This window comes from Puma concolor, chromosome C2 (genome assembly GCF_028749965.1).
Source record: "Puma concolor isolate L17-30 chromosome C2, mPumCon1.1.hap2, whole genome shotgun sequence".
Taxonomy (NCBI): Eukaryota; Metazoa; Chordata; class Mammalia; order Carnivora; family Felidae; genus Puma; species Puma concolor.
In genome coordinates, this window is record NC_141675.1 from 147,028,629 (window position 1) to 147,316,986 (window position 288,358).

At 42.8% G+C, this 288,358-nt stretch overlaps 4 protein-coding genes, 1 long non-coding RNA gene, 1 other non-coding gene and 2 pseudogenes across 10 annotated transcripts in view; 5 read left to right on the top strand and 3 right to left on the bottom strand.

Annotated features, from left to right (window-relative positions):
- Positions 1 to 1,412: 1,412 nt before the first annotated feature.
- LOC147577584 (uncharacterized) lies at positions 1,413 to 73,232 on the bottom strand. Its single transcript, XM_086675844.1, has 4 exons — positions 72,132 to 73,232; positions 45,113 to 45,302; positions 2,704 to 2,887; positions 1,413 to 1,852 (listed from the first exon to the last, which is right to left on the bottom strand). The coding sequence occupies exon 1, from the start codon at positions 73,167 to 73,169 to the stop codon at positions 72,657 to 72,659; it is 513 nt and encodes a 170-aa protein (XP_086531970.1). The 5' UTR covers positions 73,170 to 73,232; the 3' UTR covers positions 1,413 to 1,852; positions 2,704 to 2,887; positions 45,113 to 45,302; positions 72,132 to 72,656.
- LOC112850137 (ubiquitin carboxyl-terminal hydrolase isozyme L1 pseudogene) lies at positions 29,212 to 29,837 on the top strand (annotated as a pseudogene).
- Positions 36,751 to 36,836, top strand: LOC112850602 (small nucleolar RNA SNORA1; annotated as a pseudogene).
- LOC112850556 (U6 spliceosomal RNA) lies at positions 55,653 to 55,758 on the bottom strand. Its single transcript, XR_003222675.2, has one exon. It is a non-coding gene; the product is annotated as a U6 spliceosomal RNA (small nuclear RNA).
- Positions 72,434 to 81,052, top strand: SOD1 (superoxide dismutase 1). The gene is made up of 5 exons (XM_086675845.1): positions 72,434 to 72,567; positions 77,223 to 77,316; positions 78,743 to 78,812; positions 79,675 to 79,792; positions 80,840 to 81,052. The coding sequence occupies exons 1-5, from the start codon at positions 72,496 to 72,498 to the stop codon at positions 80,945 to 80,947; spliced, it is 462 nt and encodes a 153-aa protein (XP_086531971.1). The 5' UTR covers positions 72,434 to 72,495; the 3' UTR covers positions 80,948 to 81,052.
- SCAF4 (SR-related CTD associated factor 4) lies at positions 79,069 to 143,361 on the bottom strand. 3 transcript variants are annotated; one of them, XM_086675842.1, is made up of 20 exons: positions 142,911 to 143,361; positions 121,059 to 121,142; positions 119,848 to 119,892; positions 118,189 to 118,350; positions 116,912 to 117,047; positions 116,465 to 116,604; positions 115,677 to 115,847; positions 109,931 to 110,130; positions 109,174 to 109,282; positions 107,401 to 107,565; positions 106,798 to 106,883; positions 105,905 to 106,095; positions 104,448 to 104,548; positions 103,891 to 104,004; positions 102,759 to 102,915; positions 101,166 to 101,323; positions 99,309 to 99,474; positions 99,135 to 99,221; positions 98,788 to 98,979; positions 79,069 to 84,729 (listed from the first exon to the last, which is right to left on the bottom strand). In XM_086675842.1, the coding sequence occupies exons 1-20, from the start codon at positions 142,938 to 142,940 to the stop codon at positions 83,798 to 83,800; spliced, it is 3,426 nt and encodes a 1,141-aa protein (XP_086531968.1). In that variant the 5' UTR covers positions 142,941 to 143,361; the 3' UTR covers positions 79,069 to 83,797. The 3 variants fall into 3 exon arrangements, with proteins under 3 accessions (XP_086531968.1, XP_086531969.1, XP_086531967.1); XM_086675843.1 differs by having other exon boundaries at positions 98,788 to 98,913; positions 115,677 to 115,853; XM_086675841.1 differs by having other exon boundaries at positions 115,677 to 115,853.
- Positions 143,362 to 157,946: 14,585 nt separating this feature from the next.
- LOC147577585 (uncharacterized) lies at positions 157,947 to 218,974 on the top strand. Of its 2 annotated transcripts, none has more exons than XR_015240415.1 (5): positions 157,947 to 158,055; positions 201,693 to 201,757; positions 207,471 to 207,554; positions 213,471 to 213,572; positions 218,606 to 218,974. It is a non-coding gene; the product is annotated as an uncharacterized LOC147577585 (long non-coding RNA). The 2 variants fall into 2 exon arrangements; XR_015240414.1 differs by lacking the exon at positions 157,947 to 158,055 and adding an exon at positions 169,991 to 170,433.
- Positions 218,975 to 270,091: 51,117 nt separating this feature from the next.
- Positions 270,092 to 288,358, top strand: part of HUNK (hormonally up-regulated Neu-associated kinase) — a 124,258-nt gene continuing 105,991 nt past the window's right edge. For both annotated transcript variants that reach the window (XM_086675847.1, XM_086675848.1), the window contains exon 1: positions 270,092 to 270,505. In XM_086675847.1, coding sequence (XP_086531973.1) covers positions 270,245 to 270,505 — 261 coding nt within the window. In that variant the 5' untranslated portion in view covers positions 270,092 to 270,244. The remainder of the gene's footprint in view (positions 270,506 to 288,358) is intronic.

Below are 288,358 nucleotides of genomic sequence, written 5' to 3' on the forward strand. Positions count from 1 at the left end.
AGGCTTACTTTGGAGATTGTGAAAGTTACTTGGCTCGCGTCCTTTCAGAACCTATCAACGGGTCCCCAAGGAAATCAGTCCAGCGGGGACTCTTAGAGTGCGTTGGTGACACCTGCTGGCTAGGGGTGGTATGGCAAGTGTTATCTGCACACACAAAGGGAGGTGGTCTGCAACCCCTAAGTGGGGAATCTGGGAAACCTGGGCTGGAAAGGAATCTTGTAACCTGGATCCTTGATGCTCCAAGTGTGGTCCTTGGGCCAGCAGTCCTGGCATCGCTGGGAGCTTGCTGGAAATGGAGAATCAGACTGCATTCTTATGAGGTCCTCCAGGTGATCGTATGTGCCTCAGAGTGCAACAAACATGTCCTGGAAGATTTAATCTAGTGACTAAGAGCTGAGAAACATACTTTACTGGGGCGCCTGGGTGGCTCAGTCGGTTAAACATTCGACTTTTGATTTCGACTCAGGTTACGACCTTGTGGTCATGGGTTCAAGCCCCCCATCTGGCTCTGTGCTGACAGTGCGGAGCCTGCGTATGACTTTCTCTCCCTCTCTCTCTGCCCCTACCCTGCTCGCTCTCTCTCTCTCTCCTTCTCTCAAAATATACAAAAAAACTTAAAAAGAAAAGGAAGGCTACTTTATTATTTTTTTAAGTTTATTTATTTATTTTGAGACAGAGCGAGCACATTCACATGCAGACAAGTGGGGGAGGGGCAGAGAGCAAGGGAAAGAGAATCCCAAGCAGGCCCAAAGCGTGATGCAAGGCTTGAACCCACGAACCACGAGATCGTGACCTGAGCAGAAATCAAGAGTCGGCTGCTTACCGACTGAGCCACCTAGGTGCCCTTACTATTATTATTTTTTAAAGATTTAAAAAATTAATTTAATTTTTAAAAGTAATCTCTACATCCAACGTGGGGCTCAAACTCAAAACCCTGAAATCGAGAGTTGCACGCTCCACTGACCGAGCCAGTCAGGTGCCCCTAGAAGTAGAAAGCCACTTTAAAGAAATTACAAACAAAAAAACCAAAAAACAAACCAAACAAACAAAACAAGTAGAAATAGCAACTCATGGAAAGTTTAGTGTTACTGCTGCACCTGGTCAAGCCCTGTGCCACACCAGGGAGTAAACTAAGGCCTCCCATGCTCCCCCTGCCCGCACCCCCGCGACGATCCTGCTTTTCTTAATTATATTTTTATCGTACTTCCTACTTATTCTCTTGAAGGCTTTTTTCCTTCCACAGGATCGTTGTTACAATTTTATAACAAAATGACCCAGGGAAACAGGATTCCCACTGCAGAAAATTTGCTTTAATATCTTACTTTCTGAATAACTGTCTTAGAGTGCCTTGGTGGTAAGCAACAGAAATGAATTCTGGGTGCAATATAAGCAATAAATAAGAAGTACATAAGTAAGTCAATAAATAAAATTTATTGAATGGATATAGTTTATAGAACAAAGGAAAAGCTGAACAATGAGGTCTTGGAAAGGACAGGAAGCAGGGTACATGAGAAGCTGGCATTTCCAGGCAACATGTTTGGGACCCACCTGTGCCACATGTTTTCGGCCCTTGTGTGTGTTGCCTGTCAGCATGCAAATTCTCAGGGCAGAGGGTCTGTTTGGCTTAGCTCGGTCCATGCTTGGCCCTTAGAGAAGGAAGGTCAGGGCATCTTGATGTCAGGACTCATCAAAACAGTAACTGATGAGCGAATCTGGGTTCAGCAGGTGTCACAGTCAGCATCCATTCCGATTGTGTGGGTGTGGTAATACCCATGTCATTCCAGTTGTTATACACTTTGACTGTCACCCCCAGAGAGGGGTGGATCCCCAAAAGAAAACTGAAGTGTTTTAGCTGAAAAAGACGGGATGAATAAAAGGCAGGCAAACCCAACAGCTGTTCCCTACGCACATCTGTATTGTGAAATAGACGGGCACCAGGGTCCTGACTGAGGAGGAGAAAGGGAATGCATTTACTCTAAAACCCATGGGCTGGGGCGCCTGGGTGGCGCAGCCGGTTAAGTGTCCGACTTCAGCCAGGTCACGATCTCGCGGTCCGTGAGTTCGAGCCCCGCGTCGGGCTCTGGGCTGATGGCTCAGAGCCTGGAGCCTGTTTCAGATTCTGTGTCTCCCTCTCTCTCTGCTCCTCACCCGTTCATGCTCTGTCTCTCTCTGTCCCAAAAAATAAATAAATGTTGAAAAATAAATTAAAAAAAAATAAATAAAACCCATGGGCTTATTATTCCAGGATGTATCTGTTTGGAACCGCTGATGCACACGATCGGGGTGTTCAGCAATTTCTGGATGATCTTCGGTTCTTCATGTCAAATCTACTTTCTAGCACATCACCAGATGAAAACAGAAATGAAACGGTCAGGAGGGGCCTCTACCCTGCCAGGATCTTCCGGCATCGGTCTCCCTTCTGACATTCTAACGTATTCATGGGAAATGTTACACATATGGTGAGGGTCTTTTGTTTCTCTTCGTTAAATAAGAGAGAGAGAGGAAAAAAGAAAAGGATTGCATAGCTATGAAACATACACTCTGTCACCAGAGCCACATCACAGTTCTCTGGAAAAACACTGTGCGGGAATAAATAGCTGTAATCCCATGGCAACATTCAATTGAACAATGATCGGAGCTGAAAGATGTTCTTTGGTTAGAAATTCATGCTTACAAAGGGATACCATCTACCGAGTTACTCACCATTAATTATGGATAATAAAGTCAGTCCACAGCCAGGGGAAATGAGTCTCAGTCAAGCAGCCTTTCTGCCTCCTTGGAATTTTGCAAGAACTGACCGATGACGTCCTCATAAAGTAAAATGAATGAAGCTGTGTATCACAGACAGGACTCAGTGGCATACTGGTCACCTTACAAAGCTTCTTACCTGGAAGAAAGCATTTTTTTTTTATGTTCTGTGCACTGATCACACTCTCTATAGAGCTAATAATCATAATCATAATCATAATAAATATAGTATGAGGGAAACAATGCTATGCCCCCCACGTACTTCCCTTTGACATGTCTCTATAAACCGTGCTGTTACATTCATTATGTCTATTTGAAGTCTTACTTCTCTGCTTCAAGACTGTTTCATGAGGTAAAAGAATCTATTTTTGTGTTGTTGGGGAGATTTGGCATCTCAGGCCCAAGCAACTAGCAAATGCACGTTTCTTGGAATCCTCCTGTTGCATCTTGAAAATCCAAGTGATTTTTGCATTCTATGTCATAATCTATCCTTGCGTTATTTTTAAAAATATGTTTTAAGTTTATGTATTTATTTTTGAGAGCGAGAGAGAGCACAAGCAGGGGAGGGGCAGAGAGAGAGGGAGACACGGAATCCGAAGCAGGCTCCAGGCTCTGAGCTGTCAGCACAGAGCCCGACGCGGGGCCTGAACCCACAAACCATGAGATCATGACCTGAGCCGAAGTTGGAGGCTTACTCGACTGAGTCACCCAGGTGCCCTATTCTTGCATATTTTCATAAGAGACTAATGTTTCCTCCCAGATTCTGGATGCACACGAATTCTCTAGGAAGTGGCAGCAGCAACATGATCATGGTCAACTGACTGAGATGGCTCAGTGTGGAGCAAAGGGATGGGGGTTCCTGTCCTGGCTCCATCGCCCTGTCCCAGGGCAAACCTGGCCAGGAACTCGATTTCACTGCCCCCTCAGTTTCTCTACTTGGACAATTAAGGTGGCTGATTTCTGGTACACTGCCTAATGCAGCTCAAAAAGCCTACCATTCCGGGGCACCTGGGCGGCCCAGTCCATTGAGCGTCCGACTTCGGCTCAGGTCATGTTCTCACAGTCTGTGGGTTCGAGCCCCTCGTCAGGCTGTGTGTTGACAGCTCAGAGCCTGGAGCCTGCTTTGGATTCTGTGTGTCCCTCTCTCTCTGTCCCTCCCCCACTCACACCGTCTCTCACTCTCTCAAAGAATAAACATTAAAAAACAATTAAAAACAAAAAAAGAAAAGAAAAGTCTACCATCCTGGTCATGTTTCTTGTGACTCTAGGGGTAGAAAAGGAAGTCAAAAAGAGTGACCAGAAAGCCACTACCTCTCTCTTCTTTAATATTTATTTTTGAGAGATAAAGAGAGAGCACGTGAGGGAATGTGTGCGCACAAGCTGGGAAGGAGCAGAGGGAGAGGGAGAGAGAGAATCCCAAGCAGGCTCTGGGCTGTCAGCACAGAGCCCAATGCGGGGCTCGAACCCATGAACTGGGAGGTCATGACCTGAGCAGAAATCAAGAGGCAGACGCCTAACCAACTGAGCCATCCAGGTGTCCTGAAAGCCACTACTTCTATGTTTAATATATCTGGGCCCTCTCAGAAACTTGCATTGGAAACTTTCCTTTAGAACTCCCATCTCTGGCGGGGGGGTGGGGGGGTGGGGTGGTGCCTGAGTGGCTCAGTAGGTTAAGCGTCTGACTTCGGCTCAGGTCATGATCTCCCGGTTCGGGAGTTCGAGCCCTGCATCGGGCTCTGTGCTGACATCTCAGAGCCTGGAGCCTGCTCACACTCTGTCTCTCTCTCTCTCTCTCTCAAGAATAAATAAACATTAAAAAAAAAAAATAGAACTCCCATCTCTGGTCCACACACTTTGGGGAAAAGGTCCAGAAACGGAGTCCTTGAACTGAAAGCCAGAAGTGCAAGAAAAAAGGATCAGAGACTTTATCCTTTAAATACCAAATCCTTGATTAGGCCCCCTTCCGCCATCCGTTCTGTCTTTATCTGAACAGAGCAGTGGTTGTGGGCACCAGCCTGCCAGCCACAGAGCACGTCCGTTTCGGTCTGGTACCGTTAGTGCTTGCGGGCTGTGATGGCGGCTTATCAGGAGCTCAGATGGATCAACGCCATCCCAGGCGATTGAATTAAGATTGGAAAATATCTTGACAGGCTGGAATAATGGATGAAATCTAACATTTGAAATTTCATCAGGATAAAGTAAAGTCTGGCCCACAGGTTCGGAATACCAAGTGTACAAAAATAGCTGATCTCACGAAAAAGGCCTAGAATGTTCAGTTTACTACAACATCCATCTGTACCAAACCCATCAACAGGGTGATTCCCCGCATCCACCCAACTGAAGCCAGCGTAGGGTGGGCTTTGCTGAATGAAGTTCACCAAAGCCAGAGGAGAAGACTCTGCATCATCCTCTAGTCGTGTCGTTAGAGACATTCGTGTCGTTAGCATGACGTGAGTGATAGGAAACAAAGCGGACGAGGCCACGAGGGAAAGACAGACTCCAGGGGGGTGAGCTGTGACTGTACACAGTCTTACTATTATTGCTAAACTAGTTTTGGGCCACCTGGGTGGCTCAGTCCGTCGAGCGTCCGACTTCAGTTCAGGTCTTGAACTTGCCACTCATGGGTTTGAGCCCCACGTTGAGCTCCGCACGGAGCCTGCTTGGGATTCTCTCTGACCCTCTCTGTCTCTGCCTTCCCCACCTGTGCTTTCTCTCCCTCAAAATGAATAAATAAACTTAACAAATTTTTATTAAAAAAAATAGTTGTGATGACCCCCCTGAAAGTTCTTGAGGATCCCCAGGGGTCCCCACAGTTTTGAGAACTACCACCTTATGGCTTCTCTGGCTTCAGGCATCTCATCTAAACTCAAAGCAAGAAGATGAGAAGAAGTGGACAGGTCACACTGCCCTCTTACCAAGAGAGGAAAAGCTTCCCTAGCAGTTCTTAGCTGCTTTCCTTTGTGGCTCACTGGCCAGCACTGTCACATGACCACAATTAGTTGCTGTCCAATATGAAAGCAAAGACCAAAACCAAACAGATGTGTTTGGAAGTTTGGAAGGCAACAGAGACAAACCAGAGAACAGAATAACAAAAAATTTTAAATCCATAATTACTTTTTTTTTCAGAGAAGTAAGAAGACAATATTGGGTCCCTAAAATAAAAACAATATACTAGTGGGGAGCCTGGATGGCTCAGTTGGTGAAGCATCCAACTCTTGATTTTGGCTCAGGTCATGATCTCATGGTTTGTGGGACTGAGCCCTGTGTTGGGCTCTGGGTTGATTGTGCAGACCCTGCTTGGGAGTCTCTCTCCCTCTCTCTCTGCCTCTCTCTCTTTCTTTCAAAATAAATAAACTTAAAAAAACCCACAATATTCTATTAAAAATATTTTATAGCTGAAATAGAAACCCAACCAATGCATCGAGAGATAAAACAGAAATCAGATTTTTCCTTGCTGTAACAGAGCATTTACTAACAAGGAAACTGTCCAGAATTAAATGGGCTGGCTTGGAGGATGAACTGTTTAAGAAAGGCAGGGTGGGAAGGCGGCTGGCTGGCTCAGTTGGGAGACCGCGCAACTCTTGATCTTAGGGTTGTAAGTCTGAGCCCCACACTGGGAGTTAGAGATTACTTAAGAATACAAAAATCTTTTTTTTGTAGTTAGTTAGTTAGTTAATTAACTAATTGTTTGTTTGTTTGTTTGTTTGTTTGTTTGTTTGTTTGTTTTGAGAGAGACAAAGAGAGGGAAAGAATGCACGACCCCGGAGATCAAGAGTTGCATGCTCTCCCAACAGAGCCAGCCAGGTGCCCCAAGAACTTGGTTTTTGAAAGACTGACCCAGGTGGGTGACGCAGGCTGTGGCTGTGGAAACACTGCTTCTCCATTTGCAGCCAAGCGACTCATGTGGATTCAACCCCCAGATCCTGGCCTCAGTGTAACTCTGCTCTCGGGACTTCACCCCACTAACAAAGGCTCTGAGGAGGACTCACGTGCCCCTTTGGAGGGTGTGTGGCCACCAGTGCCACCGAGTTTGCCAAAGCAACGTCTCCCTGCGGCCCTGCGGCCCCTCTTCCTTGCTGCTGCCGACTGCTTTTTTTCAGACTCTTAATTCAGTGCTGTAGGAACCGAACACAGCAGTCGGCTTCAGGAACCTTACTGTTGCCATGGGTTACATGAATTCAAAACGAAGGATGGAACCAAAACAGGCCCTTAAATATCAGCCCTCAAGTGGGAAGCTAAAAGAAATGCTCCAACACCTTAAAAGAAATCAGGCGACGTCATGACAGGGGACAAATACCGGATACGAAACAGCGGCAGCAGCCAGCCGGATGGTTGCTGCCTAGAGCTGCAATTTGTTAACAGCTGCTAAAAATATTCTCTCTATGTGGTGCTTGCAAATCCATGGCAAATACTCAGCGAAATGAGAATGAATGTCTTGATCTTTAGCCTTATACTATCCAATATGGCAGCCACTGGCCACATGTGGCCATGGAGCACTTGCAATGTGGCTGGCCTGAATGAAGATGTGCCATAAGGGTAAGGCCATCGTGGGTGGGTAGCGGAATAGGTGTCAGTCTTGGATCTCACTTATCAAAATAAACTCCTGAAGGATTAAGAGTTAAAAGCAGAAGCATCTACAGGAAACCAGGTGACTTTTGAGCATGAGCAACAGAAGAAATCGCAAAGAGAAGGACAGATTTGACTACAAAAAATTAAAAGATTTAGCTTTTTTTTTTTTTGACAAATATTAATTTTAAAAAGGAAAAGAAACCCAGTACCTTCATGCTGGGTAGGTACCTTTAGAAATATCCTCTCTTAAACAAAAAAAGAAAGAAAGACAAAAAACCCCACATTTTTACTGAGATATTTTTTGACAAATACTAATTTAAAAATCAAAAAGATATGACCTTCAGGCTAGGTAGGTACTTTTATTTTGTTTAATTTTAATGTTTATTCATTAAAAAAATTTTTTTAATGTTTATTCACTTTTGAGAGAAAGAGAGAGAGAGAGGACGAGCAGGGGAGGGCAGAGAGAGAGGGAGACACAGAATCTGAAGCAGGCTCCAGGCTCTGAGCTGTCAGCACAGAGCCCGACGTGGGGCTCGCACCCATGAACCACGAGACCATGACCTGAGCCGAAGTCGGAGGCTTAACTGACTGAGTCACCCAGGTGCCCCAAGGTAGGTACTTTTAGAAACATTCTCTTTTAAAACAAAGAAACAAAAAACATTTTTATTGAAATGTAGTTAACACCCTACTGGTTTGACACATTCATTATACATATTGCAATATGGTTACCACCGTAGGATCAGCTAACACATCTATCATATCACATAATTATAATTTCCTTTCTGTGGTGGGAACAATTAAGATCTAGTCTCTTAGCCACTTTGAAGTTTATAATATAATACTGTTTATAATCCCTATGTTGTGCATTAGATCTCTAGGACTTAAATGTCCACCAGTTGCTAGTTTGTAAAAAGCTTCAGCTTTTATAAAATTATAGGTATAAATACAATTTAAAACCACATAAAAATGGGAAATAAAGATCAATAAAGATCACATATAAAGTACACAAAAAATTGATGGTGTTCTAATGCCCCAGTAGTAGAATGAACAAGTCCCAGAGGAAATACAGATGGCTAATAAACATTAAAGTGTTTTCTCCTACAAGTAATCAAAGGAAAGCAAATTAAAACTGCCATTAAAAGTTTAAAAAGTTAAATGAAGGGAAGTTTAAAACACTGTTTATTATGATTCAAGCTAACAAACTTTTGTTTTTGATGGAAGTCATACACAGCTGATGGGAATGTAAACGGAAAAATCCCTAGAAAGCAACTTGCAAAATAGATCAAGAGTCTAAAAGAGTCTAAAAATGTTCTACTCTTTGACATGGAAATTTCACTTCTGAGGAAATTAACAGACCGATTTATGTGCAAGGATGTCCATATGTTCACTATTCATAATGGCAAAATAACTGAAGCAGCTTAAAATATGCAAATAAACTATCATACCACCATAGAGAAAAAAAAAAGTGCTATAAGCACAAAATGCAAACTGGATTTCAAAGACTCAGTATGAAAAAAGAATATGAAAAGATCACATTCATATTTTTAGATTGATTCTGTGCATTGGTCGGTATATTTCGTGAAATACCGAGTTATATAAAACATCTCATTATAGGGGCGCCTGGGCAGGTCAGTCGGTTAAACATCCGACTCTTGATTTCAGCTCAGGTCATGATCTAGCAGTTCACGGGATCAAGCTCTGTGTCCAGTTCTGCTCTGACAGCCGGCGAAACCTGCTTGGGATCCTGTCTCCTCTCTCTGCCCCTCCTCTGCTCACGCTCTCTCTCTCTCTCTCTCTCTCAAAAATAAATAAACATTTAAAATATGTATCTCAGGGTGCCTAGGTGACTCAGTCAGTTAAGCAACCAACTCTTGGTTTCAGCTTGGTTCATGATCTCATGGTTGGTGAGATCGTGCCCCGTGTTGGGCTCTGTGCTGACAGCATGGAGCCTGCTTCAGATTCTGTCTCCCTCTCTCTCTCTCTGCTCCTCTCCTGCTCACGCTTTCTCTAGACAAACAAACAAACAAACAAACAAACAAACAAACATTTTTTTAAAAAATAAGTAATGTATCTCGTTATAAATTTGGTTATAATACCGGGTTAAATAAATTGCATGTAGCATGCATTACTAAAATTGATGACCCCTATCTCTTTTTTAGTGTGGCTACTTGAAAAGTTAAAATTCCATATGCAGCTAGCATTTGTGGCTCACATTTGTGGATTGCACTGAATGTCTCTGGGATAGCGCTGCTTGAGATCTATGGGCAAATCCTCCAGACGGTCATCCCAGCCCCATGACCTCCCCAGTTGTCCCCTTACTCCAGCCCCTCCCTTCCTCTTTGCTTCTCTACCTCTCTTCTCTTCCAACAGGAAACTAGCTCACTTCTACCATTAAATGGGAAAAATAATAGCTAACATTTTTTAAAGGCTCTACGTGCTAAGTTCTTTACCTGTCTTATGTCCTGCAAACCCCCTCCCCCACAACTATCCTCCAAGGTAGGTAACATTATGGCACAGAGGGGTTAAACTCTGTGCCCAAGGTCATACAGCCAGTAAGTAGAAAAGCTAGGCTCCTAACCCCAGGTAGCGTGTCTCCCAACCCGTCCGCTCTCTACTGCACAAGAGAAATGGGATATTGGGAAATCTTAATAGAAACCCCTTTGGAACAATTGACTGTATTTTCCCATTTGCACTGCCAGGTTGCCCTGGGGAAGATGTTGAAGCTTAAAAGCTAATGGCAGGTTCCTGAAATGCACCCATCAGTGCTGTGGGAGGCATTGTGTCTCCTGAGTTGGTTCACTGCAGCTGAGACAGCACATTTCTGATAATTTCTTACACATTAGGAGCCTACTGAGGAGGCTTTTAGCCTCGGAAGATGTGAATAAGCAGGTTGAAATCAATAAAAGAGGATGTAGAGATTTCAAGTGATATAGGACAAAGGGATGACTCAGTCAGGAGGGGACAGGGATGCTACGCTGAAATTTGGTGAAAGCAAGGAAGTTAGAGGCATATTGTACATGATAAAAGATCCTCAGGTCTTCAAGAGGGAAATATGTAAGATGTGTGAACGATAAAACCACCAATATGGGGATGGTTGCAAATTGCATTTATACAAGAAAATGTAACTACTGACCTGGTGGGTCCACCACAGCCAAGTGTCTTAAGCTGTGAACTCAAACCACAGTGCCTCATCCAGTGGCAAAGCTGGCTGCTCGTTGATTATAAGGAAAAATATTTAAGTACCCGACGTGGCAAAGGATTCACTTCTTATGTGTTTTAAAGCGGACAGCAGTGTTATCCCAATAGTGAGCTCCCTGTCTGCACCTGTCTCCTGTGAGAAAATGAAGGGGAGGGGTGTCAGTGTCAGCTCTGTGTCTTGTCCCCAGAGCTCCCTCATCTATGCCTGTGGCCTGGGACCCCGAAGGGAATGCATTGTGCACAGGGACATGTCTGTCCCTTGTTTCCGGGCAGAAATGAAATCTGAGAACAAATGGCTTCATGGATGATAAAAGAGAATCAAAGGGATCGTGATACGGTCAGATGACGGTCAGATGGCAAGAGAAGGTGATACGCAAAGGGAACCCAAAGCTTTGGAGATTTTGGTATCGAGATGCAATGTTGTGGACAGAGGAGAGCCTTGAATCAAGGTAGATTGGGTTTAGAACTCAGAGTTGGCACGTAGAAGCTCATGGGAGACCATGTGGAGTTTTTTTTCTTCTACACCGACAACCAATTCTCTGCCACCTGGGTGTCCAACAATTCAATCCCTTGCTGATACTATGCATGCAGCTAAAGGGCTGACGTCATCTACCCACAGTGAAAGGGCTCAGTCCCGCTTCGGATGCCAGCTGTGAACGGCAAGTCCAGACTACTCATACTTCTGCCCGGCTGACTATAGATGTGAGGTTCCCATACTGCCCTCACCCCCACCTCCGGTTTGGCAATTTTCTAGATCAACTCACAGAAGCCGGGGGGAAAAAAACTTTACTTGTTTTGCTGATTTATTATAAAAGGACATGATTGGTGGCAGTTGGAGTGGGAGAACTGGTGCTGGAACACAGCAGCTAAGGCCCCAGTCATCACGGAACAGAGATAAGCAGTCACCTGGATGCTCTTCCCAAATCCCACCCCAGAGAGTCTCTGAGTTAATAAATGACTAGTTTCGTGTTGCTGTTTTGGGGTTGGTTTCTTATGCGGTTGTGGATAAATGGACCCAGGCGGTCCACCTTCAGAGTTATAAGGATCAGAGATAACATGGAAATCACCTAATCTGGGGCCTGACATACAGCAAATCTCACAAACGGTAACTCTCATCTTCATTATTGAAAATGAAAGGATTGTAATCTAGTAGTTGTATTTGCCCCATCCATCTCCTTTGCCCCACCCACCCCAGCCCCACACTCTGAGGAAATCTCAGAGTCAACTCAGAGGAGCAAAGACCCTCCTCTGCAAGCTCCAACCACTGTCTTCCACCCAGAGGTGGCAGGTGAGGGTCTTTTTAGGTCTGTTTCGCGGATCTCAAGCCAGCTTTATGTGAAATCAAGCCCCTCTGCCCCTGGCTTCATTCTCTTGTCTTTTGGGACCCCAAATCCACTTTGACCCAGGGCTGACCCTAAAATTATTCTGCAGGCTCTCTGTCAACCCAGGTCCATCAGATCCTGCAAAGTGGGGGTGTCCAGGTTGAGAATGGAAAGAACTTTCCCTGCTCCCTCCCTAGCCCCTCAGTTTGCCTCAGCAGGTGGAATCCTGCCCCAGCATCACATCATTTCTCTGTGCACTGATCTGCCAAGGACGCTAGGAGCAAACGTTCTCCACCCTCTCTTGGGGCTGTTAGGCAGACAAGACCCCACCTACTCCCTTGATGGTGTGTCTCAAACAAGGTGTATCTCCGGCCAAGTAGCTCTTCCTCTGATATTTTTTCTCTCCAAGTCGAGTTGTGAAACACACGCACTAACCCAGACCTGGAGTCCAAGATCAAACAAACCCAAGCGAAGTTTGTAACCATGGAAATGAACTGTTGCATCAGATGATTGCTGCATTCAGATGAGCGAGGCCCAGGCATTTCCTCTGCCTTTCCTGCTGCCGGCCACGCCACGGGGAGGGGGCTGGGCGGTGGTGGAGGGTTATCTAGTGCACGCTAAGGCTGGGCAAGTATGTGAGCGCTGGACTCGCCAAAGGAAAATGCAGGCACTGCCCCCAAGTTCTATGGTCCACACTGAAATGTTGAAAGGTAAATGCATTTCGGGAGTGGGGACATTGTGATTCCACACAGTTCAAGTGAATACATTTGCATCTGTGCACTTGTTAAACATGTGTCACGATGTGTCACGAGCCAGGCACTGCCCTGAACATTACATCTGCATTACATCCTTTTATCCTTATAACAACCACCTGGGGTGCTCTTATGGAGCCCACTCTACGGTGAGCTTAGAGGGTTAATCCAGGGCCATAGAGCCAAAATAAGACAAAGCTGGGATTTGAACTCCATCTGTCCCACTGAAAGTCTAGCCTCCCAATTCCCAGCATGTACCACATCCTCTACTATAAATGCCAGGCACCAGGCCGGCTGCCGGGACTACACAGAAAAACCCCAGTAAGCTCCATGGACCTCTACTGAAACCCTATTCCGAATGATGTCAGGAGCTGTGCAGAATAAAAAAAATGAAATGACTAAGACACAAGAAGATAGCTCACTGTATAGCAGAGAAAGAAACAACCAATCTTTAAGACAATTGTTTAAAATGTCACTGGGGTGCCTGGGTGGCTCAGTTGGTTAAGTTGCTGATTTCAGCTCAGGTCATGATCTCAAGGTTCATGAGTTGGAGCCCCGAGTCGGACTCTGTGCTGACAGCTCGGAGCCTGGAGCCTGCATCAGATTCTGTGTCTCCCTCCCTCTCTGCCCCTCCCCTTCTCGCACTCTGTGTCTGTCTCTCAAAAAAAAAAATAAATAAATAAACATTAAAAAAAAAGTGTCATGAAAAATCCCCCCCCCCCCAGCTCCCCCCACCCACCCTGCCTCCAATCAGAGAGCCCTCAGGCAGTCAACAGCAACCATTCGGGACATTCCCTTAGCAGGAAGGAACACTCCAAAGAACTGTCCAGCATTCAATCGTGTCCCACAAAAGGGCATGCTGAATCCTAGCACGCATGGAGGGAAGACGTGTGAAATGACACGGAGGAGACAGCCACCTACAAGCCAGGGAGAGGGACCTGGACCCGATCCTTCTCTCGTGGCTCTCAGGAGGAACCCGCACAGGTTACGGCACTGGTACCAGTGAGTGTGACCTTATTTGTGTATGAAATCAAGATATATTTGGGGCACCTGGGTGGCTCAGTTAGTTAAGCCTCTGACTCTTGATCTCAGCTCAACTTGTGATCTCATGGTTCGTGAGTTCAAGCCCCACACTGGGCTCGATGCTGTCAGCACAGAGCCTGCTTTAGATCCTCTGTTCCCATCTCTCTCTGCCCCTTCCCAGCATCTCACACTCTCTCTCCCTCTCTCAAAAATAACAAATAAACATAAAAAAAAAAGATGTATGGGGTGCCTGGCTGGCTCAGTGGGTAGAACATGTGTCTCTTGACTTCAGAGTTGTGAGTTTGAACCCCACATGGGGGTGGAGATTACTTAAAAAGAAAAGAGAGAGAGAGAGAGAAAGAGAGAGACATGTAAAGTAACATGAAGTCATACTAGAGTGGGGTTGATCCTTAATGTGACTGATGTACTTATGAGAAGAAGAGACACAGAGACAGAGACACGTGGTGGGAAGAGAGCATATGAGAGTGGAGGCACAGACTGGAATTACATGACCACAAGCCAGGAAATGTCAGGGATTTCTGGCAACCACCGGAAGCTAAAACAGAGGCATGGACTAGAATCTTTCTTGAGCCTCCAGGAATGAAGCAACTCTGTCAACTGGCACATTGATTTTGGACTTCTGGCCTCCAGAACTTCAAGAGAAGGCATTTTTGGTGTTTTGAGCCAGCCAGCTGGTGGTAGTTTGTTATGGTAGCCCCAGGAAGGGAATACATACGCCTTCCAATTCGCTGTGGTTCCTGTTTTGTGGGAGGAAGAGTAATCTCTCCTTAACCTTGTGATCTGTCATTCTTCCTGTGTCTCTTCAAAGACCTCCTACTCTTTCGCCAAAGCTTGTGTCCATCCAATGAGCTTGTCTGCTAGCAGAGTTTCCTCCTACTCTAGGGCTGTGGCTCCTCTGTGCCTTTCACACATACCTCTGCCTCTCCGAGCCCTTGAAATGCACATTCAGCCTTTTGCTCTCTCTGCAGCTCTCTTGATTAATTGCCCTCAGCAAAAGGATTGACTCTGCCCAAGGGATGCATGGAGGAGGTGAAGCTGGAGACAGAAGATGAGACCAGACACTGAGCAGAAAGAAAGTCCTAAAGGATCTGCTAAGGAGTTTCAGTTCCATAACCAAGGGGATAGGGAGCTACTGAAGCAGGAGAATTCGTTGCATAATGGACCTAAACCATAGGTACACTCGTTGTTCACTTAACAAGTAGTCTGGAGGGAGATGGGCACTGATGTCTTCAAGGACCCAGCTTTTCCAAACTCCTACTCCACTCCAAACTGTCCACAACATGGTTAACTTTGAGTCTTGTGTTTGTTGCCTCATGGTCTTGAATGGTGACAACACCTACCGAGACAGATGTTAGAAGCTGATGTGTGTCCTCCCCTCCAACATTCATATGTTGGAGTACTAACCCCCAGTACCTCAGAATGTGACAGTAGTTGGGCTGGGGCATTTAAAGAGGTGATTAAGGTAAAATGAAGCTATATCGATGGGCCCTAATCCAACATGACTGGTGTCCTTATTAATAAGAGGAGATCAGGGCCTAGAAAGGCACAGAGACACCTGGGGGAAAGACCATGGGAGGACGCAGAGAGGACGCGGCCATCTGTAAGCCAAGGAGAGAGGCCTCCGAAGAAACCAGTCCTGCCGACATCTTGATCTTGGACTTTGTCCTCCAGACTATGAGATGATAAATGTTGTTTAAGCTCCCTGTCTGTGGCATTTTGTTACAGCTGCCCTGGAAAAGGAACACAATGGAGAATACAGTAAAACCTTGGCTTGAGAGCATAATTCACTGAGGAAACAGGCTTGTCATCCAAAGCACTTGTGTATCAAAGTGAATTTCAAGAACCATTGGCTCAGTTGTGATCATGTGACATTTGGCATCCTGTATGGCTTATTTGCAAGATATCGTTTATCAAGTCAAAATTTATTAGAAATGTTTGCTCTTCTTGTGGAACACTAATAGATCAAGTTACTCGCAATCCAAGGTTTTACTGTACAGGGACAACCGGGCTGGGGGTGGGTGGGAGGCATGGGGAGGAAGCCAGCTTCTGCACACTGATTTAAGCTCTCCCCTCCACCATCAATCAGGCTCAGCCAGGCCCCCCGCAGGCCCCCAGGTCACAGGCGCACATCTTAGAGACCTTCCTCACCCTGGGACCTGTGTTTCAGTGCAGAAGGATCCCCTGTCCCTACCAGGCTGTGAACTGTGGAGCATTTCACAAGCTTGTTTGGAAGGGAGAGAAATTCGTTTTTCCTTCTTTTACCGCTTGGTGAACTATCTCCGTGTGTTGTAGTCACATTCATTCTTCACGTACCTGCACGTGTCAAGGTCTGTGCAGTTTAACAGAATTCAGAAGTGATTATGACTGTAGGTTCTCCAAATCCTTTGGGAGACTCAGTCTCGGGGGTACTTCTGAGAGTGCTGGGGTGGCTGACATCCCTCAAGTGCCGTGCAGATGGGTATGGGGGGGGGCGGGGGGCGTGCGTGTGTGCGCGTGCCCATGCGTGCCTAATGAGGCTGTGAGCAGGGACACAGTGGACAGATGGCTGCCTGGGGTGGGAGGCTGGTTCCTCTCCCTCTCCTTCTGGGCCCTCGCAGGTTTCCAGGTATGAGACTGGCTAAAATGAGCTGAGAAACATTAGAATAAACAAAACAAAACAAAAGAAAACAAAAGACCAAATTTAAACAGTGGGGCTTGAGGCATCTGAAGAACAAAAATTGGGATTTCAGTGCTTGGCGTATGGAAAGAAAAGAACCAGAGATTAGCAAACACCAGGTATGATAACCGGATTTAAGAACCTGTCAAGAACGGGGTGCCTGGGGTGGCTCAGTCGGTTAAGCCTCCGACTTTGGCTCAGGTGATGATCTCACGGTTTGTGGGTTCGAGCCCCGTGTCGGGCTCTGTGCTGACAGCTCAGAGCCTGGAGCCTGCTTCGGATTCTGTGTCTCGCTGTCTCTGCCCTTCCCCTGCTCACACACACACACACACACACACACACACACACACACACTCCCTCTCTCTCTCTCTCTCTCTCAAAAAAAAAAAAAAAAGCTGTCAAGAAAAACTTACTCTGATTCTGGTTAAAATGGCATGAAGACTTTATTCAGGATGATTGCTGTCGGTGTCAAGACTATTGCAATAGGGAAGACACAGCCGGCTCAACCCTGACAGGTGGGGAGTTTTAGTCGAGGAGCAGCGTGAGGGGGCCAGTGGGTGGGAACTTAGGAAGAGGAGACATCAAGGGTAGGGGGATTCTTGTTAAATCGGCCCCGACAGGATTCCTACTAAAGGCCATCCAAGGACCTGTACCTCAAAGGTTGTGGGTGGGAAACGTAATCAGAGAGCAAGAGTGACCAGATAGCAAGGATGGGGGAGTCTCTTTAAAGTAACATAGCAGGACTCTTACTAAAACTGGGAGGGGGTGGGGGTCAAGATCAATGTCCAGAAGAAGCCCCAGATGAACCTGAAGTTCAGTCTAGGAGAGTCTTGTCAAAGCAGCCCCAACTGAGAAGCACATAAACACAGGGTGGGAACTGGAGGGCTACACAGGTGCTAGAATACAGATCTAAACTACCTTGTACAATATCTGTAACTATGCATAACATCTTATCCATTGCTTATTTATAATACTTTATACATATTCTAATATTTGTTAACTATTAGTTTTTTTCTTTCCTCAAAATAGACTTGATAGATGATTAAGAAACTTTAGACCCGGCTCAGCAAAAACCATATTTAAATTTCAATCTCCTATTTCCCGAGAGGCTAACATCTTGACGAATACTGATGAAATCTCACGACAGCACATCAAAGATGTAGGAGGTTTTGGCCTCAAATTGTCTGAGAGATTTTTCAACTACAATTGTGAAATCGGTCTCGTTAATCTTGGAGAAACTACAGAGAAAGGAAGAAGCACTAGAAGGTCAGCATTGGGCAAAAGTGTGTCCCAATTACACAGACGGTCTGGGTCCATTCATTGAATGTTCAGTGGATCAACTATGTGACTTTAAAATGTGCAGAAACTTGCCAGAAATGTGTATAGAAGTGGCGGAGTGAAAGCCAGAAAAGTCAGGAAAGTGGTTCCCCGCAAGGAAGGAGGGAATTCCTCTTTGGGCAGGACATATCATGGGCTTCTGGGATTCTTCCAACACTCAGCTTACTTACGGTGAATCGTTCCAGGGATGTCTGACGCATAGTTATTTATCAATTAGTACATATTTATACTTTACGCGCCTTTATGTAGTGTGTGGCATTACACAATTAAAAGCTTTAAAAAAATAGTTTGTTCTAATTTTCAACAAACACATGGAAGCTTCCAGAAACTGCAAACCAAAAGAACCCTTGAAAAAAAAATTCTAGGATAAGTTACAAAACTGACAGTTTGAGGGCTTGGAAAAGAAAGTGGTGATGCTGGGCGCCAGCATGGGTTTATTTAGATCAAGTTGAGCCAAAAGCATCTGAATTTGGTTTTGCATAGAGTTACTAGGCTAGTGGGTCATGGATTGTAGAAAACATCTGGAAAGATCTCTCAGGTTATCTCTGTGGGCCAAAGAGAAATGTTAGCTGGCCCAAAGGAAGTTTATGTGGAGGATAGATACTGAGGTTGGTTTGCTGTGGATGATGTAAAGCGTGGCTGCAAACGTTTTGATGCCCTTTGTATAGAGCGGTGAGGTCTATGAAGCATCATGTTTAACAGCCTCCTCTCTGAGGAAAGAAGCCCTGATTCCTAGTATTTGCCAGTTTCTGTGGTGTAAAATTTTTTGTGAAAGATTTGATTTCTGGGGCACCTGGGTGGCTCAGTCTGTTGGGCGTCCCACTTCGGCTAGAGTCACGATCTCACGGTTTGTGAGCTCAAGCCCACATCAGGCTCACCGCTGTCAGCACAGAGCCTGCTTCAGATCCTCTGTGCTCCTCTCTCTCTCTGCCCCTCCCCTGATCACACTCTCTCAAAAAGAAATAAACATTAAAAAAAAAAAATTTATTTCTAAGTAATCTCTACACCCAACATGGGGTTCAAACTTACAACCCAGAGATCAAGAGTCACATGCTCTACTGATTAAGGCAGTCGGGGGCCCCTATGGTGTAAATATTCCCACCATGATCGATGTCTAACATGGCTGTGTTTAACAATTGACTCACAATTTTTTGAGAATTATGCTGGCTCTACTACCCTACTGGGTCTATGGCTCCTCTTTTGGATCTAGGCAGGTTTGTGACAGCTTTAATCAACAGTCCAGGGGCATCTGGGTGGCTCAGTCAGTTAAGCGTTGGACTCTTGGTTTTGGCTCAGGTCATGATCTCACAGTTCGTGAGTTTGAGCCCCACATCGGGCTCTGCACTGACAAGGATGGAGCCTGCTTGGGATCCTCTCTCTGCCATTCCCTGCCCTCTCTCTCTCTCACAATAAATAAACTTTAAAAACAAAACAAAACCCCAGAGGCTAGAAAGTGGGACACTCAAATTCCAAGCCTCTCTTGCAGCTAGGTGTGGCCATGTGACAGTTTTGGCCAATGGGATATGGGCAGAAATCTCTGGGAAGGTTTTCTCTTGTGAATTAAAAAGGCAAATACTTAAGAGAGGGTTTTTGCTCTTTGTGCTTTGTCATGTCTCATTTATCCTGCCTGGAATGTGGATATGATTGTCTGAGGTTCAGCAGCTATCCTGTGCCAAGAGGAGAAATTGGGTTCTAAAGAAAGTGGAAGAGGGCAGAAGTCCTGGGTTATCTGCCTCGACATCTCTTGTGACATGGAAAAAGTAAAATCTTTCTTGCTTGTTGGGATAACTGTTGTTGGGATATCCCCTGTTGGAATAGCTGTTACTCACAGCTGGAGGTGATCCCACTGGACTTACTTCAGAGAAGCCAATTTGTAGCAAGTTGGATGACTGAAATCAGAGAAGTTAAATCTGGGCTGGTTTCATGGGTGTGTGACCTGTGTGATCACACAAGGGTGCACACCGAGAAGGGCCCACACTTATTTAATGCTCCCTTATCTTTATCTTGAAATTCTAAATAATTTTTGAAAATGAGGCCCTGCAATTTCATTTTGTTTATTTATTTTGAAAGTCATCTCTACATCCAACGTCGGGCTCAAACTCACAACCTTGAAAATCGAGAGTCGCATGCTCTACTGACTGAGCCAGCCAAGTGCCCCTGCATTTTCATTTTGTGCTGGAGCCCACAAATTAGTCAGTTCTGGGTTTAATGAACCAGTGTGACCCTAAATGGAATCTGTATGTAAATGGATTTTGTATGTAAGTTGTATTCTCAAACTTGGTCACTCGACATTTTTCTTAAAGTCACAGAAGAGGACATAGAAAACATAATGAAATTTATAAACAGCACAAAATTTGATATATTGTTAGTTAGATGGCAGATATGATATTTAAAAAGAAATCTAAATAGTCACAAAACCCAAAGCGAGAAGATGACATTTAAGAAGAATTCAATGAGAAGCCCTTTATTCGGAATTTTTTTAAACACACAAGGTCAGAGGGGCACCTGGCTGGCTCATTTAGTAGAGCATGCGATTCTTGATTTCATGGTCATGAGTGAAAGGCCCACGTTGGGCATGGAGCCTACTTAAAAAAAAAAAAAAAAAGTAAAAAATGTAAACACACAAGGTCAGAGCTATCCATGTGGAATGAACTCTGTTGTAAAGTCAGGGAATCGGGGTTTTGCCACTGGCACTACTGTGTGTCTAAAGGAAATCACCATTTCCTTGGATCACGATACCTTCATGTGCAGGGTGAAGGAATTAGCTAGGTAATACCAGGTCAATCTGATGATTCTAAGTGAGGTACTGAACTTGGGGTTGGAAATCTTTTTGTCATATAGTGAAATTTAGTAAGGGTATTTCATCTGAGAAGGAGCCATGTACATATTTCCTTAAAGCCTGGAGCTGGTGTGGTACCAGGTGAGTGGGTGAGAATTGGTACCCACTCACCTCGCCCAGTCTTCTTTACACACACATGCGCGCGCGCACACACACACACACACACACGTATGTTTCTATAATAAATATAAATATATGCACACATACTGGTTATAAAGCAAATATATATAATATTTATGAACCATTAGGTTTTCATCATTTTATTATAGTTACCCAGAATAGACCACTCTATCCAATAAAAGTTTATAAATATGTCTGCCATGAGAATAGCTGAAGTAATATTTTATTAACGTTTCCAAAAACATGTTGGTTAGTTATTGAAGAGTAAAACAATAAAACAATCTAGGTGCCCCAGGCCCGAAAGACTGTTAACAAAACAGAATTTGCCACCTTGTCTTTTGTAAGGATTACATGAGGCGATCCGAGCAAAGTGCTCGGGACACAGTAAGCACTCAGTACGTGAGTTGTTATAATGATATATATATTCTTCACCTAATTAATCATGGCCAAACTGCCAGCGTACACCTTTGGCATCAAAGAAGTGAAATTCAAGGAAATCCAATCAATGAGAGCTAGAGATGAAGGCTACCCATCTTTGAGAGGAGAATGTAACAGTGGGAGAGAAGCCCAAGGCTGCAAACTCTGTTCCCCAAATCAAGGAGTCGGCCATCAGTGCGGTCATGAGGACAACTGTGAGGTGGTGGTGCCACCTGGTGGTCACCAGGAGACAATTCTGTGGGGACTGAAGCTGGATTTGATAACCAGGGACAGGACAGTGTGGCTGAAAGACAGTGGATTTTGGAGTTAGGCATCTGAGTCCCCGATCACAGCTCGGCCATCTGCTGGGGGTCTTGGGTGGATTACTTAACCTTTCTTAGCTTCCTTTCCTCTGCTGTAAAAATAGAGCTACTAACAGGGTCGTTGAATGGAATCTGGCTATGTCCGCCTGCAGGTGATGGGGAGTATCTTGATAACTTTGCAAGGGGGGCAAGTTTCCAGATCCTCAACTTGCACTTGCCCTCTGTCCCTTATGGATCTGCCTGACAACTAGTGTGGATGAACTGTCGAGCTGGGTTTCAGTCTCCCTCCCCCTTCCTAGGGCTCTTCCCTGAATCCACCCTTAGTCTAACTAAAGTGCGCTGTTGCGGGGGCAGGGGAGGGGGGGAGCATCAAACAAAGGGACAAATGGAAATCTCTGTGCCTGCAGTGAGAATATGAATGACTAATGACAGGACAGCCAGTCCTGATAAATCAGGTCATTTCCCATGCATTGTCTTAAGCAAAATTAGAGGAGGACATAATTGAACGGCTCGTTACTAGATCATTAAAATTAATTTAATGAAAGATCACTTAATGATTTCTGACATATTATGCTGAAGGAATTAAAAGAATTAGAGGGATATCGGTGTGATAAAACTTCCAGACCACTTACTGATCTATGTGAAGCTGGTCTCTCAGAGGATGCATCCTTTTTATACTTATTATTTAAAAAAAATTTTTTTTCAATGTTTATTTTGTTTTTGACAGAGAGTGAGACAGAGGGGGTCAGGGGCAGAGAGAGAGGGAGACACAGAATCCAAAGCAGGCTCCAGGCTCCGAGCTGTCAGCACACAGCCCGACGCGGGGCTTGAACTCATGGACTGTGAGATCATGACTTGAGCTGAAGTCGGATGCCCAAACAACTGAGCCATCCAGGTGCCCCCTTTTTATACTTGTTATTAAATGATTTTGGATTCACAGGCAGTTGCAAAGGCAATACAGAGAGAATGATGTACCCTCCGCCCAGTTTCACCCAGTGATTAATCTTCTGTAGCTATAGGACAGGAAACAGACGTGGGGGCAACGTGTGTGTGTGTGTAGTTCTATGCCTTTTTAACACATGTGCATCACCACCACCACAATCAAGGTCTGGAAGCTCACCTTGAAGATCTTCCTTATGCTGTCCCTTGACTGTCACATCCACCCTTCCGGTACCATCGTTAACCCCTGGCAACCACTAGTTTGTTCTCCATCTCTAGAATTCTGTCATTTCGATGGACTTGACAGATATATTTAGAACGCTGCATCCCAAAGCAACAGAATATACTTTCTTCTCGAGTGCACATGGAACATTCTCCAAGATAGATCACATACTGGGTCACAAAACAGCCCTTCATAAGTATACAAGAATTGAAATCATATCATGCATACTTTCAGACCACAATGCTATGAAGCTTGAAATCAACCACAGGAAAAAGTCTGGAAAACCTCCAAAAGCATGGAGGTTAAAGAACACCCTACTAAAGAATGAATGGGTCAACCAGGCAGTTAGAGAAGAAATTAAAAAATATATGGAAACAAATGAAAATGAAAATACAACAATCCAAACGCTTTGGGATGCAGTGAAGGCAGTCCTGAGAGGAAAATACATTGCAATCCAGGCCTATCTCAAGAAACAAGAAAAATCCCAAATAGAATTCTGTCATTTCAAGAATGTTACATAAATGGAGTTATACGGTATCTGACTTTTCCAGATTGACTTTTTCTTAGTCTTCATAATGCCCTTGAGATCCATCAAAGTTGGTACATGAATCAATCTTTTTGTATGCTGATGTGTACGTCTTTCTACACGAAGAATGGGGACAGAACTGATGCCAAAGCCCTATTCATTCTAGCAGTAATTTTTATCACCAACAAGATAGACTGACTCAGTGTCACCAAAAATCATCCATCTCATGAAGATATGTATTTCTTTTCTTTTCTTTTAAGTTTTATTTTTATTTAAGTAATCTCTACACCCAATGTAGGCCTCAAACTCCCGACCCTGCAATCAAGAATTACATGCTGTTCTGACTGAGCCACCCAGGTGCCCCGAAGATACATATTTCTAATAACACAACTTTCTATGTTTAATAACTGTCAGCGTTTTTGTTTTAATCAATTATATACTGCTGATCACTGTAATTGTAAATTAATCCAAATAAAGAAAACTCAAACCTTATAACCTATAATCATAGGAAATTGAAAATATTTCAATTTATATAATTTAGTTGGGCAGAAATGATGGATGATCAATAAAAGGTCTTCAAACATGTATTGTATTAGGAAGAATTCTGTAGGCGATATGGCATAAAAATATCAGTTGAAGGGGGAAATGATGCAAATTTCTGGCTGTTAAAATGAGTTTGTTCAGTGTTTTGTAAATGGATAATGATGGGTGTTAAATCTCTGGGGTACTCAGGTTCCATCAAACACATTTACAGGTGATCCCAGAAGTTTGTTTTGCAGTAAAAAACACTTAACATGAGATCTACTCTCCTAATAAATTCTTATGTGTACAGTACAGAATTGTTAACTGTAAGCACAGTGTTGTCCTGCAAATTTCTACAACTTGAGACTTTACACCTGAAAAAATGATCTAAGAGTTTTACCTGAAAATGTCAGTATCTCCAATACAGGAGAAATTACATCCTTTGCACTTAACATGAAAAGTGGTTTTTAAAATGTTAAAGCAAACAAAAATTAAGTGAAGTGTTAAAACTTTCAAAAGCATATGGGACGGGAACCTGGGTGGCTTAATCCGTGGAGAGCTACTCTTGACTTGGGCTTAGGTCATGATCTCCAGGTTCCTGGGTTTGAGCCCAGAGCCCAGCACTGAGCTGACAGCTAGGAGCCTGAAGCCTGCTTCAGATTCCATGTCTTCGTCTCTCTCTCTCTCTTGGTACCTCCCCCACTTGTGCTCTCTCTCTCTCAAAAATAAACAAACATTAAAAAAGGATTTAAAGGCATATGGCAGGGAAAAAGGAAAAAAAACAACACGGGGAACAGTTTTTCAAAGTTCTTCTAGGATGTGAATAAAAATGTTGAATCACCAGTGTTACCAATTGGTTTTAGCAAAGTGGTTTTGAAAATCCATGACATAACACATGTAACATGAACAAGGTGGCCCTGTTAGTAATAGTATTCCCATAAATGTTCACTGGCACCCTGGTAAGAAACCAATCTGTACTGGGATAATTTCAGTGTGAGTAACCAAAATCTGACTCATACCGGATTAAACAGAAAAGAGAATTTATTGGCCAAAGACTTAGAAGGCTGGGGTGGCTGGATTCATATCTTTGGCTGGAGACTTTGGAAATCCCATCTCTCCAGCTGTTCTGGTTTTAGTTTCCTCTCTGCCGGTTTCACTTAGGGAGAATCTTTCCCTTGAGGTGGCAAGATGGCTGTGGGTGGTCCCGGGCTCCCACCCTCCTAATTTAGCAATCCCAGTGCAAAGAAAACTTCCGACCCAACAAGTTCAGTGAAAGTGCAGGAATTGGGTTTTATTGGCCTGGCTTAGATCATGTGACCATCCCTGAGCCAATGGCTGTGGGAATGGAAGCCCCTGATTGGGTAGGTCTGGGTCATGTGCCCACCCTGAACCCGAGGAAAGGGTCAGCTCGACTCAAGCCCCTGGAAGTGAGAGTGAAGGAGTAGAGAAAGAGCAAGAATCCTACCGGAAGGCAGAATGGAGAATGGATGCGCCAGCGTGATGGAAGGCTTCACATTATCTATCAGACAGCAGGAATGCACTGAGCTCTAGGGGTTAGAAAGATACATCAGTCATAGGTCTTGTTCATTATTAACATATGTGTTTTGAGTGAATTAATATAGGTAAAGTGCTCAGAACAGTGTCCAGTGCAAAGCAAGTACGTGATCGCTACTGTGTTAGGTCAGGTTTCCTACAACAGGGCCTCGGGGAGTCTTGTTCTAGGGATTTCCTGAGGGGTGGCTCTCAGGAGAAGGGGAGTGAGGGAAGCAGGGTGGGGTAGGGACATGGTTAACTAAGCAAAGGTGTGCTTGCAGCAGGAGACTGGTCCCACAGGGAGCTCTGGGCCATGAATCGCACCACAGACCTGGTTCCAATTAGAGCAGGGAGCCGGGCAGTCACCAGCTGTGGGCTGCTGGGGATGGGCTGGAGGAGCGTGATAACCCCCTGGGCCCTGTGCTCCTGCCCCGCAGAGTGCGATTCTCTGGAGAAGGGGTAGCTGTGAGCAGGAGCTGACATTAGGAGCACCACTGCTCTAATCAAGGGAATCAGGCTGGGCATCAACAGCACCTACCACGGCTCCTACCAGTTTTCATGGAGGGCACGGAAGCAAAGGCAAATAAGGAAGAGTTCCTGTATTCCATGTAGGAATTTCATTTTCACTCGGGGGAAATACAAGGAGCATGGGGTCTCCCATGGAGTGCTCCTGACCCTCAAGGCAGAAGGGCCTGCGGGAGGTGAGAGCTCAGCAGGCCAGTTAGAGGGCCTGGAGAACCCATTCTGGGTTCCTCATGTAAGTGGAATCATACAGTTTTTGTCTTTTTGTGACTGGCTTATTTCATTTAGCATAATGTATTCAAGGCTCATTCATAATGTAGCATGTAGTGTAAATATCTGACACTAAGCTTTTGATGCTGAGGCATTCTGTTTTTGTTTTTTTAACTAAGTGAATTTGTTTTTTATTTTGAGAGAGCATGCACGCTCGAGTGGGTGGAGGGGCAGAGAGAGAATGAATCTCAAGCAGGCTCCACGCTGTCAGCGTGGGGAGGCTTTCATTTAAAAAGACATTCCTTTTGAGGCGCCTGGGTGGCTCAGGCGGTTGAGCATCTGACTTCAGCTCAGGTCATGATCTCGTGGTTTGTGAGTTTGAGCCCTGCATCAGGCTCTGCACTGATAATGCAGATCTGCTTGGGATTCTCTCTTTCTATCCCTCCCCCACGTGCATTCTCTCTTTCTCTCTCTCAAAATAAAGAAACTTTTAAAAGTAATTAAAAAAAAAAAAAAGACATTCCTGGGGCTCCTGGGTGGCTCAGCTGGTTAAGTGTCTGACTTCAGCTCAGGGCATGATCTCATGGTTTGTGAGTTCAAGCCTCACGTCGGGCTCTGTGCTGACAGCTCAGAGCCTGGAGCCTGCTTCCGATTCTGTGTCTCCCTCTCTCTCTGAGCCTCCCCCGCTTGCACTCTGTCTCTCTCTCTCTTTCTCTCTCTCAAAAATAAATAAACATTAAAAATAAAAGACATTCCTTGTGAATAAACATATTGCCAGCGATATGACACAGCTACCAATAAAATGACCAGATAAAGAGGTAGGACTCTCCTACCCACGAAGTTCCTTTTATGGAAACTCTAGACAACCTAGATACCTGACCACTCAAGTGACCCTGCTCCCGCTCTCCAATGCCCTAATTTCAGTTCTGATGCTTCAAATTAGCCAGGAGACATCCCACCCTCTGACCCTAATAAAGGCAGAGCCCTAGGTCTGTGCTAATCTCTCTCTCCCCACAGCTGTAACATGTATCAGAATTTCACTTTTTTGAGTTTAAATGTTTATTTACTTTTGAGAGAGAGAGAGAGAGAGAGAGAGAGAGCATGAGCTGGGGAGGGACAGAGAGAGACACACACACAGAATCCAAAGCAGTCTCCAGGCTCTGAGCCGTTGGCACAGAGCCCGACACGAGGCTCGAACTCATGAACCGTGAGACCATGACCTGAGCCAAAGTCGGATGCTTCACCGACTGAGCCACCCAGGGCCCCTCAGAATTTCATTTGTTTTAAGGCTGCATAATATTCTATTGTGTAGCTATATCATCCTCTGCGCCTCCCATGGTCTGTCGATGGACATTTGGGTTGTTTCCTCCTTTAGCTACTGCGAATAATGCTGCTATAAATGGTCCCTGCCTTCAGTTCTTTTGGCTACAGTCCCAGCAGTGGGACTGCTGGATCATATGGTAATTCTACAAGTTAAACTGCTCGACAATGGCCATACCATTTCACATGCCCAGCAGCAATGCACAAGTGTTCTAGTTTTTCCACATCCTTGCCAATGCTCATTATTTTCCATGGGGAGGTTATTTTAATGTTCATTTATTTATTTTTAAATGTTTTTATTTATTTTTGAGACAGAGAGAGACAGAGCATGAGCAGAGAAGGGGCAGAGAGAGAGGGAGACACAGAATCTGAAGCAGGCTCCAGGCTCTGAGCTGTCAGCACAGAGCCCAACGTGGGGCTCGAACCCACGGACCATGAGATCATGACCTGAGCCGAAGTCGGACGCTCAACCGACTGAGCCACCCAGGCGCCCCAATGTTCATTTATTTTTAAAATTTATTTATTTATTTTGTGAGAGAGAGAGAGACTGGGAGGGGCAGAGAGAGGGAGAGCAGGCTCTGGGCTGTCAGCATAGAGCTTGATGCGGGGCTCAAACTCATGAACCATGAGAGTATGACCTGAGCCAAAATCAGGAGTTGGACACTTAACTGAGCCACCCAGGTGCCCCAGGGTTTTGTTTTGTTTTTTTTTTAAGATTTTATTTTTAAGTAATCTCTACATCCAGCGTGGGGCTTGAACTCACAACCCTGAGATCAAGAATTCCGCGTTCTCCCTACTGAGGCAGCCAGCCGCCCCTCCATGGGGAGTTTTGGAGCTGTCCGCACCAGCACACATTTCAAGAGGCTGGAATCAGTACTAGCAGTGCTGAGGTCCTTGCTTGGTTAACCATCTCCCTGTCCCCACTGGCTTGCCTCCCTTCCCCGCCTCCGAGAGTCTCCCCTGTTCAAGCCTGTGTGGCGATTGTGGTATGGGGCCAGGCTGAAGAAGCACCACCACACTTCCCAGGGACGCAGGGCTCAGGGCACAACCCTTCTCCCACCCTCACCCCTTTAAGGACACCGCCATTGAGAAATGAACACCTTCTTAGGTTCTGGCGTTTCTAGCTTAACAAGTGCAGGTGGCAACCCACTCCTTCGGAATTTGTCATGGGGGCTGCTTCCTTGCACACTAGTTGTAAGAGTTTCCACCGAGAGTGAGGCACAATAGGATGCCATGTGGGTTATTCTTCGTTTGTCGTCCACACCCATGGTCCACCCTTCTCAGCCCTGTTACGTGCCCTCCGGGGCTGGCCCCTGTGGATGACCCTCTGGGTTGCCTCTACTTTGACTTCCTGTGGGTGTGGCCAGTGAGAGGTACAAAGGAGAGATCAGAGAGCTCGGGTCTTTCTTCCCCCACATCTGTGCTCCATGCACTGGCGCCTGGCTCCTTCTCTCGGGCTCCACGAAGCTCAGCAAGCCTGTTTACTCCCCTTGCCTCTGCTTACCCTCTCTTTGCCTCCATCACGGTTGTTGGTCTCAAGGGTCTTCACTCTCCTTCTTTGTATCCATTATCCTTGTGTGCCGCTCTGTAAACGGATGCTTTGTTAAATTCTTTCCAGAGTTCCGTTTGAGTGCACCTTCAGTTTAAGAAAGCTCTGCCCATGGGCAAGGGCAGGAAGGGGTCACAGGATTGTGGTATGGTTTCTCTTTTATTCGTCACTGACATGGTGTAATGTTGTTGATGTCAGTGAGATCAAGGAGAGAAAATGGAGCCCTGTGGATTTGAGAGGGGCCCGGCTCTACACGTGCTACACCGCACATTCATTCTTCTCTCCACCTGCTGTCACATCAGGAAGGTGGACTTACTGGAGGCTGCTCAGTGTGGAGAAATACATCGACATGAGATCAATTCCTCCAACCTTGGGGAAAGGTGGAATCAACCTTTTTTTCATGCAAATTACTTTTTTTGAAGCTTATGCATCTTTAAAAATTGTTTTTAAGTTTGTTTGTTTATGTATAATCTCTCCACTCAAGTTGGGGCTCAAACTCACAATCCCAATATCAAGAGTTGCATGTTCTCGGCTCTTTTTCTTCTTCTCTGGATAGTGGCGCAGCCTGCGGTCCATGAAGATGCAGCTCAAACTGCTGGAGATTAACCTCGAGATGCTGAACAAAGTGCTGGCCTGGCTGGGGGTCGCCGGCCAGGGGCGCTTCGAGGACGTGCTGGGGCTGGAGGCGGCTCTGGGCTTGGGACCAGCGCCTGCCTGAGCACTGCTGCTTCTGCTGCTGCTGTTTCCCCTCACGGCCCAGCAGGAGACCTTGAGGAAAAAAACAGACTGGAGACCAGAAGGGAAGAGAAGTCAGTCCTAAGGGGCACTTCATGAAGCGGACCATCGGGAACTTGCGGGGTACCACTGGACTTACACAGGCGGTGGCCAGTAACCAAGACAAACTGGAGTGTGAGGACAGATTCTTTCTGAAACAGAGAAGCTGTCCCCTGAAGGCAGAGCAAAATGCTTTGAAAAGAATGAGGCCATTCAGGCAGCCCACGGTGCTGTGACACAGGAAGGCCAATGTCGGGGAGATGGCAGAGTGAATTTCCATTTGATGCTGTTTACCAATGTGGATGGCCAGTTCTCGATGGACAAATGCCTTTTCCGGTAAACCGTGGCACCGGTTCAGAGGATGCATCGCTGCAGGAGGCCGCCAAGGTCTGAGTGTGAGCAACGGAGGTCCGTTGTCCTGTGGTGCTCTGCAAGGCGGCCTCATGCCCTAGGGGAGGGACACAGCCTTTTTCCCCCCTCTTCCCTTCACTGGGAAACCTGTCCCCACAATGTGGTCTAAAATGCATCAGTACTTGTGGAACAGAGTGGTTCTCCTTTGGTTCTGCGGATAATGTTCTTACCCTCAACTAGCAGAGCTCAGCTGTTGATGGAGCAAAGTTTGATATATGGTCAGATGGTGAAGCATTTTTCTCCAACGTATATATTGTACCTCAGTAGCTAATGCTTTAAATGGCTACTTTGTTTTTTCTCAATATGAAATTTATTGTCAAATTGGTTTCCATACAATGCCCAGTGCTCATCCCAACAGGTGCCCTCCTCAATGCCCATCACCCACTTTCCCCTCCCTCCCACCCCCCCCATCAACCCTCAGTTTATTCTCAGTTTTTAAGAGTCTCTTATGGTTTGCCTCCCTCCCTCTCTTTTTTTTTTCCTTCCCCGCCCCCATGGCCTTCTGTTAAGTTTCTCAGGATCCACATAAAAGTGAAAACATATGGTATCTGTCTTTCTCTGTATGACTTATTTCACTTAACATAACACTCTCCAGTTCCATCCATGTTGCTACAAAAGGCCATATTTCATTCTCATTGCCAAGTAGTATTCCATGGTGTATATAAACCACAATTTCTTTATCCATTCATCACTTGATGGACATTTAGGCTCTTTCCATAATTTGGCTATTGTTGAAAGGGCTGCTGTAAACATTGGGGTAAAAGTGCCCCTATGCATCAGCACTCCTGTGTCCCTCGGGTAAATTCCTAGCAGTGTTATTGCTGGGTCATAGGGTAGATCTAGTTTTAATTTTTTGAGGAACCTCCACACTGTTTTCCAGAGCGGCTGCACCAGTTTGCATTCCCACCAACAGTGCAAGAGGGTTCCCGTTTCTCCACATCCTCTCCAGCATCTATAGTCTCCTGAGTTGTTCAGTTTAGCCACTCTGACCGGCGTGAGTTGGTATCTCAGTGTGGTTTTGATTTGTATTTCCCTGATGAGGAGTGACGTTGAGCATCTTTTCATGTGCCTGTTGGCCATCTGCATGTCTTCTTTAGAGAAGTGTCTATTCATGTTTTCTGCCCATTTCTTCACTGGATTATTTGATTTTCGGGTGTGGAGTTTGGTGAGTTCTTTATAGATTTTGGGTACTAGCCCTTTGTCCAATATGTCATTTGCAAATATCTTTTCCCATTCCATTGGTTGCCTTTTAGTTTTGTTGAGTGTTTCCCTTGCAGTGCAGACTTTTTATCTTCATGAGGTCCCAATAGTTCATTTTTGCTTTTAGTTCCCTTGCCTTTGGAGATGTGTCAAGTAAGAAATTGCTGCGGCTGAGGTCAGAGAGGTTTTTTCCTGCTTTCTCCTCTAGGGTTTTGATGGTTTCCTGTCTCACATTCAGGTCCTTCATCCATTTTGAGTTTATTTTTGTGTATAGTGGTAAGGAAGTGGTCTAGTTTCATTCTTCTGCATGTTGTTGTCCACTTCTCCCAGCACCATTTGTTGAAGAGACTGTCTTTTTTCCATGGGATATTCTTTCCTGCTTTGTCAAAGATTAGTTGGCCATACTTTTGTGGGTCCAATTCTGTAGTCTCTATTCTATTCCATTGGTCTATGTGTCTGTTTTTGTGCCAATACCATGCTGTCTTGATGATTACAGCTTTGTGGTAGAGGCTAAAGTCTGGGATTGTGATGCCTCCTGCTTTGGTCTTCTTCAATATTACTTTGGCTATTCGGGGTCTTTTGTGGTCGAGTGCACATGGAACATTCTCTGAGATAGATCACATACTGGGTCACAAAACAGCCCTTCATAAGTATAAAAGAATTGAGATCATACCATGCACACCTTCAGATCACAATGCTATGAAGCTTGAAATCAACCACAGGAAAAAGTCTGGAAAACCTCCAAAAGCATGGAGGTTAAAGAACACCCTACTAAAGAATGAATGGGTCAACCAGGCAATTAGAGAAGAAATTAAAAAATACATGGAAACAAATGAAAATGAAAATACAACAATCCAAACGTTTTGGGATGCAGCGAAGGCAGTCCTGAGAGGAAAATACATTGCAATCCAGGCCTAGCTCAAGAAACAAGAAAAATCTCAAATACAAAACCTAACAGCACACCTAAAGGAAATAGAAGCAGAACAGCAAAGATACCCCAAACCCAGCAGAAGAAGAGAAATAATAAAGATCAGAGCAGAAATAAATATAGAATCTAAAAAAATTGTAGAGCATATCAATGAAACCAAGAGTTGGTTTTTTGAAAAAAATAAACAAAATTGATAAAACTCTAGCCAGGCTTCTCAAAAAGAAAAGGGAGAGGACCCAAATAGATAAAATCATGAGAGAAAATGGAATTATTACAACCAATCCCTCAGAAATACAACCAATTATCAGGGAATATTATGAAAAATTATATGCCAACAAACTGGACAACCTGGAAGAAATGGACAAATTCCTAAACACCCACACACTTCCAAAACTCAAACAGGAAGAAATAGAAAACTTGAACAGACCCATTACCAGTGAAGAAATTGAATCAGTTATCAAAAATCTCCCAACAAATAAGAGTCCAGGGCCAGATGGCTTCCCTGGGGAATTCTACCAGACATTTAAAGCAGAGATAATACCTATCCTTCTCAAGCTGTTCCAAAAAATAGAAAGGGAAGGAAAACTTCCAGACTCATTCTATGAAGCCAGCATTACTTTGCTTCCCAAACCAGACAGAGACCCAGAAAAAAAGAGAACTACAGGCCAATATCCCTGATGAATATGGATGCAAAAATTCTCAATAAAATACTAGCAAATCAAATTCAACAGCATATAAAAAGAATTATTCACTGTGATCGAGTGGGATTCATTCCTGGGCTGCAGGGCTGGTTCAACATTCGCAAATCAACCAGTGTGATACATCACATTAATAAAAGAAAAGAAACGAACCATATGATCCTGTCAATTGATGCAGAAAAAGCATTTGACAAAATAAAGCATCCTTTCTTAATAAAAACCCTCGAGAAAGTCGGCATAGAAGGAACATTCTTAAACATCATAAAAGCCATTTATGAAAAGCCCACAGCTAATATCATCCTCAGTGGGGAAAAACTGAGAGCTTTCTCCCTGAGATCAGGAACATGACAGGGATGTCCACTCTCACTGCTGTTGTTTAACATAGTGTTGGAAGTTCTAGCATCAGCAATCAGACAACACAAGGAAATCAAAGGCATCAAAATTAGCAAAGATGAAGTCAAGCTTTCACTTTTTGCAGATGACATGATATTATACATGGAAAATCCAACAGACTCCACCAAAAGTCTGCTAAAACTGATACATGAATTCAGCAAAGTCGCAGGATACAAAATCAATGTACAGAAATCAGTTCCATTCTTATACACTAATAATGAAGCAACAGAAAGGCAAATAAAGAAACTGATACCATTCACAATTGCACCAAGAAGCATAAAATACCTCGGAATAAACCTAACCAAAGATGTAAAAGATCTGTATGCTGAAAAGTATAGAAAGCTTATGAAGGAAATTGAAGAAGATACAAAGAAATGGCAAAACATTCCATGCTCATGGATTGGAAGAATATTGTTAAAATGTCAATACTACCCAAAGCTATCTACACATTCAATGCAATCCCAATCAAAATTGCACCAGCATTCTTCTTGAAGCTAGAACAAGCAATCCTAAATGGCTACTTTGGTTTGTGTCTGTATATTTAGGCCTCGGGTGTGGTTTAATTGTTTGTCCCTAAAAGAAACAAACCTTTTCTGATTAAAAAAAAAAAAAGAGTTGCATGTTCTTCCTACTGAGTTAGCCAAGCACCCCAAAATTAAAAAATATTTTTTTACTCAAGTTTAATAAACACACAGTGCATTAGTTTAAGATGTGCAATACAGTGATTCAACAATTCTATACATTACTCAGTAGTTCTCATCTGAATAAGTATATTCTTTTTTAAATTAAAAAAACTTTAAAATATTTAATTTTTTGTAAATGTTTAGTTTTGAGAGAGAAAGAGAGACAGAGTGTGAGTGGGGAGGGGGAGAGAGGGAGAAAAAGAACTCGAGGCAGGCTCCAGGCTCTGAGCTGTCAGCACGGAGCCTGATGCAGGGCTCAAACTCATGAATTACGACATCATGACCTGAGCCCAAGTCAGACACTCAACCGACTGAGCCACCCAGGCACCCCTCAATAAGTATGTTCTGAATCCACTTCACTTATTTCATCCATTCCCCCACCTACCTCCCCCTGGCAACCTCCAGTTTGTTCTCTACAGTTAAGTATCTGTATTTTTGTTTCTTTTTTCTTCATTTGTTTCTTAAATTCCACATGAGTGAAATCATATTTGTCTTTCTCCTACTGACTTATTTCACTTAGCATTATAGCCTTTATATCTATTCATATTGTTGCAAATGGCAAGACTTCATTTTTTATGCCACACCTTCTTTATCGATTCATCTACTGATGGTCTCCTGGGTTGCTTCCATATCTTGGCTGTCAGTGTTTTCATCTTCTTTAGGTAAATACCTGGTAGTGGAATTACTGAATCATATGGCAATTATATTTTTAATTTTCTGACGAGCTGCTATACTGTTCTCCACAATGGCTGCACCAGCCTGTATTCCTACCAACAGTGCACAAGTGTTCCTTCTTCTCCACATCTTTGCCAATACTTGTCTCTTGTGTTTTTGAGACTAGCCATTCTGACAGGAGTGAGGTGATATCTCATTGTGGTTTTGGTTTGTATTTCCCTGATGATGAGTGATGTTGAGCATTTTTTTTCATGTGTCTTTTGGCCGTCTGTATGTCTCCTTTGGCAAAATGTCTATTTGTGTCCCGTGCTCATTTTTTTTTTTTTGTCAACATTTATTTATTTTTTTGGGACAGAGAGAGACAGAGCATGAACGGGGGAGGGGCAGAGAGAGAGGGAGACACAGAATCGGAAACAGGCTCCAGGCTCCGAGCCATCAGCCCAGAGCCCGACGCGGGGCTCGAACTCACGGACCGCGAGATCGTGACCTGGCTGAAGTTGGACGCTTAACCGACTGCGCCACCCAGGCGCCCCGCCGTGCTCATTTTTTAATTGGATCATTTGTGGGTTTTTGGTGTTGAGTTGTATAAGTTCTTTATATGTTTTGGATATTAACCTTTATTGAGCATGTCCTCTGCAAATATCTTCTCTCATTTAGTAAGCTGTCTTTTTGTTTTGTTGATGGTATCGGTTGTAAAAACATTTTTCTAGATATGTCTCCTTTGGCAAGGGAAACACAAGCAAAATAAAACTATTGGAACCACACCCAAATAAAAAGCTTCTGCAGAGCAAAAGAAACCATCAATAAAACAAAAACACAACGTAGTGAATGGAATCAACCTTTTATTTGTTGGTGAGATTTCCTTGCTTGGTGTGCAATCTTCTAGATTAGAAAATGTGGCCAGGCTGATTCCACCATGAGATCAACAAATTTAATAAAATATATTTACATAAATCATTAATATATTAAATACATTAATTAAACACATCACATTTATTTAATGCCCATTCTGCTCCACATTCTGCTGAGCTCTACTTAATAATTCACAAATAGACCACAGATTTACCCCTATATTTTTGGTTCTTAAAAACATAAAATCTGTTTAATAAAATTGATTATGAGGTTTCTTAGCAGCCCTTCCAGCTGGATGGCTCCATGCAAGACGGCACCCATGACCCCTCCTCAGGAAGTTCCCCCGGCCTGGCAGAAGCTCTTTCCCTGGGGTTTTCTGCCTTTGTATCCTTGACTGCAGTTTCCAAAAGGAAGTGTCAGCAGACAGCATGTCCTTTGGTTCTGTTGAGATTCTCCTTGGGAACCTAGTCTTCAAACTCCTCTTCTAATCTCACTTCTAAAGGTATCATTACTGTCCGTGGAGAGTTCCAAGGACTATGTCTTGAAGACTCTAAGGGAAAGTAGTTGGTATTTTTCCTCCATCATTTCGATTTCGGTTTGGTATGTCAAAGAGAAACTGTCGCTTTTGGTGACAAAGAAAAGGGAATAAGTCAATGAAGGGATTAACTGGGCGTTAATTGATTCAGTGGATTCCCACTGTAGGCATGGTGATGGTCAATTTTATGGGCCAACTTGGCTGGGCTGCGGTACCAGTTGTTTGATCAAGCACCGGTCTTGATGTTGCTGTGAAGGTATTTTTAGACTTTGAGTAAAGTCAGTTACCCTGCACAAGGTGGGTAGGCTTTATCCAATCAGTTGAAGACCTTAACAGAAAAGACTGAGGTCCACAGAAGAGAGAGGAATTCTGTTTCCAGGCTGACTGTGGACTCAAGACTGCAACTCTTCCTTGGGTCTCCAGCCTGCCCTACATATTTCAGACTTGCCAGCCCACATAATCATATGAGCCAGTTCTTTAAAATCAATCTCTTAAAACCAATTTATTTTTAGTTATTTATTTGTATTTTAGAGGGAGAGTGCAAATGGGGAAGAGGGACAGAGGGAAAGACAGAGAATCCCAAGCAGTCTCCATGCTCAGTGTGGAGCCCAATGTGGGCCTTGATCCAACGACCCTGAGATCATACCTGAGCTGAAACCAACAGCCAGACACTCAACTGACTGAACCACCCCGGTGGCCCTGCCAATCAATCAGTGTATATACATACATACAAACTATTGGTTCTGCTTCTCTGGAGAACACTGACTGACACAGTAGGATAAAAAGAGCCGACTCCACTTTCTCAGCAACTTTAAGGGCTACATAAAAGGCTGGAATTTAGTATTGCCAAAATTACCTCATGAATCTTAAGTTTTCAATAGGGACCATCTTTACACAATATTTGATGACTGACACATGAGCTGTCCAAAACAGTCCTCTGTGGCTACACTGACACATAGGTGATCCTTCCATCACAGCAAGTTTACTGCAGTGGTGACCATGAGACCTATAACATTTTCTGCTAGGCTCATGGAGCAGAGGGAAAGTAACAAGACTTCCCAATATTAGAAACAATTAAGGAATAAGAATTTCAGATCACTTGCCAAAATAGCAATTGGTATACTTCCTACAGTTTGACTTCTAGGGCCCTAAAGTAAAAAAACTGAATTCCAAAGATTACAGGTGGGGAATTTTGGAAGAATGTCTATATTCAAGTGGAGATCAAAGAGGCCCAACAGAGGGGTGCCTGGGTGGCTCAGATGGTTAAGTGTCAGACTCTTGATGTCGGCTCAGGTCACACTCATGGTTCATGGAATCAAGCCCCGCATTGGGCTCTGTGCTGATAGCACAGAGCCTGCTTGGAATTCTCTCTCTCCCTCTCTCTTTGCCTTTTGCTGCTCGTGCACTCTCTCTCTCTCTCTCTCAAAATAAATAAATAGACTTAAAAAAAAAAAGCCCAACTGAAAGAACTCTGGACTGATAATGGCAACTGTGGATTAAACAAAAGTTCTTTTTAAAGGGACTATTTTGAAGATTATGATTATGACTTTGCAGGAACTAGGGTGATTGGCAGTGGAAGAAATCACATGTAAAATTCCTTAAATAAAAATTTATTCACTTAAAAATAATAGTCCTCTTCCCCGATACCAGAGATGAACAGATTGTTGTTTTTATGTTTATTTTCAATTGAGCATCAGTTGAAATAACCACTTGGGTATACAGGGCCTGTATACAGTACCTAAACTACATCAAACTAAAAAGCTTCTGCACAGCAAAGGAAATAATCAACAAAGTGAAAAGGCAACCTATTGAATGGGAGAAAATATTTTCAAATCATTTGTCTGACAAGGGCTTAATAACTAAAATATATAAAGAACTCACACAACTCAATAGCAATATATCAAACCATCTGATTTAAAAATGGGTGGAGGATCTGAATAGACATTTTCCCCAAGAAGACAACCAGATGGCCAACAAACACATGAAAAGATGTTCAACATCATTCATCATGGGGAAATGCAAATCAAAATCAAAATGAGATATCACCTCGCACCTGTCAGGATGGCTAATATCAAAAAGACAAGAAATAACAATTGTTGGTGAGGATGTAGAGAAAAGGGTACCCTTGTATACTGTTGTTAGGAATGCAAGCTGGTGCAGCTATGGTGGAAAACAGTATGGCAGTTCCTCAAAAAATCAAAAATAGAGGGGTGCTGGGCTCAGTCAGTAGAACATGCAGCTCTTGATCTTGGGGTTGTGAGTTCAAGCCCCACATTGGATGTAGAGCTTACTTTAAAAAAATTAAAAAATAGGGGCACTTAGGTGGTTCAGTTGGTTGAGCGTCCAACTTTGGCTCAGGTCATGATCTTGTGGTTTGTGGGCTTGATCCCCACATGGGGCTCACTGCTGTCAGCTTGTCAGCACAGAGCCTGCTTCGGATCCTCTGTCCCCCTTTCTCTGCCCCTCCTCCACTTGCACTCTCCCAAAAATAAATAAATATTTTTTAAAAATTTAAAAATAAAACTAATATATCATGTGATTCCACTTCTGGGTATTTATTCTAAGAAAATAAAAACATTAATTTGAAAAAATATATGCATTCCCACGTTCATTCGCTGCAGCATTATTTACAATAGTCAAGACGTGGAAACAACCTAAGTGTCCATTGATGGATGACTGGATAAACAGGATGTGGTATACAATGAAATCCTGCTATCTGTGACAACATGGATGGACCTTGAGGGCATTAAGCTAAGAGAAATAAATCAGACAGAGGACAAATAACCATATAATCTCATCATATAACCCATTTATGTGTAGGGGCACTTGGCTGGCTCAGTCAGAAAAGCATGCAGCTCTTGATCTCGGGGTCATGAGTTCGAGCTCTATGTGTAGAGATTACTTAAATAAATAAAACTTAAAAAAATCCATATATATGTGGAATCTAAAAAACAAAACAAACAAAAAACCAAGCTTATAGATACAGAGAACAGATTGTGGATGCTGGGGGGGACAGGTGGGTCAGGGGAGGAATGGGTGAAGAAGGACAAAAGGTACAATCTTCCAGCTATAAAATAAATATGTCCTGGGGATGTAAGGTGCCACATGGTGACTGTAGTTAATAATACTGTGTTTCGTATTTGAAAGTTGCTAAGAGAGTAGAGCTTTAAAGTCTTCATCATAAGAAAGAAAAGAAAAAAAATTATAACCACATTTGGTGAGAGATGTTAAGTAGAAATGTAGTGATCATTTCACAATATATACAAGTATGGAATCATTATGTCGTATACCTGAAACAAATATAATGTTATATGCCAATTATACCTTAGTAACTTTTTAAAAAAAATATGTACTTAAAATAGTAGAATCACACACACAGTGTGAAATGCTCACACAATGAGAGTTACCCAGAAACTGAGAGCATGTGAAGAAATATTTGATTCAATCTCCCTTCTACTCCAGGGCATAGACTTATTGATGGGAATAGTAGGCAAAAATCTCCTTCATGATGTAAATTTATATTCTTTCATTCTTTCTATCTTTGCCCCTGCCCCCAATATGCATATATAATTAAGTTCATGTAAGTTATACATAAATGTATGTTGGAAGTGATCCTACATTAAGAGTGATAGCTGAGGCTACTGTCAGATTTGACTAAACAAATTGCCCGAGACTAGGGCGCACTTTATTTACTTATAATTTTTTTAAATGTTTATTTATTTGGGGGAGGGGGAGACAGAACATGAGTGGGGGAGGGGCAGAGAGAACAGGAGACACAGAATCTGAAGCAAGCTCCAGGTTCCAAGCTGTCAGCACAGAGCCTGAAGCAGGGCTCAAACTCATGAACTGTGAGATCATGACCTAAGCCAAAGTTGGATGCTTAACTGACTGAGCCACCCAGGCGCCCCTAGGGCGGTGCTTTAAAGTGGCCTGATCTTGCAGTACGAGGCCTCTTCATAACTGTCCCCAAGGGGGGGGTCATCAATTATTTGAGTTTGGGTAGAAATGTGTAAGAGACTACTCTGATCTTGGCATAAAAAAATGCGAGCAAATGTAGATCCATGGAATCTGTCCTACAAACTGCAGACTGGACTCTGCAACCATTGGTCTAAGTGCTTCCAAAGACTCAAGATCTTCTAGGGAATAGAAGCTCTATAATTTCATTTAACTACCCAAACAATTACAAATGTGGTCTACTTTTATTATTTATTTTAATGTTTGTTTATTTTTGAGAGAGACAGAGTGTGAGCCAGGGAGAGTCAGAAAGAGAGGGAGACACAGAATCCAAAGTAGGCTCTAGGCTCTGAGCTGTCAGCACAGAGCCTGACCTGGGGCTCGAACACACAAACTGCTAGATCATGACCTGAGTCGAAGTCTGATGCTTAGCCGACTGAGCCACCCAGGTGCCCCAAATATAATCTACTTTTAGCATATAAAAGTGTTTATAGAGGTGAAAAAATAATTATGCTTATAGTAAAAAATAATATCCTTAACATTTCTTTTCATAACACTGGCAGAAAGACTTTTCAAACTGAGTTTAGCTGTGATTCTTTTTTTTTTTTTTTGAGATAGCTGTGATTCTTAACAGCCAGTCAGTCTTTATGGGATGTATATCTCAAATGAGACATAAAATACACATATGATATGATACATATGTTCATTGGGAAGAGGCAGCTTCACTTCTGTTAGCTTTCCTGAATCCTGAGTCTAATGAAAATTTCAAATGTAGTTCTGTGCACAACAAAAGAGAATGGAAAACAAATTTTTAATGTCTATTTTTTAAAGAGAGTGTGCATACATGTGCGTGAGCCGGGGAGGGGCAGAGAGAGAGGGGGACAGAGGATCTGAAGTGGCTGCTGTGCTGACAACAGAGAGCCTGATGCAGGGCTCAAGCTCTCAAACTGTGAGATCATGACCTGAGTCTAAGCTGAAGTCAGACGCTTAACTGACTGAGCCATCCAGGCACCCTGAGAATGGAAATTTCTGATAAAATCTCCTGTTATGTTTCTTCTCAAACATCTTTGAATTAAGCTAAATTTTATTTTATTTTTTAATCAGTTCTGAAGTTATCATCAGAAATGTAATTTAAGTCTGGTAAGGTTTATATAATATGAACATGAAACTGGTAGCCAGCCTCTAAGATGTTCACTATTGACCCCTGCCTCCTGGTGTCCACACCCTTGCACAGGTGTCCACCCTCCTAGCTTGAACCTGGGTTGGCCTGTGGGACCAGTAGGATGCTGTGAAAAGTGGTGGTGTGTGGCTTCCAAGGCTGGGTCATAACAGACATGGTGGCTCTCCCGGATCACTCACGCTGAGGGGAGTGGTTGACATCCTATGAGGATGCTCAAGCAGCCCCATGGAAAGGCTCATGCAGGGAGTAACTGAAGCCTCCCACCAACCTGCAGGCAAGTGAGGGAGCCATGACCCGGGCACATCCTTCAGCCCCAGTTGAGCCTTCAGATAATAGCAGCCCAGCCAATGTCTAACTACAACCTCAGGAGTAGCCTTAAGCTAGAACTACTGAACCATACCACTTCTGAAATCTACAGCCATAGAAATGATCAGAGATAATAAATGATTATTGCTGTGTAAAGACACTATATGTGGGGTGATTTGTTCACAACAATGAACAATACAGGAACATGATTTTATTTCAAACATCAGTTATGTGGCGGCAAAATGACAAAACTAATCATGCATGATATCCATTCCTGTGGTTTATAATTGATATGATTCTTTCACTTTTATTCTTTAGTCATATTAGTGCCTAGATACATCTGCAGACATTAAAAACTGAGTATCATTATAAAAATATTTTTTTCAGTCCACGATTTCAATTTGGCAATTGTTTTTTAAGATTTTAATTTTTTTATTTTTTATTTTTATTTTTATTTTTTTTAACATTTATTTATTTTTGAGACAGAGAGAGACAGAGCACGAATGGGGGAGGGTCAGAGAGAGAGGGAGACACAGAATCCGAAGCAGGCTCCAGGCTCGGAGCTGTCAGCACAGAGACCGACGAGGGGCTCAAACCCACAGACCACGAGATCATGACCTGAGCCGAAGTCGGCCGCTCAACCGACTAAGCCACCCAGGTTCCCTAAATTTTTTTATTTTTAAAAAGAGAGCAAGTGGGGAAGGGGCAGAGAGCGAGAGAGAATCTCAAGCGGGCTCTGTGCTGAGCTCGAATTCATGACCATGAGATTACAACCTGAGCTGAAATCAAGAGTCGGATGCCCAACTGACTGCACCACCCAGGCTCCCCTAAAGACTTTATTATTTTTTTATTATTAAAAAAAATTTTTTTTTAATGTTTATTTATTTTTGAGAGAAGCAGAGACAGAATGCGAGTGGGTTAGGAACAGAGAGAGAGGGAGACACAGAATCACAGGCTCCAGGCTCTGAGCTGTCAGCAGAGAGCCCGACGTGGGGCTCGAACTCACGAGCTGTGAGATCATGACCTGAGCCAAAGTCGGATGCTCAACCGACTGAGCCACCCACGCGCCCCAAGACTTTATTTTTTAAAGTAGTCTCTACACCTAACATGGGGCTATTAAAATAAATAAAAGTAGACCACATTTGCAATTGTTTGGGTAGTTAAATTCATGTGCCAGCCCCTGAATTTGGCAATTGTAAACATTTATAGTCCTGAGGTATTCAATCTATGATCAAATGTGAAGGTATTTTTTGAATCTAAAGGAGTAAAAATTGATTTCGTACCTGTTACGGGCAAGGTACTGTCATAAAACAAAGGTGAGTGAGATGTGGCCGCTCTCTTCAAGGAATAGATTCTAGTAGGAAAATTAAGACACATGTAGTACACAGACCCACATTTTGATGGCTAAATGCCATTCCCAATGAAGAGGAACCCAGGATTCTTTGAGAAAGACCAAACAGGGAATGTAGGAGAGGAGGGACATTTCTACCACAGAAAGCAAGATCAAAGAGCAGTGGTGTCCTGTCATGAAAACTCAGAACCAACTTGAAGGAATTGCCATGGGTCTAAGGGAGCATCAAAACCAATAATGCACTGATGGTGAATGGATAAACAAAGTGTGGTATATACGTATACACAGGAATATTATTCAGTCTTTTTTTTTTTAAATTTTTTTAATGTTTATTTATTTTTGAGACAGAGAGAGACAGAGCATGAATGGGGGAGAGTCAGAGAGAGGGAGACACAGAATCTGAAACAGGCTCCAGACTCTGAGCTGTCAGCACAGAGCCCGACGCAGGGCTCGAACTCACGGACGGCGAGATCATGACCTGAGCCAAAGTCGGCTGCTCAACCGACTGAGCCACCCAGGCGCCCCTATTATTCAGTCTTTAAGAGGAAGGAAGTTCTGACACTTGCTACAACATGGATGGACCTTACGCTAAGTGAAATCAGCCAGTCATAAAAAGACAAATACCGTATGATTCCACTTACAGGAGATGCCCAGAGAAGCCAGATTCACAGAGGCAGAAAGTAGAAGGGTGGGTACCCCAGAGACTGGGGGAGGGGAATGGGGAGTTCTTGTGTAATGGGTATACAGTTTTGGTTTAGAATGATGAGAAAGTTCTGGAGACGGATGGCGGTGACGGTTACATAACAATGTGAATGGATTTAATGCCACTGAAGTGTACACTTCAAAATGGTAAATTTATGTTATGTATATTTTACTGCAATTAAAAGGAAGAGAATTCTTAGAAATGATTATAGCCAGGAAAGATGTTCTCTTAATCTAATACATACACTGTAAGGGCAAAAAAATAAATTAAATAAATAAATAAATAAATAAATAAATAAATAAATAAGAATAATGACTACAACTGATTGAAGCAGTGGGTTATATAAAAAACCCAGAGCAGAAGGTAAATATGAGTGAACAGAAGTCAGGTAAACTTACGCTCACTTCCAGAGGCAAAGATAAGGGAATGAAATTCCACTATGTGTTTTCTCCAACACCACAGGCAGTTAGCTCACTCCTAACACCATCTACCTGCAGACTGTGTCACGTCCCACAGGTTAAGGACTCAGTCCCACTATACTCTCCCCCACCCCCGCCCCTTCAGATGCTGATTACAAGTCCAAGTTGTTACCTGTGCTTCTGGTGGCCTGCCATAAATTGGAGCATCCCACGATCCCCCCTTGGGTTGAATTAACTTGCTACAGAGGCTCACAGAACTAGCTCAGAGGAACATTTTACTCGCCAATTATTGGTTTCTTATAAGAGGGTACAACTCAGGAACCATCAGATGGAAGAGATGTGTCTGGCAAGGTACGTGGGAAAGGGTGTGGAGCTTCCATGACCTGAGAACTCCGCTCTCCTAGCACCTCCCCTTATTCACCAACCTGGAAGTTCTCTGAACCCTGTCCTTTTGGCTTTTTACGGAGGTTTCGTTACATAGGCAGGATTGATGAAATCACTGGCCAATGGCAACCGATTCAACCTGTATTCTCTCTCCCTTCCTCAAAGGTCAGGGGTCAGGGCTGACATTTTCAACCTCTATTCAACCTCTATTTTCCTGGTAACTGGCCCTGATCCTTAGACGCTTTCCAAAAGTTACCTGGTTGATATAAACCCATGTGCGGCTGAGAGGGGTTTGTTATGAGTATCAAAACACTTTATCGCTATCGTCACTTCGGAAATTCCAAGGGTTTTTGGAGCTCTGGGCTATAGATGGGGACAAAGACCAAATATGTATTTATTGGACATCACAGTATCACAGACATCTTCGAGGAGAAGTGATAGGGCATCCAGGCAGAGCAAGCAGCCAAGGGAAGGGTTTGAGGTGGGACGGCGATGGTGTAGCAGAAGAGCAGCACGAGGCCCACTTGGCTAGAAGCCGGAGAGCGTGGTTCTTGAGTAAGAGATGGGGCAAAGAGCTGGCCGGCGGGAAGGCAGGACATGGGACATGGGAGGGCCCTGTGATATGTGTGGACTTACTGCTGAAGGAAGCCAGTGGGGCTGCTGGGCAGAAAGAACATGTTATAAACTTGAAAAAATAAAAATCAAGTGTCAATGAAAATGGGAGGAATCACACACTCTCACACAGCTGCAGTTGTATGACCGAGTTCATTCAGTCTGGAGGGAAGTGTCTCAGAACACAGAGACATTAAGTGTGTGCCTGCCCAGTGGGCAGCAAGTCCATGTTTACTCAGGGACACAAAGAAACACGCATGAGAAGGTACATCTGGTAGCAAAGCGCATAGTCAGGGTTCTTTGGAGAAACAGAACCAACAAGATGCACATATGCCTGTGTGCGTGCGTATGTGTATACCTGTATAAAATACAGAATCAGCTCACCTGATTATGGAGGTTGAGAAGTCCCAAGATCTGCAGCTGGCAAGGTGGAGAACCAGGAGAACTCATCGAAGTTCCAGTCAGAGGATAGGAAGAGACGGATGTTCTGATTCAAAGGGTCAGGCAGGAGACGTTCCCTCTTATTCAATCTTTTTATTCTATTCACGTCTTCAGTTGATTGCATGAGTCCCACCTATACCGGGAGGACAATCTGCTTTACTCAGTTTACACATTCAAATGTTATTCTCACAAGAAAAGAACAGCCTTACAGATGGTCAGAATGAAGTTTGACAACATGTCTGTACCCCGCACCGGCATGGCCTACTCAAGCTGACACATAAAGTTAACTATCATAAGAAGTATTGGTAGCAACATAGGTGCTCAGCCCAAGGGGATTTATAATTAAAGTGTAGTAAATGGAAAGCATAAAATGTACTGCTGACCAGCTGCAAGCAATGAAATTGTCTCATATCACCATATGGATAAAACAGAAAAAAACGATCAGTATCAGGTAACAAGGTAAAAAACAAAACAAAAGAAACAAACTTATTTTTATTGAGACTCTAGAATGAGACCTAAAAAATCTCCCCCCATCAAAAAACCCCCAAATCATAAACTCACTGTGATATTCAACAAAAAGAGAAAGTTCCTTCCCCTAAAACAATGCATTTGCCACCACTAATGGTAGCCAGTGCTATAACTCCTTATTTGGAAAATGGATCATTAAAGAGAAATATGTGAACATTTATTTTACCTTTCCTACAGAAACTGTATTTCAGGATGACCAAATGGGCCTGAGGGATGAGAAAAGTCTCTGCTTTTTACAGAAGGAAACCGGTTAATTAAAAAAAATTTTTTTAATGTTTATTTTTGACAGAGAGAGAGAGAGAGAGAGAGAGAGAGAGACCGAGCACGAGTGGGGGAGGGGCAGAGAGAGAGGGAGACAGAATGGGAAGCAGGCTCCAGGCTCTGAGCTGTCAGCACAGAGTCCGATGCGGGGCTCAAACTCACAGACCGCGAGATCATGACCTGAGCCAAAGTTGGATGCTCAACTGACTGAGCCACCCAGGCGCCCTGGAAACCGGTTAATAAATGTACAAAAGTCATGATATAAAATCCCCATTGTGCAAACTCTAATGAAAAAACTGACTCAAGCAATATCCATCAGCAGATGACACACCCTTTAGGTGAAAGACTGACGGCAAACAGGGTACCAAGTGTCATGCCAGAGATTACTTGCTGGTTGACAGGGGGAAATGCAATTTTTTTTTAATGTTATTTATTTTTGAGTGCGAGTGAGAGAGAGTGGGTGAAGGGCAGAGCAAGAGGGGGTAGGACAGAGGATCTGAAGCAGGCTCTGTGCTGAGAGCAGAGCCCGATGCAGGGCTTGAACTCACGAACTAAGAGGCACCCAGGCGCTCCGAGAAACACAATTCTACACAAGCGATCATGCTGCCAGAACTCACCAGATCCTAGCATCATTAGTAATAGGGCAGCCAGATATTCTAAGCAACCTGGTGAAGCCCACAACATCACTTTTAAATATTCTTACTAAAAATATTTAATATTTTTGTTAGGTCTAAGCAGGATTCTAGATTTAAATGCCACGTGACAGGAAGTATAGAGGACAAGTTAAATGACCACATGAGGAAGAAACCAGCCAGATTCAGAATGGCAGAGTAACTGATTTGGTTTTCTCAATAAGACAAGGATATGAAACAAAGAAAAAACTGGGAGTTGTTCTATGCTAATTCTAACAAACCAACTGTACTAAAGTTTTTTGTTTTTTTTTTAATTTTCTTTTTTTGAGCGTTTATTTATTTTTGGGACAGAGAGAGACAGAGCATGAACGGGGGAGGGGCAGAGAGAGAGGGAGACACAGAATCGGAAACAGGCTCCAGGCTCGGAGCCATCAGCCCAGAGCCCGACGCGGGGCTCGAACTCACGGACCGTGAGATCGTGACCTGGCTGAAGTTGGACGCTTAACCGACTGCGCCACCCAGGCGCCCCTGTACTAAAGTTTTTTTAAGGACAACTGGAGAAATTTGAATGTGGGCTAAGTGGAAGAAGATGCTAAGGAATTAATTTTCTTATGGCGACGAAGGAATTATTCTGGAAGACACTGTCCCTTAAGGTTGAGCTGCTGTGATGTTTGTAACTGACTTTAACATGCTTCAGGAGGGGCGCCTGGGTGGCTCAGTTGGTTAAGCATCCGGCTCTTGATTTCAGCTCAGGTCAGGATCTCATGGTTTGTGGGATTGAGCCCTGCGTCCAGCTCTGTGCTCACAGCACAAAGCCTGCTTGGGATTCTCTCTCTCTCTCTCTCTCTCTCTCTCTCTCTCTCTGCCTCTCCCCTGCTCACCCTTTGTCTCTCTCTCAAAATAAATAACCAAACGTTTTTTAAAAATGAATAAAATGCTTCAATAAATTATATAAGACAAAGCATGAAGCAAAAAGTGGCAAAATGGTAATTGTTCAATGTAGGTGATGGGGTCACTAAATCATTCTCTGTACTTTTCTGAATATTTAGAATTTTTCATATGTGAAAATTCGAAAGAGCCAGTGGGGCTCTTGGGAAGAAGAAATTCAGGAGCTTTAGGAATCATTTCACATATAAATGTTACATCCAAACAGAAAATGGTGGGTCTAATTCTTGCTGACATATTTATCTTTCCATTAAACCTGTCTCAGAAAGATTATTTCCTCGACACAGTAAGACAACACAAGTTCCGGTTGTTAAGAGAAATTCTAGGTCATAACGTGGTGAAACTGGCCAGACACCCAGCGCTCTCTAGTAGATTGGGAACTCCAGCTCAGGGCCCAGGAATCTTGGGCTCTCCAGAAGCCTGGGGCTTCTCACCTGGGCCTGCCTATTCTTACTGCAAAGTGGGGATCTGTATCTGTTCAACCGCACAAACCTAACTTCCAACCATGTGTAGTGCTCCAGCATAGGGTTAGCAGCTGCCAGGATGAAGGATGTCCCTAAGGGGCTTCCCATCCTGTAGGAAAGACAGTAGAGAGACAGGTAAAGTCCAAAAACCTGTGGGTGCTGATCAGGGTTATGAAGGCAAATAAATGAAGCACTGAACGAACAGAAAGGGAAGGACTGATTTGGGCTGGGGTACAGGGATCATCTCAAGAAAGACCAAGTCTGGAAGGGCAGCAGGTTTTCTTTTTGAAGCAGAAGAGAAGACACACAGCAGGCCATGTCATGAGCAACAGAACAAAGGGGTGTCTGGGTGAGGCCAGATTAGTGGGAGCAGCAGATGAAAAAACCCGAGACCAGATCGTGGCAAACCTCCAAGCAGTTTCTTTGATTCTGGTGCCCAAAGCAGCAAATGCTCGAGGGCCACAGAGGAAAACCAGGAAAGCTGTGTTTTCAAAAGGTGATTCTGGAGAGGTAAGGAGGACCAGCTAGAGAGGAGAGAGGACAGAGGCAGGGGTCATTAACCTTTTTTGTGCCATGGGCTCCTGCTCAGGATAATGTCCCTAGGTGCTGCTGTGGTCTGAGTGTTTGGTCCCTCACAAATTCACATGTTGAATTCCTAACGCCCAGTGTGGTGATAATTAAGACGTGAGGTCTCTGGGGCGGTGCTCAGTCAGGAAAGTGGAACCCCACGAGTGGGATTAGTGCTCTTCTAAAACAGACCCCACAGAGCTCCCTGCCCCTTCCACATATGGAGACGCAGCCGGAAGCAGCAGTCTGCAACTCACTAGAACACTACCAGGCCGGCCCCCTGATCTGTCTGGCAGCCTCCAGGACTGTGAGAAATTAATGTCTGTTGTTTATAAATACCCAGCCTCTAGTACTTTGTTATGACAGCCTGAATGCATTAATGCATTAAGACAAGTGCAGAAAGTCAAGTGCACAGGCTGACAAAGGAAACACTGTTGAAATTCTAGCATCAAAATGTATTTAAAATTTGATATGTAATATATGTGCTTCTTTATTAATACACAGAATGACAAGATCTAGTGATGAGTCTAATAACTTAGGATTTCAAAGGAATGATGAGTGTAAATAATAGTCCGTATCAGTTGTAATGTGATACAAAAACATCTGGAAATTCCATGGGTGACATAGACACTGGTACTGCTATGGTTTGCTGTCTCTTCATAATTTACAAGACTAATGAATTTTTCTTCGAGGTTGGTGGAAATATCAACCTAACTGCTTTCCCAGCCAAGTGTAAGGCCTCCTGAGTTCTATCCAAGGACCCCTTGGGACACCAGTTAAAGACTCCTGGGACACCAGTTAAAGGTTCCTGAGCTTGAGGGTGCCCTGTTTCCCCTGAAAATAGATACAGCACTGATGGGTAAATTTTTAGGATCTTGTCAAGTTCAGGGAGAATCCATTTTCTTTACAAGGTCTGAGTTCACTGATTCTTTTGGGTGAGATGGACTGGAGCACGATATTAACTAAGGCTCTAAGTGGCTCCCCACAAGTGAGGTATTAACTATAGAGAGGAAAAAACACCTTTATAGTGGAGAACTATCCCAGATATCATAATGTTGACCACAGAGCAAGTGTCCAACATTCAAATAATAATAATAGGACACACTGAGATCACAATACTCCAGACCCAAAATGTGTAACCAGAATAATCTCAAGGAAGCAATCAGATAAGCCCCAATTAAGGGGCCCTCTATAAAACTAGGCACTTGTCCTCTAAAAAATGTACATGTCATGACAAAGTAAGGCAGAGGAATGCTTCCAGATTATGGGAGATTCAAGAGATTTGACAATTAAATGTCTTGATTAATCCAGGACTGGAGCCAAGCTTGAAAACAAAGGTTTATAAAAGATATTATTGGGACAACTGGCAAAATATGAACATGGAAAAAAAAAATATATATATATATTTATTTATCTAAAAATTTTTTTAAAGTTTATTTATTTCTTTTGAGAGAGAGAGTGTGTGAACATGGGAGGGGCAGAGAGACAGTGAGAGAGATAGAATCTGAAGCAGGCTCCATGCTGTCAGCATGGAGGCCGATTCAGGGCTCGAACCCACAAACTGTGAAATCATGACCTGAGCCGCAACGAGTCAGATGCTTAACCGACTGAGCCACCTAGATGTCCCTACAATATTATTGTTTAATATATTTTCCATGTTCAGATGGAAAATGTTTGGGTGGCTCAGTCAGTTAAGCATCCAACTCTTGATTTCAACTCAGGTTATGATCCCAGGGTCATGGGATTGAGCTCACAACAGGCTCCATGCTGTCTTGTGATTCTCTCTCTCTCTCTCTCCCTCTGCCCCCTCCCCACCTTGAGTTCTCTCTCTCTTTCTCTCTAAAATAAAGCAAACAAAACCAAACAAAAAAAACAGTATTGTATTAATACTAATTTCTTGAATTAGATGATTTTTCTGAGATTATATAAGAGAATGTTTTTGTTGTTAGTATATTCTGAATTATTTAGGTGTAAAGGGTATATATTAGTAGTCTTAGTGATTCGGCAAAAATGTCTCTTTTATTAGACAGACACATAAATATACATATATATACATGTATATCCAGACACATATACATACATATAGGGAGAGAGTGTTCATGAACAATTGTGACATAAAAATAAAAATGTTGGGGCACCTGGGTGGCTCAGTCGGTTGAGCGTCTGACTTCAGCTCAGGTCATGATCTCACGGTCCGTGAGTTCGAGCCCCGTGTCAGGCTCTGCGCTGACAGCTCAGAGCCTGAAGCCTGCTTCAGATTCTCTCTCTCTCTCTCTCTCTCTCTCTCTCTCTCTCTCTCTCTCTCTGCCCCTCCCCTGCTCATACTCTATCAATCGCTCTCTCAAAAATAAATAAACATTAAAAAAAACCTTAAAATAAATAAAAATGTTAACAATCGGTTGAATCTAGATAAAAGGTATAAAGAATATCGATCTATCTACCCACCTACCAACCTATTTCTTGTAAAAAAAAAAAAATGAAGTCTCCCTGAACTTGGCAAGATCCTATTTACCTGTCAGTGCTGTATAGATAGAGCTTATCTATAGTGATATCGAGAGAGAGAGAGAGAGAGAGAGAGAGAGAGAGAGAGAGAGAGAAGGAGGGAGGGACAGAGAGGGGGAGAGGGACAGAGAGAGAAGTGTAATTCAGGATAATACCCGAAGTGCTATTTCTAGGTCAAAGGTAAATACTGTGTACTTTTGTTAGATACCGCTCAATTCCCTTCATCAGGGGATGTACCATTTTGTATTCCCACCACCATGTGTGAAAGCCTACTTCCTCACAGCCTCGCCACAGAGTGGTTTGTCAAGATTTTGAGGTTTTGTCCTGATGACAGGTGCACTGTAGCTTAAATTCGTGTCTTGTGACATGCACAGGGCTTTCATTCTTCTACCAGGTAAGTGGCTCCTAAGACCTTATTTCAGAGAAATGGCTTCCACTTAGGCTCCAGGTAGGTACTTGCTCTTCAACCCCAACCCCCCTTTCTTCCCTGTCTAGACAGATAAGCTCAGTCAGATTGTAGGAGTGGGATCCTCACTGTCATCATCATCATTATCAAATCTGCCTAGACAAGAGAGGGCACTCAATACATTTGTGCCAGTGGTACATTGGCACGGAACTGGACAGCTTCCCCTCCATCTCTTACATCTTCCATCTCAATATCCACAGCAGCCTCCTCTGGGGGGCACACAGACAACACCCTCCGCATTGAGTGGTGACAAAAAGGAGGTTCAAGGAGATGAAGTGGCTTGTCCAGCCTGTAAGTGGAGAATTTAGGACTAGGGATCACACGTTTGGGTCCCTACTGAGTGCCTGTAAAGTTAGGGTACAGTCCCCAAGACTACCCTCACTTCTGACACCACTGGCAAGTCCAAGGATTCCCACAACCACCCTAAGTTCAAGAATTCACTAGAAGGACTCTCAGAACTTGCTGAAACCTAGTATACTCGCTGCTATGATTTATTAAGCAAAAGGATACAGATTAAAATCAGCCAAGGGAAGAGACACAGAGGGTCCAGGAGAGTTCCACACACAAAGCCTCCAGCTGTCCTCTCCCAGTGAAGTCATGGACAGTGTCAACTCTTGGAAACGATGTGTGGCAATATGCATGGACTACTGCCAACCAGGAAAGTTTACTCAAGCCATGGTGTAGAGTTAATTTTAATTGGGCTCTGATCGTGAGGACATGGTCAGTTGCCCACATGGCTGACCTCAGTCTCCAGTGTATCCAAGGATTGAGCTGATACTGCATGACCAACACCCCCACACAAATCACATTGTTAGACCATCTGGCACGGCCCAAGGATCCAACTAAACAAAATCACTCTTATCAGGGAGGACATTCTCAGGGTTTAGAGACCACCTCCTGGCTGAGGGCAAAGACGAGATCTCTCGTTGGGCAAGGTTAATTCTTTACTGCACAGTGCCCTTTCCTTGTAATCCATTATAAGTGGGGGTACCTGCTCACCGTCGCAGAGGGCTCGGCCTCTGCACCCATGCATCTGTGATGGAGTAATCCCCCTGGCTGAGCACCAGGACTGGGGAATGGAATCCAAGCATAACAGAAGGGAGGATGGCACAGGGGAACTCAGGAGTGAACTAAATGATGGCCTTTGTCAAGAAAAAGTACAATCGATACTGGTGACTGAGAATTTGCATCTGATACTTTTCTCTGCTCACCAAGGGTGGAAGAAAAGTGCTAGTTTGAGCACCCTGTCTATTGGGTCAGGCCCGGCTGGCCTCAGTATCATTCTCTGAGTGCATCCGGGACCCCTAGGTGGTGCCCATTTTCAGTTTAGGAAGCAAATTAAAAAAAAAACAAACAAAAAACAAAGAAACAAAAACAAGGAATCCAAAAGATTAACAAACCTCAGCCTTCTATCAAATCACATTTCCTGCTGAGGTACTGTTACGGTGAAAACTGGCTTGCAATTTGTGCAAAAGGTATTGAGTACGCCTCTTTATTCGCTTTTTAAATCTTAGCCGTGGGAATGTTGTGGACATTTGGAAAAATATTCCACCCCCAAATAGGATGAAGTTCAACAGAGATGAGGCCAGGGGCCACAACAGAGAGGAGAAGGAGAGGATGGGGCGACAGGGAGTTGGGAGTGAGCAGAGAAGTCTCGTTCACTTTCCCTCAGAGCTTCCTCTACTGTGTGATCTGAAGGAGGACGGGAGACCTTTGCTCCGGCTCCCTGAGCCCATCCCAGCTGCTCTTTTCAGGATTTCCATTGTCTTCCAGCCTTCCCTGGAAAGGACCCCACAGCCACAGGCAGCTGTTTTATTTCTTCATAACACAGAAGCCTGGAAAGACCCAAACCCAACACCTGGGTTACCAAAGCGTTGGTGGGTGCTTATTTGGGCATAAGATTGAAATAAGACTTCTTACTCAAGACTTGCTCCTCCCTGCCCCCTTCCTCTTCCCTGTCTCATTCCCGCAAAGGAACCAGAACCTTCCTCCCAGGGATACTTTACTTATTGATTAACAAGTATTAACTGAGCATCTATTAATGCCAAGCATCGATGGGAGTGATGATGGGGAGACACAAATGATAAAAACAAACCAGAAAAATACCAGTGGGTGACCATTACTTACAGGTGAGTAAAATAGTGTTTGGTAGAGAATGGGTGGGTGGTTTTCCCATGATCAGGAATGGTCTAAGAAGGTGACACTGAGGGGCACCTGGCTGGCTCAGTCAAAAGAACACACAACTCTCGATCTCAGGGTCATAAGTTCGAGGCCCACATTGGTTATAGAGATTACTTAAAATAAATAAAAATTAAAAAAAAAAGGTGACATTGAAATAAAGACTTGAAAGACAAGAATGGGCCAGCAATGTTAAGAGCTTCTGTGGGGAAAGAAAAGGAAAAAAACCTTGACTTGATGAACCAGCCCTGACTTGCCCCAGAAGGTGTGGAATCAACTAGGGTGAACTGAACTGACTGAAACATGGCTTCTACACCTTGTGGAATGAGTGAAAGAGAAGTTAATAAGGAAATTAAGAAAGCTACAGTTCTCTCCAAGAGGGGGAGAGGCAGGTTAAAGAACAGGGCTGTGGGTTGCTCTACTGAAACCCACCAAAAAGTCTCCAGGGTCTTCCTACCAGATTTGCCCCAGTGGGGACCTGCATTATTTTCAGCATAGTGAAGTGGTAATGAGCAGGGACGCTGGCATCAGACGGATAAATCTTTGAATTCTGAGTGTGTGACTTTAGGCAGAAACTTAATGAGTTGGAGCCTCAGTTTCCTCCTTTGTAAAAGGGGTATAATGAACTCTCCCACTCAGGGAGGTCAGGAGGGCTAGATGCGATGGCCCGGCACAAGGGACCACAAAGGGCAGTGCCCAGCCCTTGGGGTGGCCCAGGAGGACTGCTCAGAGGGATAAGTAGGGTTCCCTTTGGCAGCCCCAGGGACAGGGTTAGGGTCAGGGTCTAAGAAAGGAGTAAGGAATGTCTTTACAATCTGGTGGGCTCTCTTCCAGCAAACTCCTGGCAAAGGCCAAAGGGCACTATCTCACGCTGCTGTTACATAACTGGTTATATAACTGCTTATGGGGAAACATAATTCTACTGAAGGCTGCGATTTAACAGAACCATTTGTAATTGTTTTAAAAAACATCATTTCCCCACACCAACATGGAAACAGCCAGCAAAACAGGCAATGCAGGTGGCTTGTGACCATGTGTAAGGTTCGGATTTCTAGGGATTGTCAACATAAACTGAAAGAAAAAGGCAAAAGTAAGCCCATCTTGTTTTGGGACACAGTAGATCAGAATTCCAGTCCTGCTTGGGTAGCCTTGGGCAAGTTGCTTAACCCTTGCCCAAAGTGTGGTCCGTGTGCCAGCAGTAGAAAGATACTTGGGAGCTTGGTGGAAATGCACAATTTCAGGCTCCACCCTAGACCTGCTGATTCAGAGCTTGCATTATTAACCAGATCTCTAGGTGATTTTAGGCGCGTGAGAACTGGGGAAGCATTCGTTATACTGCATACCTGAAATACAATATTGTATTTTAACTGAAAGTATTATTATTGTTATATCTTTTAAGTAAGCTCTATGCCCAATGTGGGACTTGAAATCATGACCCTGAGATCAAGAGTCATATGCTTTACTGTTGGACCCAGTCAGGTGCCCCTTAACTAACTGGAATTAAAACGGAAACTTAAAAAGCCAAAAAAAAAAAAAAAAAAAAAAAAAAAAAAGAACTGGGGAAGCATTTAACATCCCTGAGAGTCACTCTCCTAAGACAGGGGCCAAAGTGGCTTTTAAACAAATTAAATATAAGTATAAACAGCTTTTTTTTTTTTAATTTGCTAAATCATTCTCACCAATTTATTCTTCCCAACAAGTTTTCAAATCCTTTGTAAGCACTCTGCCAAAAAAGAAACCCATTGGAATTCTCATTAGAATTGCATTAAAAATATAAAATAATTTGAGAATTGATATCTTTATAATATTTTCCTATCCAGGAACATGGGCTGTCTCTATACTCAGTCTTTTTATTTTTTATTCAAGTATAGTTAATATGAAGTGTTGTATTAATTTCATGTATACAATATAATGACTCAATGATTCTATACATTACTCATAATGATCAAATCTGCTTCACAAATTTTTATGTCATCCTTGTGTAGGGGTTATATTAATCTTCTTCGTATAGTCCCGATTTTAGTATATGTGCTGCCAAACAACCAATAAATATACCCAGCTTTTGAACAATTAAAAATTAACCAGGGGGTGCCTGGCTGGCTCAGTTGGTGGAACATGCAATTCCTGATCTCATGGGTTGTAAGTCCCAGCCCCATGCTGGGTGTAGAGATTACTTAATGAAATCTTTAAAAACAAAATTAAGCAGAACAGCAAGTAAAAGTGAAAAAGCAAAGTCCTCCTCCACTCCCCAACTCCTCTTCATCCCACAACTCCTGCCCCACCCCACCCCCAGCCACTCCCTGAACCTTCTCCAGCTTGGCCTGGTATTGGGTTTTTCTCCTCTGCAGGCAGGCAACCCCTGCACTCTAGGCATTACTTGCCTGGAGTTTGGGGGGTGGCAGTGGAAAATCACCCTCCCGCCCACAAGCCAACATGCTCTTCAAAGAAATGTTCACTCTGATCTGGCTGACAGATCACTCCCTTCTTCCAATAGAGCCCATAGGAGGCGATGGTTCCAGGTCAAAAACTGGTCCGGCCACCTCTTAGCAAGTTATGAGGGGAGGTCCCTACACCTCTCTTAAGAATGTCAGGTTCGGGGCGCCTGGGTGGCGCAGTCGGTTAAGCATCCGACTTCAGCCAGGTCACGATCTCGCGGTCCGTGAGTTCGAGCCCCGCATCAGGCTCTGGGCTGATGGCTCAGAGCCTGGAGCCTGTTTCCGATTCTGTGTCTCCCTCTCTCTCTGCCCCTCCCCCGTTCATGCTCTGTCTCTCTCTGTCCCAAAAATAAATAAACGTTGAAAAAAAAAATTAAAAAAAAAAAAAAAGAATGTCAGGTTCTTGGAGCACCTGGGTGGCTCAGTCATTTGAGCAGCCAACTCTTGATTTCAGCTCAGGTCGTGATCATGGTTTGTGAGTTCAAGCCCCACAGCGGGCTTTCTGCTGTCAGTGCAGAGCCTGCTTTGGATTCTCTGTCTCCCTCAATCTGCCCCTCCCCTGCTCATGCACACACACACTTTCTCTCTTTCAAAAATAAACATCAAAAAAAAAAAAAGAATGTCAGGGTCTTGTCACATATCACTTATATTCTTGGTTTGGAGCATCAGTTGTTATTCCTGGACAGGGGTCTGCTACAGTTCTCCAAATCTGCAGTTGGTGGATTGACTCCAGAGACGGAATCTGTCCCAATGATCATTTCATCGTCAGCTCCTTCAATATGAACGTGACATGATCGAAATATGACTTCCCTTCATGTGGGCCATTCTAGACGCTCTAAGGGAAATCAACCAGCATTTAGGGCTTCCCTGACTGCTCAGATACCTTCCATCTTTCTCCAGTTTTAAGAGTCTGGGCATCTTGGCCCAACTTAAAATCTAAGGTTCTCATCCGTCATCTCAACTAATGAACAATAAATATTATATATTCTGCTGATTGCTGTGTAAAATGATTCTAGTACCAATCCTAATGTGCGTGTGTTGGGGGAGGGGCTCCCCACACTGTTCAACAAGTATCTGGACACCAGCTAGGTGTCCTACAGTTCAACTCAATTCTGCTACCATCTATCCAGAGAAAGCATCAGATTCCACAGGTTGAGGTCTCAGTCCTGCAAGAATGGTCTCACCACCCCTCAACCTCAGAAGCTGATCATAAGCCCAATTTATCACCTGTGCTTCTGACCAGCCAGCTGTAGATCCAAGGTTCTAATGGCCCCCTCCTTGGGCTTGATTAATTTGTTAGAGCGGCTCACAGAACTGAAGAGGAACATGCCGCTTGCTAGATTACTGGTTTATTATCAAAAAAGGATATGCCTCAGGAACAGCCAGCTAGAAGAGATGCATAGGGCAAAGCGTGGGGAAAGGGTGGAGAGCTCCCATGCCCTCTCCCGGGGTGCCACTCTCCCTGAATCTCCACCCACCCACAAGCTCTGTACACCAGTCCTTTTGGGATCTTGTGGAGATCTCGCTGGATAGGCCTGACTGATTAAACCACTGGCCACTGGTGAGATCCAACCTCCAGCCCTTCCCCCCCCAGTGTAGGGCAGGGGAGGCGAATTTAAGTTCTGACCCTTGAGGCACATGGTTGGTTCTCAAGGCAACCGGTTTCCATCCTTAGGTGCTTTCAAAAGTCACCTCACTAATGCTCTTATCACTTATGGAATTGCAAGGGCTTTTTAAAGGAGCTCTGTGCCAGACATGGAAAAAAGATCACATATATATTTCAGCACAGTATCACACTGGACACAAATATCCTTTCCTTAGCGAAATGCGGACTTGAGGAACATAAGCAGCCTGCATCTTCTTTTGATACCGATTGATTGATCCATCAAATATTTATTAAGAGTTCGCTCTGTGCCAGTGCTATGCTGGCACTAGTGGTTTCATGATGAGTAAGACAGGCAAGGTCAAGGTTGAAGAAGGACACTCCTGTGAGCTGGCTTTCAGTTATTTCTAATTCTAAAGGAAAAGACTCTCTGAAAACTGAAAAACTTACCTCAGTCTTGTTGAAAGTAAACTGAAGCATATTAAACATTTTAAGACTTGGAACAAAAATCGACCACAATCAGACAGCACCCAATCTAACAGATAGGAGCCCCAAGGAGCTCCTAGCTGAAAATGAAAGACTTTTATAGGCAGAAGGGAACAGGAACAAGGGAATTATACTGGGCAAAAAAGTGGGTTGGTTACTGAAAGGTTACTTTTCTTTGGGGACGGGAGGGAGTCTCTCAGGCAGGACACCTAACTATTGCTGATTCCTGACTGACTGGTTTAAGATTCCATTTCTGGGAGAGCCAAAACTGTAGTTCAATTAATTCTCGGTTTGGTGATGTGGGGCTTAACATAAGCAACTCAATTTTGGGCTGGCTGGCTTGTTTTTAAGTCCCAACCAAAGGTGAATTTTTTTTTAATGCCTATTTATTTATTTTGAGAGTGAGAATGAGAGACAGAGGGTGAGCAGGGGAGGGGCAGAGAGGGAGAGAGAGGATCCCAAGCAGGCTCCACACTGTCAGCATAGTGGGGCTCAAACTCATGAACCATGAGATCCTGACCTGAGTGGAAATCAAGAGTCTGATTAACTGACTGAGCCACCCTGGTGCTCCAACCAAAGGTGAATCTTATATCCTAAAAATTTGCTTTGTAGTATTTTTAATAGTTAAGCATTTAAAAAAAAACTATAATCTTTTTGGAAAAATTAGCACAGTACATGAACATGGCAAAGTCAAATGGCCCAAAAGGCTATACAGGTAAAAGTCCTTCCCTTCCCTCCCAACCCTGTTTCTGGCTCCCTCTCCCAGGGCTGCTAGGTGAAGTTTTGGACTTAATGCCTAAGTGGGGTCTCCTGGCCAGCTCTCCTTCTCCTCAGTCCTATCTGAGATCTTTGGACCCGAGGGCTTTGGCTTGCTGGACAAAGGGGGCGGGGGTGAGGACAAGTCCCCAGTCCCCACATGAGGCCTTGAGTTCTCATACCCCATCAGCTATCGGGAGTAGAGATAGAAGTCATTCATTCTCAAATGCGTATTGATTGATCCAGGCATTTGGAATACACTGGCCAGTAAAACAAACAAGTCTCTGCACCCATGACAGCTCACATTCTAACGTGGGAGGACACGGTGAAATGCAAACATGAAAAGTAAATTACAGGAATGAGTAAATCTTCCTTCTTGGAGGTGGAGAGCTGGTGGCAGCGGGGGGTGGGGGGGGGCGACGAGTGCCTGGCTTAACGTTTGCCTTCTTGCTACTCTCACTGCAAACTAAAGAGCTTTAAGTTGGGAAGTGGGCAGTGCAAGGGGTCAGTGGCTATCACCGATGGCTCTAAAACGAACACGTGTTTCTGCGCTTCCCTTCAACAACAAAAATAAAACAGACCTCACAACACAAGAACCCAGTGAATGACCAATTTTTCATCTTTAAGCAGTGCTCTTCTAGAAAAGGAGCCATTTCTGATTTCCAGGAAGACTTCTTATGGCCAGTGGGTTGGAGGTGGGGCCCAGGAAGAAAGGAGTGAGTGCACATCACTCACAGGGGCCACGATCCTGGACAGGCCCTCGTGTGTGAAATTCCCTGGTGTGAAACAAGGCAAAAATGACCCCTCTTCACTCTTCCCTGTTCCTTCGCTTACTTGTTTTTAATTGCGATAAAATACACATAACAAAAAACTTACTACCATAACCCTTTTTTAACATTTATTTATTTTTGAGACAGAGAGAGACAGAGCACAAATGGGGCAGGGTCAGAGAGAGAGGGAGACACAGAATCCGAAATTGGCTCCAGGCTCTGAGTGGTAAGCACAGAGCCCGATGCGGGGCTCAAACTCACGGACCACGAGATCATGACCTGAGCCAAAGTCAGACGCTTAACCGACTGAGCCACCCAGGCGCCCCTCATAACCATTTTTAAGTACACAGTTCAGTGGTACCAAGTACATTCATATTTGTGCAACCATTACCACCATCTACCTCCAGATCTTTTTTTGTCTTGCGAAACTGAAACTCTATCCCCATTTAACAACAACCCCCCCATTCTCCCCTCCCCCAGCCCCTGGCACCCACCATTCTACTTTCTGTTGTCTGTGGCCTCCTCTGGGTCCCTCATACAAATGGAATCACACAGTGTTTGTCCTTTTGTGTCTGGCTTCTATCATTCAGCATAATGGAAGGTAACCTCATGGTTCATTCCTGTTGTAGCAATTGTAAGGATTTCCCTCCTTCCTGTTTAAGGCTGAGTAATATTCCACTGCATCTCTGTACCACATTTTGTTTACCCATTTGTCCAGGGACACTTGGGTTGCTTCCACCTTGTGGTTATTTCAAATAAGGCTGCTAAAGAAACATGGGTATACAAATAACTACCTGTTCATGAGCTGCTTTCAATTCTTTTGGGTTTATGCCCAGAAGTGGAGCTGACCTCCTTACTTTTCTTTTTTAAATTTTTTTGACGTTTATTTATTTTTGAGAAAGAGAGACAGAGTGTGAGCAGGGGAGGGGCAGAGAGAGAGAGAGACAGAGAGAGAGAGAGAGAGAGAGAGAGAGAGAGAGAGAGAAAGAGAATATGAAGCAGGTTCCAGACTCTGAGCTGTCAGCACTGAGTCCGATGTGGGCCTTGAACTCACAAATCATGAGATCATGACCTAAGTCGAAGTTGGATGCTTAACTGACTGAGCCACCCAGGCACCCCAAGAATTAATGTGACTCGAAGCCCTGTACTATAAGGCACTGAAAAGTTAACAGAAAGCACATGTTATGAGAAAACTGTAAGGGGGAAAAGAGCCCTGATCAAGTGGCATATGAAGGAAGGTAACTGTTATTTTGAAGGGGGGCACCTGGCTGGCTCAGTCGGTGGAGCATGTGACTCTTGGTCTCAGTTGGGGGGTTTGAGCCCCATGTATAGAGGTTACTTAAAAATAAAATCTTAGGGGCGTCTGGGTGGCTCAGTCAGTTAAGCGTCTTTGGCTCAGGTCATGATCTCACAGTTTGTGGGTTTGAGCCCCGCGTCGGGCTCTGGGCTGACAGCTCAGAGCCTGGAGTCTGCTTCAGATTCTGGGTCTCCCTCTCTCTCTGGCTCTCCCCTGCTCATCCTCTATCTGTCAAGAATAAAAAACATTAAAAAAGTTTTCTTAAAGAATAATAAAATCTTAAAAAAAATTACTATCATTTTTGGTAATAGTTTGGTAAAACCAAACATATTCTACAGACCTTAGGTACTCAGTGTGTGTTTTGTCTGAATCAAGACTCATGGGAGTCTGATGATATTTAGTTCCTTTAATTGTATTTAACATGCAAAATTAGAATAACCAAATAAAGTGTGCATAGCAGACCAGCAGCAGCAGCAGGTCCTGGCAGCCCATTAGAAATGCACATTCTCAGGCCCCATCTTGGACCTGCTGAATCAGAAACGCTGAGGGGTGGGGCTGACTCATCTGTTCTTTAACAAGCTCTCCAGAGGGTTCTGACGCACAGAAAGTTTGAGGTCCTCTGAGGTGGAGAAAGTGAAACACTTTTTCCTCAATATTGTGGGAAGCGAGGGAAAAAGAGAGCTGTACAGGAAACAAGTACTTCCTCTCTCCCTAGTTCTGAGGGCTGAGGCAGAAACACAGAGAGAGACATGGAAGATCTTGAGAACTTTAAGAGGGTTAGTGGCATGCATACAATAGCGGGCGGAAGAAGATCAAAGGTCTTGGAGAAGGTCCATGTGAGGAGACATTTCAACTTGGCACCAGGCGGGTGCAGCCGGGTATGGAGGGAAATGTCGGAGAGGGAGGTCTGAAGAGCTTCACGTGGCCTATGCCTGGTCCCTACGGCACCTGAGGTTTCTGTGGGCCCCAGTGTCGGAATACAAAGAGGCCAAATCAACTGGTAGGCCAGCAGAAGACTGGGGGCAATGCAAAGAAGTAGGGACCTGGTGATGAGGCAAATGGTTGGAACCACAGGTGGGACCAGTGACACCACAGCTGTCACCCAGTCCAGAACCATACTGGACCAGCTGCTCCGCAGCAGAAACCAACAAGGACCCTGATGACATCACATGGATAGAAGATGCCCTCCTCCACTGGTGCCCAGAGTCTATCCTGGAGTGCACTCTCAGGAATGGGGGGAAACTCAGCATCTACCAGTGAGACAGGAGACTGTCCACAGTCTGAGAAAGGCAGGCTTCTCCAGATGGAGAAGTGTGGGGTTTGGGATAATTAATAACTTCCTCTGGAAAGTGACTAGCATTTATGAGAAAATAATTAAGCAATTTTCTCATAGACTCTGATGAGATTAAAAGCCTCTGAGGGCAGTTAGATTTACCTGCACTGTCTTGTTATGAATCACCTGAAGCGCTAACCATCAGGCTGATACTGAATAGATAATCGTTCACCTGACAGTCCTTTTTGAACCTAACGTTAACAATATTAGCTTACTTTTTTCATTTTTTTGAGAGACAGTGCATGCACACGAACAGAGGGCAGAGGGGGGAAAGAGAGAACCTTAAGCGTGTTCATCGCCCAGTGCAAAGGTTGTGGGGGGCGGGGGGGTTCTGACATTAGGCTCAATCTCACAACTGTGAGATCATGACCTGAGCCAAAATCAAGAGTCTGACGCTGAACCAACTGAGCCACCCAGATGCCTCTCGTCTCCTTACTTCTATCAAAAGTTTTTACCAAAAGAAATCTCTGAACTGGCTTTATTCCATGCCTTGCTCCCCTATAGCAAATTTAAATAAAGTTTTATGCATGCTCATAACAAGTTCATGAGAAAGTTGCTTTAGCGTCTAAAAAGCACTGAGGTCATCTAAAACAGTGGTTTTCTGGGGGTGCCTGGGTGGCTCAGTCGGTTGAGCATCCGGCCCTTGATTTTGGCTCAGGTCATGATCTCACGGTTCACGAGATGGAGCCCTGTGCGGGGCAGCACTGACAATGCAGAGCCTGCTTGAGATTCTCTCCCTCTCTCTATGTCCCACCCCCTGCCTATGTGTGTGCGCGCGCACTCTCTCTCTCTCTCAAAATAAATAAACACTAAATAAATCAAATCAAATCAAATTGGTAAAAAAAATAAATAAATAAATAAAGCAGTGGTTTTCAAAAGTGTGCTCTCTGGGACAACCAGCATTACCTGAGAATACACTAAATGTTAATTCTCTAGCTACACCCAGGTCTAACGGATCATAAACACAGGGAGAGGAAGGTGACTTCTGGCTATGGCCAAGTGAAAAGGTCAGTGAATCCTCTCCCCAGAATGCAATTATAAAGCGAGACAAAATTGACAAGAATGACAATTTCAGTGCTCCGGAAATCGGCCAGAGGCATACGACCATCTGAGAAGTGTTTATGCTTGAAAACTGTTGACCTGTGGGTCAGAACAGAGGATGTCCAAGGCATTCTGGCCTGGGACTGCTTCTATGCCCGCCAGCCCAGTGGGTGTGAAGGCTCTGCCGGGGCAGGAGAGGCCGTGACGGCTGGCAGCCATGCTGCTGTGGTTGAGGGGGGCCCAGGGGGCCCCAGTGTAGGGGACATGATGCCCATGCCCAGTGACACTGTCAGTGGAAGAGACGACAGCCTTGCCTTTCAGGAAGTATTACAGGAAGTCTTTCAGACTGAAAGGAAGTGACATCAGATGGCAATTAGATGCACAGGGAAAAATAAAAAGCACTGGAAATGGTAAATATGTAGGTTAATATAAAAGACTTTTTAAACATTATTTCCTCATTTCGCCTCTTCACTTCTTTACAAGATATAGGATTATGTAAAGCAACACTCATAGCACTGTATTGTTGGGTTCATACCACACATAAATGTAATACATACAACAATAGTAATACATGAGAAGGGAAAGAGAACTGAGATTTACTGCAGTAAAGTTTCTATATTTTGCCAGCAGTAAATTAGTGTTAATCTCAACTAGATTTTGGTAAGTTTAGATGCTGTAATCTATAGAGCAACTACTAAGAAAATTCATTTTAAAATACTAAAAAAAGTTCAGAGGAATTTCAATGCTATACCAAAAAATATTTAGCACAAAAGAAAGCAATAAAAGAGGAACGGAGAAGCAAAGAAGAAAGAAGACATATAGAAGACAAATAGCAAAATAGCAAATGTAAATCCAAACATATTATTAATCATATTAAATGTGAATGGCCTAGGGGTGCCTGGATGGCTCAGTCGGTTGGATGTCCGACTTCAGCTCAGGTCATGATCTCGCCCTTCATGAGTTTGAGTCCCGTGTTGAGCTCTATGTTGACAGCTCAGAGTCTGGAGACTGCTTCGGATTCTGTGTCTCCCTCTGTCTCTGCCCCTCCCCTGCTCATGCTTTATCTCTCTCTCTCTCTCAAAATAAACATTAAAAAATAATAAAAATTTAAGAAATGTGAATGGCCTAAACATCCCAATCGAAAAGTGGAGATATTCAGATTGGATAAAAAAAAGCAAGATCCAAATACATGCTCTCTGCAAGAGACACATTTAGATTCAGAGACACAAATAGTCTGAAAGTAAAAAAATGAAAAAAGATATATCATGAAAATAATAATGATAAGAAAGTTGAAGTGGCTATTATATGGACATCAGCTAAATAAGATGTTAGAGGGATATTTCATAGTGATTAAAGAGTCATTAGATCAGCAATCTACAAAACCCTATTTCCAAATAAGATCACATTCCAATGTAAGGGAGGCTAGACTTCAATGGATGAATTTTGGAGGGGTCACAATTCAACCCACAACAAATCCAATGTCCATCAACTTGTGAGTGGAAAAACAATTTGTAGTATATACATATAATAAAATACCATTTAGACATAAAAAGGAATGAACTACTGATACATGCTACAACACAGATTAAGCTCTAAAACATTATACTAAATGAAAAGTCGGGCGCCTGGGTGGTTTAGTTCGTTAAGCATCTGACTTTGGCTCAGGTCACAATCTCACAGTTAGCAGGTTCAAGCCCTGCGTTGGGCTCTGTGCTGAAAACTCAGAGCCTGGATGGAGCCTGCTTCAGATCTGTGTCTCCCTCTCTCTCTGTCCCTCTCCTGCTTGTGCTCTCTCTCTCTCTCAAAAGTAAACAAACATTAACAAAAATTATAAAAAAAAAAGAAAGAAGTCAGATGCAGAATACTACATGTTGTATGGTTCCATTTACAAAAAATGTCCACAAAAGGCAAATTTATAGAGAAAAAGGCAGATCAGTGGTTGCCTAGGGCTTGGGATGGGAGAAGGAATTAAGCAAAAACCAGCAGGAGGAAACTTATTGGGCTGACAGAGAAGTTTTAAAACTGAATTTTGGTAATGATTGCCAACTATGCAAATTTACTTAAAAAAAAAGAAATCACTGAAGTGTACACTTATAATGGGTGATTTTTTTATAGTATATAAATTATATTTTAATCAAGGTATTTCTTTTTAAAAAGTTTCGGGGTTGGGGGGAGCGCCTGGGTGGCTCAGTTGGTAAGCATCCGACTTCAGCTCAGGTCAAGATCTTGCGGTTTGTGAGTTCGAACCCCGCATCAGGCTCTGTGCTGACCGCTCAGGGCCTGGAGCCTGCTTTGGATTCTGTGTCTCCCTCTCTCTCCGCTCCTCCCCCACTCACACTCTGTCTCTCTCTCAAAAAGAAACATTTAGAAAAATAATAAAAAAATAAAAATAAATAAAAACTTTCGGGGGTGGGGACCTACAACCTGGGTATTAAAAAGCCTTCTAGCTAATTCTTATACTAAGGTGTGCAAATCACTGCCCTAAACTGATTAAACCAGATGAACTTGACATAACATCACTGGCACATCCAAGTCTCACCCAGTTCTTACCCACCTAAAGTGGTAGAGGATCATGAAGACAATTACATCCGCCTAGAGGGAACAAATTACTATATTTTCTTTTTTTTTTTTTTTTTCAACATTTATTTATTTTTGGGACAGAGAGAGACAGAGCATGAACGGGGGAGGGGCAGAGAGAGAGGGAGACACAGAATCGGAAACAGGCTCCAGGCTCTGAGCCATCAGCCCAGAGCCCGACGCGGGGCTCGAACTCACGGACCGCGAGATCGTGACCTGGCTGAAGTCGGACACTTAACCGACTGCGCCACCCAGGCGCCCCTATATTTTCTTTATAAATCTGAATAGCATGTGTGTTAAATTTGATATGGAGCCCGGACTTAGAAGTGACCCTGAGGTTCAGACCCACATCCAGGTGGACAATGCCAGCTTGGCACTTCCAAGGTTCCTCAGGCACCCCAGATGCATCCTGTCCTGAATGAGGCTCTTTATCCTTCCACTTGCTTTCCTTGGTAAATAGCACCACCATCCACACCCTGTGCCCCAACCCTGAACCCGGAAACTACATTTGCCCCCACCCCCACCCCCCATCCTGACCGTTGATAGTCAATGAGGCTAGCAGTTGCATTTCCATTATCTCTCCCCTTTTTTTCCAGTAATGGCCTTAGGCCAGGACCTTATCATGGCTCCCAAATGGCCTCTCTGCCTTCAGTCCACCCAACACTTGGTCAGTCCCTACACTCAGATATCCTAGGAATCACCCTCACATATGAACACAATCGTGCTGCTTCCTGCTAAAACTCCTTGGGTGGCTTCTCCTCTTTATCAGTTAGAAACTGCTTTTGACTGCACATAACAGAAACCTGGTTATGCTTGTTTCACCAAAAAAAGGTGTTATTTTTCTCATGTGATAAAACAATACCCATTCTCAAAGAAAACCATTGTTAGTTTCTTAAAAAAAAAATTTTTTTTTTTTAATGTTTACTTATTTTTGACAGAGAGAGACAGAGAGTGAGCAGGGGAGGGGCAGTGAGAGAGGGAGACACAGAACCCGAAGCAAGCTCCAGGCTCTGAGCTGTCAGCACAGAGCACGACATGGGGCTCGAACCCATGAACTGTGAGATCATGACCTGAGCTGAAGCTGGACACTTAACCGACTAAGCCACCCAGGTGCCCCAGAAGGAATGTCTTTTTTTTTTCAAGTTTATTTATTTTTGAGAGTGAGCTAGCATAAGCGGGGGAGGGGCAGAGAGAGAGGGAGGGAGAATCTGAAGCAGGCTCTGCCAGTGCAGGGCTCAAACCCATGAACCATGATATCACGACCTGAGCTGAAACCGAGTTGGATGTTGAACCCACTGAGCCACCCAGCTACCCAGAGATCATGACCTGAGCTGAGGTCAGACGTTCAACCAGCTGAGCCACCCAGTTGCCCCCCACAAGCCCAGTGTCTAAAAAAAAACCCAAAAAACTCCCAGGTGGTTCTAATGTGGGGCCCAGGTAGCTTCGATTTACAGCCGAGATCTAGACAGAATTATCCAAGAAGACACTGTGGGCCAGACTGAGCCAGAGACCAGCTTGGAACTGCTGAAAATAAAGCATATGACATATGTTATTGATGAGATTATTAAATATCCAGCTAACTGGCAATCACAGTTTGCAAACTTCTAATTGCAGACTGTTCACTCCTGCTTACTAACGTAACAATCTACATTAATTCTTATGCTATTCACTTTCCAACTTTTTTTTTTTAATTTTTTTTTTTCAACGTTTATTTATTTTTGGGACAGAGAGAGACAGAGCATGAACGGGGGAGGGGCAGAGAGAGAGGGAGACACAGAATCGGAAACAGGCTCCAGGCTCTGAGCCGTCAGCCCAGAGCCCGACACGGGGCTCGAACTCACAGACCGCGAGATCGTGACCCGGCTGAAGTTGGACGCTTAACCAACTGCGCCACCCAGGCGCCCCTACTTTCCAACTTTTAAAAATGCCTCCGATACTTCATGATTCTGTGATACAATCTTCTTACAGGGTTTATTGGGAATAGGTTTCAGGTTGGGGGATTTACTATCATCTGCATTTTAACAGCTGCAGAAAAACTAGCTAATACCACTTTTAACAGTTTCTCGTGGGCTTCCTAGTTGTTGGTGCATTTGTTTCTTAGCATTAAAAAAATCCTCTCTCTTTCTACTTTGCTTCTTTTGGATTATCCCTAGCTCGGACATTTTCCTACAATTCATATAAAAATATGTTTTCATTAGCAAAGGCCTTGGTGATAATCCCTTTGTGATGTGTGATATGAAGGAGATTAATAGAAAACTAAATATTTACCGAGAATGATGAAGATATAAGGGGGAAATTACTTTCAGTCACAGAAATACAAATGATTCAGGGAAAGAGAAAGATGAGATAAAAGAGAAAAGTAGAAAAATGAGCCCTAGGAAAGGAAGAAGAGGAAGGGGAAAATGGAAACGCAAGACTGAATTTCTAGTCTACCTTCTCACTCACCTCTCAACGACAGAGGTCCCCAAAACACTGATTTTCGTTCTCAGGAATGCCAGAATGACACATCGCAAGCTGCTTAGTCATCTACACAGGCTGCAGTAATATCGGAGACATCTATCCCCCTTCATCATTCCCTATAAAATCAAAGTCTCTCTGGATTACCTGTGCTCTATTCTGACTGTCAAATCCCAGCCACATTCTGGGGCTCAAGACAACCCCAGCTACTTTAGGACTCTTTGGACTTCTTGGAGATAATGATTCTCAATCATACTGGCCTGGTACAACAGTGAACTTTTCAAAATTACCCGTCTGAGTACTCTGGTCACACTCCAGTTTGAAACACACGAACTCTGGGGCTAAATTATGGAATTGAGTCCAAAGCGATCACGGAATCCCAAGGTTCAAACGAATAGGCCTGCCCTAACATTTACAGGACTGGGGCAAGGGCACCATACACTAAATATTTAAATGATATAAATCAAGATAACAGCTAAATAAAATATACCCTATCCTCTGCCTTAACAAATATACCTTCATAAAGACCCAGAAGGCAGATTCAAATATGGAATTCTTGGGCTTCTTGAGTTCTATGTAGGAAGGCAGCAAAAGAATGAGAGCCAGTCCTCTGTCCCTGGTCCTTCCTTCCTTCCCCAGCCCCAGGCTGCAAGGTGCACTGAGGGGGCCTATGGTCAAATTCAGATACATACCCACGGTGGCACAGTCCATCTTTAGTGTGTCCAAGCCCTGGAAACAGGTCTAGTGCGCCAAGAAATTCCAAGGTCTTACATATTTAATGACAGTTCTGAACAGTGGTTCTCAGCTGGGGGCAATTTTGCCCCTCAGGGAACAGTTGGCAATTTGTAGTGGTATTCGGCTTGTCACAGCTTGCGGAGGGGGGTGTTAGAGCATCTAGTGGGTAGAGGCTGGGGATGCTACTAAACATCCTACAAGGTACAGAACAACAACAACAAGTGTTATCTGACCCAATATTAATAGTGCCAAGACTGAGATATCCTGCTCATATCTGCTCAAGATCACATACAGGCACGCCTTGGAGATATTGGGGGCTTGGTTCCAGACCCCTGCAATAACGTGAATATTGCAATAAAGGAAGTCAGATTAATTTATAGTTTTGTTTACACTATATGAAAGTCCAGTAAGTGTGCAACAGCATCAAGTCTAAAAAAATGTACACACCTTAATTTAAAAATACCTTATTGCTAAAAAATGCTAACCATCATCTGGGCTTTCAGCCAGTCGTAATCACTGATCACAGATCATAACGTAATGATAATAACAAAGCTTGATATACTGCAAGAATTAACCAAAAATGTGACACAGAGAGTGAGCAAAGTGAGCAAAGTGAGCAAAGGCTGTTGGAAAAATGGTGCCAACAGACACGCTTGATCAGGGTTGCCACAAACCTTCAATCCGTCAAAAAATGCGACATCTGCCAAGCATGATAAAGTGAAGTGCAACAAAATGAGGTAGGCCTGTATTTAAATTCCTTAACCCTGTTCTAGAAGGAGGGGTAAGGTTCACCCTCCTGGCTCCACAGACTCTTTCCCCCTCAGGAGAGCTGGTTTGAGGAGAGGCAGACAGGGTCTTCTAAAGTATGGGGCCCAGGGCCAGGAACTCCCTTGCCCAGGAGGGAGGGCAGTGCTGGGAATGAACCTCCCGGGTCCTCTAAACTGGCAGGACAACAAAGGCCTTCCACTGACCAAAACAGGGGGATGCCCAGGCTTCATCTGAATAGCTCAAGAGAGAACCAAGGCCCTGTCCCAGGCCGTTCTTTGCATCCATGGGCTGGCTGGTTCGGGGGCTGGATCCTTGCCAAGTACTCCTGATGAACTGAAACCTGAGTCTCTAACTTCCTGGAACCCAAAGAAACTCAGACCTTGAGCAAAGGCCCTTTGGCTGGCATGCACACATTTATCCAACTCTCTATTGGCATATGCCTGGAGAATACTAGTAAGTATAAGCAGCAAAATTACAAATATGTGCACTTTCGAGAGGACGATAAAAAATGTGGATTGTGCATCTCTGGTAGAGGAAGCCTTGGAGTCTGAGGATCTAAATAAATAAATAAAGTTTAACACAGATGTGGCTGAAGCACTCCCTGCCCTGGTGTCACTGTGGCCTTGGATTAGGTCTCAGTATTTTGTCATCCTCACCACTGAATCCTGCCGACTGAGGGAAATACGGATCTCATGGTGAAGAGTTCTCAGGAAATGGGGAGGATTTAAACCCACAAAGCAAACAGAACACAAATCCCCAGCAAGCAGAGCTCTTTTTCCTGTATGTCTGTCCCTTCTTGGCCCCTATCGGGGTCTCCTTGTCTCCACTTTTCTTTTCAGGACACTTTCCCCATCTCCTCTTTGGAGTCAAGTAGGGTCCAGCCCTTTGCCTCAATTTTCCTGCTTTCGTGGGCAAGAACTCCCGCAAGCCACAGGTCCTCAAAGCGAGGTCCCAGGCCAGCAGCACCGGTGCTACCTGGGAACAAGTCAGGAATGAAAGTTCCAGAACCACAGCAACCTGCAGTTTAACGAGCCCTTTAGGTGACTCTAATGCACACTTCCACTTTAAGGTAACTTCATCCCACCTCCAAAAACAGTTTAGTCAACTTTGTAGGTGTTCAGTCAGGCATGCCCTGTCGGGGTGGAAGATGAAGATGCCTACTCTCCTCCATGCCCCCAGCGTGGTTTATTTTAAAATATCAACTTTTTTTTTTTAAGTTTATTATTCTTTTTTTGAGAGAGAGAGAGAGCGAGCAGGGGAAGGGGCAGAGAGAGAGGAGAGAGAGAATCCCAAGCAGGCTCTGCCCTCCCCAGGTGGGGCTTGAACCCAGGAACCATAAGATCATGACCTTAGCCAAAACCAAGAGTCCCATGCTCAACAGACTGAGCCACTCAGGCGCCGCCCCCTTCCCATGGCCTATCAAACTAGCCTCCCCGCAAAAGTGTGTGCGGAGGAAGGTGGATAGGATTCTCAAAGCCGTATCGTTGCAAACAAATTCACATTCACTGTAAAAAAAAAAAAAAAAAAAAAAAAAAAAAAATTCTACGAGAACCTAGCAGAAGTTAAATTTGCACCCCAAAGGTGTCAGAGTCTCCTGTCCATCTTTCTAGACATTTCGGAGCACACAGTGAATATGTTTATCCTTTAATAACATACACACACAAGTAGTTTGTGTTTTTGCTCATTTCGTAACAAATTTGGAAATATCTTTCTGGAAGACTAAGCAATATTCCGGCGTTTGGAGGTATAAATTGTGTGCTCATTCTGCCCTCCTCCCCGACCGCTGGGGCAGGAGGGCCGCACGAAACACGAGAGACGTGCAGAAAGTCAGTCAGCTGACGTTTTGGGATTCTCACCGGTTGTGGCCTTCTCGGTCTAACAGGAAAACTGTGAAGAGAACACAGAGTTCCTCTAGCCAGATTACCAACGCGGTGTGCTGAGGACTAAAACAACCGCAGGGAAGAAAAGGCAAGGGCAGAGATTCAGATGCGCCGACCTTACACACCCTCAGAAACCCAAGAAACAAGGCACACATGAAAACCACAAAAAGCAACCAGCTTGACGCATCCCAATTTCCAAGCAACAGAGGAGACAAGGTCATTATAACCGATGACATTTCCAGACAAAGTGACTTAAGAAATTAAAGGCGTGCCACGTATACCTCATTTCCCCAGGTTCGCGTACTGCAATCCACAGGCTGGAAGGGAATGGCTGATTTTTTCCACAGTTCCATGTTTCTGGGCGTTTTCGAGCCGCGGGGCGGAGGGAGCCGGCGGCGCGGGACGCAAGGTTCCCCACGCCGCCCCTTAGTCCCGCCCCTGGTCGTTCCAGGCCACTCGCGTGCCAAAGCCCTGTGGGGCGCGGGCTGAGCGCGGGGGACGATTGGTTCCGGGCCAGGGTGGGCGGAGCCAGAGTTTCGGCCTTTAAGAGCGCGCGGCGCGGCCACCCCGGTTTGCGTCGGCGTCTTCTGCGGCGTCCTCCGGTGTCCTCGGAGCCCTCGAAGCTCGGACCGGACCCCGAGAGTCATGGAGATGAAGGCCGTGTGCGTGCTGAAGGGCCAGGGCCCGGTGGAGGGCACCATCCACTTCGTACAGAAGGCAAGGGCTGGGGCGGAGGCCGGCGGGAAGGCCGCGCCCGCTCACCTGTGCCCCGGAGCGCCGGCCCGCCGGGCCTCTAGCCGCCTTCGTCACGCCCCCGCCGCGCGGAGTCTGCGGGTTCGCGCCGCCCGAGGCCTCTGCCCCGCGGCGGTGCGGCGGCCGAGTGCTGAGTCACCGGGCGGGCCGGGCAGGGGCGGCGGTTGCGTGGCTAGGCCTGGGCAGGGGTGCAGGGAAGGAGCCTCGGGCGGCCCCGGGGGTGCTTGGAGAGCGCGGACGGAGGCCGGCTGCCCCGAGGGCCTGGGCCGGCGCCGCCGCGTCGGTAGGCCGGGGCGGAGACGTGACGTTTTTGCAGAGGCTGTGGCCCTTCCTTGCGGGGTCGTTTTCTGGGTCCTGAAGCTCGTGCAGATTCGGAGTTGCGCAGTCCGGGGCCTGGCCGCCCTTGAGGTTCGGGAATGGGGCGGCGGGGGCGGGTGGGGAGGGGTTGGTGGTGGCGAGTGCGGCCGAGCCACCTGGGTATAGTCGCATCCGTTACCCCGCTTTGGGGTTTCCTTTCCGCTCAAGAGGTCTGGAGCTTGCAGCCTGTGGGCACAGCCCGTCCCCATGCGGGTGTTCGTACAGCCCCGGAGCTAAGAGTGGTTTGTATATGGTTAGTTCAGAGGTTCCTAAAAAACAAGAGTCATGCGACTGTACAAAGAAATAAAACCATTGAATCCCTGAAGTACTGATTAGTGAAAGTTTATTGTGCACACACCAAAAGATGGTCGTGAACCGGGAGCACTCAGACCAATTCATGGAACGCGGCTGAGGGGTATATATTGTCATAAAGCATCTTCTGTAGTGAGAAGGCAGTGACTTTATGTTTCGCAGTGATGGGTTATGATTTTAGTTTTCTTAGATGCTAAGAAATTGGTTAGTGGCTACCACATACTGACCTTGGGAAACAGCTTGACTTTTGCTTACCATTTCCACAAGGCATAAATAAGAAATGACCCATGTCAAGTTAGTCTTGCCAAATAAGCCAATTAAGCTTTTGCCTGTATGACTAACTTGGTTTTGTCTGATCAGGGAATTATCAAGGCTGGTCTCCGTTTGTTTTTGATTTTAAGGGGACAGAAACCTTGGCCCCTTGCCGAAAAGTTTGCTGACCCTTGCTCTGGGTCATGGTCTGGCTGTAAAGTCAAAGAAGATGGCCCTGGGCAAAGCTCCTTTTCCTCCTCCAAAGCTCCAGAAGCCAGAGATCTAACCTACTCCCTTGGGTGTTTTCCAGACCTGCGATGTTTTACCCTGGGTGCACAGTAGACTCATTTGGGGAGCTTTTAAAAAATGTGATACTGATACTAATTCCAGATCAATTATATCAAAATCTGTCAGGGCGCAATATGAGCATTGCTGGTTGGCTTTTTTTTTTTTTTTAATGTTTATTTTCAGAGGGAGAGAACCAGTGGGGGGTGGGGGGGGGGGCAGAGAGAGAGAGAAAGAGAATCCCAAGCAGGCCTGGCACTGACATCGCAGCGAGCTTGATGCAGGGCTCTATCTGACGAATTGTGAGATCATGGCCTGAGCTGAGATCGAGAGTCCGAAGCTTAACCCATTAAGACACCCCGGTGCCCCTGAGCATTGCTGGGTTTAGTTTCTACACTAGTACTAATTTGCATCAAGCTTTGAGAACTTTTAGAGGGTAGCGGATGGGATTTTGAGTTGGAAGTCAGGAGACCTGGAGTGTCACTCAACTTGCTTGTCTGGACATTGATTTAACCAAATTTTCCGTAAAGTGGTTTTGAAATTGCTCTACCAACAAGCCCCCTACTGAGATGGTCAAAGAATAAAGTATACAGAAATACTCATTAATTGTATTATGAAACACATGTTTTACAAGGAAGGTGTTTGTCTCCCAAATCTTAGCAAGGTTACGAACTGATGGAAAGTTGTCGTACTTTGCTTGATAATCATGATATTCAATATATGAATGAGGTTTAATCTTTAAAGGGGCTTACAGAAATGTGAGAGGACAGGAAAAGTAATCTTTGTAAGTGTCCCTGTTTATGAAATTTATGCAAGGGAGTTTAATTTTATCCTTTGAGTGGTTTGCAAATTTTCTGGAAGAGGCTTTTTGGCAGTTGACTAAATTTTGCTGCTTTCATTTGCCAGACTTTGTTTTGCTCCTCTTCTCTCCTTGTGTAATTTTGCCAAAATACTAGAGAATCTAGGCAGCTTCTGAGGGATCCCTTCCCTCTGGCTATGGAGAAATGGCTTCTGCTTTACATTCAGAAGCCGAGCTGTGAATCCATACGTAACTCAGTCTACCCACCTTCCCTGAGCTGCATGTATGACTCTCCTTTTTCAAGTTCCAAACTTCATTTTGGTGGTGCTGTTTGTACCTGATAAAAGATCCTTGTGTAGTTCAGCATTACAGCTCTACGGATATGCAGGTGTGTTAAATTGGAAATAAACCATATTTGTTTGGTTTAGAGAGCGTTTAAAATTTTGGATTAGTGGGGCATCTGGGTGGCTCAGTCAGTTAAGCATGGTTTGTGAGTTCGAGCCCCTCATTTGGCTCTTTGCTGACAGCACGGAGCCTGCTTGGGATTCTGTTTCCCTCTTTGTCTGCCCCTCCCTTGCTTGCTGTCTCTCTGTCAAATTAAATAAAAATAAACTTAAAATATTTTTGGATTAGTTTCCAGTTTTTAAAAATCTGAAATTTTCACCTAGAAGTCCAGATTCCTGGCTTCTTTTTGAAAAATTTGGAGATCTTTTGAAAAATTTGAGCCTTCATTAGCGCAGGACAGCACTCTGCGGGACCAGTTGGTTTATATTCCTTTCACTTCCCTGACCTGTTTTTACTCATTTAAGACAATAGTGCGGCCCCTGTAGGGCTGTAACTAGGCAGCTTACTGCTGAGCTACTCCCGTGTGCTCTCCCTTTACCCAGGACCCGTGTACAGATGCTGGGAAGACCCTGCCCTTTGTCTCTGTGCTCTTGGTAACGCTGTGTATTCTGGGGGGGGGGGGGGGGGGGGGGGTAACACTCTCGTTTTGGTTTTTACAGAATTAAAGCTTATGCTTAGAAAATTCTAGTGTATCTGTCCTCAAAAAGCAGAGCAAAGAAGGGCAGCAGTTGCCACACTACTTTCTTTGAGCGGCGCTTTGTATCCAATGGGAAGTCAGATGTTCAAGGCCAACACCTCTTGTAACTGTTGGCCCTGACTATTAAAAAACAAACCAAGCTAAAAACAAAGACGCCATCATGTGTACTTCTGTGTGTGTTTTATTTTAGTTCCTAAGATCTCTTTGTAGCTATACTAGTTAACTTTCTTTCTTTCTGTATGTAGCTGTATAGTACTGTTACCTATTGTTGCCTGCGTGGTGATCCCTATGTGTTTTTCTACCTTTGTGTTTTCATTGCCCTTTCTCTGTGCTGTCAGAGTGGAAAGGTTATCTGGGTTTGAATGCCTAAAATGACTTTAGAAGACAGTACCTTTGGTTAGAGCAGAATCAGTCCCCCGGGGACAGTGGGACAGGATATTTTCTGGCTATTAATAAAAAAATATCTCTGGTGGAAACTGATAAATACCCACCTAGGGGGAGAGTGGAGAACCAGGGATCCTAGGTTAGTTGTATATGATTAGTGTCGTTTCGTTTTGTTGTTTTTTTTTCTTTCTTTCCTTTTTTTTTTTTTTTTTTTTTTTGGAGGCAAATTTGTATGTTTGCTTTATGGAAGAGGGTCTGCATGAATAAAAAAAGGTGCTATGGGGGCGCCTGGGTGGCGCAGTCGGTTAAGCGTCCGGCTTCAGCCAGGTCACGATCTCGCGGTCCGTGAGTTCGAGCCCCGCGTCAGGCTCTGGGCTGATGGCTCAGAGCCTGGAGCCTGTTTCCAATTCTGTGTCTCCCTCTCTCTCTGCCCCTCCCCCGTTCATGCTCTGTCTCTCTCTATCCCAAAAATAAAATAAACGTTGAAAAAAAAAAAATTTTTAAAAAAAAAAGGTGCTATGATGTGTTGACATTTGGTTTAAAAAGTTTGATATATACACCTATTCAGCATGTGCAGATATAGCATATTCCAAAGTATTTACAAAATAAATAACTTATTCATGTTACATATTCACTGAAAGGGAGTCAATCCCTACAAAGTCTATAATCTACCATTTAAGTGCTCACTCTACTTGCCACTCTGATTAGGTGCTTTTTCTGGGCTATTTTATTTATTTTAATGTTTGTTTATTTTTGAGAGAGAACAAGCAGGGGAGGGACAGAGAGAGAAGAGAGGGGGACAGAGGATCCGAAGCAGGGTCCTAGCTGACAGCAGCGAGCATGATGTGGGGCTTGAACCCAAGAACCATAAGATCATGACCTGAGTGGAAGTCACATACTCATCCTCAACCCACTGAGCCACCCAGGCGCCACTGGGGTCTTTTATTTAATTGTGATGCTGGCTTCAGGGCTTCTGGGCTGTCTTAGAACAAGGTCACATCTCCCTGGTGTTGGGTCCCTGGCCTGGAACAGTTAAATAGCTCGCTAGAAAGGGGTGGGCCTGGGATTTGGACACAGATCTTTCAACTCCCGTGTTCTTTTCCTGTGACTGGTAAAGATCATTCACCTGTTTTCTTTGTTTAGCAGCACTTGTTCTCTCAAACTTCTTGCACTTTTCTTTGACTAAAGGGCAATGGGCCTGTTGTGGTATCAGGAACCATTACAGGATTGACTGAAGGAGAGCATGGATTCCACGTCCATCAGTTTGGAGATAATACACAAGGTGGGTGTTGTGTTGGTCCAGTGACTCCTACCTGTTTCACATAGTAAGATAAATGTACTGAGTAGAGCTACCCCTTAACATGAAAAAAAAAAAAGTCAAGATAATATGATTACTAAGGTCGACCTTAGGGAAATGAGCCATAGCACTGGCTTTGGACTCTTTAAGTGTGGAAAGGAAGAGGAAGAAGTTGATGTGGTTTTTGTTTGTTTTTTATGATCATATCTTGATTATAAAAGAGTCTCAAGTATTTTTTTAGAAAACAAAAAAGCTACTTTCTTACTGCCATAGTGATCGCAGGTGTTTGTGAGCTGGGGTTGAGGGTGGGTGCTTCAAGCACAGGGTCTGCATTTATTTGCATCATCCTGTAAGAATAGCTCCATGCTGCCGACGCAGGGGTCTTAGTGGGACAGAAGTAAAGTCAAATATGAAAAAAGAATGTAAACTCTTGATGCTTTGGATTGAGTTCCATTAATTAGAAGCAAGTTAACAAAAGTTTATGGGTTAAAATGCATTTAATCCTCTTCTACCGTTTTTGAGTAATCTGAACTGGGTGTTGAGACTTTTTATGGTGAAAACTTGATTCATCTTGCTGGAATTTGTTTTTACTGTTCTGTAATTTAGTTCCTGTAAAAATTGTGATTTAATGACACGCTTTGATCTATTTCAACATTACTAAAACTCCTCAGGTTGCTCTTTACTTTTTTACTGGCTCTGCTTTGGGAGGTGTGTGCCATGGACTTACTGTGCTGCTTCCTGTTAACCTGTGTGTCTTCTCCCTGGGGGAGCTGGGGAGTAGCTGTAAACAATGGAGACTTTCCGTCACCTGCTGAGGGAAGAAAGCCATGTCACAAAAGCACTTTCTGCATTGTCGTGTTCTGTGAGAAAGGCCTTCCCTGGAGCACAAGAGTGCCATTTTTACAGAATATATTCTGAATGCCAACTCCTGGAGTTCTGTGAGGCAACAGCCTTGGCCCTTAGACAGAAGGTGCCATTTTATATTCTGCGGGTACCAAGTAAAGGCCACAGTAGGGCTCTTTGGTAGTGTGTTGCTGGGGAGGTGAGTTTTTGTAGTTAAGGTATGCTACCTTATAAACTACAGTCATAATCCTGGGGTTTTAACGATAGAAGAACCATGAAGATCAAGTCTTGGCCCTCTTGTTTTACGGGGCAGTGAAGAAATCAAAGCCCAGAGAAGGGTATTACCTTTACCGCTGTCACACACACTAGTTAGAGCTTGTCCCTACTGCTTGCCTATTTTATTTTGTCTTAAGGTGTTGCTTCCTGTTTTTATGAACCTAGAAGTTATGATGTAGGTCAGTATTTTCTCTGTTTGAGGTTTTAGTAATGACCAGTTTGTTTTAAGAATTTATTTTGGAATTCTGATTCATAATTTAGCTACCTTTTTGTTTTTGCTTTTGGCAAATAGGCTGTACCAGTGCAGGCCCTCACTTTAATCCTCTATCCAAAAAACATGGTGGGCCAAAAGATCAAGAGAGGTGAGTGACAAAGTGCTTAACTCTTATCAAAAGTATGGCACTGGCTTGTTGGGTCAGAGCGGGTATAATACTTGCAGATTGCACGCTGACGTAACTGAGTAGTCTTCCCCACCTCTGCTCTTGAATTCATTGCCCTCTAGGTAGGCCCTCTATGTAAGTATGCCTCCCACCCCGCCCCAAGTAACCCTGTATCCCCAAGTGCTGGAGCGGCTTATTCCCTGGGCTGGTAATTGACAAATGGGGACACTTAAGACGATTTGGTTTTGTAGCATTTATTGAATATAGAACTAATACAAGTGCCAAAGGGAACTAATACAGGAAATGTCATGAATAACAGTACTGTCAACCACTAGCAACATAAACCATCATTGTGAAACATAGGTAGCCTTGTAGATAAAATTGTTACTGAAAATTCAGTGAGTCCATTTGTATGTGTGTTTCCTGAGAGAGCCTTTCAGGAAAATACTAAATTTAAGGACTGGGAGTAATTTATTTTTATAACAGGCCTGGGGCATAGCTTTCTTAGCCATGCCAAGAATTAACAGGCATAACTCAGAATTTACCCTTTGGTACTTTACCTCTGAAATTCTAGATGTGCCCCCATCCCACGATTCTTCCCAGAGTATTACTTTGTAGATTTGAAGCTTTGAAGAGCAATGGGTCTAGAATGTCAAGTTGTTCCTAGTTTGTATGTTCCAAAATTTTGTCATTCTGAAAAAGTGGGTCCTGTTTGATACATATTATATCCACCTCTTTGTCCATCCTTATGTATCTGACTCAGTTTTTAATTCAGCTCACAAACTAGCCTGATGGTAAGGTAAATGGAAATCAGTCCTAATCCCTGACCCTTTTTCAATGTTAGGCATGTTGGAGACCTTGGCAACGTAACTGCTGGCAAGGACGGTGTGGCCAACGTGTCTATGGAAGATTTTCTGATTGCGCTCTCAGGAGACCATTCCATCATTGGCCGCACGATGGTGGTGAGTTTTCATATAATAGGGTATGCATACAGTTTTTTCTAACAGTCCTATATCTTCTCACGATTTCATGATTATTGATCCTGATCCACATACATTGTACTTTTAGTTCAGATTAGGAAAAGCAGTTAACCTATTGATGACAGTGACGATGAACTAATGATCTAGGTTGGTTATGAACACTGTTCTGCTAAGATGCAGTAGTAAAGTAGGTTACGTTTGATCATATTAGATCCATATTGTGGAAGCAGAAGTCGTCTTTGTCTGGTTTTTAAATGGCCGTATTTTCTTGCCACGATTGAATGTCCCCCCCCCCCCCCCCCCCCCTTGTAGTTAAACAGAACATTTTGTTAGGTCTAAAATCTGAGACAGGCCTCAGTATTCCTTATTCTCATCTGCAGGTTATGGTCACTTGTCTAACACGTGGAAGGGACTGCCTGGGAGCTGCATCTGGTTCCCACAAACACCAAGTAGTCTAGGCTTTCTGTTGCCTGTATTCCTTTCTTTACAGCTGACCCTTGACTTTTCTTCAGCTGTAGTTGTGAGGCAGAAAAATCATCGATCAGTGTTAGATGAGCCAAATTGAAAATGCTGTTATTTAAATAGTCCTGAGATATTTTTAAGATCATTTAGACTTCTAGTTCATTAGGCACAATTTTGAGTTTTTAAAATTCACTTTCCTTTTCTTTTCTCTCCAAAACAATGTTTATTGTAAGAGAATAAGTGTAATTGAGGCCATGAACATGTCTCACGGAGGGTTAACATTGGCATGTGGTGGCCTAGAAGAGTCGTTGGGGTTTTAGCGATAGCAGCTCAAACCTAGCATGGACAGTTAACTTCCATCTGAATCATCAAGTGAAAGCTTTGAGTAGTAGTTGTTGCTATTTTTTACTACTAGATTAAATATTAGCGTATTTCCCTGCTAGGAATTATTTTAACACAGTGTTTTTAACATTAAGTGGTTCTTAAAAGTCTTTTGGGTATTGTTGGGAAGAGGTGGTAATTACTTGCTAGCACTAAGTATGTTAATGTTCTTAAAACTTTTTAAAGGTCCACGAGAAACGAGATGACTTGGGCAAAGGTGGAAATGAAGAAAGTACGCAAACGGGAAACGCTGGGAGTCGTTTGGCTTGTGGTGTCATTGGGATCGCCAAGTAAATATTCCCTAGGATGCGATCTGAGTCCTAGTAACTCCTATGTTATCTTGCTAGTTGTAGAAATTTAACTTGATAAACATTAAACACTGTAACTTTAAAAGTATAATTTGTGTGACTTTTTAATTGCTTTAAGTACCTGTAATGAGAACTGATTTATGATCACTTGGAAGATTTGTATAATTTTATAAAACTCCTATTCAGTTAAAATGTCTGTTTCAATGATCTCTGTATTTTGCCAGGCTTAATAATCATGGGTATTAAACTTCATTGTCTGAATTTCTTCAATTCTCATTCAAGCCCGCAATAAACAAATATACCATATGGCACTGAATTTTGAACCTAGTGAAGTATCCAGATTGAAACTCAAAATTAGCTCTTGATACCCTACATAGAGTTTGAACAGAACAGATTTAGTAGTAGGTTGACAGGTATTACATGTTTCATAGAGGTCACTTTTCAAAGTGTTTTAAATGATGTTTAAATTTTTAGCAGCCGGTCTTTTAGCTAAGACTAACCTCAATTTAAATCTTGGACAAATATCTTTTGTCAGCTTCAGGGAAATTAAGATGGTTTCTCTGATTAGCTCCTCAGCATTTTGACTCAGTAGGATTAAACTACCTACCTGCCACAGTGGCACATATTTCTCTCCATACACACATGAACAGTTACTCCATCTGTGCCAGTCTGCTTTCACATTAGCCATTTAAAGAAATCTACCATAGCATTTTAAGATGGAACCAAGGAAATGTTTAAATGTGGGTTATGCCTAAGGATTTATACATCAAATTAGTAAATTTAAGGCTAGTTCTCTTATTGTAAGTACTTGCTATGTACCTATGAGAAACTGCTTTTAAATGAATGTTAACCTATTTCAGATTTGACTCTGGAGCACAGTCGTTTATTGAGAGTTGCAGAACATTATTTCTAATAGAGAAACCAGAAAGAAGCTACAGTTCTGATTGATCATAAATATATGATATACTTAATCAAATGTAGGATATCGCTTGGGAGGGGAAAAGCAAATTTGGAAAAGGATAATTTGTAGTGCTTTCAAAGTTTTAAAATTGGTGATAAAGAATATGCTCAGAATAAGTGGTTAAAATCAGTCAGGATTTAAAAATATGAACAGATTTCACTAATGTGCAATTTGGAGTACATATGTGGGATAGGACTCAAATATAGGGACCTGCTTGTGACCTTTCAAGTCTCCAGTGTAATCACTACCACTTGGTATTGGGGGTGGGGGGGGGCTTGTCATGTGCAAATTGGATGATCCCAATACTTACAATTGGAAACACGGGTTTTTTAAATCCCTGAAATCTGACCACTAAATGATCACATGTATGTTTCTTTCCAGAAGCAGTTTCAGTTAGGACTTTTTAAAACCTCTCCGTGGGCCAACATCAAACAAAGGACAAGTTTTATCATTTAAGTGCAGATACGAACCTGGATTTTTTTTTCTCATTTTCTAAAGTCGGGAACACAAGAACATTGTCCTAGATATATTCTCCCTGTCAAAACCAAGATCTTGCTGCAGAGTACTATTTAAGAACCAAAGTAATAAAGCAGCTTCGCCTGGGGATGAGGGCAAAGAAAAAGTTACTGCTCAACACACTGAATGACACGAGGACAGTTTAAAAATGTAATTTAGGGGGAAAAAAAAGCTTCAACAAGGCCATAAATACTTGGATTGTGTGGTCTTTTCCTTGGCACTGAGTAAAGCAGTTTTATGGAACTGCTTTTCTGAACTATTTCAGACACAGGTTTGATTTGGCTTTGGATGACTTCATGTAATAGTTCTTGGATAACCTACATCTATTTTTCCTAGTAAACCCAACAATTTTAAGCAAAAGAGAAAATATTTTATATGTTCTCATATGTGACAAAAAGTTCAGTCTACCTCTGCCCAGCAGGGGAGTTTAAAAAATGGTAAAGAAAGGCAACAGGCAAAGCCTATATTATAGGAAACAATAGGTTGCTTTTAAGTCCTTAAAACATATAAGACAAAAAGCTTTTAGGTTGCAAATTTAACCTTGATTTCTTTCACCCTTTTGAAAAATTTAATGGGATGGTAAGAAAACATTCAACCTTCTAAATAAGTAATACCCAGGCAATCGGATAATTTTATAGTACAAACGGGTACTCTGGGATCCAGTTTCCTCCCCCCAGCAAAATTTCTCTTTACAAATTAATTAGGGCAACATTTACCACAAAGCCAATGGCAAAAAAGAAATCCTTGATTGAAGTGCGAAACTAACAAGCTTTTCCATTAACATTAAAACCATGAACCTTTACACCTTATGATTGAAATGCTAAAAATAAAAAGTATTACAAATGAAGTGTTTGAGAGTAACTACATAAAGATGTCTATTTCCATCAAGTAAACAAGTCTAATTTAGACTCCAATACAGTATTAACAGCTCAAACTTTGATGGTGAACAATCCTTTTCCACCTTAATGCAGTGTAGGAAGAATAGCACACATTAAAGTTTGTTATGAAAATAGAGTTTATTAAAAACATCCCTATTGTTTTGAGGAGCTTTCACCGTTACCTTGTCTTAAATTAAAAAAAAAAAAAATAGAGAGCACTTCTAATTACGATTTGTAAACTTTTTAAAGTCAAAACTTTTAAAAAGTTACAGCAAAAAGGGTAATATTTATTCATATTTTCAGTATTTTTTGTTATTTTGTGGCTATTTTTAAATAGAAGGGAAGCAATCAAATTGCTTACAATTCCCCACCAACTACTGCGGGGCTGTGATATAGCAGGAGCAAATATAATACAGCATCTGTACACCTCAAGCTCTACACTCCAGAAGCGTCACTGTCACATTTTGACAAATTCCAGTCTCTAACGAGGAGCCTCTGCTGCTGAGCCAGAATCCTTTTCGGGTTCAACGGATGAGGTAGCCTCAGCAGGTAACTCTTCAGAAGATTTTACAACTGCAGACTCAGACTCCCCCTTATCAAGTTCTGAAACAGTGTCTACGTCTCCCACTTGGCTACCGGGAGGTTCAACGGTTTTGTTACCACCTGCCCTGTCTGTCACCTCAGGCTTCTCCTTTCCTCGGTTTTCTTCCTTCTCTCTACGAGACTCTCTATCTCTAGAATCTCTCTCTCTGTCTCGATGCCCACTAGAGCGTCTATTTCTCTCTTCCAAGTCTCTGTGCCTGTCCCGGTCAGGGCTCCTTCTTCCCCACTCTCTCCTTTCACGATTGCTATTATCTCTATCATCATTACGGTTCCCATACCGTTCCCGGTCATTTTCCACCCTATTTCCAAAAGATCTTCTTCCAAACCTCTCTTGGTCTCTACCTGAATTGAACTGCTGCCTGTTATCGTTTCTAAACGGTTGTGGTTGCTGCTGAGCCGGTGGCGGCTGCTGAGCTGGTGGCGGCTGCTGTGGCTGTGGCTGTGGCGGTGGCGGCTGCTGTGGCTGTGGCTGTTGCTGCCTCCCGTCTCTGTCTTCGGGACCCCCTGGGCCTGGCCCCGGGCCCCCAAGCCCTGGCATTCCCCCAGGCCTAACAAAGGGGCCATGCGGTGGAAAGGGGCCTTTCATTCCATGAGGTGGAGGCATTCCAAAGCCCCCGGGGCCTGGCGGTGGACCTCTATGCATCATGTGCGGTGGCATGGGACGAGGTGGCATCAAAGGAAATCGCTGTAAATGAGGTGGAGGCATTCCTGGAGGGCGCTGAAGTGGGATTAGGCCAGGTCGGGCACCAAGGAGACCAGTGGATGGTGCTTGGAGCCCAATTACAGGACCAGGTGCAACTCCTTGAGTACCTAAAAGAGAGTAATAAAAATGTCTATAAAATAACGCAGAAGATGGCATTCTGGTTTCAACTCTTTCCTGTGGAGCCTGAATCAAAATGAAGTTCAACCCCAAATCTTCAAAGTTGTCTGCCAGTCTACCTGCGCAAAACTCAACGTGAGGCCAACAACCCATAGCATGTAGTCTTAAAGATAGATTACATACTATATAAAGATATGTATTAGTGTGTAGATGATGAGGATCTAATAATGGTAGAGGTCAAAGTAAGATGGAAAAGGACACTGCAATATACCAATTTTTGGAAAGAGTATGTCCATCACTAGTGGTTGGTAAAAATACTTAAAACACTCAAAATACTTAAGACATTTGAGAAAGACAATGTACGGGTCCTCATGACACAAAGAGCTGAACTATGCTATGTGAGCCAACTGAAGGCCATCTCAGGTGTACTCTTAGTAAATTTTACACTTTGAAGTCTTAACTTACTGGAAAAAAATAGGGTCACTAACCCAGAAAATCCACTGAAGAGGGAGGTCTCCGATTCCATGTCATTAAAATGCCTTATTAAACGGTAAACATCACTTGAACAGTAAAGCTTATAAAATAAAGATCAACACACCAGTGGGGAGTTTATTTTTACAGGTCCTTTTTCAAAGCACACCCTAAGGCATAAACCTGCTAGGCCGAAATGATGGAATTATGCTGAAAAGTCCGGCCATTCACTTTCTATTCATTCCTCCTAAGGTGGCAAGACCAATGAAGTCGGTGCTGTTGAAGGTGACAAGGACTTCACTGGTTTTATTTCCTGTTTTCATGAGGGTTGGCTCAGGTTTTGGTGTTAAGTCCTACGAATAAAACCACCCATCCTTTAAAACGATATGGCAAAATAGTACAGATTCGGTTTTGGTTCACCACTTCAGTAACAGAACGACATCATCCCCCTCTCTATTTCTTTGCAAATATCAACACCACAAGGCAAACACTATGACGAATAGGAGTTACTCTAACAATGGAAAATGTTCCAGATATTGTCAGAATATATTATTTACCCATGTACTGCATGCAGAAAGGCCTTTGAGCAAGTTAGGGGCTATGACTCTCAACCACCGATGGTTAAGAGAAATGCTTTGGGGACACTGATACCCAATACTTTAATAGGAAGTTTTCTTGCCCCCTCCCCCGACAGCAGGTTATTTTATGTTGACAGAACCACTTCTTCATGTGTGCTTTAGCATACATTAAACAAGTCCTGCTTGCTCCTAAATTTTCTGTATCAGCAATACTAAACCTAAACAAGAGTTTCTACTTCAGTTTCGGATCCTCACAACATGTAGTCCAATCCCATTCTGTCCGATTTAAGGACTAAATAGAATGGACCTGAAAATCTACGTATACCAGTTTACAACTCACCAGCTGTGGTATTTACTTAAACACAATACCTTCTTTCAAATGCTTACAATGAAGTCTATTATGTCTGGTGAAATACAATCTCACTTAGGAATGACCTTGGACGTGTGCCTCAGAAACAGTACCTGCCTCTTGTGGAGATTAAGTGGGATAAAATACATAAGACTGAGCTCAGAGCCTTGTCCACAGTTAAATGTTGAAATTTTCACATCTATCTTGACAGATGATAAATATCCTAACATTAAATATCTGACTTCGCAAAACTGAATGCATTTTTCATTTATGATAGGACTTATTAACCTCTTGTGGTCGGTCCCCCAATACCCACCATAGTTTAAAGTCCAGCACTTTGACAGTTGGGAAAAATGTGAATACACCGAGCTTCTACGTGTCAGGTCTTAATTTTAAAAATGCAAATGACTTCAGTAAGAAGCTACAAATTATGGAGTGGATAAATGAAGCAAAGACCTAGTTGCTTCACACACTCTTCAGACGTTCGTTAGGAAAACCCCAATTAACATATACAGAACCACCACCTATATACCGTATTTCAGATTGAATAAATCCAATGGCAAACATTCCTATTGTTTAGTAAACTTTTACTGAGTGCATACCATACAGTGGGACAGCAAAAGCCCCTAAGATATGTCCTTGCTCTCACTTTTAAAAGGAATCAGTACGGGGGCGCCTGGATGGCTCAGTTGAGCATCCAACTCTTGATTTCGTCTCAGGTCACGATCTCACGGTTCGTGAGTTCAAGCCCCGAGTTGGACTCTGTGCTGACAATGTGGAGCCTGCTTGGATTCTCTCTCTAACCCATCCCCACTCACTAGCTCTCTCAAAATAAGCAAAAATTAAAAAAAAAAGTTAAAAGGAATCCGCCCCAACATTTACAGACTATACCTCAAAACAACATAAAATGTATGTACCCCATTACTGCCCTTTAAACAAAGAAATCCTGCACAGATGCACTTAAACAAATTGAACTTTACTTTCCCACCAGTCCTTAAGGAGTAAAATGACCACTGAGGTGGGATTAGGCCTTTTTCAGAGATTTGAGTACTTGTTTATAGGGTTAAGAGACCAATGCCAAATTTTTAAGTAACACCAGAAAAATGTGGAAGAGGTTCAAAGCATCTTATTGTTGTTAAAGAATTAAGTTCAGATGAACCTTTAAGAGGAAACGATGACTCGTACAGGACAATGGAAAGGTCCTGTTTCTTGATTTACCCAGGAAGACTGGCTTCCTCAGCTACCAATCTGACAGTGGCCAAAGGATGTATGGCCACCTCACCCTTGTGCCAATCAGACAAAATGGGCAATCATTCTCCATAAAATATAAACCTGTCTCTAGGAACGCAGCTCTTAAGTCCTTCATAACATGCATCTGAGAGTGCACGAACATCGATTTGATAGGGTTAACATTTACAGTCATATATTTAAACTACCTACAAAGCAGTATTTTTATACAGCAAAATTATTGCCTAATTTGATTCTGTATGTATGGATATTTGTATTTGCCTAATACTATACACTCAAATCCCTTCCCTCATTTGTAAATAAGTGGATTTCCTTTTAATCCTTCATGAACCAACATTTACAGATTCCCCTGACAGAATATCCAACCCCATAGTCCTAAACGTTGGCTTTCAGGCCACAAAAGTGATAAAAGTGTGGATTACAATTTTTTTTTTTCTGTAGTGGACAAGTATTGCTTTAATAAGTTTTATTTAACTAAAAATATACCAGGTGGCATAAAGCCCTAGATAGGCATGCTAGCTGAATTTCATTTTTTTTTTTTTTCAACGTTTATTTATTTTTGGGACAGAGAGAGACAGAGCATGAATGGGGGAGGGGCAGAGAGAGAGGGAGACACAGAATCGGAAACAGGCTCCAGGCTCGGAGCCATCAGCCCAGAGCCCGACGCGGGGCTCGAACTCACGGACCGCGAGATCGTGACCTGGCTGAAGTCGGACGCTTAACCGACTGCGCCACCCAGGCGCCCCATGAATTTCATTTTTAATTAGGAAAGCAGACGTTATGCATATTCAATGGATTGTATAGTGAGTTACCCAGGTCTAAAGGGCATTCAAACCAATTATTCATTTTATCTGGAAGTATGACATGCAATGTCACTGCCAAGTTTTCTAGAGTTGCAAGTTAAAAAGAATTCACACATATTGAACATCTGAACTTTATTAACTCATTTCATGTGCTGGAGATAAAACAAGGCCCTCTCCTTTAAACAGGACATAGCCTAAGTAGAAAGAAACTGCTGGAAGAGATGACACGAGCTAGTATTGGTGACAGAGGTGGAAGTGATTAAGCTGGTGGGCATGAGTCTCAGTGCAAGTCCTAGAGCGTTTGAATAGGGTCTTGAAAGAAAGGGCGGAAAGACATCACTGGTCAAGAGAACTGCAATAGAATGTCTTTTGCCAAGAGAGAAACAAATACAGAAGATGAGGTTTGTTACTGAAGTAGCAGGAAAGAATTTGTGTAAATACAAATTACTATCAATTAAAGAAAAAAAGAGGTTCATAAGGCTGAGCAGGCAGGCCAGGGCAATTCAGAGGTGTTACATGCCACAGGAAGAAACCTGGGACTTACCAAGAAATTTTTTGCAGGCATGATCCCGTGTTCATTTTTGAAAGACCTTTCTAGCAAGCAGTGTACAGGAAAGGAAGGGAAAGACACTGGAGAGCAAGTGGACTCTCACTCTCAGAATCTAGGGTACAGAAATGAGAGACTGAACAGAAACAGAGGTGACAGAGAGGAGGAACACAGCTCTCTGCTCTGAATAAGTGGATGGAAGCATCAATACAACGCAGGAATCTAAGAAAAGAAGCTATTTTGGGAGACAGATGACAAATTTCATTCCCTCCACCCCCCCCCCCAAATTTCTGAAAGTTAGAGGGGCCTGGCTTAGATCTGGTGGAAATGTGAAGAAACTGGCATGTATACCTAGAGTTCACAAGAGTCACAGTGTTACCCACAGCACAGGCAAGAAAAAGGGAATTCAGACCTGGGAAACACCACCTTAGAGACTCTGAGATTCCTAACACAGTAAGATTTTAATGCAGAAAAAGGTGACAGCCGCAAATATCTGTATTCAAATTTGAGGACGAATGAGAAATACACTGGACTTTAACTCAACATAACCAAGACTTAACTGTGGATATTCCAATGATGAGCCCCAAACCAGTCATTTCACCATTAAAAAACAAAGTAAAGATTAAAGGGGAGGTGACTGCTATCTAGAGCAAAGACGTTCAGAATTGTGTGAAATAAAGAACAAGTGTGTTAAAAGGCTGAAGGGGGAGTGAGGGGGCGGGGGGTGACTGGGATCATGGCTGGAGTCCAATGTGGACCTTGAAATCTCAGGGGAACATAAACAAGGGATGCAAATAGGATCTTTCTGCCAAGTACCAGTGCGTGGGGGCAGGGAGACACACAAAGGTTTCAACTAAATACTGTGGGTGTGACCAACTGCCTCAGTCATAGTTGGACGCTCTTCAAGAGGATATAGGGGCACCTGGGTGGCTCAGTCGGCTAAGCATCCCAACTCTTTGTTTCAGCTCAGATCTCATGATTGGTTGAGTTCGAGCCCCATGTTGGGCTCTGCGTTGGCAGCGCAGAGCCTGTTTGGGATTCTCTCTCCCTCTGCCCCTCCTGCATGTTTTCTTTCAAAATAATAAACAAACTTTAAAAAAAAAAAAGAGGATGTAAAGTGGAATCTTTTAAGGAGAGCAAGGACTTGCTAGGTGAAAAGGGGAGGGAAGAGAGGAGGAGGAGAAAAGGTGGACGGGACATCTAAATACCTCTTCTACAATCTTGTCCTCCAATCTACCAAAGTCGCTGCCTCTAGGAAGTCCTGCACCTTTCATTACCAACGTGTCCTCAACTGCAAGCACCCTAACTCTCCAATCCCCTTCCTAGAATCATTTTTGATCCCGTGAGAGTCAGGCCCCCACAGTACCCTTCAATGTCTTTACTTTCCTCCTTACCTGCCTCAGAGTCCACGGTTCCCCCTCACCACAGTTGTCTGGTAAAACCTCAATGGTTTTGAATGCAACTCTTCTACCCAATCTGTACACAGACAGGGCTGGGGGTCACCCCACCCCCAACACATCGACTGGCCTCATTTTAAGTTTATAACCTCAACCACAAGTGCTTCCTTAATTCTGGTTAGTGATCCTAATTTTCGTAGGCAGCTCACATTCTCATTTCCCTAGACGTCTACTTCACGTGCTCATGTTTCTCCTCAATCCTGTCTACCCTTAGGGGGTTTTAGAACAAATCCAGGGAGATAAAATTTACGTAGTTTACAATTCACCCATATAAAGTACCTAATTCAATGGGTTATAGTGTCTTCAGAGTTGGGCAACCATCACAATCTTTAGGATATTTTCATTATCTCAAAAAACCAAGTTCTGTATCACCCCCCATTTCCCTGTGATCGCCCCACGCCTCCCTCCAGGCAACCACATACCCTGGTTTCTGTGTCTCTACATCTGCCTATGCTGTACGTTTCATATGGATGGAGTCATACAATATGTGATGCTCTGTGACTGGCTTCTTTCACTTAGTGTATGTTTTCAAGGTTCATCCATGTTGCAGCATGTACAAGTGCTTCCGTTTTTTAAATTACCAAGTACTATTCCATCATAGGGATATACCGCAATTTTATTTATCCTGTCTGGTTTACCATGAAAAAAAAAAAAAAAAAAAAAAAAAGGATTTTGGAAAAAAGACTTTTTCATTCACTTACCCACCACCCCACCTACCAATTTACCTGTACCTGTATCCATATGACTCCTTCTGTCTGAGAACAGCTATGCTCCAAGAATTAAGTCCTTTATTCAAACCCTGAACCGATGCCCTCTTACCTACATAAGGGTTATCAGCTTAGCCAACACCTCTTCTTTCCTGCAGCAAAAATTTCCCCTGATTTTCCAGTAATAAAGATGCTGTAGTTTCACCCATCTTTTAGAAATAAAAACAAAAACTCCCTTACCTTGCCATCTCTTTCCAACTTTCACCTCATTTTGCTGTTCCTCTATATAACAAATCTCCTCAAAGAAATGCCCAAAATCACTGTATCCATTTCCTCACCTTCCATTCTCTCCTGCCCCTGTGTAACTGGGCTTTTGGATCCATTATTCTGAGGAAATCACATTTCTAAGGTTACCCAAGAGCCTTCATTCTGCTAACCCCAGGCAGCAAGTTCCAGTGCTCTCCCTAAGCCACCTATGTGACTGACAGTTGTTCCCTCCCCCTCCTTCCTAGGAACTCTTATTTGGCTGCCAGAAAAGCCCCTCTACTTTAGCTGCGCCTTCCAGTATCCTCTGCTGAACAGAACAGTGGTTAAAACCACAGGTGTCGGAGCAATGCTAGCTGAAATTCTGACTTCACCACTTGGAGCTGTTCACCTGGGCAGGCTACTCAGCTTTGTGCTTCAGCCTCCCCATCTAGAAAACGGGGGTAACTGTACTTACCTCTTAGGGCTGTTAACGCTCAAATGACTCACACATACAAACTCTTCACCAGAGTTCCTGGCATCTGGAACTATGTCTGTCTTAGTTCTCAGTACTGTATTCTCAACGGCTAAGTTGCTGAAGTTTTCCTAGGCTCATCCCTCTCACTGTATTTACATTCCCTTCTTAAGTAATCACTGGCTCCTGTGGCTTTGCAGATCGTTTGTGGAGGATATCTGGAATTATATCTCAACTGTATTCAAGTTGTTTACTTATCATCTGCACGTGAATTTCAAAGTTAAAACAGCCAACCTTTTAACTCGATATCCCCTCTGCAGATCCAGTCCTCCTTGACATTTGCCCATCTCAGAAATGGAGATTACATCCTATCAACTGCTCACATCAAATACCGAGCTCAGTCTTGACTCCTTTCTCTCATATCCCACACTTAAGTAGTCAGGCAATTAGGAAGGCCCTATCTTTAAAATAAATTCGACGTCCAACCACTTCATTTCCTCCACTGCGCCACCCCAATGCAAGCAGTTAGCCTGCACCTTCTACTGCGACAGCATCTGAACTAGGTCCTCTTTCCACTCTTAACCAACTCCTAAAGTCTGGTGTCTACGTAATAGCCATTACCCTTTAAAAAGTATACATAAGACTGAAACTACAACATTCCCCACTGCACTCTCAACCTGGCCCTTGACAACCTTCTCTAAACTCATAGCCTGCAACTCTTTTCTTTGTTCATCCTGCTCCAGCCACACTGGCACCCTGTGGTCCCTCAAACAAGCCAGGTTCACTCCCAATTCAGGCCTCCTTTTGTTCTTCTACCTCAACTATCTTTTCTCTGTATTTCCATGGCTTTCCCCCATCATTTCTCTCCATATTACCGCCTTAGATGCCCTCCTGGGCCATACATATACCATTTAAAATAGAACATCCCATGTGACACTCCTCCAGTTCCCTAAGTGTTCTCTGCTTTACTCTTCATCATAGGATTATCTCCATGTGAAGTTATTAGTTTATTATCTAAGTCCTTACTAGAATATAAGCTCTAGGAAGACAGGCTTTGTCTTGTTCATTCAGGTATCTCTAGTACCCAGAAGGATACCTGGCACACAGTGGCTACTGAATAAAATACACGAAGAATGTATGAATGGCAGTGGCAGAGTGATGACCAAATTCTTCAAGGAGAAAATATCTCTCAGGCTGCAAGAGCAGAGGCTAGAAGGTCCAGGTCTCTCCCCCAGGGCGGTGGCTTTCCATTGTTAACCTACAAAGATCTGAAATTTATTTTGAGAAATTCTGCAACTTTCTTTAACTACCTCCTTTTCTGTTTCTAGTTGGCAGTTTGACATTTTTTGATCTGATCCAAATAAAATGTCACTGTGGCATTTGCATGAGCCTAAAATGAAATCCCACACGAGGAAAAAAATTTACCAACCACTCTTATCTCTCCCACCAATGCCCTAAGATCCCTAAGCATGCATATATATGTGTGTGTGTATATATATGCATATAATGTATATATATATGCATATAATTTTTAAAAACCATTGTTTTTCTTCATCCGAGACATTCAGAAAATTGCAGTAACAGTGCAACCCATACATGTATTTCCTTTGCCTAGATTTCATTGTTTATTAACATTTGGAGCATAACTATTTTGAGATGGCTCCCAGGCAATTCTTGCAGTAGGCACTATGTTGGGAGCCGAAGAGAACAAGAGTAAGGAGCTAGTTTTCAAAGAATGAGAAAGCACATTTTAGATAGTATCATACATTAAGATTACACCAAAAAAATTGGTGCTTAGGATGTTAATGAGAAATCTTTAACAGAAATTTGAGTTTTCAATAATATATAATGCAAATATATGGGAGAGGTGTATCTATTTTTAGCAGAGGGGTACATTATGTTTTGCTGAAATCCAATACACGAAAACCAGAATTTCAGATAAAGAGAAATCAGAGACAGATTATTTCAAAATGACTCCTTGGCTTTTTGCAAAATTATGCACAATAGATTTTGTCTGGTCAACTTCCCTACAGTTCATTTGTAGTGACTTTTTAGAATTTGTATACCAATTGCTATGTTACCGTAACTGGCAAAATGGAACAGCTCTAAGTTAAGAGTTGCACTATTTGAGTCAAGAAGTTTCGAATAAACAATTAACCTATCACTGAATGAGATTTTCGACAGGGAATGTTATTTTCAATGTTAGCTGGAAAAAATCTTACCTGAAATTGTTCACAGCCACATCTTTGTCTACCAAAATCAATCTAGAGCCCAGAGTGCCTGCCCCTCCCACCTTCCTCAAGCCCAAAGTGATGTATGTCGGAGAGATTTAAATTTGAGACTCGAGGCTGGAGTTCTATAGCCCAGGAAGCACAGAGGGACATGGAGACAACGTGATAAGCAGTTTTCAAGTTTCTGTATAAGACCTTCCCTGTAGGTTTCATCTGAAGTACCTCACCTTCTGAGAAAATATAGGGTATTCGTCCATAAATTTAAATCCAAGGCAAGTATCTGTTGTGGATTAATAGTTAATTACCCACTGTATCCACTGAACAATGTTATATACTATATTGAAGGTACTGTGATGACTATTTGGGAACCATTTCTACTATATAACACTAGTGGAATAATTACCAGTGTAATATTTAGAGTACCGATTTGAGTATTTTAGAGCTTTTTGAAAGAACACCTTATAGGATAAATAAAGTCAACAGATTTTGGGGGGGGGGGGTACCAAAACAAATACCTAGCAGGCCCCTCTAGACTATAATTTAAAATAACCAAACATTATAGCAAAGTTCACAATAAGAAAAAATACTAACATGTAGAAGTTGTATTAAAAGTTAGGTATTATCATTAAAAAACCACTTTCCAAAGGATTTTCTTCAGGTTTTCTTTGAATGTTATTCACACTAGATTGGTGCTCTAATGTTCTAATTTAAATGTTGTTAAAAGTACTAACTATAAAAAAAAAAAAGTCAAAATTCTGGCAGAGAAATCCAAGCTAAGTGAAATCACCACAAATCAAGTATCAATTTTAAAGTAATTATAGAACGTGATGGTAAAACTATTCACCTTCTAGGCAGTTGTAAGGATCATAACTATTACAATAAAGCAAACATGCCTGTTTGATAATTCCAAACCAATTCTGTGCACATAATTTCTTGAAGTGTCCAAATTTGGGAACACTGACTCAAATGCCTACTGAGTTCATGCAGGGATGTGTAGAATCAAGCCTGAAGGGCATCACACCAGTGTCTAACAATTCAGCCTGGAGGCCACCAATTTGTGACTTCTGCTTTAGATCTTTGGCAACAAAAAATACCAGTAAGTAGGAGGCAATCTTAGAACTACCCAATTCTTACAAATTTCACCATCATCTACAGCAGTGTGACAAAATTAGGAAGAATCTGCATATTAATAATTAATGAATACATGTATCTGACAAGAGAAAAGGCTTTAATTTTCCACAAAAGGAATGAGTCCAAGTTACCATAATTTTTCCTTGAAAAGATATTCTGGATATACTGGTAACAGAGTAGAGATATGTAACACAAACAAACATTTTTTTGTGTATTTCTTTTTTATTGTCTGGAACACCAAAGTAATAACCCAAATTTCACATTTACAATGCACTTTTTTTTTTAATAAAAATGCTATACATATTAGAGATACACGTTATACAAAAGTTTTTGAAAAGTAAACACATACACTTATACAGTAAAGAGAATAAACTGAATTGCTATTATCATTAATATTCCTTCTCTCCTAAATGATCAACCACTGTAGACAGTTACCAACAGCTTTTATGAAACCATCACTATTCTAACTAGCTATCTTGGTGTGTGAGGGACTAAGAATGGATTTCTTTAAAATGACGTGATAATGAATTATTATCGTGCATCATATAACTTCATATTTTCAGATTATCAGTTACTAAAATAATCAGAATCCCTACAACATGGAGGTTTAGTTCTCTACAAACACGGTAGCATGGGCTACCTCGGCCCAACTCCAGAAACAGGTAGTCCTCACTTCCAGACCAACACCCCACACTTACATCTGATCACTCAGAAAATTCCTTAAGCCAAAGCATCCTTGCAGCACTCACTGCCTCCTCCCAGTATAATCAGCCTTACTACTAAGTTTTGGGAGATCTGTTGAACATTTGTTTGGTCCCCGCTACTTTAAAAGTATCATTATTACCATGTTTCAGTAATTAAATCCAAGAACTCAGTTAAGTCTCGAGGATAGGTTCACCTCCCCTTACAAGAAAATTATCTGAATACTGTTAATAAGAAGAATATAGATATCATATTGTGCTAGTTCAGTGAAATACCACTATGACTGGCATATATTTTCTCAGTACAACTGATGGAACTTTAATATGTGTGAATTTCTGACCTGGTCTAATCTCCCATGAAAAGATCTAAGGCAACTATGTCAAGATACATTTTTTCCTAAAAAGCTTGCTTCCTCTGCCAACAAACAAAACAATTTAAAACGAATCATGGCTAAAGTGATATAATTTTCGAATTTCAAAGTATAGATATTCTTCTCTAGGTATTCTAAGTATCACTTAGAACACTCCTTACCTGTAATAAGCACCCACCATTCATGAACAGCCTACCCTGTGGCAGGCTCCGTGTGTCAGTTGTTTTATATACACAGGCCCAGTGAATCACCACAACACCCTGGTGTGTCATTTTTATTCCTTTTTTTTTTTTTTTTTTTTTAAAACAGATGAAGAAACTGAAGTTTCATATCCCCTTCTAGGCTTAAAGGTTTCTGGTACAGCACAGCATTTCTTTTTATTATCATAAGAGAAAACATTAGAGCACCAAGAGGAAACTTGAAACCATCTTAGTTCTAATATTCTGTGAACCTGGTTAACAGCAACAACATCCCACCCTGATCAGCCATCCTTCAGTGCTGCAATACTGCATGTGATTATTGCATTCCTTTATCAAAATGATGCAACTATGATTACTCTTTTGGATAAATCCTCCTTTATTTGCTCATGCATTAAGGTCTCCTTTCTCTAAAAGGTCAAAATCTACGGGATATTCTTTTCAAGATTTCTAGTTGAAGGGACACAAAAGTCTTTCTTTCTTGACTGGAACTAAACAACTGCATTTTACTTGAAAGTACTCATTGTAACAGAAGTTTTCACTTTTATGTTATGTCACATTTTAGTCTTTCCAGATTTGGAACAGCCTTTAATTTCTAAGTTTTGTTATGAAAGTTATAGACAAAGAAGTGAAGTATAAACAGCCCTGCATTGAAAACCATCTATCTATCTACTTATTCAAGTAACAAATGTCCCTCTCTCATGGAGTTTTCATTCTAGTATGTATCTGGGAGAGGGAAGGAGGGAAAGACACACACACAGTTATGCCAGGTAATGATAAATGCTAAGTGCTTAGCTTACTAAGTTTGCTTTTCAAGCTCACCAACTTTTGATCTGTGCTTTATTTTGTTTCACATGTTGGATGCAGAGTTTAAACTATGCACTTCAGTTGTAAAATAAAGGGCAGAGCCGTCAAGACCTAAATGTTAAATCAGAAGCAGGCTACTTATTCTTTACGTTTGTTTGAAAGTAGTGGTTATTAAACTCTTAGGGATGAAGAAATCGTTCATTCAGTGAGTTTACTAAGACCAGAAAAAAAAAGCACAAATGCATGCCATTTTGTAGATACTCTCAGGTGGCCTAATATCCATGGGATGCTAGACTAGGAATTTTCACTACAAAGAGAATTTATAATCATGGGTGTTGGTGTGATGTGGAGAAAAGGGTTTGATCAGAAAAGTCTAGCCAACTCAGATTCTGTGATTCTTATGTAACCATCTTAGTGCAAATATGAAAAAACAAAATGCGTAACAAAACTGATATCCAAAGACGTTAAGGTCTCCTGGATCCTAGAACAATGTTCCTCTACTACATGATTTTCATTATAGTGTAGACCCCTTAAGCAACTTCCTCATTAAACAAACTATTTTCCATCATTATGATAACTATTGCTACATTACTGGTGACAAATTTTAATCCCTAATCCTCTTTCACCATTACCCAGCCTGCGTACTAAAGGAAATAAAAATCAAGTTTATTATCGGACTAAGCTCAGTCTCAGAGAGGGCAGAAGACAGCATGCCATTTAAAAACAAATTGATTTTTATTATAAATATAGTATATGCACAAAGTAAAAATTTCCAACAGCACTGAAAGGTTTAAGTGAAAAGCAGAAGTCCTACATCACAAACTAATGTCCTATAGTCCTAATGTCCCATAGTCCTACCTCTCAGAGGCAACTATGTGCTCTCTCCTAAAAAAAAAAAATCTAAGATTATGAAAGCACATATGTACATATACATATACCTCTGAAAAATAGAATGGGCTCACAGGACTAGAATGTTATAATACTAAGGATTATACCTTAGTATAATCTAACTACCCATTAGGAGAATCAAGTGTTAATTATACTTGGCAAAACCACTTTCAAAATACAGGAATTTATTAACGTAATAGATTAATAACTATAACAAATGTATAAAATATAACAAGTGTATATAAAATAATCATTTATAATTCAAGCAAAAGTAAAGCCTCTTAAAGACGTAAATAATCTAAATCACACTTCCCTTGATCGTGGCAGTAAAATTGTGGGTAAAAAGTCCAACAGATAAAACTAGCAGGAGAAAACTGAGGGGTCAATGAGAAAGCATTACCCTAGGCTGTACAAATGTCATTCAGACAATAAAGCCATTTTATTACATGTACCTAAGAGAAGTTCTCTGCTAGCCAACAGAGAATGCTACTACAGCCCAGGGTTTTAGAAAAATTGGTCCAGACAGGAAAAAATTCTGTTGTCAAAGAAATCCTATCTCTTTATAAAGCTGAACGTCTGGGGTCGTATCAGTCATGGACTTTGCACCAATTCCTTCTCTCAGAGATTAATCACTTTCCTATACCAAATTAAGATGTACAAATCCACACTTTTATTCAGGACGAACATGATTTCATCTGTGAGGCTGTCTCTGGGGCTACTCTTGGTAAAGACCAAGTGCACGTATTTAAGAGGAAGATCTTCCTCAAAGAAATTAGCATTGTTCTTTAAAAAAACCTAACTCGGGTGGGGAAAAAAAAACTAATGATATAAAAAATCAACTTACCAAGAAGTGAAACAGGCTGCGTTACAGGAGGGGTGGGCAGATTCGTGGGTGCAGCAGGTGGCACAGCAGAGCCATACATTTTCACACTGTCACCAGACTCGGCGTTTCCTCTAGCCCCAGACACCACTGTTGGAATGGGATTTCCAATAGATAAGTCTTTTGTAGTGTCTTCATTTATACCAGCGATAGTAGCTAAGGAATATAATTACATCAACATGTGAAGCTGAATAATTATCTCCCCAATCAACATTCTTTTGCCACACTCTAGACCCTGTTACTGGTCCACTCTCCCCTCCTACTCCCAAACTCCAAGAGGACTAGTGAACACAAAAGAAAAACATGCTTACAGTTTGGGATGCTTATTGGTGGAGTGTGAGGAGGAGGAATGGATACTGGTGGAGTTATAGGAGGTGGGGGTCCAGGAGGAAGAAAACCTACAATAAGAAAAATAATGTCAACTTATGTTGTGCCAACTAATCTTGGGCTCTAAAAAGAATGTCTTCTTGAACAACTCACGGTACCTGGTGGCAGATGCATCGGATTAAATCCTGGGCGCAAAAATGGTGGAGGAGGAGGTGGAGGAGGAACACCAGGACCAAAACCCGGAGGAGGAATGCCCAAGGGAGGCGTGAAAGTGGGTGGCTGGAGAGCACCAACTACAGGAGGACCCGGCTGATGTGGTGGGACCTAAAGACAAAGGAAGAATAATGAAGCCACATATCTAGCCACCCTCCCATCCATACAGTAAGTTGAGATGAAGATCTTGTTGAAAAAGATATTTCGAAATTTGTGATTATGTGAGTAAATTTATCTAGTAACAGGTGGTAATTAGTACCTACTCTAAATGACAGTCATCAAATTTCTGGTCTCTATGACAGCAAATTCACACTGCATCTCACAAGCATCTACTGGTGTTCTGACAGAATATCCTATATGTTAAAAAATGTTCCGTGGTCAGGTTAGTAAATTTGATAACTACAACTCTAAGAAAAGCTACCTGGCAATTTACAGTGATTAAAATCACAGGTCCTGGGGTGAAACTGCCTGCCCCTTTCCCATTTTTAACTAGCTTTGTGACCTTGAGTAAGCTATTTACAATCTCTAGACCTCAGTTTACTAATCTGTAAAATGAAAAAATGTCAACCTCACATAGTAATAGGGATTAAAGAGGGAATACATGTTAAGTGCTAGTGTCTGTCACTTAATAAACACCCTACAAATGTTAGCTATTAAAAAAAAAACTCTGAAAAATTTTAACAGATTAGTCAGGTTTCTTTAAGTGAGTGGTGATATATACATTGAATCTTATTTAGAACTTGTGCTGGAAGGGCCTGTCCAAAAGATCAAATAACGAGTCTGTCAATGTAGGGAATCTATTTATAAAATGTCACCACTAAGTATGTATCAGAGCATGTAATTTTCTCCTTACACTGGGAAAATCAAGAGGCTAGGTAACCCACTTTTGTGACAGCTCAGATTTATCTGATTCAGATTTAATGTGAGAAACTGAAAAAGGTACTGAAAACAAGAAAAACCTAACAGATCATAACACTGTGGGTCAAGGACTTAAAATTTTTACCAAACGGTTGTTCATTATTGAGCTCTTATTATGTAACAGGAAACATGCTGAGTATTTAACATTCACGATCTCATTTAAGCCTCAAAACAACTCTGACCTAGGAAGAACACCGGAGCCAAAGCCAGGAAAGGGAACTTGTGCATTTATAGATAGGAAACTGAAGCTTAGATTAGGTAGGTGATCTGCCCAATGTCACATTGCTGTGAATAAACAGTTGAGCTGAGATTCAAACTACATTCTGTCAGAATCCAGTTTGTCTCCTCCTACGTCATAAATGCACTCACTGACCACACAGCAGAGGTTTATGAATATACCTTTGTGTTAAATAGCACTCAATTTATTAAATAGCTCTCACTCATCCATTAAAAAACTTCATGATAGCACCGCCCAAACTAGAAGATTAAGAGACTCTCTTTCTCTCAAAACAGCTGCTTGTTGGGTGGATATCCAAGTTCTCTCAGAACATAAACCCCCACCAAAGAATAAAGATTCAATAAAAGAAAACAAGGGGAAGCGGAATACAAGAAATGCCATCAGGTTTGCATCTCAAGTCTGAAACATTATAAAGACACTAAATAACCTAGATAGATGTAAGGCGGTATGAATTGATTTTACTGATGTTTATGAAAAAATGTGTTAGTTTATAAACAGTAGGTCTGACATACCAAAATACTATTAATATGCACATTTATGTGTTCACGTCTTTGAACACTGACCTAGACATACATCTATAAAAAGATTTAGAAAAGTTTACCTTTCAGACACTTACAAGTTTAAATAACACCCCAAATGTTCTTACCTGTGGAGGTGGCACTGTTATAGGTGCGGGCACAGGAATAGGAGGGACAGGCACTGGTAAAGGTTTAGGTATAGGTGATACTGGTTCTGTATGTGAGGTTTCTGCCCCTCCATTTTGAGCAACTTCATTTTCATGCTTCTTGGGGATTCCTTTCCAATCTATGAGTTAAAGAAATTTAACAATAAAAATTGACAATTTTTTATAACTTTAAATCTAGAATTTTTAAATGATTCTATAAAAAAATCAGCAGTCTGATTTACTAAAGAAATGCTTATGCTAATCTTATATTATTTAAATGAATGAATAATAACACGCAAAAGAATGCTTATTGTGTGTCAGACACAGTTTGAAGCATTTTATATATATATTAATCCAATGAATTCTCATAACCATCTAGAAGTAGGTCCCATGATCATTCCCATTTTATAAGTGAGGAAAAGAATTTGGAAACTGAGGAAAACAAGGTCACATACTAACAAGTGGCAGACATGGGATTCAACATACACACATCTGGCTCCAAGGTCTATGTTCTTAACCATGATGGTGTGTTGTCTGGATTAAAGATCCCCGGAGGGAGGAGCAAGACTCTCTGCACCCTGACCAGAGCCTGTGCCAAAATGTTTGGCACACAGTAGACCCCTAATACCTATTGCGTGAATGGAAACCTAGCTCTACCTGCCCTTTTTAAAAGAAGTTTATTTGAGAGAGACAGAAAGAGAGAGCAAGACAGAGAGCAAACAGGGGAGGGGCAGAAAGAGAATCTCAAGCAGGCTCCGCACTGTCATCACAGAAACCAGACTCGGGGGGCTGGAACTCACAAAAACCATAAGATCATGACCTGAGCTGAAGACAAGAGTCGGACACTTAACTGACTGTGCCACCCAGGAGTTCCAACCTAGCTCTCCCCTTAAGTGAAGGCATCACGCACTGTGGGGAAAGAAGTCAAGGTATGGGAATGGCTCGACATCGTTCCACCTCTTTTTGGCTCTCAAACCAACTCTGCTTGCTTGAAACTCCTTTAGTCGCTTATTTTATTTTGGCACACCACCCTGCACTCCTTGTCCAGCTATCTATCAGTCTCCAGGTCATGCCCTCACATGCTGCTATTTTCCCCACTGTAATCCTACTGTCAATCTGAATTTTTAATATTCATGCCACAGGTAACTACCTTCTTGCCTTACATGTTTACTTTCAATTGTTTCTCTGGACATTTAAATGCTTTCAAAGAAATTATTATGAAACACTGGATGAAAACAATACCAGTAATGTTCAGTTTAAGACTCATTTGGATCTGCTACGTTTTTCACAGCGAAAAATTCTATTTAAGATCTACTTAATACTGAAATTAATGATTAACTCCACAATCAGTATTATTTCACTTATGTCTGAATCTATCCCACTAAATGTAAGTTGCATTAAGGGCAAAGACCACATCTGTCTTATTCACCATGGTTTCCTCATTTTTAATGGAGAGAATGGCACATAGTGGGTACTTGAAAAATCTCAAAAATCCCTACAGCAAAGAATTAACATTTTTCACATGCCTTATCAAGAAAACAGATGAATTTTAAAAGAAATTAAATACTGCGTTACCTGGATTAAGTGTATCACTGTCCAACATTCCTCCTTCACAAAAACTCTCCAGTTCTTCAGGCTTGACTTTGTCCCATGGAATATAAGTAACTCCCAGTTCTACATCCCAATACTGCTTATAATCTGCCTTTATTCCTTTGTTTAAAGCCCAGGCAATCTATATCACCATTAGTTAAAATACAAAAAGAAAGCACAGGGAAAAAACGTCAGTTTTGAGAATTAACCGTTCCTCACATTTCTAATCACTCAGATTTGGGCAACAAGGGAGCAATCTGACCTATCCCTGGATCTCCCTTCGATGCTAGTTAATTGGTTAACCTTTTCTCCTACTTTGTCCTGGTGGAAATTTAACTGGCATCACCTCCTTATCCACTCCTCCAACCATTCACTCCCCAATCTACTGACATAAAACATAAAAAAGAAAAGGAAAATAATGTTTATTGGGGAAAGGCTGAGGTTTCCTGCATAGCCCAGCATACTGGGGACCACTTTCCAAAGTCTTGGGTACTTTGAAATTATTTAAGATTAGACAAAATCCTTTTGCACCACAATCATCCAAGGGTACATAACTGAGGAAATGCTGACTCTGGCCCCTTAGGGGAAGAGTATCAATGTACCTATTATCTTTATCTCTGTTGAATATTTTCGTTTACTCTAAGAATGAGATGGCAAACTTTAAAACTAAAATGTGTAAAATCCAAAACAATCTTGCAAATAAACATTTAACATTTTATTTTCTCAAAGTTTTTATTTATTTTTGGGACAGAGAGACACAGAGCATGAACGGGGGAGGGGCAGAGAGAGAGGGAGACACAGAATCGGAAACAGGCTCCAGGCTCCGAGCCATCAGCCCAGAGCCTGACGCGGGGCTCGAACTCACGGACCGCGAGATCGTGACCTGGCTGAAGCCGGACGCTTAACCGACTGCGCCACCCAGGCGCCCCAACATTTAACATTTTAAATTAAATTAAGTTAAATTAAAGATTTTAAACTTTATGTTAACTTTTAGGAGATACAACCTCTTAAATAGATATACATGAAATGCCTTAGTGTCCAAAATAAGTTTTTAAAAAGCCAAGTAATATTCTGTGTTAACTTTTTAAAAAATGAATTACAAGGGATAAAAATGTACCTTTATGGATTTCTGGTTCACTTTATAGTTTCCGCGGCTCAGTTTCTGCAGGGCGCGATAAGCATCTTGCCTATGAACCATAACAATATAGGCACAACCTCTGGGAGGTATCATCTGCTCCAAAACATTTTAATATTACAAAATATAATAAAATCAAAGAGCAACAAGAGAAAATAAATACTAAATAACTAGTTCCAACAACCCCAACTCCCCTGCCCATTACCTACCCACGAAGCCAGGATTCTATCATCTGAGATTAACTTGTTATAAATTGGCAAATTCAAGTTTGGTCTCAACTATCGACTTTTAATAAACCTATGGTTCTCCAAGTTTTATTAACACAGATTTTTCTAGAGAAAGGTTTTAAATTAAACTTGGTTGTCCAAGAAATGTGGTTAAATAAATGAGAGGATGCTAAACATGGACTCAACACTTATACTCTAGCCACATCTACTACAAAGCTGGGCAAATTTTAACTTGGGCCTCAAGTCCTTAATTTTATAAAATGGCATTAATCACACCCATCCACTGTCACTACATTAAACATAAACACTCACATTAATTGATTCAATTGGACCAAACTCTTCTAAGAGACTTGCAACATCTTGCTGAGTAGTCCGTTTGTCCAGCTGTCCCACCCAGAGTGTAGTGCTACAAACTTGAAATAAAATTATAATCATAAAAATATACACATTTGATAATGGGCAGCACTGTACTTTTCTACAGTGAAAAAGGTCATTATAGAAAAAATGCACAAGTTACAGGATATCATAAGGCTAAGTAGCAAATCCTATATACATCTAAAAAAACTCTAGAAAATTGTGGTAGTACTTCCAGAAATGGGAGTAGGATGGTGAATAACATAAGAGTTGAAAAATTCTGTCCCTTTTGTGGACAGATCTAAAGATTTCATCTATGAAAACAGGCCAGAGACACAATAACCTGCCCAAGGCCATGAGAAGACCCGATCCCAGCTCTCTTGATCAACAACCAGTCTAGTGCTTCTGTCCATTGCTACAGTTGTCCCTTTCTGACCATCGAGTGTACACGATGGTTTTTCTCTTATGCTGTGTTCTACGTAATAAATCTTATAGAATCAGAAGTTTTACATATGCCCTCTTTGTATTATAAATTAAAATTTCAATAATAACTGCAAACTTGTACCAAGAACGTGTCTAGGGGTGCCCAGGTGGCTCAGTCGGTTGAGCATCCGACTCTGACTCAGGTCATGATCTCACAGTTTCTGAGTTCAGGCCCCATGTCGGGTTCTGTGCTGATAGCTTGGAGCCTGGAGCCTGTTTTGAATTCTGTGTCTCCCTCCCTCTGCCCCTCCCATGCTCATGCTCTGTCTCTCCCTCTCTCTCTCAAAAATAAAGAAACATTAAAAAAATTAAAAAAAAAAATGTGTCTAGCATACCATATTAAACATATTCTAAATACATAATGAAATTCAGGAGATAATATAGTCTGTAAAACTGTATCTTTATAAAAGAGGTTATTAGTTAATCTGGAAAAAAAGGAGAACCTTGCTATTATGTATAGGAGAGCTAGTTAAGTGCTTTCTATTCCATACATTAAAAACATGCTATTATTTTTTTTTTTTTTTTTATGTTTATTTATTTTTGAGACAGAGAGTGACAGAGCATGAACGGGGGAGGGTCAGAGAGAGGGAGACACAGAATCTGAAACAGGCTCCAGGCTCTAAGCGGTCAGCACAGAGCCCGACGCGGGGCTCGAACTCACGGACCGCGAGATCATGACCTGAGCCGAAGTCGGACGCTCAACCGACAGAGCCACCCAGGCGCCCCAAAACATGCTATTATTTTATTCCTCATCACTATTAGTTTGGTTCACTCCCTATTTGCTGCTTTACAGCTGGCTTAACATATCAAAGCAAACTCAAGGGTATACACCAAAACACAAACAAGATACGATAAAATAGTATTTTGCTATCAGTTAGAAAACATTTTAAACCCAGGACACAAAAAAAAATAATGCAAGAAGTTTAATTTACCACTTGCAGTTTCTGGTTTGATTTGAGGAAGGCCTTTTTGTCGGCGTTCTCTTTCTTTTTCTCGATCTCGCCTTTCTTGGGACCGAGATCTAGGCGAATGTCGGCGTCGATCTCTGGACCGAGAACGAGAACGTCGATGACGGGACCTTCGCGATCTAGAGCCAGATCGAGATCGCCTTCTTTTTGGTGACCTAACATTTTCATGAGGGAGAGAATGAGTAGAACATGAGAAAAAAAAAACAAAAAAGGTAAGCAGGTGTTAATCTGGAAAAAAAAAATATACATATATATATAAAACTAGATAGTTTAATGTTTGGATATGTAATAATTCAGGAGCAGGGAATTCATTTTAAACATTTTTAATATGTTGAAAGTTAGAAAGCATGCATATACTTAAAATGAGATAAATAAGGTTACTAGCATATAAAAGTATCTCTCATCTTCGATAATTCGGTACTAGACTGAATTACATACTGGTAGTGTTAGAAGCGGTCATCATTGGGATACACTTCTACTATTGATATCTATCTTCTCAGTTAACTTCTTTTCTGCAGCAATTAAAAATGTTACCTGATTATAGTATTACTTATTATCTTCCCATTTTTGTCAGCTAATAAACTTGTGAAGGAACTGTGAATACATAATTCTTATCATTCTATGTATAGCTGTATGCAGCGATTACAGCAACTCAAGGGGAAAAGCATGGGTGAGATGACCAACCTTAGTTGTTTTTTTTTTTTTTTATTACTGCCTCTGCCCCCATTCTACACATACAGACATACAAATATACCAAATGTTATTTTATTAACACTGCATATCTAAAAATAATCCAGTTTGATTTTAATTAGTCTCCTAAGACATACAGGATTGGAAAAACATTTTCTATCAATTACCTGGATGCTGACCTAGATCTTGACTTTCTGTTATCAGACATGTGTCGCTTAACCTCTTGGATACAAGGTTGTTCTACTTCCATTTCCTTTAAAAAACCAAAACCAAAAACAACCACCCATCATTAAATGAGAAAAGTGGAAATTGTAAAGGCAAGAAGACAAAATCTAAAAATTGCTAACTTACAAAATTTCTCTTGCTCTGAAATAAGATTTATTCTGGTTACTTGACATCACATTACTAATTTAATAATGACTGTCCATCAGCAGGGAAAAAATTTCATATGGTTTACAAGATTAGAAGAAACAAACACATCTGGAAATTTGTATAAGTCATATACTGTTTTAATAAACCACTGACTACAGCAGTAAACTAGGCAATGATTAAGTATTCTACATTCTATCTCGATCCTCACAGAATCCTATGGAAATTGGTATTACTATGTCCACTTTCCAGATGAAAAACTTTAGGCACAGAGAGGGTTAATATGTGCCCAACAAAGTCTTTCTCCACATTCAAAAATGAAGATAACAAGCAAACAGGCAGGAATCTGCACATAAGCTGAAGCAACCAAAAAGATCATCAATCTGAGAATACAGTTTTACCTGATGTGTCTTCTGTGTAAGTGGTTCATTTTGAGCCTGAAAAGAAGTTTGGAAAGGCTGCTGCACGGGTGGAGTTGGAGGAATCACAGACTGAGCCATGGGAGGAAATGGAGGTGTAGGAAGAAGGCCAAAACCTGGCATCTGTCCATTAGGAGGAAGTGGAACCTTTTGAATTTAAAGAAAGCATATGAGTAGATTTTAAATAACAGCTACCAAAAATAATTAAGAAAGTCCTTAGTTACTTGATATACAACTAAAATATCTTCGGGGTGCTTTGGTGGCTCAATTGGTTGCACGTTCGACTCTTGATGTCGGCTCAGGTCATGATCTCCTGGTTCATGGGTTCATGGTTTCAAGCCCCATGTCTGGCTCTGTGCTGACAATACAAAGCCTGCTTGTGATTCCCTCTCTCTCTGCCTCTCCCCAACTTGTGTGTGCACTCTCAAAATAAATAAACATTAAAAAAAAAAAAAACCTAAAACATCTTCAATAAATTTTCATCAAGGGAAAACTGTAGTGAGATGCAATGATTAACAATTTCCATAGGTATAATATTTACCTGAAGAACTGTTACATATCCAAGTATATAGGTCAAAAATCCTATAACTCATTTAAAAATTATAAAAAGGTTTGACTTTATAGATTTAAAGACGTGATTTCATTTATATGAGGAACAATAGTGACAGACTAAACTTAAAAATCAGAGAGGTACTGTATTGCAAACTATCTCCCTTCAACCTCAAAGGCAATTAACTAAGCCTTCTGGGAGGGGGAGTGGCTACAGCAATGATGTGTACAGGTTCACTTTTTAAAAATTTACTCCAAGGGATGTTTCAACTAACATGCCTACTTTTTGGGCTTAAAATATCATAATAATAATGCGAATAAGCCACAACGTAACATATTTCTGCATGTGCTGGTCCAATACCAACAAAATTAAAAGTATAATCGTAATTGTCACAAAGAAGTATTCCTTCTAATTTAAATTTTCAGTAACTCTTAATTGGAACATTTGGAAATAAGTGCACCAGGTTTTCTTCAGACTTTAAATAGGCTTATAAAAAACTTCTCAAACCTCATTCATCAATAAGTCATCAAAATCATAGTATCATTTTCATATTACCGAATTATAGAATGGACCAAACACAATGTACATAAGAAAATGAATATCCTCTGAAGAAATTTCTTAGAGCCCTTTCTAAATAAGGCTACAAAGTAGTATACAATTAAAAAAAATATACAGATTCTCTAGATTGGCTTTAGCCTGGATCCCGACAACTATAATTTAGCGGCGTAGTCAAGTTTAGGAAACTCTGAATAGAGGATTTACTAAAATAAACCCAATGAACAAATAAATCTCTACCTAACTTCTTCCAATTCTCCAGTGTGCTATGCTCCCCTGACTGCAGATTTCACACTATACTTCTGAATGTGAGAGCTGAAAACCCTCTAAAGCATCTTAACATTTACCCCAAAAAAGGTTCCTCACGAGGGAGAAGTGTACAACTAAGCAGGCTAACTCCCTGAAACAGAGCCATAATCTCACCCTAAACAATTTTAACAAAAAATACTTACTATTAAAATATATAAGGATGTAGTATTTAGCATCCTTGTTTTAATTAAAGTTTTAAAAAAATAACTCAATTACATGCTCATCGGCTTTGACTGCAGCTGCAGTACTACGAAGCCAAACACACAGCTAAATAGTGGTCTGTGAAACACAATCCATATGCTCTAATGAACAGATCTTCACTTATTAAAACTCAGCTGTACCTGATGGTGCACTGGATCCTGCTGTATTGTCATCATTCGAGGCTGAAACTGATCCATGTTTTGATGTTGTGTATATGCTGGCTGCTGCATGCCATCTCCAGGAAACCCACTAAAAAAAGATGAGTTATCTTTTATCCGTTCAAAAACACGTAAGATTCTTAGCCACATTTATACTACAGAGACATTACGAATGTTGCTCAGGAGTCATCAATAATCAACATCTTACTGAATCAGGTACTTGCCCACATTAATTTATATACTCAGCATTATTCCCAACATAAAAGCCATTTTTAACTGTAAATCTGATAGGATCTCCTCCCAAGAGAAAACCCAAAATATAATTTTAAAAAACTATATGAAAAATGATTTTGTTACTAAAGTTATAGTTGACCCTTGAACAACATCACCTTTAACTGTGTGAGTCCACTTATTCACAGATTTTTTTGTCGACAGTGCAGTACCGTAAACATATTTTCCTTATGATTTTAACGTTGTCTTTTCTTTAGCTTACTTTACTGGGAAGAACACAGTACGTAATACATACAACATACAAAATATGCGTTACTCAACTGTTCATGTTACCGGTTAGGCTTCCGGTCAACAGTAGGCTATATAAGTTTTGGGGGAGGCAAAGTTCTACCATGGATTTTTGACTGTGCGTGGGTCATCACCTCAACGCCACGCTGTGCGAGGGCCAACTCTACTTGCATCATGTTTCCCACTGAATCCCCTGTGGAACAGAAAAAAAGACACTTACAAGGGTGCCTGAGGAGGGGAAGCGGCAGGCGTGGCAGCCGGTGTGGCAGCAGCAGGTGCTGGTGCAACAGCCACAGCAGGTGCCGTGACGGCGGCGGCGGCGGCGGCAGCAGCGGCGGCTGCGGCGGCAGCAGCATCTTCTTTCTTTGATTCTTCCACAGCTTCTGGCTCATCATCATAATCAAATCTATCAAGAAGCTTCTGGAATATGGATGCCAATATTCCATTTTATTTTTTAATATTTTTGTTTATTTTCTAAAAATCAGCTCTATCCTCAACATGGGGCTTGAACTCCCAACCCTAAGATCAAGAGTTGCATGCTCTACTGGCTGAGCCAGCCAGGCGCCCTCCATATTCCGTTTTAAAATTGAGATTGGGATACACCGCACAGAAGACTTTATAAAAACAACAGATGTTTACTATCATCTATGATGCTACTGTGTTGTCATGTACAATCTCACGTTCCCACTGGCCCCTTAGGACCTTGGTTTACAGATAATTTCCATACAAATCCCATCTGAAAAAGACAATTTTTCATTCTGCTTTTCTTCCTCAACTTAAATGCAGTGTTTTCTTCGGATTATTTTCTATATGCTTATTTTATAGTTAACTTAGCACTATAAATATTTTATTAAAATATTCTCTTTCACAGACCAAAAACTTTTGGAACTTGGCACACATGAAAATGGGTGTATAGGGGCGCCTGGGTGGCGCAGTCGGTTAAGCGTCCGACTTCAGCCAGGTCACGATCTCGCGGTCCGTGAGTTCGAGCCCCGTGTCGGGCTCTGGGCTGATGGCTCAGCGCCTGGAGCCTGTTTCCGATTCTGTGTCTCCCTCTCTCTCTGCCCCTCCCCCGTTCATGCTCTGTCTCTCTCTGTCCCAAAAATAAATAAACGTTGAAAAAAAAAAATTTTAAAAAATAAATAAATAAATAAAGAAAGAAAATGGGTGTACAGGGGCACCTGGGTGGCTCAGTCGGTTAAGTGTCCCCTTGATTTTGGCTCAGGTCATGATATCACCATTCGTGAGATCGAGCCCTGTGTCAGTGCAAAGCCTGCTTGGGATTATCTCTCTCCCCCTCTCTCTCTGCCCCTCCCCAACCTGTATGTGCTCTCTCAATATAAATAAACTTAGAAAAAAAAAAAAAAGAAAGAAAATGGGTGTACGTTTTCAATTAACTGTAAAATGTACCAAGACTGTCTTATCAAATGACTGTAAATGCCTATAAAAAATGTCCATGTACTGCTTGCATAAGAACATACTAATATGACAAAGAAAAAAAGAGAATGGTATAGACAGGGCCATGAAGAACTTACTACCTAGGCACTAGCTTCTTCCTTAAAACTTCACAGCACATATCAGATTACCAGAAACATTAAAAAAAGAAGAAAAGTAAGAACCCCAGCACTTCTCAAGATCATGTCTAGAAGAAGAGGCATTTAAAAATAAGATTACGAGGACATCTGGGTGGCTTAGTCAGTTAAGCATACAACTCTTGATTTCGGCTCAGGACATGATCTCAGGATTCATGAGACTGAGCCAGCATCGGGCTCAGCATTGACAATGCAGAGCCTGCCTGGGTTTCTCTCTTCCTCTTTCAAAACAAATGAATAAACATTAAAAAAAAAAAAAAATGATTACATCCGTTCAGAAAGGAAGGTAACACCACAAACACCTACTACTAATTCTATTACTATCTACTGTGTCTTACTATCTACATGATACTTCATGACATCACAAGAAGCCTGCAATGTAGACATAATTTAGGTACAGTTTCTTCTTTTTATAGACAAGGAATCTAAGGTATAGGGGATTAAGAATCATTACTAAGATTGCACAGTCGGCGAATGGAAGAACTGGGATGTGGAACTGTTCTTTTGACTTCAAAGTTCTCAGTCTCTGGCATTCAACAAGTAGACTTTCCCCTCAAGCTGTATCCATTCTTGTCATGGATTTTCAACTTCAAATTCTTAAATCTGAGTTGTTTCATGCCAGTTCTGCCTAAAAATAATGGTTCTACTTTACTGCACAACAGATTTCTAAATTAGGATGGGAAGTCCCCTTCTTGGACAACACTGTGTTTCTTTGTAATGCTAGGCCATGTCATTAAAAGTTCTTATTATATTGAGCAATCTAATTATGACCAGGACACTATGCTGTTTCACACACATTAGTATGTTTAACCCCCACAGCAATAGTAAAGTGTAAGTATTACCATCACTATTTTGCAGTGCTGCACACTGAATATTTAAGGGACTAAGTACCAAGACAGAGTCAGTATCAATAATAGGAATCAAAATTAAAACTAAGGTCTAAACTGTCTATGAAAAACAAAACCCATGGTCCTTGCCATTTATCACACACACAGATATGTTCTTTTCAAGTTTATTCAGAGAAAGAGAGAGTGAGCACATATGCTCGAGTGAGCAGGGAGAGGAGCAGAGACAGGGAGAGAAAGTCGCAAGCAGGCTCCTCGCTGTCAGCACGGAGCCCAACTCGGGACTTGATCTCACGAACCATGAGATCATAACTTGAGCCAAAACCATGAGCTGGATGCTTAGCACCCCTCACATATACATATGTTCTTTAAAGTTTTAAGATCTATACCTAATGCTTTGGAAGAAGATTTGAAGCAATTAAAAAATTAAACTGAAATCTATCCAAAAAGGCATTTTTTTGTTGCTTTTTAGGAAACTGAAGATCCATGAAGCACCTGAAATAAATCGTTCCCAGTCAAGCTGTTCTACTAGCTTAAAACAGACCTTTTAGTCAAAGGAAAACCACAGAATTTCTTTTTCTAAACTTCATGCAACTAATAAACACTGACCAACCAACTACTTGGGGTGAAACACTAGAGGAATTACAATTCAAATTAACAACAAAAAAATAAGGACTCCATTAGCATTTTTATTCAACATTTTTTTTGGAAGTCCTAGCCCCCAATACAGTAAGAAAAAGAAACAGGCATAGATGTTGAAGAGGAAAAGTCAAATTTAGTAGCTACCCAGAAATCTCAGAGAACCTATTAGAAAACTAAGTGTTTAATAACACGACCACTTAAAAGAAACAAACATGAAAAAGGTCTAAATACCTTAAGAATAAATGAAGCAATAATTGAATAAGACTTAAATGAAAAATGATGTCAATAGAGATGCAGTATAAGAAGCTCTTGGCACTTCTTAAATTAATACATTTTAAAATTTATGCTAAATTTCATCTTTTTTTTTTTAAGAGTTTTTAAAAAAATATTTTATTTATTTTTGAGACAGAGAGAGACAGATCATGAGCAGGGGAAGGGCAGAGACAGAAGAAGAGACAGAATCCAAAGCAGGCTCCAGGCCCTGAGCTGTCAGCACAGAGCCCAACACAGGGCTCGAACTCACAAACCGTGAGATCATGACCTGAGCTGAAGTCGGACGCTTAACCGACTAAGCCACCCAGGTGCCCCATGTTCATCTTGAAAAAGTATGCTGTGATGGTTAACTGTACCAATTTGACTAGGTCAGGGTGCCCAGTTGTTTGGTCAAATATTCATCTAGATGTTCCTGTGAAGGTCTTTTAAAAATGTGATTAACAATTAATAGCATTTGAATAAAGAAATACCCTCCATAATGTGGGTGGGCCTCAACCACTCAGTTGAAGCCCTTAAGAGTAAGAACTTAGGTTTCTTGAACAAGGAATTCCCAAGACAGCAACATAGAAAACTTGCTCTGTAGAATTCAGACTCAAAACTGTAACATTAACTCTTACCTAATAAATTTCCAGCCTGCCTTCTGCCCTACAAATTTCAAATTTGCCAGCCTCCACAACTGAGTCAAATAATTTCTTAAAAATCAACCAATCTCTTTCTCCCCTTTCCCTCTGTGTGTGTGTAAGCAGTATTTTCCCCTGGAGAATACAGATTAATACATATGCCAAAGAAAGTCTGAAAAAGAAGCAGAGCGGGGTGCGTGTGTGTGTGTGTGATACTTGGAAATGAGATACAGAATATAGTATAGAAGCTGCAAGTATTTAAATTGTTATGATAACAGAAATAAACGTATTAGCTGTGCACAATAGAATCCTAATGTCCACAAATAGACACAGAAACAAATGAGAATTCGGAATTCAGTGTATGACAAAAATAGTGAGGGAGAATTGGCTATTTCCAAAAAATTCGAGATTTAACTGTCTTGAACCATATTCTAAACTAGGTTCCAGATGGAATGAAGAGACAAACATAGAAAACAAAAATATAAAACTACCAAAATATTAAAAAAAAAAAAAAACCCAAGCGGGGAGAGTTTTCCTAAACTCTGAAAGAGCAAACACAAATCTGTTCAAAGCAGAGAATTGCTTCCCCTTTTACTTTAGAACTTCCTGTTTGCAATTTTTCTTCCCTATTAGCATGTATTCCTTTTCTACTTATGTATGTTATTTGTTTTGAGAGAGAGCGTGTACGAGCAGGGGAAGGGCAGAGAGAAAGAAAGAATCCCAAGCAGGCTCCACTCTGCCAGTGAAGAGCCCAATGCGGGGCTCAGACTCCTGAACCATGAGATCATGACCTGAGCCAAAATTAAGAAGTGGACGCTTAACTGAGCCACCCAGGTGCCACTATTCAAACTTCTTTTAATCAGTAGTTGTTCATAAATCACTAAGATATAATGACAACCAGTATATACCAAATGCATTCTTTTTTGTTTAAGTGGGCTTCATGCCCAGTGCAGAGCCCAATGCAGGACTTGAACCCACAATTCTGAGATCAAGACATGAGCTAAGATTGAGTCGGACACTTAATCAACTGAGCCACCCAGGCACCCCCAAAATGGATTTTTAATTTGGACTACCAGCAATAAAGTTATTATATCTTAAAATTAAAATCTGGAAAGAATAAAAAATTTTAGAGATGATTAAACTAAAAATTATCACTTCGTTCTAGGGTTTTCAAATATTTTTGCTTTTGCAGTGAGACCTGTAAGATGAAATCAAAGTTTATATAGTCATAAACCCAATAAATACACAGGACATAAAACAGCTAAGATAGAGTTGCTTGAGTTAACATTTCAATGGGAAGCTCTAAGCTGTGCAAATTCAGCACATCTATGCCCTTACTAGCTCAGCTCCTTAAACATGCCTATGGCCAACAAAGTTGGAAGACACTGAACAAAACTCTCAAGTTATACATATTGTAACTAAGTTTTAACAGCAAAAAGCACAAGGTAACTTAATTGTCTACCAATAGAGGAATGGCTAAACTGTGACACACAGATGTAATAGGATATCCCTAATAAGCACTCAGTAAAAATGTAGAACTAAATCTACTAACCTTAACAACAAAGAAATAAGATTAAGATAAAAACAAGCAAGTTAAAAACTGTATATATTTTCTTTATAATATTTATAATTTATATTTATAACATTTATAATATTACCTATTGTGACATACAAACATATTCTGACCAATAAAGAAAAATATATCCATGGGAAATTAGTTCGGAAAAGAGTAGTTATCTCCCAACTATGGGGGTTAATGGTGAAAGCTTTCCTGTTTTCTTTTCCATTTCCTTTTTACTGGAAATTTTTGTAACGAGTATATATTACATTTATAACCAGGAAAAATAATCAATGCTTTGATATTGAGGGGGAAAATTCCTCCAACCAAAAAACAACAAAATGAACAATCTAGAGAGAAAGTAGAGAAGAAGTAACTTCCACATTCCAAATTGAGTGGTCTAAACAGTTTAGGTGGGTTATTGAGTGAAGCCTACCTTGTCAAATGCAGTTTTTTGCTCAGGCGGGGGGAAAGCAGCTTTTTGTTCAGGTGGCTGTGCAGGAGCCGTCTTTAACTGAGCCGTGATAGCCTGGACCTGCGCCATCACAGCATTGTCAATGGCGGGAGACTGTGGTTTTGGAGGTTGCTGAAAAGTCTGAAGGATCTGCTGAAGCTTAAAAAATGGGAAAACTGATAAACCACATAGCAAAGTATAATCATAGTATCAAAAGTTAATTTACTGAAGAGAAAAAATTCTTAAAGGTGACTCAAAATAGCGTAGGCACAAAGTAAACTGGAAAAAGAAAACACCTTTTAGTAATGGTTAAGTCTGTCGTAAATATCAGGGATTGGGGTCACTTAAGGTTAAAAATATATGCTGACACCCCAAAGGCAGAAAATGATGGTCAAAAACAGAAAATACATTGAACTGTAAACAAGGTAAATAAACGTTTTCTAGAAAAATGTAAAATTCACCTCCAATCCAAATAATTTTGAAGTTAATTGGAAATGCTAGAATTATGAGCAACAATACCAACCAGTCAGCAGTTCTGAGGTTCTCTTCAAAGAGGTATTGCCATTTCTCAGTATGTGGCTCCCTTATTTTTCACCTTTCCCACATCTTCTCTATTTATCCCTCTTCCATTACCTTCCTACTGAAGGCTTTTCCAGGTGAAAAGTAGAAATATTTCCTCCCTTGAATGTCCTCACTAGTTAGGAAAGGAAAATCAAAACTGACAATAGTACCTAACTGCAAGGAATTTAATCTCCAGACAGGTAGTTTACCTGTTGACCTTGAGTTGTCTGAAACAGTTGGGCCACAGCAGCAAAAGCATCAGAGCTAGGCAACTGTGGTACAGATGGTACAGAGTTTGTAGTGGCTTGGGGGGGTTCAGAAGAAACTTTAACTGGAGGTGGAGGTGAGCCTAAAAAAGAAAAGGTCATTAAGACCTACAAAAACTTTAATCTACACATTTTCCTTTTTGAACTCCATTAAGCTTTTTTACTATAACAACATTCCATTCATTTTAATATATAGTAAAAACACAGATCGTGGTACTACAGCAAATACTGAAAGAGCATATTTTTACTAGAAATAACAATTATGGAAAGTAAACCATAACTTCCAATTTCTTTTTTATGGAAAAATTCCACCAGTACAAACAGACTTCAAACTTCACATGCAGAAAAAGTTGTAACATTTTCTAAGCTCACAGATATATTTGACCATACCTTCATTATTAGTAACATTTTCTGGTACTGGAGCGGCATTACTAGTTCCTGCTGCCATGTCCAAAAGAGGCTGAATAATTTCAATTTTGAATACTCCATTTTTTTGCCAAAGGTTCAGCACGCGAACTATTTTACTCTGTTATGTGTAACAAAACATGAATATACAATAAATATTTGCATAAATAATGTATTATACGTCTTACTAAAAAAAACAAAAAATCCCAAGGCTAGTATTTCTGTACTAAATCTATTTCACAAACAGAAAAAAAAAGTTATCTTCAGAATTACAACCTGGTTAAAAACTACTCTGATAAAGTAAAAAACAAAGAAGGGGAAAAAAGGGGGGGGGAGAATCAGAAAAGAAATATAACCTGGATAATCCAAATAATAATAAAAAATGTATTTGAAATTTTCATTTCATTTATGATTACAAAAATATGCCATCACCGACAAAAAAAAGTTATCTGAGGAAAGTAAATGAAGTGAAGAAGGATTTCTTCAGGATAATCATAACAGTTAAAATATTTACGAAACTGATCTGTAACTGATAGGTAAGTAATCTTATGGAGCAATAAATATGGAGAGCCAGAGATGTGTTATTCATGGGAGTAACTCTTATGTCCTACTCAAGATACGATCTTTTCTCCTGTATACTTATCCCATAAGAATACTCCTCCAAGAACATAAATACAGTATCTACAACACTCAAATTTATATACTATTTACTGTAAATGTCCTCATTCTTCATTATTCTGAGTAGATTTAGCAGTGTATTTCTCCCACCTACTGGGAGTTCTACTATAAATGTCTGTAAAGTTTTTCTACCTTTCAACGGTACATAGCAAAATCAGCTATAAATACAAGGAATTAAATACTGTAGTCTGATTGCTAATGAATACCATTTATGCTCTAGCATCTCTACAGGCAGGAGAAAGCCATCAATTATTGGTCCCTTTCTTCTGCAATAAGCAACAATATGAGAGGAGTACTGCCTTCCTCCACTGTAGAATTTATCACTCAACTACAAGTAAATCTTTCCAACAATGTCTTCTTTAAAGTAAGATGGTGCTCCTTTTTCAACAGTACAACATTCCTGAAGAACTTCACAAGAAATTAAACATGAGATGACCACAACAGAAAACGCTGGATTTTGTTTCAAGTTCAGAGACCACCACGTAATTCTAATAGTACAGTACATTTCAAATACATAATATAAACAGATTCAAATAAATATAGAAATAATACAAGTTTTAATGTAAAAATGATTTTTACTATACCTTATCTTCAGATGGACAAAGATATAAATATTGGAATGTGGCAGTTATGTTTTTAGAGAATCTTGGCCCAAAAACATCTTTATCAGTTCCAAACTGATGACGAGACTGTCGCACAATTGAGTCAATTACATATAATCCTGGAACCTTGTACTCTGGTTTACACTACAAAGGTAAAAATGTAAAGTCAATACAAGAAAAGCAAAATCACAATTTGACACGCATTTATCTCCCTTTTATAGAATTCTATATATCCAATGAGTGTTTCTATCTAGAAAGTGCCTGAATATTTAGCTCTTATTGGCTAGACTGTCAAAGTTCACAGATCCATACAGAACAATCAATTATCTTGATACTTCAAATCCCCAATAATTTACATTGCCCTCTGATCCTTCTATCTCCCCACAATTTCCTGGAATCAACATTACTTTACCAATCCCTAAGCCACTTCCATACAAATCCACTTATTATGATACCTCCTACTCCAACTTATCCTGATTAAAAAATAATTTTTGCCTTTTGAAATTATTAAAAAGATAATTTTAATAGCATCAATTTTAATTCTACTAAAGCATAGTACCAGCAAAAACAAAAGCTAAAAGGAGATACCATTTTTGTCTTATCAAATCAACAAGAAAAGAGACATTTATATACATTTCTGGTGGTACAATCTTTCTGGAAGATGATTTAACAATAAAAGCAAAGCCTTATTTGATCCAACCATTCTACGTCTAGAAATTTACCATAAGGAAAACCATTAAGATGCATCTAATTTTCTCTTTAAGGACAGCCACTGAAGTGAAACGTCTAACAACACAGAACCAGCTGGATAAACTTTGGAAACAATCATGTGATGGAATACTCTACAGATGTTTATGATAAATTTAGTGGGGAAAAACAGGTTATCAATGTCACCATTTTCCCTTTTATGAATGTACATGTACACAATTAAAAAATGAGTAGATCCAGATATAAATATCAAAGTCATTTGGGGTGGTGGCATGCAGGTAATTTTAATTTTTTTCTCTTTTACTTATTTACACTTTGATGTGCTACTATAAAAACTTCTACTGGCCATTTTTTTGGTCTACTGGGACTCTAATTCTCATCTCTTAGCTAGTATTCAAAGGCCATGGATCAAAGACAATGCCACACACATTTATTAGTATATACCACACGACACAGCTCCAGGTTGGGGAAGAAGACAGAGAGGTTTAAGTATCCGTTCTCAGTCCTCTGGTGAGACAGATGTGTGCTAATCACATGGTTATAAAACCAGATACAACTGTGAAACTGAAAAATGATTTAATTATGACAGAAGCAGAAAAAAATTAGAAAGAAAAACTTTACAAAGTGATTTCATTTGAAATACTCCAGGATTAGTTAAATGTCAACAAAGTAGACAGGGCAAACAGCAGGGGAGGAATGTCAGGGAAGCATCCAGCACAGTACAAAAGACTGGCTGAGTACCTACCTCACACTCAGGGCTCAGTCAACAGTACTGCTATAAATTTGTTTTTGTTTTGTTTAAAAACAAACTCAAGCCTAGTGACAACTTTTTTTTGTAGAGTGGGTTTAAAAGCAAGCATCCAGATTACAATGAAAAAAGTAAATTACAAATACTGATAACTAAAATGAGGTAATAATGAAATGAATAGTTACCTTTTTGATGAACTTTTCTACTATTTGAACTACATGCTTATAAAGCTGAAAAGAATTAGAAGAAAATTACTATAGTTTACGTATTTCCACATTTTCAGTAATATAGTTAGAAAATACTTGAAACCTTAAAATTTGCAAAATCTGAATAATTCTCAAGATAATAGTGAGTGAACCATGAGAAATAATCCTTAGTCAACAAGTGAATATAAATCAGAAAGAAATTAAGTAAAACAGAAACTACTAGGGTGCCTGGCTGGCTCAGTCAGCTGACTGTCCGACTCTGGATTTAGGCCCAGGTCATCATCTCATGGTTAGTGGGATTAAGCTCCTTTCTGACTCTGCACTGATAAGGGAGAGCCTATTTGGGTCTCTCTCTGCCCCTCCCCTACTCACACACTCTCTTTCCAAATATATAAACAAACATGAAATAAATAAATAACACAGAAACTACACCCCCCTCCCTTGGAAAAGAAGTTCCTTTTCTTAGATTTTTAATCAATAAGCCTTAATAAAGCAGTGTATCAAGCAACTTTATGAGGGATAAGAACAGTGTAATAAAATAATAGAAACACCTTTGATTCTACTCTCCATTTCAGTTAATTCAACTTTCTGAGTCAGTCTCTCTCTCTCTCTCTCTCTCTCACACATACACAGGCAACTATGTGAGGCAACGGATGTGCTAATTAGCTTGACTGTGTTAATCATTTCATAATGTATGTATGTATCAAACTATCATGTTCCTCTTTTCTTTTTAATGTTAAACAATTGTGAGAGAAAGGGAGAGAATCCCAAAAAAATCACTCAGCGCAGAGCCTGACGCAGGGCTCGATCTCACAAATGTGAGATCATGACCCAAGCCAAAATCAAGAGTCAAGTGCTGAACCAACTGAGCCACCCAGGAGCCCCAAACCATCATGTTCTGTTCTGTCCAATTCTATTCTTAAATATATTCGATTTTATTTGTCAATTATACTTAACAAAGCTTGAAACAATATAAAGGGGAGATACTACAGAACAACAAAAGGAAAAAAGCGGGTTTTGAAATAATATGTTACAACGCAAATACACTGTACTTTATTATCATACACCTTCAGCAAAAGCTAGTTACTGCTCTCTGATTCAGGCCTAAACTAACAGGTCGAATTCTCATGTTTAACAATATTTTCAAAATTTCCAAAAAAATTTTTCAAATTAAATATTTTTACTCTTACCTTAATGGCTTTAATAGCAGCTTTAGTGATAAGAATCATCTTGGCTCGAGAGATGGGAGGTTTCATATCCATAAGTGAAAAGAGCTTAAAAAAAAAAAAACGAAAATAATTTAAAAATTAAAGGTAAAGTTAGAAGTCAATTCCCAGCTCTACAAAGACACTGTAATTTATTAACTAAAAGAATAACAAACTTTTGAAACTAAGTTTAAGATTTTAGCTAGTAAAGAAAATCCAAGCACTTTTCTATATAACCTGCATCACCACTAAGAAAATACAGTGGGGAAACAATATTAAACATTAGCAAAGAAGAAAAAAAAATTAAGAAATTCACAAAATCTATAACTAAAATAATTGCAAAGTTTTGCTGAAGAACTCAAAAATGATTTGAACAGAAACATACCATGTTCCTGGACTGAAAGCTATAATCTGACTCAATATTTAATGCAAACCTTACTGAGATTTTAGAGAACTTTAAATAATTCTAAGGTTCATTTGGAGAAAGATTCATTAAATCAGGCAAGACATTTAAAATCCTGGAATTCACAATTTCTTGGATTAGTCAGGAATGGCACCATAAATGGCACCATACTGAACAAATCCCATGACAGTAAATCCAACAATCAGGTGCTCCCCATGAGATTTAACCACCCATGTATATACTCCTTCCCCCCAAAGTTTAAATCGAACCAAGACATAATGAGAGCCCACAGAGGGTTATAAAGACAAAACCCTGACATGAAGAAGCTTATATCTAGCTTCTTAAATTCTTCTTCTGCTTTTTTTGTTTGTTTGTTTAATCATGGGCAAAACACTCACTTAGGACTTCTAAAAACATATTTTGAAGTAAGTTTCAGGGATTTATATGAATCATATTTCCTTCCATTTTCATCTAAATAATGTTGATATTTCAAATATGGAATCTCTAAAGACACAGACCTTTACTAGACCACTAAGAAGCTAACCTAAAGGACAAAGTCTCTCTTCATACGGTAAACACTCCTACCTGGTAGGGTATCCTAAAAATTCAGAGAATTTTCACAGCTTTTCAAAACTACAGACACAAAGGGACTACAGGTAACAGTAATATTAGAAAAGGTATGGAATGACAGATACAATCAATACAAGAACCAGACTTAAGACTTAAAACTCTGGTTTAAGCAGAGAAAGAATTTTTCCATAAGCAGTATTAAGATACAGAAAATAGGAGAAATACAAAGACATTAAGAAAGGAATTTTGTTTTCAAAAAAGTGGTTCTCTAAATAAGGTCATGATTCTTTATTATTTACCAATGTAATAAAAATTATCCTTGAGAACAATGCTCACTAACAGAAAACAATTAGAAAGGAGACAGTAATCTTTGAGATTATATAAACTAATGAGAAATTAAAAAAAAATAAAAGATAATTTAAAGTATGACAACTTAAATGCAAATTCTAAAAATGTAGGGCACCTGGGTGGTTCAGTCTGTTAAGTGTCTGACTCTGGGTCAGGTCATGATCTCAGCCCTGCACTGGGCTCTAGGCTGTCAGCCCAGAGCCGCTTCAGATCCTCAATCTCCATCTTTCTCTGCCCCTCCCCCACTTGCACACCCATCTCTCAAAAATAAAACATTAAAAAAAGTTCTAAAAACGTGAATGTAAAATTCTAAGAATTTTAAAAATGAAATATATAGCATGCATTTATAAAGGATATACTCTGACCATTTATGAGTTTAAAAACTTACGAAGAATTAAGACAATTTATTATTACTGTTGTTCTATTTCCTTCTCTGTACCTTAAAGCAAAGAAAAGGAACGCAAAAAAGTTTATATATGGATCTTAAGAAAGAACGGGGGCGCCTGGGTGGCGCAGTCGGTTAAGCGTCCGACTTCAGCCAGGTCACGATCTCACGGTCCGTGAGTTCGAGCCCCGCGTCAGGCTCTGGGCTGATGGCTCGGAGCCTGGAGCCTGTTTCCGATTCTGTGTCTCCCTCTCTCTCTGCCCCTCCCCCGTTCATGCTCTGTCTCTGTCTGTCCCATAAATAAATAAAAACGTTGAAAAAAAAAATTTAAAAAATAAAAGCTCAGTGAATGTTAGCAATATTTTATTGACTTCTTCAAAGCACAAATTTATCCATCAGTCTACCTTTTTTTTTTTTTTTTGAGACAGAGCGCAAGGAGGGGAGGGGCAGAAAGAGAGGGGCACAGAGGATCTGAGGCAAAGTCTGTGTTGACAGCAAACAGACTAATGTGAGGCTTGAACTCACAACTGTGAGATCATGACCTGAGCTGAAGTTGGACACTTAACCAACTGAGCCACCCAGACACCCCTTTCAGTCTCTACTTTTGCAAAGCAAAAAGGTCCCTAGTATCCAGATCAATGCCTTCATTGGAAAAAGAGACTCAGAAATTATGCTGAAATCGATAGACTTTACTGTAACTATGAACACTGGCACTATGTATTTAAATAGAAACACCAATAGCCTTTATGATAGTTAAATATTGTAGTTCCATTTTACAGATGAGAACACTGAGGCACAAAAGTTCAAGAATAGCTAGAAGTCATAAAGCTAATTAAGTGGTAAATTCAATCTGTGGTCTACCACTGCCCAAAGCTCAAGTTCTTTCCAATAACTACCTAAGAATAAGCAAATTATTTAATTAATACTATAATACATTACCCCAGTGGAATGAACAATACACAGATATTAAAGATGATAAACACTGTATGACTAAAAATATATACATATACACACATGCATGCATGGAGACCCAAATGAGAAAGTAGACAAAAATATAATTGTTACGAGGAGTTGGACTCAAAAATTTTTCAGTAACAAAAAAAAAGTGACCTAGAGATAAAGGGATGTGCCCAGACAAGCAATAAGAGGCAATGTACTGTCCTTAACTGGATCTAGAGCGAAGCTGAAATTGAATAATCTTAGAAAAGAAAGAGTTAACTGAATGTTGGCTGAGGAATCTCTCAGAAGCACACAAACTTGTGCTGACCTAAGACTCAGATTATACTTACTGAATGAATTTTTAAAAACAATAAATTTCTGTTTAAGTAATGATCAGAACATAAGATCAATAATCAACTGTCTGGGAAATCCTGGCTCCACCACTTGCTATAAGAAGTTGTTCCTTCATCTGTAAAATGAAAATAATAGCCTCTACATTTAGAGAAGTTTAACACAAACAACACATTTAAAAAGCACTTAATGCAGCACCTAGCACAAAGTAAATACAAATAGATGTCACCTATTATTACCACCACATATAATTTGGTTGAAAGGAGAAAACAATCCTGGAGATAGTCCAAAGTAGTGTTTTTCAAACTGTGGGGTGAAGTACATTAGAATAAAAATATAAACAATGGATGTGACACAACTTTTTTAGTGGAACAGAGTAAAAAATACAATAGCATTATGCACAGCAAAGGTAAGTACTATTTGGTGAAACTTCTTAGTTTTGTGTGTGCCCAAACACCTGACTCTACGTAAAACTTCAAGTCGTACCACGGGAGTGACAGTCAAAAAATGTGAAAGGCAAGGACTCAGAGAAAAATTATTTTGTTTCCAAATGAGGAAAATACAGCCCAAACTAACTGCTGTAACCTTTCAATAATAAAGATTCCTTAAACCACGAACACATTTCTTACAAACTGCAGGAAAACAGCATCATCAAGTTAGAAAAAAAAATTTCATATTTTTCAATCAAGTTTAGAATATGCAGTATATTCAGAGTAGAAACAAGGGTAGAGATAATTCAGGCTCTAGTTATTTCTGACCAACATCCAGTCTCAGCCAACAAGCCTCAAGAAAAAAAATCTATTGGCTGTATATAAAAGCCTGAGAACCATAAAATTCAGTATAACTCCAACAAACTACTAGTGAAAAAGAAAAAAATCAGACGTTGTGGTATTCTGGAAAGAGTCAGAAAGACCTGGTTTTGATTCTGGGTCCAGCCATGTAACACAATTCTGGGCAGATTACGTAACCTCTGTAGGGCACAGTGTCCTCCTATGTAAAAACGACATGGTGGTTATCTACTTCAGAGGTTTCAGTGAGAACTGAATTAGTTCTTGCACATGGAATGACTAGTGTTATCACCTGCAACAGGACAGGTGCTCAATAAATATTCCTAGGAGCAGCACTCTCCCTACTATTACAGCCTATATTCAAAATTAATGTAATCTGTCAATGAAAACAACTATGTCAAAGCAGCCAGAGGAAACCATGCAATTCTCTAATATAAAATAGCAGAAGCAGTAGGCCGATAAAGGTACAAGACCCCCTTGGAAGGCATCAGTTGGAAAAAAATACGTGCCAACAACAGACTGAGTTTGGCTTTTTGCCCTGTCACTAGCTAAATGACTATAAAAAATATAAATGTGAATATAGTCTTGCAACATGCCTGATAGACAAAGTAGTCTACAAATTATTAAGAATCATTCATCAAAAACTCTTATTTCAATGAAGAATAGTTTCAGGAGAAGGTAAAGAATAAGAATATTTGGCCTGTGACACCTGTAGAATTCAGTTTGAGGCAGTCAAAGTAACAAGATACTCTGCTATTCACTAACAGTATAAACTTTGACAAATTTAGTTAACTTCTTTAAACTTCAAGGATTTTTAAACATGAAAAGGGGGATTAATAGTATACATTACATCTTATAAGGCTGTTAGGATTAAATGAGATAACATACAGACATCTCAACCTAGTAACTGACACATAAGTAGCTCACTAAATAAAGCTATACAATGTCTGAGAATCTTTGCATCTACGATTGCGTTTAGAGAAAACTTCTCTGTAGTGATGGTACGGTAGTATCAAAGACTCTTAAAGCTGTATAGCACCTTAGTATCTAATCCAGTACTCACACCGAATTTAGAACCACTTTTATAGTACATCTGCAGTTCCCGCCTAGTGACATAAGGCTTAATAACTCATAACTAATCAGCTCCAGTGGTTACAAAAGCCTCCTGTGAACTAACCCTGAATCTCCCTTCTGATACCTTCCCTCTCCTGTTTCAATTCTGCACAATATTTATCTCTCTCATGATAAAATATTCGAAGGTAACTAAACCAACTTCCCTTCCACCTATCTTCTTCAACTATTAAATGGTATTTCTTGATCTATTCTGGCTCTTTTTTTTTTTTAATATTTATTTTGAGGGCAAGCAAGAGCGAGCGAGCGAGCAAGCACACAGGGGAGGGGCCGAGAGAGGAAGAAGAGAATCCCAAGCAGGTTCAGCGAGGTCTCACGACCCTGGGATCATGACCTGAGCTGCAATCAAGAGTTGCATGCTTAACCGACTGAGCCACCCAGGTGCCCCCTGGCTAATTTCTTTTAAGTATGATACCACCAAATGGACATTGTCCAGATATATTACTGTGTTAATGGAATCTAGTGTATTTTCTTAGTTTCCTATTTCTGCAAAAACACATTACCACAAACTTAGTAGCATAAAAGCAACACAAATGCATCTTGCAGTTCTGGAGGTCAGAATCTCTAGTCTGAATTGAGGTGATAGCAGGGCTACATTCCTTCTGGAGGCTCTAGGGCAGTATCTATTCCTTGGCTTTTCCAGCTTCTACAGGGTGCCTACGTAGACTCCTTTGGCTTACGGTCTCCTCCTCCATCTTCAAAGACAACGGGGTGGCATCTTCTTCCATCCTCCCTGACCTCTGTGTTTGTTGTCACATCACTTTCTGATTCTCCTCCCTCTTTTGTGTAAGGACGCTTGGGATTACATTGGGCTCATCTAGATAATTCAGGATAATTCACCCATCCTAATTAATATTCTTAACCTAATCAAATCTTCAAAGTCTCTTGTAAGGTAACATATTAACAGGTTCCAGGATTCTGAAGGGGGGGGGCTTATTTATGGTCTCCAAAAACAGCAGTGCTTAATCCATTAACTCACATCTATAATCAACCAAAACCCTCAAACTGTTTCCAATGGAATCTCTCTCAAAACTAGATCTTCATGTTGACTTTATGTTGGTTTCAGACAGTCCTTTCAATCTACTCAGGCCATCTGGAAATAATTTTCTGCCACTTGATGTAGTAGCTACTCCAATCAGCTCGTAAATTTCATTAACGTGCTTTATATGCCTTCCTCCAACTCAATGTTTTTAAAAATAAGAACAGGACCTACTTGTGGGATGACCCTGATATTCCCTGGACACTGCCAGTCAGCTAAAATTCATTTAACACTCCATCCTGTCTATATTTTTCTAATTTATTCATAATGAAATCATGACAAATATCTTTCTGAAATATTTGGTTTACAGTCCTCACTACACAAAACACACTTCACAAAAGAAAAAAGATTAATATATTCTGCTCTGAATTGTTAGTGAATCTGTTCTGACTCCTAGACTAGAAATTTCTAGTTGTTCATAAAACAAACTAACAACCATCACAGATGAAATACTGGCATTGAGTCTACAATTTCTGGAATATGCCTTTTCCTATTTTTTTAAAAAGATCTGTCAAAGCAGTAAAAGAATCAGAAGATCATTCTAGTCTAAGTAATTCTTCTAACCTTAAATCCCTCAATGTTTTCTTTAGGAATCATTCAATGGCATACTTACCACTACCTTTTCTCCCCTAAACTTTAAAATATTTGCTTTCCTAACATTTATTTTATAATGAATTATATCGATCATACATGTAGTATTCCTTCCTTCCTATTATCACCTCCAAGATGACAAATTTTGCCTTAAGCTCCTGTTATTAATACTTAACTACAAACTTTAAAGAAAAATATGAATGCTTCCAAAAGGAAACACGTACACTTACAGGCTAGTATTCAAATCTTCCTCCTGATAGATGCAGATATCAAAGCATTTAATTCTAGTCTTTCTTCCTCTTCATTCAACTCAATGTATCAGACACATGAGCTTCAACCAAATCAAGTTAACTCCAACATAACTTGAATGTTTATTAGTAACATATAAACACTTTACAGAAGTACACATCAAATTTCCTAACAGAAGATAATTAGGAAAAAAAAAACTTTAAAATCCTCTTTTCTGCAAAGATGCTTTGTCTATCTAATTACAGCCTGAAGATAACTCTGTAAAAAAAAATTCTTACTGCTGGAACAATTAGGAAAGGGATAGTTTACAGTTCCTTTTTACTTGGCATTTCACTTTATGCCTTTGTATACACTTTACCAAATGTTTGTTGGAACTAATACTTTCGTAATACTGGGTAATTCAGGGGCACTTGGGTGGCTCAGTGGATTAATTATCTGACTCTTGGTTTTGGCTCAGGTCATGATCTCAGTTTGTGGGTCTGAGCCCCATATCAGGCTCCGTGCTGACAATGTGGAGCTCACTTGGGATTCTCTCTCTCCCCCTCTCCTGCTCTTTCTCTCTCTCAAAAGCAAATAAATAAACTTAAAAAAAAAAAAATACTGGGCAATTCAACATGATGGGGGAGGAGTTGGGAGGTACAGAGGGTTGCAAAACCACCACACATTAAACAATGCCATCCTGCCAACTATGCCATTCTTTTTTTTTTTTTTTTTTAAATTTTTTTTTTTTTTCAACGTTTATTTTATTTTTGGGACAGAGAGAGACATAGCATGAACGGGGGAGGGGCAGAGAGAGAGGGAGACACAGAATCGGAAACAGGCTCCAGGCTCTGAGCTATCAGCCCAGAGCCCGATGCGGGGCTCGAACTCACGGACCGCGAGATCGTGACCTGGCTGAAGTCGGACGCTTAACCGACTGCGCCACCCAGGCGCCCCCAACTATGCCATTCTACCTGAAAGCAGAACACGTACAAGATGGTGAAACTGAAAAATACGTACAGGAAAGTAACTCAATTAACAAAGAAAACCCCAACAGCTGATTAATAAATACAGAAAAAAAGTTCAACCTTACCAATAATCAAAGAAGTACAAAGTAAAACAAACAGACACAATTCTTCAATTATCTAACTGGCACAAAGGTAGATCAGCATCAAGCAAAGGCGGCACTGCCCTCTGCTGATGAGACCTAATTGGTGAGCTTTAATTCCAGAAGGAAATTTAAACCTATGTACCAAGAACTAAAAAATGTCAGTATCTTTTAAACTAAGAATTCCACTTCTAGAAGTTTATCTAAAACAATAATCATTTGCACTCAAATCTTCCATGATTTGAAAATTAGAAAAAATATTAATGGTATTCAGTGGGATATTTTCTTTTATTTCCTAAACTTATATACTTGTATTAATATTAAAATTGAAATACTCAAACCCATTGACTTAAAAATGAAAAACTTTGTATGAAACAAAGTTTCTCAACTTTTGATTATAAATATAAGTAAATAAATAGAACCATCATTATCAGATACAGCTTATTCATTACTTAAACCTTGTCTTTGAAATTAACACTTATATCCAAGTCAATGGTTGTAAATCTTCAATAAAATTTTTCAAAATTATTAAAATATTTAAAAATCAATTTTAAATTTGTTCCTTTAAATCTTTATAATAAGGGATACCTTGTGGATACAAAACCCAAATTTAAGAAATCACTGTCTTTAGTATAGACTTTGTTGACCTTTGTGCATTAAACAAAGTATCCCTTTGGGGTGCCTTGGTGGCTCAGTTGGTTGAGTGTCCGACTTCGCTCAGGTCATGATCTCACAGCTCGTGAGTTCAAGCCCCGCGTCAGGCTCTGTGCTGACAGCTCGGAGCCTGGAGCCTGCTTCACATTGTGTCTCTCTCTGCACCAACCCACTCGCATTCTGTCTCTGTCTCTCTCAAAAATAAACAAACATTAAAGAAAGTATCTCTTTAATTACTGACATACACTTCACTGCCAAGCAAATTGTATTTACTTTCTATAAAGTCAAAAGTCCTTTGAAACCCAAATGATTAACCAATTTTCCACTTGCTTAGAGGAAAGTATACAGACAAGACAGTCTGGCATTAATATGAAATATTCTTAAGATGGAGCAAACTTACAAGGCTTTATTTTTTTTTTAATGTTTTATTTATTTTTGAGAGAGAGAGAGACAGATGGACAGACAGACCGCAGGTAGGGGAGGGGCAGACAGCAAGAGGGAGACACAATCCAAAGCAGGCTCCAGGCTCTGAGCTGTCAGCAAAGAGCCCAACGCGGGGCTTGAACTCATGAACCAGTGAGATCATGACCTGAGCCAAAGTCGGACACTTAACCGACCGACTGAGCCACCCAGGCGCCCCTACAAGGCTTTTTAAAACAAAGAGTCAGGAAAAAGAAACTATTCCCTGTTCCTACTGAGCAGTCTTTCATTTGACTTAAACACTACAAAATAGTTCCACTGATTTCTCTATAAAATTCACTCTTCAGATTTCTCATGATTCCTATCCAGATATTTTTACAAGTAACAATGCTGCACAAAGTATTCTCAAGTTAAAAAAAAATTTCATACTTTTCCTACATTGCTTTATCTTACTACATCCTACATCCTCCTACAAACACTCGAGCTTTTCTCCTAGTTCCAGAATTTAGAGAAATGCACTACAAAATACACATGTAAGTGCAAATGAAAACTGTTAACATTAAATACAAAACCACTTTTGATTTAACTACTTATATTTCTGTGTGAATTAAGAAAACAGCATTATAGCAAACGGTTTAAACTTCATATGTTTTATTCCCCACTTTTTAATTCTATCACCCACCCCTATTTGTTAATATTTCCTGCTGGCAGAACAGATTTTCTAAGCAGTTAATTTCTGACAACTTATTCTATACAATATGCCCTAATTTATTATTCTTCGTTTAAGACTAACTCTCCTACAATTTCCAAGGGTCCACCTTTCACTCAAACTTTTAAGTTTTAAGTTGGTTGGCTGGCCAGCCAGCCAACCAGCCACTCAAACTTTTCACTTTACAACCAAAGCTGCCTCTCTTTAGCAGGGCTTTTATTTAACCCATTCAGTTCCAGCTTAGGACAACAGGTCATTTTTTTTTAGTCCTTACTTACATTTTGGTTCACTGAACTGCAATCAATCCTCCACTTCTTCCTTTTCACTTGACCAAGAAACAGCCAGGTGGCAATTTTGGGAAATGGCAAATATTTTATCCATGGCACTGCTCTATTTTACTAGCACCAATGCCAGATTTCAAAATTACTTTTACTGTACCTCACTAGTGAACTTTATGTCTTCCCTCCCAAAATTGGCCAGAAAACATTTTTGTGAATTAAGTATTTCCTCCTAGACTTCAATAGAAGAAATAAAACTTGGTTCCTGGATATAAAATCATTTGATTAGAAGAAAAAATAAAAATTACCCATACTTCATATATTTTATTTATAATCAGTTATTTCCACAAAGTTGTCATGACTAGATTTATGCACAAGCATGGGACTAAAATTAAAAATGTTAGCATTTAAAAAATCCCCAAACCAATTTAAAATTTAAATAGTGATTATAAATTAGTAAAAGAAACATACATGTCTAAAAGCATATCTTAAATTTTAAACATGGATCATCTATGGATGACTTAAAAACTTACCAAACTTCATTATTCTTAAATTTTTACAAATCCTTCCAAAAGTATACATTATAGTACACTCACTACCATGCTTCAAATGTACAAAAGCTGTTTAGCGAGCCCTCTCCCCTCATAAACACTCCAGTAGACAAAAACTAGCTGCTCAAAAGCCTTCAGAGTAGCCAGGTGGGACTATGGACTGAGCTCAGAAGGGTACTTACAGTACTCCGTCATATCTCAGAATTGCCATTCTATACGGTGTGACCGTGGTCAATTCACACCATCTCTTCAGTTTCCTTACGTTTAAAATGGAAAGAATGCAAAGATACCCATATACAACTCCTAACCCATTAGCTGACATCTGGCTGGTAGTTAATGGGCAAATGCAGGAATCATTTCCTGTCCTTCCTGTGAACTGTTCCCACTGGGTAACTTCTTAAAAGAGCATGTAAAAACTAAACATATCTTATAAAACAAACTTAGGATTCAAGATCAACAAAATAATTTACAGAGGCACTCAGTAGCTAAAAAATATTGTTTTCAATTGAGAAAAAATCAGATCAAGCAACAAAACAATGAAAATGGGTTAAAAACTAACATTTTTCTATTTTTTAAAACAGGTCTGAGACATGATTCATACACTATAAAGCTCACTCCTTTAAAGTATACAATTCTGGGGCGCCTGGGTGGCTCAGTCGGTTAAGCGTCCGACTTCGGCTCAGGTCATGATCTCGCAGTCTGTGAGTTCGAGCCCCACGTCAGGCTCTGTGCTGACAGCTCGGAGCCTGGAGCCTGTTTCGGATTCTGTGTCTCCCTCTCTCTGACCCTCCCCCATTCATGCTCTGTCTCTCTCTGTCTCAAAAATAAATAAACGTTAAAAAAAAAAATTTAAAAAAAAAAAGTATACAATTCAGTGGTTTTTACTATATCCCAGAGTTGGGCAACCATTAGCCCTATTTTGTTTTAGAGTAATTTAATCCCCTCCAAAAAACTCCATATTCATTCATCCCCACCACCAACGAATTTTAATCTACTATCTCTATGAGTTTGCCTATTTAAAAAAATTTTTTAAATGTTTATTAATGGGGGGGGGGGGCAGAAAGAGAGGGAGACACAGATTCGAAGCAGGCTCCAGGCTCTGAGCTATCAGCACAGACGCGGGGCTCGAACTCATGACCTGAGCTGAAGTCAGACAAACTGAGTCACCCAGGCACTCCATGCCTATTTTTGACATTAAACAATAAAGGCCTTTATGAAGATTCAAACATATCTCCAATGAACCCCAAAGTTGGCTGTCCTTTCCAAAGTGATTTACCATTCAGCATCTCTTAATTAAGGTGAACGAGGTGATACATGGCCATTAAAGTTTAGAGAGTATTTTATGTTTCCTCAAGGCTTAAAAGGTATATTGCTGTAAATTTTCCCATTATAGACTTTCTTTCAGCAGGGTCTTAGAATTCCACTTCAGCTAAAACTCAGCTCTGACAAAAGGAGGAAATAAAGTGGAATACTCATGATAAAATGAAAAAAGATATATTAAAAATTTTGCAGAGGAAGACTTTATATAGAGGTGGTCAACTATTGGTCTTTCAGGTAACAGCAGGACAATGGGAGAAACCAATACAGGGCAACCAATAGTGGGTGAATTCTCTCTAAAGCCTCTAAATACAAAAACTGACTGAAATCATTTTACCATTACTAAACACTGGCAATTCTACATAACATCAGGGACAGAATATTTCTTCCCCTAAAATAAGTTGTTGACTGAGATGCTTAAGTTTAAATCTACTGCTGTGGTTACTGTTGAGTTTTAACAATATAGAAGCATCAAATCTGTACATTTTTATTACATTTCTTTTAATAAGCAATCTATTCTTAGTGGAAATTTATTAGGAAACCCTCCAGTTATGTGGTCAGTGCCCAAAACATGCAGATTCACCACAACTGTGAATTCACATTTGGATAGTCACTACAAAGAAATTTCGTATAGCTTATGCTCAGGCTCAGTTTGTTTCTCCAATCCTGTGGTTCCTATATATGAGTGTGTGTTTAAAGATTAAAGAGTTACATTCAAAATAAGATAGCTGAGTGCAATTCTTTCTTGAAATCCTTTTTTCTGGTATAAATATTTACTAATAGCCAGGATAGGCCCTGAACAAAGGTATAATGGAACATAAAGCTTGAAGATCCATGAACAAAAATCATGGAGGTCATTATCATGCAATAAAATATAAGGAAGCAGACATTTACACCTAATTTGAAGAATGTTTAACTAATAGAAATCTATACTGAATTTTTTGGTGGAAATATTTTAGTGAAAAAATTTTTTTGACTGAGGAGACATTTCAAAGTCATTACAATCAATGCTGAAAAAAGACATGGTACTACTGTGATTTCTAGAATGTATTGTGAAGTGGGTTTTTTTCTAAATTTGTACCAAAAGTGACTTATGTTTTAAGACTCCCTAACCAGTGTATGTGTGTTGCTTTATGTACAACTTTTTGTAATTAAAACCAATAAAAAGTGTTCTTCATTCAATTATGGGTGAAGGTAAGATTGATGAATCTGGCTATAACTGTTTACTGAACACAAATATGTGAAGATCACCTTGACAGTCATTGGCAAATATGCAGAAATAAGGCTTGAAAGGAAACTGGAATATAATAGAAAGTCAATATTATGACAGACCAGTAAATAGGTAAGTTTTTCTACTTTTTCCCAAAAAAAAGTGCTGATGCAATTTAAAAATATTAACTCCTTTTTTCCACTATAACATTTATTTGCAACTGGCATAAAGTTCAAGTTTCTTTTTTTGGCCAATCTCATGATTACTTCTGCATGAAGTAATTCTGTTGTAGAAAAGGTCTATATTAAAAAGAAAGAAAGAAAAATTGTGCTTTGGTGGCAAATAAGCAAGGCATGCCATTGTTCTATAGTTTCTTCCAACTAGGATTACTGACCCACATGGATTTATACCAAATTCACCAATTATCCAAACAATGATAACAAACAATGATATCCAACAAATGATAACTCCGAGCGGAACTTGTATGGCTCTCTACTTTTCACTGAGCCCTGCCATCTCCCCAGCCCTGATGCCCAACTCCATCACAACCTTAGCATGGGGGTGCCTGGATGGCTCAGTGAGTTAAGCATCTGGGTTCTTGATTTCGACACAGGTCATGATCTCATGGAGACTACTTAAGATTCTCTCTCCCCCTTTCCCTCTGCTCCTCCCCCACACATGCTCGCTCTTTTTCAAAAACAAAAAACCATGGATGGCATCTAACCCTTTTTTTTTTTTTTTGGAATATTTATTTTGAGAGAGAGAGAGAGAGAAAGTGCAGAAGCAGCAGAGAGAGGAAGACAGAGAATCCCAAGCAGGCTCCACACTGTCAGCACAGAGCCCAATGCAGGCTTGAACTCACAAACCATAAGATCATGACCTGAGCCAAAACCAAGAGTCAGCCACTGAGCTGACTGAGCCACTCAAGTGCCCCTTAGCTTCTAATTCCTAACTTCACTCCAGTGTTACAGTAGATTTCTTGCTGACTTCACTACTAACCTGCACAATGTGCTTCACTGGAATATCAAAGTTTCTATATTTTTCTATGCCTTCACAATCACCAATAAGAAGCTCTAGCTATAAAGCAATGAAATGTAATCAATAAACCATGAAAATATTTAACAGGACGAAGGTGACCAGGATATAATAAATTATAGTATTGTTTGTGAAATCTTAATAGTTCTCAAAAAAAAAGTCGTTGACAGTGCACTTTTAATTACATGTAGTATTAGCAAAAATGCAAACATGTCTCTTCAAATCTAAGCTTTCTTTTTCTAAGTTTATTTATTTTGAGAGAGAGAGAGAGCGAGAGAGAGCGCGTGCACCTGCATTTGCACACAGTGGGCCAGGGGCAGAGAGGAAAGACAGAATCCTAACCAGGCTCGATGCCATCAGCGCAGAGCCCGATCCAATGTACGGCTCAAACTCATGAACTGTGAGATCTCAGGAACTGTGAGATCATGACCTGACCCAAGATCAAGAGTCAGACGCTTAACCTACTGAGCCACCCACGCACCGCCCCTCCCAAGTTTAACCTTTCAAGATATTTTTAAGGCCTAGTCTAACACAAGCCTAACTACTACCAAATTCTCCCTTTTCCTGTTCCATCAAAATAGAATATTAATCAACCAATGTTACCAAAAATTTGAACTGGTAATAGGTAAGCTGCTTATTCTATATACCTGACAACATAGCACAGCTTGTTTTTAGCTCATTAAAGTTGTATGCTTGTGAGGTGGGCTAAAAAAAAAAAATCCAGCATATTATCTCAACAAATGTTATGAATAATATTAAAGGTTCATTGTTTATGTAACAACTTTGTTCCTACCATGTTATCAAGGTATATTTAAAATGAGATTTCAGTGTGTGCAGATATCTATAGAAACGTTACCTGGAATGCTGAAGTAAAGTATATTCACTTGTGCTCCATGGCAGAGAACCACCTACAATTTGTATCTGGTAAAAAAAAACATTTCCCCACCCCTGCCAAATACCAACTACCATTTTGTCAACTTTCTGTCAGGAATTTGGTTTCACAAGACTTATAAGTCAACTTTTCCATCATTCCAAGTTCTCTCTGATTCAGTTCCTTAATCATGTGTCCATGTCATTTTTTTTTTTCAACGTTTTTATTTATTTTGGGGACAGAGAGAGACAGAGCATGAACGGGGGAGGGGCAGAGAGAGAGGGAGACACAGAATCGGAAACAGGCTCCAGGCTCCGAGCCATCAGCCCAGAGCCCGACGCGGGGCTCGAACTCACGGACCGCGAGATCGTGACCTGGCTGAAGCCGGGCGCTTAACCGACTGCGCCACCCAGGCGCCCCTCCATGTCATTTTTAATGAAACAAAATACTAAGCAAAATTCTAGACTTTTAGGGCAGGGGATATTTTCAACAAGAACATCAGTGATAAATGCTGCAACAGAAAGCTCCGAAAAGCCAGCTTCCCTCCACGCACTATAAGGCCGGATTTTTACTGTTGTTGGAGATAAGCAACTCACTGAGGGTCAAGAAAGAGCAGAAGAATACAATGATAACTTTAATATCTAAAACTCGTGTTGTAATAGCATAACATGGTCAAATGAGGGAAGAGAAACCTCCAGTTTTACTTCAACTATTGCCCTGGTTCTCTGTATCTCTTCCACACAGTAAGAATCTTGTGTCAACTCTTTGTCCACTGCTTTAGATAAAACTCTCCAAGAAGAAAGGAATGATCAAAAACAACTAACGACTAATATTACGGGTTAAAATGATAACAACAACAAGGTATCTTTATCATATGATTTAAATTCTGGAAGACAGAGGCACCTGAGTGGCTCAGCAGGTTAAGCATCCAACTTTGCCTCAGGTCACGTCTCGCGGTTTGTGGGTTTGAGCCCCAACCCCACGTCAGGCTCTGTGCTCACAGCTCAGAGCCTGGAGCCTGCTTTGAATTCTGTGTCTCCCTCTCTCTCTGCCCCTCCCCCATTCCCACTCTCTCTCTCAAAAATAAACATCAAAAAAAAATTTTAATAAATAAATTCTGGGGTGCCTGGGTGGCTCAGTCAGTTAAGCGACCGACTTCAGCCCAGGTCATGTCGTCGCGGTTCGTGCGGACAAGCCCCACATCGGACTCTGTGTTGACAGCTCAGAGCCTGGAACCTGCTTTGGATTCTGTGTCTCCCTCTCTAATGTTTTAAATAAACATTAAAAAATACATACATACATACATACATACATAAATTCTGGGAAGACAAACGCACCTAATAATTAATAGGTACAATACTCCATACACAAAACTTTCCAGTGGGAAAAGGAAGGAGCGACAAGTTCCCCACTGAGATGTAGAACTCAACTCTTCAGGATAACATGGTAGTTCTAGACAGCCCAGTGAATAAGTGTACCAACATAAATTCATAAAGTATTCATAAAGCTTAATTTATCTGATCTTAAAGATAAAAATGAATGTTAAAGTTCTCATATTTTCTTCCTGAATTCCCAACATATCATTATATGCATACCACTTCAGTATCTCAGGGCTGTAGTTCTCTAAAAATAATCTGAGGATCCCTGGGGGTCTGAGTTCCTTTCAGTGGTCAATGAGGTAAAAACTGGTTTCATTTTAATACTAAGACATTTCTTGCCCCTTTCATTCATTTTCTCACAAGTGTACCACAAAAGTTTTCTAGAGGCTACCCTGACGTGTGTAATTGCAAGAGATTGAACTTCTAAAGAAGTACATATGAGAACCCAGGTTTAAAAACCAAAGTTTAAATGAGATTTGCAAAAATGTAAAACAATGTCACTCTTCTCACTTTTGTTTCAGAAATGTTATTTTTCATTAAAAATGTTATTTTTGTTAACATCTAATGATTTGTTATATTTAATAAATGCATTTTTCAGATTAAATATCTAAAATGGTAAATACCTCCAAAATATATATGATATATCATCCACAAATATAAGAGTTCTCTGTGGTCCTTACCTTTTAAGAGCGAAAGAAGTCAAAATGCAAAGTTTGAGAATAGCTGCCCCAGAGAAACTCTTATATATGAAGACATGTTAAAGAAAGTTCACTGTCATGGGGCGCCTGGGTGGCTCAGTCGGTTGAGCGTCCGACTTCAGTCCGGGTCACGATCTCGCGGTCTGTGAGTTCGAGCCCCGCATCGGGCTCTGCACTGACAGCTCAGAGCCTGGAGCCTGTTTCCGATTCTGTGTCTCCCTCTCTCTCTGCCCCTCCCCATTAATGCTCTGTCTCAGAAATAAATAAACATTAAAAAAAAAAAATTAAAAAAAAAAGTTCACTGCCAGCAATGAGAAACAACTTGAATGTTCATCAACTGGGGAACTAGATAAATAAAATACGGTTTATTCAAATGACAGCATCCCCCCCAGCAGTTAAAATGAAATCTTAATATATAATATTAGTAAAGTTTAAGGAAAAACACAAATATGTACAATATACCACTCAGGCATATCAAAACACAGAATATTACATATTGCTTATGTACCAGAGATTGATACTAAATTCACTTTGATTGCCTCTGGAGGAGGAAAGGGCTTTAACTTTTAATATTTTAAAATTTAAATTAAAACCACCTATTAGGGCTCCTGGGTGGCTCAGTCAGTTGAGCATCTGACCCATGATTTCAGCTCAGGTCATGATTCCAGGGTCGTGGGACTAAGCCCTGCATCGGGCTCGGGCTCCGTGCTGAGCATGGAGCCTGCTTAAGATCTCTCTCTCCCTCTGCCCCTTCCCCAGGCTGGCTCCGGAGGCACATGTGCACACACACTCTCTCTCAAAAACAAAAAACAAAAAACCCCACAACACTTATAATATTAATATTTACAACTGTCCATTCTTACTGCTATATCTTCTCTGCACTTTTTAATACTTTAATTAAAAGTCTCAAAATCATAGATGCTGCCAAAAAAAAAAAAAAAAGTGTGAGGAGATCTACTCTTTTGGAATTAGACAAGATTGGTTAAAGGCTAAAATGTAATCAATAGATTTAAAAAATCCAATCCATAACTCTTATTCATTCAACAAACTTACAACATACCAAACTCTTCACATTAAGGAGTATATAAGCATAGCAGAAAACAATGAAGTACCAGCTATAATTGGCCACTCACTTTTTTCACTTACCTTTTTTACAACCCCTACAAAGTGTCTCACCATAAAAGTCCTGTTTAGTGGGTGTCTTTAGTAACTTCATCTTTTATCTTCCTTCCTGTATCAGAGATACTGACCTCTTTTACCTGTGATCTGTACCCTTCCTTTTATCCACAATTTTGTTCTAAGCAAGCCCTCATGTTGCTTTAAACTATGCTTCTCTACACTTCCACTCTCCCAACATGCTCAAGCTTATACTAGCATCTAAGAGACCAGGGCCTGAATGTCACTTATTAAGGCTAAAACCTCATATATGCTATATATGAGCATACAAATGGCCCAGCATACAAATGGCCCAGCACCAGTGCCTTCTATACTGTTAATTGCTCTTTCCCTTCATGTCCTTAAATCCCTCATAACCAAAATTCTAAAAGACTGCATTTGTTTCCTTATCTCCATCACCATTCAACCTTAAGCTTCCGATCCCATTACTCTCAAATTTTAGTTGCTTTTTTCTTAAGTCTTAACCTGTAACCTCTCCCCTGGTATTATACATATTATCTGTAGGCAGCAATTATGATGAGAAGATGTGCACTCAAATCCCAGCTCTGCCATTAGCTAACAGTATGCCCTTGGGCCAGTTATTATTTAACTTATTTGAAAATCAGTTTCCTCATCTATAAATGGATGTCTGTGCAAAGCTGTGGGAATATTAAGTTAGATATATATATATAAAATGCCTGATATGCCAGAGATGCTTATTAAATATTCTTTTCTCTCCCCTCTCAATTTCCTCCAGGGCACATCTGAGAGTGACTTCCAGATGTCTCCCTCTATTCATTGGTTGCTTCCAAGTTTGAGTCCTACATGCCCAACTGCTTGCCAGAAATTTCCACATGACTTTTCCACTCAATCTCAAACCCAACCTGTTCAAAAACCAAACATATTTCCCCCTCCACTAAGTATGCTTTTGATGACTGCTTGACTTGCGTTAGTAGCATCACCACTCTCCCAGCACCTAGAATGTTGGGGGCAAAAGGTGCTTATAAGCCTACGAGATGGCAAGGTCCATGGATTCCTCTGGTCCATATCCTTTTCCTGCTCTCCATGCCAAACTCTACTTAATTCGACCTTAGTCCTGAAAATGTCAATCTTCCTCAGATATCTGCCTTTATAACATACACTACAAATCAAGCAGTTTTCTTGATTGTATCACACTACTTAAAATCTTCAGTTTATCCACAGCCCCAAAATGGAATTCAAACACATTAGAAGGACATGAAACTTGTCAGGCACCAAATTACTTAACCATCTTTACTTTCCCGTAGCCTCTGGAACCAAACTATTATACTGTTCACTTATTCCTGAGCACTGTTGTCCCTCAATCACTACTTCCTACACCTTCTGAAATTCTGAAACTGACATCAACCTTTTCTTCCCAAGTCTTCACTTGCCATCCCACAGTACTTTTAAAGAGCCCCAAAGAAGCTGTTCTATCACATATTAAAGTTATTTGCCAAAGTCTTGTGTTCTCTATTACATTAGGCTCCTAGGGGACAGAGATCCTTGGTAGTGCCACAGTATTTAGGACACAGCTTTTGTAGCTGAGCACGCACTCGAAAGTTTGTAAAATTAAGGTAAGATTGGGGAGATTTGAAATTACAGGGAACTAACCAATAACATTTCATGAATGGGGAGAAAAAACTGAGAAGCACTACAAATCAAACAGGCAGGCGCAAGACGATGGATTTTAAAATCAGACTAATTTCTCCAGAAGGAAGTTTCTTCAGAAGAAAGATGGAATTGGCAACACACACCTAACATAATGTAATTTGCAGTTCATGAAGACTAGGAATGGAAATAAAAATTGAGCTGAAAAATGTACCAAGATAGGAAAATTCTCATTTTGTGTATTTTAAAAAGGTTAAAATACCATTTCCCTTTTTCGAAAAGGCAGTATCATACCTAATTTTGGTTTTTCAAAGTAAAAACTAATCACACTTTTCCAGAACTAACGTAAGATATTTTGCTTATTAATGTGCTCAATGTCAACTGCCATAATGCCTAACTCACAATTAAGTACTTCCGAACTTAAGAATACTCTAAAAAATCCTCTTTTTCATTAAAAAGAGTCCATAAGATTTTATCTGAGGAAATAAATATTTACAATCTTTAAAAAACTGTTGTACCATTTATACAAATCCTCATGCATTCAACAAGTATTTGCCTCCTATGGTGAGGGGAGGAGGAAAGAATACAGACTCTCTGCCCTCATGGCGTCAACATTTCAGTGAATTTTGCCTTCAGGAAACCAAGTCAACTTCCAAACCTGAAATCTTTGGAGTAGTATCACAAATTCTCTAGACATCAAATATTAGGAAATATTATTTCGTTATTTTGAAAATCATCACACTGTCCAACAGCAGTTGCCACTACAGTTAAGACATTTTTTGTACCCAACAGTTGAAGACAAATCATCTAGAGGATAATTTGCAAGGCAATGAAAGGTCCTAACTGCAGTGTTACTGGAGGGTCGCATATTACCGCACTGCAAATCTAGAAGAAAAGTTATCGCACCTTAATTCTGTTACAAGTGAAATTACAAAATCTTATGGTGAGATGCATCGAGTTTTCAATATATCAAGACATCTAGAGCTACAGTACTCCATCTGACTTTTTCAATGTTGGGTTCCTCTTTAGTGTTTGGAAAAGGAAAATAATCCAACTCAACACAAGACAACAGTTTCCATTCGGTAATTGTATTTTAAATTATCAATGGTCAAGTCCCCTCCCCCCAAACCGATTTTGATGAAGAGGGTGTGTGGACTCTACGCTCCAAAAACAGCACCTGGAACGGCTGGAGATAAAACTATAGAGCTTTAAGGCGGCAGGCAGCTTTGTTCCCGGTTTTGGGAGGTTTTCACATGTAAATGTTCCCCTAGAAGGGAGCCGAGGATTAACTACCTCGACCGGACTGCGAGGGTGGGAGACTAGAGGCCAAAGCCGGCTTTCTACCGGACTAAGGCGGGGCAAGCACTCTCCCATTCAACTTTTCAGGTGTCACGTTGGGGCCAAAGAGCCCATTACAAGGATTGTGTTCACCACTCGAAATCAGGAGCCACCCCTCTTCATTTGGGGACCCCAATTCCCAAGTGTGTGAATCCTGAGAGAGGGGGGATGAACACCCTCTCCGACTCCTCCTCGACCCGGGATCAGAGTCCAGTCGCCGCCGCGCCGGGGCCCGAGCAACAGGAGAGCGGAGGCCGCCGCTCCGCCAGCCCGGCGACCGGCAGATGCTCCCGCTCCCCCGCCCCCAACCCCACACGCCCGCCCGCGCTTCTTTCTTAGCCCCTTGCGGACGCCCGGCACTGCGAAGCCAGTAACGGGCTGGGAGCAGAAAGCGAGAGCGCCGGGACCTGAAAGAGGGCGAAGTTGGAGGCACCAGCGCCGACGCGGGCTGGGGGAGACCGGAAGGGGGCGAGGGGGGCAACCCGAGGTCGCTGCCCGGGGGTGGGCGATGGGGGAGGGGTGTGGGGTCGGTTCCCGTGGCCGCCGCGACCTCTCCCGGGCCGCAGGCCTCTCCGCGCAGGCCCCGCCGCCCCGGAACCCGGGCAGGAAGCGTCCCCACCCCGACCACAGCTTTAAACCTCCGGCGGCGGGAGAAACGGAGTCCCGGCTCCCGCGGCAGGCCCGGCACCCCCGCGCCCCGAGCACTCCTCACCTCCTGGTTGAAGGCGTTGACGGCGTCCATGTTCGCGCTGCGGCGGCGGCTGCTCCGGGCCCGCCGGTCACATAGACCTCGCGCCGCGGCGGAGCGGGGCCGGGGAACCGGCCGGGCCTGAGGGGCGGGGGGGGGTGGGGGGGCGACGAGCGGCGGAGCCAGAGGCCGGGCAGGAAGAGGCTGCGGCCGAGGCGGCGGGGCGGGCAGCAGAGGCGGAGGGTGGCGGGCCCCCTCTCAGTCCCGTTCGGAGGATAAGGAAAAGGAGGCGGCGGCGACGGCGCTGGGCTCCAACATGTCCGTTTGGTGGTGGCGGCTGCGCTCTGCGTCTCGCTGACAAGGCCCCCCGCGCCCTCACGCACTGGCCCACACTGGCCCGACCGGCGAGCGGGCGGGCCTCTCTCTCCCTCTCGCCAGCGGGATGGCGGCAGCGGCCCGAGTCCACGCCGCGCGGGGCACCCTGGGACGGCTCGGGCCTCCCAGCGCTTCCTGTGCCCGGCTCCCGCCCCGCCCCGCCCCGCCTCGGGCGCGCTGGCCCCGCCCCCGCCCCGCCTCCGCCCCGCGCGCCGCGCGCTCGGCTGCTGGCGCGTGACGCCGGGACGCCGGGCGCTTTCCCGCCGGCGGTGGCGGCGGGCCCGGGAGACTGTTTGGCACTGAAGCTGGGCCCCGGCGAGGGCGCGGGAGAGCGCGGGATCCCAGAGTCGGGAAGCTGGCACCGAGAGGGCCAGCGCACACGCGCGCCCCTGCCCGACGCGGCGTTCGCGGGTGCGTTTTCGTGCCATTCTACCCATGCGGGCCCTGCACCCGGCCGCGGCTGGCGGGCGGACACAGACCCGCTAGCTTTACCGCTGGCTGGAACAAAGGGCGCAGGATTTAACCTCAGCCCGCTGAGCGTGCATTTGCAGGCGCCCGTTCAGCCTCTGCCTGCGCAGCCCTGTATCTGCTCTAACTGTGCGAGAGTGAAGCCCCGAGAACGACGTGCAGGCACTGGATATCCACGCAGGCCTGAAGGAACCCTTGTTCAGCTTGTGCCGCGACAGGAGTGGATTCTCTAAGCCTTGATACCGATTCCCCAAACAAACGTTTCCTTTTTGGTGGAAACCCTTTGCTCTGGCTCACTTACCTTGAGTACCGTCTGCTGGCCACTGAGCTAGGTTCTGGGGTTATGGAAATAAAAGGCAATTTTTCTGCCAGCAGACAACTCAGTTTAGTGGGGAGGACAGACACATGAGCAGATAAGAACTAAAACATGATAAGTATTAGGGAAGAGACCCAGGGGAACAAAAAAGAAAGCTATTCATCTGACTAGAAGTCCAGAAAGGCTTCTCAGAGGAAGTGGCACCCAAGCTACATCTGGAAACTGCAGCAGCGGTTGGAGAAGGCCCTGTGGACTGACTGAACCTGATGAATACTTTGACATCACCAAGGAGGACCAGCTGGAGCTTAAGGAGTGGGGTGGACTGAGAGAGTGACTGAGACCAGGTCCTGAAGAGCCTCCGTGCCCTGCCGAGGAGTTTGGATTGTGTACCCGAGGCAGAAGGGAGACCTGGAAAAGTTTTAAGAGGAGGGTGGTTCGTGCAATGTGCTCTTTCAGAAGAAGGGTATAGAACAGCAAGGGTAGGGTCAGGGAAAGAATGGCTCTAAGTCCCAGAGGAGCCCAGGACTTAAGGCAATGGAGCAGAGAAGGAAAGACAAGGTCAGATGTTTAAGAAGTGGAATGAATGGGCTGGGACGGAATGACAGGTTAAGGAACAGGGAGGTATCAGGAGGATGCTCAAGGTTCTGGCTTGGTAAGAGTTGCGGGTGGTGGATTTGTGAGTCAATTTGGGGACTCTGGAGAGGAAGGAATGTGTTTGAGGGAAGGTGGCATAATAGTTAACACTTGTAGATCCTTTACCATACGCCAGAATCTATGCCATGCAATTCTATGATGTTTCACTTAATCTCCGTAACAAGCTTCTCTGTATGAGGAGGCTATCAGTAATGCCTTGTTTTATAGTTGAGGAAGTGAGGCCCAGTTCAGTTAACTAACATGCCCAGGACCAGATGATTTCCTTCTGGGGCCTTTGGAGTTGAGGTGCTCCTGGGACAGATAAGTGAAGGTGTCTAGGAGGCAGTTGGGTAAACATGTGTGGAGCCAGGAGAGCTGGCTGAGAGGAAGTAGAGACCTGGGAGTCATTAGTGCACAGCAGAGCTAGTGGTGGGAGGAGCTGGAATAGGGAAAGCTGGCTGGGAACACAGGTATGGAAGGAGTAACAAGTTGGAAGATGAGGCCAGCCCTGTCTGGTGCTGGAGGTAGAAGGCAGCAAGGTGTAGACTGGAAAGTACCTGACAGCATCTAGGATCTCAGCAGGAACATTGACAGGAGTGGGGTGAGCCCAATTGACCTGCACCCAAGAGAGGAAGGCGGCAGGAGATATTTCACAGAAACTTGGCCGTGAAGGCTGGTTGTGAGGGCCCCAGGGAAAAGCTGCAGGATGAAGAAAGAGTATGCCTGTGTCTTTTAGGATGAGAGAAACATACTCGTAATTATTTGCTGAAGGAACAAATAAAATAGATCCCAAATATTCTTTTCATTCCCACCCATCATCCACTTCATATTCCTACCTTTCTTTTTAAATATTTATGGGATGGGGCGCCTGGGTGGCGCAGTCGGTTAAGCGTCCGACTTCAGCCAGGTCACGATCTCGCGGTCCGTGAGTTCGAGCCCCGCGTCAGGCTCTGGGCTGATGGCTCAGAGCCTGGAGCCTGTTTCCGATTCTGTGTCTCCCTCTCTCTCTCTGCCCCTCCCCCGTTCATGCTCTGTCTCTCTCTGTCCCAAAAATAAATAAAAACGTTGAAAAAAAAAAATTTAAAAAAAAAAAATAAATATTTATGGGAGAGAGTGTGAGCAGGGGAGGGCAGAGAGAGAATCCCAAGCAGGCTCCATGCTGTCAGCAAAGAGCCTGACTCGGGGCTTGAACTGACAAACCGTGAGATCAAAACCTGAGCTGAAATCAAGAGTCGGGCGCTGCACTGACTGAGCCACCCGAGCACCCCCAATATTACTATCTTTGTATCTCTGCTCAACTGCCATGCCCATTAAAAAAAAATTTTTTTTTTTTTTGAAAGAGAGAGGGGGCACAAGTGAGCAAGAGCGGAGAAAGAGAGAGAGAATCCCATGAGAGCCAGAGAGAAAGGAGAGAGAGAAGCAGGGCTCGTGCTCACCCAAAGTGGGTCTTCAATTCGTGAATAGTGAGATCATGAGCTGAGCTGAAGTCGGATGCTTAACCAAGTGAGCCACCCAGGCACACCATGACCATTTTTTTTTAACCCATTTTGCTTCTATAAGAGTTGTCATCCATAGGACTGCCAACATTGCATTAGAAAATGAAATTTTTAGTAGATCCAAGATCCCCACACCTTCTTTCTCGCCCACTGCCAGGGCACAACCAAGTTTTGTCACTGTCTGGACAACTCTGTGTGAACAGCTTGGTTTTTGCTCTCGTGTAAAATCCCTGCTCCTCCACATAGGTAGGCCCATTTAGCAATCAGCTGTGTTCAGACATCACCTCCTTTTCATCATTAATCAGTTATCGAGCACTTACTTTATACCAGGTACTGTGCTGAAACGCTTTCCCACTCTCCTCCCAACCAGACTCAACATCTCCTACCATATGCGTCCATGACCTTGCAATAACACTTCTTACCTTGTATTGCTATTACCTGAAAAAAAAAAAAGTCTGCATTACTTGGACATGCGGTGCCCCTACCCTGCCTCTACCCCTTTCTCTGACCAGTGGCAGAATTTTAAAAAGTACCCACAAAGCCTAATGGGATCCCTTTCCCCCAAATTCATACAAGGAATCTTTTTTTTTTTCCCCCTATGAGTCAGTGAAATAGATTTGGCTGAGGAAGGCTGAATTCTTGAGCTGGGGTGGGAAAGAGGCGTGGGGGAAGGTGGTGAATTCAGTTTTAAATGTGTTGTTTTGGGATTCAGTGCATTGTAGCGATTGGGCCATAGAATGGTTATTACATTAGGGGCCTACAGGAGAACATTTTTTGTAAGCCATCCTACCGAGATTTGAATGCATAAGGAACAAGATTTGGATTCTTGTGTTTGATATAGATTATTTAGATTTAGGAGGTTCTTTTCTGGATAGGGTTGTTTGATTTTAATGTTGCTAGTGTTCGGGAAGTCTTTTAAACAACTTGTTTGGGGAACGTGTGTTATCAGCTAGATAGCGCGTACCCCAGCGGCATTGTCTCCCATTTTTCTGTTCGGAAGACGACAGCACCTCTGTCTGCTTGGGGATACGTGACAGCCATTTGTACGGCTACTGCTGGACTTCTAGCTCTAGCTGTCCAGGCAGACAAGCCAAATCTTCCAATAGGAAATTTTTGGCAAATGACAAAAACTCAGGAGGGCTGTCCTTTGTGAGCAGACCTTGGAGCAGTAGGAATGCAGCCTATTAAAAAGATGGCTGGAGGATGATAAATACACACAACTGATAAAACTCAGCAAGACATTTTATCTAGTTGCAAACTTGCCTTCTCTCAGAGAACATAGATTTAAGCAGATTCATGCGTTCATAGTGTGGGTGTGAAAAGAGACAGTCTGAAAAGCCATTCCAAACAAACTTGTGTTTTAAAAGAGTAGGTGAAATCGATATTCAGAGGAAAGAAAAGATGGCATGCAGGAAGTAATATTCTGGTTAATGCTGTGTCCTTCACATGCCAACTTGTTCTCTTGAAAGTAATGCTGGCTACAGTCTACAGGTGTAGAGAATACAGGAAGCATCTCACTCATGAAGAGCCCAGGAAAGCATTTATAGGTAAGAATTCCATAGAAAATAAGTTCTTTCTAATGCTTTATTCCATATACTTTCTGGAGCAATATACTAATTATACTGTACAAGACTCATCCTTTCTCCTTGGTCTGCTTGTCTTCTCTGGCTTGCCTCCCCCACTTCCTGAGATTTCATCTGATACCTATGGGATCCTTCTCCCTCCCCGCATAGGGATCGGAAATCTCTCCTGGTTTACGATTGCATTTCCAACTGCCCACTGGTAGATTCCACGTGGATGTCCCCATCTGTCCCCAAGGTGTCCACCTGATTCCTTTTCGTGTCAACCTCTATCTCCATGCCCTTTAGGCTGTTGGTGCCAAATTAGTGGAACAGATTACAAGGCAAACAGGAACTGGAAGGAGGAAGATCTCAGTGGTAGTGGGGGCAATGGGATTTTAGGGAATTTTCATTTCCTTCTTAGGTTTTCATCATTTTTTAGACTCCCTACCAAAGGCATGTATTACTTTTGTAATCAGAAAGAGTAAGCGGCTCAATCAGTTAAGCATCTGACTCTTAATTTCGGCTCAGGTCATGATTTCAAGATTCGTGAAATCAATGCTCCGAGTCCCTCTCTGCACTGACAACATGGAGACTGCTTGGGATTCTCTCTCTCTCTCTCTCTCTCTGTCTCTCTCTCTCTCTCTCTCCCTCCCCTGCTCACGCTCTCTTACTTTCTCTCTCTCTAAATAAATAAATAAACTTAAAAAAAAAAAGAAGGAAATAAGGGTGCCTGGGTGGCTCAGTTGGTTGGGCATCCGACTTCTGCTCAGGTCATGATCTCACGGTCTGTGAGTTCCAACCCTGCCTCGGGCTCTGTGCTGACAGCTCAGAGCCTGGAGCCTGCTTCGGATTCTGTGTCCCCCCTCCATTTCTCTGCCCCTCCTCCACTCATGCTCTGTCTTGTTCTCTCGAAAATAAATAAATGTGAAAAAAATTTAAAAAAAGGAAATACAGGTAAGTGTGCAGCAAACCTATAATATTTTGGATTAGTGAGCATATGAGTAATGTATTAATTAGTCAGGGTTCTCCAGAGAAACAGAACTATTAGAATACACACACACACAGAACATACATATATTCTAATATATCATGGTCGTGGGCACGGAGCCCACTTGGGATTCTCTTTCTCCTTCTCTCTCTGTCCCTCCCCTGCTCATGCTCTCTCACTCTTTCTCTCTCTCTCTCCCAAGATAAATAAACTTAAAAAAAAAAGGAAATATAGATAAGTGTGCAGCAAACCTATAATGTTTTGGATTGATAATCTTACTATGATAGTAAGCGTATGAGTGAGCATATGAGTAATGTGTAGTCGGTTAAGCGTCCGACTTCAGCCAGGTCACCATCTCGCGGTCCGTGAGTTCGAGCCCCGCGTCAGGCTCTGGGCTGATGGCTCGGAGCCTGGAGCCTGTTTCCGATTCTGTGTCTCCCTCTCTCTCTGCCCCTCCCCTGTTCATGCTCTGTCTCTCTCTGTCCCAAAAATAAATGAAAAACGTTGGAAAAAAAAAATTAAAAAAAAAAAAAGAATACACACACGCACACACACAAACATACATGTATTCTAATATATGTAATATAATTTTAACATAATTTATAATTGTTATTATATAGTTAAATATAATATGTTATATGTTTAATAATATATAACTATAAGGGTGCCTGCGTGGCTCAGTCAGTTAAGCAACAGACTTGATTTCAGCGTAGGTCATGATCTCACAGTCATGGGCATGGAGCCCACTTGGGATTCTTTTCCTTTCTCTCTCTCTCTGGCCCTTCCTCTCTCTCAAAATAAATGAATAAGCATTTTTATATATATGTTATATATATATTATATATATATAACTATAATGGTATATAATTACATATAATTTATCATAATATATTCTTATTCTCATATTTTAATATATATTCCCTCTCTGTCTACATATATATGTATATGTATATCTATCTATCTATATATACACCATTAGTGTGTGTGCGCGTGTATCTGTTTATAGGATCTGCCATCTGCAAGCTGGAGAATCAAGAAATCTAGCAGTCAGACCAAAGACCTGAAAACCAGGAAAGCCAGTGGTATAAATTCCAGTCCAAGGGCAGGAGGAAATGAAAGATGTCCCAGTTCCAGCACTAAGGCAGGAAAAAAGGAGCAAATTCTTCCTTTTGTACCTTCTGCTCTATTCATGCCCTTAGCAGATTGGATGAAGCCTACCCCCATGGGAGAGGGCAATCCACCTGACTGATACCATCAATTCAAATGCTAATCTCATCCAGAAACACCTTCACAGGCACACCCAGATATAATATTTAACTTGGGCATTCGTGGCCCAGTCAAGTTGACACAGAAAATTAACCATCATAAGAATCTGATAAAGCAAGACAGTTTCTTTGGGCAATTTCCTATCTGACTTAAGATTGGGATTTAAGATACTTTTTCCAAAATTGAAAGTTATTAAATCCAGTCCTGACTGTAGTGAAATGTTACCTTCTAGGGCTGAACCACCCCAATCTGATATTTGCCCTTACATGCATTCATTCATTCAGTCACAAAATAAATATGACAGCCCCTTTGGATGGGTACTGTGGTAGCTGTTTAGGATGCTATGGTAAAAAACACAGAAGTTCCTTTCTCCTGGAACTACTCTTCCAGAGTCTAGCACCTGGCCCTGATGTTGAGCATTTTTTTTTCATATGCACATTGGTCATTTGTTCATGATCATGTCTTGTGAAAATGAAGAGAGTTTATTTCTTTTCTTAACCACCTTGTATGTCTTTTACGTGTTTTTCTTGCCTGCACTGACTAGTTCTCCAGCACAATTTTGAATAAAAGTATAAAATTAGTGAGAGTACCTTGTGTCCCATCTCAGGGGCAAATATTCTCTCACCATTATGTAGATTGTTGTCTTTTGTTTTTCCATAGATGCCCTATAACAGGTAGAGGAAGCTCCCTTCTGTTAGTTTCTTGAGAGGTGTTTTTGTTTTGTTTTGTTTTTAAATCATGGGTGGGTGTTGAATTTTGTCAGATGCTGTTTCCACGTCTACTGAGAAAGTCATATGTTTTTTCTATTTTATTGTTAATATGAATTCTATTGAACGGTTTTTTGAATGTTAAACCAACTTGGCATTCTTAAATAAACCCCACTGGTCATGGAGTATTACCCTTTTTATATTTTGCTGAATTCAATTTGTAAAGATTGAGTCAAGAATATTTCCTTCTGTTTATGAATGATACCGGTCTGTAGTTTCCTTTCTTGTACTGGTTTTGGTGTCTAAGCAGCCCGTTTTCATCAAATGAGTTGAGAGGAATGTCCTTCCCACTCTGTTTTCTGAAGGAATTTGTGTAGAATCAGTATTATTTCTTCATTAAGATTTTGTTAGAATTCACCAGTGAAGCCATCTGGGCCTAAAGCTTTCTTTATGAGAAGGCTTTATATTAAAGATTCAATTTTAAAAATTGATACAGGGCTCTTTAAATGTTCTATTTCGTGGGTGTATTTGGATAATTGGTATCTTTTGAGAAATTTGTGTATTTAAGTTTGACAGCTTATCGCCACACAAGTTTTCTATAACAGTCTCTTATTGCCCTTTTAATGCCTATAGTCGTATCTCCTCTTTCATTCCTGGTGTTGGTAATTTGTATGTTCTTTTTAAAATTTTCTCATTCAGTGTAGTTAGAGGTTTGTGTATTTTGTTGGTCTATTCAGAGAAACAGCTTTTGATATTATTAATTAATCCTATTGTCTGCGTGCTCTCTGGTTCATCAATCTTCACTATTCCTTTTATTTATATTTTTCTTTCTGCTTGCTTTGTATTTAACTTGCTCTTCCTTTTCTAGTTTCTTAAAGTGGAAGCTGAGATCATTGATTTGAGGCATTTTTTCCTTTTGGAATGGAAGTATTTAAAGTTTTAAATTTGCCTCTCAAAATTTTGACATGTACTTCCATTTCCATTCACTTCAAAATATCTTGTTATATCCCTTTATGTTTTCTTCTTTTATCCATGGTTTATTTAGAAATGTTTAAATTCCAAATATTTGGGAACTAAAAAAAATACGTTTCTGTTACTGGTCTATAATTTAATTTCATTGTGGTCAGAGATCAGACTTTGATTACAATGCTTTTGAATTTATCGAGGCTTGTTTTATGCCTCAGCCTGTGGTCTATCTGGATGATGGTTCCATGTGCCCTTGAAAATAATGCTTATTCTGTTATTGTTGGATGGAATGTTCTATTCATGTCATTTAGGTCAGGATGGTTGATAGTGTTAAGTATTTATGTCTTTGTTTTCTGTCTACTTATTCTCAGTTACTAAGAGGAGGAGATTGATATCTTTGGCTGTGCTTATGGATTTGTCTATTTCTCTTTCCAATTCTGTCCGTAGCTGCTTCATGTATTTTAGATCTTTGTTATCAGGTGTGTACAAATTTATGATTATTATTTTTCCTTGATCAATTGACCCTTTTTACATAAGGAAAAATTCCTTTTTTATCTGGCAATAGTCCTTACCCTGAAATCTATTTTGCCTGACATTGACATAACTACTCTGGCCTTATGATTTGTATTTGTATGACAAGTGTTTTCTTTTAACCTGTGTCCTCTCCAATCCTTGTGTTTATTGTTGTTGTGCATTTTACTTCTACATATGTTTTATAAGGGCACAATATATTAGTATTGCTATTGTTTTTGTTTTGTTCTCTGTGTGTTTTTTAGTTTTCTGTTTTTTTGTTGGTTTTATTAGAAATATGGAAACATAATTTTTTTATGTGGAAGGGTAATTCTGGACCTTGTTACTTCCTCATGATTAGAAGTAGAAGTTTCCAGAAGGTTTTCTTTTTAATTAATTATTTATTTTTTTGTTTAAGTAGACTCTACGCCCAATGTGGGGCTTGAACTCATGATCCCAAGATCAATAGTTTGAACATACTCTACCCACTGAGCCAGCCAGGCACTCAAACACTATTCGTGGCAGTATTCTTTTTTTTTTTTTTAATTAGCTTTTAATTATTATGGAGTAACATTTGTTAATTTTTTCTTTTATAGTTCTTTGTATTATGTTTAAAAATTCTTTGCCTGCCTTGAAATCCTGAAGATACCCTTCATGTTTCCTTTTGGAAGCTTTATAGTTTTAGTGCTCGTATTGGGTGTATGGTCCATCTCAAATTAATTTTTGTATAGATGTGAGATAGAGTTCAAGTTTCATTTTTTTAAAAAAAGTTGTTCTGTCCCCATTTATTGAAAAGCTTTCTTTGCGCTATTGAATTGCATTAGCACCTTTGTCAAAAATGAAATGGCTGCATATGTAGAGGTGTATTTCTGAAGTCATTATTCCCTTCTTTAATCACTAATACCACATTTGATTACTTGATTACTATAACTTTATTGTTAGAGTTTTGAAATCCAGAAACGTAAATCCTCCAATTTTATTGTTCTTCAGGATTATCTTGGCTATTTTAGTTCCTTTGCCTTTCCATATATATTTTAGCTTAAACTTGTCAATTTTGGAGAAAAAAATGAATCTATTGGTGTTTTGATTGAGACATCTGATTCTCAGTTAATATTCGTGAATCTCAAGTGGGCCCGTTGTGAAATCCAGCAATCATATTACATTTCCTTATGTAAAGAAAGGAAACTATTCCAGAAACTTCTTGCACACAGTTCTCCTTACTTCTTATTGACCAGAACTGAGCCACATACTCATTCCTAAACAAACACAAAGAAGAATGGAATTATCTGTTTAAAACCAAACCAGGATTTGTTGGCTAAAATATGGGTGTCTTTCCTTCAGACCAAGAACTGTTTGCCTACATGCAAACAAGTAAATTTTGCTAGCCAGGAAGGAGGAAGGAGGAGGGAGCAAAAATATGACTGTTGAGTGGGCAAGATTGATTGCCATACAAAGACATTCTATGGGTGTGACCGTGTATTTATGATTGTATAAGCATGCAGAAAATACAAAAGGATATATACCCAGTTTGAGCACATGCTACATCACAGTGAGGAAAGGGACACTCTCATGTGGGTGAAAACAGGAGGGGAGTCAAGCAAAAATGAAAAAAAGTAACTTAAAAAGATATAGGGGCCTCTGGGTGGCCCAGTTGGTTAAGTGTCCGACTTCAGCTCAGGTCATGATCTCACCTTTCCCAAGTTCGAGCCTTGAGTCGGGCTGTGTACTAACAACTCAGAGCCTGGAGCCTGCTTCAGATTCTGTGTCTCCCTCTCTCTCTGCCCCTCCCCTGCTTGCACTCTGTCTCTCTCAAAGATAAACAAACATTGAAAAAAAAAAAAAAAAAAGATATAGATGAGGGGCACCTGGGTGGCTCAGTTGGTTAAGTTTCTGACTCTTGATTTTGGCTCAGGTCATGATCTCAGGGTGGTGAGATCGAGCCTGGCATCAATCTCTGCACTGAGCATGGAGCCTGCTTCGGATTCTCTCTCGCTCTGCCCCTCCCCCGCCTGTGCATGCACATGCACTCTCTCTCTCTCTCTCTCTTTCTCAAAAAATAAATAAATAAACCCCACATACATCACATGTGTATATTTATATAAAATTCTGTACATACGTGAATATGTATATCAAGTAGAATATTAAAAAGGGGGTCCCATCCCTTTCCAAAACCAAGGTCATTTGGGGGGCAACATGTTAGTAACATGGCTGAGTACCTGAATTCAAGCAAAAAAATAAATGAATAATGAGGGAATGAACAAATAAATAAGTCTGTAAAAAGCCATAATTGATGTTCCATCTAAACAAATATATGAAAACAAGTACGTAAAGATGCAAAATAGATGTCTCATTGTCCGTCTATTAAGATCATACATGCCACCCACTGGATACTCAGCACTCACTCCTGGAATGATTATCTAACAATTCTAACCCCTCAAGTCTTTGATTTTTAAGTACAAGCACATTAAAAGTAGCAAAATAGGGAAGGAGGCTGCTGGAGATAAGCAAACTGGCAGCAACAAGAAATGGCTGTTGACAGGGCTGACAGTGAGAGAGGGGACAGAAAAATCCAAAGACAGCAGACGCGAGAGCGCACAAAGGGAAAGCCGTCAGGTCCGCTTGGTTTAAGGGAAACTAGTTCTAGGAACCTCCATAGCCCTTGGTGGCACCTGTTTTATAGCAAGTCACAGCAAAGCTGCTTGTAATGTCAGATCCCAGTTAACAAAGAAATTGAGCGTATGCACCGCATTCTCTGTTTCCGAGAGTGAGGCAGCATATGATAGAATGCAGGGAGATGGCTCTGCCCTTTTCGAGAAAGGAACTACGCTCAGGTCATCCTTGTGACTTTTAAGGCATAGATTCCAGCTGTCTACTGGATGCCCCAGCGCCTGGGTCCACAGCTACCTCGAGCCCAACACGGTTGAAATTCTACCCGCCTCATTTTCAATTCAGGTGCCAGTTTGTTATCAGTTACAAAAGTGATTATGAGGGAAATCCGTATATGAAGATTGTTGAGGGAGATGTCTGAAGAAGTGTTTCACGCCTCTTAAACACCCTCCCCCACTTTGAGACCATAAAGATGGTCAGAACACAGAGAGAGAAAAATTGGTATGAGGGTCTCAGGCTTCCAGCCCTCCCCTCTCTGGGAAATGAAATGAGGCGGTGGAGGAACCCTACCTCTAACCCAGGGGTCGGCAAACTTTTGGACTGCAGGCCAAATCTGGTCACTGCCTATTTTCATAAAGTTTTATTGAGACACAGTCATGCTGAGTAGTTTATGTGTTGTCTATGGCTGCTTTCAAGCTCCAAAGCAGAGTTGAGTAGTTATGACAGAAACAGCCCACAAAGACTAAAATGTTTACAACCTGGCTGTCTTCAGAGAAAGTTTTCCAACTTCTATTCTAACTCATGACTCATGGGGCAGACTTCAGGTGTCACTAGAAGGGTTTTGAAATGGGTTCTTTGTGGTGAGAGACAGAGAGAGGGCTGAAGACTAAAACCAGGTCTAAGACAGCTAAGGCTGGGGTCTGACTCTGAGGAAACCCAGAGGGGAGCAGTGGGCTGAATACCTACTTTCATGGCAGATGCTGGGACACTGGGATTCAGGATAAGTAGGAGAAGTGACTGAGGGTTTCCTGAGGTCCACTCAGGATTCAGTGGGAGACAAAGAGCAGGGATATGGTTCATTTTGGGTTTTATTGGATAGACCACCTGGAGAGCTCAGTAGGAAGAGGCTGGAGCTGCCCGGGGTTGCATGTCCAGGGATTAAAGAAAGAATTGCAAGAGACCACACAGAATCAGTGTGCCCTTTGTGGTCAAAGGGAGTGGGGGAGAAAAGGATCCAGAAAAAAAAAAAAAACAAAAACAACCCAAGAGCCCACCAAAGCATCTGTGAGAGAGTGCCATCTGCCAGCCCCAGGACTCAGCATGAAGTCACTAGCCAAGTTAGAGCTGGCCTCGACCCTTCCATCGCCCTCTTCCACACTCATGCTTCACCTTGGCGGGGTTGCACCAACAACTGGCAAGTGGAGGAGAATGTGAGCACGGGGAGAGAAGGGGTAGAGGGCGACCCCTCTCTCCTCCTGCAAGCTCCCAGCCAAGGAGTCAGGAAAGGAAGTTTAACACTGTCAAGTTCAGTGTTTTGAAACTCTAATGACCAAATCAAAGTTGTCTGTGACTTGATGTGACTCATTTATTGCCCAGGGATGAGTTCAAAAGCTATGGGACCTGCTAGAACTTCATCCAGGCTCACAAAAAGACTGCTACCTCTGCCGGAGAAAGTTTGAAGGGTTAGCAGAAAAACACTGAACTGAGGCTTGTTTGGGGCACGATTCCTGCTTGTTTGACACACTGGGTACAATAACTAATATTTATTGAGCATTCACATGTGCCAGACCCCATGCCAAGCACTTTTCGTGCATTAGCATGTTTCACCCTCCCATTAAGTCTCTAGTATTAAGCCAGTTTTACAGGTGGGGAGCCAAGATAAAGGAAAGATGAGCTATGATCCACAGCCTCACAGCCAGTAAGGAGCAGAGAAGAGATTCAAACTCGGGTAGTTCAGAGCCAGCCAGGCTCTCTGTCGCCATGTCAGGTTGCTTAGCCCAGCAACCCAAGAACTGGTTCTCTAAAGCTTTGCCATTTGCTGAGGGGTCTTTGCTTTCCCTGGAACCGTACGGTCTTCTATTTGGTTGCTCAGCACCTGCCACAGGCTGTATTACATCCCAGGGGGCCAGAGGCACTCAGACCTTATTGGATGGGCTGAATCACAAGTGTTAAATGGTAGAGTTGCTTGCCCTACAAGCCTGGACCAGCTCTGGACCTTCTTGTTCTCAAAGCCGAGCATGAGTTGAGTCCCCCATGGAGTGAGACGGCACACCCAAATGTATCATGCAGGTCTAAAGTCCCGGAGATGGGAATGCAAGCTGGTGCAGCCACTCTGGAAAACAGTGTGGAGGTTCCTCAAAAAACTAAAAATAGAACTACCCTACGACCCAGCAATTATACTACTAGGCATTTATCCAAGGGATACAGGTGTGCTGTTTCAAAGGGACACATGCACCCCCATGTTTATAGCAGCACTATCAACAATAGCCAAAGTATGGAAAGTGCTCGAATGTCCATCGATGGATGAATGGATAAAGAAGAAATGGTATATATATACAATGGAGTATTACTCCGCAATCAAAAAGGATGAAATCTTGCCATTTGCAACTACGTGGATGGAACTGGAGGGGATTATGCTAAGTGAAATTAGTCAGAGAAAGACAAAAATCATATGATTTCACTCATATGAGGACTTTAAGAGATAAAACAGATGAACATAAGGGGAGGGAAACAAAAAGAATATAAAAACAGGGAGGGGGACAAAACAGAAGAGACTCATAAATATGGAGAACAAACTGAGGGTTATGGAAGGGGTTGTGGGAGGGGGGATGGGCTAAATGGGTAAGGGGCACTAAGGAATCTACTCCTGAAATCATTGTTGCACTGTATGCTAATTAATTTGGATGTAAATTTAAAAAAATAAAAAAATAAAATAAGTTAAAGTCCCATAGAGTTCCGCAAACTTTGCACCTGATTCCTAATGAGAGGACTTGCAAGGTATAGCAGCTTACTGTTAATTTTGGAGAAAGAGTGAGCCCTACATGCCCTGGGTTATTGGAAACCTTCCCCTATTTCTGCCCCAATTCCACTGCCTCAAATCTGCCGTAGCTTTGTGAGACTTCTTTTCCACCCTTTGATGGGGGTTCTCTTTTCCAGGCATCCTGGGTATCTGCTATTACGGCTCCTTGGATTCTGTCAGCTCGATGTCCTGGGAGATGACTGAGGTTCCCACAGACCAAACTGTGGCACAGCACCAGACAGGTAACAATACTGAGGTAAGACAATAAAGGCATACTATTGTCCTTGCCAAGTAAAACAAACAAACAGATAAACAAACAAACACTTGCTTTTGGTGTTTTCGTGTGGGGACAGAAAGAACATGCCTTTGGCAAATCCATGGATGCATACCAAGCGCCAGGGTCTTTGGATGTTTGCGTTTGTGCCGTGAAGCCAGCTAGAACAGCAGAGGTAACTGACTCAGTTTATGATAATCCATTGTCATTCTCCAAGGCTGATCTGGTTTTCCTCACTGGCTAAACTGGAGAGTTAAGTGGGAATGTGACAGCAGTCATCACCTCCGGATCGTTCAGGTCTTTTAACGTTTGGAATTCTACTAGGGATGTGATATCAGCGTGATATGCTGTTTTACATAAAGAGAGCTCCATGCGTTTACATGTGGCCATTCCTATTATAATGACCCGTATTCCATGGGGTAGAGAGCCAACGTGGGGATTTGCTGTTGGTTCTGTGTATCGCTTCTACTTATACTTTCACGAACTGGGGAAATAAACACAGATTTGGGGGCTCTTTAAGCCCAGTGAAGACAAACTGAAGTCAAAACTCAATTTACTACCTTACTCCCCATAAATCTCCTCTCTGACTGGTGGACAAAAGTGGCATTCTGTAAATCCTCCAAAGATCTAGGTATTTCCTTTTCCATAGCACACATTAATCCCGATTAATGATGGTATCTGTTTTGCTGGAAGATCAGGATGAAGATTTACAAGATGTATGTGTGATCTTACTGTAGTGTTCTTAAGCAAGGGTTTCTGGCCTTTCCTTCGTTCAAGAGGCTCTGGGTCTGTGAACTAATTCAAGCCTAGGATTTGAGAATCTCTATTGCAGTGCTTAGATTGCGCCTCTCTTTATCAGACCTGAGTGAGCTCCTTATGATTTCGGTCTGAGAGAGTATGGTCAGTTAGCCATGGTGAAAGATCCCTGTGAGGCAGACCATTCTGATTCTATTCTGGCCCTACTTCTTTCAGTTACTTGCTCCTTGCACTTGATTGTCTATCTAAGGGTGGCTTTGGGTCAGGGGATGCATTAAGTTGGCCAAGCCTGGGTCACTTGCCCACACCCCAGCTGCAAAAACAACTGGGGAATCGCAAATCTGTTTTTCAGTGTCAATTGTGGGAAGTAGAGTCTACTTTCCACCAGGATTTACAATCTGGGGAAATAAACCCAGATTTTTATCCCAAACATAAGAAGGAGGTTCAGAGGTTGCTCAGCCAAAAACAATGACAAATGCATTCCCTAATTTATTTCCCCCCCTCTATTGTTTAACAACAATGAGGCTTAGAGGATTAATCCCAGCTCCAAATGTAGCCCATGCTTTACTCAAGCCAAGTTTAATAACGTAATCTTCCTTGCTGGTGACTTGTTCAGAAACTCAGACCTAAGCCAGATAGCACAGGGCATTCCTCTGACCTCAAAGTTTGGTTTATGTATAGGCATTTGACACATCTTGATCTAATTAGATAGAAACTGAACTGGGTCTACTAAACCGAACCAACCCTGGAGCCTGCACTGCTCCTGATCTTGGGGTTATGAAAGCCAATACGTGTCCTTTTTGTTTACGCCAGTTTGAGTTGGGTTTTCTGCTCTTGGTGATTGCAAATATCCAAACTTATTTAATATAGAGACTTCTGAGTTTATATCTCCTAATGGCATGCTCCAGAATTGGTGTTCTCTTATAATAATCACTACTGTCCTGCAAGATGGCATGGCTGGAATCTGGACTGAGAGGGCAATATAACAAATGTGAATATTGATAAGAGAGGAAGTAGATATTGATTGAAGAAAGGTTCAGATGTATAGTTTTTATAATGAAAGAGATAGGCTTTAGCTACCAAAAATTTGAAGTGTATTGATAATTCAATTCCAAGTAATATAAATAAATGAAGCATTATTAAGCAGCCAGAAAACACTAATGAAAGTCAAATAAGGGACCTACTTCAGCTTCGCCATACCTTTTCTCTCCCTCTAAGCTATTTTATTATTAAGAGTCGTTGGAAAGGGTCCAGGAAACTGGTTTGTAATATGACCTTAGGCAGGTGAATTTCATTCTTTGAATCTTAGATTTCTAGTCTGCAAAACAATTGTTAGTATCAAATTAATTTATATATGTGAAAATATAGAGCCCAGGGCGGTGAAAAGGTCAGTCTAGACCCTGGAAGGTTGATATGGTTGCACTGATCATTCATGAATATTTGTTCTAGAATACATGCTTCATTTCCTACTTTGGTTGCTGATTTTTGTATTTGAAAACGAAAGCAAATCTATTGGTGTGTGTCTTTATAGCCCAGTGCTTCAGAATTGATATTCTCTCTATATTTTTGTTAGATAACTGAGGGTGGATAATAACTAACATTTTCTGAGGGTAAACAGAAGGAATGAAGTACTTTCAAATGCATCATCATATTTGAGAGATGCAGTTAACTCTGTGCAGGTGGGAGGGAGGGCAGTATTATGATCAAAACTTTCTGAGGACAAAACTGGTACTTCAAGAAGTGTGCAGACCCGTTTGGCCAGTTATTGGTGAAAGGAGGATTTTAATCGTGTCTTCTGATGCTATTTCTATGATGATTAGCTTTGTGACCTTAGGCAAGTGACTTAGCCTCTTCATGCCTTAGTTTCCTTATCTGGAACAGGCCCACTGCAGGTTTTTATAAACAAAGTTTTATTGGAACACAACTAGGCCAATTCATTTGCATATCACCTATGGCAGCTTTTAAGCTACAGGGCCAGAGTTGTGTACTTACAGCAGAGACAGCATGGCTCAGAAAGCCTAAAATATTTATTATCTGACCCTTTACCTAAAACATTTGCGGACCCCTGTTTTAGAAACGTATTTTTTAGAAACACACTTGAAGCGTTCAAGTCTTGGAGAGAGGACATCTCACACATTTAAAAAAAATTTTTTAAATGTTTGTTTATTTTTGAGAGAGAGAGAGCAGGGAAGGGGCAGAGAGAGAGAGGGAGACACAGAATCCAAAGCAGGCTCCAGGCTCCGAGCTCTCAGCACAGAGCCTGATGCAGCGCTCAAACTCACGAACTGAGATCACGACCTGAGCTGAAGTCGGACACTTAACCGACTGAACCACCCAGGCGCCCCATCTCACACATTTTAAATTCGGAAAAAGTAAATATTTCCTTTTTGTTCCTCTTGCACTACAAACATAAACAATTCCCACAAAACTTCACCCACCTTTCCTATATCACAGATAAGGGACAGTTATTTTTACCATCATCAATCTGTTATTATATCAAGTACAGACTGCCGTTGCCTAGCCCATGCCTGCCAAGAAGCTTCTGGGTTCAGCTCTTCTGTGTTGAGGAGGCTCATTTCCCTCCTTAAACATGTCTTATGATCAGAGGCTCTCCCTTGAGATCAAAGGAGTGATTCATCTCCTCCTGAGATCAGATCAAAGCCAGAGTGGGGGCCTAGGTCTTGTGCCCTCCTCACCCCTTACCTCACTGATACTTCCCGGAGCAAAGCAGTTCCCAAGTTTGATCCTACATTATACCAGGTAGCTTTCCACTCTCTCATGATTGCATTATCACCCCCTTCCTCTTGGGTATTGGTCTCCTAAATCTGTGCTTATGCGAGATTCAAGAAGAATTGGGATGGATCAGGTGAAATCCCTTCCTATTTTTTTCCCTGGGGAAAATAGTTTGGGGCACATGATACACATCTCCTGCATAGACGACCCGCTTTTAAGTGTCTGGCATGCGGCTATATCGTTGTGTATTTTTAATGTTCTAATGTTTCATGTTTTAAAATGATCAATCAGAAAAAAAAAAAGATCTATTAGACAGAGGCTGCGGGGAGTTGTCCCACACTAGTTCTTTTAGTTGAATTGCTTTTCACAGATAATTTTCAGCAATTTGTCTTTAAAGCTTCTTAAAATTATCTTGGTGTTCTGCTGAACCTACGACTCTGAGAATCTGTCTCCCCTAGACATAATTCCTATCGTTCTATAGTGCATTGACATCACTTCATCCATCTTTAATGTATGTTACTATTCAGATTGACGGATTTTGTACTTACTATCTGTGACATTTTCATTGACTTCTTTAGCAAAGTGACGTTATTGCCATCCCAGCCTGGGTAAGATTTAATACCTGATCTTTCTGCCATCCATCTATCAGAATCATTCGTAACTCTCTCTTCCCCCCCCCCATGCAAAGTATAAATTCAAAGATTTTTCTTCTTAACCCATTTCCTTGGATATTTTTCTCTAATCACTACTTTTTGGTAAAGAAATATTATTACCTCAAGGACAACAGCTATCCCAATTCCTGTATTGCCTTGTGATTTATTGAGATAGTTTATGGGCTTTTAGAGCAAACTCTTAAGGAAGTGTCCAAATATATTGCTAATGATAAAGGACCATTGTTTTATTTCCTTATAAACATTATTTATAGTGTCCCTATTAGAAGCATTATGAATTGTTTCCAAAGTGCCTCTATCTGAAGTTTAATATTTATGGGAACTTAAAACTTCAAAGCCTATTTATAAAAAAGACTATAATGTATTTTTAATATCTTGAAAGCATTGATCTTCAATTTCCATGACAAATTGTTAAACTTGAAATACTAATTTATTTCTTAATCCAAAGGCAATGGAGGTCCAGACCTGAAAACAGAAGAGTCCCTACCCTCATGGAGTTTGCAATTTCACGTGAGAGTCTGACAAGTTAATTTAAAAAAAATTTTTTTTAATGTTTATTTTTGAGAGAGACAGAGCATTAGTGGGGAGGGGCAAAGAGAGGGGGACAGAAGATCCGAAGCAGGCTCTGTGCTAACAGCAGCAGGCCCGATGAGGGGCTTGAACTCACGAACCTGTGAGATCATGACTTGAGCCAAAGACCAATGCTCAACCAACTGAGCCACCCAGGTGGCTTGAGAGTCTGACAAGTTTTAAAAAAATTGCAAAATGGGAAGTGCTAAAGAAGCTACCATTCTGGGGTGCCTGCGTGGCTCAGTCAGTTAAGCATCCGACTCTTGGTTTCTGCTCAGGTCATGATCTTATGGTTTGTGAGTTTGAGCCCTTCCACACTGACAGTGTGGAACCTGCTTGGGATTCTCTGTCTCCCTCTCTCTCTGCCCCTCCTTCATTGGGCTTTCTCTGTCTCTCTCTAAATAAATAAATAGACAAAAAAAAAGCGCGCTACTCTTCCAAGTGAGTTCTATGGGTTTTACTGGAGCACGAGTGCTGACATCATCAGGGAGGGCTTGGAAGAGGTGAACTAGGTCCTAAAGGAAGAATAGGATGTTGCTGGGTTGGGACACGTATTCCACGATGAAAAAACACGTTGTGCAAAATATGTCTGTTTGAGTAATCTGAGTAACCAGCAGGTACACGGGGACATAGACTTTAGACTATCTAAGTCTACACTCATGAATGGCTCTGCTTCAGGAAAAGCTGGCCCAAACCAAGTGTTAACAGACTTCCCTGGGAGTGCATCTTAATGTCTAGAACAGGTTGCAGGGCCAAGAAGAACAAGGGCCTCTGAGTATAGCTGCAAATGAAAGAAGTTTAAGGCAATGAAAAAGAATTATGTCAGTGATTCTTTAGAATAACACTTCTTTCTGGTTCTTATCTAGGTTCTTAACTGGGCAATCATCTTTTTTTTTTTTTTTTTTTTCTGATTTTCTTTCATGGTTCTATTGAGTAGGACTCTTAGCATACAGGTCTACAGACTGAAGGAAATAAGCCACGAAGAACATTCCTTCCTTTCTTTTTTGGGTTAAGTCTAATTTTAGGAAGCAGCCAAACAGATAATAAAAATGGATGTTTCTAAGCAGATTGTATGTGTGTGTGTGCGCGTGTGTGTGTGTGTGTGTGCGCGCGCATGTCTCCTCCTGGTCTCATGCAACATCAAAACAATTGAATGAGCAAATTGAGGCTTTTTTCTTTTAGTGATACTGTTTTTATATCTAAAACACACCAGTGAAATGTTGGTTTCTACTCTCACTCCCAGAACCAGGGAACTGGCTTCAAGACACTGTAAGGTAGTGATTCTAAGCAAAGACTCTGGAGCCATCCGGCCTGGGTTCAAGTCCTGGCACTACCACTTATTAAATCTACAAACTGGGATGCATTACTCAGTTTTGTCATCTGTGAAATGAGGGTAATAGTAACAGTGCCAACCTCATGAGAGGCTTTATGAGGATTAAATGAGTTGATGTAGACAGATATTCAGAAGTGTCCCAGGAGCCTTATAGGGACAACCCGAGTGTCGGCCAGCCCCATCTGTCAAATGGCATCCAGGGACATATGCCCTGGCATCAAGAAGTTTGTCCTCAGTGCTCTGACTCTTCCTTTTGTCTTACTGTGCCAAGTCCCCCCATCCTTACCCCAGTTAGCTCCTGGGGCTCTAACTTAGCTTGCTCAGAGAGACAGTGACCCAGCCAGGGTCAGTCACAGGTAGCAATGAGATATAGAGTTGACCCTTGAACAACGTAGATGTTAGGGGGACTGACCCCCACACAGTCAAAAATCCACCTAAAACTTTTGACTCCCCCCAAAGTTAACTACTAATAGCCTACTTTGATCAGAAGCCTTACCAATAACATAAACAGGGGAGTAACACATGTTTTGTATGTTATATCTATTATGTACTGCATCCTTACAATAAAGTAAGCTGGAGAAAATCCTAAGAAAAATACCTGTCAGGTACTGTACTATATTAACCGGAAAAAAAAAAAAAAAAACATCTGTGTATAAGTAGACCTGTGTGGTTTGAACCCATGTTGTTCTTTGAACCCATGTTGTTCAAGGGTCAACTGTATTCTTTTTAAAGTTTGATTACTTATTCTTAATCAAGCTTGATTAAGAATAAGAAAACATGGGGTCTATTCCCCATCACTGCTTACCAGCTATGTGTCTTTAGAGAAATCTAAAAATTCTATGATGCTTGGGTTTCTCATTCTCAAAGTTGGGATGACAATACTTGACCTGATCTCATTGACTGACTCATTGACTGATCTCAATACTTGACCTTGACCCTGGTCACTATGAGGGTCACAGGAGATAGGACTTGTGGAAGAATTTTGTAAACTGTAAAGTGAAAACAGTATTGTTTTCATTAATCCAAAGAAAAGAAAAAAGGTGAATAGTATTAGCTTTTCCTGCCCTTAATGTATTATCTAGTAACTGTAGCACAATGCTGAATAGGAATCTCATCTTATCTCCAACTTTTATGGGAGAGATTATTATAGTTGACACATAAAATGGTGCTTCCTTAGGTTACTAACATACTTTATCAGGTTTAAGATGTTTCTTTCCCTGGGCTGCTATCCTGGTTGAATTTCAGCAAATGCCTTTAAAACATCCATTAATACGGAGCACCTGGGTGGCTCAGTCCATTGAGTGTTGGACTCTTGATTTTGGCTCAGGTCATGATCTCACAGTTCATGGGATGGAGCCTCGCATAGGACTCTGAGCTGACAGTGTGGAGCCTGCTTGAGATATTCTCTCTCTCTCTCTCTCTCTCTGCTCCTCCCCTGCTCACACTGTCTCTGTCTCAAAATAAATAAATAAATAATAAATAAATAAATAGATAGATAAATAAATAAAACATCTGTTAATACAATCATACTGTTTTTCTACTTTCATCTCTTCAATAGAGTCTTACTACTGAAACATCTTTACATTCCTAGAATGACCTTTTGTGTTATTCCTTTAATACACTGCTGGATATAGAATTTTGCATCTTTGTTGTTATGCGGTATATACATATATGTGTTTGGATAGAGAGATAGAGATATATATCAGGTATCTGTATTATATCGAAACTATAAAGTTATTTAGGTGGGCTTCCTGTTTTTTCCTAGGCTCTGAGACAGTTTATATAGAATTAGTTCTTCCCGAAAAGTCTGGTAGATTCTACCTTCTGAAAGGCCCTCTGGACTTGATGCTTATTTCAGAGGTGGATCTTTGAGTATCTGTTCAATTTCTCCCATTCTATGCAAGTTTCCTCCTTTTCCTTGAATGAATCTTTATAACGAATATTTTCCTAGGAAATTAGTGACTTTATCTAGTGATTTTCAAAATGCTTGCCAATGCTTCCAAGTTTCATAATTTTTACAATTCTATATTTTACATTCTTACAATGTTTGACTTATGATTTTGTCCCTTTTCTTTCTTTTGACAGGCCTGACAAAGATTTGTCTTTCTATCAGTTCTTTCTTTTTAAAAATTTCTTTTGGGGCGCCTGGGTGGCTCAGTCAGTTAAGCGTCCAACTTCAGCTCAGGTCATGATCTCACAGCTTGTGAGTTCAAGCCCTGCATCGGGCTCTGTGCTGACAGCTCAGAGCCTGGAGCCTGCTGCAATTCTGTGTCTCCCTCTCTCTGCCCCTACCCTGCTTGTACTCTCTGTCTCTCATAATGAATAAATGTTTATTTATTTTTGAGAGAGAGGGACAGAATGCAAGTGGGGGAGGGCAGAGAGAGAGAGGGAGACACAGATCCAGAACCAAAGAACCAAAGAACCAGTTTAATTCGTCAAATTCTATTGTCTTTTTGTGTTCTATTTTTGTTAATTTCTACTTTTATCTTCCTTGATTTTTCTCTTCAACTTCCTTTAGGTTTATTTTCTTTCTCTCTCCCCCCCTATTTGTTCCAAGCTTCTTGAATTGAAAGCTTGGTTGATTCATTTATTTTCAAGCCTTCTGCTTTTCTCCCCTAAGCATTTAAGACTCTGTGTTTTTCTTCTGAATGCTGCCTTAGCATAGCCCATGGGCTTTGATACGTAGGCAGTGCTGTTACTGTGATTCTAAATAGCTTGCCATTTCCAGTTTTATTTTCTTTCAAGCCTATAGCTTATGAGTAATGTAAATACTCATGAGAATAGATTTTTGTTGGTTACCCTTCTGTTATTAATTTCTAATTTTAGTCCATTATAGTTCATGAGTATGAGCCAGAGTTTCCCTTCTGGGGATTTGTTGTGAGTGCCTTTGTGACCTAATACACCAGGAGAATGTCCTATGAGAGTTTGAAAAGAATGTATAATCTCTGTTGGGGAAAAAGTTATTTCTCTCTCTATATCTTTTAGGCCATAATTGTTCATTTTATTAGCCTGGACTTCTCGAGCCTTATTCCTTTCTGTAATAGTTGATCAGCCAATTCCTGAGAGACATATTTAAAGTCAACACTTATCATGACTTATTTCACTTAGCATAATACTCTCTATCTCCATCCATGTCATTGAAAATGGCAAGATTTCAGTGGAATAACATTCCATTGTATATATATACCCATCTTTTTTATCCATTCATCTATCGATGGACACTTGGGCTGCTTCAACAGTTTGGCTATTATAAATAATGTGGCTTCAAACATAGGGGTGTATATATCCTTTCAAATTAGTGTTTTCATATTCTTTAGGTAAATACCCAGTAGTGTAGCTTTTTGAGGAATCTCCATACTGTGGGCTTTTTTTTAATTTTTAATTAAAAAAATTATTTATTTTTTGTAGTTTCAAGTTTTTATTTAAATTCCAGTTAGTTAACATCTAGTGTAATATTAGTTTCTCTCCATATTGTTTTCCACAGTGACTACGAAATAAGTCAGTCGGAGAAAGACAAATACCTTATGATTTCATTCATATGTGGAATTTAAGAAACAAAACAAATGAGCAAAGGTAAAAAAAAGAGAGAGCAAGAGAAAGAGAGAGAGAGAGAGAGAGAGAGAGAGAGAGAGAGGCAAACCAAGAAACAGACTCTTAATTATAGAGAACAAACTGATGGTTACCAGAGGGGAGGTGGGTGTGTGGATGGGTGAAATAGGTGATGGGATTTTCGAGTGCACTTGTCATCGTGAGCACTGGGTGATATATGGAAGTGTTGATTCACTATATCTGTGCACCTGACACTCATATAACACTGGATGTTAACTACACTGGAATTAAAATAAAATCTTAATGGAAAAAATGAATTCACCTTTATGAGACCTTGTTGGTGTCTGCTTGCATTTCTATCAGGGTTTGTTTTATATATTTTGAGGCTAAGATGTTAGGTGCATAAAGGTTTGTGACATATTTGGTAGGTTGTACTTTTATAATTACGAAATATTTCCTTAAGTGCTTTTCATTTTGGATTTTACTTTGTGTGAAATGAATGTTGTTACTATGTATCTGGCATACCTTTTTCAATCTCTTTTCAAGTCTTTATATTTGACTTTCCTGTGTTATTTTCATTAGGTATTATGATTACTAGTACGTTCAGCCTTCTTTCTGGCTGCAGCAAAAGTGGCCAATTGACCACCAAAAATTCATGCTCCTCCCCTCTGGACAACATCCAAGGTATAGTCATGTGATTAGTTCTCTGCAATGGAATGTGAGCAGCAGAGATGGGAATCACCAAGGATTATTATTTTCTCTGCTTCAGTTGGATGCTTACTTAATGGGAGATGATTTTTTCCATAAGTGGAGGAAACAGAGGGCAGGAAGATGCCTCTGTTTGTTCATTAATTCTGAATCCTCAAAGAGCCAGGGGAGACCAGATGTATCTAAGTCATGGCTATAGTCTGAATGGTGTGTCCCCTAAAATTCATTTGTTGAAGTCGGAATTCTCAAGGTGATGGTATTAGGAAATGGGGCTGCTGGGTGGAGATTAGATCATGGAATTACTGCCCTTATTAAAGAGACCTCAGAGAGCTCCCTTGCCCTTTCCACCGTGTGAGGACACAGCAAGAAGACAGCTGTCTATGAACCAGGAAGCGGGTTTTCACCAGACACTGAATCAGCCAACACCTTGATCTTGGACCACCCAGCCTCTACAACTGTAAAAAACAAACTTCTATTGTTTATGAGACACTCAGTCTATTGTATTTTGTTATAGAAGCTTATACAGACTAAGACAGCCACGTTGGTGAGGCAAATGACCTGCTTTGATATTTGTCATCTCTATAATTAACTTCCCTGTAGCCCAGGGCTACCCCCCACCTAGTTATACCAGGGTCTCCCTCAAGCTCAGTGTTGGTGAACACTTCTTTAACATGAATGGTGTATGAATGAATGGAGTTCTGGCCATCTTCTGCACATTTGCTTTCCGGTGATCCCTTCGACCGATTCTTTTGATACATGAATCTCTGCTTCAACAAGGCCAACATCTTTCTCAATAAGCAACCAAGCCAATGAATGAAGGAGTGATACCACAGGAAAGGAGTTTCCCCTCTGTGTCTGTAATCCAGCTAGTAGCTGGAAGACCTACCAAATGAGATTATTAAAAAGAATAAAAATTAGAAGTTGTATATATTAACAACAGCAAGGACCTACATCATATCAGGCACTGAGCTGGATACTTCTGACACGTTCTCATTTAAACACAATAGCTGTCATGTAGGTGTTAGTCTCCCTATTTTACAGATGAGTCAACTGAGGCTTGGTGTGGTAAGTATGGAGCAAAGTCAGAATTCCAATCCTTGGCTTCCTAATTTCCACCCTCCCTCCCTCCCTCCCCCTCCATCCTTCCCTCCTATCTTCGTTCGTTCATCCCTTCCTTCCTTCCTTCCTTCCTTCCTTCCTTCCTTCCACCCTTCCTTCTTTCCTTCCTTCCTTCTTTCCTTCCTTCCTTCCTTCCTTCCTTCCTTCCATCCTTCCTTCCATCCTTCCTTCCTTCCTTCCTTCCTTCCTTCCTTCCTTCCTTCCACCCTTCCTTCTTTCCTTCCTTCCTTCCTTCCTTCCTTCCTTCCTTCCTTCCTTCATTCCTTCCTTCCTTCTACTATACCTCATAGAAAGAATTCAGCAGCCTGAGGTTCAAGGCTCTTTTGCTTGATTTTGGGAAGTGATTTAATTTTACTGAGCCTCAGCCTCCTCTTTTGTAGCATGGGGATAATGAAGATACTGATTTTCAGCTCCTCTCAGGGTGATTGTGAAGCAAATGAGAGGATGATGATGATGATGATGATGATGATGATGATGATGATGATAGCATTCTGTAAACTATTGAACTCTACAAATATTGGTGATTTTATAGTAAATCAGAGAAGTTTGCAGCAGACTTTTAACTTTCTCGTTTAGAGGATAACACTTCTCACAGGCACCCTGTCATTTATTCAGAGTCGAAATATGCTCTCAGTCACATGAGAGGCTAGTTTCTTCTTGTATTTCCTTCTATTTTAAGCATTCAGCTTTTCTCTTCAGCATTGTTTGTAGGTGGGCAAATCTTAACTGAGTTTCTGTTCCTCAAATCGATGTCTTCATTTGCATTAGGGGGCAGGGTTGCACAAGCTTATTTTATTATCGTCCAGCCTTTCATAAATCTTTGCCGAGAGACAACAGGGGGTTGTTGAGAAAAGTCTTGGTTGGTTGTTCGGAGCCCAGGTTGGAGCTGAGCCCTGATGCTTGGCAGCCGTGTGACCTTGGGTGAGTTTTTCACCTCCCTGCTTCTCAAGATGCCCATTGACAAAGCGATGGGTGGGGTTCTTAACCTAAGGCTCCCTTTGCTGTATGGCTTAAAGAGGATTGCAAAGGGTCTTAAGCAAAAGTAAACGCCTGCTGTAAATGTCTGCACCTCAGCAACATGGCTGGCGGTAGAATCTATATTTGGTCGTGGTTGGATAATTTCCCCTTCTCTTTTCACTTGAGAGCTTCCTACTCCAATTATTTGTTTATTACAGCTACCCCCCCTTTTTGCTCTGTTGATGCGGGTGAGATGCAAATGCGCCTTTTGTGACTTCTGCTGTGTCTCCTGGGCCCAAAATTGACAGACAGGAGACAGAGCAGTTGTAGAAGCTGGAGATGGCAGGGTTTGGGGGCAGGAAGTGTGTGTCAACGCAGGAGAAAACCAGGGCAAACAGCTGGAAAGCGGGAGTCAAAAGCTGGAGTTTAGGAGGAGGACAGTGAAATGGGTTACTTTCAGAGATTTCTGGCTTTGAGACTCAAGAGTAAAGAGAACTGACCTGAGTGTGGCAGGCTAGCAGTACATTTAAAAAGAAAAATCAGATCATGTGACTCCCCTGCTTAAAACTGTTCAATGAGGGGGGTGCCTGGGTGGCTCAGTCTGTTGGGTGTCCAACTTCAACTCAGGTCATGATCTCACCATTCGTGGGTTCAAGCCCTGCATCGTGCTCTGTGCTGACAGCTCAGAGCCTGGAGCCGGCTTCTGATTCCATCTCTCCCTCTCTCTCTGCCCCTCCCCCCTTGCAGTCTGCCTCTCTCTCTCTCTAAATTAAATAAACATTAAAAAAAAATAATGAACCCCCCCCCAAAAAAAACCCCTGTTCAATGGATTACCATCTTGCTTAAAACAAAAGAATCTGAAAGTCCTTTCTTTGGCTGATAAAGGCTCTGTGGTCTAAGCTTTGCTCTTTCTTCTCAGTTTCTGCCACTCTACTCCCTGTGGACCATAACACTAGTTTCTTAGCCTCCATTAGCAGAGTCCTGCCTCAGAATCTTTGCACTTGCTGTTTCCTCTGCCGGGAACACCCTCTCCCTTTATCCAAGCAGCCATATCACCTTCTCAGAGGCCTTTTCTAACCACCCAAACTGAAGGAGCCAGCCTCACTCCAGGCTTTCTTTGTCCCATAGTGCCCCCAGCGCATAGTTGTGTTTTTTTTAAGTTTACTTATTTTGAGAGAGAGAGAACAAGCAGGGGAGGATCAGAGAGAGAGAGAGGGAGAGACAGAGAATCCCAAGCAGACTCCCAACCACCAGCGCAGAGCCTGATGCAGGGCTCAAAGTCATGAACCATGAGATCATGACAGGAGCCGAAATCGAGAGTCAGACACGTAACTGACTGAGCCACTCGGGTGCCCCTCCCCCCCCACCCCTAGCACAGAGTTTAGCGCCTAACATAATTGTAGAAAAAGTGAATGCATGAGGGAATGAGTGAATGAATGGAGAGATGGATGCATGACCATCCATCTGGGACCTGCTCCTAGTTCTTCAGACTTCCCTTCTGTCATCCTGGTCCTTGGCTCTCTGTTTCCACACATTGCTAAGTTCTACTCTCTTGTGTGTTTGGCTTACCCACAGTTTCAGTGACACATGTCCCCACTCTATCCTGATTCCATGGCCCCTGGCTGGTCAGGCAGAGGCCTTGAGGGGATGTAGAGCAGTGTAGGAAGAGACAGAAGCTCAGGACCCAGGTGCAGAATTTCTTCCAGCAGAGAAGATGCTGTAGCAAAAGCCAGCCGCCTGCGGGAGAGCACCCAGTCACCAGCGGGTGCTGCAGGGGCCTAGGTGGCATGATTCTGCACATCAGAGGCTGTGTACTAACTGACAGACTCTTCAACAATCCAACTGCCCCAAGACTGGGTTGAGGCCTCACCCATAGTGGAACAGGCACCTGGGACCAGTGGAAAGGTGCCAAAGCTAAGAGGCCGTGGGGTGGGTTCTGGCCCTCACCTTTTACTACAAAGCTTAAAAAGGTGTAACCCTCAGGGCACCTGGAAGGCTCAGTTGGCTAAGCATCTGACTTCAGCTCAGGTCATGACCTCGCGGTTCGTGCATTCAAGCCCCGCATCAGGCTCTGCACTGACAGCTCAGAGCCTGGAGCCTGCTTTGGATTCTGTGTCTCCCTCTCTCTCTGCCCCTCCCCTCCCCTCTGTCTCTCTCTCAAAAATAAACATGAAGTAACATTTAAAAAAAGGTGTCACCCTTATGGATCAGCTGCAATACACTGTTGTCTTCTGACAAGGCCATCGAAACAACCCCACCATAGTTTCAAGAGAACTCACATTTGTTTCCATCTATTTCTTGAACACCTGGAAATCCGTAATCACCTAACGGGAGCTCTTGAAATCCCGTTTTCCTCTCTCCCATTCACTTTGAAACGTACACCACAGGCGCTGTTCTCAAAAGACCTCACCCAAAAGGCCTCCCCGCCCACCCCTGCCTCTCCCCTGCCCACCTCTCATTTTTCTTCTCCTCTCCCTACATTCTCCTAATTCTCTATCCCAAAAGATTGTCTTTGCAGGCAGGAGGAAGGAAAGAGATGGAAGTTTTTTTTTTAGTGATTACAGGCATGGGGTAGACTCAAAGCCCTGCTTCCCTTACCTGCCAAGTAGGAGTCTTAGCAAAGCTCACCTCCCAAAGTGTGGAAGCGTCAACCCAGCTAATGCACAGGGAGCAGGGGGTTCTATCAGAGCAGAGAAACCATTGGTTTTCTGTGCATTTTCCTTCTTCTCTGCTGAGGGTGTCTCCAGGTCACCTGGGAGCACAAACAGACTCATGGATATCACTGACCTTGATGAAAGAAAGATCTGGGTGCTTATTCCCAGAGATAGACTCTGCTCCATTGAAGAGATACAGCTGGGGACTGGGAAGGAGCACCGGGCAGGAAGAGGATGTGAGGGATAGGTGTGGAGGGAGCCGAGTCCTTAGAACAGAGGGGGGCTCCCTGGGATCTACCTGTGGGCTCCCCAAAGTCTAATAATGGTAGACAGCTGTGGACACTCGAGCTCCTTCTATGTGAAGAGGTGGGCGAAGCAGAAGGAAAACCATGCTCTTGAGCAAGGCCAAGCTGAACTGAGGGATTGGTCTCTGAGCTGGGATGACTAGACACAGCCACAGTGACCCTCACGTGTGATGCAAAGGCTGCGATTTACCCTTGGCCTGATGATCAATGCTTGTTGTTTTCTTTTCTGTTGGTAAACTTCAGCTTTATTGTTGTACATGTTTCCAGGAAGGGGCATGCATTGGCCTACAAGACCCTTCTGTCACTTTCCTGAGAGGTCACCCCTGGGCTGACATCACAGGTGTTTCTGACTCAAGGTTGTTGTCCATGGCCTCGAAGAGGGAGAGGGGAACAGCATGGCTTTCAGCCTGATGGGAGAATCCTTGTCAGCATCTGCAGAAATGGGGTGGGAGCTGCATTAAAGCATCCCACCTGGATACAGGGTGCAGGGAACAGATTCATCTCCCTTCACAGGGCAGGGGAGGATGAGAGGGACTCCTCCTGGATGAGTCCAGAGCCCTGCCAACCAAATAAAGGCAACTCTTATTCTCGTCTCTCCTTTTCCTGCTCTCTTCTCTTACCATCAGGATGGATAATGGCTAACCATAGTTTTTTGCGTCACCCCCCTTTTTTGATACAAGAAACAAAACATTGCAGATAGAAAGGAAGTCCCATAGTGCTACGAGCTCCAGGATGGATAAACAATTGCCTACACTTATAGTAATCTGAATATCGAAGATCAGTCTTTCCTTGAGGCAAAATTAAATACGCCTCATGGAGTTGTTCCTATGGAAACGGGATGACCAAAGGAAGATTTGAGGATTGAGGACCAAAAACTAGTTCAAATGCTTAATTATTCTAAGCAACACTATCACAAGATCCAAATAAATATGGAAGAGGGAGGAAAAGCTATAGTTAAATTAAGTGACCAGATACTTCAGGGACTTTTTGGATGTCTACAATGTATCTTTACTTCCCATGGTGTGACCTCCTCCCTAGGAGGCATTGCATTTGGCATATTAATGCTTATTGGTCTAATATTCTTTTTGGATGTCACTTGTAGAAGCCATTGCATATGCCAGAAAAATAACAAAATTTTGCTAGCCCAGATGTTCCAAATACCCTTCCATTATTTTGGACCTCTGGATTGACCTCTGAATCTGCTCTCACAGCTGTACCCCTGTCATCGCCCCCTTTCAGCAGGAAGCAGTTAAGATCGGTCGTCGTACCAATTCCTAATGACAGTTAGGAGTCATGTGTTCAAAGGGGGAAATATGATAGGAAAAGATGGGATTTAGTAGGCAGAGAGGGAAAGGTTAGGATCTGAAATCCCTGGGTGGGAAAAAAAACTAAAAACAAACAAACAAAACCCCCGAGAACACACACATATTTTGGAACAATGTTGGGAGCATCTGACCACAGCAAACCCCCTTGGGCATAAGATTCCTGTTAAGAAACAAATGTCTGTGCTTTGTGCCCAAAATAACTTATAAATGAAAATGGAATCAACTCAGAAAAGAAGAGGAGGGATTGTGAGAAGTGAGATGATTCATTTTCAGAAATACCAAATAAAAGCAGTGCTGTCTAGTTAACAATAGGTTTACAACTTATTGAAAATATATATGAACCACCACCCCACCCCCCGCACACAGTGGAGTCCCAAACCCTTAGACACTTCACTTCCTGGTTCTTTTTCCCCACTCCATTTCACGGGCTTATTTTCCGTGGCTTTGCAATGAGCATGTGCCAAAGATCTAAAGTCTGTGCGTCGTCTCAAGGAATGTACTTTTTTGCCTTACATGGGCATAGGTGTCCTCCAGGTAAGGCTGTAACCTCTGTAGTGCTCAGCCAATGAGGAACCAGGGGAGGGACTTGCATGCTAGGAGATAAATTGTCTGCTGTAACTGCCCCATCAGACACCGGCTTTTGCAAGAACACTGATTAAAGCCTTGCTTCACTGTGGAAAAAAAAGGAAAACAAAAGCAAAAAAAGGAAGTCCCATTTGTCCTTCTTCAGTCTCTATATCCTCTCCTTCTTTTAAGACAATCTCTGCTATAGATTGATGAGTATTCTCTGGCCCATTAAAATATATACATTACACTCTTTTTTTTTTTAATTTTTTTTTTCAACGTTTATTTATTTTTGGGACACAGAGAGACAGAGCATGAACGGGGGAGGGGCAGAGAGAGAGGGAGACACAGAATCGGAAACAGCCTCCAGGCTCTGAGCCATCAGCCCAGAGCCCGACGCGGGGCTCGAACTCACGGACTGCGAGATCGTGACCTGGCTGAAGTCGGACGCTTAACCGACTGCGCCACCCAGGCGCCCCTACATTACACTCTTTAAGTGTATCTAACTTCATGTATATTTTCCACGAACAAAATATAACATTAGCTTATGTGTTTATAAAATAGATGATACTATACTAAAAATTCATTTAGAAATTTACTTTTTTCACTCATTTTATATTTTTGAGAGCTGACACCCCCCATCCCCAATCCAATTAATGTCCTTCTATTGCTGTAGGGAATTCTGTCCTATGGATAGATCACATTTTATTTATCTATTCCTCTACTGATGTTATGATTGGTCCTGGGTGTTTTTGGATATACAGACACTGCTCCAGTGAACCTCTTGGTCTATCCCTCCTCATGCTTGTGGGCAAGAGGGTCCTGCAATCACACCCCTCTGTCTCATTTTTGCCCCACTGTTGTTCACAAATGAGAGGCTCACTGCTGCTCCCAGAGCATCTATTAGGCTGTGTGAGAACACCTGCTTGCATCATCCCAATGATGAAGATGAGGCCATGGCCTTTGAGTGGGTGAGCTGGCCAGGCTTGAACTGAGACGTGTGACCTCTCAGGAAACCTTCCTCCCTCTCCAGGACTGTCCTGTTTGATGGTGCAGGAGGCAAAGGAAATCAATGCTTTTGGAAAAGTCCTGTTGGTACAAAACTAACCAGTTGAAAATTTGGTGAGATTCAAGCTGTAGCTGGGACGTATCATTTGAGCCAATCGTGTTCAACCTGCTTCCACCCAAATGTGTGCATAGCCTGTTCTTGCTTCAGAGCACTACTAAACATTTACATCTGGTTTTATAGGTGCCAAGGGCCCTTTACGATTAATTAATTATGCCACATAATAATTCCATTGTGCAGATAATGATGCCTGATTTATAATTGAGGAGGAGGAGGTTTGAAGATGCACAGTACTTTGCCTTGGGCCGGATTCTTTTAGCAGAGCCAGGGACATACGTTGGAATTCCCAGTTTTTAACTCTGTATTTGATTTTCTGTAAGCCATGCAGATTTCTAGGTCCATTTTAAGCGTCATGAACTTATTGGTGAATACCAACCCATATATAAAAGAGAAACTATGGGAGTTCTGCCCCCAAAGAAGCCTGTTCCTTGTTAGGTCCACAGGCATGTCTTTGCAGGGATGTGTCTGTTGATGTCCTCTGCTCTCTTATCTGACAAGGGGTTTCTCTGTCACTGGCAAACAGATCTTCCTTAATATATAGCCTTTACCTGGTGAGTACTTTCCACTCAAAAGTTTCCAGGGTAAGTGATGTGAAGAAAGGAACTTGAATATGTAATTGGGGGGACAGTGAATTTCATCATTTCAGAAAACAGTTTGGGAGGACCTAGAAAAGCTGGAGGTATGCTGCCATCTAGAATCTCTTGCATGGGTGCGACAAAAAACATGCCTTTGGCAGCATTTTTGTTAGAGAAAAAAAAATGGGAATCACTCCAAACGTTCACTAGCCAGAGAATGGATGGAAAAGTATGGGATGTGTTGAAGGGACTACGATGCTAGAGATCAGTGAAGATGAATGAACCAGAGCCAGTGAATCACCATGGGTGAATCTCTGGAACATGAAGTTTAACCAAAAAATGAAAGTCGCGGAACAATGTGTGTCACACAAGCACAGTATGATTGCATTTATGTAATGTTCAGAAAGCAACAAACGGAATTGTATATGTTGGGGGAACATACAAATCCACAAATGTAGTTAAACTATGAAGATAAATGAGGGAAACAGAAGTGCCCAAATCAGACCCATAGTTCCCTCTGATGGGAGGGAAGAAGAGAGCCTGGGAGGGGTCATTGAGGGTTTGTACTATATGGGTGATGTTCAATTTCTTAGGCTGGGTAATGAGTCCATTAGGTGAATCTACTACTATGCACACACACACACACACACACACACACACACACATACACGCACCTGTATATATACATATATTCTTTATTTTGTATGAAATATTTAGCAGTAGAAAAACATACAGTCAACCCTTGAACAATGCTGGGTTAGGGGTCCCTATCCCCTGCACGGTTGAAAATCCGGTATAACTTTGACTCCCTGAAACATAACTACTAATAGCCTGTGGTGATCAGAAGACTCATCAATAACATAAACAGTTGATTAATACATACTTGGTGTGTTATATGTATTATATACTGTTTTCTTCCAATAAAGCAGGACAGAGAGAAGAAAATGTCATTAAGAAAATCATAAGGAAAACACATTTACCGTTCTTCTTTGTGTTTATTGAAACAAAAAGTCTACGTGTAAGTGGACCCATGCGGTTCAAACCTGCATTGTTCAAGGGTCAGCTGTACAAATAAAACACTTCTATGTGACTCTGCCTTTCCTAAAGCACCTACATTGCTCTGTCCAACTTAAGTTGGAAGGGTCTTTAAAGACCCTTCACCATCTGGCCTCCAGCTCTGTAGTATTAGCTGACAATAACATCCCCTTCTGCCAGGGACTGCCCTAAGTGGTTTATACTGTATTACTATACTTGATCCTAACCACAGCTTATCCACATATTATGTGTGAACAGACAGGTCCTGCTCAAGTTCATGTGGCTAGTAGATGACAGAGGCACTACTTGAACCTAAATGCTCTGATATTACTTATTTCCTGCCTCGCTTTCTCTTCCCCTCTGGCTGTGTCTTCATCTCGCAATTTCATGCACGTTCCCACCTTTTATGCACTTGCCTTCCCTTGTCTGGTACTCTGATTACAGTGGTCTTTCCCAAGTGTATGCCGTACAACCCCAGGACCATGAGATCTGCGGTTAAAAAAAAAAATGTGCCATGGTCAAGTAAACCAAGCAAATTTTTTAGAGTAAAAGCCACGCTCAGAATTGCAATGATTATCAGATATTAGACAATCTAAGATGTCCTGGAGTAAAGAAACCCAATTAATTCTGCTCAGCCCAGCAAATCCCAAACTTATTTGATGGCAAAACCCTTTCTCCCCACCCCCCAGTAACAATATTTACTGTTTCAATGAACCAGTGCTCCAAGGAACCCACTTTGGGAGTTATCAATGATTTATCTATTCTTCCCCCCTTTTTCCCCATCTTCATTTATTCCTTTCTCTGGAACTCCATAGTCCTTCTAGTTTATATGGAACCACTTAGTTCTGATTTAAATGCTGATATACATAAGTCCCATCCGGTTTAAGGATTTCTCTTGTGGGCTAGCCTTGTATTCCTCAGTGGAGTGTTAAAATTCCTTGCAGGCCGGGATGAAATCTTGGGTTCTTTCTCTGCCTGTCTTGGCCACCAGCTGTGACTACAGTGCTGGGCACTTGGTACATTCTCAAAACATGGTGACAGGAGGCAGTGATCTGAGCATCTAGGCAAGAATACCAAAGGCTTTACTACAGGAAGTGGGCACTCAAAGGCCTGTGTTCAGGGGTCTCTGGATACATCCAGTCTTGTTGGAGATGGCATAAAGAACACAGCAGAAGCCTGTTTATCCAACTGGGACCTGGGGGCAGATTGCAGCGATGTCCCTCGATGATGGACCTACCACATCACAGGTGGTTCAATTCTGCACTGTGTGGGACTTGCCTGAATATTGCAGGATACTTAGTATCCCTGGTTCCTGCCCCTAAATGTCAGTACCCACCCTCAGTCGTTGTACCAGTCCAAAAGGCTCTCATGCATTTTCAAATATCCCCCTGGAGTGTGGTAATGTTCTCAGTTGCTACTCAGATATCACCCTTCTAAGGTTATCCTGGAAGCTCATATCTCTAAGCTCATATCCTGCTATGAGCCTGCAGCTATAAGCCAGTCAGTGCCAGGGTTAAGAAGATGGAGTGTATAGAGGGCCTCCTGACGAGTACAAAATTTTTACTGTTTTGTTATTGACAAACACGGAATTTATTTTCGGGGCACCTGGGTGGCTCAGTTGGTTGGGCGGCTGACTTTGACTTAGGTCATGATCTCACAACTCTAGAGTAGGAGCCCCACGTCGGGCTCCGTGCTAACATTTCAGAGCCTGGATTCTGTGTCTCCCTCTCTCTCTGAAAAATAAATAAACATTAAAAAAAAATTTTTTTTTAATGGAACTTATTTTCCAAGACTTCTGTGTAATAGTGTATACAGTGGCTCCTCCCTTCTCCCAGACATCTTTTTTCCTTCCTTCCCCTCAATTTTATTCTGTTTTCTCTTTTCCCTTACCACCACCCTAGGACCTGGTGACTTTCATGATGGTTGTAAGATCCGCCTAGATGACCATTCTCCGTTCTACCCCTTCCTTCCCCTGACCACCCTACACATACCTTCCAAAGCCTCCTTTAAATCTCAGACCTGCTCATGTAGGTCACTGGCCGGTCAATGAGCCTCCTGGGGTCCTCACTGAAGGCCAAAGTTGGCAGATCCTGAAGACTGTCGACCAACCCTACTGAGATATTCCTCCAGCATCATGTCCCAGTTCTAGAGTCTGGGATTCTCCTGGTTTCGGGGTATTTTCTGTCTGGCACACTCTTCACACTTGTTTCTGCCACGTCTTCATCATCGAGGACCAATTCATTCCCTTCCCTTTTATGAATCTACATCCCTTCGGGATCTGTTCAGATGCTATTCTCCCCGCAAATGGGTATGGCACGCTGGTAAATATGACAGTTTCCCAACCATTTCTTGAAATATCCAGTTATTGAAGATTGGTCTCAAACAAGAAAGTACTTTGTCTCTCATCGAATGTTGCTTTCTCGAGCAATAAACTACCGGCTTCTCTAATAAGGAACTATTGTCAGTTATGGCAAATTAAGCCATTCTAAAAATTGCTGATCATCATCAAGTGGGATTTCTATCCCAAGAGCATTTTACAAAAATTACAGAGAACTCTGATTCAGTACTTTTATACAGCTCAGCTGAAAAGTTTCGGTTGATGGATAAACCCAGTCTGAACAGCAGAGGGCTCTTATGTACATCACAAAAATTTTAACTGCTTTGAAAGAGTGTAATAAGCCCAGGTGTGCAAACCATGTTGTCAGCTGTGTGCCTCCGCAGGTATACGTTTCAACAGGTGTAATTACTGTGCTCGTGGCCACCATCCCCCAGGACTTTCTGTCCCCTAGTGTTGTTGAAAGGAGCAAAATGGGACAGAGACCGCCTGTGCGGAAATATTGTAGCAACTCTAAAGCGAGATACACATGCAAAATAATCTTATTAATCAGTCAAACAGGAGTAATAGATTGCTGTGAGGTTGAGGAGTTAGGACACACAGAAGGTGTCCGGTGAGCTGTAAGATGCTGCATTCCTTGCATGGGGCGCTTGGCACTTTCTCCACGCCTGGCCTCTCTCTAGAATTTCAGCAGGTCTGCAACTCCAACGTCCTTCTTGGAATTCATCCCCAACGTGGAACAGCCATTTCATAATTAATGGGGCTGAAGCAGAATTAATTGATCTGCTCCCTACCTCCCTTCCAGCAAAACAAAAGAAAACAAAAGTCAGTCACTCCAGCCCTGGTCTTCCTTACTTTCATAAGTGACACCAGTATTCACCCAGCTACTCAGACCAGAAATCAAGCCCTTGATTCTGCTTTTTCCTAGTCCTCTGATCCAGAGAAGGTCCTGCCTACTCTCCTTCTGCGACTCCAGCCTTCTCCCTCCGCCCTCTCTGCTTCGAGTCTAGTAGGAGCCACCAGGCTCGTTGGCCTGGGCTTCTTTCTTCCAGGAGCCTCCTTCATGGTCCCCCTGCTCCCTGTCTTTTCCTTTTCAATGGATTCCTCAAACACAGCCAGTGTTCTTTAAAACAAATCACATCGTGCCTCTCCCTTGCTTAATCCCCTACTTTCCCTGCAGGCTTCTCCACTAAACTTAACACAAAAGCCAAGACCCTTCCCTGGCTTTTTAAGCCCCACCTGGTCGCACCCTTCCTGTGGCTGCAGACTCCTCCTTCTCACACCCCATGCCTCTGCCTTCCTTCTGTGCTGTGGATACTGCACACGTGGGCTTCTTATCTTCTCAGGGCTGGCTCCTTCGATGCATCAGCTTAAATGCCGTCTTCTCCAGGAAGTCCTCCCTGATCCTCCAGTCAAAAGTAGTGAGCCAATCACTCTTTTTCGCCCACCCTACCTCAACTCTGTGAAATACTCACCACTAGCTTGATATTACCTACAAAACAGTACATCCTTAATAAAGCATTTCTATACAAATCCCACCTACTGACATCATTCTATTAACTGTATCAGAGCAAAAGCATATGTTGTTTTGTAATGGAGGTATCATCCACAACAGCCCCTTAGTATTTCCACCCTACTCAGAGATGCAGTGACTTCAGAATCTGGGGGGAAATCCGTGCAAAATATGACTACAAACGACTTACTTAGGGAACTGACAGTGATGTCACCAATGTTAAATAGACTCCCTTCTTTAGCAATAGCCCTGGGATCGTTCATGTATTCATCCCTTTAGTTATTTAGCAGCAAACATTTATTGAGCATCTAAGCTATGCCAAATGTCGAGGAAGTCATGATAGGTAAAGTTAGGGCCAGTCTCCCTGCGTCGGCTCCTCTCTCCTCCCAACCCTGCCTCCTCTTTCTTTTGTTAAAACTCAGGACGTGAAAACATAAATCCTCTAAGCCTGTTCCTAAATGCATGATTTGGTTTTTTGGGGAGGCTGCTGCAATTACTAGGCAAGTGAAATGAACATGGAAATGATCCCCAGTGACAACTTTAACCAATACATGGTCATTGGGAAGTGCTATAACCAGCATGTAAGGAGTGAATCCAAGATAGTCTGAGAAAAATTAACCACAGCCATATATACCACTGACGGTGTCTTGGAAAATTCACAGGCAGATCAGCCTCAAGCCTGCAACCCCCTCACCTTCAGACATCCTATTCCTGACTTAAGCGTTTCTACCTTCTGGCTGCTGGAGACAAGCCTCCCCAACTACAGCACCCCTTTCCCCCAAACCTCTTCTCCAATGCCACCCCTCTCTTCCCAGGTTTGCTGAAAACTCCCAAGTATTTTGAGTAATGTTTGACTCATATGTGTGAATGACCGATAGCCTCCACTTCCCAGGTTATATTTTCCTCTGAGAGAGAACTTTAATGAAACTCTAAACAGAACTCTTAAAAAAAATTTTTTTTAATGTTTATTTATTTTTGAGAGAGACAGAGGCAGAGCATGAGGTGGGGAGGGGCAGAGAGAGAGGGAGACACAGAATCCGAAGCAGGCTCCAGGCTCCGAACTGTCAGCACAGAGCCCGACGTGGGGCTCAAACTCTCGGACCGTGAGATCACGACCTAAGCTGAAGTCAGACAGCCAACCGACTGAGCCACCCAAGCACCCCTAAATAGAACTCTTGTTCCTATTTGGGAAACTTTGTTTAATCAATACTTTTGAACAGGGTGTCAGCAGCCTCTCGATTTCTCTCTTGGCTGTGTTACTTTGGACAAGTGACACAACCTCTCTGTTCTTCAGTTTCCTCACATTTAAATGGCAATCGTAAAGTTACCTGCCCCTTGAATTATTCTGAGGATGAAATTAATAAATGCATATAAAGCATTTTCAGTAGAGCCAGGTATAGAGAAATACTACATACGTATTAGATATTACTGGCACCACCACCACCACCATCATCATCATCAATATCAGCCACAGCATTGTTGTTTTTCCTCCATTGTCGGAAGATCTCAGGGCAGCAACCTGAAGCTTCTCTCATTTTCCCTCAGCAAATTCAATCTCAGATGAGGTTGCTGCTTTTAATGTCACCAGGGGGCAGACTATGGAAGGAAAATGTGGCCAAAGTTAATAAATGTAAGAATTGTATTTAATTCTTGAATTTGGGAGCTGCCTGTGTGTAAATTCCTCCAGACTGCTCCTTAAACCATGCGTTAAGTATCTCCTAAGTAGTTCTATTTTTTCCTATTTCTTTGTCACAGTGAGTTTCTCTTGTTCAGGGAAGTACATATGTCTTTGAATATTTGAACCCAATGTTTTCCTCTTTGCTCTAAAATCCAAAACGTTTTGTGAAATGTGGGAAAATAGAGCTTGGTATATCAGTTGCAGGTTTTTGTTTTTTTTTTTTTTTTTTTTTTACTGCTAAAATGCTATTTTGATTTTAGGCTTCAGTCCCAGGCAAAAGGCGTCTAGAATAAGGTTTACATTTCTAGGGCTGCACATGTGTTGCCCATGGACCGTCCTTCCGTTATCTTCCGCCTGTGGAAGGTGCCGCTGATGAATTGTCCTTCCTGCAGTCAATGGCACTTGAGACAAAACCAATGTGGCATCCCTGAGATGTTCTATTTCCCACTTCTTCCATCACTCCCCATTCTAAGTACAGGGTTGGGGCTTTCTATTTTAAGAAACATATTTATGCAGTGACGCTTAATCGGGCAGTTCCACTGGAGTGTTTTGGAAATCTGTGAAGCACGTTTTCTTGGTGTTGTTTATTTTTTTCTGTTATCAACCTCTCCAGGTTTGTGTGTGTGTGTGTGTGTGTGTGTGTGTGTGTGTGTGTTAAAATATACACAACATACAATGCACTACTTTCACCATTTTTAAGTGGATATTTCAGTGGCATTCTCATTGTTGAACTTTTCTCAGAACTGTTTCATCATTTCACACTGAACCTCTATGTCCATTAAACGCTAACTCCCCAGTCTACATTCACAGCCCTTGGTAATCACGTTCTGCTGTACGTTTCAACGAATTTGACTACTTTGGCTAGCTCATATAAATGGAATCATGCAGTCGTCGCCATTTTGGGAATGGCTTATTTCCCTTAGCATGATCTCTTTAAAGCTCATCCATGCTGCGGCATGTAGCAGAATTTCCTTCTTTGTTAAGCCTGAATAATACTCCGTCGTATGGATGTGCCATATTTTGTTTTTCCCTTCATCTGTTGGTGGATACTTGGATGGTTTCTGCTTTTTCATTATTATTAATGATGCTGCTATAAACAAGGTTGTACAAGGATCTGTTTGAGACTCTCCTTGCAATTCTTTTGGGTATATACTCAGAATTAGAGTTGCCGGAAATATGGGAATTCTGTGTTTACTTTTTTTAAGGAATCACCTCACTGCTTTCCATAACGGCTGCACTGTTCTACATTCCCACCTGTAGTGCCCAAGCGTTCCAGTTTCTCTAAATCTTTGTGGGACAGTTTTCGTACTCACAATAAATGGGGACACTCCAAGTGTCCCAAGAAGGGCGGGGCCTGGATTGGTAGCCATCTACAGTGTGTGGAGTTTACTTCCACAAGGAAGAATTGTCCCCCAGCCTGCATTAACTTTTTGAATGTCTTGTTAGGATTTCATGGAAGTGAAAAATTTGTCGATGGTGATGTAATAATCCTAGAGTTGAATTCTGCTCTATATTTTATTGTTTCCATGCATCTTCTAAAAATGTTTATTTATTTTGAGAGAGCTGGAGAGGGAAAGAGAGAGAGAGGCAGACAGAGAATCCCAAGCAGGCTTCATGCTGTCAATGCGGATCCCGAAGCAGACTTGAACTCAAGAACAATGTGATCATGAACTGAGCCAAAAACCAAGAGTCAGATGCGTAACCAACTGAGTCACCCAGGTGCCCCTGTTTTTATACAATGAACCCAGTTGGGTAATAACCATATGCATTGACATAACGTTGTATTCTGTTTTGTGAGAACGTTGCTAATGGCAACAGTCCTCATGGGATTTGAGTCGCTGGTGCAGCCCACCTGTTTCAGCCTGCAGTGGTAATGGTCCTGTTCTCAGAGTTTTACAGGGAAGGCAAGTGCTTGCATACCTACCGATGTCTTCTATTGTACTTGAGCATGAGTATTTACATAGATGTGGGGTGGCCCTGCTTTCGATGGATTTCATTTCAGAACAGTAAAATAGATGATTCAAGTATTTGCTATAAAGAGAGTCCACTGCTGTAGACAAAGGATTGCTTTTCTCACCTCTGCTGAAGAGGGACGCGGGGGGCTGCCATAGACTGAATGTTTGTATTCTCCCAAAATTCATACGCTGAGACCTGACTCCCACGTGGTGACATGAGGATGTGGGGCCTTTGGGAGGTGATAAGGTCACAAGCATGGAGCCCGGATGAGTGGGGTTCGTGCCCTTATAAAAGAGAGCTCTCTCTCTCTTTCAGCCATGTGAGGCTATAACAAAAAGACAGCTGTCTAGTAAGCAGACACCAAACTGGCTTGCGTTTTCATCTTGGACTTCCAGCCTCCAGAACTGTGAGAAAGAAATTTCTACTATTTACAAGCCACTCTGTTTATGGTATTTTGTTACAGCAGTCTGAATGGGCCGAGACAGAAGCATGCCGTGGTCTGTGTGTAAAAAGTTGAGCTGAGGTACGGTGTGTAGGTGCGAGTGTATGTGTTTAGTGTTTAGTTTTTTATCTAACAGTGGCAACTGACTCAGTCTGACCCACCTCCACTCTTTGCAAGTGCACACATTGCCCCAAGCACAGATTTTTGAGAACAATGTCACCTGGAAGAGGCATTGCTCTGGTTCAGGTGCCAGGTAGGTGACGCACGTGCACCCATCAGTGGGCCCTCATGTTTACCATTATCAGGCTAACCGAGATTTTAGGTCTTCAAATCACTTTTTAAAAAAGTTTATTTATTTATCTTGAGAGAGAGAGAGAGAGAGAGCACAGGGGAGGGGCAGAGACAGAGGGAGAGAGAGAATCCAAGCAGGCTCCATGCTGTCAACGCGGAGCCTGATGCGGGGCTCAAACTCACGAACTGTGAAAGCGCGACCTGAGCTGAAATCAAGAGTCTGATGCTTAACCGACTGAGCTACCCAGACACCCCTCTTCAAATCATTTTTAATATTATGGCATCCAAAAATAGATTTAGTAATCACATGTCATGAGTACATCTATCTCATCTGGCAATATTGATTAATTCAACAAATATCAATTGGCCTGTATTTTGTGTTGCGCCTTGTTTGAGGTATGAGGGATGTGGTGGAGAACAAAAGGAGTCCCTTAAAAAAGGTATTTAAACTCCATTTTTTTTTTTTTTTTTTTTTTTTTGAGAGAGGGAGACAGAGAATCTTAGGCAGGCTCTAGCCCATTACAGGGCCGCTGCGAGGCCAGATCTCACGACCTTGAGATAATGACCTGAGCCAAAATCAAGAGTCAGATGCTTGGGGCACCTTGGTGGCTCAGTCGGTTGAGCATCTGACTTCAGCTCAGGTCATGATCTCACAGTCTGTGAGTTCAAGCCCCGCGTTGGGCTCTGTGCTGACAGCTCAGAGCCTGGAGCCTGCTTCGGATTCTGTGTCTCCCTCTCCCTCTGCTCCTCCCCTGCTCAGGCTCTGTCTCTGTCTCTCTCTCTCAAAAATAAATAAACATTAAAAAAATAAATTAAAAAGAAAAGAGTCGGATGCTTCACCCACTGAGCCATGCACCCCTTAAAGTGCATTCATTTTCAATACAGCAATCTCCTAGTTACTTACCGTAAGGAAGTTACTGGGTAAATGGGCAAAGATGGATGAACAAGTGTGCCTTGTTTATCAGATGAAAGTAAAAACCAGAAAAAAGTCTAGCTGTTCAACAACAGAGGACCAATGAAGTAAGCTTTATACGTGTATATAATGGAGAACTAGTTAGCCATTCAAATTAAATTTGTATTGGGGCACCTGGATGGCTCAGTAGGTTAAGCATCCGACTTCAGCTCAGGTCATGATCTCACAGCTCGTGAGTTCAAGCCCCGCATCGGGCTCTGTGCTGACAGCTCGGAGCCTGGAGCCTGCTTCGGATTCTGTGTCTCCTTCTCTCTCTGCCCCTCCCCAACTTGTGCTCTGTTTCTCTATGTGTCTCAAAAAATAAATGAGTGTAAAAAAATTTTTTTTAATTAAATTTGTATTTATTAAAATGGAAGAACAAAACTGACATATATTTAGTAAAAAAGCTGATCATAGACTGTAAGTGTATTATGTAATTCAAAACTTTATTTATATGCATATATTTTTGTTAGGAAAAAGTTTGGGAAGGATATGTATCAGCGGTGAAGGAAGGGGAAATTTTAATTTCATCAAGTTTTTTCCTTTCTGTTTTCAAAAAAAATTTTTTTACAACAATTGTGCATTAAGTATGTAATTCCGAAATAAATGTGCTTTCCACAAACATCTAGAATAGACCAAACGAGTCTATATACTTGCTGTATGAGTTTGCAACAGCTGCCGTGAAAATGTAGCACGGACTAGACAGCTCAAGCAATAGACATTTATTTTCTCACAGTCCTAGAGGCTAGAAGTCCAAGGTCAAGGTATCAAGGTAATTACAGGGGCGCCTAAGTGGCTCAGTTGGTTAAACATACAGCTTCGGCTCAGGTTATGATCTTAAGGTTTGTGGGTTCGAGCCCCACGTCAGGATCTGTGCTGACGTGTGGCGCCTGCTTCGGATTCTCTCTCTCTCTCTCTCTCTCTCTCTCTCTCTCTCTCTCTCTCCCTCTCTCTGCTCCTCCCCAATGCATGTGTGCGTGCTTTCTGTCTCTCTCTCTCTCTCCCAAAATAAATAAACTTAAAAAACCTATAATTACAGCATGAAGATAAGATGATGCCAAGAATCATTTTATAGCATGCCAGAAGTTATTTTATAAATTTAGACCCAGATTCCCCAAAGGTCACTGGTGATAGGCAGAAGACCCGAACGCAGGCCTGTGTAGTAATTTCCCTTCCCCGGTGCTTCACGACCTGAAGGGTTTTTTGAACTGAATCATGCCTTCTTCATTTGAGGCCAGCGAACCCACATTTACTGGACGCCCACAGGGCATGGCACATTTTACTAGGTGTGGGGGTGACTTAAAAATAAATAGTGGCTCAACTCATGCCTTGAAGGAGCTTTTCATTTCTGGGGGACATGGAACATTCCCTATGAATGAAAACACACCAATGGTGAGGAAGCATTTCATGTGGAGTTTCGAGGCCAGCAGCCTAACTTACTTTGTGGAGAGTGACATATTTTGTAATTAAGTGACCACAAAATAACAGGATAAGCCAAGACTTGCCCCTAAGCCTCTTGACTGCCTGCCCAGTACTTTTCCCATCAGATCAGCCACCGCTGACCCGAACGAGTGCCACCACCTGGAGTACAAGACTGTACCCTCAGTGCTGAGAGGAGTTTTAGGCCAAGAAGACAAAGTCAGGTCTTGGTATCAGGAAGAGCATCCCTAATGTGTCTTGGGGGAGGAGAGAGGCACTGACTCAAAGGAAACGAACATGGAGATGGTTTTATGGCTGGGTTATCCTCATGGTCTGAGTTCTCTGTGTCCAGTGGGAGGGAGGTTGGCAAGGCCTGGGGAGGAGACATTCTCCCATCGGAGAGGCCAAGACCATGTGGCATCACCCCAGGACTGCGGCCGGGGAGGCTGTGGGTGAGCTTGGCTGAAGTCGGGGTTGTCAGAACCCCCCCTCACATTCCACAGCTCGTTTTGTTGCGAATCATTTCTTGGTACGGTTAGAAGTGGGTTAAAGTTTTCCCTGGGGAACACTGAAAAGTCCATAGATGTTATTCCTTAAAACCCAGGACGGTTGAGTGGATTAGTTCTTAAAGGCATGTGACTATGGACTTTTAAAGGCATGTGACACACTCACATGTATGTGTGTGTGTGTGTATGTGTGTGTGTGTGTATGTGAGAGAGCACGCGAGTGTGTATTTGGGGGATGAGTGTGCATGTGAGTATGTGAACACGTGAGACAGTGTGGGTTAGTGTATGTGAACGCGTGTGAGTGCACCGAGTGTGTGTTTGGGGGGAGTGTGCGTATCTGGGCAGTGAGTGTGCTTGTGTGTACGTGACTGTGTGACGATGCGTGTCAGTGTGCATCCACAAGTGTGTGTGTGAGAGAGCGCGGGTGAGTGGGGATACGTGTGGGAGTGTGGCCACACGAGGATGCGAGGATGTGTGTGAGAGAGTGTGTTTGCATGCGAGAGCCAGTGTATGTGTTCCACATTAGCCCCAGAGGTCACTGTATTTGTTTCCTGTTGCAGGTGTAGCAAAATTCCACACGTCTAGTGGCTTGAAACAATGCAAATTATCACATTTTTGGAGGTCAGAGGTTCAAAATGGGTCTCGTTGGGTTAAAATCATGGGGTCAACAGGGCTGTATTCCTTCTGGAGGCTCCAGGGGAGATTCTGTTCCTTGCCTTTTCCAGTTTCTCGAGGCTGCCCGTGGAGTCCTCACGTGAAATACTCCGACCTACTCTTCTGCTACCCCCTTCCGCTTTTTAAAAAAATTTTTTAAGGTTTATTTCTTTTTGAGAGAGAGAGAGAGAGAAGGAGAGCGTGCAGGCAGGGGAGGGGCAGAGAGAGAGGGAGACACAGAATCGGAAGCAGGCTCCAGGGTCTGAGCTGTCAGCACAGAGCCCAACACGGGGCCGGGCCGGAACTCACAAACCACGAGATCATGACCTGATTTGAGGTCAGCCGCTTAACCGACTGAGCCACCCAGGCCCCCGCTCCCCTTCCACTTTTAAGAATCCCTGTGGTTACATTGTATTATTCACCTGATAATCCAGTATCATTTATCTTAAGGTCAGCTGATTGGCAATCTTAATTCTAAATACAACCTCAATTCCTCTTTTCCCTGTAACCTAACATATTCACGGGCTCCAGGGATTAGAAGGGGAACATTTTTCTGCCTATCATAGTCACTAGAAGAGCTTTCATAAAGCAGAAAATGCCTCTTTCCCCTTGCTCCAAGTGTCCGCATACCCTGGAGGGTCAGCAGGTGGCCAGCTGGAGAAGCAGGTGTACATTGTGAAAGGGCAGCAGGTGATTCGGATTCAGCCCCACCCCCATGGAGAGCCACTGGGCGAGGCATTATCCTGAAGCAATATTGATCTTTCCATAAATAACAATGATGGAAAGGACTTTTGTGATGACCTGTCCATTTTTATCATGAGGAAATGGAGAGCCAGCTGGCTGGTGGAATGACTTCTCCAAAGTCATTGGATAAGATGCTTCCATGGTTTTGCTGCATTTGCTGCCTGGGGCACATAATGAGCCGAGGAGGTGAAAGCCTACATAAATGTGCCTGGCATTCAATCCGAGTGCCATGGTATGAAGAAGAGGCAGATAAATTGGCAGAGGTTCAGAAGAGATCAGCTAAAATGATGAAAAGGGGGAAGATTGCAGCAGCTAAGCGAGGAATGCTTCACTAAGTAGTCAGTCGGCTGGAAGAAAGCAGGCTCCAGGACTTCTGTGAATATTTTCAAGCTCTGACAAAGAGGGAACATAATTACCTTAGCATTTGGGCAAGTCTGAAAAGATGCCCCGTGTGTGGATACAAAGAAAGAAAACTACTTCGTGCCAACATTAAGGGCGTCAATTCATTTTGCCGTAACCTGTGGTCGACCTCAGCTTGTAGAACATTCTTTATTTCACTTTGGAGGATTGCTAGGGTGACCAGGAGTGCCCCTGGTTTTCCTGAGACTAAGATTTTCCTGGGATGCTGGGCTGCCAGTGCAAAAACCAGAACAGTCCCAGGTGCTTCCAACAGGACAAGCGGGCTCCTTACTGACCATACTGATGGTCTTACTGCATGGGAGAGGCATAATCTAGGCTCACCTGTCTGCCTTCCTGACACTGGGGTTCTAGAAGGTTACCAGAAATCCTGTTTGCATGAGGACCCCAAGGCTCCTTGGAGAGATGGGAAGGAGATCCCTGGGACTCATGGTCGAGCCTCAGAATACCTAATTGAGTGAATCAGAGAGGCTAAGCCTGACCACCTTGGCTGCAGTCAAGGGGCAGTTGGGTGTTTCAGGAAGGTAGGGAACATGGCCTGAGTGAGGTTGCCTAGCTGGTCCTGGGGTTCCTGTTCAGGTGCAGCGAGAGATGTGTTTGAGGTAGTACTAGCTGATGTCCCTCAAATAAACTGTGGACTAGTCAGAAAGACTGAGGCTACCTTTTGGGGGCCTGGAAATGTAGAACCACCGAGGGAGGACATTGCCAGTGCCGAGGGCCCTGCGGTAGCTGTAATGGGAAGTGTTTGGCTGCCAGTGTTGGTGGTAGGAGGGTGGCTAATCACCTTTCAGTGGCAAAAACTGTAGGCCGTTAGATAATGTGGGAAAAAAGAATGAAAACAAGAACAAAAACATCAGATGCAAAAAAACACGAGGCTCCTCCTGAAAGGGGAGACATTTGGCGGAAACTTAGAAGCATGGTAGCAAGACTTTGTGAGGCTTTGTTCAAACCGAGTACAATCTCTATTTTTACCCAAGTTGTCAGAGTCTAAAAGTCCTGTTCTTCCAGGTGCCCTGGTGCTCTGGAGTTGGATGAGTCCCTAGAAGGATTAGGTAAAGGTGGGTTTCAGAGGCAAGGGTCAGGATCGAGACAGGTTGCTGTGAAATGTGAAGACAGAAAGAAGGGAGAATGATTAATTCCAGGCCATCAGGTCATGGGAGTTGGGGCTGAGACGTGGGTCAGGTTATAGAATGAGTTTTTAATTACCAGTCTCACTCATGCTGAATCAGTCAGTATTCTTAGTTGCATGCAAGATAAAATGACTGGTTGATTTAAGCAGGAAAGGAATGTGCTGCAAGTATGGCAGGTGTCTATCTCATGGAAACTTCTGAAGGGCTGAGGAACCAGGCTTGGAGCCAGAGAGCAAGGGGGAAATGCCTGAAACGACACCACACAGGGAGGAATGTGATGCCACAGCCCGCCTGGATGCGTGGCCTCCATTGCTGACCCAAGACCTCAGGGCCTTCAGTCACCACTCTCCTGGCATTTCCACTGCTGCTGCTGTCCCCACCTCAATCTTCCTTCCCCAGGCGACACACGCATAGAGAATTTGCTGCCGTTCTGGCTTCATGGCAGCACTTATTCCTCATTTGAAGTCCAGGTGGATGTGTCTGATCAAAGATACCTAGGTCCGAGGAGGCTGGGGAGGAAGATGTCTGCCATTTCCGGGCCTCTATCAGGGGTGGTTGTCTGTGCATCCCTGGGGACTCGGAGTATGGGTGAAATGAGAGGCAGGACAGACAGGAAGATGGACAGTTGTCCTTTAGTGCACACCGCTGGCGGCCTAATATCAACAAATACTCTTATTCCTGTACTTACCCTTTGCATTTAACATAACAGCCATCGGGGCACCTGGGTGGCTCAGTCGGTTGAGCGTCTGACTTCGGCTCAGGTCATGATCTTGCGCTCTGTGAGTTTGAGTCCCGCCTTGGGCTCTGTGCTGACAGTTCAGAGCCTGGAGCCTGCTTCAGATTCTGTGTCTCCCTCTCTCTCTGCCCTTCCCCAACTCGTGCTCTCTCTCTCTCTCTCAAAAATAAATAAACATTAAAAAATAAATAAATAAATAAATAAACATTAAAAAAAATTTTTTTAACATGACAACCATCATTCATACCATTGAATGAAAATATGTTTTTCCCTCCTTGAAGGCTTGGAGTTTCAGGATCTCTGGGTCTTGACCATTTCTCATCTATTTCATAATGATCTTGATATTTTGTAACCTCTGGGAAAATTTGTAAGGGTAACTGATGAGGGACCATAAGGCAAACTGAGGGCCAAGCACAAGCTAGCACAACCCCCCTCACCCCCAGGTGGGATATGTGTGATATTCCTCAGGCACTTCTGGCCGCCCAAGAACAAAGGAAAGGACAGAAAACAAACAGTTAAACTGATGGTCTCCATCAGTTTACAAATGTCTTATCAATAGCCTAATCTCAAGGAACTCACTACTATCTTTTAAAAATATTATTTTATTAAAATTTTTTAAAAATTTGTTTTAGGGAGAGAGACAGAGACAGAGTACTACTTGGGGAGGAACACAGAGAGAGAGAGAGACACAGAATCTGAAGAAGGTTCCAGGCTCTGAGCTGTCAGCACAGAGCCCGATGTGGGGCTCTAACTCGTGAATCGCGAGATCATGACCTGAGCCAAAGTCAGATGCTCGATGGACTGAGCCACCCAGGGCCCCAGGAACTCCCTACGATCTTAATGTAATGTTTTGCTAGAGGGAAAAACAACCTTAGGTTGACAATAGCTAGGCCTCCAGTAATCTGTAAATCCTCTTTAGTAAATGGAAATCCCTTTAAGAAACTTTCTCTTGACTTTACCTCCCCCAACTCCACAATATATAAGCAGTCGCTTGGCACAAGCCCCGTGCAGCTCTTTCTGCCAATGGGTCCTGTCCCCGTGCTTTTATAAAATCACCTTTTTTGCACCAAAGACATCTTCAAGAATTCTTTCTTGGCTGTCATCACTGAACCCCCACCAAGACCCCAAAGCCGCATCAGTAACCACCACCACCCTATTTGAAATAGTGGGACAAAAGGAGAAGAAAATTAGTTAAAATACCAACATATATCTTTTAGTGGGAGCAAATAGTGCTGCTCATTTTTGTATGTGGTCAAGTTGGTAGATCTGTCTTCCCTCCTCTAGCACCAGATTTCTTTTGAAGTCAGCTAGCACCTCACCTGGTCAGGGTTCTGCACCTGAGGACATGATACACACCTTCATTCTCAAGACTTCTGAGATCTTGGTGGTCATGCCTGAAGAGGGTTTCTTTAGCCCTTGATTGATTTTTACCATTAGACACAGCGGTTTCAGGAGATAGCCCAGGGATCCATGGGTTCATCTACCTTCAGGTTGCTTTCAGTTTGTAGCAGAAGCTCTATTTTCCCTTGAGAGTCAGGAGAAATCAATCCCAACCAACATCACTTTTTTTTTTTTTTTTTTTTTTTTTGGTTTGTGTGTGTGTGTGTTTGCAAATTTATTTCTGAGTGAAAATGTATAGTGTAAGATCAGTGAAATACACATGCAGCAGCCCATTGTCTTATTTCTTTTCTGGAATGTGCATTCCTTGGACAGAAGCAATACGTACGGTGGATGGCAATGCTGACCAAAGAATGGCAGGTAACAGAAGGCAAGTTCAAATCCAGAAAGAATGTTTATATCAGTGAGGACAAATGCTGATGCCCCATGATAGAAGGGGTCACATAAGTCAATCTGTCCTCAGGAGGCAGGCTGGTCCCTCCAGGAAAGACAGTATTAGGAGATAAAGGATGGCTCATACTTGTTTTAAGTTGGGTCTCAGCACTGGAAGCAGCCAGACTAGCCTTGTGCTTAAGTTCATCAATAGGCTCCCTTCCCACCTCCATGGCCACTTTGCTCATGAACTCATTGAACAGTCACTGACTGGGGTAGCTGGGGAGGAGGTTGACCGATAGCAACAGGGATGGGTATTTTGTCCACTGGTTTATTCAGCACCTTTGCCACTGCAAGAGAGAGTCTTTTGGCGAGTATGCACTTAGGGCACTTTCCTAGAAGGCCGTCCACATACCTCCTCAATTAGTAACCTCCTTCTTACTAATTATCCAAGCTTATTCCTTCCAAGTTCATGACTAGCCATCCAAACATTAGCCAAAGCCCACAGGCCAAGAATCATATAACACTTTACCTTATGCCATCCTACAAGAACATGTATTTCATGAGGTCGAGGATATCATCTGTTTTATTAGCCAATGGCTTCTCCTTAATACATGAATGCCTTTGATTGCCTTTAGATCTTAAATTAATATTGAAATCATTTACCATTATCAATACAATTTTTTAATGCAATCAGTTTTAATGGCCAGGTAAGTTTTCATTCAATGAATGTAATACCACATTTCTAGTGAGTGGGGGTCAGAGACAGAGAGAGAGAGCCTATTGGACAATGAGACAGCCGCATGTCACTCCTTGACTCTACTGCAACCTTTCCAAATCTATCTGAAACTCCACTATTCTCTACTTGCCTCTTGCCTTATATAAGTCTTGATTGTCCCCAGAAATCAATGTGGTCTGAAGAAGCAAAAGTTAATCACGTGCAATGGACCAGGGCCCTGAACACTAATTCTTCTGTGGTAGGAACAGAACTTCAATCAGCCAATTTTTTTCTATTGGTTTGCTTATTTGTTTTTGACACTCACTAAGTCCTGGTAAAGAAGCGCAGATAAAACATGATAACAACGTGTTGAGTTTTAAGTGCTTCACGTGTTACCTCACTGAGTTTCTACAATAACCCTATGGAGTCATCGCTAAGGCAGAGAGAAGGTAAAGAACTTGTCCAAAGTTTCACATTGCTGACATAACACCAGGATCTGCACAAGGCAGTCTGACTGTGTGACACCATTCTAGATGTGGTCTCAAGTCATTTTATTCAAATGCCTTCATGGCAAAGAAAGGCATGAATAAAGAACATTAAGAAGCAGGTTGAGGGGCGCCTGGGTGGCGCAGTCGGTTAAGTGTCCGACTTCAGCCAGGTCACGATCTCGCGGTCCGTGAGTTCGAGCCCCGCGTCGGGCTCTGGGCTGATGGCTCGGAGCCTGGAGCCTGTTTCCAATTCTGTGTCTCCCTCTCTCTCTGCCCCTCCCCCGTTCATGCTCTGTCTCTCTCTGTCCCAAAAATAAAAATAAAAAACGTTGAAAAAAAAATTAAAAAAAAAAAAAAAAAAAGAAGCAGGTTGATAGTTTGCTCTTAAAATGGTGGTAAGATGTCTACTCCCAGTTGGGAACCACAGCAGCCCCTAGTTATTTAGAACAGGTTGAAAGATGTTGTATGATTTTTTTGGAGGGAGAAGAGTTTCTTGACAACCAAAAATGACTCCTTCCTTTGACTCTCTCAGCCCTCAGTTGACCGAGGCTTCTTATCTTACTTACCAGGAGAGCGAAGAGTCTCATTACAAATGTTCGCGTAATGGACTCCCCAGTTTAATGGTCACTCCCCATCACCTCCAAAACACACACTAATCAATGCCCATAGCATGTTGTATGCTCATAGTTAGTTGACCACTCTCTCACCCACCTGCTGATTTATCTGCTGTGCTTACTGAGTCCATTGTGTTAGCACCTAAACATTTTTATGCTGGTTGTACTATTACAGTAAATAATTAATTTAATTAAATATGATGGGAACCATCTTTTTAGAAAAAAATCGAACACCTACAATGTGCCAGGCTCTGTTCTTCATGCTCGGAATCAGCTGGTGAACAAAGCAACAAAGATTTCTTTTTCTCATGTAATGTATGCTTTTTTTTTCTTTATTTTTTAATTTTTTTATTTTTTGAGAAAGAGAGAGTGTGAGCAGAGGAGGGGCAGAGAGAGAGGGACAATCTCAAACGGGCTCTGCACCGTCAGCGCAGAGCCCGATGTGGGGCTTGAACTCACAAAACTGTGAGATCATGACCAGAGCTGAAATAGAGTCAGACGCTTAACAGATTGAGCCGCCCAGGCGCCCCCCCCAACTTATGTTCTACGCCAAAGGATATAACCTACCTTACAGAGTGTGTCTCTGAGTTGCCTGCTTCCACGAGACTCAACAAATGTGAGTTGCTCAAAAGTTTTGCTTAATTTGGTATGGTTGCGACAACTGTAAAAAGATTTGAAAAAACATTGCAAGGATCTGGAAGGAGGCCACACTCAGAACACTTCACAAGTATTTTTAAATTCTTGTTCTATTTTAAAGAAGTCAAAATTAGAAATATATGGATGTGACTTATAGAAGAAAAATAATGAAGCCATCCAATCAGCAAACCCATACCCAAGAAAGGTTTTGGGCATTTATCAGAAAATAGGTGAAGATTCCTTACTTTACATATTTTAAGTTAAACTGAAGTGGTTAAGGCAAGTATGCATCTTTTCCATTTTTAATACGGATTTGCACTGTAAGTGGTCTTTTTTTTCCTTAAGTTTTTAAAATTTAGAGAGAGAGACAGAGTGCATGCCCACGTGTGCAAGGGGCAGAGAGAGAGAATCCCAAGCAGGCTCCATGCTGTCAGCATTGAGCCTGATGCGGGCCTCGATCACACAACCAAGAGATCATGACCTGAGCCAAAGTCAAGAGTCAGTTGCTGTCAGCTGAGCCACCCGGGTGCCCCTGTACATGGCCTTTGTTGATTGGCAACCAACAGCTAGTCCCACCTGGGTTAAAGACTTTCTGCTCTGTTTTTCAAGGACCGGTGGAATCAAAAACCACCAGGGGAACTGCAGTCCTGAATCCAAAGTTCTGGGAATGAGCCCTCGGAGTCTGTATTTAAATAAAACTTCTAGGAACTGGCTGAGAAAGGCTGGCCACGAGGCCTCTCCTGCTGATCAGGGCAAAACCCCTAGGTCCTTCTTGGTCTGGACCTTCAACCTTGAAGATCAGGACTCAAGACACCATTTCATGGGAAAGCTCCATCCTGTCTTTAGAGGACAAAACCTTTTTAGAGGTCTCATTTTGAACTGTGTCAAAGCAGAGACCTGGTGTTAAAATAAATGGAAGTCAACTTGCAATTCTTAGGCACACCAAGGAGATCAATAAAAGCTCCTTGACTCCGGCAGTTTATGATCTTGGGACAAACTCCGCCTGTGTCATTAGGTTATGTTGCTAGACAGTATACAGTCTAATTAATAGCAGAATCACATGCTACCGATCCTGCAGGGCTGCGAGAGACTCAGGATGACCAATGGTCCCCATCTGCCCAGGATTAGGAGGTGTCCTCAGGTATGGGAGTTTCAGCGCCAAAATGGAGACAGTCTGGAGCCAACTGGGAGAGTTGGTCACTATAGAGAAGGATGGCTTTGCTGGCAAGCACGGTGGGGAAGGCATTGCAGAGGAGGAAGAGAAGCGGAGTGGTGCTGGAATCTAGAAGAATGTACAGCGACCCAGAGCTTGGCGGGGAGAGAGAGAATGCTAATACAAATACACGGGTGGCCTCCGGGATCCCCAGCGCTGGTAGTTTCAATCCGGGTATTTTAGACAGAGCGTGCGCTTAGCGATTGCTTGGCACGTTGCTGCAAGAAGCGAGAGGGAGTAAGTGGTTTTGCAGGCTCAACTGCTGACAGGGCCTGTGTGCACCTACCTCTGAGTTCAGGATAATTAGCTCGTGTCTGCAGCAGCTTCGAGCGTGTGCAGCCCGCCCCGAAACCCAGATGTTATTAGTCGGTCAGCACCACCTTAACAAAACCACAATTCAGTGGTCCCATCATCCCTTATTTCTTCCCCATTCCTTTGAGGGAGCCGGATGCCTTCAGGTTTCAGGCGAGTCGGGCGTCTCACGGGAACAGTAGAGGCTACGGTGTCTGACGCCACCCATGGGAATGGGCTTCAAACCGGTTCCGGGCCCCGGTGGTCAGCCTGGGGGGCCAGTTTCTGAAGTAGGCCATCGACCTCCTATTAGGGGCTTTGCATTCTTCGTCCCCCCTCCTCGCTGGTTGCTGGCATGTTTACAGATCTCCTTCCTAGATGTATCATAACCTTGTATCAACCATCCCTGTGACATCACAGGCCAGATGCTATTTCAATAGACATCATAGCTTTTAAAAAATGTTTATTTATTTTGAGAGAGAGTGTGCAAGCAGGGGAAGGGGGAGGGAGGGGGAGAGAGAGAGAGAGAGAGAGAGAGAGAGAATCCCCAGCAGGCTCTGTGCTATCAGCACAGAGCTGCATGCGGGGCTCGAACCCACAAACCGTGAGATCATGACCTGAGCTGAAATCAAGAGTCAGGCGCTTAACTGAGCCACCCAGGCGCCCCTGAGGTCACATATCTTTTAATGAGAGAGCTGCTAATGTGGCAATGCAGCTGAAAGCACTGAAGGACAGCCCCCTCTCCACCCTGAGCTCAGGCCAACTGCCTGAGGGTCCGGGTCAAAGGGCTCTGGTGAGGGCTGAGCTCTCAAAGCATGTGTGTACGTATATGTACATACATATATGTATGTATGAGAGTGTGTATGTTGCATGTGGTACATGTGTAGGGCGAGTGGGTGTATATGTGTGTGTGTGTATGTGTGTGAGTGGGTGTACCTGTGTATGGGTGTATTTGTGCGCATGTGTGGGAATGGTGTATGTTGTATGTGTGAGTATGTGTGTGTGTAGGTTGTGTGTATATGTGGCGTGTGCGTGTGTATGTCCACGTGTGTGTATGCGCACATGGGTATGCACACAGCCTTCTTGAGGGATCCCGGAGAGTTGGTGGTTATGCTCTGGGCCCCAGCTGGTGAACAGGCTTGCCAGCCCCTGGATGTGGGTGCCGAGACATCTCCCTGTTCCTCGTTCTGGTGAGAGGGTGAGTGACAGTGCTGGGGACATGGGAGGGGGAAGTCAACCGATGCAGAACCCAGGCTGGGCTCTCGTCCTGTCATCGTCCCTCGCCCGGTCGGAGTTCACGGCAGAGGGAATCACAGGAGGGTTTCACCGCAAACCATAACCAGCCTCAGACACCTGGCCAATCTGCCCATCTACTGGGAGCAGTTTGCCAGGCCATCGTTGCTAAGCAGTAGATACGAATCCTTCACGTGAGCCCTCCAGCTTCCAGATTTATTTGGAGGATCCCACCCCTCGGCCAGCCCGCCACACAGGGTGGACGGAGTGAGGAGTCAGCAAAGCTGACTCACTTCAGACGTTTTGTAAAGCCCAGAAGTTGAGGCTATTCCCGCAGGATGGCTGTTAAGAGGTCTTGAAAAATCTACGTGGTAGATGGAATACACTGGCCACTTCCTACGTGACTGTGGAGGAAGAGGTGAACTCTTACTAAGCAGATCAACGGTTTAAAAACCCAGAGAGACAGACTGGGAAGTGGAGAAGCCAAGAACATGAGTGTCCATTCGCTGTCATGAGCCCCGAAATCCGAATGCCAAGGACTCCTTGGGATTAGACTCTTTGGCTTTCTTTCTGACGGGCTTAGGCAAGTGCCGTCAGTTCCCTGGCACATGAGTGTGTTTTCCCCCCAGCAACGGCGCCCACGTAAGTTATTGCACAACTCAGTCATCCGACATGGCCTTAAGAAAAGGGAGTGCTGTGTGAATAGGGGTTAGGAGCTGTTTAAAGGTGACAGCATACTCCTCTTTCATATTAAGTCTTTTAAATTGCCACATCAAATACCTGAATGACCCATGACCCTTGCCTGCATGATCACACAGAGACATTTGCAGCCACTTTTGTTGGAAAGGAAAGTGCGTGCCACCTCCTGACCAGACTTCAGACAAGCTGGCCTCTGGCCACTGGTTTTCTTTTGCTCTAAAAACGATGGGTTCTCTTGATCTGCAGTGAGACGCCTCTGTACCGATAACCATCTGACTGCTCTTCCTTTCTTCTCTCTGCCTTTCATTCTTTTCTTTCACTTGTGTTGACAGAGAACCTATGAGTGATGAAAAAGAAATCATGTTTCTGGCAGTCACTGAAGTTCACTCCATATTTTCCCCACACTCATTTCAGCTGTAGGAACTTCACATTTTGGGATTCCATGTAAACGTTACTTACAGGGACGCCTGGGTGGCTCAGTCGGTTAACCGTCCAACTCTTGATTTCAGCTCAGGTCGAGATCTCACGGTTCACAAGATCGAGCCCTGCATGGGGCTCTGCGCTGACAGCGAGGAGCCTGCTTGGGATTCTCTCTCCTGTCTCTCTGCTCTTTCCCCGTGCTTGTGTGCTCTCTCTCTCTCTCTCTCCCTCTCAAAATAAGTGAATAGACTTAAGAAAAAACCCTTTACTTACAATATACATCAGAGCTACCCAAAAGAACTTTCTGCAGTGATGGAAATCGTCTATATCCACGCTGTCCAGTACAGTAGCCACTACAGGTGGCCCTTGAGCACCTCAAATGTGATTCACGTGACAAAGGAACCACATTTAAAACTTTACTTAATTTTAATTGATTTAAATTTAAATAGCTGCACGTGGCTGCAGGCTATCCTAGGGAACAGTGCTATTACAGAGCATATATGTGTCTCCAAGGCTTTCCTCCTCCCCTGCTCCCTCCAAACCCAAGTTTGCTTTTTTTTTTTTTAACTATAAGTGACCCTGGCATGCTTCAGCATCCCTCTCTAGGCTCCTTAACATGAGAGGAAGTAAGCAAACACTCAGCTTGTTGCCCTACAATTTCTGCAGCTCTCAGACTCCTTCATGTGGAGGCTGGGAGGGGGATGGGAGAGGCTTACTGAAATGCCAGTAACATGGTGAGAAAACGTCCGTTCTCCACCAGGCATTTCCTTTGTTGACACGACAGGTTTTCTCTGTGTCCATGTGAGGAGAGCAACGGCTCACCCCGAAATGGAATGCCCGACGTCTCAGGTGGGTGATGTTTCTATTTCAGTTTAATGTGTGTTTAAACTCATATAAGTTCCTTGAGTTATGTATGCTTGAAGGTACGACATTATAAATGTTTTAGGAGAAAGCCTGTGGAAATTGCATTGCGATTACATAACCAGAGAAGAATTTGACGAGTCCTGGGTTTGCACGAAGGAAAGCAGCTCAGGAGGGAGCTGAGCCTCCAACCAAAGCCCCACTTCCCCAGGACAGAATCATCGGAGTGTGACCCGGGTGATACTGGCAAAGAGCCCGGGCGAGGAAGATGGTTGAGAAAGGTGGATTTACTCAAACGGGCTCCTGGGAAAAGAAAGGAGCAAGGAGTTTCCAGGGTGGAAAAAATAAATTTCATACTTTTTAGCGAAGGTCGAAGGCAGTTATTGAGCCCTGAAAGGAGAAAGTGGGTGGAAAGAGAATATAGCACAGATAATGTGTACCTGGAAAAGGTCTGGGGCCTGAAGACAGCTCATGGGTGTCAGAAGAACAGGACAGATGGGGTCTGCCCGTGATTGGGTGTCACACAGACACCACGTTAAGGGGATGATGACCAGGTCTGGGGAAGAGTCCTTGTATAAAATGGGAGAAAGTGTCTCGTTCACTTATTCAGCCATCCGGCTGTTTAGGTCTGCTCAGGCTGCTGTAACAAGACACTATAGACTAGGTGGCTTACACACCAGCAATTTATTTTTCTCACAGTTCTGGAGGCTGGGAGCCGGCTGATTTGGTTACTAGTGACAGATCTCTTCTGGTTTGTACCTTCTTGCTGTGTCCTCACATGGCAAGGTGGGGTAAGGGAAGGAGGGGGCGGGAGAGAGAGAGAGAGAGAGAGATGGAGTGGGAGAGGGGGAGGGGAGAAGGGAGGGGAAAAGGAGGGGAAGGAGAGAGGGAGGGAGGAAGAGAGCTGCCTGTCATCTCTTCCTATAAGGGCCCTAATCCCATCAGACCATAGTCCCACCCTCAGGAGCACATCGAACCCTCATTTCCTCCCAAAGGCCCCATCTCCTAATACCATCACGCTGGGAATTAGCACTTCAGTGTGTGAATTTGGAGGGGAAGACAAATTATAAGTATATAGCATCAGCCATTCAACAGATATTTATTGAGCACTAGTTACTAAGTGCTACAGTTATATTGAGTAAAACACCATCTCAGTCTCAAGGAACTCAGTGCAAACAATCACAGCCCAAAGACCTAAGTGCACTAATAGAGAAAGTGCTGGGAGGTGCACAGAGGATGAGGGACCGGCTCTGCTTGGGGGTGTACGGATTAGGGTTATGTGACATTTGAGCAACTCTTCTCTTCTCTTCTCTTCTCTTCTCTTCTCTTCTCTTCTCTTCCCTTCCCTTCCCTTCCCTTCCCTTCCCTTCCTTTCCCTTCCCTTCTCCTTCCTTCCTCTCTTCCTTCCTTCCTTCCTTCCTTCCTTCCTTCCTTCCTTCCATACCTCATTCATTCAATCAAAAAGTTTATCAAGTGTCTACCAAGTACAAAGTCCTATTCTACTGCCCAAGGTCATGGCGCTCAATGAGTCAGACAAAAATACTTGACCTTTGGTGATTATATTCTAGAGGAATAAGATAATAAATAATAAGCAACTAGGTAAACTATTACACAGTCTATCATATTATTATTTCTTTGCCTCAGGTTTATTTTTTAAAATCTTTATTATTGAAATATACTTAACACATGATGTTCAGGCGTACAACATAGTAATTCAATGATTGTATATATTACAAGCATCTCTCGAAGAACTAGGGAGGTACAGAGAGGGTGATTCCCAGACAGAGGTGACAGTATGTGCCAAGTCAGGAAGGTGGTCGAGGCACAGTGTGTTCTGACATTTGGCATGATCTGTTGTGTCATGGGATTATGAATGATGGCATGGGCTAGGATAGGTCAGCAGGAGATGACATTAGAGAGACAGGTTGGACTTGGAGGAAGATCCAGATATGCCATGCTAAGGACTTTGAACCTGCTCTCAAAGGAAATGGGGAGTCTGAGAACTAGAACAGAGTTTTAAACAGGAGAATGTGCAGACCTACGTGTAGGAAGCTAGTGGGCATTGCATTAATGTGCTAGGGCTGCCATCACAAAGTACTACGGACTGGATGGCTGAAACAACAGAAATTTATTTTCTTACAGTCCTGGAGACTGGAAGTGCAAGATCGAGGTGCTGGAAGGTTCAGTCTCTTCTGAAGCCTCTCTTCTTAATTTGTAGGTGGCCGTCTTTTCCCTGTGTCTTCACATGGTCTTCCCTCTATGGTGTGTGCCTGTCTGTGTCCGAATTTCCTCTTTTTGTGAGGACACAAGTCCTATCGGATTAGGGCTTACCCTGATGACCTCGTTTTAGCTTGCAACCTCTTGAAAAGGCCCCATCTCTAAATATAGTTACATTCTGAGGTAGTGGAGGTTAGGGCTTTAACACACGAGTATGGACGGGGGCTGGGGAGGTGGGGGCACAATTCAGCCCATCACAGGCATCCATACTGAAGGTAGGCTGGATAACAAAGGCTGGTAGGTGATGAACTACTTTAAAGCTCTTTGGTACAAATTCACTTGTTGAGTAATGGTGAAGACCTGATTGGGGGCTGTGGTGGGGACAGAGAGGAGCTGGTAGTTTGGGGAGGCATTGGGAGGCTAATGGCTGAAACTAAGTCAAGGAATTTACTAGAAGGGAGAAGTTTGTACCCCTTAACTCAGAATCCCTACCTAATGTCAACAAATACTCGACACACAAACGGGTGCAGATGAAAGCCCGTGAGTTCAGGATATAACAGATACCCTGACTGCAAGGTGATGAGATCCAGCCTCAGTGTCACACCCAGGATCGCTGCTGAGGTAGAAGTGTGACACTTTTTATAATAATTTCTTATCCGAGAGCTCTTCATCCTGCTAATAAATTCTTTTTTTTAATATGAAATTTATCGTCAAATTGGTTTCCATACAACACCCAGTGCTCATCCCAACAGGTGCCCTCCTCAATACCCATCACCCACCCTCCCCTCCCTCCCACCCCCCATCAACCCTCAGTTTATTCTCAGTTTTTAAAAGTCTCTTGTGGTTTGGCTCCCTCCCTCTCTTTTTTTTTTCCTTCCCCTCCCCCATGGTCTTCTGTTAAGTTTCTCAGGATCCACATAAGCGTGAAAACATATGGTATCTGTCTTTCTCTGTATGACTTATTTCACTCAGCATAATACTCTCCAGTTCCATCTACGTTGCTACAAAAGGCCATATTTCATTCTTCCTCATTGCCAAGTAGTATTCCATGGTGTATATAAACCACAATTTTTTTTATCCATTCATCAGTTGATGGAAATTTAGGCTCTTTCCATAATTTAGCTATGGTTGAAAGCCTGCTAATAAATTCTGCTTCTCTATGTGCACAAGAGCTTGAGCATACACCTTCATCAGGTCTAAACAAAGGGACTAGTATATTTCCTAATGTCCTGAAGAAGTGGTTGGTGATTTAGGGGAGCAGAGTTATCTAGAAAAATCATTGGAGGGACTCAGGTGCAGTGAAAGTGATCCTTTGCTCCCTATTAAACCTCATCGTGCCTATGTTGTATATTCGCAGCATTACCGAGACTATTGCTTTATCACATTACTTATGTCATATAATTGTTTTTGACTCAATGCCAGAAACACCTGGACCAGAGAGGTCCCTGACTTCATTGAAAAACAGCTTCCAAGTTTCAGCAACTTTTAAAAATAGAATTTCTAAAGTCTTCCCTTTGACTAGAACAAGCAATCCTAAAATTTGTATGGAACCACAGAAGACCCCGAATAGCCAGAGTAATATTGACGAAGAAAACCAAAGCAGGAGGCATCACAATCCCAGACTTTAGCCTCTACCACAAAGCTGTAATCATCAAGACAGTATGATATTGGCACAAAAACAGACACATAGATCAATGGAATAGAACAGAGAACCCAGAATTGGACTCACAAATGTATGGCCAACTAACCTTTGACAAAGCAGGAAAGAGTATCCAATGGAAAAAAGACAGTCTCTTTAACAAATGGTGCTGGGAGAACTGGACAGCAACATGCAGAAGAATGAAACTAGACCACTTTTAAACGTTAAAAAAAAAAAAAGAAAAGGGGGCGCCTGGGCGGCTCAGTCAGTTAAGCGGCCGACTTCGGCTCAGGTCATGATCTTGTGGTCCGTGAGTTCGAGCCCCGCATCAGGCTCTGTGCTGACAGCTCAGAGCCTGGAGCCTGCTTCAGATTCTGTGTCTCCCTCTCTCTGACCGTCCCCTGTTCATGCTCTGTCTCCCCCTGTCTCAAAAATAAATAAAAAACGTTAAAAAAAAAAAAAGAAACTAGACCACTTTCTTACACCATACACAAAATAAACTCAAAATGAATGAAAGACCTAAATGCGAGACCAGAAACCATCAAAACCCTAGAGGAGAAACCAGGCAAGAACCTCTTTGACCTCAGCCTCAGCAATTTCTTGCTTGACACATCTCCGAAGGCAAGGGAATTAAAAGCAAAAATGAACTACTGGGACCTCACCAAGAGAAAAAGCTTCTGCACAACAAAGGAAACAATTGACAAGACTGAAAGGCAACTGATGGAATGGGAAAGACCTCTGCAGATGACATATCGAATAAAGGGTTAGTATCCAAAATCTATAAAGAATTTACCAAACTCAACACCCAAAAAACAAATAATCCAGTGAAGAAATGGGCAGAAGACATGAATAGACACTTTTCCAAAGAAGACATCCGGATGGCCAACAGACACATGAAAAGATTCTCAATGTCACTCATCATCAGGGAAATACAAATTAAAACCACACTGAGATACCACCTCACATGGGTCAAAGTGGCTAAAATTAACAACTCAAGAAACAGATGCTGGTGAGGATGTGGAGAAATAGGAACCCTCTTGCACTGTTGGTGGGAATGCAAACTGGTGCAGAGGCTCTGGAAAAGAGTGTGGAGGTTCCTCAAAAAATTAAAAAGAGAACTACCCTACGACCCAGCAATAGCATTACTGGGAATTTACCCAAGGGATACAGGAGTGCTGATTCATAGGGGCACATGTACCCCAGTGTTTATAGTAGCACTATCAACAATAGCCAAATTATGGAAAGAGGCCAAATGTCCATCAACTGATGGATAAAGAAGATGTGGTGTATATATACATACAATGGAATAGTACTTGGCAATGAAAAAGAATGAAATCTTGCCATTTGCAACAACGTGGATATAACTGGAGGGTATTATGCTAAGTGAAATAAGTCAATGAGACAAAGACAGATATCATATGTTTTCACTCATATGTGGAAGTTGAGAAACTTAACAGAAGACCATGGGAGAGGGAATGAAAAAAAATATATTGTTACAAACAGAGGGAGGCAAACCATAAGAGACATTTGAATACAGAGAACAAACTGAGGGTGGAAGGGAGTGGAGGGGTGTGTGGGGGGGGGGGGATTGCTGATGGGCATTGAGGAGGGCACTAGTTGGGATGAGCACTGGGTGTTGTATGTAAGTGATGAACCATGGGAATCTACCTCCAAAACCAAGAGCGCACTGTACACACTTTATGTTAGCCAATTTGACAATAAATTATATTTAAAAAAAAACAAAGGTTAGATGTAATGCTATTAAAAGACATGAAAAAAATAATAATAAAGTCTTCCTTTGAGTCATTGCCCCAGAACTGAACTCTCCTGCTTTTTCCTTTTCAGAACTCCTTCATGCTACTGGGTCACTGCCACTTCTGTCTTCCTCCAAAATACCACGTACCTAGAGCACGGCACCACTAAGCACGGGTAAGAGGGGAGAAGGCAGTGAAGGTGTGTATGGCACAGTTCCTGCTTCCAGGAGCACACAGTCTCCTGAAAGAAAAGAGAAGCGCAGGATGTTGAAATGGGACTTTTGTCTCTCTTTTTGGCTAAGGCACCAAGTCAATAGATACAACAGCAATGACATTGCAAAGCGAGGCATGTGGTTTCCCAGGCAGGACTGCAAAGGAGGTCACTGGGAAGCCAGCTTTGAGGCCCCAGCTGACCACCAGCTGCAGCCTATACAAAACACTGGAGAGGCCAAGAGAGACGCTGGAGGTTAGACAGAGGACTCCTTTGAAGAGAAATAGGCAGTGTGCACTGAGTTTTATCCCTCCATGGAGGGGGAGGTGGTGCTGCTACCTTCTTTCCTCAGTCTGTGAGGGTGACTTCAAAAACACCTTTGGACAGCTTGTCAGGTATTCCAAGGAAAATGGGTAACTCAGGGGACCAGAGTCTGGGTATGTGGATTTTCACGAGTGAGAGGTTGGCTGAGGCCACAGAGAAAAGGTCTGTGTGCCCGCACTTGAACTGACTGCAGGCCAAAGATGCATGTTCACTGTGGACCAGAGGTGAGTGTGTGTGTGAGAGAGAGAGAGCCCTGGGGGATTATCATAGAGAAGGCCCAGAGCAGAAAGAAGCTAGAGGAATTGCTATGTGACCATGGGCCAAAGGAGGGCTTTTAAGTGACCAGCTAGATGGGACTCTTCTGCCTGAGTCACAGGCATGATAGGTGGGAAATAGCCCCAGTTTTGGGGGGCAGGAAGGAGGCTCAGAGAAAGAATTGGCTTCACACAGGAGTCATGTGACCAAAGGCTGCTTCCTCTGCCCCTTCTCTGATTCTAACCTTGGCAAGGACAGAGGTACAGCCAGCAAGGTGAGTGAAAGAGAGAAAAAACCAACCACATGGTTCCAAGGGCCCACCAGAAGGAGGCCCAAACCGATAGGGAGGGACTTTAACGTTAAATGGAAATTTGACCATTATATGGGCTGGATGTTGTGAACGTATTATCTGAGAGAAGCAAGAAGCCGCGAGGCCTGCCTGAGATTTCATATGGTGGCAGAGAAAGAGCCAGCCCCTCCAGTGGGTTGAACCCACTCTTTTAGGGTAAGGAAACACTGTGTTCTGATTGTACTTGGTGATTTTCCCTCTTTCCAGTACTGGTTCTATGCACACATAACGATGATCTCAGGCAGAATAACGTATCCGTCTCTTGTTGCCTCAGTGCACACCCATTGGACTCCTCCTCTGTGCCAGACCCAGCCGACTCTGGGGAACAACAGGGAACAAAACCAGGCAAGGCCTTGACCCTTCAGAGAACTGACAGTCCAGCTGGGGAGACTCTAGACCCTATGAAACAAACTCACGTGCAGCATGTTTTGAGAATGTGATGAGGGAAGAATCACACAGGAGTGGAGTAGAAAAGAGGAAAGTCTTCCTGGAAGAGAGAGGACGGAGTTGGGTCCTGCAGAAGTGGCCAGCCCTGGGTGGGAAGCAATGGCCAAGAAGGCTCTCCAGACAGAGTGACCAGTGTTCAGGCACATCATGGGAGAGGAGTGGTCCAATGTCGTGTCAGCACAGAGTGTGCAAAAGGCCAAATGAGTATGAGTCTATTATAGGAAATAGAACACAGTAGGCAAATCTACAGAGATGGGAAGCAGATTGGTGATTGCCTAGGGTTGGGGGGGTTGCTAATGAGCACAGGGGCTCTTGCTGGGAAAAGGAAATTTCCGAAAATTTGATTGAGATGATGGTTACCTTAAATACATTAAATATACTGAAACCATTGAATTAGACACTTCAAATGAGTGAATTTCATGGTATATGAATTATATCTCAAAAAAGCTGCTAAAAAAAGAATCCAGTCACAGCACAATAAATATAGATGATACAATCCGTAGAGAATTCAGAATCTGGCAACACTAGACAACATGTCATTTAAGAATAGGTGGCAAAACTATAAAGAAATCAGGGGAATCCAGTCAATAATATTGTAATAACTTTGTACAGTGACAGATGATAACTAGACTTACTGTGGGGATATTATAGGGTATTGTATGTCAATTATACTTCAGTAATAAAAAAAAAAAAAGAAAGAAAGGGAATGATCCTGCAAATGTCAGGGCAAAATTCGTTCTTGGAGGCAGGAGGGAAACAGGTAAATGGGGAGTACAGAAGTCAGTGACCATCTAACAAAGCCAACATAGCTGAGTCTTACCGTGACTGGTGGTTTCACAGGCATGATCTTTATAAAAATAATTGTACATCCCTTAGGAACAATCTTTTGAATGTATGACATGTTTCAAAATAAATAAAGACAAAAGGGGAGGAGGATAAATGAGAGACAGGACCAAAAGTCCCCTGGCACTCATGGGGAAGAGTCCAGAGCACGAGGTGAGACCTAACAAGGGAGACGATGGGGAGCCATTGAACGTACTTGAGGAGACAGCAAGGGGATGGGAGAGGTAGTTTAGGAAGGTAACCAGGCTCTGTGAGCAAGATGGATGGGAGCAGGGAGTGGCCCTGGGTGGGGAGAAGTTCCAGGGGAGAGAGAACAGGGTCTGAGCATGTGCAGTGGGCCAGTCGGGGAGGGGGTGCCATGGGAATGGCGTGAGGACCACCGTGCAGAAATCAGTGATGTAAGAGTAAGAGATGAAGGATGCCTGGGAGAATGAATGACAGCATGGTGGGCAGAGATAGGGAGTCAGGGAGGAGGGGCTGGAGGGAAGCAGAGATGAATAGTTTAGCCTTGGCTACGTATGGAGTATAAGAAACTACTATATTATAAAATGAGGGATCTCAGGAGCTTGCAACTATAACTCTTGGCAAATTGTAGGTTCCCACATAATTATGGGATCTTTCCAAGTTCTATTTGGACCAGGTTCTTTAAGGAACTTGCCTGTCTTTTGTAGTCCCAACCCTCTCTGTATCTCAGCCTGATCTGCAGTCCCCGCCTCCCACCACTTTCCAAGATGTAGAAGGAGATGAGTCCTGTTGGTTTAGCCCGGGGCCTTGGCAGTGACGATTTGAGAGGAGGCTTTTTGGCTTCCCAGCTCTGAAAACTCTCCTTGAATAAATTGTTCTTGGCTACCCCAGCTTCCTGCTGCTCTGGGAACCTTATCTGGCATAGCTTGTGAGAGGAGCAGAAATGAAGGTCCCCAGGAGGTAAAGACTCCTAAGGCTAGGACCTGAAGGAAGAACAAGCTCATCCAGTTCCAGGTGGGAGGAGCAGGCGGGCAGGTGCCAGCGAGAGACAGCGTGAGTGGAGCTGACAGGGAGGGGCCCGAGAGCAAGCCAAGGGCCAAACTGTGCAAGCAGTTAGACTGGACTGACTATTTACCCTAAGGGTAACTGAAGCTATTGAAGGTTTTGAAGTAGGGAAATGATATGATCGGTTTCTACTTGTGGCTAATGAACATTTACTGTGCGCCAGGAATCCTTCAATCTTTTCATCTACACTATCTTATTTAATCTTTTTAGTGGCTCTATGGGACTGGATATGATCCATCCATCCATCCATCCACCCATCCACCCACTCAACTCTCCATCCTTCCATCCATCCATCCCTCCATCCCTCCATCCCTCCATTCCCTCCATCAATCTAATCATCCATCCATCCATCCATCCATCCATCCATCCATTCATCCATCCACCCAACTAACAAGTTTTTAAAAATTGAAGACAGCTTTGTGCTAGTCACTGTACTCATGTTCTTTGGACAGATGAGGAAATTGAAGAGTCCTCACTCCTAGAAGTTCAAATCAATTCTTTAAAAAAAATTTGTTTTTTAGTTTATTTTTGAGAGAGAGAGAGAGAGAGAGAGAGAGAGAGAGAGAGAGAGTGCGAGCAGGGAAGGGGCGGAGAGAGTGGGAAGCACAGAATCTGAAGCAGGCTCCAGGCTCTGAGCTGTCAGAACAGAACGGAGCCCGATGCGGGGCTCCAACTCACAATCTGCGAGATCGTAGATCATGACCTAAGCCAAAGTCGGTACTTAACTGACTGAGCCGCCCGGCACTTAACTGACCTACAGCCTAGGTCAAATCAAGGCTGTAACTAGAAAGAGGCTTGGCCAGAATTCAATTCCAGGAAAGCAGACTCCAGCGCCTGGGGTTTTCCACTGGATCAGAGGCATTGCTCAGGTCTCTTTTCAGGGTAGGACTGCAGGTCCTGGGTGAGTCCTAAAGGCAAGGTCACCTGGGATCCTGAAGTATGAATTGGTCTTCAGTAAAATGAGGGGGTTGCTGAGGCCACTATATATGAGATGAATAGAATAAAAAGCACATGTGTGAATGAGTTTGGCAGACCTGGTTACCTGCCATTTCTCTGCCTTCTTTCTTGCTAACAGACGTCTGATTTGGGGGGTGGGGCATGCTGGGAAAAGCAAAGTGTGGGGGAACCACAGTGTATCTAGTTTCTATAGAGACTTGTGATTGGTTTGAAACCAATCATGGCTAAGCTAATACTGTTTGTTAGGTACTCACCTTTTCTGCCCCCTTTGCAGCTAGTGGGGGGCCAGCCATGTGACCAAGTTTTGGCCAGTGAAACAACGGGGAAGTCTGTTGAGGGCTTTTAAAAAATGGTTTTGATTGCCCTGATGGAAAGCAAGAAAATCAGCCCTGTCTATCTGGCTGCCTTACTGCATCCTGACTTTGAATGCAGCCATGATTCCTGGAGCTGTGGTAGCCATCTTGTGACCATGAGGCAATAGACACAAAGACAAAAAGCCAGCAAACGAGGTGGCAGGATAGAAAGAGCTGGGTTCTTAATGTACTTGAGCAGCTAACAAATGGCAGCAAGGGCTTCCCTCCAGACTGCTAATATGTGAAAAAAGTAAATCCCTAGGAGTTAACATTTTTTTCCATTACCTCTAGTTGACCATGTGCTAACTGATATAATAAGCATGGTGAGGAGAAGGCAGGAAGGAGAGAACTTATTTGGAGTGTAGGGTGATGTGAAGGCACCAATGGGAATGTGGCTTTGTTTTCTCATTACTTTATGTGTTGTAAATCTTGAAGACAGGGTCACTTTTTCTTTTCTGTTTTTATCTTTTCCCTTCTGTACTCGCCTAACTTCCCCCTTCCCTTTCGCCCACATCAAGCCCCCATGCACCATGACTTGGTTTGGAATGAAGAAATTTCCCCTTTGTTGATTCTCACTCTACCTTTGTCAAGTTATCAAAAATTTTCCAGATAGGGCAGACACCTAAACTCTTTCACTGTACTCATGAAAACTTTTACAGATGCTTCGCTTATTATTTTCTTTAATGCCCAGAAGGGAAGCTGGTAATTTAGAAACTTACATGGTCCTTTGAGAAGAGGAAAGGCCTCAAGCCAAAAATGTCATAAAAGAATTTGGAGGGGAGGGGAGGGCAGTTGTAAAAATAAAATGAGAGAGACAATGGAAGAAAAGGAAAGAAAAGATACAAGGGAGTCTTTTGAATCACTGGCATTTTCATGCTCTCACAAGTTATCGTCAGCAAAACCTACATGACCCCCTACCCCCACCCACCACACACTTTCTGCTTAACTCCCAGCAGTGGACTGATGTCTCTTCTATCAGGGGAGACATATTTCTGAGATATCTAATTCTAATAGCTTGCACGACAGCACTGTTAGTTACTTTGCATACAGCTGTTACCCCAACTTCCCTTATTCCAAGTGAACAGCGTCCCATTTTTAATTACCCTCCAAAGTGTGGCAGCACTATTCAGATTAGGATGGCCTTGCAGTGGCTTCAGACCTAGGTTAGGGAGTTGTTTTCCCTTCCCAGGGATTGGTTTATGAATGGCCCTGTGACACAGTTTTGGCCATTGAGACGAGAGGGGAAAGCTGGTAGGGATTTTATGGGGAAGTTTCCTTTCTTTTTAGAAGAGGTGGGCATGTTTGTTGTTGTTGTTTTTTCAGATTCTGGTGTGGATGTGTAAAGAGGTGATGCCTGGAACGATGACAGCCTTTTGCGGACCATTAGAGGAGCTCTCCAAAGGATAAGCCAGCATACTAAGGATGGTAAAAAGAAAAAGAGTCTGGGTTTTTGGTTTTGTTTCACCTCCATATTAACCAACTCTGGAAATATTCCCCTTTCGAACTTAATGTTTTATTATTAGACTGACTGATCAGAAAGAAGACTGGGTAAAGGTGAATCTTCAGATTCTTGCAGTGCCAGAGAATAAGGAAGTGCTAAACTGCCACCCCCAAGGGGCTATGTCAAAGGGACACAGCTGAAAGACCTTCCAATGGCCCAAACTGGGACCATTTGAGCAATAAAATAATTGAAAGGTGCTGGATTATAACCTGAAGTATAAAATAAATATCCACAAGTCCATACTAATATAAAAAAGTGAATAAATACATGAAGAAGAATGGAGGAATCTCCTGGGCAGAAAAATTCCAAATAATTCACGTAGATATTATGTCCTCAAAGAAGTGAAGCCTAACTGCCCACTCCCTAAGTGTGGAATTCCTTTAGAAGGAACCGCTTCCTTCTAAAGAGTAAACTATGGAAACTGGGGAGAAAAGGTTTACTCCACAGCGGAGAATCTTGACACATGTGACCTCAGCTGGTGATCAAGGTCAACATCAACAGGGGTTAAGTCATACTGATAGAATGTACCTCTGATATCATGTGGTAAGAATGGCACTTTATCTCTCTGGTTTTCCTTCCCCAGACCCATAATCCCTTTCTAATCATGAGACTAACATCAGACAAACCCAAATTTAGGTATGATCTAAAAAATTCTTACTTGGTACTCTGCAAAGCTATCGAAATCATCAAAAACAAAGACAATCTGAGGAACTGTCATAGCAAGAGAAGCTCAAGGAGACTTGGTGATTGACCAGAATGCGAGATCCTGGAAGGGATCCTGGATATGAGGTAAAAACAAAGGAAATTTGAGTAAAGTATGGAGTTTAGTTAATAAGAATGTATCAACGTTGGTTTATAAATTTTTTTAAGTTTATTTATTTTGAGAGAGAGAGAGAGAGAGAGCACATGTGTGTGTGAGTAGGGGGAGGGGGAGAGAGAGGGAGACGGAATGAATCTCAGGCAGGCTCTGCACTGTCCAGTACAGATCCCGATGTGGGGCTCAAACTCGCGAACCGTGAGATCATGGCCTGAGCCGAAATCAGATGCTTAACCCACTGAGCCACCCAGGTGCCCTGATTCACAAATTGTGACAAATTTACCATACTAACATGAGATGTTAATAATAGGGAAAAGCAGGGGAGGTAGATAGGGATTCTCAGCGTTATCTTCACAAAGTTTCTATAAACCCAAAACTATTTTAAAATTCAAAGTTGATTTTAAAAAAGAGAGATACCAATATTAAGAATGAGAAAGATTCTAGTCAATACAGGATATTAAAAGGATAATATTATGAACAACTTTATGCCAATTTATTTGGTAAGTTAGACGAAAAGGACACAATTGTTAAAGACCCAAGCTACTAAAGTCACCCAGGAAGAAACTTAATATAGTGTAGATAACTTAAGTAGCCCATGGCTATTAAGGAAATTTCATATCTAGTTTAAAACTTTTCCACAGAGAAAACTTCCAGCTCCGTTAGTTTCACTGAGAAATTCTATCAAACATTTAAGGTAAAACTATGGCCAGTCTCACACTTCTAGCCTTCATTCCAGAAGGCTAGCATTACCCTGATATCAAAACCAGCATAAGATATTATGCGAAAACTATACCCCACTATACTTCATGCAAAAATGCTGAGCAAAATTTTAGCAAACTGAATTCAACAATATGTAAAAGGGATAATACATCATGAGTAAATGAGGTTTATCCCAGGAAGGAAAGCTTGATTTAACATTTGAATGTCAATCAGTGTAATCTGTATTAACAAAATAACAATAAACAGAAGAAACTGAGCACTAATACACATTAACAGAACAAAAAAGGAAAAACCATATGATCATCTCAATGCAGAAAAAGCTTTTGACAAAATTCAACATCTATTCCTGATAAAACTCCAGCAACTAGAAACAAAAGAGAATTTTCTTCAACCTGATAAAGACATCTATGAAAACCCACAGCTAGTATAATATTTGCTGGGAAAGAGAATGCTTCACTCCTAAGATCAGGAGTGAGACAAAGGTGCTTACCATGGTAAGCAAGGTTGTACTGCAAGGTTGTGCCAAGGTTGTACTGCGGTTTCTATACGCTGCAATAAAGCAAGAAAAAGAGATAAACATTTATATTTTGAGAAAGAAGTCAACCTGGCTTTATTTACAGATGACATGGTCATCTCTGTGTAAAGTTGTATGAAATCAGTGAGTTTAGCAAGATTGCAGAATCAATATACAAGATGAATATACAAAATCAATAGTATTTCTGTACATTAGCGATAAGAAAATCAGAAATTGAAAACTTTGAAGTATGCCATTGACAAAATCATAACAGATATGAAATACTTGGAAGTCTAAAGATGTGAGGGGCGCCTGGGTGGCTCAGTCAATTAAGTGTCCGACGTTGGGTCAGGTCATGATCTCAGGGTTTGTGAGTTCAAGCCCTGTATTGGGCTCTGTGCTGACAGCTTGGAGCCTGGAGCCTGCTTCGGATTCTGTGTATCCCTCTCTCTCTGCCCCTCCTCCACTTGTTCACATTCTCTCTCTCTCTCAAAAAATAAAATAAAATAAAATAAAATAAAATAAAATAAAATAAAATAAAATAAAATAAAGTTAAAATTTTTTTTTAAATTAAAAAAAAGAGAGATGTGAAAGACCTGTCACTGAAAACTCTGTAACTTGTTGCAATAAATGAAAGAAGACCTAAATAGATGGGAAATATACATGTTGATGAATTGGGAGACTCAGTATTATTACAATGTTAATGATCTCCAATGTAATCTAAAAATTCAATGCAATACAATCAAAATCTCAGAAGCCTATTTGGGGAGTAGAGATTTATTAAACTATTTCTAAAAATCCACATGGAAATACAAAAAGCCCAAAATAACAGCTTCAAAAAATATACGCAAAGTTGGGGGGACTTAATACTACCTGCATTCAAACTAGTTATAAAGTGCCAGTAACCAAGATGCAGTGTGTTATTTGCTAAAAGATAGACAAATATAGACAGAGAATAGACTGGAAAGTTCATAAATAGAGCATTTATATATGCTCTCTCTAGACATAGACAACTTATTTGGGACAAACCTACAAAGGCAATTTAGTGAAGCTTTCTCGTCTCTGCAACAGGTGGTGCTGGGATAATTATACATCCAGATGCAAAAAAAAAAATTAACGTCAGTACCTCATACTATGTACAAAAACAACCCCAAGTAGGTCATAGACCTAAATGTGAAAGTAAAATTAGAAAACTTTTGGAATAAAATATAAAAAAAAAAAATCTTTGTGATCCTGAGTTAGACGACAATTTGTTAGATACACCACAAAAAGCATGACCCATAAAAGAAAAAATTGTTAAGTTGCACTTCATCAGAATTAAGCACTTTTGGGGCGCCTGGGTGGCGCAGTCGGTTAAGCGTCCGACCTCAGCCAGGTCACGATCTCGCGGTCCGTGAGTTCGAGCCCCGCGTCAGGCTCTGGGCTGATGGCTCAGAGCCTGGAGCCTGTTTCCGATTCTGTGTCTCCCTCTCTCTCTGCCCCTCCCCCGTTCATGCTCTGTCTCTCTCTGTCCCAAAAATAAATAAACGTTGAAAAAAAAATTTAAAAAAAAAAAAAAAGAATTAAGCACTTTTTAGTCTCTTCAGTGAATGGTATTGGGAAAACTGGATATCCAGGAGCAAATGTAAGAAACTAAACTCTTACATCACACACAAAAATCAACTCAAAATGGGTTGAAGAATTAACAGTGAGATCCAAAACTGTAAAACTCTCAGATAAAAACATAGGGGAGAATCTTCAGGACCTAGGTCTTGACATTGATTGTATGGATATGACACCAAAAGCACAGGCAATAAAAACAAAAATAAGGGAGACTACATCAAACTAAAGAGTTTTCTGTACATTAAAATGAACAATCGACAGAATGAAAAGGCAAACTATGGAGTGGGAGCAAATATTTGTAAACCATGTATCTGATAAGTGGTCTCCCAAATGTTTACGGAGCTCCTAGAACTCAACAGTAAAACAACTAATAACTTGATTGAAAAAAATGGGCTGGGGATTTGAATAGATGATTCTCCAAAACAACATACCAATGTCCAACAGGTGTATGAAAAAAATACTCAATGTCAAAAAAAAAAAAAGCAACAAAAACAAAACCCCAAACAACTCAATGTCATTAATCATTAGGGAAAAATAAATCAAAACCGCAGGGGCTATCACCTCATACCTGTTGGTGTATAACAGGGTGGCCATTATATTAAAAATAAACAGGGGCGCCTGGGTGGCTCAGTTGGTTAAGCGTCTGACTTCGGCTCAGGTCATGATCTCGCAGCTCGTGGGTTCGAGCCCCGCATCAGGCTCTGTGCTGACAGCTCAGAGCCTGGAGCCTGCTTTGGATTCTGTGTCTCCCTCTCTCTCTGCCCCACCCCCCGCTTACACTCTGTCTCCCTCTCTCAAAAATAAATAAAACGTTAGGGGCGCCTGGGTGGTGCAGTCGGTTAAGCGTCTGACTTCAGCCAGGTCACGATCTCGCGGTCCGTGAGTTCGAGCCCCGCGTCGGGCTCTGGGCTGATGGCTCAGAGCCTGGAGGCTGTTTCCGATTCTGTGTCTCCCTCTCTCTCTGCCCCTCCCCCGTTCATGCTCTGTCTCTCTCTGTCCCAAAAATAAATAAACGTTGAAAAAAAAAATTTAAAAAAACAACAAAAAAAAAAAACGTTAAAAAAAATAAACAAACAAAACCTGAAAGATAACAAGAGCTGTCAGGAAAGTGGAGAAATTAGAATCTTCGCATACTGTCAAGGCAATGCAAAATAGGGCGACGATTATGGAAAACAGTATGGAGCTTCCTCAGAAAATTAAAAATAGAAGTACTTCATAATCCAACAATCCCACTTCTGGGTTTTTTCCTAAAAGAATTGAAATAGGATCTCAAAGAGATTTTAGCACTCTTTTGTCCTCTGCAGCACTATTCACAATAGTCAAGATGTGGGAACTACCAAAAAGTTCACCAACAGATGAATGAATGGAGAAAATGTGACGTATACATACAATGGGATATTACTCAGCCTTCAAGGACATTCTGCAAGATGTGACAACCCCGGGTGAAACTTGAGGACATCATACTAAGTGGAAGAAGCCAGAAAAAACAGAAAGGTAAATAATGTGTGAGGTATCTAAAATAGTCAAACTCATAAAATCAAAGAGTAGAATGGTGGTTACCAGGGGCTGGGGGAAAGGGGAAATTGGGAGTTATTAATCAATGGGCAGAAAGTTTCAGCCAAGCAAGATGAGTAATTTTGAGAGATCTGCTGTATGACCTTGTACTTACGGTCAACAATGAGTTAACGCACTTAAAAATTTTTTGAGAAGGTAGGTCTCGTGTTAGGTGTTCTTGCCACATTAAATTAAAAAAATATATAAACCTTTGCTCTTATAAGCCCCTAGAAGAGAATGAAAAGACAAGCCACAGACAGGGATACAATATTTTCAAGTCTTATATCAAATAAAGGTCTTATATACAGACTATATACCAAATATCAAAATTCAATAATTATAACCTAATTGTTTGAATGGGCGAAAAATGTGAACAGACACTTTACCCCCAAAGATATAGGGATGGCAAATAAACACATTAAAAGATGCTCAATATCATTTGTCATTAGGGAAATCCAAACTAAAACCACCCTGAGATACCACTACATATTCATCCCAATGGCAACACAGGTGAATCACTGAATGATAGGAGCCAGCCCCAAAAGTTCATACTATAGGATTCTAAGTTTTATAAAATCCTAGAAAAGCAAATTGATCTGTAGTGACAAGAAACTGTCTACTTGGTTGAGTAAGGTGGGGAGAAGTGACAGGGAGGAATATAAAGATTTGGAGGCGAGGGATATGTTCATTATTGATTGCTGCTCATGGTGGCATATATGTTAGTATATGCATCATTCATGTATACATGTGTCAACACTAACCAAGTTGCACACTTTATACAAAGCTTACTATACCACAATTATAACTCAGTAAATTCTATCTTTAGGAAATAATCACAGATATTTAGGAAATCATCTTTAAAAAATAATCACCAGAAAAATGTATTTATAAGGATATTCATTGCAGAAATATTTACAGTAGCATAGAAACTCAGAGGTAGATTCAAAGCCCAGTGATAGAAAAATGTAAATTGTTCTTTTACATTATAAAAATAAGTATTATACATTTATATAATGTGAGATTTGTGATGGAATTTTACTCACATGAGGAAAGGCATACAGTATGTTACTGAAGAAAAGCAGGATACAAAATCTTGAAATATAATCACAATTTAACTACCGTCTCCCCCTCACACCCACTAGGAGATAACATTCCTGAAAGAGATGCACTAAAATTATCTGAGTGGTGGTATTATGGACGTTTTTTTCCCTTTTATTTTTTAATTTTTTTACTTATTTTACTTAATAAGGTAAAAATTATTTTACCTCCATATTTTCCAAACTTTTTATAATAACCACAATCAACTTTTTTACCCAGAAAATAACATCTTTTTTTTTTTTTCAACGTTTATTTATTTTTGGGACAGAGAGAGACAGAGCATGAACGGGCGAGGGGCAGAGAGAGAGGGAGACACAGAATCGGAAACAGGCTCCAGGCTCTGAGCCATCAGCCCAGAGCCTGACGCGGGGCACGAACCCACGGACCGAGAGATCGTGACCTGGCTGAAGTCGGACGCTTAACCGACTGCGCCACCCAGGCGCCCCAACATCTTTTAAAAAATATAATTTATGGTCAAGTTAACTAATATACAGAGTATATACCGTGTGCTCTTGGCTTCAGATTTCCTTGATTCGTCACTTGCACAAAACATCCAGTGCTCATCCTAACAAGGGCCCTCTTCAATGCCCATCACCCATTTTCCTTGCCCTCCACACCCCCCACTCCTTTCCACCCTCAGTTTGTTCTCTGTATTCAAAAGTCTATGGTTTGCCTCCCTCTCTATTTGTAACAATATATATTTTTTTCATTCCCTCTCCCATGGTCTTCTGTTAAGTTTCTCAGGATCCACATATGAGTGAAAACATATGGTATCTGTCTTTCTCTGCCTGGCTTATTTCACTTAGCATAATACCCTCTAGTTCCATCCATGTTGTTGCAAATGGTGAGATTTCATTCTTTTTTGTTGCCGAGTACTATTCCAGTGTGTGTGTGTGTGTGTGTGTGTGTGTGTGTGTGTATCACATCTTCTTTATCCATCAGTTGATGGACATTTGGGATATTTCCATAATTTGGCTATTGTTGATAGCGCTTCTATAAACATTGGGGTACGTGTGCCCCTATGAATCTGTACTCCCGTATTCTTTGGACAAATTCCTAGTAGTGCTATTGCTGGGTTGTAGGGTAATTCAATCTTTAATATTTTTAATATTTATTTATTTTTGTGAGAGAGACAGAGAGAGACAGAGCACGAGCAGGGGAGGGACAGAGAGAGAAGGAGACACAGAATCTGAAGCAGGCTCCAGGCTCTGAGCCGTCAGCACAGAGCCCGATGTGGGGCTTGAACCCACAAACCGTGAGATCATGACCTGAGCCGAAGTCGGACGCTCAACCAACTAAGCCACCCAGGTGCCCCAAAACCACAATTTCCTTACCCATTCATCACTTGATGGACATTTAGGCTCTTTCCATCATTTGGCTTTGTTGAAAGTGCTGCTATGAACATTGGGGTACAAGTGCCCCTATGCATCAGCACTCCTGTATCCCTTGGGTAAATTCCTAGCAATGCTATTGCTGGGTCATAGGGTAGATCTAGTTTTAATTTGTTTGAGGAACCTCCACACTGTTTTCCAGAGCGGCTGCACCAGTTTGCATTCCCACCAACAGTGCAAGAGGGTTCCCGTTTCTCCACATCCTCTCCAGCATCTATAGTCTCCTGAGTTGTTCAGTTTAGCCACTCTGACCGGCATGAGGTGGTATCTCAGTGCGGTTTTGATTTGTATTTCCCTGATGAGGAGCAACGTTGAGCATCTTTTCATGCGCCTGTTGGCCATCTGGGTGTCTTCTTTAGAGAAGTGTCTATTCATGTTTTCTGCCCATTTCTTCACTGGATTATTTGTTTTTCAGGTGTGGAGTTTGGTGAGCTCTTTATAGATTTTGGATACTAGCCCTTTGTCCGATATGTCATTTGCAAATATCTTTTCCCATTCCATTGGTTGCCTTTTAGTTTTGTTGAGTGTTTCCTTTGTAGTGCAGAAGCTTTTTATCTTCATGAGGTCCCAATAGTTCATTTTTGCTTTTAATTCCCTTGCCTTTGGGGATGTGTCAAGTAAGAAATTGCTGCGGCTGAGATCTGAGAGGTTTTTTCCTGCTTTCTCCTCTAGGGTTTTGATGGTTTCCTGTCTCACATTCAGGTCCTTCATCCATTTTGAGTTTATTTTTGTGAATGGTGTAAGAAAGTGGTCTAGTTTCATTCTTCTGCATGTTGCTGCCCAGATCTCCCAGCACCATTTGCTAAAGAGACTGTCTTTTTTCCATGGGATATTCTTTCCTGCTTTGTCAAAGGTTAGTTGGCCATACATTTGTGGGTCCAGTTCTGGAATCTCTATTCTATTCCATTGGTCTATGCGTCTGTTTTCGTGCCAATACCATACTGTCTTGATGATTACAGCTTTGTGTTAGAGGCTAAAGTCTGGGATTGTGATGCCTCCCGCTCTGGTTTTCTTCTTCAATATTACTTTGGCTATTCAGGTTCTTTTGTGGTTCCATACAAATTTTAGGATTGCTTGTTCTAGCTTCTAGAAGAATGCTGGTGCAATTTTGATTGCATTGAATGTGTAGATAGCTTTTGGTAGTATTGACATTTTAATAATATTTATTCTTGCAATCCATGAGCATGGAATGTTTTTCCATTTCTTTGTATCTTCTTCAATTTCCTTCATAAGCTTTCTATCGTTTTCAGCATACAGATCTTTAACATCTTCAGTTAGGTTTATTCCGAGGTATTTTATGATTCTTGATGCAATTGTGAATGGGATCAGTTTCTTTATTTGTCTTTCTGTTGCTTCATTATTGGTGTATAAAAATGCAACTGACTTCTGTACATTAATTTTGTATCCTGCGACTTTGCTGAATTCATGTATCAGTTCTAGTAGACTTTTGGTGGAGTCTGTCGGGTTTTCCATGTAGAGTTTCATGTCATCTGCAAAAAGTGAAAGCTTGACTTCATCTTTGCCAATTTTGATGCCTTTGATTTCCTTTTGTTGTCTGATTGCTGATGCTAGAACTTCCAACACTATGTTAAACAACAGCAGTGAGAGTGGACATCCCTGTCGTGTTCCTGATCTCAGGGAAAAAGCCCTCAGTTTTTCCCCATTGAGGATGATATTAGCTGTGGGCTTTTCATAAATGGCTTTTATGATGTTTAAGTATGTTCCTTCTATCCCGACTTTCTTGAGGGTTTTTATTAAGAAAGGATGCTTTATTTTGTCAAATGCTTTTTCTGCATCGATTGACAGGATCATATGGTTCATTTCTTTTCCTTTATTAATGTGATGTATCACATGGATTGATTTGCGAATGTTGAACCAGCCCTGCAGTCCAGGAATGAATCTCACTTGATCATGGTGAATAATTCTTTTTTATATGCTGTTGAATTCGATTTGCTAGTATCTTGTTGAGAATTTTTGCATCCATATTCATCAGGGGTATTGGCCTGTAGTTCTCTTTTTTTTTCTGGGTCTCTATCTGGTTTTGGAAGCAAAGTAATGCTGGCTTCATAGAATGAGTCTGGAAGTTTTCCTTCCCTTTCTATTTTTTGGAACAGCTTGAGAAGGATAGGTATTATCTGTGCTTTAAATGTTTAGTAGAATTCCCCAGGGAAGCCATCTGGTCCTGGACTCTTATTTGTTAGGAGATTTTTGATAACTGATTCAACTTCTTCACTGGTTATGGGTCTGTTCAAGTTTTCTATTTCTTCCTGTTTGAGTTTTGGAAGTGTGTGGGTGCTTAGGAATTTGTCCATTTCTTCCAGGTTGTCCAGTTTGTTGGCATATAATTTTTCATAATATTCCCTGATAATTGGTTCTATTTCTGAGGGATTGGTTGTAATAATTCCATTTTCTCCCATGATTTTATCTATTTGAGTCATTTCCCTTTTCTTTTTGAGAAGCCTGGCTAGAGTTTTATCAATTTCGTTTATTTTTTCAAAAAACCAACTCTTGGTTTCATTGATCTGCTCTACAGTTTTTTTAGATTCTATATTGTTTATTTCTGCTCTGATCTTTATTATTTCTCTTCTTCTGCTGGGTTTGGGGTCTTTGCTGTTCTGCTTTTAGTTTCTTTAGGTGTGCTGTTAGATTTTGTATTTGGGATTTTTCTTGTTTCTTGAGATAGGCCTGGATGGCAATGTATTTTCCTCTCAGGACAGCCTTCGCTGCATCCCAAAGTGTTTGGATTGTTGTATTTTCATTTTCATTTGTTTCCATATATTTGAAAATTTCTTCTCTAATTGCCTGGTTGACCCATTCATTCGTTAGTAGGATGTTCTTTAATCTCCGTGCTTTTGGAGGTTTTCCAGACTTTTTCCTGTGGTTGATTTCAAGTTTCATAGTATTGTGATCTGAAAGTGTGCATGGTATGATCTCAATTCTTTTATACTTATGAAGGGCTGTTTTGTGACCCAGTAAGTGATCTATCTTGGAGAAAGTTCCATGTGCACTCGAGAAGAAAGTATATTCCATTGCTTTGGGATGCAGCGTTCTAAATATATCTGTTAAGTCTATCTGATCCAATGTATCATTCAGGGCCCTTGTTTCTTTATTTATTCTGTGTCTAGATGTTCTATCCATTGTTGTAAGTGGAATATTAAAGTCCCCTGCAATTACTACATTCTTATCAATAAGGTTGCTTATGTTTATGTGTTTATGATTAATTGTTTTATATATTTGGGTGTTTCCGAATTCGGTGTATAGACATTTTATAATTGTTAGCACTTCCTGATGGATAGACCCTGTAATTATTATATAATGCCCTTCTTCATCTCTTGTTACAGCCTTTAATTTAAAGTCTAGTTTGTCTGATATAAGTACGGCTACTCCAGCTTTCTTTTGACTTTCACTAGCATGATAGATAGTTCTCCATCCCCTCACTTTCAATCTGAAGGTGTCCTCAGGTCTAAAATGAGTCTTTTGTAGACAGCAAATAGATGGGTCTTGGTGTTTTTTTATCCATTTGGATACCTATGTCTTTTGGTTGGAACATTTAGTCCATTTACATTCAGTGTTATTATTGAAAGATATGGGTTTAGAGTCATTGTGTTGTCTGTAGGTTTCATGCTTGTAGAGATGTCTCTGGTCCTTTGTGGTCCTTGCAACATTTCACTCACAGAGTCCCCCTTAGGATCTCTTGTAGGGCTGGTTTAGTGGTGATGAATTCATTCAGTTTTTGTTTGTTTGGGAAAACCTTTATCTCTCCTTCTATCCTGAATGACAGACTTGCTGGGTAAAGGATTCTTGGCTGCATGTTTTTCTCTGTTCATCACATTGAAGATTTCCTGCCTTTCCTTTCTGGCCTGCCAAGTTTCAGTAGATAGGTCTGCTACTACCCTTATGTGTCTACCTTTGTATGTTAAGACCCGTTTATTCCTAGCTGCTTTCGGAATTCTATCTTTATCCTTGTATTTTGCCAGTTTCACTATGATATGTTGTGCAGATCGATTCAAGTTACATCTGAAGGGAGTTCTCTGTGCCTCTTGGATTTCAATGCCTGTTTCCTCCCCCAGATCAGGGAAATTCTCAGCTATGATTTGTTCAAGTACACGTTCAACCCCTTTTTCTCTCTCTTCTTTTTCTTCTGGAATTCCTATGATATGCATATTGTTCCGTTTGATTGCATCACTTAGTTCTCTAATTCTCCTCTCATACTCCTGGATTTTTTTATCTCTCTTTTTCTCAGCTTCCTCTTTTTCCATAATTTTATCTTCTAATTCACCTATTCTCCCCTCTGCCTCTTCAATCCATGCTGTGGCTGCCTCCATTTTATTTTGTACCTCATTGATAGCATTTTTAATTCACCATGACTATTTTTTAGTCCCTTGATCTCTGTAGCAATAAATTCTCGGCAGTCCTCTATGCTTTTTTCAAGCCCAGCAATTAATTTTGTGACTATTACTCTAAATTCTTGTTCTGTTATATTGCTTAAATCGGTTTTGATCAATTTATTAGCTCTCGCTACTTCCTGGAATTTCTTTTGAGGAGAATTCTTCCATTTTGTCATTTTGGCTAGTTTTCTGTCCCTTACACATTTTAAAAGCTTGTTGTGTGCTCTGCACCTGTGAGCACTGCTATATTAAAGGAAGGTCATACATTGTCCTGGGCCTGGCCCTTCAGGAGGTGTTTTCTCGGGGATTGTTACTTGCTCTCTGTTGTGACTTTGGTTATTTTATTACCCTACTCGTAGTGATATTTTGGGCCCTCCACCGGATGTGCTTTGATTTGTTCCTTGGAGTATCCCTGTAAAGGAAAACAGATAGACAAACAGGAGACAAAAACATGCAAACACACAAACAAACAAATAAACAAAAACAAAAACCTAAAGACTAAAAACAAAAAAACCCCAAACACCGACTACAAGTAAAGAAGAGGGTGGAGGCGGTGCTGATGGAAGAGAACATACAAAGAGAGAAATGACAGGAGCGGGGGAGAAAAGAAAAAATAAACATTGACTAGGCAGAGAGACTAAAAGGCTTAATCCAGAGAGAGAGAAAGGAAAATAAAGAAGGAGGCGGGGAAAACGAAACGAAGATACAGTTACCCAGACAGAGAAACTCTACCGCTTGATTATTCCAGAGAGAAAGGCGCGTAAAGAAGGAGGTGTAGAACATGTGTCAAGACAACTGATTAAATATGTCTGTTTAGACAGACCAATAACCAGAGTAACCAGCCTAGGGGAGGGAAGAGGTAAGGAGGAGAAATGGGCGGGTGGGTGGGGGAGAATATATCTGTATATCCAGAATTGACCTAGAGTTAATCCAGGCAATGCTGCGTGGCTGGTCTGGTCGGGAGGAGGTGTCCGCAGTGTCGGTGCCCCTCGGGTGGGTAAGCAGTTACCCAGTGCAAGGGGGCGTGGTTTGGCGTATTCTGAACCCACCGCTACTGTGGGTCCGGGAGTGATCCCTGAGGCCCCGCTTTGGTCGTGGTGGGAGGTGGGGGGTGGGGAATGGAATGGTGATCCCCAGTCTCTTCTCCGTGGAGCCCACCCGGTGGACTCCGTTTGACTCGTCCTCACTGTGCGGCGGGCACAGACTGGGAGGTCCTTCTCGCTTGGCCAACTCCCCTGACCCCGCACTTGGCTAGGATTCAAAGTCCCGCTCCGTGCGCTCTGACGCTGGGAAAGCGCCTCTCAGTGCGGCGATGTGTGGCCCCGGCTGGCTTTGTCTGTGCCGCCACACTTCTGGGAGGACCGACTTCTCCTACTGCGGACTCAGAGCCGCTGCCCCCGCGAGCCCCCAGGGTGGCAGACGCAGGCAGTTCTGTGCTATCGCGCAGCCCTCCAGGGAGGGAACCGCTTTCTCCAGCTGCGGACTGAGCCCCTGACCTACCACCGCACCCAGGCCTGGCTCCCCTCCTCCCCAGGTGCGTGAACAGGGAGCCGGCCCCAGTCCAAAGAAAGCCCCCCAGTTAGAGATGGGATCCCTCTCAGCCTCAGTCCGAGGTCTCTCTCCTGGCCAGATAGGGTCCTGCACTTTCCCAGCCACTGTTTCTCTTCTTCCCTTTGTCTCTCTGCAAAAGGGGTCCCTCCGCTCCATGCCCACGCAGCCTTTTTTATCTCCCCCAGTTCGCAGTTACCCACCTAAACTTTTTTCCAGCTTCCCCATTTTCTTCCTAGTAGATTCAGTCTCTTTTCCTCCCAGGCTCTGGTGTTCAGAGTCCTTTGGCTTCTGCTCTTTGTTTGAGAGATACAGGAAGTTTGGATCCCCCTACTTCTCTGCCATGTTGGTCCCTCCCTCTTTTCGCCAGCAATCTCAATTTTAAGTTTTTTAATGTTTATTTATTTTTTGAGAGAGAGAGAGAGAGCATGAGGAGGGGTGGAGCAGAGACACAGGGAGACAGAACCCAAAGCAGCTCCAAGCTCTGAGCTGTCAGCACAGAGCCCCACGTGGGGCTTGAACCCACAAACTGTGAGATCATGACCTGAGCTGAAGTCAGACGCTTAACCAACTGAGCCACCCAGGTGCCCCTAAAAATAACATCTTTTTAAAGACAAAGTATTACCCAGATTGCTGAAAAGATAGATGCATTAATCATCAGCTACTGGTGTTGCCCATCTCCTGCTTATGCCCACATATTTATTTGTTGTAGGTTTATTTTTGGTTACAACTATTTATTCCCTTCCTATAGGTGGAGTATATTGACAGACTCAGTCATGCCATTTGCTTTGGGCAATGGAATGTGAGTGAGCATAATTGAGGGCATGTCAGAGCAGGAGTTTAAATTTTTTTTAATGTTTATTTATTTATTTTTGAGAGAGAGAGAGAGAGAGAGAACACAAGCAGGAGAGGGGCAGAGAGAGAAAGAGGGAGACAGAGAATCCAAAGCAGGCTCTGCGCCCTCAGCAGAGAGCCTGACGTGGGGCGTGAACTCACGAACAGTGAGATCCTGACCCGAGACAAAGTTGGATGCTTAACTGGCTGAGCTACCCAGGCATCCCCCGAGCAGAAGCTTTAAGTGCTACTCTGTGGTTTGCCTTGGCTACTTGTGCTCTTGCTTTCTGGCAGAGAACAGCATGATGCGTAGGGGCTGTTCCTTCATCCTGGGTTCCAGAGTGGGGGGTTTCAGGGGGAGCAGAACTGAAGTCATCCTGTCACCTGGAGCAAAGCCGCAGTTGACCTGCAGCCCATATATAACAGGAGAAAAAAAATAAATAAAGCTTTGATGCTGGAAGCCTCTGAGCTTTGGGGATCGTTTGTTACCCAGCAAAAGCTGACCAGTACCTATTGTCTATTGTGGATATAAGTGCTCAGCTGGCAAGGACCAAAGAACAGCATAGCACGGTAATATGTGCACCACAAAGTCTAGAATCGAGGGCAATAGCCTTTTATGCCCTAGAGTCCATGTTGTGGGCTGGAGGTGTATGGAAGGGGGCAGGGACTTAGGCATGGTGTTGGGACATGCCTGATGATGCCTCTAAAGGGGGAGAAGGAAAAACAAAAGAGAGAAGTAAAAAGAAAACTTTGGAAATGGGGTGGTGGGATGGGAGAACAGAGCGAGATTACAGAGGCGGAAAGAAGTGAGTGAGAAAGACGGAGAGGAAGGCATACGTGTGATCAGGGAGTGGTGGAGATGATGTTGTAACAGCGCTGTTGGGGGGGGTGGGTGTTGTGGGCAGAAGGTAGCCAGGCTTGTGGTGAACACCTAATGAATCACCACGTACACCTGAAACTAATGCAACCCTGGGTCAATTCTACTCCCCACTCCCCCGCCAAAAAAAAAAAAAAAAAAAAAAAAAAAAAAAAAAAGTGGTAGAGAAATGCATTTCATCTCAGTCGCCACAGGAAAACAGAGAGTCGCCTTTCTGTTCTTAAAAATGGTGCTGCCCCGATTTCTTCCTCAAATACACCTTTCACCTCATTTCCTTAGCCAGAAAGTGGAAACTGCCCCAATGTCCGTTCTGATAAGAGTGCCTGCCGTCCTAGGCGCTCAGGGCACCACCCGATCCATGTTCCTTTCCTACCCAAAGGAGGGCATCCTTTTAGGTTTTCTTGTGTACTTAACTTTTCCTGGGCACTTGCCTCTGAATTTTCCTTTTTTTCTTAACTGTCAGGTCTCCAACCAGCCGATCTATTCTTTCTCCTTCTGGGTACTTAATTTCTCCGAGGGAACGTACTAGCATCAGCTTTGGACTTTCTTCCTGCGTTGGAGAAGAGTAACATTTGATGCCTTTGGCCCAAGAAGCTTCACTGAACATTGAGATGTAGGAGGAGAGCATTGAAATTCATATTTAATAACCAGCTTGCCTTTTTTATACTTAAAGGCTTTTTTTTCAAAAGAAAAAATCTAATTATGCATAAGAGAAATTCACTTAGAATTAATTCACTAGGAATTAACTTGAAAAAAAGGTAAGGATGTTAACAATCTTTTTAAAAAAATAATTCAAATTAGAAACACTAATTATAGGAACTCCTTTATATAACATGAAACACAGTTCTCTGAGACATGGGGGAGAGGGCTGGCTTGTAAAGCCGACTTTCAGAGAACAGCGTCTGATTTATGGGGGAATTTGTGTGAGTGAGGCATAAAATTTCCCTTGAGAAAGGACTGCCCAGTTCTTCTGATAAACTGTGTGGTCGTTTCTGGGGAGACCAAAGGACATAACATGACCAACATTTAATTTTGGGATCAGGACCTAAGGGTTTAACATCTTGGACTTATAAAGTCAGGAAGGAAAGGAGCCAGAATGCTTGACTGGCCCCTCTGATCGGGGCCTCCTCAGATCAGAAACACACAGTGAGTGAGTGATAAAGCTGGGATTTCTATCTGGGTGTGTCCTGTATAGTGTTTTGCTCTCTTCGCTTCACCAGGCAGCCCTGAGGACAGTCAGGGATCTCAACAGGATCTCAATAGGAAAGCACAAAGGTGCTTTCTGATACCTTATCAAGGTTATCTTGGCCAATCACCAGATAGAAGGGTAAAGACAAGGTACTACACGTGGTTTGTCAAACCAGGGTGGTGTCCCGTTCTCAGACTGTGATATCAAATTTTAGAGTATCTCAATATGAATTTTTAAAACACAGAGCAATGTGGATGGAACTGGAGGGTATTACGCTAAGTGAAACAAGTCAGTCTGAGAAAGACAGATATCATATGATTTCACTCACATGTGGAAGTTGAGAAACTCAACAGATGAACATAGGGGCAGGGAAGGAAAAATAAGATAAAAACAGAGAGGGAGGCAAACCATAAGAGACTCTTAAATACACAGAACAAACAGGGTTGCTAGAGGGGAGGTGGGTGGGGGATGGGTTAAATGGGTGATGGGCATTAAGGAGGCCACTTGCTGGGATGAGCCCTGGGTGTCATATGTAAGAGATGAATCACTGGGTTCTCTTCCTGAAGCCAAGACTACACCATATGTTATCTAACTTGAATGTAAATAAACAACAACGACAACAACATAGAACAGAATAGAAAATACCAGACCGCACTGGGTGCATGAAGGGAGTGTTATGAGCTGACTTATATGCCCCCCTCATATTTGGAGATCGGGTCTTGAAAGGTGTAATTAAGGTCATGTGTTGTCATTGGAGTGGGCTCTAGTCCAGGATGACTGATGTCCCTATAAGGAGGGATTAGAACACAGACATACACAGAAGGAAGACCGTGTGAGGACACAGGAAAAGAGAGCTGTTCTACCCACCATGAAGTGAGGCTTCAGAAGAAACCAAACTTGCTTATACCTTGATCTGAACTTGTAGCCTCTAGAACTATGAGAAAATAGATTTCTGTTGTTTATTTTTTTTTTCAACGTTTATTTATTTTTGGGACAGAGAGAGAGACAGAGCATGAACGGGGGAGGGGCAGAGAGAGAGGGAGACACAGAATCAGAAACAGGCTCCAGGCTCTGAGCCATCAGCCCAGAGCCCGGCGCGGGGCTCGAACTCACGGACCGCGAGATCGTGACCTGGCTGAAGTCGGACGCTTAACCGACTGCGCCACCCAGGCGCCCCAGATTTCTGTTGTTTAAACTGCCCAGTCTGGGGAACTTTGTTATGGCACCTCTAGCAAATTAATACAAGGGGTAAGTATTATGCTGTGGACTTTTGGTTTCAATTACACACACACGCAGACACACACGTACACACATATTCTTACGCTAGATTTATAGCCTAAAATTATTGAAGAACTCTGGGTTAGAATGAGGCCCCAACATTTCCATATTCAGGAAGTGAGCCTGGGACACCATCTGGAGCCATCCAGGTGAGACAGTGGTGACAGGACATTAACCTTCTCAACCAGAGCAAGCAAAGGCTCCCTGTGGCTTCCTTAGTGGCAAGACAGAGAAGGGAAATCTCCTATTCTGTATGTGAAACCTAGTGTTCCTCTTTTACCGGGGCAAAAGAATGTGTCAGAACAAAGCAACACGCTCTAAGTGCAAAATATTTTTGTTGGTTTTTATTTATTTATTTATTTTTAAGAGCAAACAACTTATTACCCAGTGAGCTCAGTCATTTGGAATTCACCCAGGAGCATAGAAGAAAGCCAGAAAGTTTACAAGTCAATAAGCCTCAATGTCATAAAAATCCATGACCTGAAGTTTACCAGCTGTATTCACAGGAAAGCTTCTCTGGCCCTCATACAATTTCTTTATTCTCATTTTAGACCTTAATAGTTTAAAAAGAAGTATTACTTCAACTTTATTTTTTTATTTATTTAAATGTTTATTTATTTTTGAGAGAGAGAGAGGGAGAGCAGGGGAGAGGCAGAGATTGAGGGGGGTGGGACAGAGATCTGAAGCAGGCTCCACACTGACAGCAGAGAGCTCTATGTGGGGCTCGATCTCACTAATCACGAGATCACGACCTCAGCCAGAATGGGACACATAGTGACCGGGCCACCCAGGTGCCCCCGTATTCCTTTAACTTTAAAGCATTTTACATGAGACCGTATTTGTTGGTCAAACTCAGGAGTGGATTCTCTCGTTTGGTCAACTCTAATTCTTGGTGATGAAGGAAATGTTTCAGGACATCTAGAAACCTAGAATTCTCAGAGTCATTTTGCCTTCTCCTTATTTTCTGTCCAAAAAATGTAATACCTTTTTTTAGATATAATCATGCAGATTTCTGTTCTGTTGGTGAGATGATTTACTTCTGCGTGTGTCTGAGCAGACCAAGCTGCCAATTTGTAAGGAGCCTGCAGTTAGGGTCTGCTCAGAAGGAGGACAAAGGTGCTTGACCTTTCCAGACCTGCATCTTGGGGGAAATTTGTCTGCTGGCAACAGGGTCCAGTCACATTCCCATTACCTGTTTGGGACAGGCTTAAGAGGCCCACTCCTTTCCGGGTTTGGAACAGAGTTCTCCTGAGGGCATTGCAAGCATGCATGTGTTAAATTTATTGGCATGCTGTGAAATTTTCATTTCTGAAGAAAGTATACCTAGCTTTCATTTCTTGCATACATCACTTACTGGTATTAATTTAATTAGTTTCCCACCCCCATCTCACCATCCGCCCCAAGGAGAGAGAAAAATTAGAAATGGTGAGGACGGTTAAAGCCAGGTCTTTAAAGGGGAATTCAACCAAGGGTCTCCCAAGAATGATCAACCAGCACTCTAGCATCCTACTTAATACCTTTCTAATTAACCAAGCAGTCTGGTTCCTAGTTCATAGCAAACTGGAGACAGCAAATTGGAAAGACAAGTGGGCTGACAAGAGCAAAGATGACAGCAAACAGAATAATAAGAATAGCGACGGCCAAAACGTTAGAGCCAGATTTGGGAATTTGGGAAGCCAGCTCCTGGAGACATTTGGTGGAGGAACAACCCAATCAGCATACCTCAGTAACCCCTGAGGGCATGGCTGCTTCAGACCAGGGTGCCGCCATTGAGTAATCAAGAAGACAAACTCTGATACCATCGGTTAGTGACAAAGAATCTCTCTCTGACCAAACTTTATCCACGTTCCTCTGAACATCCTTCTTGACAAGGCCTCCACATTAGCCTGTCCTTGTCAGGTCTGCATAATCTAGTTGGGGCAAGAATCCTGCTAGGTTGGTTTAGAGATATCTGGTCTCTTGATATCTGGTCATCCTCAATATCTGATCAGATTCCTTACCCCTCACCCTTAGTATGGTGACCACTCTGGACTGCCCTCAGGGAGAATCCTCCTACCCTTGATATCTCCTCTTGATAATTTTCCACCCATTGGCCCTTCAGTCAGCTCTTTGGCTGTGAATTGCAACCTGTACTTGTATAGGAGTTGAGCCCAATCTCTCTCCCCTATTGGGATGGTCTTGATGCCTATTGCAATAGTCCTAAATAAAGTCTTCCTCACCATTTCAACAAGTGTCAGAATACTTTCTTCTTTAATCGAGAAGACAAACCTGTCTTAGAGGCTTGAATGTAGATACTTCAGCTGTTCTCCATGCTAATTCCAGGAAGTTTAGGTACTAGCTCCTAACCCACTTCTGGGTAGCACAAATCTGAGAGAGGGAGCTAAGGTGATTATTATTTTGAGTTGGTTTATACCAAAGGCAGGGATGTATAAGTTGTTTATTGGCAAGAGTTCCCAGTTGAACCCCAGCCCATGTCTACTTGGCAAGTGTCTCGCCATGGAGTGGGGCTGTGTTTCCAGAGTAAAGGATGCCTTTTTCTAATTTTTTTTTACAGAAGCTCCATAAGTTCACTAAATTGTGTACCTATGGGGCACATCCTCCTGAAGAGTCACATTTAAATACCTATCAAAGGTGTGGTTTGGAAAAGTCTGAACAAAGATGTGGGATGGAGAACAGGGCAAAAGGTAAATTTGACCAAACACATTCAGCAGCAAATCAGCTGTAACAGAAAGAAAATAAATATCTGTATGTTGAGTCACCTCCTTGTAACACCAGTGGTTCTCAAACCTTGGTGTGCTCCAGAATCATTTGGGGGAGCAGATTCCCAGGCTACCCCCCACTAGCAGTTGGACTCATTAGTGCTGGGACCTGGGTATCTGTGTTTTAAATAAGTGCTTATCTGATTCAGGTGCTTGAGGATCTTCTTGGCCCACACACACTTTGGGAATCATCATTTGGGAAGCCTGCAGAATCTGCTTAAGGAAGGAACGGATTTTTGGTTTATAGAAGCACCTTACTAGGCAGATTTTGGTTTCTCAAAGGCAAAGTGTTTGAATTGAGTCTAGAAGAAGAGATGTGAGCAAAGACAGTGCAGTGCTTATCATCATGCATAGTCAAGTAACAGGAATCTAGAAATTGTTGGAAGCCTGTGAAGGAGGAGACGCTAGGAAGATGAAGCGAGGAGCCCAGCAACTTGGTAGGACGTCAGGGCTTGGGTAGAAGATTGGTTGAACAAAGTTCCCAGGGGTGGGAATAAACAAGGAACTTTCTAGAACAGTAATGTTGACTATTTGCAGTTGCTTACTATTATAGGTTATAATCTCTTTTTGTTACCCTGGAACCCTCTGTAAGTCTGTCTCACAAACCCGTCTTGTGCCATTAGTCATTTGTGGAGAAAGGAGAGGCCCACCCTAGGAGCCAACATGGAAAGGGAACTGAGGGCTTCAGTAAGGAGGAAGGAACCAACAGAGAAGCTGGCCGTAGTAAGCCCCAATTGAGAAGGGGTGAGCCATGAATCCTCCCTCTCCCTGAAGGTCCTAAAGCAGTGGTATCCTACCTTTTATGATTAAATAACTCTATCAGTAAAGAAAAATTTTTGGCACAGAGCCCTCCCCCATATATATGCATATGCATTTATTTTTGTCTATTATATACCACTCTGCTATTGACATTATAAAACACATGTAAAAATTGAGGTAAAAAAAAGAGATGGGAAATCAGCATGAGAGTTCTAACAATTTATGCTTGTGTTTCAGGGGATTGGGTTGCATCGCTACTGGAGCACATGGGTTCCATGTTGGAAAGCCTGACCAAAAGGAAGGTGACCCTTTGAGTAGGGGAAGGACAACCTTGTTGCACTGTGGATAGGGCCTATTTAGTTAGCAGACACTTGGATTACTCAGCAACCCAAATTATAGAAGAAGAGTGTGGAAAGAAATAAGGTCTATGCTCAGGCCAAAGGATTGTGCTATATATGTTGCTCATACTTGGTTCTGTGAGAAGAAAACCCATGGGAAGAATACTTCAATTATAACCACTTGTGACCACTAATTAAAAGGGAGGAAGAGGGGCTCCTGGGTGGCTCAGTCGGTTAAGCGGCCGACTTCGGCTCAGGTCATGATCTCGTGGTCCATGAGTTCTAGCCCCGCGTCGGGCTCTGTGCTGACAGCTCAGAGCCTGGAGCCTGCTTCAGATTCTGTGTCTCCCTCTCTCTGACCCTCCCCTGTTCATGCTCTGTCTCTCCCTGTCTCAAAAATAAATAAATGTTAAAAAAAAAGTTTAAAATAAAAGGGAGGAAGAAAACCCAACTTCCTCAACGCAGCAGCCTTAAGACATTCAATTCTTGGTTGCTGAGCATGTGTTTTGGGGCTCTGGGTCAGACATCTTTGGGCTCTCATACAGACAACAGCAGGTTGGCTATAAGCCCCTTCACCAGGGCTCTGGGCCCCAGCTCTTGCTTTTTTTCATTTTAATTTTTTTTTACTGTGATAAAATACACATAACATAAAATGTGCCATTTTAACCGCTTTAAAGTGGCATTAAGCACATTCACCACGTTGTGGGAACCATCGTTACTATCTGGCTCCAAAGCTTTCATCACCCCAAACACAAACTTCATACCTATCAAGCAATAAGTCCTCATTCTCTCCTTCCTCCAGCCATTAGTAACCTCGAATCTACTTTCTGTTGTTATGAAGTTGCCTATTCCAGGTGCCTCATGCAAGTGGAATCATACAGTATTTTTCCTGCTGTGTCTGGCCTATTTCACTAAGAATGAAGTTGTCATGGTTCAAGTATGTTGTAGCATGTTTCAGAATTTCACTCCTTTTCATGGCTCAGTAATATCCCATTGTACGGATAGACCATATTTTGCCCATCCATTCATTCATCGATGAACACTTACTTGGGTTATTCCCACCTTTTGGCTATTTTGAATAATGCTGTAATGAATATGACTGTATGCATAACTGTTTGAATGCCTGCTTTAAATTCTTTTAGGTATAAGAGTAGGATGGCTAGGTTATATGGCAATTCCATGTTTTGCTTTTTGAGGAACTACTGAACTACTTTCCACAATGGCCACACCATTGTACATTCCCAACAGCAAAGTGTGAGGCTTGCAATTTCTCCACATCTTTGTCCACATGCTTGTTAATTTCCATTAAAAAATATTATAGCCGTTCTATTTAGTGTAACGTGGCATCTCATTGTGATTTTAATTTGCATTTTTCTAATGACTAATGACATTGAGCATTTTTTCATGGCTATTTGGCCATGTGTATACCTTCTTTAGAGAAATGTCTATTAAAGTCCTTTGCCCATTTTTTAAAAAAATTTTTTTTTCAACGTTTATTTATTTTTGGGACAGAGAGAGACAGAGCATGAACGGGGGAGGGGCAGAGAGATAGGGAGACACAGAATCGGAAACAGGCTCCAGGCTCTGAGCCATCAGCCCAGAGCCTGACGCAGGGCTCGAACTCACGGACCGCGAGATCGTGACCTGGCTGAAGTCGGACGCTTAACCGACTGCGCCACCCAGGCGCCCCCTTTGCCCATTTTTTAATTGGGTTGTTGGTTGAGGATTTCTTTATATAGTCAACCTTTATTAGATATACAATTTGCAAATATTTTCTCCCATTCTGTAGGTTGTCTTTTTGTCCTTTGATGGATAAAACTTTTTCATTTTAATCAAGCCCGGTTTTTCTATGTTTTCTTTAAGGACTCGTGCTTTGGTGTCATCACTAAGAATCCATTGCGAATCCAAGATCATGAAGATTTGGCCCTATGTTCCTTCCAATAATTTTGTGGTTTTAGGTCTCATGTTTAGGTCATTGATTCATTTTGAGTTATTTTTGTATATGGTGTGAGGTAAGGATCCAACTTTATTCTTTTGCATATGGAAATCCAGTAGTCCCAGCACCATCTGTTGAAGAGACTGTTCTTTTTCCATTGAATAGTCTTGGAGTCTTTGTTAAAAATCAATGGCTCACATTTTGTGGGTTTTTTCCTGGACTCTCAATTCTATTCCATTGGTGTCTATGTCTACCATTATGCCAATCCTACACTGTTGGATTTTTTTGCTTTGTAGTTGAAGTTTTAGAACTGGGGAGCATGAGTCCTCTGACTTTGTTGTTTTACAAGATTATTTGGCTACTCAGAGCCCCTGGTAATCCATATAAATTTGGGAAATGATTTTTCCACATTTTTAAAAAAATGTTGTTGGAATTTTGATAGGATTGTGTTGAATTTGTAGATCACTGTGGGTCTAGCTCTTGTTTTTTTCCTGGACTATTAGGATGATCAAGAAGCCTTCTCACCTCATTCCAGAGGGACTAACCTTTGAAACTTCTTAACCAGAAGGTTTAACAACTTCCCAGCGCTCTGTGCATGAGGAATTTGAAAGAGTAAGCCAGTCAGAACGTTCAGTGCCTATCTTTTCTCCAAGTACTGGCTGAGTGCATCATTCAAAACACCAACACATCTCTCTTTTGCATTTGTTCCAGCCTGGAGATTACACTTTAGAACCCACTGTCTTAGTGGTGCTTGATGAATCAGCACCCAATTGAGGAACTGAAATTGAACCAGCTGGATATTTTAAGGCTAATTGGGAAGCATTGAACTAACTCTTAGCTTTCCAGTAACTATTCCCCTTTTGTGAATGTATTTTAGTCCTTTTGTAGTTACATATATTTTGCAATTCATATATGTATTGGCTAGGGATGCATTCAATTGCATGGAACAGAAGATGTATTTTTCTCATATAATAAGTCCAAAGGTAGGTGTTTCCTGGCATTAGTTCAGGCACTCAAAGATTTCAGGGCTAGCATCTTTACAGTTCTTTTTGCCTTTCACTCATTATCTCAAAATGGCTTCACGACTCCAAGTATCATGCCCACATTCATAACAGGAAAGGGCAGGAAGGGCACCCCAGAGCTTATATTAAAGAGATAGAAACTTTCCTAGAAGCTCACAGAAATCTCCCCATTATATTTTGTTAGTTAGATTTGTGTCCCATGGTTGGACAACCCTGTAGTTGCAAAAGAGCTGAGAGTTTAGGGAACAGGATTGTCATGATTACCTTCAACCAATACTGATCCATTGCTTGGAGCTAGGCACATTACTTTCCTAAACAAAATTGGGTTTCCTGAACAAAATTGGGATTCTGTGGGCAAGGAATAAGAAGAAATAGGGAATCAGTGTACTAGCAGATGTATATTATTTTATTATATGTTTCCTTAACACTTTCTACCTCTTGTGGGCTTATTCTCATCCTTGATATTCTAAGAATACCAGAAGTCATCTTGATCGTATTGTCTTTATTTCCTTATTGGGCCTACAGAGTGGTTTGGACACACAGTGAATACCCAATGAACATGGGGTGATCTCACCAATAGACAAACCAGAAAGTTGCCATCTTCAGGAGAATATGTGTAGGAGAGGGCTGGAAGATGGTGTTCCTCTTCTGTTGATAAAAGCCTTGTTAGGTTAATGTAGAGACAGTAGGGCATGGCCATCCTGTTGTGCTGTAAGCAAAGAGGGGAGCAGTGTTACAGGCTCCATGTCTTTAAAGTCTTAGTTCACAATACCCATGATACTTCCTAACTGTATCCTTTAAGTGTTAAAACATTCTCTTTTCTTGCCCTTTAGGAAAAAATGCCACGTTTGAAAATGCATCTCATCAGTGATTCAATCAAAGAAATATCTTAATGAGAACATGAATAGGAAAAAATTCCCCAACATTGTATCTGGGTAGACTTCAATAGCTAATTTATATTTCCAAATATGAATATAAATCAAAAGGCTAAATACTGGAAAGTCAAAAATATTCCACATTTGGCATTAAAGTCAGGGAATTGATCACATTTGCTGAGTGTAGCTTATAAAAAGTGCTAATTTATGGCTAAGTAATTAAACTGGGAGACAGATGGAGAATCAAATGAGTTTTCCCCACATCCAAATTTGCATACAGTTTCTGATGGTGCATTCTCTCGTTGCTCTATACGGTGGGCTCCAGTTTTGGAAGAACATGAAGAGCTATTTATGTCAGTTTTGCTCAAGCATCTCCAAAGAAAGAAAAGGGGGATGATACAGAATCACAAACTGAGATAAAATACAGAGCTCAGTTAGAAGTTCTGTCCTGCTCCTCATTCATTCATTCCTTTTGCTTCCATTCCATGATGGGAATAGCAGGCAACTGTGGAATTATGCAATTCTCTCCATTCTCCATTGTGTAATGGGAAGTGCACTGGTCCAGGAATCAGAAGGTAATTTAATTTCAGTTTTCTCTGTAACTAGCTATGCGACGTTGGGCGACTCTCTTCTCTCTGGTCCTTAGTTGCCTCATTAGACATTGAGTTTAGCGTTGACTAGACTATCTCTAGGCAGTATTGTATGATGGAAAAAGCAAGGGCCCTTTTGATCTTCGACCAACCACATACGAGCTGAGGAATATTTGACAAATTACTTTAACCACCACTTGTGCTCCAGTCTCTTATCTGAACAGATTATCTCTAGGCAGTATAAGTATGTTAGAGAAAGCAAGGGTTCTTTTGATCTTGGATTAACCACATACTACTTGAGGGATCTTCAACAAATTACTTTAACCACCACTGTGTGCTACAGTTTGTTATCAGCAAAATGGGGCTGTTGGGTGATTTCATGCAAAACTCTTAGACAGTGCTTGACATATAATAAGTACCTCTCAAATGTTGGGTGCTGAGTATCTCTAAGACTGTCTCCTGCCCTGAGACTTTGTGAGTCTATGTGTCTGTCTATTCTCTGAGTCTGTGAAGGAAGGTAACTTAATGATAGTCAATCTAGCCTACTCCCACCCTGTATCAGGCTTGCAATTTCTGGAAATCGTTAGCAGGGATTATTTAACTGTCTGGGTCTTATTTACATTGCCCTTGATGGCACAGTGCCACCAGACATAAAGAGTTCAATCCCTCCCAGGCCAGGCTAGTGCTTACACCCACCAGGGCACATGGTTCATCAATTAGTATTGTCTCAGAGTTATGCTCAGAGTTGCCAGTGAAACTCGTAGAAGAAAACCTTAACTCTCTTCTCCATCTTCCATGCCTTCAATCCCAACATTTGGGAGAGAGGATCTGGGTGTCTCTGCCCCTGGGATGACATGAAGCGCAGCTCTGTGATCTAGACTCGGGCTGTCAGACCCCTGTCCTCAATCCACACATACACCAACACAGTGGGTGCCAAGGAGAGAAGCAGCTTCTTCGTCATGGTTTGCAGAGACCACTTTGCAGACGGTCATGGTCAGGGCAACCGGGTGCCACTTGGTTTTACAATCCCTTTCATTTTCATTTTTGTCTTGTAGTCAGTTGTTAGGGATGACAAAAGCATGGAAGTGTTTAAAACAGTTTGAAAAGATGCCCATGGCCGGCATCACTGTGTGGCAACCAGTCTGCTTTCCTAAAATTATCTTCACTTACTTCTTGATGTCTTACTGTGATAGCCAATCAAGATGCTCTGCCCTTCCCTGCCCAGGAGGTAAGAAGTGGGTCCAATCCAGGCAACTTGGCTTCTCCTCTGACTTGAAATCTTAGGCAAAATGGCTAAGAATGGGTGCCGGGCATTCTCCATTCATCATCTCTTTGGTTCCACTCTCTGGCCACCCACCCTGGTCAGTGTCTTAGGAAGTTGATATTTACAGCCTACCTCAGCAGACTTCCTTGACCTCTAGATTCCATTTGTGTTTGGCCAGTGGAAAGCACTGGTGGGAGACCAGCGGATAGAAGAAGAGTGAACTTGGTTTTCTTTTTCACCTTCCTCCCTCCCTGCCAGGCAGTGTGGTTTGGCTCTTTCCCTCTACTAATGCTTCAGCTCTGGATAGGAGCTCCAAAGATGAATAATTTCTTTCCAGTTTAGTACCATAACAGAAGGCCAGTCCTGATGATCACTCTTTAAAAATCAGTATCAAAGTGAGTTGAAAACTGTCTGGAAGCTCTGAAAGGATTGTTGTTTTGTTTTTCAAATATCAGAATTAACTTATAACCTCTTTCTTTTTTGTGTGTTATAATCAAAGCATGATTGTATTTAGGGTTGTCTATTTCCCCATATATACTTTAAAAGTCTTTTAAAATATTGAGATAATTTACCATCATAAAATTCACCCTTTTAAATTCTTTTTTAATGTTTATTTATTTTTGAGAGAGAGAGAGAGAAAGAGAGGCAGAGAGAGAGGGAGACACAGAATCTGAAGTAGGCCCCCAGGCTCTGAGACTGATGCAGGCTCGAACTCACAAACCACAAGATCATGACCTGAGCCGAAGCTGGATAAAATTCACCTTTTAAAGTACACAATTCAGTGGATTTCGGCATATTTCTAGAACTGTACAGTCACCTCCTCTATCTAATTTCAAAACATTTTGTCATCCCAACAAAGAAACCTCATACCCACTAAGCAGTCCCTCTCCATTCCTCCCTTCCCCTCAGCCACTGACAACCATGAATTATTTTCTGTCTCTATAATTTTTCCTCTTTTGGACATTTCATGTAAACTGAATCATACAATACATAGTGTTTTATGACTGGTTTCTTTCACGTAGCATAATATCTTCAGTGTTCATCTATGTTGTAGCATGTATAAGTTTTTCTTTCCTTCTTACGGCCAAATAATATTCCATTGTAGGGATATACTACGGTTTATCCATTCATTGGTTGATGGACATTTTGTTTCTACTTTTGATTATTATGAATAAATGGTGCTATGGGTACTCATGCACTAATTTTTTTCTAAACATCTGTTTTCAGTTATTTTGGGTGTATACTTTGGAATGTATACTAGATCATATGTTAATTCTATGTTTGACTTTCTGAGGAATCATGAAACTGTTTTCCAGAATGTTATTGTCTATCTTGTTATTGTCTATCTTTTGATTAGAGTCACTTTAGTAAGTGTATCTCATTATGGTTTTATTTGCATTTTTCATTTTTTTAATGTTTATTTATCTTTGAGAGAGAGAGAGAGCAAGCTGGGGAAGGGCAGAGAGAGAGAGGGAGACACAGAATCCAAAGCAGGCTCCAGGATCTGAGCTGTCAGCATAGAGCCTGACACAGGGCAAGAAACCCATGAACCGTGAGATCATGTCCTGAGCTGAAGTCGGATGCCCAACTGACTGAGCCACCCAGGTATCCCTGATATGCATTTTTCTGATGACGAATGCTGTTGAACATCTTTTCATGTGCTTATCAGTCATTTTTATGTCTAAGTTTATGTTTTTATTTGGAGAAACAGCTAATCAAATCATTTGCTCATATTTTAACTGGGTTGTTTTTTTATTGTTGAGTTCTAAGAGCTTTTTATATTGTAGGTGCAAGTCCTTTATTAGATACATGAATTGAAAACATTTTTTCCTATTCTGCAGGTTGTCTTTTCACTTTCTTTGTGGTGTTCTTTGAGCACAAAAGTTTTTAATTTTGATGAATTCCAATTTATCTATTTCTCTTGGGTTGCTTGTGTTTTTAGTGGCATGTTTAAGATACAAAGATCCTAGGAAATTCTTACCCACTTTGTATTCCAATATTTCCATGACCCATGAAATTCTTACTATCTATGTTAGATATTCTGACGTTATCCTCCAAATCCCTTAACCACCCTTCCACCTGTTTTTCTTTCTGTATTACATTCTGAATAATTCCTTCACATCTATCTTCTACTTTGCCAATTCCTTTTTCAACAGTGTCTAATCTGCCACTTTTCTATTGAGATTTAATGTCATTGGATATATTTTACACCTGTAGAATTTCTATTTGGCTTCTTTTCAAACCTATGTGTTCTATTCTACAGTTATTTAGTTGTTTATTTGCTTCTTAGGGTTTCTTAAATATCTCCTATTTAATCCTTTACTTGTTTTTAGCATATTTAATTTGTGTTATTTTCCAGATTGTTGATTTTTTAAATCTTAAAGTCTTAGGGTCTCTAATCCTTTTGTTTCTTTTGTCTTATGATACCTGTGGATTGTTTGTGCATATGCATGCATGTGTGCAAAGTATATATTTGTAGGTTCATCTTTAGTCAGACTTCTTCTGTTTTGTGGAAATCTACAGCGGTTTCCTTGCAGAGAACCTGAGAGAGCATGTTGCATTTTCTTCTTCTGTGTTTTTTTTTTTTCTGCCTAGAACTAATTTTTATATTAATTTCCAGTATTGATTTTTCCCGGCCTCTACAATTAGTATAAATTAAAATCTCAGATGCATGAAGCGATGGCCTAAAGGTTTTATTTTTAAATTTTTTTTTTACCCAGGGCCAAAGAAGAAAACAGATGAGCTTTCTCTCTTAACTACTGGCTGTACTGACAGATGAAGTTTTTCTGGTCCACCCTTCAGCTGAGATTACAGCTATTTGACAATCCAGCTCCAAACAGGGGTTTTGGCTCACCACTCTTCATCTTGCCCTGGGCCTCAACACCTATCCCCACATGAACACTGAAATCCAAGTCCCTTGGTCATTTGAACCAACAACTACCTCCTGTCAGTCACATCCTGCAGTGTTAGCTCACATGGCAGTTTTCAGTTCTGTCTTCTATGTGGCCCACTAGGATTTCTAGTTTCTTGTGAGCTCAACTATGACTTTTTTAAATGAGTTTTTAAGACCTATGTTTCAAAAAGGCAATGGATCTAGGATTTTATTGAGGGAGGTTTGTGTTATTTTAGCTTGCCATCTTGCCCCTCCCCATCATTGTTTTTAATAAAGTTCTGCCAACATGTCACTGTTACGGGAACAATATGAGCTTTAGGTTCAGTATGTCTAGCAGCCTACACTTACGGGAGATTTAGTAAGGAGGAAAATTCTCATTACGTTGAAGGTATACTTTTGAGCTTGTTCAGTAGGGCTTATTGTTTTTTACGTCGTCACTAACATACAGGCGGAAACGGGGTTGAATTATTGTGTTAGGACTAATTATTTGATGTGTGAATGATTAGTTATTTTGTCTTCATTCCTCTCTATTTGTTAGCGTCTCTACTGTTGGCTGGACCATGGAAAATGTGTCATAGGAAACACTTAACAAAACTGTTTAATAACAATCCTTAACATTTAAATTTATTTTAAATTTTATTTTGACTCCAATGTAGTTGACATACAGCATTATATTAGTTTCAGGCCAATCATTAAGATCTTTGATGGGACTGTAATTGGAAAGATACAGGAATGGTGGGCTACAACAGGGTCTGAATCTTCACCATCTCTGCTCTTGTCCTCTTATTCTACATAGATGTGAATCTGATCACTGAACCTGAACCCCGCTACTGGACTATACTGTTACTATGCGAATGTTCAACTCTGCTCTATAGAACTATACAGCTCTCCAGAGAGTCCTCTTTAAGGACTCTTTATATCCTGTAGGAAATAACCTATCTGTTTATTTATTCAACAGATATTCACTGAGTGCTGGCCAGATGTCTGGCACTGGGTTGAGTGTGGTCATTGGGGAGATAGAACCACCAAGTTTCTGGCCCTCACTCTTTCAACCAGAGCAGCCCTGTTGGTATCTGTTTTCTAGTTGGCATTCTGGGTAAGGGGGTTCTGCTGTGTAAAGAAAGTTTGAAATCCTCTCTCTGTGACATAGCACCCTTATTTTAAAAGAAGTTTCTATTAAGCAAAGCTATTTGGGGACCATGGCTTAATAGCTGTATGTATAAATAAATTGTACACCCAGCACAATGATGAACACCTAGTGGGTATGTGTGTTATTCAGGGTGGCTATCATTAGCTGCTATAAAAAAGTGACCCCAAACATATAAGGTTTATTTCATGTTCATATTATATGTCCATTGCACATCTGTGGCTGTGTTTCACGTGTCATCCTACTTTGGGACGTACGCTGACAGAGCATCCTCTATCCTCTTTCCTGGCCCATGGCAGGGGTGAAAGAACTTGCCAGAACCTATATTGGCTCTTACAACTTCTGCCTGGAAATCACACATGCCACTGCTATGGACTTTTCACTGGCTAAAGCCAGTTATATGACTTTGCCTGATGTCATTGGCACAAGGAAATATACTCTTCCCATAGGGAGGGGCCGCAAATATTTGCAAATGATAATGCAAAGTGCCGTAGCACTCAGCAAATATTTGTTGATTAAACAACTCTATCCAATACATAATCATGTATCAATGCATTCTCAAATCCCAACCAGAGGAGTCAGTCTCTTTGAGTAGAAATGCACAATTGTGTGCTATTGTGAATTGTGAGAAGAGCTGAAATCAGGTTAAGATAATCTCAACATTTTTATTACCACAACACAGTAACAACTACTCTTCAACATCAGGTAAAGAAGCCATAACATCCATCCCCCCAACCCCACATCCCTTCTGCCTTTTCAAAATGAGTTCTAAATATTAGAAGGAAAAAGGTCTGGGACTTCTAAGGATTAAGAAGAAATTTGCATCAGCAGAAAGTCAGGCTGTAAACCCCAGGGAGTTGAAGAGCTTAGTTCCAGAGCCAGATTGTATAAAACAGGGCTTAAAAAGTAATCTGGAGCCATCCTATGTAAAACAAATGGTCCGCCAACAGGAAGCCTCAAAGGGTTGCAAAGTATGAAGGAATGAAATGATTTCCAGACTACCAAGAGGATTTTCTTGATTGAACCAAGACCAACTTATGGAGTCATGTTCTCTGTGAAGCTATGATTTTCCCCTTTTGTGCAAAAGCACGAAGGAAAGCATATAGAAATTTTTGCTGTAGCTGGACTACACAGAGGGAACATGTATCTCGGTGCAAAGGGAAAGCTATGATTGGACTCATAGTGCAAGTGATTGAAATTTGACTCAAGTCATCTTCAGCCAAAGGGACTAATACTGGTTCTCAAAGCTGAAAAGTCCAGGGGTGGATTTGGCCTCAGGTATAGCTGGATGCAGGAGCTCACGCAATAATGTGTGGCCTTTGTCTCTGTCTCCCTGTCTCTCCTTATTTCTGTTTGGCTTTTTTCTGCAGGCTGGGTTGTATCCATCTGGGTCTTGGATTTTGCATAACATACCTGCCTCAGCTGAGCATTCAAACATCTCTGCAGAATTAGGTCTTAGCCTGCTGTGGGCCTGTGTCCGTCCTTCCTTTGTAGCTGATAGGAGCCTCTCTGTGAACGCCCACCAAAGCCCTCTGGCTCCTGCCACCTGCCATTTGCTGCTGGTGACCAGCTATCCATTTCCTTCTGCGGGGCGCCAGCATGACTTAGCGTCACTTAGCCAACGCTGCTCTCTCTGTAGGTTTTGTCCCCCAGATTTTTAAAAATGCCCACATCATTGCACCTGTTACAGAAGCTTCTTCCACTGGGACATTTTTCCGGGCTACCACTGGTGAAATCTAGCAAGCGGGTTGCTACCTTGAGGCAGGACTGTCCTTCCCCCACCTACCAACCCAGAGGGCATCCTCTCCGCCCACCAGGTGGCAGGTGGGGGAGTCACAGATTCCCACTTTCCGTCTGTGCTGTCTGACCTCTTCTGGCCACCACCGAAGCTATCCTGGGTCCTCCAAGAAGCAGACATTGAAAGGGGCTTAAGCGTGCAAGGATTTTATTAGGGCAAATGACTGTGAGAAAATGGGGAGACCAGCCAAAATTTGGGAGAGCTTGCAGACCTTGAGAGAAGGGAGGAAAGGTTGGGTGGGAGTGTCCCAGACCGATTTGCAGCTTATGAAGGTTCTGCAAGGATGCCGAGTAGTCCTCAAGCCCATTTCGGGGGGGGGGGGGGGGGTCACCAGTCTGCCAGGCAGGACCAGCTACATGATTTGTGGGGCCCAGGCTGAAACGAATATGCAGGGGCCCTTGTTAAAAAGTGGTTAACCACCGATCACTAAACCAAGCACGGATCTTTCTGAGTGTGGGGTCCCATGAAGCCAGCCCTGCTCCCAGGAATTGGCTGCCTTAGTGTCACCACTGTGCTCAGTCACTGCCCGAGAACAGGCCTCGGGAAGGGTGGCCTCAGCTTCATGTGTGATGAATTGCAGAGCTTAGCAAGCAGGGCCCTGGGTCATTCATGCTTCCCCATAACTGGACGTCTGTGAGACACATTCTCACAACCTCCACAGATGGGGTCACATTTATCTTTTGTTTTTTTTTTTTTTTGGTGGTGGTTTTTGCTTTTTGTCTCTTAAGAATGCTGAAGATGAACATATTATCCTCCATTTACAGCTAACACTTTAAAAATAGGGTTTTACTCCTGACACAATTTATTTAAGTGGGGATTTAGTTTAGTTTTTTTTTTCCCCCTTCAAGTGATAACCTTGTGTCCTATCCCCATTTCTTAAATGGCCAGCCCTTTCCCTCCTGATTTAAACACCCACTGTGTCAAATGTTAAATTCCAGGGGCGCCTGGGGGGCTCAGTCGGTTAAGTGTCTGACTTCTGCTCAGGTCATGATCTCACAGTTCATGGGTTCAAGCCCCATGTCGGGCTCTGTGCTGACAGCTCGAAGCCTGGACCCTGCTTTGGATTCTGTGTCTCCCCTTCTCTCTGCCCCTCCCCTGCTCATGCTCTGTTTCTGTCTCCATCTCTCAAAAAAAATAAACGTTGAAAAAAAAATGAATTCCACCTATACCTAGGTGACAGGAGGTGATAATGCAACAATTTTGTCTTATTTTAGCTGGCTTCTGAAGAGAGCAGTTTCCACATCTCAGGTACCGCGTGGGAATGCCACAAAGGGGTGGCAGAAGGGTGACTCAAGCTAGGTTTTGTGAGCCCGAGCGTCTCAAAAATATCGGGTCTGTAAAGAAGTAAGATTGCAGCAGCAGGAGGATTTTCCTAGAGAAGGTCGGTGAATTTGGAATCTCTCCCCGCTTTAAGGGTGATGGGAGGCGCACTCCTCTAGGGGCTCCCGTGGGACCACTCAGCTTGCTCTGTATATCCCACAGATGGAGGGACCCGGCAGGCGGGTGTTTGACTTGAGCCAGGAAAACCTCAAGCTCAAGAGTGCCGTGGCGAGCTGGCTGCTCTCTGGGGCAAGCGGAGGTGGCTACCCTGTGTGGTCCCCTTCCCTTCCCCACCAGGGCTGCCCTCAGCATTCTCCACCCTCCTTGGGGCTTCTCGAAGGACACCGCCCGGCTCCTTGCCCTCTGGATTCCCATTGGGTTTGGGCATCAGGAGGCCCCAGGGGCTACGGAGAGAGAGGAGGGGAGACTTTGCCCCCCAGCTGCCTCCCTGGTGGGTGCTGTTGATGAAAGGGCTGCAGTTGTCCGCCTCAGGCCACGGCTTGATGACATCCGTCCGTGTTCTTGTTCCTCCAAGTCCCAGGCTGAGAACTGTCCCCTCTTTCCCCAGCCCCAGCAGGCTTCCCTTCCCTTCCTGGGACTTTCCCTCAGCTCTGCCCACCCTTTAATTGACAATCCTCCCTTCATGGATTTATCTTCCATTTTCCCTTCCCGGTGTGCCAACTGTTTCTAATGGCAAGGAACTTCAATGTGACGCACTTTTATATTTTAGACGATGATATTTATCCCCCCCCCCCCCCCCCCAATTTACATCATCTTCCAGGTCTTCTCTTCTGAGCTCTGGGTTTGCATGTCCAAAAGCCTACTTACATCCCCCTGGTGTCTGATGGAGCTCCTGATCTCTGTGCCCAACTGTGCATGCTACCCTCCACCAGACACCCTGCTCCTCACCAGGCTGGCCGGTGGTGGTCAGGCACCCCCCACCCCTGCCCGGCTGCCAGAGCCCCACACTCAGGGCCACTGCTGACTATTTTCCGTTTCTCCCCCTCTCCCCTCTCCCGTTGTCTTGCCCACACCGCCTCTCTCATGAAGTCCCGTCAGCCCGATTCCCAAAGTAGATGTCAAATCTGTTCCCCTCCCGCCACTCTGTGTCCATGCCACTCCCCCCAGGGGCCTTTGTCACTCACTCATCTGCACAGGAGCCTTTTTAGGGCCTTCCCGCTTCTGCCCGTTTCCGAAAAGCCAGACTCGCATTGTCAAAGTGTGGGTCAAAACTCATCACTCCCGTTGGTCCTAAGAACAAAGTCCAGGCTCCTTATGATGAGCTATGAGCAAAGCCATGGGGTACAGTTGGGCAGTGAGGGTCCTGCTTGGGATGCGTGGCCGACGTGGTCCGGGGGCTGACATCCCACCTGACCTGTTTTGTGTCCTGCCCGCTGGGTGAACCTCCACTCCCAGTGGAAGGTGCCTTTCTTGAACTTGTGCAAAGCTGCCTTGGCTGCAAGGCTCTAATGGCCGCCTTCTGCTCTCTCTCCATCACCATCTCTCATTGCCCTTGTTCCCAGGGCTCCAGCCACAGGGAGCACCTTCCTTCTGTGAATGTGCTCGCTCCCACCTCTGTGCTGTGGCAGTCGTGGGTCTCTTTGTCTTCAAGGCTCTTCACGTGACTTACTCCTTCTCAGTCTTTGGGTCTTGGTCCAGATAAATTGCCTCCTCTGAGAGGTCTCCCCTCCACACCCCAATAAAGCGGCTGCCCTAGTCAATTCACACGCTTACTTCGTGATTCCACAAATATTCAGTAAGTGTCCATGATGTGCCAGGCATGTTCTGTGTGTTGGAACAGTGGATCCAACAGATAAGAATAGCTGCCCACAGGGATGTTACTTTTCTAGGGGTGAGGGTCAAACAACAGATGTGATTGTTAATTTTTTTTTAATTATTATTTTAGAGAGAGAGAGAGAGAGAGAGTGCAGGCAGGGGTGAGGGGCAGAGGAAGAGAGAGAATCCTAAGCATGAGGGGCTTGATCCCACACCCCTGGGATCATGACCTGAGCTGAAATCAAGTGTCAGATGCTCAACCGAGTGAGACACTCACACACCCCTGTGATGGTCAATTTTGTGTGCCAACTTGGTGAGGCCATGGTGCCCAGAATTTTGGATCCAACACCAGTCTAGATGTTGTCACGAAAGTATTTTTCAGGTGTGATTAACAAGTAGATCCGTAGGCTTTGAGTAATGCAGATTATCCCCCACCGTGCCGGTGGGCCTCACCCAATCAGTTGAAGAGATTGAAGAGAAGAGACTGACCACGGCCGCAGAAGAAAGAAGTCTACCTCCAGCCTGCTGCAGATGTTGGGGTTGCCAATGCCTCCATAATCATGTGAGCCAATTCCTTAAAATACACCTCTCTCTTTCTGTGCACACACACACAAACACCACACCCTATTTGTTCTGTTTCTCTGCAGAATTTTGATGAATAAATAGACCAGATAAATAGGCAAAATAAATTATACAGTACAGCAGATAGTGAGAAATGCAATGGAGAAAACCCATAGCCTTCTATTTTCTCCATCACTGCGATCATCTGTAATTGTCTCGCTTGGTTTGCACGCAGCTGAGACTTTGCCAGCCACACCTAGGCATGGCCTCCCATGGGACCTGGGTGTCTCATAGGGTGTCTGACAGGACGGGTTCATAAAGGACATTTTCGAGGGCTGTTTTTGGACAGTGAGGCTTCAGAGAGAGCCAGGCAGGAGTGGCTTGGCCTGTTATGACCTAATTTCAAAAGCGTATCACCTCTGTCGTACTCCAGTGGTGGCAACCATCTTGGACTCAGATTCAAGAGGAGAGAGCACAGATCTCTGAATCAGAGAAGATTTTAAAAAATTGATGAAAAAAAGATGTGGCATATACACTAGAATATTATTCAGCCATAAAAAAGAAGGAAATTCTGCCATTTGGGGACAACATGATGGACCGCATGAGCACTATGCTAAGTGAAATAAGTCATATGGAGAAAGAAAATGCTGTATCTCACTTATTGTGGAATCAGAAAAAATCCCAAAGCGTTGACACATAGAGTACATCGGTGGTTCCACGGGTTGAGGGTTGGGAGAAGTGGGTGGTGATGGTCAAAGCATGCAAACTTCCAGTTATAAGAGAACAAGTTCTGGGGACCTAATGCACAGCGTGGTGACTCTAATTAACAATACTGTCTCGTACACTTGAAATTTGCTAAAAGAATCGATCTTAAGTGTCCTTGCCTGACCTCCCCCCCCCACCCAGAGTAACTGTGTGAAATAATAGATGCGTTAACTAGCCTTATTGTGTTAATTATTTCACTATTATATATATATACCAAATCATCACGTTGTACTTTAAACTTGCACAAAGGTCTATTTCCAGTGCGTTTCAACAACACTGGAAAAAAAATTTCAGGTGATATGTTCACACTATCTCACATGCTCGACACCTAACACGGTTCCTAGTGCGTAGAAGATACTCAAGAAACGTTTGTTGATTGCATGCACAGAAAAGCCTAAGCCAAACAAAATAAATGTTACTTATTCTACTCCCTAGAGATAATTGCTATTAAAATAGTTTCTCAACACATGGACTGTCTATGTTCTTTTTGCTCAACGATTACTTCTATAAGTGCCATTAGCATTACAATATTTTCCACTTAACATTATGACTTTCCCACGTCCCCAGGTTTTCTTCCAGTCCAAAATAGGGTTCTGTAGTTGCACGTTTTTGGAAGCACCGTATTTTATTTATTTGATCTGCTGGTGTTAGGCAATTGGATTTTCCCCAGTACTTTGCGATAAAGTAAATACTGCAATAAACATATTTGTGTGCATGTCTTTGAACTCTTTTCTAGAAATTCTTTCAAGGACAAATTCCTAGAAGTAAAATTTCTGGGTCAAAAGGGATGTGTGTTTCCAAGATCTCGGAAATATATTCAAACACCATGATTTTCTCGCTTTTGAGGAATCAAAACTGAACATTCAACAAAAGTCTTATAGCGAGTTTTGACATGCATTTATTTTCTTTAAAACAATTAAGCATAAATGTATTTTCTTCTGTTTTTAAATGTTTATATTTAGGATTTTTTTTATAGTTGATATTGCAATAAAATCAGAAGTGCTTCTGAAAAGAAACACCAGGAGGTTGTCTAAAACTATCACATCTTTGCAAAAATGTTCGGATTTAAAATGGAGTGTGTCCCCAGTAATTGAATCCCACTGTAAACCAATTCATCTCAGTTCTAAGGAGCAAAGAAAATTGCACGGTGAGAGGCGTGACTGTTACACATTACCCATGACTTGTAAACTTGTTTGAACAAGACCCCAGAGTCTAGATGTACACTAAGAGAAAATTCAAGTTTTTAGTTTCATGACAGTGGTCTTGACACTTTATTCCTTAGAACACGAGAGTAGTCCGTGAGTTTTAATCTTGTTGGGGATCATCCAGTTTCTTTCATTTTTGCACACCCTTAGTTATATTAATGGCGGGTGTTATACTGATACATAATCTAGTTTTTATAGTCTCAGTAAAGTTTCAGAGTAAAGAAGTATGTTGTCACGTATTGTATCATATCATCCTATCATATCATATCTCATATATCTTAGGTGGCTACAGCTGCAGTTACAATTTATGATCTATGTGTAATCAAGCGCTCCCTAAAGTGGTTTTTTAAGTTCTACATGCTTAAAATTTGCACATTCTATGAATCAGGTGGTTTCATAGCTTAGCCAGTGTGATGTCTAACTTCTTTAACGTATCGGGAAGATGGCCTCTAAAACACACATCTATCTGTTTGCATGTCTCTCTATCTTCCTTAGAGCAAATGAGATTGGTGACATAAAATACTAAAGGCTCCAAGTCTTTATATTAAATATAAAATGATTTATAGTAATTTTCTTTTTGCCCAGTTCTATTGAAATGTAATTGACATATAACATTGTCTTAGTTTAAGGTGTACAATATAACGATTTGACATATGTAGGTATTGTGAAATGGTTACCACAACAAGTTTAGTTAATATCCACTACTCATACACAGGTAGTGACTTTTTTTCTAGTAATGAGAATTTTTTTTTTAGTTTTTAAAAAATTTTTTTTAATTTAATTTTTTATTTTTTAAAATTTACATCCAAATTAGTTAGCATATAGGGCAACAATGATTTCAGGAGTAGATTCCTTAGTGCCCCTCCCCCATTTAGCCCATCCCCCCTCCCACAACCCCTCCAGCAACCCTCAGTTTGTTCTCCATATTTATGAGTCTCTTGTGTTTTGCCCCCTCCCTGTTTTTATATTGTTTTTGTTTCCCTTCCCTTATGTTCATCTGTTTTGTCTCTTAAAGTCCTCATATGAGTGAAGTCATAGGATTTTTGTCTTTCTCTGACTGACTAATTTCACTTAGCATAATCCCCTCCAGTTCCATCCACGTAGTTGCAAATGGCAAGATTTCATCCTTTTGGATTGCCGAGTAATACTCCATATATATGTATATATATATACATATATATATGTATATATATATACCACATATTCTTTATCCATTCATTCATCGATGGACATTTGGGCTCTTTCCATACTTTGGCTATTGTCAATAGTGCTGCTATAAACATGGGGGTACATGTGTCCCTTTGAAACAGCACACCTGTATCCTGTGGATAAATACCTAGAAGTGCAATTGCTGGGTCATAGGGTAGTTCTATTTTTAGTTTTTTGAGGAACCTCCATACTGTTTTCCAGAGTGGCTGTACCAGCTTGCATTGCCACCAACAATGCAAAAGAGATCCTCTTTCTCCGCATCCTCGCCAACATCTGTTGTTGCCTGAGTTGTTCACGTGAGCCATTCTGACAGGCATGAGGTGGTATCTCAGTGTGGTTTTGATTTGTATTTCCCTGATGATGAGTGATGTTGAGCATTTTTTCATGTGTCGGTTGGCCATCTGGATGTCTTCTTTGGAGAAGTGTCTATTCATGTCTTGTGCCCATTTCTTCACTGGATTATTTGCTTTTTGGGCGTTGAGTTTCGTAAGTTCTTTATAGATTTTGGATACTAACCCTTTATCTGATATGTCATTTGCAAATATTTTCTCCCATTCTGTTGGTTGCCTTTTAGTTTTTCTGATTGTTATGAGAATTTTTTTTAAGTTTATTTACATTGAGGGAGAAAGAGAGAGTGAGAGTGTGTGGGAGGGGCAGAGAGAGAAGGGGACAGAGACAGAATCTGAAGCTGAACACAGGGCTTGATCTAACGAACCGTGAGATCATGACCTGAGCTGAAATCAAGAGTCAGACACTTAACTGACTGAGCCACCCAGGCCCCCATCGTTGTATAAAATGATACATATAATATATAATCTCATTTTTATTCATTCATCTGTGGATGGACACTTAGGTTGTTTCTATGTCTTAGGTATTGTAAGTAATGCTGCAATGAACATGAGAGTACAGATATCTCTTAAGATAATTATTTCATTTCCTTCAGATATAATGTCAGAGGTGGATTTGCTGGGTCATAAGGTAGTTCTAGTTTTAATTTTTTGAGGAGGCTCCATACTATTTTTCATAGTGGCTGTGCCAATTCACAGTTCCATCAACAGTGTACAAGGTCCTTTTTCTCCAAATCTTTGCCAACATTTGTTGTCCCGTGACTTTTGGATGATAACCATTTCTCTTTTTAAAAGTTTATTTATTTATTTTGAGAGAGAGAGAAAGAGAGAGAGAATGTGCATGAGTGGAGCAAGGAGGAGAGAGAAAGAGAGAGAATCCCCAGCAAGCTCTGCACTGTCAGAGCAGAGCCCCACGTGGGCTTGAACTCATGAACCATGAGATCATGACATGAGCTGAAACCAAGAGTCAGATGCCCAACTGACTGAACCACCCAAGATCCCTGATGATAACCATTTCTAACAGGGGTGAGTTGATAGCTCATTGTAGTTTTGATTTGCGTTTCCTGATGATTAGTGATGTTGAGCATCTTTTTATGTACCTGCTGGCCATTTGTATATTTCTTTCAAAAAACATTCGTTCAGTTCCTCTGCTCATTTTAAAGTCAGTCATGTTTTTTGTTTTGTTTTGTTATTCAGTTGCACATGTTTTTTATATACTTTGGATATTAGCCCCTTATCTATTATATTGTTGGCAAATATTTTTCCCATTCTTTAGGTTGTCTTTTTATTTTTGTTGATGGTTTCCTTTGCTGTATAAAACCTTTTTTAGTTTGATGTAGTCCTAATTATCTATTTTTTCTTTCATTGCTTTTGTTCTTTGTATCACATCCAAAAAATCGTTGTCAAGATGTTGTTATCCAGGACCTCACTGCCTATCTTTTCTTCCAGGACTTTTATGGTTTCTTATCTTCAAGACTTAATTCCATTTTGAGTTGATTTTTGCGTATGGTGTAAGATTGTGGTCCAGTTGCATTCTTGGTGCGTAGACACAATCTGTGCAGATTTCCCAACACCATTTATTGAAGAGACTGTCCTTTCCCCATTGTATATTCTTGCCACCTTTGTCATTAATTAATTGATCATAAATGTGTGGGTTTATGTCTGGGCCCTCAGTTTTGTTCCATTGACAGATGTGTCTGTTTTTATGCCAATACCATACTGTTTTGATTACCAGAGCTTTGTAATATACTTTGAATACAGAGAGCATGATTCTTTCAATGTTTATTTATTTTTGGGACAGAGAGAGACAGAGCATGAACGGGAGAGGGGCAGAGAGAGAGGGAGACACAGAATCGGAAACAGGCTCCAGGCTCCGAGCCATCAGCCCAGAGCCTGACGTGGGGCTCGAACTCACGGACCGCGAGATCGTGACCTGGCTGAAGTCGAACTCTTAACCGACTGCGCCACCCAGGCGCCCCAAGAGCATGATTCTTTCAGCTTTATTTCACTTTGTCAAGATTACTTGAGCTATTTATGGTCTTCTGTGGTTCCATACAAATTTTAGAATTTTTTTCTTTTTCTGTGAAAAATACCATTGGAATTTCGATAGGGCTTGTGTTGAATCTGTATATTGTGTTGGGAGTATGGGCATTTTAACAATATTAATTCTTCCAGTCCATGAGCATGAAATATCTTTTCATTTATTTATGTCTTCTTCAATTTCTTCCATCAATACCTTAAAGTTTCCAGTGTACAAATATTTCACCTCTGGTTAAGTTTATTCCTAGGGTTTTTTTGTTTTGTGTTTTTTGTTTTTTGATGCAATTGTAAATGGGATTGTCTTCTTAATTTCTCTTTCTGACAGTTTGCTGTTAGTGTATAAAAACAACTGATTTTTATACATTGATTTTTGCATCCTATGACTGTATTGAATTTTTTATTAGTTCTAACAGTTTTCGGTGGAGCCTTTAGGGTTTTCTATATATAGTATGCCATCTTCATATAGTCGTCTGCAAATAGAGGCAGTTTTACTTCTTATTTTCTGGTTTGGATCTCTCTCTCTCTCTCTCCCTCCCTCTTCCTTCCTTCCTTCCTTCCTTCCTTCTTTCCTTTTTTCTTTCTTCTTTCTTTCTTTCTTTCTTTCTTTCTTTCTTTCTTTCTTTCTTCTTTCTTCTCTCTCTGTCTTTCTTTCTTTCTTCCTCTCTTTCTTATTACTCTTTCTAGTAAGTACCATGCTGAAAGTGGAGACTTTCGTCCTGTTCCTGATCTTAAAGGAAAAGGCTTCAGTTTCTCATTGTTGAGTATGATGTCAGCTGTGGGCTTATTATACACGGCGTTTCTTATGGTGAGGTATGCTACCTCTAGACCCAGTTTATTGGAACCTTTTGTCATGAATTTTGTCAAATGCTTTTTTTTTTTTTTTGCATCCATTGAGATGATCTGTATTCTTTCTCTTTGGCAGTATTATAAGAGCAGCAGATGACTACTCTGTAGCAGCGTTTCAAATTTTCAATGATCTTGTCACTATTCTTGATGCCAGCCTCTAATGAACAGTATTGAGATCTTTGTTCAGCTGGGGTTTCCTACTATGTCTTTCTAAATTCTTGCCCTTCTAGCATGCCCTCTTTTTGTGTTAGTTATGTGATTTTTGGTATCATGAGGAATCCTTTGGTGTAGTTGGAATCTTGGTTCAGCCACAGTTTTCTATGAGTGAGTTTGTGACTGTGAGTTCACATCTTGCTTTCTCGTTTTCCTGACCGGTACCTTAGAGGAATTGGCACTTTCTCCCAGTTACTTCTCTGATTCTGGAAAGAAGGTGAAAATTTGTGCATTAAGGGGTATACATTGAGTTTAAAAAGGTAAAATTTAAAAAAAATTGAAGATCTTTAAAAAATTTTTTTTTAATCTTTATTTATTATTGAGAAACAGAGACAGAGCATGAGCGGGGGAGGGGCAGAGAGAGAGGGAGACACAAACCAAAGCAGGCTCTAGGCTCTCAGCTGTCAGCACAGACCCCGACGTGGGGCTTGAACTCACAAACCACGAGATCATGAACTGAGCTGAAGTCAGACGCTTAGCCAACTGAGCCACACAGGGGCCCCGAAGATCTTTTTTTTTTAAATATTTTTTTTTTCTCAAATTAGTTCAAATTAGTTCATGTAAATTCATTCAACTGATTGAGGCAATTTTTTTTTTTTTTTTTTTTTTTTCAGTCAGACCAACCAAATCTCTGTTATACCGAAGCATTTGTACCTTGTATCAGCTAGGACTTTGGGACTAGAATAACTCAAGGAGTATGCATTTGTAACAAGGTGTCCTAGCTGGGTGAGGTCAACAGGGATTCTGGGATGTTTGGGCTCTGAAGGATAACCATGGATACTTTGGAGTGTTTGTACTATTTCCTGTCATTTTTATAGGATCCAGAAGTCCCTTGGCATAGAAGTTCACTCACCCTCATAATGATGATGGTTTATATCCATAACTCAGATGCCATGAAACATGGCAACTCAAGTGTCTCTCCTGCTGCCTGTGAGAAGTTCCACATGTTTCCATAGTCCCCACACCAAGTTTCAGGTCCACATGATAGTTGTCTGATCTTGTTTAGAGTTTGCAAAAATTATGAAAAATATTTCTAAAATATCTTTATTCTTTAAAAAAAATTAAAAAAAATATTTATTTATTTTAGAGAGAGAGCATGAGACAGAGTGCAAGCAGGGGAGGAAGTAAGAGAGAGGGAGACACAGAATCTGAAACAGGCTCCAGGCTCTGAGCTGTCAGCACAGAGCCTGACGCGGGGCTCAAACTCACTAACCGTGAGATCATGACCTGGGCCAAAGTCAGACGCTTAACTGACTGAGCCACTCAGGTGCCCCTAAAATATCTTTATTCTTAATTAAAATTCCAGGAAGCCCAGGAACTCATGGACAGCATAAATAAATTGAAATAGAACTACTGCACTCTCTCAGCTCATGAATGACAGCTCCTTCTCACATTTCGGGGGGGGGGGGGGGGGGGGCGGAATGCCCAGTATCTCCTCTCAGAGTATTTCCATTGAGTTTTTGCTTTTACCTTGGTGCCTGGAGTTTTCTTCCTCAGTAGTCTTCAACATTCTCTTAAGGGCAGACACAGACCATTGGCCAGTCACCACTATTTTCTTTTGTACTATGTAGTGTTATCACTGAAAAGCTATACTTCAGGCTGTAAATAAGGTAGACCTCATTGAAATCTTTAATACATGTTTTGCTGCAAGTCTGGACTCTGAATTGGCTGTTGTGCATTTAGATTTGTTTGTGCAAGTGTCGATGTACCTATTTTTTATTGTTTCTCTTTTGAGGTTAGTTGTTGCTTTGAATTTTATGCTTTTGATCTAAAGATAGCACTTAGTGTTCGCATTTCTTGGGCACCAGAGAACTCATAGTCTCATCTCCCTGCCTAGGGCTAGGACAGCCCCCTTGCTGGAGGATGATGCAAAGCCTAATCCAATCTCCCTTCCTGGCCAAGAGGCCAGTCGCTAGGGTTAAGTCACAACCTAACACAGCCAGTGAAGGGCTGGTCTGAATAAGGGAGCAATGTGACCATATGTTGAAGAAGCTGTAGGACTTAGCCAACATGTGTTGGCTGAAGCCAAAAACAGAACGGAAGGAACTGGATTGGCAGGTTCTGGATCAGGGAGAGTGGAACATAAAGTTGGATAAGGAAGAGCTTATCAACTTGGGAGCACTCTCTTGGGATATTGGGCCTAACAAGCTGGGCAATGATTATTATTATTTGGGGTGGGGGGGGGGTGGATCTGACATCAAAGGCATAAGCAACCAAAGTAAAAATAGGCAAATGGGACCACACCAAACTAAAAAGCTTCTGCCCAGCAAAAGAAACAATCAACAAAATGAAAAGGTAATCTACGGAATGGGAGAAAATATGGTTTATGTACCCGAGAAGGGATGAGTCTTCAAAATGTACGAGAACTCATGCATGCAACCCAATAGCAAAGGAACAGACAACCTGATTTACAAATGAGCAAAGGACCTGATTAGACATTTCTCAAAATAAATCACACAATGGCCAACAGGTACATGAAAAGGTGCTCAGCCTCACTCATCATCAAGGAACTGCAACTTGAAGCCACAATAAGATACCACCTCCTACCTGGTAGAATGGCTAGTTTCAGAAAGACAAAAGATAACCAAAGTTGGAAAGGAGGCGGAGAAAAGGGAAACTCATCTCTGCACTTCTGTGTTCATTTCAACAGGACTCACAAGAGCCAAGATATGGAAACAACCTAAATGTCCACAGATGAATAAAAAAAAAAAAAAGGAAGTGTATATATGCAATGGAATGTTATTCAGCCATTAAAAAAAGAAAGAAAGAAAGAAAGAAAAAAGAAATCCTGCCATTTGCAACCACATAGGTGGGCCTGGAAGACATTATGTGAAGTAAAATCAGCTCAATGCAGAAAGACAGATTTTCCATGCTGTCATTTACATGTGGAATCTAAAATTGCCAATCTTTGGGCACCCGGGTGGCTCAGTCAGTTAAGTATTCGACTTCAGCTCAGGTCATGAACTTGTGGTCTGTGAGTTTGACCTAGGTCGAGATCTGTGCTGACAGCTCAGAGTCTGGAGCCTGCTTCAGGTTCTGTGTCTCCCTCTCTCTCAGCCCCTCCCCCACGCATGCTCTGTCTCTCTGTCTCTCTCAAAAATAAACGTTAAAAATAAAATAAAATAAAATAAAATAAAATAGCCACTCTCAAAGAAACCGAGTAAAATGGTAGTTACCAGGGGTTGGGGGAAGGGAATATGGGGAGAAGTTGGTCAAGGGGTACAAAGTTTCAGTTATTTAAGATAAGGAAGTTCTGGAGATCTAATGTACTACAATGTGACTATAGTTAACAATGTTGTATCATAGACTTGAAAGTTGCTACATGGGAAGATCATAAGCGTTCTCAACCACAGGCACAAAGAAGGCAAGTAGGTGCGGTGATGGACATGTTCATTGACTTGATTGTGGTGAATATGTCAGTGTTTAATATATAAAACCATCAAGTTGTATTCCTTAAATACATGTAATTTTAAACTGTCAACTAAAACAATAAAAGAGGGAAGATGATATTGAGGCTTCTACCTTGTCCTTTCTTTAAAAAGACATTTTTTAAAATGTTTATTTATTTCTGAGAGAAAGAGAGGCAGCACAAGCAGGGAAGGGGCAGAGAGAGAGGGAGACACAGAATCCAAAGCAGGCTCCAGGCTCTGAGCTGTCAGCATAGAGGCTCGAACTCACAAACCGTGAGATCATGACCTGAGCCAAAGTCAGACGCTTAACTGACTGAGCCACCCAGGAGCCCCTCCACCTTGCCCTTTCTTAAATATCACTGCATATGCGGGAAGCCAACTGCTTTGTCAAGAAGATAGTCAAACTACCCTTTGGAGAGGTCCTATGTGACAAGGACCTGAAACTACCTGCTACAGCCGGCATGAACTTCCCAGCCATGCATCCTGGAATAGGATCTTCCAGCCCCAGTCAAGCCTTCAGATGACTGTAGCCCCAGCCCATATCTTGACTGCAACCTAATGAGAAACCCTGAGCCAGAATCTCCCAGGTAAGTGACTCCCAAGTTCCTTATCCATGGAAACTCTGTAAGATAATGAATATTTATTGCTGTTTTAAGCCCCTACACTGTAGGAATCCAGTGGTCTGAGGCCAGCTGGAGTGTGCCCTCTGTAATAAAGGACGCATGATTGCACTTCACACCTCCCACGACAAAGAAGGAAGCACAATGCTTGTAGGTCCTATAATTCCTGGAGGTGGCATATTCCATACCCGGGAATATTCTTCTGACCCACAGACTGGGTTACACAGCAGGCTGCCAGCTGCTAGGCCCAGAGGGAGGGCTCTGGAGGAGATCCAGGCTGCAGTGCAAGTGTCCCTGCTTGCATAGACCATACGAGCCAGCAGACCCCCAAGTTACTAGAGACATCAGTGGTGAGAAAAGACCACTACGTGCAGTTGACAATAAGTCCCAATGGGAGAATCATAAAGCAGACGTCTCGGATTCTGGAGTGAGGCCATGCAGTTGCCATGGGGGAATTTCACATTCTTCAAAAAGGGGCTCCTGGTGCATCATCACTACTGGACCCTGAGAGAGATAGAGCATCTGTATATGGGACACCAAGTGACCATACCTCCAGAACTGCTATTCATAGGCTGGATTCTATCAGAGTCATGAGGTTATAAGACCCCCTGGGCTCAGCAGCCTCCACTGCAAGATAGAAGTTCTGCCTCCAGAACTGAACATGTGTGTGTGTGTGTGGGGGGGGGGGGGTCCAAGCAAGCTATATAAGCAGGCAGCTTAGACCTCCATAACCTGCGCCATTGTTTGCACAACCCGCTGTCCACACCTACGGCTACATTGGGAAGGGAAATCCCCTATGACACATTGATGGAGGAGGAAGAAGCAGGAGCTTGGCTCTTGGATGGTGTGTGTGGGTAGAAGCCAAAAAACAGACAGTGACTACACTGTGCCTGCCCGCAGCTTGGCCTTAAAGACAGCAGCGAAGTGAATTCCTTCTAGTGGGTGGAGTTTCTGTGGTACACTTGCTTATACCTGGTCTAGATGGGGAATATCTATCACCCATCCATCTATCTTTCTATACACAGAGACCCATGGGCAGCAACAAATGGGTTGGCCAGTTGATCAGAAGCCTGGAAAGAGAAAAATTGGAAGATCGGGGTTAAGGAGGTCTGAGGTAGGGGCATGTGGTTGGACCTAAGACAGTGGGCACAAAGTATAAAGATAGTTATAGCCATGCCAGGGACCACCAGAAAACCTCCCCCTTGAAAGGAAGGGGCGCTAAACAGCCACGTCTTGTCAACTCTTCACTTTATTTATTTGTTTATTTAGTTCGTTACTTATTTTTAAATTTATTGTTTTCTAATCTATGTCCCAGGCACCTTTCCATTTTGACGTAAGACAACAATAACCAAGATAGTCTCTGTTTTTGTGGCGCATTCACCTGTGTTTGCCTTATTTTATCCCTGCAAGTGTCCTGGGGGCTAGGAAGGACAGACAGGAGCTATTAGATGGAGAAAAACTGACGATCGTAGGTGGGAAGCGCCCTGCTCAGGGTCACAGAGCCAGCTGGTGAGGGAGGTTCCAGTTTCCACACTGGTGTTCTTCTGTCCGTGGTTCCTTTGGGCTTCCTCTCGGTCCGCGGAGCGAAAGCAGAGCCGAGTCAACCGGCAGGGGGCGCCTGCCTCTCCTCAGCTGCGTCTGGCCACCTGACTGCCCAGAGCAGGCTTCTGCCATCAGTCTGCCCCAATGCCCCTCTTGTGACTGGTGACTATTCTCAGTTCCAGAGGGCTCTTCCTCTCACCCCTTCCCCACCCCCTGGATACATTTTAGAGTTGCCCCCATTGCGTGTGCTCCTTCTCTGGGTCCCACTGGAGATGCTTAATGCTGCCTGGTTCTGCCTAGTCGCCAGCAAGAAATGGACAGGCAGCAGCACCTATAAATGGAGGCCATAAGTTTCAAGACTTTAGTGCTAATAATAGCCTTTCCCTTCCTGCCATAATACAAATGTGGAGCTTGGTATGGAGGTTTATCTTTGTGGCATGAATATTGATTTTTTTAAAATGTGTCTTTATGACGCATGCTTTCTCCAGCAGAACTCGGTTTTGTCGTGTTTCTTTTTTTCTACTTTCTCGTGTATTACAGTCTTCTCCTCTGCAGCGGGAGACCCTGTGAATTACAAATTCATTCAACCACAGCAAATCTGCACTGAGTACTTCCTAAGTGCATACAGCACTTAACAAAAATCCCAGCCCTCATGGAACCTCCATCCTAGGAAGGAAGATAGATCGTCAGCAAAATAAGCAAGGGAAAACACAGCTTTTGTCACATGGTGTTAAGGGCTGTGAAGAAAAAAAAAGCAGAGAAGGGAAAATAGGGAGTCGGGGGGGAGTTTGCATGGTAAATGAAGAGGTCAGGCACAGGTTTGCAGAGTAGGGACGCTTGAGTAAAGACGCAAAGGTGGTAAGGGAGCCCGGTCTTCAGATATCTGCAGGAACAATATTCCAGGGGACTGATGACCATGTAAAGGGTCCACTGCGGTAACCCGTGGGGAGCAGCGTGCCGGCCAGTGTGGCCGGGCAGCTTGAACAGGGAAAGTGAGGTCAGAGAAGTGAAAAGACAAGGAGCTTGGGTCCCTCATAGGGCAGGACGCTTCGTAGGTCACAGGAGTGATGCTGGTAGTGACTTTATTTTTATTTTTTTTTTATAAAAAATTTTTTTTCAACGTTTATTTATTTTTGGGACAGAGAGACAGAGCGTGAACAGGGGAGGGGCAGAGAGAGAGGGAGACACAGAATCGGAAACAGGCTCCAGGCTCTGAGCCATCAGCCCAGAGCCCGACGCGGGGCTCGAACTCACGGACCGCGAGATCATGACCTGGCTGAAGTCGGAGCTTAACCGACTGCGCCACCCAGGCGCCCCACTGGTAGTGACTTTATAGAAGATAAGAAATTCAAGCAAGGAGAAACGGTCCAGGGGATTGCGTGTGAGGCCCTCTTCCTGTAGAATATTCTAACCTTCGGGGCGCCTGGGTGGCGCAGTCGGTTAAGCGTCCGACTTCAGCCAGGTCACGATCTCGCGGTCCGTGAGTTCGAGCCCCGCGTCGGGCTCTGGGCTGATGGCTCAGAGCCTGGAGCCTGTTTCTGATTCTGTGTCTCCCTCTCTCTCTGCCCCTCCCCCGTTCATGCTCTGTCTCTCTCTGTCCCAAAAATAAATAAATGTTGAAAAAAAAAATATTCTAACCTTCATTCCTTCTTAATAGCCTCTGTCTGGAATTTGGAAGATGCAGGCAAACCTCAAGATGTAGAGTCCTAAAGCCTTGGGTCCCCTATGGCTGGGAGGTGGGAGACACCTTTTTCTTACTGAAATAGCCATGACCTTTGGCTCTTCAGGACTGAGGGAAACGAATCGTGGTGACAGGCTGGCTCTCCTAGGGGCGGCGATCAGCACTTTGTTCAAAGAATGGGCCCTCCTTGTCCTGAACATCAGCTCAGTGCTGCTGAGAAGCAGCCATAGGAGGGCAGACTTGGAGCCATCCATGCTCCATCACGCTCCAGGCGCCATGCCACCCAAAGTCCAGGGGCTCTCTCCTCTCTCCCAGAGCGGATCAGGAGTTAGATGACGTTACACATCATCGGGTGTTGAGCACCCACAACATGCCAGGTGTGCACTCGGGTTGGGATTCAGAGAGGTCCTGGCTTCGTGGACCTTAAGTTCCACAGGGAGTGAGAGGCAGTAAACATATAAGCTCATGTGCGCTCTTCTGTAGCTCCTGATGAATGGCTCGAGGAAGCATTGCACAGGGTGTGGGGGAAGAGGACAGCTCTCAGATCGAGACAGCAGAGCCATGAGTGAAGGGAGGGACAGACCATTCAAAGTTCTAGAAGAAACATGTTGCTGGCGGAGGGAGCAGCAAGGACAAAGGATCTGAAGTGGAAACGAGCTTGGTGGCTTGAAGGAAGAGGGAGAGGGATGTGCAGCTGGTCTTGGGAGGCCAGGCACTGAAGGGGGAGGCAGGGTCCGCCCCAGAATAAGCCCTTCAGGGGATCTTTTTGTGGTGGGGGCCCATTAAAGGATTTGGGCTGGGGAGCTGGTGTGAGCTGATTCCCATTTTTAAGAGATGGCTTTGGCTTTGGTGTGGGAGCACGGCATGGCAGTCAGGGGAGGAGAGAGAATGGCGGCTTGAAGGGGGTGCCAGAGCTGAGGGTAGTGCGAAGAGGTCAGGTGCGGGGGTATCATGAAGGCAGAGCCCGTAGGATTTGCTGAGGGTCGGGAAGGACAGGAAGCAAAGGCTGAACCTTAGATTCAGGGAGCAATTGGGGTGAAGCCCTAGGAAAGGAGCAGTGTGTGTGTGTGTGTGTGTGTGTGTGTGTGTGTGTGTGTGGAGGTGAGCCCAGGTTCAGTCTGAGATCCCAGCAGCCTTGTGAGATGAAGAAGACTGGCTACACAAGTCTGGATTCAGGGAAGAAGTCCAACCTGGAGAAAATGCTTTGAGTTCCTCAGCAACAGAGACAACTGCGTTGGTGGAATTCTGGGGCATTCTCGCATGACTTCTCTCAGTGTTGAGATGTATTAATGTAGTATTAATTAATTATTAAGTAATTAATCACTAATCATTAATATTTTAAATTTGTATTAATATTATTAATATTAATATTATATAAATATTATATATAATATATTATATTTATATAATATATCATATATAATAAAATATATAATATTTATTAATATTTTAAAATAATTATTAATTAATTAATTAGTATTAATTAATTGTTAATGTACTATTAATAAAGGTATCAAAAGGAGTATTGATAATGGTCACTAGATGCTTATAAGTGCCAGGCACCAGGCTGAAGGCCTTGGGTGCACAATCTCAATCCTCGTACTTCCTTAATATTGCAGCTTTACAGATGAAGGAAACCGAGGCACAGAGAGGGGGTGAGTCACGATTCATTTCCAGAGAAGCGCTTCATTGTGGGGTGTGGCAGGCAGCTTGCTCTCCAGCACGACACTAGGCCGCTTCCACACACGCCTTTATTTCTGAGGCATCCTTCCTTCCTCAGCCCTGCACGGGGCGCATTCAGCAGCTGGATGTTGCGACAGAATAATGGCAGACATGAACTCTGGGGACATGGGTGCAAATCCTGCCTCTAGAATTTATTGGCAGCTTCGTTGGGGGAGAATTAACGAGTAGAGCTCACAAAATGTCTTCCAGGCAGGGTTTATTCGTGCCTGCTTTCTTTGCTTCACTCTCGGTTCCTTCTCCAGTCACCAGCCAGCTTCTGCCAGCCTAACCCCCTCTAGCCAACTTTCATTTCCTGGCCGTGCCAGCCTGATTACTTCTAATTGTCTTTGACTGCTTCCAGCTGGGTCTCCTAGCTGGTGTTCTGTGGGAGCACACAGACAGTCGCCAGCCATATGGAGGGAGGGGATGGGAACGAAGGAAGCGGCTGGTACGAGTCCATGGGACAAAGCTTTTTGTGGCTTTCCAGGCCACCGTAATCGGTCATGTTTCTTACAGGGGTCACTCACCCAAGTTACTCACTGGCTCATCTTTGGCAAGACAAATGGTTTCAGCCGACCCCTCAATGGCAACCAACAATCTAACTGCAAATGCTTTTAGAACTTACTAGAAATGTTCCTCCCCGGGACAGATGGAGTTTTGCTGTCAGGAGCCACGAAACTCTACTCACTGGAGAATTAGCGAATGGTTACTTTCATTCGTTTATTCAACAAATATTTATTGAATAAGGACTGCGTCTTGGGCACCGTGTTAGGTGCCCTGGGGCAAATAAAATATAAATTAAGGCACAGCTCCTTAGGTTCTCAGTGAGCCTAAGAGGGGAGAAAGACACTCGTGGTAAGTAATGCAGTACACACAAGTATGAAATGAGTGATATAGAGTAAAAGAGGTTGGAGCAGTGATGAGCCCTTGGTAGGGTATCATGGGACAGGGAACGTCTGTGCTGGGTAGAAATGGGTCGGCAGCAGACTGGTGTGGTGGGTTTGGCATAAGGAGAGGTGCAGAGGCGAGGAAGCCCTATTCTGGATGAAGATCACTGAAATGCAGTGCCCAGGGAGATCCCTCAGGAGGATGAGAAATCTAGTTGAGGATAATTCATAGAGAACCTTCAATGCTGCACGGTTGCTTTTCGACCACATGTTTTCTGCACATCTATGAGAGCAATAGATTGTTTGGGGTACTAATTTGTTTTACATAAAGGAATTTCTGGGGTGTTTCCTTTTTAACCAAGACCGCTTCAGAGAATAGGACCTATAGTTCAAATGCCAGTTCCTAAGCTCAGGCAGGGGTAGGATTTGGACTTCTCTTTGGCATTCATCCCAGCTGATGGAATTAGCAGTGAATTTGAATCAAACCCAGGCATCAGGCTTGAAAAAGATTTAATGGGCCTGGATTTTCTCTCTTCTTCTTCTTATTTCTTTTTACATTTATTTATTTTTGAGAGACAGAGACAGAGTGTGAGCAGGGGAGGGGCAGAGGGAGAGGGATACACAGAATCAGGAGCAGGCTCCAGGCTCCGAGCTGTCAGCACAGAGCCCGACGTGGGGCTTGAACCCACGAACCATGAGATCATGACCTGAGCCGAAGTGAGACGCTTAACCGTCTGAGCCACCCAGGCGCCCCTTCTTTTTTTTTCTTTTTTTTTTTTTTAAATTTTTGATGTTTATTTTTGAGAGAGAGAGAGAGAGCAAGCATGAGTGTGGGAGGGGCAGAGAGAGACAGAGGGAGACACAGAATCCGAAGCAGGCTCCAGCACAGAGCCCGATGCAGGGCTCAAACTCACAAACCATGAGATCATGACCTGGGCTCGAACTCACGAACTGTGAGATCATAGCCTGAGTGGAAGTCGGATGCTTACCCAACTGAGTCGCCCAGGCGCCCCTGGATTTTCTCTCTTCTTCACCCCTTTTCTGACCTCTACCCTGAGAGCATAATTAAAAGGAAAGGAAATCTCTACTGTAAACATCTTCAACCATTTTTGTGCCTGAGGCTAACTTTTTTTTAAGGCCAAGAAGATAACTTTGTCTCTGAAATTTGCCTTATACCATAATAAAGGAACCTCCAAATTTTCATATACAATGTCCTAAAATTAAAAAAAAAAATCATACTTTATTAATAAACAACACTGGGGGAAACTCCAAAACGTGATTCAGAATGGTTATGACCCCAAAGGGAGCTCTATATTCTTCATTCACTAGACATTTGTTGGCCATTTTACTTTGCATGCACTAGCACGGGTCATACAGCGCCCCCCCCCCCGCCCTCCTCCCCCCATGTAACTGTCCTCAAATTTGTTGAGTCAAGAGGCATTAAAGCGATTGGACTGGTTTTGCAGAAATTGTGGGGGGTAGGGTGGTGGCACAGCCTCGTAAGCATAGCAAGAAAAAACATTCGAAAAACATGTAATATTGGAAAACGGGGACAATGAGAAGCCGGACAGAAAACACAAGCTCGGTCATTAACGAGGCTGGTGACTCGTAACTTGTGAGTAGATGACTACAGCGTGTTCCACATTAGATCTATTTAAAATAGGCGTTTCTCTGCGTTGCCTTTCAGATGGGTCAGAGGACCCCCCCAAGTGAATCAATGACAGCTGTGCCCCACCCGCCCCAAATCAGAGCATTGACGGGGATCGTGCCACACTCATTCACCGAGGAGTCAATTAAGGAACTTGATTAGGACCGAATCCTCCTTTTAACTCTGATGCGATGCCAGGGGTTAAGTATGCATTAAACGCCGGCGCCTTTTATCTGGCTGCTCAACAGGTAGTATTTTGTAAACGCTTCCCTTCACGTACCTCCCCCTCCCCCAAGCTTCTCCCTCCCGAGATTCTTCATGTTTGGTTCAGGAAGGCGTTGGGGGTGCTGGAGAAAATCAGAGTCGTCTGGGCAGCTGCACTTGTTTATGAGAGATGAGCACAGTCACGGCGCGCACAGAACAAAAGCCTTCAGGAGCAGGGGGCGCGGATCCACCTCCTCCTGCAATCACCGGCTTCGTTTCGATGGAAAGCAAAGGTGTAAACGCACAAGCAGAGGCAGCAAACGCCCAGGTTCCTACGTTGCTGCCGCCACTATTATTGTTGCGGCTGCTCCTCCTCCAACCCAGCGATCGGGTCTGCGCGCGAGCCCGGACAGACCCATCTATCCAGGGTCCACAGGGCCCTACTGTGTGCCAGGCCCCGGACTGGACACCTAGCACCTAACCCCAGTCCACTGGTTTCGAGAGCCCTCCCTCGGCCCTCCCTTCCTCCTGCCCCGGGTGGGTGCGGCTGGGGGTGGGGGTTGGATTTCATCGCCGAAAGGTCCAGAAAGCCTAAGCCCAGAATCCGGGCGAGAGGCGCAGCCCGAGGAGCCCGACTCCGGCGGCCCGGGAGCGCGCGTCTGCGAGGCCGCGCGGGGTCCCCCTGTCTGGCGCTCAGGTGCCTCCGCCGCCCACTCCGCCGCTCCCCTCCCCGCGCCCTCCCCTCTCCAGCGAGGGTCGAGTTTGGCTGTTGCGCGCGGGGGAAGGAGGGGCTACGAGGGATTTGAAAGTGCACAGGCTGCGGAGCGGAGCTCGCATCTGTTCCCGCCGCCCGCGACCGGATTGAATTTCTGCAAATTCAAACTGAATGGGGCTTTCTTCTGCTGCCTTCCAGAGGGCGCCTGCAGCCCGCCGCGCGCTGCTCTCGGGCGGGAGCGCTCCACCGGCGCGCAGCTAGGACGAGCGAGCCGGCCCCGAGCCCGCGCGGGCCAGCCGGCGGCGGCAGGGCGGAGGCTGCGGAGGCGCCCGGGCTCCGGGACCCGGTACCCGACCGCGCCCCCCGCCAGCCCGGCTCCTCGCGCGCGCGCGAGCGGGGCGACTGTCATCAGCCGCCGCACGGGACCCGGGCGGGGGCCCGGGCGACCCTCCGAAGAAGAACTTCTTGGGGGCGGGTCCCCGACACCCCGTCGCCGGCTATTGTCTGCGCGCGGCGCGCGGCGGCGGCCCGGGGCGCGGGAGACGCGGGCCGGGCGGGGCCGGGCCCAGGGCGGCGGCGGGAGGAGCCCGAGCGGCCGGAGGAGGAGGCGGCGGCGGCGCCGGCGGCGGCGGCGGCGGAGGAGGAGCCGCGAGCGCGGGAGCCGAGCGGAGCCGGCGGGCCGCGGGCGAGCGCGATGCCGGCGGCGGCGGGGGACGGGCTGCTGGGCGAGCCTGCGGCGCCCGGGGGCGGCGGCGGCGCCGAGGACGCGGCCAGGCCGGCGGCGGCCTGCGAGGGAAGTTTCCTGCCCGCCTGGGTGAGCGGCGTGCCCCGCGAGCGGCTCCGCGACTTCCAGCACCACAAGCGCGTGGGCAACTACCTCATCGGCAGCAGGAAGCTGGGCGAGGGCTCCTTCGCCAAGGTGCGCGAGGGGCTGCACGTGCTGACCGGAGAGAAGGTGAGCCGCCTGGGGCGCGGGCCCCGGGGCGGGGTGGGGGGGGGGTGGCGGCGGGGACCCTGCCGGGAGCACTGCGCGGGGAGTCCAGTCCCGTAGTCCCGGCGCCTCCCCTCATCCCGTTTTTTCCTCGCGGGTGGAAAGAGGGGACGAGCCAAACGCGCGCGCGGGCCCCCGGGGCCGGACTGCCGGCCTTTCCTGGGGCGGGGGGCGGTCTGGGGTCGGCTTCCCCGGTGGGGGCGGCTCGTTGACCCGCGAAGCCGCCTGCTGCCTTTTTGCTCCTCGAAGGGCGCCGCCTGGTGGGCACCAGCGCGTGGGGGGGGGGGGGTCGTGGAGGGGTTCTGCCCTTGGCGTCCGCAGGGGCCCCAGATCTGCGGAGCGACAGGAGCCGGGCCATTACGTTGCGCGCGCGGGCCACTATGTTGAGGGTGGGAGAGCCGCTTGGGGAGCTGCGAGTCCGATTTTCCCTCCTGGGCTTAGGAGCTGGGAGAAGGCTGAGACCCCAGGGGCCTTTTCCACCTGCGGGCTGGGGGCAACTAGGGAAGTTTTTCGTGCTCAGACGAGGGTTTTCACATGGCCCCCCTTCACCCACCCGTTCCCTCCCACTCCTGCTTTCGGGTATCTCCCACCCCTCCACCCTCAGCCATTCCCATCTCCTTCCCTCTATCCCTCCCCCGTTCTCCTCAGCCCCTGGGTGGGAGCTTCAGTAAGGACCCCGCTCCTGCAGGGAGCACACTGATACCCCCAGATTTCAGGGCTTGGGAGTCGCCTTCATATCTTTGGAGAAGGGAAAGCAAAGGAGGAGACCCAGAGACCTAGAGGGGCACCCTCTCCGGACTTGTGAGAAGTTAGACGGTTGTGAACCCTTGCTAGGTGCTGCCGAGGTAGATCTCAGTTGTGACTTGGAACTGCGAGAACCCCGAGATATGATGACTTTGGAGGTGAGAGGCACGGGGTCACCCCAAGCGGTGAGGCTGCTCCAGCCTGGGAGTTGCCCAAGTTTTGGGGCAAGCTCATGGTCGTCTCAGCCTCAAGACTCCCCTGCTCTCCTCTGAGGCTTGGAGTGGCTCATTGATCAGGGAAGCATCAGCCCTGTGGGGGGGGGGGGGGATCGGGAAGCTATAGACTTCCTACCTACCCTTCCGCCCACTGACCTGGGGTCGTCCGCCCAGCCTGGGTGTCCCTGGGAATGCCATACACTGGACCCCTGATGCCAGAGCCAGCTGGCCTGCCCGTCTGTCGCTAGCCTCACCGGCTTCGGTTTCCCTCCTCCTTTCTCCACTGTGTCCTGAAGCCCCTTGCATTTGAGTGCAGGTCTCTATCACCCTTGTCACTGGCCATCTATTCCTACCTGCTGCTCCAAGTGGGGTACCTTTGTTTTGGGTAGGTGGGGTTAGAGTGGGTAGTTTAAAAAGTGCCTCTTGCTTGAATTTCCATGTAAAACAGGAGTGTGCGGAATGAACTCACCAAATTGAGTAATTCTTCAAAGAAGAAGAAAAAACACTCCTAACCTCATTCTAGTCCGAAGGGAGCACCGCATACTTCACTCCTTTGGCTCCAGGAGGACTGGCCAACTTGTGCATCCGGCACAGGCCGGCCCCCCACCCTCCCCCCCTGCTTGCTAACTTGCTCACTTCCCCATCCCTGGGCAAATCCCTGCCAGCATGGGTGGTAGAACTTGATTTTCCTTTGAGACATTTCAGAATTCAGTCTGGTTGTGCATGTTCCCGCTTGAACCTTAGCAGAAAGGGATGAGACTTTATATCGACGGCATACGGGCAGCGTGACGAGCACATTCATCTCGCCTGCCCTACCGCTCAGCCTCTTCTGGCTTCTCTCCACTTTCCCATGCCGCGTCGTGCCTCCAGCTCCTCACTGGTGCATTTTTGCTCCGTCACATAAGGCTGTTAGCCTTGGCCGAACTGGGCGAGGGTGCACTCACAGCTCAGCCCCGGTCCGGAGCTTCTGGAGCTCTGTGCTGGGCCCCCAGGACAGCCTGGATGCAGGGAGCTCTTGCCCAAATGGGGTCCTGATGAGGAGCTTTCTTCACCCTTAGGTGTTCATGCCCTTTCTCTGCCGTCCCATCTTTCATAAATGATGAATTCCACCTCATCTCAGCAGGGGGTGTGTGGCACTAATTGGATATAAAATTGTCATTCTCAGGCTATTGGATTGGCTCTAGTCACTGAGGGTGGTTCCTAGGGTGGGGGAGGATGTTGGGGAGATTATTCTGATGTGTTGTCCTCCAGGAGAATCAGTGCTTCAGGGGGTACAAGCATCGTGAGAAATCTGGATTTTAGTTCGCTTAATTGCCTGCTTTAAGGAAACAATGGGTGTCATTCATAGCTTTTATCTTCCAAATCCAACACCTTTGATGCTTAACTAATAGATTAGGGTTTGGGCAGATCGTAGAGATTAAAATTGTGTGTGTGGGTGTGTGTGTGTGCGCGCGCGCGCGCATGCACGACTTTGGGAAGGATTGCTGAGTTTGTGAGTCCCCATCCACACGCGCTCTGGATATTGTCTTACGAAAGCCAAACGAAGGTGAAGTCAACCTCCTACTCTGTGCAGCCTTGCCCCCTTTTTACAAGGTGAGCTAGGAAGAGGCTTTTCAGGCTGGAGACGGGATACTCATGGGAGCCTAGCAAGGGGAGACCTTGAAGTGACAGTACTCTGGGGGAAGGGAAATGAGGTGTCCCTCACAGTGTGATGTCAACGGCCCTGGAAAGCCTCTCATCCCAATACTGCCCCCCTTTATGGAGTGCATACTTTGGATAGAGCACGCCACTTTTGTCCTTTCCTTCCTGTTTTAAAGGACATAGATCACAGTGGGAGGGGAATGAAGTCACGAACACTGTAGTAAGAAATGGGTGCATGCCCTGGTGCCATCCCCTCAGTGGCAGGATCCAAGGCAGCTTGTGGGGAATCAGCCCTTGAAAAAGTTGAAAGCCGGGGTGGAGAAAGGGAAGTACACGGGGTACCCATGTTTGGCCTTGGACTTCACAGGTGCAGTCTCAAACTATGCTCTGTGTTTTGGGTGATTCATACCAAAATCCAGGGTACTGCTGGATTGGGACACTTGGGGTGCAGGAGTGTGTGTGCGTGTGTGTGTTGCATTTCGACTTGGTGCACGTTTCCAAAACGATTTGGGCAGGAACCTCCCCGTGCCTTGCCGGATGTTACTGCCCAGTCCAGATGACCGAAAACCACCCTTACCTGACTTTGAATTCTGTCTCATCAAGAGGCTTCCTTTCCCGCCACTGTCTCCCGGACAGCAAGTTGCCAGCCTTTCCTCTGAAGTGGTTTGTTTGAGAGTCATTTGAATCTAGATGGCCTTGTTACTGCTTGACAAGAAAGAATGGGTTGGGGTGACACCCACTTTTGCCTGCCTTCGGCTTTGAGTGGACGTCCTCTCTGTTAATACGGCTTTGAAAATAAATAATTCACTTGGGCATGTGAGGCTCTTAACTGGTCTGCTCTGAGGACAGTGTCTGTGACTAAAGGAGCCTGATGATAGGAGGAGGAAAACTGACCGCAAAATCAGATTTTGAAAAGTGTTTTGTGTGGCGTTGAGACCAAGAGCAAAGTTGTTGAACGGGGGTTGGGGGGGGGGGTGGTACTGAGTGATGACTTTGAAAGACCCAGAGAGGTTGGGCTTGCTGTCACTGAGATTGTTCCCTGATACCTATGAAATGCATCATTTGGGCACATAATAGGTTATTGTTACATTTTTTTAAAAACTCGGTAAAATAAAGGAAAGGCTTACAGAGAAAAAGCAAGGTAGATCTCAGGTAGAGAGCTGGTTTTATAGGCAGAACCGCACGAAGGGGAAAATGGTGGAGGCCACAGTTATCTCCTTTTGTGATTAAAAGTCTTTCTAAGGTACAAGGGTGGGCACAGAAATGATTGGCTAAGATGTCTCAATATCTTGTCCTACCCTTTGCTTAAAAAAAAGGAAAATAAGGCAGAGCTATTTTGGGGCTTAAAATAAGGGTTGCCTGCTTCGTAAGTTGCCGGTAATGATGCTTTGAGCACGACAGTGCCAGATACCTGGAGTGAAGGAGTTACTAAAAATAGAAATTACTATGTGTTGCAGAACAGGAAATAGGACTAATTTTAGAGATGGCCTTTTGGCAGATCTGTTTTTAGCAAGTATTTCTGAAACAAACAGGTGCTAAATCCTGTGGGTTTTTTTTTTTTTTTTTTCTTTTTTGAAGTGCTAGAAATTTAGGGGTAATAGCTCTGAGGAACAAAAAATGCTTCGAGAACTGGAAATTCCTATTAATCCTCAGCAGGGATCTCTTGGCAAGAAGGAGGCGTTTGGCAAAAACACCTGCTCTGTGTGTCGCGTGTGACAAGGCAGCGCCTATAATTTCTGAGATTGCACGCTGCAGTGGCGGGTGCATTCTTTCTGAACTTCCTGCCCTGTCTCATCTTTTTCAAGTACGTGTGAGTGATGGAAATTGGCACGTAGGGCTCAGTTCTTCGTGCTCATTGATGCTCGGGTCCCGTGGACTTCAAAGGGAGCCTTGCGTTGGCACAGCAGTGCTGAGCGGTGCCCAGGAAGAGCCGTGCAACCCTAAATTTCGTCCGCAGGTGTGGAGTCACCGTACAGGCTGAGTTCGACGACAGCGTTCTGTTCTGGCTGTTCCAGGGCGGGATGGCCGCCTCCCCATCGGGGTGATTGTCCCCCCTGAAGGCATGGGGAGTGGCAGCTGTGTCTGCCCCAGAGGGATGGGCAGGCTGGGTGTTCTCTGTGACCAGGTGATTTGGGCACGAAGTATCATTTACCTCCTCGAGATCTACACCCCCCTCTGGATTATTCATGGTAACCAAGTGACCTGCTCCCTTGGCTAATTGAAACCCATAGATAAACACCCAAGCCTTATTTTTAGCAAACTGGTGAAACCTCTTCCTCTGCTCAGCCCCCGGGCCCTGGCCGCTTTGAGTGCTGACCTGAATTGAATTTCACGCTCTCCGATGGGGGGCTTGCTGGCTGGTAAGATGACCAGGAGGAAGGAGGTGAACCTCGGGGCCTCCAGCCCCGGAGGAGGCTGATAACCTCTACAAAGGTGGGCAGAGCCACTGCATCTCCTGTATCACGAGTGCCACCTCTCCGTGGTGTGGCGCGTTTTGGGGCTTATTTGGGGGTCTTCTGGGCATTTTCTCGCTATATACTTGCGGTGCCCCTGAGCAGATGGGAACCAACTTGCTGGTGTTCATACCTCTGTTGATGAAGCAGAGGAAAGCCCTGAGTAGGTTTTCCCTCTGGCCTTCACATCTGTGCTCTTAGGGCTTTGGAACAAATAGCCATACACTAGGGGGCTTAATTTTATCCCATCACAGTTCTGAAGGCCAGAAGGCGGGCGGCCCGGTGTCCACTGCTTCCTGGGGGAGACAGGGCCAGGGCCCCAGGTGGGAGGGAGTCTGAATCTGAGACCTGGCTGTTTCCATAAAGAAAGTGGACAGCTTTCCCGCCCTACCTTGCTGACCCGTTGTGATCCCTCTCAACCTGAAACGAGGGAGCATCCACGGGGTCTCCACTCCAAACCCTCTCAGCGTCTTGGGAAATGTTCTGGCTGCAGGTTTCTCTTCGGTTGGAATTCTTGGGGGCTCTGTTGTGTGTGGGTGTGCGGGGGGGGGTGCTTTTAGGATACTTTTACGCGTTCTCTGTGTTTTCTCTGGAGAACGTTGTGTCAGCGGAGTTTGGCTAACTTGTCGACCAGTGTGTCTAGTTCAGAGACAGTGGGAGAGACCCCCCCCCCCCCGCCCCCAATCCATTCTGGGCTTTGGGAGAAGTTGTTGTGGGAAACTGGACTGTTGTCAATTAGAGTTAATGATTTGGGACATTTGGGGGGACCAAAGACTACTTGGGTCAGAGCCATTTCTTAACGTCCACTTACCCCTCACTATGCTGGCCCTTCCCTACTTAGCTATGCACTTCCTCATTAGTGCGTTCTTTTTGGTTTTTAGTCGTTTTTGTGTTATTGTAAATGTATAGAAAGTTATACTTTTTTACACCGTAAATGCTGTTCAGTGTCTTGCCTTTTTCGCTTAGTAATACGTGTTGAACATCCTTCCCCCAAACGACTATGGGATTGCCTCATTATAATTTTTTTGTTTATTTATTTATTTTGAGGGAGACAGCACAAGTGGGGGAGGGGCAGAGAGAGAGGGAGAGAGAGGATCCCAGGCAGGCTCCGCATTGTCAGCACAGAGCCCGACGCGGGGCTCGAACCCATGAAACCATGACATCATGACCTGAACCGAAACCAAGAGTCAGACGCTTAACTGACTGAGCCATCCAGGCGCCCCCTCATTATTTTTAATTGCTGCATTTTATTCATGGTACGGAGCTAACGTATTTACTGTATTATTCCCTGTTGGTGAAGTCCATGGACGTTACTTAAAGAATTAAAGGCAGGGGCGCCTGGGTGGCGCAGTCGGTTAAGCGTCCGACTTCAGCCAGGTCACGATCTCGCGGTCTGTGGGTTCGAGCCCCGCGTCGGGCTCTGGGCTGATGGCTCAGAGCCTGGAGCCTGTTTCCGATTCTGTGTCTCCCTCTCTCTCTCTGCCCCTCCCCCGTTCATGCTCTGTCTCTCTCTGTCCTAAAAATAAATAAACGTTGAAAAAAAAAAAAAAAAAAAGAATTAAAGGCAATTAAAGAATGGACATTTAGGTTGTATCCAATTTTTTGTTATTCTCAAACCCTGCTGCAGTAAACATCTGTGCTCATTATTTTGTAAACGTTTCAAGTATAGCTGAGGGATAAGTTCCCAGTCTTTGGTGAAAGGGTATGACTGTTTTTAACTATTAATAAATACTGTCAAATTGCCTTCCATAGAGTTTGGCCAGTTTCTGCACATGTCAGCCTAACATGGCGGAGTGGGGTGTGTGTGTGTGTGGAGGGTATCTTTCCATATCTTTGTCAATACAAGGCACTCTTTAAACTTTTTGATCTTTGCTAATCTAGTAGATTAAACAAGATATCCAGTTTTCCTTACAGTTTCTCTCTCTTTTTTAAAAAAATTTTAACGTTTATTTATTTTTGAGAGAGAGGGAGGCAGAGTGTGAGCAGGCGAGGGGCAGAGAGAGAGGGAGACACAGAATCTGAAGCAGGCTCCAGGCTCTGAGCCATCAGCACAGAGCCCGATGCAGGTCTCGAACCCATGAGCCGTGAGATCATGACCTGAGCCGAAGTCAGATGCTCAACCGACTGAGCCACCCAGGTGCCCCTCTTTACAGTTTCTCTTATTTACAAGGACACTGAGCATATTTTCATGTTTAACAACAATTTGCATGTCATTGCTGTTCGTTGTTCCTGTCCACCATTTGCGTCTGGGTTTTTGGTCTTTTTCTTCTCGGTTTATAGACACCCTTTGTATGTTAAGGACAGTGACAGATTTTGCAGCTATCTTCTCCTGCTGCCTGCTTAATCTTTGTCCTTGTTTCCTGGTGATTCTTGCCATCACAGAGGTTATATCCCTGGACCCCACAAACTAGAGAGGGAACGTAGGTGAGCTTTGCAGGTCTATGAACCCCTGTAAATTGTTTGTGGATAATTATATTTCCGGGGAGAGCATCCATGACTTCCATTGGATTCTAAAAGGTGTTATTTACCCGCAGAATATTAAGAGCCAATGCTTCGTTGCCCACCTCTGTCGACTCTGCTGACTGAATGGAGGTTTGTGCATTGTTGGAATGAAGATTTGAGTCACCTTGGTTTGCTAGCTCCTGTGCTGATTGGGCTGAAATTGCAGATAACACTCAGACCAGGCAGGCTGGTTCTACAACTATGACCTTGGACTAGGCATGTGATTCTGACCCCCTGCTCCCACTATGCCTGGGTCATGGGCATAGGGCATGATAGAGTGTAGACACATCTTTGGAAAACCTTGACTTTTGCTGGGACGACTCTGAATCCTGGTCCCATGATCTCTTCAGGAGAAAGTCAACAGAAAGAATTTTTTGGTGGGTGGTTGATAAGAAAGAAAAAGAGGAATATGGAGGGAAATGAAAACTTTTGCCACTTAACTTGGACATAAAGTGCGCTAAGTCAAGGGTAGGCACGGGTAAAAATATGCCTTGGGACCTTGTGGGATCTTTTGTCTACCCATAAGCCCTCTGGAGAGTGGTGCTCGTGGGCTGAACACGTGGGCCCTGGTGTTTGGAATCCTAGAGGTCAGCATGACCTTGGTCTGATGACGTTTGTCGCTTTCTGCCCCTTCTTTACCCTGCTTTCTCTTTCCTCAAAGTGCTTCTCATCCCCTCTATTAGTTTGCTGGGGGCTGGTGTGCCACACACTGGGTGGCTCAAACTTAAACTTATTGTCACACAGTTCTTTTTTTTTTTTTAATTTTTTAATGTTTATTTTATTTCTGAAGGAGAGAGAGAAAGAGAGGGAGAACATGAGTGGGGGAGGGGCAGAGAGAGAGGGAGACACAGAATCCGAAGCAGGCTCCAGGCTCCGAGCCATCAGCACAGAGCCCCACACGGGGCTCGAACTCACCAACCATGAGATCATGACCTGAGCTGAAGTCAGACGCTTAACCGACTGAGCCACCCAGCAACCCCCCCCCTTTTTTTCTAAGTTTATTTTTTATTTTGAGAGGGAGAGAGAAAACGAGAGAGAGAGAGAGAGAGAGAGAAGGGGAGGGGCAGAGACAGAGGGAAAAAGAATACCCAGCAGGCTCTATACCATCAGCATGGAGCCTGACATGGGGCTCGAGCCCACGATCTGTGAGATCATGACCTGAGCCAAAACCAAGAGTCAGACGCTGAACCGACTGAGCCACCCAGACGCCACGTTGCCACACAGCTCTGGAGACTAAAAGTCCAAAATCAAGGTGCCAGTGGAGCTGGTTCTTTCTGAGGGCTGTAAAGGGGAATCTGTTCCAGGCCTCTCTCGTTGGCTTGCAGATGACTGTGTTTTCCCTGTGACTCTTCCGTCATCTTCCTTGTGCGTGTGTCTGTCTCTGTATCCTCATTTCCCCTTTTTAGAAGGACGCCAGCTATATTAAATTAGAGCCCATCCTAATGATCTTACTTTAACTTGATTACCTCTGTAAAGGCTGTATGTCCAGGGGGCACCTGGGGGGCTCAGTCGGTTGAGGATCTGACTCTTGACTTTGGCTGAGGTCATGATCCTAGGGTCATCGAATTGAGCCCGGAGTTGGGCTGAGTGTGGAGCCTGCTTAAGATTCTCCCTCTCTTTACCTCTGTCCCTCTCCCCCACTTGTGTTCTCTCTCTAAAATAAAAAAAAAAAAAAAAAATTAAGAAAGACTGTATGTCCAAATCAGATCATAGTCTGAGGTACTGGGAGTTAGGACTTGCTATTGTCTGAATGGTTATGTACCCCTAGAATTCATATGTTGGAGCTGAAGCTCCAGTGATGGTGGGATCTTTAGGAAGTGATTAGGCATGAGGGCAGAGCCTCCATGAATAAAACTGTAGAAGAGACCCCAGAAATCTCCCTTGACCCCCTGCAAGAATACAGCAAGATGACTGTCTGTGAACCAGAAAGAGAACTCGCACCAGACGCCCAATCTGTAAGCTCCTTGATCGTGACCTTGAAGCCTCCAAAACCACGAGAAATAAATTTCTGTTGTTTCTAAGCCACCCCATCTGTGGTATTTTGTTAATCTCGGACAGATTAAGACAAGACTTAAAGACAGGAATTTGGGGAGGACAAAATTCAACGCATGACGTCATCTGACCCCCTGGTAAATATTTATGTGTTGATGTGTTTGTTGTTTGTCTCCCCACTGGACCGTAAGCCCCGTGAGGAAGGGATCGCCGCTGTCTCCCTGGTGTCTGGAATAGTACCTGGAACAGACAAGGTGCATTGTGAATATTTTCTGGATGCATCAGAGAATGCTTTGATGTTCCCAGGACCCGAAGGTGGTCTGTGGATAACCTGAGCTGGCGGGGACTGGTTCCTCAGGTGCTGTCTCTCCAGTCCTTGCAGTGTGTGGGTACGCATGTGTGAGGGATGAGGTGATTGGACAGGCTGTCCAGCCGGCGTTCTTTGGGAGAAAACCCCAGCCCCGGAACAGCTGTGCCTTTTGCAGGGATTTGTTAAGGAAGGCACCTAGGTAGCAGAGTGACAGGTGACCAGCCAGAAGCAGAAGCATATCTTGCCGTGTCATGGGGCTGTTGATGGACCCTCAGCTCTTCCCAGAGAAAATATGCCGACACCGCGACAGATGGGCAGAGTTGCTATTTGCAAACATACATTTTTTTTTGGATGTTGCCCATGGAGATATATGGAGGTTTGGATCTGTCTCTTGGACTATAATTTTTAAATAAGTGGATCGGTCTCCTAAACCAAATCGCTGCCAAAACATTTTGCCACCCTGCTTGCTTCTCCTGCCCATTCTCTGAGCCATTCGATTGCTTTTCGTCTCCCTCTTTGTGTTACTTCTGCCATTTTTATCCCGTATTGAGTTCTTGTGCTGTTACATCCCATCCCGTGGCTTTCCGGGAAGGCATCTGGCTTTCGTTCTGCCTCTGTTGAGCCACTCTTGTTTCACGAAGGCGCTCTCTCGGTCGCTTCCTGCTGTTTGCCGAGCTCTGTGAATGGAACACGGGAGAGTGGACGGCAGTGATGGGCACCCACTGAGCACAGAGCGGGGTGCTGAGGGCAGAGGAAGCAAGGGCATGTCGTGCCCTCCAGGAGTCTTAACTGTTTCTGGGTAGGGATGGTCGGATGCAGTCAGATCCCAGCGAATCCTTCGTGTGTGTGGAGCAACCCAGGGATTTCATGACCTTCCAAATCACCGAAAACCTGCAGCAAAGCGATGAGTGCTTGCTCTTTGCTTTCAGCACGTGGATGTAATACTGATAACAATAATAATCATAAACACTTATGGATCTTGTACCATCTGCTGGGCTATGTCCTAGATGCTTCGCTGCATGATGTAATTTCTTCCTTACAGTGGACTTTTATGGTAGGTACTGTTGTACTGATTTTGCAGAGTGACTGGCCATCCCGTGGGGCCCAGGACTCTCAAGTTTAGCAGGATTCGTGACTCTGGGTCCCACATGGGGTGAGCACAAGCCCCGCTTCTCTCTTTCCCTCTCTCTCTCTCTCTCTCTCTCTCTCCCTCTCCTTTCATTCTCTCTGCCCCTCACGGGATTCTCTTTCTCTCTCTCTCTTACCACCCCTGCTCACTTGCACCCTCTCTCACTCAATAAAAACAAGTTTTTTTAAGCATTAAAAATTATTTTTAGGGGCGCCTGGGTGGCGCAGTCGGTTAAGTGTCCGACTTCAGCCAGGTCATGATCTCGCGGTCCGGGAGTTCGAGCCCCGCGTCGGGCTCTGGGCTGATGGCTCAGAGCCAGGAGCCTGTTTCCGATTCTGTGTCTCCCTCTCTCTCTGCCCCTCCCCCATTCATGCTCTGTCTCTCTCTGTCCCAAAAATAAATAAACGTTGAAAAAATAAATAAATAAATAAAATAAAAATTATTTTTATTTTTATTAATTTTTTTTTTTAAAAGAGAGAGCATGAGCAGGGGAGAAGAGCAAAGGGAATCTTTTTTTTTTTTTTAAGTTTTTAATGTTTATTTTTGAGAGAGAGAGAGAGACAGAGTGTGAGCAGAGGAGAGGGTCAGGGAGAGAGGGAGACACAGAATCTGAAGCAGGCTCCAGGTTCTGAGCTGTCAACACAGAGCCCCACGCGGGGTTGAATCCACAAGTTGTGAGATCCTGACCCGAGCCGAAGTCAGATGCTTAAGCAACTGAGCCACCCAGGTGCCCCAGGAATCTTTTTCTTTAAATTTTTTTTTTTCTTCAGAAAGAGAGAGAGTGAGAGAGAGCATGCACAAGATTGGGGAGGGGGCAGAGAGAGGGGGACGAAGGAGCTGAAGCACACTTTTTGCTGATAGCAGAGAGCCTAATGCAGGGCTCAAACCCGTGCATGAACTGCGAGATCATGACCTGAACCAAAGTCAGATGGTTAACTGACTAAACCACCTAGGTGTCCCGAGAGAGAGAGAAAGAGACAGAGGGAGAGAGAGAGGGAGAGAGGGAAAGAGAGAGGGAGAGAGGGAGAGAGAGAAAATGAGAATGAGAATGAATCTTAAGAAGGCTCCACGCTCAGCACAGATCAGCGCAGGGCTCGATCCCACGATCCTGGGATCATGACCCGAGCTGAAATCAAGAGTCAGATGCTTAACCAACTAAGCCACCCAGGCACTCCTCAAATAAAAGTTTCAATGAACAGCTAATTAGGTCATGAATCAGCAATGAATAAACCAAAGCCCAAAGTCCTAGACCTAACTGGGGTGCTTGTTGTAGATGACAGCCTCTGCGTGTGGTCCCGGGAGGTGAAGCGTGCTTTTCCTCTGGCTCTACTGTGCCAGCTTCACAGTGCACTGTGAGTCTCAAAGTGTGGGCAGTGGTTCTGGTCTGGTTTTACAGGTTCACTGTTAATTGAAAAGCTTGAGCCTCGAGTATGTGTTTATGTGTAAATCATACACACGTAAATGTATGTATGTGTATACATATACACAAACGTGTGTGTGTGTATACATATTAAATAGAAGTCATAGAATACTATGCTAAATAGAAATATAAATGCATAACTTCTGGCAGCAGATTTTCTTAATGAAGGAAATAGGGGCACTGGTAGCTGCGTTGAGTAGCTCCGGTTAGCCTTCAGTCTTAGCTTTTGTGCTGGAGGGGGAAAAATATGAGGGGAGAGAGGAGTTTGAATCGTGGTCAGCTGCAGGTGCCTGTCCTGTGTAGCCTACCAAACAGCCTCTAGGAGTCTTCTTGTTAAACCCCCCTCCTACAAGAACGAACACAGATTACTTATGAAAGACAAAGCAAAACACGGTGCTTTCACTTTACGTGCTATGCGGATGATCTGGACCTCGACCCGCTTTTCCAAGCTCCCTTTGGGTCGAGAAGGGGCATCGGAGGCAAATGGAATGAGGAAGTGCCCCGGTGAAAAAGAGGCCACAGGGAAAGTTGGCCGTGGAGTCTGGGGTCAGGCTCTTCTAGCATTTTATCTGAACTCTACTTGGGTGAAACCAAACGGATAAAGATAAGTGTTATCACTTCTGTAATCTGGTCTTTAGTTAGCATTACTGCTGCTCTGATGTAGAAGTCTAGCTTTCTAAGTGCATTCTTTCTTCCAGGGTAAAACTTTAATTAGAGATACTGGTCTATGACTCAGTTCTCAGTTGAACATTTATATTTAGTAATACTAATAAAAAAAAACAACCCAGATTGGTTTTCAAAACACTTCTCCAGGTTTGTGAAGTGTCATTCCCACGGGATGACATTGTATTCTATTAAAAACTAGCATTGTGAGCAGTAGTTGTAATTTCAAGCCCAGTTTGACGTAATGAAATTTGAATTTCCCTCTGGAGGGATTGGCTATATGACTGTGGTGCTGTCGCCGAATTCATTACTCTGAGATGCTTTTTTCCTAGATCCAGAATGATTTTTTTTTCCTTTTTATCTTAGAAGGCCGTTAAATTAAAGCATCTGAGAGTGTGTGAAATGACAAATGTTCCTGTCCAGTAATCAGACTTAGACTGTCTTCCAGATTGCAATGGGGCATATGTATTTAAAAATAAATACTAATCACCTAATATGAAACAGTTGTTTTTCATACAATCAACTATAAATATTTTTTAAATAATTTGTAAAAGGATTTTTGACCGAGTATTTTGTGTCTTAAAATTCTTTAAACTGGGCCAGTCACAGGTACCTTCTAGAGTATTTGAGGTTATTAACCAATCAGAATAAATCCTGGGCTAATATTCATTCATCGCTATGTCTTTTTTCTTGTGTAGCTACCTACATACACCCTCTTTATTAATAATGCTGCCACACTTTACCAATCACATTTCATTTTCTACTCCCTTTTTGTTTTAAATACCTTAACAGTTGGGGCGCCTGGGTGGCTCAGTCGGTTAAGTGGCCGACTTCGGCTCAGGTCATGATCTCGCGGTCTGTGAGTTCAAGCCCCACATCAGGCTCTGTGCTGGCAGCTCAGAGCCTGGAGCCTGTTTCAGATTCTGTGTCTCCCTCTCTCTGACTCTCCCCCGTTCATGCTCTCTCTCCATCTCAAAAATAAATAAACGTTAAAAAAAAATTAAAAAAAAAATACCTTAACAATTGTCCCCTTTTTTAAAAAAATAATTAAACGTTTTTGTCTCTGGTTACTTGTGGAAAATAAACAGAAGCACAAAGAAGAAAATAAAAATCACCTGTCATCATACAACCCAGCAATAATCACTGTGAATATTTTTAGGTGTTTGGGCTGGGCACGTGTGATATGGAGATATGTACACATACACATATATACATAGAGGTGATTTTTTTTTCTGCTTTGAACCCATATGTTACAAAATTGAGATTCCAATGTTCATGTTGCAATTTTACTTTTTTCCCCGTCTTAATATGTAGAGAACATTTTCTCATGTTATTAAATATTCTTTAAATTTTTTTTTTTTATTTTAGAGAGAGAGAGAACACGAGTGGGGGAGAGAAGGAGAGAGAGAGAGAGAGAGAGAGAGAGAGAGAGAGAGAGAGAGAGAATCCCAAGGAGGCTCCACTCTCACCACGGACCCTGACACAGGGCTCAGTCCCATGACCCTGGGATCATGACCTGAGCTGAAATCAAGAGTTGGATGTTCAACCCACAGAGCCACCCAGGCCCCCCTAAATATTCTTTTAAGATTAGATTTTTGGTGATAAATAACGTTGCATTATTTAGAGTTACTGTAATTGTACAAACTAGTTCCCAACTGCCGTGTATTGAGGTTATTTTTAACATTTTCCTACATAAATGATACTGCTATTACCATCCTTATAGGTACATCAGTAAGCCATTCCTTAGGATAAATACTCAGAAGGCTTTTGACGTGTTGCAAGTTGCACTTCAGAAAGATTATGCCAAATGACACAATGTATGGGAGTGACTTTTAAAAAGTGCATTTTGGTAACTAGTAGGGGTAGTCATAATTTGTATACTTGATTGAAAATTTGTGTTTCTTCTATTACCTACCGTTAATGATTTTCCCCATTTTTCTCCTGTTTCTCTTATTGATTTATGCAAACTTTTAACATATTAAGGATATTAGCTGTTTATTTTTGGTATGTTGCAAATATTTTCTCCCAATTGGTCATTTGCCTTTCATTTCATTTTATGTCTCCTTTTTGTTGTTGTTGTTGTTGTTGTTGTTGTTGTTTTGAAGGGGGGCATAATTTTCGTTAGTTAAACCAATTAGTCTTTTTCAATTTTTTTTAGTATTTTCTTATTTTTTATGCTTAAATAAACTAGAGGGTTTGTTATTAGTTTTGCTTAATGAATTTATTACTGCTGACTAAAGTATGAGTCTTGTCAATGTTTCATTGTTGTCTGCAGAAGATCCTTTGTGTTGTGGGATGGGGATTTTTGACTGTATTTTCTAACCTGTTGCAGTTGAACCTAATGGTATCGATAACACAGGCTTTAGGGGCCAACAAACAGCCTTGGTTCCTACCGCCTTTCTGCTTTTTTTTTTTTTTTTTTTAATGTTTATTTATTTTTGAGACAATGCGAGTGACAGAGTGCAAGCAGGGAGGGGCAAACAGAGGGAGACACAGAATCTGAAGCAGGCTCCAGGCTCCGAGCGGTCAGCCCAGAGCCCAATGCGGGGCTTGAACTCACGAACCATGAGAGCCGAAGTTGGATGCTTAACCGACTGAGCCACTCAGGTGCCCCGCTTTCTGCTTCTTAGTAGCTGTGTGATCTTGGGGAAGGTATTCAAACCTTCCAAACTTTAGTTTCTGTGTTTGTAAAATGATAATACCTCATGGGCATTCAATGGGCATTTGATTTTATACACACACATACATACAGATGCCTATGCATAAAAATATACATATAGATAAAGTACATACATATTCATGTATATAATATACATGTATATAACATATGTATGATATATGTACATACAATGTACATACACATAGTTTTTTTTATCTTAATAATTTTTTAATGCTTGTTAATTTTTGAGATAGACACAGAATGTGAGAGGGAGAGGGGCAGAGAGAGAGGGAGACACAGAATCTGAAGCAGGCTCCAGGCTCTGAGCTGTCAGCACAGAATGACGCGGGGCTTGAACCCACAAACCGTGAGATCATGACCTGAGCCAAAGTCAACCGCCTAACTGATGGAGCCACCCAGGCGCCCCCACATAGATTTTTCTTTCTATGTATCTGTGTAAAGCACATATTTATCCTGAAAATGTATTCAATGTTAGTGTGTTAGTGAACAAACCACAGTTGGTTATTCTCTTCTCTTCGACTTTCGTGTTTATGGTTAACCCTTAAAGGCGTGTGAATGAGGGTTTTTCAGATAGTGAGAAATAGATCCTCGCTGAGTTTATCGTGGGTGATGAAGTTTTATTTCAGAGATAAGGGGAGGTGAGGAAGAAAAGGGGGCTGCATCTCTGAGCCCCACAGTCAACACCTCCCTGAGGACATGCCTGCCACTCAGGGCTCCAGGGGGCCTGGATACCTGCATTCCATAAATTCCACTTCCCTCCTATGCCTCTGCCTGGGGCTTTCAGCAATTTCCATGGCTCTTACAGAATATTCCTCTGTCTGCCCTCCCCTCTGCCTCACAGCTGCTTACTATCAGTGGTTTCTCTGCTGACTGGTTTGTACTTTCAGCTCTCTCTCTCTCTCTTTTTTTTTTTTTTAATTTTTAATCTTTATTTATTTTTGAGAGGTGGGGAAGGGAAGAGACAGAGAGAGAGAGAGAGGGAAACACGGAATCCAAAGCAGGCTCTAGGCTCTGAGCTGTCAGCACAGAGCCCCACGCGTGGCTCAAACTCACAAACCGCGAGACCATGACCTGAACCAAAGTCACATGCTTAACCGACTGAGCCACCCTGGGACCCCATTTTCAGCTCTAAGTATTAATTTTTTTCCCTTACATTTCTTCGACCGGTGACAGAGTGCTAGGAAGGTATGATCATTGATTCCTTACTGGCCTTACCTTCTCGTCACCGTCTCAGCACAAAGCATCCTTCAACGGTATAAAGTTATTTTAACAGTGGAAGAAAGAGTAAACCTATAGATAATTCTCCACAAGTTCCCAGATGGGCATGGTGTGGAGAAATTTATTGGACCACGTAATTCCCCGTGTTTGGGTTTGGTAGCCAAATCTTTATTCAGCGCTCAACAAAATATTTTACTGTTACGATTTCTTCTGTGTTTGTGTTTGTGGTTTTGGAGATATGATGCTACATTTGTTAACCGACCCTTTGCTAGAAGTCCCCACTATTTCCATGGTGATCTAAGGCTAAATTCCAAGACTGAGTTGAGAATTTTGTCTTGGATTATTATTGCCAAAATTTCTGTGTGTCTAGTTCCTATGGTGTCCCCCAAAGCTCCCCCCACCCAAAGGCTACTTTGTTCATGTACCTTTTTCAGCTGCGTTTGGCTCCCTGTTTTGTCCCAGGATGGGAGAATAGACTTTTGATTGTTTCCTGCTGCCTCTGGGACAGGAATACTTCTTGAATTAGGGCTAATTTTGGAGTTTTAAGTATTAAATGTCGAATATTGAAGAAAGCACGTCTGTGATCTCTTTGTTGTGGAAGGGAAGGTCATCTAAGGCTTAGGGGAAGGGAAAGGAAGAAAGAAAAGGGAAAACAGAAAATGGCTGATGATTTCTTGCTTTGTCAGATCATTCCCTCTACACCCCTTGAAAACCCTTCCTGTTTTCAGAACCTCCTTTTTTTTTTTTTTAATTTTTTTTTCAACGTTTTTATTTATTTATGGGACAGACAGAGACAGAGCATGAACGGGGGAGGGGCAGAGAGAGAAGGAGACACAGAATCGGAAACAGG

Bases quoted from the DNA above. Each gene is read 5' to 3' on its own strand.
- SCAF4 (XM_086675841.1), bottom strand. From the start codon at position 142,940: ATGGACGCCGTCAACGCCTTCAACCAGGAG. The intron at 116,605-116,911 runs GTATGGTCAAAT...TTTCTTTTTTAG, and splicing joins AAATGTTACTAATAATGAAG to GCTCACCTCCACCTCCAGTT. The intron at 115,854-116,464 runs GTAAACTACCTG...CCATTTTTTAAG, and splicing joins AGACAACTCAAGGTCAACAG to CTTCAGCAGATCCTTCAGAC.
- SOD1 (XM_086675845.1), top strand. From the start codon at position 72,496: ATGGAGATGAAGGCCGTGTGCGTGCTGAAGGGCCAGGGCCCGGTGGAG. The intron at 77,317-78,742 runs GTGGGTGTTGTG...TTTGGCAAATAG, and splicing joins GTTTGGAGATAATACACAAG to GCTGTACCAGTGCAGGCCCT. The intron at 78,813-79,674 runs GTGAGTGACAAA...TTTCAATGTTAG, and splicing joins GGGCCAAAAGATCAAGAGAG to GCATGTTGGAGACCTTGGCA.
- LOC147577584 (XM_086675844.1), bottom strand. From the start codon at position 73,169: ATGGGGACGGGCTGTGCCCACAGGCTGCAAGCTCCAGACCTCTTGAGC.